The sequence below is a fragment of the Scyliorhinus torazame genome, chromosome 4 (assembly GCF_047496885.1).
Source record: "Scyliorhinus torazame isolate Kashiwa2021f chromosome 4, sScyTor2.1, whole genome shotgun sequence".
NCBI lineage: Eukaryota > Metazoa > Chordata > Chondrichthyes > Carcharhiniformes > Scyliorhinidae > Scyliorhinus > Scyliorhinus torazame.
Genome location: NC_092710.1, coordinates 121,147,217 through 121,435,574, shown reverse-complemented (window position 1 = coordinate 121,435,574; position 288,358 = coordinate 121,147,217). Strand labels below are relative to the sequence as shown.

The window sequence follows — 288,358 nt, the reverse complement described above, 5'->3', positions numbered from 1 at the left end:
TTATAGTGCACATTTTGAGTCGATACAAAGCCAAAGCCACTTTTCATTGATGCAAAATGGATGGTACAAACTGGATTATTAATGATTTATTTTCTACCCAAGCATATAGACATTATTAGTACAAAAGCTTTTTCTTTGGAAAAGTTTTTTTAGTCTGGGTGATAGTTATTGAAACCACAGAGCACTCAGACCTGCTGCAGACCCTCTGCCTTTCTTTCTTCTAAGCAGCAAGAAGGTAATGGATAAATAAAACTATTCATCACACATTCTTTTTCTTTTAAAAAACAAGCACAAGCTATCCTTAATTATCTGGTTTTGTACAATGCTGACCTTTGAATTGTGCGGGAGCAGCTTTCAACAGGAAGGCAGCCGGGCCAGAGAAGATGCATTTTGTTAACAGAGGGTTCCCATCTGTAGAAAGCACCCCCACTGTCTGTGACAAGAAGGTAGACAGTAATCAGAAATCTCAATGCGATCTGATAAAAAGGAGAAGCCTTTTTTTTTAATTTTGAAAGATCTGAGGGGATAAATGCCACGAAGCAAAGAAACGTAACTTGACCTGTTATCTGTAAATCGCAGGTGATGAGGGAAAAGAAAGTGGAGGGTTGCTGAACAAAAACAGCTTTAAACTGACCGCATTCACCCAAGTAAATTTAGCTTGCTGAGAACCTTCCCACACTGCAATATGCATTCAGCTTTTTTTTTAACAAAGACCTAAACTCTTTTTCGGACTTCTGCCTTGTGGTTGTTTAAAACTTTTTAAAGTGTGAACCATGCATGAATCTAACTTGAAGAAGTGAAAATTTTGAATCAATGTACGGCTCAAAATAAGCAGCGCATTCAAAATGTTTTCCCCTCGAATCTGACAATAGGTTGCTTGTGTTTAAACGTCAATGTCATTTTTGCTTGGTGAGTGAATATACTGGCTTTAGGTAAACTGCATCAGGGTCACAGGATGTAAGCTTAATTTGTGGCTTTTGTAGATTTAGTGGATGTACAAGTTTTCTATTGTGTGAAAGTAATGATAAGACATTCTTGCAAACAGGGTGTGTTTGTCCACAAGATATTATAGGCATTTCTTGGCAGAAAAAAGGGAAAAGTAGACAAAAGGATAATTGTTGCCCGATTGCTCAAACAAGAGCTAACTGATATTATTGCAACTGTTGTGAGAGACATATTAACCCTGTAGCCATCTGAGATGGCCACCTGCAAAGGACCATGGGAATTGTGGCCAACCCAGGACTCAGACAGATACAGAGCTTATGTGTATTTGAAACACAGGTAGCTCGACCTGAATGAAACCCCCGATCGTTTGCATTTTAATGGCCCTGTGGTAAACCACTGTGTTGTATTGTATTGTTACATGCCTAGGCTTGACCCTGCTGGCTCCGCCTGTGGCTCCTCCCCTCAGGCTCATGTATAAAGGTGGCTGGTCTCCGCCTCTGATCCAGTTCGGGATCAGAGGCCAGGAGGCTTTCTGTTTAGTGTATTAAAGCCTCAGTTACATTCACCACTCATCGTGTGTTCACTGATGGCATATCAGGCCCGTTCCCCTGAACAATAAAACTCCAATCAAGAAACCGGTACAGCCACAGACTGATCAGCGCCACCCCCTTTACTCAGAAATTCCAACTGCCAAGATCAATGACCTCTCAGCACCCGCCCAGCTACCAAGGCATCCGCCCTTTTATTGGCCAAAATCAAAGGGAGTGATCAGAGCCCTGTCGAACTATTGGGTCCAAGATTAAGGACCGCCTCAAAGAGCGCAAAACCCTAGAGGGATAAAAAGAGACACAGCCATGTGTTCTGTCTCTTTTGGATCCGGCCTGTGCCAGCCTCCTTTGAATCCAGCCTGTGCCAGCCAACTGTAGCAGGAACAGCCAGCCAAGTTCAAAACCAACGATCGCTACCTGACGGATGAGCCCAGCAGAGACAGAGCCACTTTTTCAAACCAGCCACGTGACATCAAGATAAAGGCCTTATCCACTTGCACAGTGCCGGTCATCCTGAAGTTAAGTATAGGTTATTGTAGCTGATAGGTGTAGTTTAACTTGTAGTGTATTGTGCTTGCATGTCGAAGTAACCAATGTGGGTAAATAAACCATCTTTGAACTTGAGCTGAATAACTGGTTGTGTGGTCATTTGAACGATATACAAGAAAGCCTTGTGGTTCAGTAAGAGAAATAGAAACACTCACAGTATTGGTGACGCTGTTGGGATACAACATCATATTGGCGACTTTAAAGAGCAACAACCCAATAGAGTAATATAAAGAGTTAACCATAACACTGCACAACTCTTCAGAACACCAGAACTTCATTCAGAATTGCGCAATTTAAGTTTTTTTACCCGATATTAATACATGTAAGAGCTCATCTCCTGAAGAAACATCCTGGAAGAATCACCTCAATTTAAGATAAATCTGGACGCTTACAAAGTAAGACATTAAATGGTTCTTCGCTAATAGTCTACTCTTTTTCTTTTTCTGCGAAGGTAATGGTTTGCTGAGAACCTGTTTCATGCTATGGGTGAAAACCAATTTCACCCCCATTGCCTCCTATTCACAACATACTTTCAGTATGTTCTTACCTATTTCTCTTTAAGGGGCATAACTGAGTCACTGTAGCCTGGATATCCAGATCAGTTCCATTCAATTTATACCGTCAATCGACTAAATGTGACTGGAAAGGTGGGTGGAGAATCACTGCATCAGATCAACCCCGCACTGCTTTTATGCATGTAAATATTTTCACTGGGTTACTTATCGCAAGATCCTGCCAATAGTAGGGAGCTGGTGACATAGTGGACTAGTAAACCAGAGACCCAGAGTAATGCTCTGGGGGCCCAGGTTCAAATTGCAGACGGTGAAATTTGAATTCAATAAAAATCTGGAATTAAAAGCCTAATGATGACCATGAAACCATTGTTGGTTGTTGTAAAAACCCATCAGGTTCACTAATATCCTTCAGGGAAGAAAATCTGCTGACTTACCCGGTCTGGTCTACATTTGACTCCAGACCCACAGCAATGTGGTTGACACTTAACTGCCCCCTCGAGGGCAATTGGGGATGGGCACTAAATATTGGCCTAGCCTGCGATGTCCAACCCATGAACGAAATAAAAAATGACTGAATATTTTTTCAAATGGTGGATGCAGAAATATTGACCAAGGCAGCAAGAGAACGTCAAGCTCTTCTTTGAATAGAGCCAGGGGTGTTTTATGTCCATCATTAGCAGACTGTGCATGTGGCTGCATCTGCAAAATTCAAAATCTCACTTAGCATTGCACTGAAGTGTGGGCCTGGGTTTTGTGATGATCCAGTTGGGTTTAATCGAACAACATTCTGACTCAGGAGTGGGTGCTACCAATTGACCCACTTTTGCAGCTCTCAAAAATGATCTCATACATATTGCCTGATTCAGAGATCAATTGTTGCTATTGAGATTTGTTCCTCCCAGCCATTTCATCATCTTTACTGTTGCATAAATTTGCATGCATGTTCTGACAGAAGTACACCTTGTTTGACAAAATCTTGTTTTAGTCACTGGAAACAACTGTATTCAACTTTAATGAGCTACAATGTCAACCCATTCATACTGGGGACAGGTGAATTATGAGCTCAAGTCATTGAATTGCAGTCAGACAACACAACGTTTTGGATTTAATTCCATGGTTGTCAATTGTTGGATCAGGGGCAATATAAGAACGAGCCCTTTTTAAAAATAAATTTAGAGTACCCAATTATTTTTTTTTCCAACTAGGGGGCAATTTAGCGTGGCCAATCCACCTACCCTGTACATTTTTGGGTTGTGGGAGTGAAACCCACGCAGACACGGGGAGATTGTGCAAACTCCGCATGGGCAGTGACCCAGGGTCGGGATTCGAACCCGGATCCTCAGCACCAAGACAGCAGTGCTAACCACTGTGCTACCGTGCCGTCCAAGAATGAGCCCTTTTCAATGGTCGGGTCGCACTTAAAAGTAGCCAACATGTTGCCCATCCAAATTGGCCCAAACAAGCAGCTTTCTTGGTTTAGCTGGTTCAACATCAAGTAGCCTAGAGGCCACCCAGCTGGCAATCAGATAAGTTGGCTGGTGGGTGGCAATTGTGGGGCTATTTGGAGTGAGGCAGTTTGCCTCTTGAAACTCTCCTGCACCTCCAGGCCCTCAAGCATATATTTTGACCTAGCCATTTGGTAGCTCCATTGGCCATTCTGATTGCTTCTACTAGTGCAGTTACTGGTCTGTTCATGAAGTCGTTCAATGTCTTGGAAGTCCTAACCGAATGATGGGATCCTGATTTCACGATTTCTATTTCAATAAAAAAGGAGCCTCAGTCTCAGCCATCCAGCTTCAAAACACCTCCGAAATGGTTAAAAAAAAGTTTGCTTTTAACTTCCATACCACATTGGTGGAAGGACTCAAAATCCTCAACTTGTGAGATTCAATGACCGGGATCTTTCCTTTTGGGGACTAATTCCCTACGCCCGCCGGAAAACGGGTGAGAATCACTCCGGACTTTTTCTGCTTCCTGCAAGCATCCACACGGTGGCCCACCTCGGCGTGGGCGCCGCCAACAAGGTGGGACCGCACAGCGGGCCCTCGCGGAGTAAGGTTGGACCCTCTCAGATCGCGATGGCCCATCGATTGATGGCCCCCGATCACGGGCCTGGCCACTGCTGAGGCATCCCCCCAGGAGTCAGATTCGCCCCACCCCCACCAGGACTGCTACCGTGGCCGCGGGTCCCAGTTTCTGCCGGGTGGTACCCCATGTAAACCATGCCGGCGGGTGTTCGGCCGGTCGACCACAGAGAATCGCTGCGGGGGCCTGTTCCAACGGTCCCCGACCGGTGCAGCGTCGACTGCGCGCGCGGGACTGGCAGGTCCGTGGAGAATCGCGGAAGCGCCGGATTTCTGGCGTGAATGGCTATTCTCTGCCCCATACCGGGCACGATTCCGGTGCAGCGGGTCAGAGAACCCCACCCAATATCTTTGAAAGTTAAGCAACAATTTTGTTATTCATTCATTCGTGGGATGAGGATGTCACAAGCAGAGCCAGCTGATCCCCATTGTCAATTGCCAGGATGTTTGCTTAATATGTGCAGCCTTGCCCATCTGCAAAACAAGTGCATTGTTCTGCACAAACCCCAGACTTTGTTTTTCTTACTGTTTGCGGTTCGTATTGGACAAACTAACTGACCTCAGTGACTATATCCAGTGCTGATCCATTTGTTGGGTTTTCCCATTTGAATTTACCACTGAACAATGGTTTTGGTGGGTTGAGTGTTTTTGCTGGGTTATTTGTGCCGGATTACTCTGCCGTAGATTACCCTGCAGATTTCTGAAGTCACTTGTGAGGTTTATGTTTGTTTCCTGTACTTTGAACGCTAAATGAAACTCAGCTGTTGAGATGATAAATGAGAACAATGTCATTTGTCTCACTGGGCACCAGGAGTTCATTAAACCTACTGTGGACCGACAAGATGATCTGCATTAAATAATCGCATACCACCACCACCCCACACCCCACAACCCACCACTACTTCGTCACCCCCATCCCCACACAAATCTATTTGAAGATAATGTCCAGATCCAACTGTTTTGGAGGATCATTGCTATTATTGACATAAAAGGTACTGCAATCTGAGCTGACCTGATCCACCTTACAGCAAAGAGATACAAATTGGTGGTGTCCCAGTTTGTGCTTCAGATAACATGAGATGTGGTTGCCTTAGGAGTTTTGTAGAGGGAGAAGAGATAACTGGAGTCTCCTCCAAATCAATAGGGAGAGCCCAATGATATGCCAGGAAACTGGGTCACGTATCATGATAGCAAAGAGAATTGCAGAGGACACCTCCTGCAGTTCCTAGTAGATTCTTCTCAAAGGGATACAGGGACCAGTGCTAGAGAATTTGTTGGTTTGTCTATGCCCACCCTTTAGGGACTTTGAAATTGGCAGGACATTTTAGTAATCGGATTGGAACATTTTCTATTTCCCTATGGTTTTCTGTTTAATTACCAGCCTGAGATAAGGTTGGCTGTTAGTGCTTTACATACAGCAAAGGTTGCAGCACAAAGCTAAAATCATAGGATTTTTATACACTACATTGGTGACAATTATATTGCTGTATAAATTGTTCCTTTATTCCTATCGTTGTTATACACACCCATTATATTTCACAAATAAACCTGCTAGGTTTTTCAAGTTAATAACCTCCCAGAAATAATGTTAATCCAATCCAGGGGCTGTTCTGCAGGGGTGGAAACTGACTGTTGTGATTCTGACTTTCAGGAGGGAAGCCGCAGCAGGGCTCTGTATTTGGAAGAGTTTGTTAGGACAGACAGGCTGAAGCTGTGGTTGCCCCTGTAATGGGTCTCCACAATATCTAAGATAACTTGAAGGCCTCACAGACACAAAGCCCCTCAACCCCCCTGGTCCAGTGTCGACCCCCAACCTGGAATGCTCCAGCCCCCGAACAACCCCAACCCCCCCCCCCTCCCCCTCCCCTGAAGGATCCCCTCCCCCGAGCACTTGGGAAGCAGCTCCAGTGCCCTTCAGCTGCATGCCGGAAAATGGAAAAGGTACTCTCCTCCTTAGTTCTCCCCAGAAGCCATTACGTCAGCCTCACGTTTTTGAAGAGGAGTACTAAACCACACCTCCATGACTTCTCGCTCAGGAGTCGGGTAATTCCCAGGAGGCCGCTGCATTCGACTTCAATCTCATCAATGAGATGAAATTAATGCAAATGAAGGTGAATGATATTCTCGCCATTTTGTGGTGAGATCCGGAACTCGCTGCTTGGAGTGGGCTGGTGAATCGTTTTGCGCCAAGCACCAATCTCGATTTTGCTCTCTGCCGCAATTCACTCGGCGTGCCCGAATCCATGGGCGGGGGGGGGGGGGGGGGGGGGGGGGGGGTGCAGTCGCTGAATAGCGCCCCATGTAAATTGAACAGAAATTAACAAACAAATTACAGTCAGTAGGAATGATAAATTACCCATGGAATGGTAGATGCAACAAAGACTGTTCATTTTCATCCCTCCCTGCCAAATGTGGTACCATGTGCAACCTGATAATCTTTTCACCACAGTCTCCGGAACAAAAGATTTTTTAACTTTTCTCACTCAGTGCATTTGGTCCTCGAGTCACCTTCAACAGAAGCTCACTCCATCTGAGTACCCCTGAGACAGTCACCATCCAAAGGGCATGCTGCTGAACAGCACAAAGCTCATGACAGCCTCGGTGGCACAGATTTCCCAAAGACTCCTTTACCTGACTTTAATAAAGCTCATTAAACAGTCTAGTAAAGCTGAAGGATAGCTGTAGAATTATCCCGTTTACAATCTCTGCTTTAACCCTGCCTAAAGTATTCCAGTGTTTTTAATTGTATTACACACTCCGCTCCTTGTAAATGCTTTATATGTTCTTTTATCTCTGCCCGCATGTGTCCCACCCACCCCCCTTCTCCTTATCCATCCTGTTTGTTATATTTTCAAAGTACTCTAATAAATTCATAAAACATGTTCTTTCATCAAACCATATTGACTCTGCTTGATTTTATTATTATTTTTGAAATGTGCTGCTGGTGGCCTGTTTAACTCAGTGGCTAACTTGTGAGTCAGGGTCGGGCCAACAGCACAGGGTTCAATCTCCATTCCAGCTGAGGTAGGTACAGAGCTTGCCTCCTCACCCTACTCATAGTAAAGAAAATTTCACAGTACTTGGAAGGCAGGTCTCGATGATTATTCCCAGAACCAACCCAGAGTGCTGAAGAAGAAATGTCCTATTACTACACCCTCAGTGATGTATTTCAGCATTTTCCCAATCAGAGATATTAGATAACTGGCCTGTTTTATATGCCTTCCTTTTTTAAATTCACAATTTCACAATCTGCTGATTCCCTTTCCAGAATCCAGGGAATTTTGCAGGATTACAACTAATGCATCCACTATCTCTGCAGCTGCTTATATTAAGACGCTAGGATGCAAGCCCTCAGGTCCAAGGGAGTTTTCCTCGTCCTTTTTCTTTTGTGATTGTTTTAGGTTCCTCCGTCCTATTTTCCCCTTCATTCTCTTGTCTTATCGTATGCTTTTAGTTTCTTCTGCCATGAATGCAGGGACAGAATGCTTGTATTTACCATTTCCTCATTTCCCATTATTAATTTCCCAGTCTTATCTTAGAGATTGGTGCTGTTATCCGGGCAGGTGGAATGCGCGGGCTTTTTCCCGCGCTGAAGACTGGAGGTGGCGGGCTGGGCAGGTGGAAAGCGCGGGCTTTTTCCCGCGCTGAAGAGTGGAGGGAGCGGGGCCGGGGCAGGGAAGCGAGGGTTGTTTCCCGTGCTTGGGTTGGAAGGGGGAGGTGGAGAGCCTGTGGATGGGTAATGGAGGAGGAGGATATGTCCCACAATGGGAGGAGTCGAAGGAGAGGCGGGAGTAGCCGGGGTCAGCAGGAGTCAGCTGACTTGCAGGAGTGCAATGGGGGTAGTAAAGCGGCTAGGAGGGATCCTAGCTGGGGGGGTGGGGGGACCGGGTAGCTGCTGCTATGTTCAAGGGGGAGCTGGAGCGAGTAGAGGGGGTTGGGACGGGGGTCTGCCGCCATGGGGAACGGGTCGGGCGTGGGGTGTGGGTGTGTGGCTGGCCAAGGAGGGGTATGGCTAGTCGGCGGGGGAGGGGGCGGGTGGCCCCCCCCTGATCGGGCTGATAACCTGGAATGTAAGGGGACTGAATGGGCCGGTCAAGTGGGCCCGGGTGTTCGCGCAACTGAAGGGGCTGAAGGCGGATGTGGTCATGCTCCAGGAGACACACCTGAAGGTGACAGACTAGGTAAGATTGAGGAAGGGGTGGGTAGGCCAGGTGTTTCACTCAGGGTTGGATGCCAAAAATCGGGGGGTGGCGATCTTGGTGGGAAAGAGGGTGTCGTTCGAGGCGTCGAGCATTGTGACAGACAATGGCGGCAGGTATGTAATGGTAAGTGGTAAGCTGCAAGGGGAGAGTGTGGTACTGGTCAATGTGTATGCCCCGAACTGGGACGATGCGGGTTTTATGTGGCGCATATTGGGTTGGATCCCGGACTTGGAAGTGGGGGGCCTGATAATGGGGGGGGGGACTTTAACACGGTGTTGGATCCGGCATTGGATCGCTCCAGGTCTAGGATGGGAAGGAAGCCGGTGGCGGCTAAGGTGCTGAGGGAGTTGATGGACCAGATGGGAGGGGTGGACCCTTGGAGATTTGCAAGGCCGGGGGCGAGGGAATTTTCATTCTTCTCGCATGTCCATAAGGCTTACTCTCGGATTGACTTCTTTATTATGAGTAGGACGCTGATAGCGAGAGTAGAGGATACCGAGTACTCGGCGATAGCCACTTCGGATCACGCCCCACATTGGGTAGACCTAGAGCCAGGGGAGGGGAGGGACCAGCGCCCGTTGTGGCACTTGGAGGTGGGGCTGTTGGCAGACGAGGAGGTGAGTGAGCGGGTCTGAGGAAGCATAGAGAGATACCTGGAGGCCAATGATAACGGGGAGGTCAGAGTGGGGTGGTCTGGGAGGCGCTGAAGGCGGTGGTTAGGGGAGAGCTGATTTCCATTAGGGCCCACAAGGAGAGGAGAGAGCAGAGGGAGAGGGAGAGGCTGGTGGGGGAGATGGTGAGGGTAGACCGGAGGTATGCGGAGGTGCCGGAGGAGGGACTGCTGAGGAAGAGGTGTAGCCTCCAGGCCGAATTCGACCTGTTGACCACCAGGAAGGCGGAGGTGCAGTGGAGGAAGGCTCAGGGGACGATTTATGAGTATGGGGAAAAGGCAAGCCGGATGCTGGCGCATCAGCTTCGGAAGTGGGACGCAGCTAGGGAGATTGGGGGAGTTAAGGACAGGGGAGGGAGTGTGGTACGGAGTGGGGTTGACATCAATGGGGTCTTCAGGGACTTTTATGAGGAATTATATTGGTCCGAGCCCCCACGGGAGGAGGGAGGGATGGGCCGTTTCCTGGACCAAGTGAGGTTTCCAAAGGTGGAGGAGGGACTGGTAGCGGGATTGGGGTCCCCGATTGGGCTGGAGGATGGAGGCTGGCCAAAGGGATAGGGAGCATGCAGGCGGGGAAGGCACCGGGGCCGGATGGTTTCCCGGTCGAATTCTACAAGAAATATGTGGACCTGTTGGGCCCGTTGCTAGTTAGGACCTTCAATGAGGCAAGGGAGGGGGGGGCTTTGCCCACAATGATGTCCCGGGCACTGATCTCCTTGATCCTGAAGCGGCACAAGGATCCCCTGCACTGTGGGTCTTACAGGCCAATTTCGCTGTTAAATGTAGATGCCAAGGTGCTGGCGAAAGTCTTAGCCACGAAAATCGAGGATTGTGTGCCGCAGGTGATTCATGAGGACCAGACGGGATTCGTGAAGGGGAGGCAGTTGAACGCAAATGTGCGGAGGCTCCTGAATGTGTTTATGATGCCGGCGAGGGAGGGGGAGGCGGAGATAGTGGTGGCGATGGACGCTGAGAAGGCCCTCGATAGGGTAGAGTGGGGGTACTTGTGGGAGGTGCTGAAGAGGTTTGGGTTTGGGGAGGGGTTTGTTAGGTGGGTTAGGTTGTTGTATGAGGTCCCGATGGCGAGTGTGGCCACGAACAAGAGGAGGTCTGAGTACTTTTGGTTGTATCGAGGGACGAGGCACGGGTGTCCCCTGTCCCCCCTGCTCTTCGCACTGGCGATTGAACCCCTGGCTATGGCACTGAGGGAGTCGAGGAACTGGAGGGGGTTGGTGCGGGGTGAGGAGGAGCATAGGGTGTCGCTCAATGCGGACAACTTGCTGCTGTATGTGGCGGACCCGGTGGAGGGAATGCCGGAGGTAATGAGGATCCTCAGGGAGTTCGGGGATTTTTCAGGCTTCAAGCTCAACATAGGGAAGAGCGAGTTGTTCGTGGTTCACCCAGGGGACCAGGAGAGGGGGTTTGGCGAGCTCCCACTAAAAAGGGCGGAGAGGAACTTCAGGTATTTGGGGGTCCAGGTGGCCAGGAGCTGGGGGGCCCGGCATCGACTTAATTTCACAAGGCTAGTGGAGTGAATGGAGGAGGAGTTCAAGAGGTGGGACGCGTTGCCGCTGTTCCTGGCGGGTAGGGTGCAGTCAGTTAAAATGACGGTGCTCCCAAGGCTTTTGTTCCTGTTCCAGTGCCTCCCCATTCTTATCCCGAAGGCCTTCTTTAGGCGGGTCAACAGGAACATAACGGGATTTGTGTGGGTGCGAGGGACTCCGAGGGTGAGAAGGGTGTTCCTGGAGCAGAGTAGGGATGGGGGCGGGGGGGGGGGGGGGGGCTGGCACTGCCCAACCTCTGTGAGTACTACTGGGTTGCCAATGCAGCGATGGTGCATAAGTGGGTGATGGAGGGGGAGGGGGCTGCATGGAAGAGGCTGGAGACGGCGTCCTGTGTGGGTATGAGTCTGGGGGCGCTGGCAACGGCGCCGCTGCCGCTCACTTCAAGGAGGTATACCACGAGCCCGGTGGTGGCGGCTACCCTCAAAATCTGGGGGCAGTGGAGGCGGCATAGGGGGGAAGTTGGGGCTTCGGTGTGGACCCCAATACGGGGGAACCACCGGTTTGTCCCAGGGAGAATAGATGGAGGGTTTTCGGGGTGGTGCAGGGCAGGGATAAGAAGGTTGGGGGACCTGTTTGTGGACGGGAAGTTCGCGAGCCTGGGTGAACTGGAGGAGAAATTTGGGCTCCCCCCGGGGAACGCCTTCAGATATTTACAGGTAAGGGTGTTTGCCACGCGGCAAGTGGTGGAATTCCCACGGCTGCTGCCACACACAGTACAGGACAGGGTGCTCTCGGGGGGGTGGGTTGGAGTGGGGAAGATCTCGGAAACTTACCAGGTGATGCAGGAGGAGGAGGAGGCCTCGGTGGTGGAGTTGAAAGGTAAGTGGGAGGACGAGTTGGGAGAGGAGATAAAAGAGGGGACGTGGGTAAATGCCCTAGGGAGGGTGAACTCTTCCTCTTCGTGTGCGAGGCTCAGCCTCATACAGTTTAAGGTACTGCAAAGGGCACACATGACCGGGACAAGGATGAGCTGGTTTTTTGGGGGTGAGGACAGGTGTGTTAGGTGCTTAGGGAGCCCAGCAAATCACCCCTATGTGTTCTGGGCATGCCCAGCACTGGAGGAATTTTGGAAGGGCGTAGCAAGGACGGTGTTGAGGATGGTAGGATTCAAGGTCAAACCGGGCTGGGGGCTCGCAATATTTGGGGTGGCAGAGGAGCTGGGAGTGCAGGAGGAGAAAGAGGCTGGTATTCTGGCCTTTGTGTCCCTGGTAGCCTGGCGAAGGATTCTTCTTCAGTGGAGGGGTGCGAGGCCCCCAAGCATGTAATCCTGGATCAACGATATGGCGGGGTTTATTAAATTGGAGAGGGTGAAATTCGCCTTAAGGGGATCAGTACAAGGGTTCTTTAGGCGGTGGCAACCGTTCTTGGACTTCCTGGCAGAACGGTAGACAATGGTCAGCAGCAGCAGCAACCCGGGGTGGGGGGGGGGGGGGGGGGGGGTTCTATTTTATTTTTGTTTATTTACCCTGAGGGATCTGAGGGGTGTATATATTTGCTATGTTTGCTTTGTGTTAAACTCGGGGTGTTAATTTATTATTTACGTATAGGGGGGAGGGGGCACGGAGGTTGTTTTGATTTGTTCTGTATTTAATTTTATAGGGTTTCTTTTTCATTCTGTTGTTGATATTTTGAGAAAACCCTAATAAAAATTTTTTTTTAAAAAAAGAGATTGATGCTGTTATATTTCCTTTGGTAAGGCTAATATTTTGCCTCATGTTCTACTTTTAAACTAAGGGATAGCTCTGCATTCTTTGTTCATGCTTTGAAGTACATTAGGTTTTTCTGAATTCTCATGCCAAAGTAAATGTAATCCTATAATAAACAGCGGCCTATACATGCTGCAAAGTGTGCAAACAGATTTCAAAATCAGAATATGACTAAGCTCTATAAAAATGACAGACTAAAATTTGAGAAGGCATTTATTTGTGCTTGTTAATTAATCAGTGTGCAATGTTGTAAAGGTCTATATCATGTTCTGCAGTTTGAAGTCAGGCTACATTGACTGGCCGGTTGCTAGGACACCAGTTTTGGGGATTTTGGTGTAATCCCTATTTTGCCTAGTTCTGAGAAGCTGTTTCCATTTGTGCTAGTGAGAGTAATCTTGATATGCCGAGTTTCTGTCGATGTCAATACCTTTCTTGTTCCATGAAGCCTTTTTTTCTTAATCATTGTTTTGAATTGAACAATTAATAACAATAATCTTTATTCGTGTCACAAGTTGGCTTACATTAACACTGCAATGAAAATCCCCTTGTCCCCACATTCCGGCGCCTGTTCGGGTAGACAGAAGGAGAATTCAGAATGTCCAATTCACCTAACAGCACATCTTTCGGGACTTGTGGAAGGAAACCAGAGCACCCGGAGGAAATCCACGCAGACACAGCGAGAAGGTGCAGACTTCGCACAGACAATGACCCAAACCAGGAATTGAACCCAGATTCCTGGCGCTGTGAAGCTACCGTGCTGCCCAATTGTCTTGAGTTCTAACCTTTGGTCATTGTTGAGGAACTACCATCAATGCTGTCAACATTAGACAAATCCTAACTATGGTACTTGCAACTTTAACTCAGCACTTTGCTCTCCTGCCCACAAGTCTATTCTTGGTCTGCCGAAATGGTCCAGTGAAGCCTGGCACAAGATGGAGCAGCAGCATCTCATTTTCCAGTTGGGCACTTTGCAACCCTCGTAACTCAATGTTGAGTTCAGCAGTTGTATTTTTTGACCTTTTTCCTCCATCTTAAACTCCTCCTTTGTAAAAACAATATCCCATTCATGTATTGCCTCAATGGGGCCCCCCTCTCTGATCATATCAGGCCACCCGGCTTTTGTTCTTAAAGTTGCTACCTTTTGTTGCAGTTTCTTCAACTCTAACATGTTCTTCCTCCCTTCAATTCTGTGGAAGAATCAAAGGACTCGAAACGCTAACTCTGTTTCTCTCCTAATAGACCTGTTGAGTTTTTCCGTCATCCTCTGTTCTTGTTTCAAATTCCAGCATCCACAGTATTTCACTTATTTTTCTGATATTTCCATGTTGAGTCCTATGTGAGTCTTTCACTCACTTCCAAATTATAAATGGGTGGTTAAAAACAGACAATTATGTCACACAAGCTGTAATAGTGGGATTAATTGCACCTCTCCCGCATCTTTTCTTATTTTTTTCACTCCCTCTGTTTGCTATACTTGTGTACATTTGGATATATTTCTAGCACTTTCAAACTGAAGAACATGTTGGGTATAACCTAGCAAGTGCAGAAGATTGTGCTCCTCAGGCACAGCATGGAAACCAGGGTTTCATCAGGCTCCTGCCATGTGTGGAGATTTATAGATATGGCAACAGCATTCAACAGTCTTAAACCTGTTAAAAATCGGAGTGGAAGATGTGAAAGGACTGGGACCCAAAAGGAATGCAGATTCTGGACAGTGAGACTCTAATAGTTGGCAGTTCTTTGTTCATTAGGGTGAACAAAGATGCCAGGGCTAAGATATGGAGCACTATTCATATCTGTTGGTGACAAATACTCCCAGGTCAAATGTAACATGAGATTACCTGTACATTATTCTGACAGCAAACTGCGGTTTAATCCCTGATCTTGGAGTCACAGAATTGTAGAATCATAGAATTCTTACGGTGCAGATGGAGACCATTAGGCCCATCGAGTCTGCTCTGACCCTTTGAAAGAGCACACCACCCAAACCCACTTCCCTGCCCTATCTCAATAACCCCTTAACCTAACTGTTATGGGCCAGGGTTTAGAGAACCCCAAAGTGTATCATGGAATTCACCTGACTCACAACGTATAATAGATTGTGGTATGGGGAGCACATGGCCCACTCTGCAGGTGTGGTACAGCAGAAATGGAAAAGTATTTTTTAAAGCAAAACAATGTTTATTCTATGAACTCAAGTTAACCTTTTTAAAACATACAGTGAAAATCTTAGCAACCATTAATTCAAATACAACCCCCAAAGAATACAACACTAAGTAATCCTTTAAGCTTTCTTTTAACATCCATATGACTTAAAAACAAAACCTTTAACAGAAGCACTTCAGGTTAAAGTCACTGCTGAAAATATTTATAATTCTGAATTCACCAAATGATCAAGAGATAGTCTTTTGATGGCAGAGAGATCAACAGTACACCTGCTCTGTCTGGCTTCAGTAAATGCTAATTTTGTCCCTGTATAGAGCCTGACAAATGAGAATATGTTCAGAACACTTTTGATTAATTGGGTGGGATTTTCTGCTCCTCCCCCATCGCCCGCAGCATGTTTTGCAGCAATGAAGGCAGCTGGCCATTGGCTGCCAGCGGTTTCTTCCAGTCCCACCGGTGACTACGTTTTATGCGTGGCTCAATATATTATACAAATGTCAAGTCAGAACATTTTGGGCGGGATTCTTTAATGCTGAGGCGTTTCTCAACGACGTCAACATGGCCTCAGGAGCAGCCATTCTGACCCCTACAGGGGCCAGCACAGCACTGGAGCGACCCACTCCACTCCAGCTGCCGATCCCACCATCAGATGGGTACTGCGGGTCTGCACATGCACAGTGGGACCGGCACCAACGCCGCATGCGCAGTGGGCTGGCGCAATTGGCGCGCATGCGCGGTGGCTCCCTTCTCCCCATGGCGTAGGGCTACAGGGGCCGGCGCGGAGCAAAAGAGGCCCCCAGCCCGAGAGGCCGGCCCGCCGATCGGTAGGTCCCGATCGCGGGCCAGGCCACAGCAGAGGCCCCCTCCCGGGATCAGACCCCCCTCCACCCCACCATGCTGCCCCCGGATCCATTAACGCCGAGGTCCCGCCGGGTAAGACCAGGTTAGAACGGCGCCGGCGGGACTCGTTTTTTTTTATACCGCCACTCGGCCCATCCCGGGCTGAGAATCGCCAGGGGTGCCCTGTAGAGCGGCCCCCGACCGGCGCTGCGCCAACCGCGCTGGTGCCAATGGCACCGATTCTCCCCTCTCCGGAGAATCGGTGGACCGGCGTCCGAGCGTTGTCGCGCAATTCGTGCCCGTCCCGGCGATTCTCCGGCCCGGCCTGGGCTGAGAATATCCCGTCCTCTATTTGTCTATATGTATATATCCAGCTCAAATAGGGATATCAATGAATCATAGAATCATAGTGCCCTACAGTGCAGAAGCAGGCCATTTGGCTCATCGAGTCTGCCCCAATCCTCTTGACCCACTGCCGCACCATATCCCACAGCTCCATCTAACCTGCACATTTCAGGGCACTATGGGGCAATTTTTTTATCAAAGCCTATCTATCCAACCTACACGTCTTTGAGCTGTGGGAGGAAACTGGAGCACCCAGAAGAAACCCACGCTGACACGGGGAGAAAGCGCATACTCCACACAGGCAGTCACGCAAGGCTGAATTGGAACTGGGTCCTAGGCGCTATGAGACAGCAGTGCTAACCATTGAACCACTGTGCTGCCCTCTTTATTCTTTAATGGCTGTTATTGATATAAAGGAAAGTTATGTCCAGCCATCTTGATTCATTATCCTGCAATTTCCATTCAGAGGAAAAATTGCCAGAAGTTCTTCACTGACACGTTCTCCACAAGCATTCAAACCCTCTAACTCCGACGAACTGTGGCAGCCGTGTGTACCATCTTTTCTATAATAATCTTTATTGTCACAAGTAGGCTTACTTTAACACTGCAATGAAGTTACTGTGAAAAGCCCCAAGTCGCCACATTCCGGCACCTGTTCGGGTACACAGAGGGAGAATTCAGAATGTCCATATTACCTAACAGCACGTCTTTCGGGACTTGTGGGAGGAAACCAGAGCACCCGGAGGAAACCCACACAGGCACGGGGAGAACGTGCAGACTCCACACACAGAGTGACCCAAGCCGGGAATCGAACCTGCGACCCTGGCACTGTGAAGCAATAGTGCTAACCACTGTGCTACCATGCAAGATGCACTACAGTAACTCAGCAAGGTTCCTTAGACAACACCTTTCAATCTTCCAAACCTACGGATACTACTATCTAGAAGGGCAAGAACAGCAGGTACCTGGGAACCCCACCACCTGCAGGTTCCCCACCAAGTCACTCACCACCCTGACTTGGAAATATACCACCACTCCTTCACCGTTGCTGGGGCAACATCTTGGAACTCCCTTTCAAACAGCACAGCGGGTGTACCTGCACCTTGTGGACTGCAGCCGTTCAAGAAGGCAACTCACAATACATCTTCTGAAGGGCAACTAGGAATGGGCAATAAATGTTGGCCTAGCCAGCGATGCCTACATCCTGTAAATTTAAAAAAACAGATATCAGTCCCGCCACCAGGAAACCCGCCATGGGGGTTGCCTTTGATGGGACCAGAAAATACCACCCATTGTGTTACAGCCAGGTTTTGTGTGGCCGCTTTCAGTCCACAATCAGGATGTTGGTGTGTCAGGTGTATTTCCTTATCATCCAAACAATTTTTCCTGGTTTAAAAAGAAATTCCAGCAGCAGGCTTTTTGGTAATTTTTTATTTCTTATCACACACTTGCCCTGAATGTTTGAACACAGCCAGGTTTTATTTCCAGATCTCCTGACATTTTGTCTCAAAGAAAATCAGCGGGAGTGTTTTACTCTGGCGAGGTGAGGTCAGGAATACCGGCTACACAGAGATCGGGGCGTGCTTTAAAGATTGTGCCTGATCAGCAAGAAAACTAAACTCCCTCCCAGCCCCTTCATGGCCACAGAGCTCCCCCCGCCCCCCCCCCAACCCACAAGTTCCGGGGCGATCACCCACACCACGCAAGTATCGGGGGACACTCTCCCTCCCTTTCACACAAGGATTTGCCAATGCGCAGTTCTCTTCCCCCCCCCCCTCTATCGCCACATATAAGGAGAAGGCCCCCTTCCCCAACGGAGAAGGGCTTGCTCCCTCTCTGTGCCCCCACTGCACCAGGAAGAACTGCCACGGTGCCATGGGGCACTGCCGAGCGTTGGCCCTCAACCCTGGGGTCTCCAGGTACCTCTGTACCCCTGCGTGGTCATCATGTTGAGTTTTAGTTTTCCAAAACCAGTACTGAATTGCGCTAGCGCGACATCACACTCCCAGGGGGGCACCAGCACACAGGGCTGGAAGGCACTGCGCAAAGCTGTTTACTTATACTTAAATGTATTTCAGGTTCACACAGATCTCACCGGAGGAGTACAGTGCTTTGACAGTTATGATGGTTTAGTTATTTCAGATTCTTTCCAGAATTTCAGATGTTTCTCACACACACACTTAGTTCTTCAATGTTTGTAGTCTCTGAAAGTTAATTGCAGATACATGACTGCATAGTTACCAGTTCTGCAGCCCAGGCCACCAGGATACAACAGTAATTGACAATGGTCATTCATTATTACCTCTGTCCCAGCTTGAGCTGAAATGGTTTCCTTTGTTCAATATGATTGATTCATTCCAACACAGTGAGTTGTCCAAACTTCACAGGTAGCTGCCAAGTACTTCTAGTCAAACATGGGTAGATATTAATAAACATTGGCCACAGAATTGAATGCTGCCCACAGTATTAATATCCATAGTCACGTGTTAGGTTGTCGCCAACCTAATAGAAATTGTGGCCACTTTTATTAAGTATCATCTTACAGTCCCTAATCTCCATTATCCACACTCTTGAATTGAACATGAATATTGGGAGGCAGGTTGGACCAGTAAAAGTAATGTCCCAACAATAAATAGCTATGGTATACATCAGAATTGCAAACCAAATCTGGTGCTGAACACTGGGGCCGGGATTTTGTCAACAGTGTGACATTGTGACAGGAACTGTACTCAATATCTGCTTTCTCCATCCATTTATAATTAAAATTCAAAGTGCCGGTGGCGTGCAGGCTAAACACATTCAATTCCATGGCGGCAGAAACTTTTCATTGGTGAATCACACTGTTGGCTGACAGGTGGCCCATTGAAGAGTCTCCTTTTCCAACAGGGAAAGCATAAATCTCCTGCACAATATTGCCATGAACGTGAGATTTGACAACACAAAGGTGCGGTGGGTGCTTTTTAAAGTTAAATTTTACTTGTAATATTTCACATTAAGCTGGTTTCACTTTATTCATGTGTGCATCATTGTTATTTGTTGACATTAGCTTAGTCAGAGAGCTCAATGTCCTGGCCCACTTCATGGTTGGCACTGTGTTACAGGACGGTTAGGGACATTTTCTTTCTTGTGGAATAAACAATGTTGTTTTTCTTTGTTCCCTCTTTATTGAATGTTGATGTTGGTGTCCAGTGTTGTACTCGTCTCTCTGTGGGAAATGCCTTAACTTGCAGTCTCAGCCTCCGTATCTTCGATTCATTGTAAAGGGCTCTCATTCCAATTGAAATGCTGGAGGTGAACTGAAAATTCTGTAAGGACTCAGCAAGGTAATGTAGCCACCTAAAATGGCTGATTCCCGATTAATTTGGCCAAACCCTGATGTAAAATGGCGAACTGAAAAGGCTGATGGGAAAACCAGCCAACAGGACCCAAACGGACAGCTGCAGACAGAACAGTGTATTCGGCTCTGGGTAAGTCGGCCCAGACCGATACCTGCAACCATTAGCAGCACATCAACCCAGCCATCTGCAGTTTAATCGGCGATCCCCGGGAACAATTGCGACAAATTAGCAATTGAAAGGCGATCCAGACCCCTCGGCGCCAGCAGTGGCCGAGACAAAGAAAGGTGAACGACCACCCCCCGATCAAGGAGGAATCGCCCCATTATTGGAGCATATCGAACCCAGTGATTGGGACCAAGTCCAATCACTTGGGACCAGGGTCAAGGTCCGCCCCGAGAGGCGGGAAGTCCCTGGGACCTATAAAGATAGGGGCCAAGTTCAGATCGATCCTTCGTCTCCTACTCGTAACCTTCGAGACCCTTCGACGAAAGAACAAGTAAGTATTACTCCAGCGATCGCTACCAGATAGGTGTTCCAGACTATCGACCCGTACCAGCCTTTTTGAATCCCGCAGGCCAGACCCAATTCGATAAGCCATTTGTTTCCCTGACCTGGTGGGCCACTAAGTATTGGCCTTTAGTGGTAGGTAATCGTCTAGAAGTAGGATTATTGTATAAGTATTTATTGCTGTATATAACAAATGATTGTTTATTAATACCTGACGACTCGTGAGCAAAGGTGACAGAATTAGAGCTAATAAAACTAAGGCTAATAAGAGCAACAGTAACACCCTGGGAGGGATCGATATTTGGGCAGTACTGACATTTTCTTAACTTGACGGACTGTCTTCATTTCCTTTCCCCTACCGCTCACTCCTCCAACAAGACCGAGGATGACAGGTTCTTCCCACTTCATTCCTCCATGCCCAACCCCACTCCACAAATCCCCTCACCACTAATTCAGCCTTTCCAGGCCCACGCCTCCATGTAAGCTGCCATTCTCCTGCTCCTTTCCATTCTGTCGCGGAGTTAAACAGGGAAAACCTCTGACGACAGACACAAATGAACAAAGACGCCTGGTGCATGCCACCTTTTCTAACATTTTGAAAAAATATATATTTTATTAAAGTTTTCAAACAAACTTTTTCCGTTTTTACAAATCAACACAAAAATAATACAATAACTGATAAATAACATTATTTAAATAATATAGTGAACTAACAAAGTGACAAAAAATAGTGCTCCCCCCCCTCCCCCCCCCCCCCCCCCCCCGGGCTGCTGCTGACAATCTATTTTCCCTTAACGTTCCGCGAGATAGTCAAGGAACGGTTGCCACCGCCTGGAGAACCCCTGAGCCGATCCTCTCAGCGCAAATTTCATTCGTTCCAGCTTTATGAACCCTGCCATATTGTTTATCCAGGCCTCCACGCCGGGGGGTTTTGCTTCCTTCCACATAAGTAGGATCCTTCGCCGGGCTATCAGGGACGCAAAGGCCAAAATATCAGCATCTTTCGCCTCCTGCACTCCCGGCTCTTCCGCTACCCCAAATATCGCTAACCCCCAGCCTGGCTTGACCCGGACCTTCACCACCTTTGAGATCACCTTTGCCACACCCCTCCAGTACTCATCCAGTGCCGGACACGACCAGAACATGTGTGTGTGGTTCGCCGGGCTTCCCAAGCACCTCCCGCACTTGTCCTCCATTCCAAAGAACCTGCTCAGTCTTGCTCCCGTCATATGTGCTCTGTGTAGAACCATAAATTGAATCAGGCTAAGCCTGGCACACGAAGACGAGGAATTTACCCTACTTAGGGCATCAGCCCACAGCCCCTCCTCAATCTCCTCCCCCAGCTCTTCTTCCCATTTTCCCTTCAGCTCCTCTACCAGCACCTCCCCCTCGTCTCTCATCTCCTGATATATTTCGGACACTTTGCCCTCCCCGACCCATACCCCCGAAATCACTCTATCCTGGATCCCCTGTGTCGGGAGCTGCGGAAATTCCCTCACCTGTTGCCTCGTAATCGCCCTCACTTGCATATATCGAAAGATATTCCCCGGGGGCAACTCATACTTTTCCTCCAGCGCTCCCAGGCTCACAAACGTCCCGTCTATAAACAGTTCCCTCAGTTTCCTAATTCCTGCTCGTTGCCAGCTCTGGAACCCCCCGTCCATCCTTCCTGGGACAAACCTGTGGTTATTCCTGATCGGAGACCACACCGAGGCACCCGTCACCCCCCTGTGTCGCCTCCACTGCCCCCAGATCCTCAAGGTTTCCACCACCACTGGGCTTGTGGTATACCTTTTCGGGGAGAGCGGCAGAGGCGCCGTCACCAGCGCCTTTAGGCTCGTTCCTTTACAGGGCGCCATCTCCAGCCTCTTCCACGCCGCCCCCTCTCCCTCCCCCATCCACTTACAAACCATCGCCACATTGGCGGCCCAGTAGTAGTCGTTCAGGCTCGGCAACGCCAGTCCCCCTTTGTCCCTACTATGCTGCAGGAACCCCCTCTTTACCCTCGGGGACTTCCCTGCCCACACAAAGCTCATAATGCTCCTGTCCATTTTTTTGAAGAAGGCCTTTGTGATCAGAATGGGGAGACATTGAAACACGAAAAGAAACCTCGGGAGAACCATCATTTTTACCGCCTGCACTCTGCCCGCCAGTGAGAGCGGCAGCATATCCCACCTCTTGAAATCCTCCTCCATCTGCTCCACCAGCCGCGTCAGATTAAGTCTGTGTAGAGTTCCCCAGTTCCTAGCTACCTGGATCCCCAAGTATCGGAAGCTCCTTTCCACTCTCCTTAACGGCAGGGCGTCTATTCCTCTTCCCTGGTCCCCGGGGTGTATTACAAAGAGCTCGCTCTTCCCCATATTTAGCCTGTATCCCGAGAAATCCCCAAACTCCCACAATATCTGCATAACCTCTGGCATCCCCTCTACAGGGTCTGCAACATGTAGCAGTAAGTCATCGGCGTAGAGTGACACTCGATGCTCCTCTTCCCCTCTAACCACCCCCCTCCATTTCTTAGAGTCCCTCAACACTATGGCCAGTGGTTCAATTGCCAACGCGAACAGTAATGGGGACAGGGGGCACCCCTGTCTTATTCCCCTGTGTAGCCGAAAATACTTCGATCTTTGCCGGTTTGTGACTACACTTGCCACTGGGGCCCCATATAGCAGTCTGACCCATCTGACAAACCCCTCCCCGAACCCAAACCTCCTCAGCACCTACCACAAGTACTCCCACTCCACCCTATCGAATGCCTTCTCCGCATCCATCGCCGCCACTATCTCTGCCTCCCCCTCCGCTGGGGGCGTCATCATCACCCCCAGCAGCCGTCGAACGTTGACATTCAGTTGTCTCTCCTTTACAAACCCTGTCTGGTCTTCATGCACCACCCCCGGGACGCAGTCCTCTATCCTTGTCGCCAGCACTTTTGCCAGCAGTTTGGCGTCTACATTTAGGAGTGAGATAGGCCTGTATGACTCGAATTGCAGCGGATCTTTATCCCGCTTCAGGATTAATGATATCGTCGCCTCCGACATTGTCGGGGGTAGTATCACCCCTTCTCTGGCTTCGTTAAAGGTTCTCGCCAACAGCGGGGCCAACAGGTCCACATATTTCCTGTAGAATTCCACCGGAAACCCGTCTGGTCCCGGGGCCTTCCCTGCCTGCATGTTCCCCAGTCCCTTAGTCACCTCGTCCACCTCGATTGGCGCCCCCAGACCTGCCACCTCCTGCTCCTCCACCCTCGGGAACCTTAGTTGGTCCAGAAAATGTAGCATTCCCTCTTTTCCCTCCGGGGGTTGGGACTTATATAGCCTCTCATAAAAGGTCTTAAACACCTCATTTACCTTCCCTGCTCTCTGCTCCATAGTTCCCGTTTTATCCCTAACTCCCCCAATCTCTCTCGCCGCTATCCTCTTACGAAGTTGGTGGGCCAACAGCCGGCTCGCCTTTTCCCCATATTCATATCTCATCCCCTGTACCTTCCTCCACTGTGCTTCTGCCTTTCCTGTGGTCAGCAGGTCAAACTCCGTCTGAAGTCTTCGCCTTGCTCTATATAGTCCTTCTTCTGGGGCCTCCGCATATCTTTTATCCACCCTCAAAATCTCCCCCACTAATCTCTCCCTTTCTTTGCCCTCTTGTTTCTCCTTGTGGGCTCTAATGGAGATCAGCTCTCCCCTAACCACTGCCTTCAGCGCTTCCCATACTACCCCCACCTGGACCTCACCATCGTCATTGACCTCCAGGTATCTCTCAATACACCCCCGCACCCTTCCACAGACCCCCCATCCGCCAATAGTCCCACATCCAGTCGCCAGAGTGGGCGCTGCTCCCTCTCCTCTCCTAGTTCCAGATCCACCCAGTGCGGGGCATGGTCTGAAACGGCTATGGCCGAGTACTCCGTTCCTGCCACCTTCGAGATCAGTGCCCTACTCAGAACAAAGAAGTCTATTCGGGAATATACCTTGTGGACATGGGAGGAAAAGGAGAACTCTTTGGCCAGCGGCCTAGCAAATCTCCACGGATCCACTCCCCCCATTTGTTCCATAAACCCCCGAAGCACCTTGGCCACTGCCTGCCTTCTTCCGGTCCTGGATCTAGACTGGTCTAGCCCTGGAACCAGCACAGTATTAAAGTCCCCGCCCCCCCCCCCCCCCCCCCCCCATTACCAGGCTTCCGACCTCCAGGTCCGGGATACGTTCCAGCATCCGCTTCATAAATCCCGCGTCATCCCAGTTCGGGGCACGTACATTTACCAGCACGACCGCCTCTCCCTGCAATCTACCACTCACCATCACATATCTGCCCCCGTTATCCACCACTATATTCTTAGCCTTGAACGACACCCGTTTCCCCACCAGTATCGCCGCCCCCCCTGTTTTTCGCGTCCACCCCTGAGTGAAACACTTGTCCCACCCATCCTTTCCTTAACCTAACCTGATCCGCCACCTTCAGATGCGTCTCCTGGAGCATGGCACCTTTTCTAACACGAGGTTCTGGTGGGCCTTTGAAGGCAGGACTTTATTGAAAACTGTGTCGTGTTAATGAGTGTTCATGACATGCAAACCTAGAAGTAGGAACCATCCACAGGCTGGTGTAATGTTTGACACATTGCAAACACATCGCTGGGAATCCAAATCCAGAAGCAATTCAGTGTCCCTCACCATGCAAATTTATACATGGTGAAGAATTCCAATCCTGCTGTCCGGACAGTTTGAGATGGCAGTCCGAAAGGAAGGTCCCGCAGCTGGCCACATCCTCCCGCCCCTTCGCAAAGCAGTCCCCCTCTGCAACGCAACTCAGGCCCCAACCTTGGATTTTCTGGTACGGGAATGTCCTAACCTACCCGCCCCTCCATAGACCCCCTGAATAGGAGGACACTGCCCTGAGACCCACTGGATAGGGGCCCCTTCTTTAAATGGACCCCCTAAAGAGAGCCCATAACTAAAGGGACCCCCGAGAGATCACCTAGCTAAAGGGGACCCACAGAGAGTCCCTAACTAAAGTGACCCCCAGATATCCCCTAGATGCAGGGACCCCCCACAGAGACCCCCTAATGAAAGGAACCCCTGCTCCTCCCACAGAGCCCCAGAAAAAAAGACCACTGTCTGGAAGCTAAAGAACAGTCCAGACGGGAGGAGGGGGGGGGTTTACAAAAAATCACTGTTGCAACACTCAGCTTGGTAAACACCTGCTGACTCAGAAAGAGGAAGTATAACGTGTCCATTCCTGGAAAGAGACACGCATTCACCTGTGTTTAAACCCCTCAGATCCTTTATCTGCAAGCCATTCATTAATTTCTCTTAATGGGCTGTGCTTGACAGCTTCCACAAACATAGGTTTCAGCCTTGCTTCATTCATCTTCCATCATGGATGAAGCTTAAAGTGTTCAAACCACAATGTTTACAATCATCAACCACTTCAAAGTGAGTTATGTGCTGTCAATTTCCAGCTCAGCACTACAAAATCTTTCAAGCATGAGTGGGGTGATTGGAATGCACGTTCCCCTCTTTGATGAACTCACAATGCTTTTCTCTTTCGACAAATGGACATGTGGGGCGTCATTCTCCGACCCCCGCCGGGTCGGAGAATGGCCGTTGGCCGCCGTGAATCCCGCCCCCGCCCCCGCCGAAGTCTCCGAAGGGAGAAAAGTCGGCTGGGCGTTAATGGCGCCGCTGCCGCGGAGAATGTCACGTGTCTGCGCAAGGCAGCCGATTTTCGGCCTGCCGATATTCTCCCTTCCGGATGGGCCGAAGTCCCGTCGACGTGATGACCGTTCACGTCGACATGAATCAAACCTCCTTTTCATCGGCGTGACCCGGTGCTCCAGGCTCACGCCGACCAGCGAGGAGGTGAGTGACGGCCTGGGGGGTTGGCTCTGGGCAGGAAATGGCTTGGCCGCAGACTGATTGCCTGAGGAGAGGTGTGTCTCGGCTTGTGTGTGTGTGTGGCGGGGGGGGGGGGGGGTGGTTAGAGTAGGCTGGGCTCCGGGGGAGTGCCGGGAGGGGGTCCGTGCCGGGGTGGAGGTTGGGGGTTGTGGAGGGGGTCCGTGCCGGGGTGGAGGTTGGGGGGGGGTCCGTGCTGGGGTGGAGGTTGGGGGTTGGGGAGGGGGTCCGTGCCGGGGTGGAGGTTGGGGAGGGGGTCCGTGCCGGGGTGGAGGTTGGGGAGGGGGTCCGTGCCGGGGTGGAGGTTGGGGAGGGGGTCCGTGCCGGGGTGGAGGTTGGGGGGGGGTCCGTGCTGGGGTGGAGGTTGGGGGGGGGTCCGTGCTGGGGTGGAGGTTGGGGGTTGGGGAGGGGGTCCGTGCCGGGGTGGAGGTTGGGGGGGGGTCCGTGCTGGGGTGGAGGTTGGGGGGGGTCCGTGCTTTGGTGGAGGTTGGGGGTTGGGGAGGGGGTCCGTGCCGGGGTGGAGGTTGGGGAGGGGGTCCGTGCCGGGGTGGAGGTTGGGGAGGGGGTCCGTGCCGGGGTGGAGGTTGGGGGTTGTGGAGGGGGTCCGTGCCGGGATGGAGGTTGGGGGGGGGTCCGTGCTGGGGTGGAGGTTGGGGGTTGTGGAGGGGGTCCGTGCCGAGGTGGAGGTTGGGGGTTGGGGAGGGGGTCCGTGCCGGGGTGGAGGTTGGGGGGGGGTCCGTGCTGGGGTGGAGGTTGGGGGGGGTCCGTGCTGGGGTGGAGGTTGGGGGTTGGGGAGGAGATCCGTGCCGGGGTGGAGGTTGGGAAGGGGGTCCGTGCGGCCACCTGCAGATAACAGGGCCGTGTTCACTAATAGGAAGGGGACCTATTCGATGAACGTACAGGTGGTCTGCGACCACCGCATGATGATCCTGCACGTCTGCGCCCGTCACCCAGGCAGTGTACACGACTCATTCGTGTTGTCGCGGTCATCCATCCCCGGCATGTACGAGGGACGCCATCCCCGGCTGAGGGGCTGGTTGCTGGGCGACAGGGGCTACCCATTGCGATCGTGGCTGATGACGCCTATACGGAGGCCACGCAATGAGGCGGAGAACCGCTACAATGATGCCCATGTAGCGACAAGGGGAGTGATCGAGAGGTGCTTTGGCGTGCTGAAGATGCGTTTCAGGTGCCTGGACCTCTCTGGGGGCGCCCTCCAGTATCGGTCAGATAGGGTCGGCCGCATCATTGTGGTGTGCTGCGTCCTGCACAACATAGCCCAGCAGAGGGGCGATGTGCCGCAGGCAGAGGAGGGCGGAGTGGAGGAGCAGCAGGAAGAGGCCCAGTCCTCCCCAGATGAGGGGGATGGGGGCAATGGTCAGGGCAGACGGGGTAGACACAGACGGGTGGCTGTCCACCGTTACCGGCTGGCCCAGCGGGCACGGGACAGACTGATAGACGCCCGCTTCACTGACTAGATGGGCGTGGGAATCGGGTAGTATGGCCACAGACCGCACACCATGACAACAGCCGACCACCCACACCCCCCACCCATCCACCCACCCAGCACCCTCACCCCCCTCCCCAACCCCACACACCCCACCCGCATGCACACCACCCCCCCACTCCCAATTGCCGATCCACCGGCGGCACAACGGGCCGGGCTCACCCAGTTGCGGGTGGACGCGTGTCTATCGCAGACCATGGAGAATGATGACAACCCGCCTCCGATGAGCTCCTGGCTCTACATCGTTGGACTATGTCTGACCCATGGCCACAGTACCACCATCCACCCGGACCATCCCTGCATGTGGCTGTGACACTGCAGCGCACGGCCCCGTCCTCTGCCCGGGGGATGTTGATGGCGGCCCAGGGGGAAGGGGGCAGACTCACCTGGGGCTGAGGTAAGACCACCCCTCACACACACACTTGCGCTCAACGTACATGACACCCCCGCACACTTTGGACAGAGCACAAAGGCAGCTTCGGTAGGTGTAACATTGACTTTAATAACCAAAGGAGTTCATGCACGTGCCCTAGCGCCTAAAACTCATCTGTGCCCTGCACCCGTGCCAACTTACTCAGTGTCTAATTGTTTGGCCTTACGGGCCCTTTGACTACGTCTACGTGGTTCCCCAGATGGTACAGCAGAACTGGAGGTGGACTCCTGTGATTCCTGCCCTCTGACACTGGATCCCTTTGGCGGCCGTTTCCTGGGGCGTCCTGGCCTAGGTGGGCCAGGCTGCGGCCCGGGCGACTGGGATGGCGAGCTGCCAGCCTGTCCTGCCCGTTGCCCACCCGATGCACCTGGGACGGAAGGGGGGGAGTCCGAGGTGTCGCGGTGTACCGGGACCTCCCCTACAGAGGGAGCCGGGACGGACCACACCACCTCCTCCTCCCTCGGGGTGCCCGATGGCCCCCAGGCCTCTACATGGGTGGGGGATGCGAACGGACTGGCCATCCGACGCGCCCCCGACATCTGGCGCTGCCAGTCCTGGAGGCCCGTGCTGGTATCGACAGGGGTCTGCAGGTTTGCAGCCATGGAGCCCAGGGGGTTGTCGAACCCTGTCTGCGACAGTGCGACGCCAGCTCGCACATGGCCACTGGCGCCGATGCCCTCAGCGATGGCCTGCTGAGACTGGGCCATGGCCTGCAGAGACTGGGCCATGGCCTGCAGAGACTGGGCTATGGCCTGCTGAGACTGGGCCATGGCCTGCTGAGACTGGGCTATGGCGTTGAGCGCCTCTGCCATCTGGCGCTGGCACTGGCTCATGGCCGCCTGTGAGAGGGCAGCCATTTCCTGGGCCACAGACGCCGCCTGCACGGAAGGCCCCAGGCCTCGCAAACCGTTCCCCATGTCTGACACCGTCGCACCCATTGCCTCCACCGCGGACGCCACCCGTGCGGTGTCAGCCTGGGTGGCACGCATGACCGGGACCACTCCCAGCTCCTGGACGCGGGTGGACTCCTCCACCTGCGACCGCAGCCGCCGCAAGCCACCCGTCACCCTATTCGCTCGTCTCCGTGTCGGTGGTTGCATCGGATCTATGTGTGGGTGTGGTAACTGCAGGAACCCGGGATCCATCTGGGCGGCAGATGTTCGCTTGGCCTGGGCTGCCCTACGACCGCCCGGTCCCTCTGCTGCTCCTACCTCCACCTGCTGTACCGGGACGGCTGTGTTGTGCGCACCAGTGAGTGCACCAGACGCCTCATCACTAAAGTGCCCAACCGTGGTGAGTGTTTCTGCGATGGTGGAGGGTGTTGGTGACAGCAGTGGCGTTGTGTCGTGCTCTTCGTCCCACTCTGAGTCCATGGCACTTTGGGGTGGGGGTTCGTCTCCACCCATCCACTCTGAGTCACTGTCCGGTATTTCGTCTTCCCGGGTAGGGGTGTCCTGGGTAGTGCTGTCCCGGGTAGTGCTGTCCCGGGTAGTGCTGTCCCGGGTAGTGGTGTCCCGGGTAGGGGTGTCCTGGGTAGTGGTGTCCCGGGTAGGGGTGTCCTGGATAGTGGTGTCCTGGGTAGTGGTGTCCTGGCTCGGATGTGACGGGGGCCTGTGGCTGCCCCCCTCATCGCTGGGTGGTCGCTCCCGCACGTGACGGGGGTGTCGTCTCCCTGTTGCTCCAGGTCTCTCCGTCTCCCGTGGTCTCCGAGGGGCATCCTGCGGGCGTCGCATGCTGGAGGGTTCGGGTCTCTCCGTCTCCCGTGGTCTCCGAGGGGCATCCTGCGGGCGTCGCATGCTGGAGGGTTCGGGTCTCTCCGTCTCCCGTGGTCTCCGAGGGGCATCCTGCGGGCGTCGCATGCTGGAGGGTTTGGGTCTCTCCGTCTCCCGTGGTCTCCGAGGGGCATCCTGCGGGCGTCGCATGCTGGAGGGTGCGGGTCTCTCCGTCTCCCGTGGTCTCCGAGGGGCATCCTGCGGGCGGTCTGCATCTGCGGGGATGGGTGCCTGGACGTTTGGTCCTGCTATACACAATGAAGCATGCATGGTTAGACATCAGGCAGTGATCAGGTGATACGGGAGAGGGGGATATAGGGGAGGGGGGATATGGGGACGGGCTGTTGGTGGCTCACTTGCTCGTGGGGCCCCGACCTCTGCATCAGCAACCTCCCGGTCCTCAGGTCCGCCAGCCAGTTCCAGGGCCCTTTCCTCGTGTACGGTCAGTGGCCTCTCATCAGCGGGCCCTCCTCCAGTCCTCACATGCTCCCTATTGTTGTGTGCGCGCTTCTCCTGGGGGGGGGGGGTGGTGGCAGGGGTAAAAGGCAACAGTGTTAGGCAGGTATATGAATGCACGCCATCGGTTGCGCGTGCATTGCAGAGGTTAAGGTTAGGGTTGGATTCACTTGGGGATATGGGGGATATGGGGGAGGGGGGGATATGGGGGAGGGGGGATATGGGGGAGGGGGGATATGGGGGATATGGGGGAGGGGGGAATATGGGGGATATGGTGGAGGGGGGATATGGGGGATATGGGGGAGGGGGGATATGGGGGATATGGGGGAGGGGGGATATGGGGGAGGGGGGATATGGGGGATATGGGGGATATGGGGGAGGGGGGGATATGGGGGATATGGGGGAGGGGGGATATGGGGGAGGGGGGATATGGGGGAGGGGGGATATGGGGGATATGGGGGAGGGGGGGATATGGGGGAGGGGGGATATGGGGGATATGGGGGATGGGGATATGGGGGAGGGGGGATATGGGGGAGGGGGGAATATGGGGGATATGGGGGAGGGGGGATATGGGGGAGGGGGGGATATGGGGGAGGGGGGATATGGGGGAGGGGGGATATGGGGGAGGGGGGGATATGGGGGAGGGGGGATATGGGGGAGGGGGGATATGGGGGATATGGGGGAGGGGGGATATGGGGGAGGGGGGGATATGGGGGAGGGGGGGATTTGGGGGAGAGGGGATATGGGAGATATGGGGGACGCTCGCCCTGCCTGCTCTGACGAGGTCGTTCACCTTCTTGTGGCACTGGGTGCCTGTCCGTGGTGTTAGGGCCACAGCGGTGACGGCCTCTGCCACCTCCCTCCACAGACGCCGGCTGTGGCGTGGGGCAACTCTGCGGCCGTGCCCGGGATACAGGGCGTCCCTCCTCTGCTCCACCGCATCCAGGAGCGCCTCCACATCGCGTGACTCGAACCTCGGGGCTGAGCGACGGCCAGCCATCAAGTCGGGTGTTGCGGTCGGCTGTTCCGGTCGGGTGGGGGGGAGCTGCGCGGCCTTATGAGCCGTCACGCCGTGCAGCGCGTATGACGCTGCACGGCGTGAACCACTGCGCAAGCGCGGATCCCGTTACGTCGCTGCTAGCCCATTTCGGGCCGCAGACTATCGGCCCATTTTTATGACGTGACGCAAGTGGGATTTGCGCCGTTTTTTGCGCCGATCGGCGGAGTTTCCGCCGATAACGGAGAATTTCGCCCGTGGTGCTTCCACTGACTGAGCCAGCAGGGGTATGCCCGGATGAGTGTTACAACACTGATTGTTTTCAATGCCCCTTTCTGGGTTTCTCTCTAGCTTCCAGACAGGGGTCCCTTTTCTGGAGGTCACTTTAGTTAGGGGATCTCTGTGGGAGGGGGGGGGGGGGGTTCCTTTAGTTAGGAGGTCTCCGGGTGTACCCCTATTCGAGGGTCTCTGGATGTCCTATTTGGGGGATCCCTTTATCCGGTGTTCTCTGGGGTGGGGTTCCCCTATTCAGGGGGTTTTGGAAGTCTATTTTTGGGAGTCTCAGGGGAAGCGGTGGGAGTGGGGTCGGGTAGGGGAGGGATGGATAGGTTTTGGGGGGGATGGTGGCCCACGGGTGGACTTTGGTGAAACTCCCTTAAGGGGTTACCACCTTGGTCCATGATGAGGTCCACCACATCAGGTACATGTTTGGTAATATTTGTTGTGAATCCTGCCCATATGATTTGTGGCCCAAACTCCACTAAGTGGAGGCAGATGGGTCATTGGCACCCATTTGCATCCATTAGCATCCTCCCATTGGTGCACGTGCGCAGACCCAGATCCCGCCACCAGCTTGGGGGTTGGGGGTTGGGGGTGTGTGGTGGCAGAGCATAGCGGCAGGTTCAGTGCCCGACCCGAAACCTGATTCAGCCAGACGCCCGACTCTCCGCCTGATCGTGGCTCGTGTTTCCGGTGCCGAAGGGTGAAGATTGCTTCAGATCCAATAACATCTCTGGCTAAAGGCCACTAATCTTCAAATAGCCAGAATGGCACGGTAGCACAGTCATTAGCACTGCTGCCTCACAGCTCCAGAGGCCCGGGTTAAATTCTGGCCTCGGGTGAATGTCTGCGTGGAGTTTGCACTTTCTCCCCGTGTCTGCGTGGGTTTCCTCCGGGTGCTTCTGTTTCCTCCCACAGTCCAAAGATGTGCGGGTTAGGTTGGCCATGCTAAATTGCACTTAATGTCCAGGGATGTGCAGATTAGGTGGTGGAATTACGGGGATAGGACGGGGTGGACAGTTGTAAATGGGCAGAGTGCTCATTCGAAGGGTCAGTGCAGACTCGAATGGTGAAATGGCCTCCTTCTGCACTATAAATTCTATGATTCTATGAAAAGGTTTCCACACCGTAGGTTACTTATCCAGATCATCAGACTTTGTTAGAGAGGTGTTGCTTTCTCTCAGTCTAAGGTGAAAGAGAGGGAAAATCTCCCAAGAGCATCATGTCACCACGTAATCATGACTCGCTACACAGAGATGTATTGGTTTACAATATATAACATCCCTCCTCTTTTACTTCATTAGTACGACAACTAACATCAACTTTACCTCTTACTCATTATGAACAATAATTATTTTACAAAGTATCATTATACACAATTATATATACACAATCAATATGAAGGTCTTTTAGGTGGACGGCGGTTTCACTTAGGAAGAATCCTAAGATTGGTGGAATTGCGGATAATGACGAAGACTGTCAGACGGTACAGCAGGATTTAATCGTTTGGAGACTTGGGCGGAGAGATGGCAGATGGAGTTTAATCTGGACAAATGTGAGGTAATGCATTTTGGAAGGTCTAGTACAGGTAGGGAATATATAGTGAATGGTAGAACCCTCAAGAGTATTGACAGTCAGAGGGATCTTGGTGTACAGGTCCACCGGTCACTGAAAGGGGCAACACAGGTGGAGAAGGTAGTCAGGAAGGCATACGGCATGCTTGCCTTCATGGACCGGAGCATTGAGTATAAAAATTGGCAAGTCATGTTGCAGCTGTATGGAACCTTAGTTAGGCCACACTTGGAGTATAGTGTTCAATTCTGGTCGCCACACTAGGATGTGTAGGCTTTAGAGAGGGTGCAGAAGAGATTTACCAGGATATTGCCTGGTATGGAGGGCATTAGCTATGAGGAGAGGTTTTATAAACTTGGTTTGTTCTCACTGGAACAAAGGAGGTTGAGGGGCGACTTGATAGAGGTCTACAAAATTATGAGGGGCATAGACAGAGTGGCTAGTCAGAGACTTTTTCCCAGGGTAGAGGGGTCAATTACTAGAGGGCATAGGTTGAAGGTGCGAACGGCAAGGTTTAGAGGAGATGTACGAGGTAAGTTTTTTACGCAGAGGGTAGTGTGTGCCTGGAACTCGCTACCGGAGGAGGTGGTGGAAGCATCTTGACAAATACATGAATAGGATGGGAATAGAGGGATACGGACCCCGGAAGTGTAGAAGATTTTAGTTTAGACGGGCAGCATGGTTGGCGCAGGCTTGGAGGGCTGAAGGCCTGATCCTGTGCTGTACTTTCCTTTGTTCTTTGTAATCCATCGTTAAAGAGTCTTTTCTTTCATGCTCTCAGTAGTCTGCTCCCATCTTAGCTCAGGGCCATCATCTGATGAAGTCGGTTCTTCTTCAGCTTCTCCAAATGCTGTTGGTTCAACTGTTGTAGAATCTTGACTTTACTCAATCATGGTCATAGGTTCATGGATTTCCAAACCTTGAGTGTCAGGTGTTGACATTTCAGGTACCAACTCTGCAAATTCTCTTTCTGAAGCGAAGATTTGATCTGTGTGTCCCCTCCAAACTCTCTTGTCATCAGTTTGCAGCACATAAGAAAAAGGCCCCATCTTTGCGAGTAATGTGGTAGGTACCCACTTTTCACCTGAAGAGTAGTTTCTTGTTAAATCTTTTTTTCCTTGCTCAAAGCTTCTTAGTTTTGATGCATGTTTGCAGCGAGAACCTTGGATTTGTTTTTGTCGTTCTACAATTGTAGCAATGTAGGCCAGTAAGAGCAAATCAAATTTGGTTCTCAACTTCCACTTTAGAAACAATATTGCTGGCGGGATTTGGGTTGTTGCATGGACAGTGTTTCTGCAGGAGATGAGAAACTTATCTACTCTTTTAGATGATTCCTCGTCCTTTGATGCTTTGTCATTTTTCAATGACTGCACAAATCTCTCCACCGATCCATTGGTAGAAGACGATAAGTGTTGTATGTCATTGTGTTTAAGGTAGTCCATTATTGCTAACTAACTGTTCCAGTTTGTAAAACCAAACAAATTCTTCATCCAGTCATTCGATTGCCTTTTCAGTTGACTCATCAACGTTACTTCAGGCCACTTGGAATGTGCATCCACAGGGACGAGAAACATATATCCTTCAATTGGTCCCTCAAAATCAGTATATGCTCTCTGCCACAACCGCTTTCCCAAGGGTGAAGTGGTTGAAGAGGTCGAGTATTTTGTACCCTAGCACAAGACTAACACTGACCGACTTTTTCTTTAATCTGTGAGTCTAGTCCCGGCCACCAAAAATAACTGCTTGTAGGGAGCCAGTGGTGTACTGGTATTATCGCTGGACTAGTAATCCAGCGATCCAGGGTAATGCTCTGGGGACCTGGGTTCGAATCACACCATGTCAGGTGATGAAATTTGAATTCAATAAAAATCTGGAATTAAAAGTCTACAGGTGTAGATCATTGTCGATTGTCATAAAAACCCATCTGGTTCACTAATATCCTTTAGGGCAGGCAATCTGTCAAATCTGCCGTCCTTACCTAATCTGGCCTACATGTGATTCCAGCCCCTCAGCAATGTGGTTGACTCTTAATTGCCCTCAGAGATGAGCAAGAAATGCTAGCCCAACCAGCAACGCCCACATCCCATGGACAAATAAAAAAATAGTTATTTCATTCTTATGATTCTTGGATATCCTTGGTGGAGTTTATCCACCACAAGCATGGAGGAATGGTAACCCTTATAGAAGATATAACATACAGTGCAGAAGGAGGCCATTCGGCCCATCGAGTCTGCACCGACCCACTTAAGCCCCCACATAAGTACTCAGTTTTGTACTGTTAATTCAAGTTCTCTTGTTCGGTATAACATGAATTCCAGATTCCTCCTCTGTTTATCCAGTGGTGTACCATTCAACATCATGTCCATGATTTTCCCAGATCTGACCTCGTGTGTTTTCACAGTGAGAGGCTGTAATAGGTACATTATCAACTGGGGAAAGTACACATAGTTCACGTAGTTCTCCTGTGATTCAGCTTTGTCCTTAATTGGTAGATGTGAAAGCGCATTGGCGCTCTCATGTTCTCATGGTGTCTGATATTCTCTATTTAAACTCACAATTATGCACTGAAAAGGTGAGGGGCCATCTTGCAGCTAGAAATGTTATTCCTTTTTAATGGACCAAAATCATTGTCAAAGGCCAGTGAGATGGACGTCTCTTTTTTCTCTCATGTCCATCAGGTCTACTCTCGGATCGTTATTTATGAGGTGGGTAGGTCTCTCCTTCCTGGGGTGAAGAGGGCGAGATACTCAGCAATAGTTATTTTGGATCATGCTGCACATTGTGTGGATTTGGTGTTGGGACCAGGCCCCCTCAGTGCCTCCCATGGAGGCTGGATACAATGTTGCTGGTAGACAAAGGATTCTGTGAGAGGATATCCCACACTATTGCGGAGTACATTGAGTTTAACAGGAATGAGATTATCTTGCCTACCATGTTGAGGGAAGCCCTGAAGGCAGTCATTGTAGGGGGGAGGGGGGGAATAATCTCCTTCAAGAACACATAAGGATAAGAGTGAAAGGTGGAGAGGCAGCAGTTGATGGGCTCCATGCTTGAGATGGACCACCAACACTCGCTCGCCACGACGCCAGAGTTGTTGGCGAGTAGGGAGATGATACAGATGGAATTTGGAATTTGCGCTACTCTCAATAAGCAAGGCAGTGCACCAGCGATGAAGCTTGAGGGCAACGTTTGATGAAAATGGGGAGAAGGCCAGTCGCCTGTTAGTGCACCAACTGAGGCGGCAGGTTACCACCCAGCAGATAGTACACGTGAGGGACTCGTGTGGTGGGTTGGTCTCAGCCCCAGCTTAGATCAAGGCAAGTTTTGAGGCCTTTTAGCAAAGTCCTCATAAATCAGAGCCCCACAGAGGATAGGTTCCCTTAATGGAGTTTTTGGATGGCCTGTCCCTCCCATAGACTGAACGGGAGAGAAGGGAGGAGTTGGAGTCTCTGTTGAACCCAGAGATCATGAAATGTATGGGCTTGATGCAGTCAGGGAACGTTCTGGGCATGAACGGATTCCCAATTGAATTCTATAAGACAGGTCAGCTGATCCCATTTTGTTAGACATGTTTAACAATTCTATGTCCCGCGAGGTGTTGCCGATCGCATTGGTGCAGCCATTGATAATCTTGATTTCAAAGAAGAATAAGCAGCCAACAGAGTGTGGGTTGTACCATCTCATCTTGTTACTGAACGCCGACACTAAGCTGTTGGTGAAGGTGCTGGCAATGCTTTTGGAGAGCTGCTTTCCAGAGGTGAATTCGGAGGAACAGGCTGGCTTTGATAAGGGCCAACATCTATTGGCCAATATACGTCGACTACTTAATATCCTCCTGTCTCCCACTCAAGTCCCTGAGCCAGAGATGATTGTTTCAATGGATGCTGAAAAAACCTTTGATAGAGTAGAGTGGGGTACCTGCTCGAAATCCTTGGAAGGTTCTGTTATGGCCTCGGTTTATATCTTGGATCCATTTTCTATTTAGGCCCCAGCGCTAGTGTTCATGCAAATGCCCTGAGTGTGGGATACTTCCAGTTGAATAGAGGTACGAGGCAGGTTGCCCATTGTCCCCGCTTTTGTTTGCATTGGCAATTGAGCCTCTGGCCGCAGCATTGCGGCTATCTACGAGGTGGAGGAAGATAGAGAGGGGAGGGAGCCTAGGGTGTCCGTGTCTGTAGATGATTTGCTTCTGCATGTAACGGATCCACTCTCCAATATGGAGGAGGTAATGAAACTACTCAGGGGTTTGGCTCATTTTCGGGGTGTAAGTTGAATCTGGTCAAAAGCAAATACTTTCCGGTGAATTCCCTAGGAGGGGAGCCGATTTGGGGACATTGCCATTTTGCTTGACCAGGTCAAGCTTTCATTATCTGGGAATCCGGGTGGGCCATGACAGGGCCATGCTCCATAGATTGAATTTCGTGAGCCTGGTGAATGGGGTTAAATGAGACTTGAAGAGATGGGATAGCCTCCCTCTGTCGTTGTCGGGCAGGTTCAGACGGTAACAGTGAATATCCTCCCGAGGTTTTTCTTGTTTTTATTGAGAGATCGTTACGGGAAGCAGACCTGAAATTAGAAAATGTTACGAAGTTCTGCCGTGCGAATGAGTTGGCTGCACAGCAGATCAGTACACTCAGTTTGAAACATTTTGGCACCAATCTGTTAGAAGATGTCAATGCCATCATCAATGTGATGCAGTTCAATACAAAATGTGATCTCAGTGTGGGTGGCTATTTTAAGTGGCCGAGCGGGTCCGTCATTTTCTGCTAGAAATATGACAATCGTCATGGGCCACGGCAATGTCCAGCACATGGAAAAGTATGTTCCAAGTACAAGGGCAGCACGGTAGCATTGTGGATAGCACAATTGTTTCACAGCTCCAGGGTCCCAGGTTCGATTCCGGCTTGGGTCACTGTCTGTGCGGAGTCTACACATCCTCCCCGTGTGTGCGTGGGTTTCCTCCGGGTGCTCCAGTTTCCTCCCACAGTCCAAAGATGTGCAGGTTAGGTGGATTGGCCATGATAAATTGCCCTTAGTGTCCAAAATTGCCCTTAGTGTTGGGTGGGGTTACTGGGTTACGGGGATAGGGTGGAGGTGTTGACTTTGGGTAGGGTGCTCATTCCAAGAGCTGGTGCAGACTCGATGGGCTGAATGGCCTCCTTCTGCACTGTAAATTCTATGATATCATTTTGCGCAACAATGTATTTCACGTTCTACAATGGACCAAACAAGATCAGTCAACGCAGTTGATGAGATGTCCCCTGAAGGACAGTTCTTCATTGATGGGCGGCGAGGTAGCACAGTGGTTAGCACTGTTGCTTCACAGCACCAGGGTCCCAGGTTCGATTCCTGGCTTGGGTCACTGTCTGTACGGAGTCTGCACGTACTCCCTGGGTGTTTTCCTCCCCAAGTTCCGAAAGACATGGGTCGGGATTCTCTGCCAGCGGGATTCTCCGTTTTCCCAGTGCCCGGGGATTTCCCGGAGGGGTGGGGCTACCCCACAATGGGAAAACCCATTGACCGGCCGGCATAACGGAGAATCCCGCCGGCAGGTCGGGGCAGAAATGTGGCGCGGCGGGGTGGAGAATCCAGCCCATGCTGCTAGGTCATTTGGACATTCAGAATTCTCCCTCCGCGGACCCGAACAGGGACCCAAATGTGGCGACTAGGGACTTTTCACAGTAACTTCATTGCAGTGTTAATGTAAGCCTACTTGTGAAAATAAAGATTATTATTAAAAAATTATTATCATCTCAACCAAGGACATGAGGATGAAAAACGACCATGAAAAATTAAGAGGTATTACTGACCAACTGTGACACTAATGATGAACCTAGTACCATCAAAAATAGTGATACTGAACGACACATTGATAAAATGCGGCCTTGACACAGGAATGAGGGCCAATCTCCTTAGTCTGTCCGGTTTGCATCGGCTGCAGGTCAACCCGAAAGTTGGCAATCAACCGAGACTGCTGATAGACTATGGTGGGAAGGAGTTTGAGATGCTGCGTGTATATGAGCTCGAATTATGGGTGCACAATAAAACTCACATATTACCATTTTCCATTGTGGTCACGAACAGCGAGTCCATAATAGGAGTGGCTGCACGTGAGGCCCTGAACCTAGTTGAGCGACTGTACGTTCCAGACAGCTAGGTGACAGAAGATATGCAGATGCAGTTGTACGATGAGAAGCAAGTGAAAGTTGAGGTGGAGGAAGACAAATCAGATGAAGATATGAAAGAGCCAAAGGGCCAAGCTTCTGATTAACAGTCTTCAAGAATGTGAATTTGCTCAATGGTATGATACAGGAGCATGCTGAGCCTATATTAAAGCATCTACAAGATGTGAACATTAAATGTTCATAGCTTCAACAGCCAATGAACTTCACTTTGGACTTTTAGTTTGAGCCAAATGAGTATTTCACAACTGCGGTCGTCACGAACGTATATCAGCTGGAGTCGCGGCCTGACAAATTTGATTTTTCATTCAATGATGGATCAGAAATCACGGGATACACAGAATGCCAGATTGACTGGAAGAAATGAAAAAATGTCACTCTGAAAATGATTAAAATGAAGCAGAAGCAAAAATGTTGGAGTGCTCGTAAAACAGTTACAAAAACTGTACCTATTGAATAATTCTTCAACTTCTTCAGTCCTCCTGAAAATCCAAAGCATGGAGTGTTAAGTAAAAGTTCTGCAGAGAGACTCGCTGATGACTTCAAAATGGGTCGCCTTTTGAATGAACACTCGGCACGGTAGCACAGTGGGTAGCACTGTAGCTTCACAGTGCCAAGGACCCGGGTTCGATTCCTGACTTGGGTCATGGTCTGTGAGGATTTTGCATGTTCTCCCCATATCTGCGTGGGTTTCCTCCCACAAGTCCCGAAAGACGTGTTGTTAGGTGATTTGGACATTCTGAATTCTCCCTCTGCGTACCCAAACAGGTGCCGGAATGTGGTTACGAGGGGATTTTCACAGTAACTTCATTGCAGTGTTAATGTAAGCCTATGTGTAACACTAATAAAGATTATTATTATTATTCCATGTGCAATGTCATAGTCTACAGGAGAAGACATTGCAGATAACGATGACTCTGATGACAATTACTACGATGATATTTCAAAGATCATGAGTACGATGAGAAAAGCGGAGACTCAGATGGTGAGCTCGATGAGGATGACTATGAATTGCTATACCGGCGGTGTGGAGGGAATGTCGAGGTGATCACAAGGGACAGCCAGTCTGCGCAGGACACCGAGAAGTCTTAAGTCACTAAGATGGCGTATGCAGATACTGAAAGTGAAATTGCAGAAGCAGACACTTCAGATGAGAGCAGCTCAGCTGTAAACAGACTGATAATGGAAGAAATCATCCCCATCCTGGAGAAACTGGCTCCAGAGGCATACGGTGAATTATCTCAGGCCCACAAATTGGTTCCGGTAGTGGACTGCCTGATACTCAAGGGCACTCCACCAAAAGACATGCTAGAGGAACAGATGGCTGTATCTATTTGCAGCTCCACAACAACAGATGATACATATATCATACTATCAGATGAGGGTGAGCCACAATGCGGCTCTTTAGGAAAATATATTTTTTTTAAATTTAGAGCACCCAATCAACTTTTTCCAATTAAGGGGCAATTTAGCGTGGCCAATCCACCTAAATGCACATTTTTGGGTTGCGGGGGCGAAACCCACACAAATACGGGGAGAATGTGCAAACTCCACACGGACAGTGACTCAGAGCCGGGATCGAATATGGGACCTCGGCGCCGCGAGGCAGCAATGCTAACCACTGCACCACCATGCTGCCCTGCTCTTCAGGAAAAGATGACCCATACATTATCATTTTGAGTGACAATGAGCCATCACTTGGCGCTCAATCGCAGGATGAAGGAACAGCACCCAACATTGGGGATGTGGATCCGTCCCAGACACCAGAGCGCGGGGCTCTGCAGCCTGTTCCTGAAGGTGCAGACTTGACCGCGATAGCACAGTCCCTCATACGTATGCTGGCACTGGACATCTCCACAGACGATCCACAAGCAACCACTCCCATGGCACACTCCAGCGGCAGGACGGGCGCAAGCAAAACCAAAAAAAAGAAGAGGAAGAGAAGGAGAGTGGGGGATAGCATGAATCCTACCTGTAGTACTAAACAAGAAGACATCGGCAATGTGGCCGACAGGTCAGAAAGTGAAACGACACAATGATGCAAAAAAAAAAAAATCATTGTGTTAAAAAATTAAAGAAACTGATGATGGAGGTAAGGCAAGCAAGGAGACTAATCTTCAGGACCCATAGAGTCAGGAGGCTAAACATGGTGTTAAGAAAAAAAAGGCCTGTAAGGAAACCGGTATTCCAGAAGCAAAAGCGATGTCGGGAAGCTGATAAGGGCCCAGAGGATCAACGGGGCGATGCTGTCGAAGATGTACAATAAGCTGTGCACCAGAGACATGTTCATCAGGCATATCATGTTGTTTGAAGCACAGTTGTACATGTATATACTGTATATAATGCTGGTGACGTCAGACATCCTTCATGTGACTTGAGATACCTGCCAGTTGGTAGTAGGACGTATGAGAGGATAGTTGCCACTTAGCGTAGTTCCAGTAGAATTCACTGAATTCATTTGGTAGTAGTTATCTCTATAGTTATCTGTTAGCTATCTTCCCACGTGCTTGTTAATAAATCATCTTTCTAGTTAAACAATTAGATATTCTGTGTATCCCATTACTTTGGCCATAACATAGAACACAACAGGGAGGACCTTGGATATTTATGGTCGGATCTTGTTGATGGAGCAGGCTCCATTGGATGAATTAAAAAGGAAGTAGGAGGGGGACTGAGCCGAGTTTTGGATGGGGCGTGTGGAGTGAGGTTCTCCATAGAGTCAACTCCACATCCTCATGTGCTAAGCTCAGCTTAGTTCAGTTCAAGATGGTGCATAAGGAGCATCTGACAAGGGCACGGATGCGTGGGCTTCTCCTGGAGTGGAGGACTGCTGGCAGCTATGTTCTCAGGAGCCAGCGAACGTGTTCTGGTCATGTCCTAAATGTGTAAACTTCTGGATCTCCTTCTTCAACACCATATGTCAGGGATTCTAAGAATTGAACTGGAGCCCTGTCCGCTCAGGAGATTTTCAGGGTGTCGGGCTTGTCGGAGGTGAAGGCTGATGCCCTCGCCTTCGCCTCGCTGATAATCCAGCAGCGAGTTCTGCTTGGATGGACGACTCCAGTTCTGCTCAGTGCCTCTTCCTGGTTGAGTGACATTGAGTTTTTATACTTAGCGAAGGTCAAGCACATCATGAGGGGGTCTCAGAAGGGTTCTACTGGAGGTGGCAGCCATTCATTTCCTATTTCAAGGGGCTAGTTACCTTCACGTGTTAAGCGGGGGTTTGGTTAAGTGCTGTTTACGTTTTGGGGGGTTGGGTTGTAGTAGGTGGGCAAGTTTGGAGTTGTATTAATTATGTGTTGTGGGTTTACTGTGTCAGAATGAAAAATGTTCTGAATAAAAATATATATTTTTTAAGTGAAGTGAAAGAGAGTGAAAATCTCCCAAGTGCCTCTGATGATGACACCACATAATCATGTGACATACTGCGCAGAGATGCATTGGATTACAATTATTAACAAAATCTCCCTCCTAACAGAACAGGAAAGTTCATTGCACTGGTCCAACTTCCTGCTGATGACCTTTGACCAGCACTTGGAAAGCCAAAGTAATTAGAAAAAAATTCCAAACGCGATTAGTTATTTCAGTCCCACAACAGCTGGGTACACATGTTCATGCCTTCCGATCGAGATGTGTCTCTACACAATTGATATTGCTGCTGCCATCAGTTCATCGATCTCCAAACATTGGGCTGGATTTCACATTCCCTCGGATGGGTTGGCTGGTGCCTGTAAAGAATTAGGGGCCATGCTTTAGGTGCTGTAATTGTACCAGCAACGGTGGGTTCATAGAATCATAGAATTGACAGTGCAGAAGGAGGCCATTCGGCCCATCGAGTCTGCACCGGCTCCTGGAAAGAGCACCCTACCCAAGGTCAACACCTCCACCCTATCCCCATAACCCAGTAACCCCACCCAACACTAAGGGCAATTTTGGACACTAAGGGCAATTTAGCATGGCCAATCCACCTAACCTGCACATCTTTGGACTGTGGGAGGAAACCGGAGCACCCGGAGGAAACACACGCACACACGGGGAGGATGTGCAGACTCCGCACAGACAGTGACCCAAGCCGGAATCGAACCTGGGACCCTGGAGCTGTGAAGCAATTGTGCTAACCACTGTGCTACCGCGCTGCCCATTGAAGGAGGGGCGTTGAGAGGGATGCCTGCTCATATGCCAATTGAGGCCCTTAAGTAGTGAAATTCATGCCCACATAAGGGCCTGCTCCCTCTGCTACTGTGATTCTACCCATGGTGGATGAGCCCCACACCAAGTGTGCAGCACGGCAGCTTTCACTGGTCGCTTTAGTAGCCGGATGAGGTGTGCACACCTCAGGGGCTCTTCTAGGTTTCCCACTCTTGTGTTTCCTTTCCTCCTCTCTCTCCACCCCAGCAGCATCTCCCCCACACCCTCACTGGGCCTGCCAGACTGGCCCTGGCAAGATCCCAGAGTTACCTTAAAGGCAGGACTCCATCACAGCATGCCTGGATGGTGGTGCTGCTGGGAGCTGCTGGGCCTGAGTGGGGCAGAAAGGATGCTTCAAGTCAATTCACCCTACCAATACTCCCCTTCCATGCACCCCCATCTCTCCACTCCGCCAGGTCACTGTAAAATCCAGTCCCGTTTATGCATTTAAATGTATGTCATGCATTCTTACATTTTCAAATGGAACACATCAAACGTTGATGAACCCTGTAACTGGGCCTACTGAAGTAATTATAATGGAAGATGATTAGAGATTAATAAATTTTTTTAAAATACACAGCAAAGCATTTTATACAAGACTTAGGTTGAAATTAAGACTTTTTGTGTACCTTTATTTTTGTCTTCTTCTTCATCCAACCTGACCTTAATGTTTTGCTTGCAGACAAATTTCTGCACCAAAACAAAATACAATGGGATCCCGTGATAACATGGTTCATGGCTCCATGGGGTGGGTTTTATGAAGGGATGGATTACTAATTCGCCCAGACGAAAGGTCTGCCAGCACTCCACCAACCAGAAAATTAACCTTGGCATGGGAGAATGAGGGTACATAGTGGGTGGGTGGCGGGGCATACCTTGGCATAGGAGTTTTTGAACTTACATTTTGAACTTATCTTTTCAAAGGTCGCCGCATGCAGTCTAGGGTTTAAGACTACTCTGAGCTGCCATGAATCATGACTCACTGGAAAGCTGGCCCGACTCCATGAAAGTTTGGGGAAGGATCGACCAAGCCTGACCCCGCAGCGGAGCGCTACAGGTCAGGAAAGTAGGATCCGGACTCACAGCCCGACCCATCCTGCACCCTTCAAGGTGAAAAGGACGCTTGAAAATCAGACACTGGAGATCCAGAATTGGGACCCGTCCGCCACTTTTAACGGGCTCCTGAATCATCTCGATTTGGTGCTAAACCAGGCCACCAAGTCACAAAACAACCTGCGCCACTACAAATTCAGGCAGACCAACATCTCAATGACCTGACCCATCTTTAGAATGGTAACTATATTTCAGATAGGATCTCCTCAGCTTCACTGTAAGGTTATGTTGAGCAGGATTGATTTCACTGCATTCAACTTCAGCTCTCCACCTGATCAACATGGCCTGTAACAGCCAACACCCCTCCCGAATTCTATTTGCTCCACGTTTCTCACAATTCTGTGAATAAATTTAAATGAGAATTTTGGATTCCAAGGCAGACACACATAATACCAAGTTTACAACCTCAGTGAACCGTATTATAGCAATGTCTGTGTATAATGTTAAAAACATATTCCAAAAATGTTATATATTAAGGATTGTTATGGGGTTAAAGAATGTTGTGCTGTTTTATAACTCCAGTTTTTAGCATCTTCTTTAATGCAAAGAAACTATAGCTTACAGTGCTCAAATTTAAGGCATTATTAACTCAAACCGCCAAATGATTCTTCTTATTAATGCAAAACTATTTATATTAGTATAACATCTTTAGTTTTCAGAACATCCCAAGGTGCTTGACAGGAGCATTATAAACAAAGTCTGATACTGAATCACATCAGAAGATGGGGCAGCACAGAAGCATTGTGGATAGCACAATTGCTTCACAGCTCCAGGGTCCCAGGTTCGATTCCGGCTTGGGTCACTGTCTGTGCGGAGTCTGCACATCCTCCCCGTGTGCGCGTGGGTTTCCTCCGGGTGCTCCGGTTTCCTCCCACAGTCCAAAGATGTGCAGGGTAGGGGGATTGGCCATGATAAATTGCCCTTCGTGTCCAAAATTGCCCTTAGTGTAGGGTGGGGTTACTGGGTTATGGGGATAGGGTGGAGGTGTTGACCTAGGGTAGGGTGCTCTTTCTAAGAGCCGGTGCAGACTCAATGGGCCGAATGGCCTCCTTCTGCACTGTAAATTCTATGAAAGATTAGCCGGAATTCTCCGTTGGGATTCTTTGTTCCCGCTGGCAGCACGGCCCGCTTGTGGGTTTCTCGGCGGCGTAGGGTGACCTCAATGGGAAATCCCATTGACAAGCGGCGGGGGTTGAGAATCTCGCTGCCAGTGAACAGCCTGCCACCGACAAACACGTAGCTGGGAAACCGGAGAATCTCGCCCATTGGATCAGATGACCAAACGTTTGGTCAGAGAGGTAGGTTTTAAGACTGCCAAAAGAGAAAAGCGAGGTAGAGAGATTGAGAGGTAAGTGAGGGTATTCCAGATCATTAACTGGGCATGGGACACCTAAAAGCACAGCCATGAATGGAGAAGGAATTAAAATCGGGGTTGCACAAGAGGTCAGAATGAAAGGTGCGCCTATTGTTGCTCTTATTAGCCTTAGTTTTATTCGCTCTAATTCTGTCACCTTTGCTTACGAGTCGCCAGGTATCTTTCTGATACCACCACGTGGTTCAAGCTCTAGTTATGATTAATAAGACAGCACACCGCTTAGTAAGGTTAAAATCAACGGTCATTTATTATGTACAGCAATAAATACTTACACAATAATCCTACTTTCTATATCACTACCTACTACTACTGGCCAATACTTAACTTTTGGGAATGGCCCACCAGGTCAGGGAAACGACTGGCTTATCGAATTGGGTCTGGCCTGCGGGATTCAAAGGCTGACACAGGTTGATGGCTAGGAGTCTCTATCGGGTAGCGATCGCTGGACTCAAACTTACGGTTGCTGGTCGATGGTTCTTGCGAAGGTTGCAAGCAGGAGAAGAAGGGAGAGAAGGGTCGATCTGAACTTGGCCCCTATCTTTTATAGGTCCCAGGAGCTTTCCGCCTCTCGGGGCGGACCTTGACCCTGGTCCCAAGTGATTGGACTTGTTCCCAATCACTGGGTTCGATATGCTCCAATAATGGGGCAATTCCTTGATCGGGGGGTGGTCGTTCACCTGTCTTTGTCTCGGCCACTGCTGGCGCCGAGAGGTCTGGATCGGCATTCAATTGCTAATATGTTGCAATTGTTCCCGGGGATAGCCGATTAAACTGCAGATGTCTGGGTTGATGTGCTGCTAATGGTCGCAGGTATCGATCTGTGCCGACTTCCCCAGAGCCGACAGAGCCGAATACGCTGTTCTGTCTGCAGCTGTCCGTTTGTGCCCTGTTGGCTGCTTTTCCCATTAGCCTTTTCGGTTAGCCATTTTACATCGGGTTTTGGCCAAATTAATCGGGAATCAGCCATTTTAGGTGGCTACACTATCATAATTTTGTGCACCTCAATTAGGTGACCTCTTAGCCTCTTCTGTGTGAAGGACAACAAGCCTAGCCTATCCAACCTCTCCTGACAGCTGCAATTTTCAAGCTGCTGCAACATTCTTATAAATCTCCTCTGCACTCTCTCCAGAGCAACTATGTCCTTACCCTCTTTGGGCGTGGGAGGTGGGGGGTGGGGGGGGGGGGTGCAGGAGATTGCAGAGATAGAATGGGGCGTGACCATTGAAAACAAGGATGAGAATTTTAAAATCACTTTGCTTGAGTGGAAGTCAATGTAAGTCAGCAAGCAGTGGGCAAAAGTGGAATGGTACTTTCTGCGAGTAAAGGCATGGACAGCAAAGTTTTGGATGCCCTCGATTTTGTAGAGGGTAGCATGTGGGGGACCAAACAGGGTGCATGAGAATTGTCAGGTCTAGAGGTAACAAAGGCATGAATGAGGGTTTCAGCTACACACGACATGAGACAGGAGCAAATTCAGGCGATGTTATTGAGGTGGGAATAGGCGTCCCAATGATGCTGTGAAGGGTTGGAAGCTCATCACAGGGTCATAAGTGACACTGAGATTGTGAACAAATGGGCTTAATCTCAGATAGTTGCCAAGGTGATGGATGGAATCAGTAGCGAGGGAACGATGTTTGGAGTGGGCACTGAAACAATGGCATCAGTCTTCCCAATATTTAACTGGATGAAATTGGATAATCAATGCATAAACAATACATTCCTCTGTCTGCTATTTTAACTGAGACATTAAACCAAGTTTACACCTCCCTTAAAATAGAAGACCGAGCACTGCCTCGCAAGCCTTTGTCTGTTGATAATAATAATCTTTATTATTGTCACAGGTAGGCTTACATTAACACTGCAATGAAGGCGCAATGATAGCACTGCAGTCTCACGGCGCCGAGGTCCCAGGTTCGATCCCGGCTCTGGGTCTCTGTCCGTGTGGAGTTTGCACATTCTCCTCAGATGACCCAATGGGCGAGATTCTCCAGTTGGGTTTCGCCCCCACAACCCAAAGATGTGCAAGGTAGGTGGATTGAACATGCTAATTTGCCCCTTCATTGGAAAAAATGAATTGGGTACTCTAAATTTATTTTTAAAACACTGCGATTAAGTTACTGTGAAAAATCCCTAGCTGCCACATTCTGGCGCCTGTTCGGGTATAGTGAGGGAGAATTGAGTATGTCCAATTCACCTGACGGCACGTTTTTAATATTGTTAATAGTTACGTCTATCCACATTCAACTAATGGGTGCTGTAAATTCTTTAACTGACTTTAATATTTTAATTCTCACTATTATCAGTCATTATAACAGTTAGGTGACATAGTCATTTGTCCTCTGATCAATAGCTCCCTGTCATACGAATAGGTTATGTGGCTATTGCAGGTTACCCCACAAAGATGAATTAACAGTCAAAGCAGGATGAAATGGGAAAACTTAGCTATTTTTCCCTCAAGCAAAAATGTGCGTGTGGTACTTCCTCTTAGCAGTGTGGCTAAACTTTAACTTAATCCCTACATCAGGCACAAGAACAACCCTGAGGCTTGACGATGCAGCCTTCCGATTAGGAGGCAAATGCTCAATACTTGAACTATCTGGCGACATGCCATTTTATTATTTGTCCGTTCTTAAAATGAATGGAAAGTATTGAATAAGGTTTATGTACTATGACTCATCATATTAATTTATAACAGAAATTATACGTGGGCAGACAGCTCTGAACAGTGTGTGTAGCTTTGGTGACCACATCACAAAAGACATGAAGAAACATCAACAAGTGTAAAGATGATGAGCTATGAAGAAAGATTAAACTTCAGTCTAGAAGGAAGGAGATAATTTGGAACTCACTGAAAGACATAAAATCTGACATATATCTTACCAAGCATTTCTTAGGTTAACTTAGATTAATACTTTAATGTTTGCAAAGAAAATTGGACAAGAGGGCAAGACCAAGAATACTGAGAGCTAGGAAAAATCAGTCTAATCTCAATGAACGAGGCTAACAAGGATATGGATGACATGGTGTTGCAGTGGTTAGCACTGTTGCCTCACAGCACCAGGGAATGGGTTCAATTCTTGGGTGACTGTCCATGTGGAGTTTGTCGGTTCGCCCCGTGTCTGCATGGGTTTCCTTTGGTTTCCTCCCACAGTCCAAAGCTGGGCAGGTTAGGTGGGTTTGTCATTTTAAATTGCCCTTTAGCATCCAAAGTTTAGGTGGGGTGACTGGGTTTCCAGGATCAGGGTGGGGGTGTGGGCATGGGTAGGGTGCTTTTTCAGAGGGTCGGTGCAGACCTGATGGGCTGAATATCCTCCTTCTTCAGTGTAGGGATTCTATGATTCTAATCAGGGACCTTAGCCTATGAGTTGACCAGGGAGAACTGGTTGAAGTGATTTATTTAGACTTTCAGAAGGCTTTCACCAAGGTCTCACACAGCATATTAATTTATAAAGTACATAGGATTGTGGGTAGTCTCTTGTGATGGATTAGCAGACAGGAAGCAAAAAATTGAAATAAATGGGTCTTTTTCCGATTGACAGGCAGTGACTAATGGGGTACCGCAGGCATCTGTGCTGGGACCCAAACTGTTCCCATTATATTAATGATTTGGATGAGGGAATTAAATGTATTATCTCCACGTGTGCCGATGGTATAAAGTTGGTTGGGAGGGTGAGCTGTGAGGAGGTTGCAGAGATGCTTCAGTGGATTTGGACAGGCTGAGTGAATGGGCATATGCCTGGCAGATGCAGTATAATGTGAATAAATGTGAGGTTATCCGCTTTGGTGGCAAAAATAGGAAGGCAGATTATTTGAATGGGTGTAAATTGAGAGAGGTGGATACTCAGCGAGACCTTAGTGTCCACATGCATCAGTTGCTAAAAGTAAGCGTGCAGGTACAGCAGGCAGTAAAGAAGGCAAATGGTATGTTGGTCTTCATAGCGAGAGGATTTGAGTATAGGAATAGGGATGCTTTACTGCAATTGTATAGGGCATTGGTGAGGCCACACCTGGGTTGTGTGAAGTTTTGGTGTCCTTATCTGAGGAAGGATGTTCTTGCTATGGAGAGGGTGCAGCAGGCTTATTCCTGGGATAGTGGGATTGTCATATGAGGAGAGACTAAATTGGTTAGAATTATATTCATTGGAGTTTAGAAGAGTGAGAGGGGATCTCATGGAAACTTTTAAAATTCTAACAGGATTAGACAGGGCAGTTTCAGAAAGAATGTTTCCGATGGTGGTGGAATCTAGAACTAGAGATAGTTTGAGGATAAGGGGTAAACGTTTTAGGACTGAGGTGAGGAGAGATTTCTTCACCCGGAGGGTGGTGAATCTGTGGAATTTACTACCACAGAAAGTAGTTGAGGCAAAAACATTGTGTAATTTCAAGAAGGAATTAGTTATAGCTCTTGGGGCGAAAGGGATCAAGGGATATGGGGGGAAGGCGGGTCAGGGTAGTGAATTTGATGATCAGCCATGATCATAATGAATGGTGAAGCAGGCTCGAAGGGTCAAATGGCTTCCTCCTGCTTCTATTTTCTATGTATGTTTCTAAGTATGAGTTGAGACACCAAGGCTATACTCTAATTCCATTCACTTTTGTTTATGTGGCCAATTTCAATCATTCAGTGAAAGATACCATTGGCAGGAATATTCTTTTTCCAGTGACCACGCTCTGTCTCACAGTGATGAAATGAAATGAAAATCGCTTATTGTCACAAGTAGGCTTCAAATGAAGTTACTGCGAAAAGCCCCCAGTCGCCACATTCCGGCGCCTGTTCGAGGAGGCTGGTACGGGAATTGAACCGCGCTGCTGGCCTGCCTTGGTCTGCTTTCAAAGCCAGCGATTTAGCCTTATGCTCCCAGAACTGAAGTGAGAAATTAAGCTAAGTGAAAGCGATATTAGAACGTAACATTAAAAGCATAGTTACTTACCTATTTTAATAAAGTTCTTCTGGTGATTATTGCTCGAAAGATGCAATAAATTATTTCAAAATTTGCAGATCATATGAAGATTGGAAGTGTTGTCAACTGTGATGAGGATAGTCTTGAACTTCAAAAGCATACAGACATTTTGGTGGATTTGGCAGGCTAGTGACAGACGGAGCTCAATGCAGAGAAGTGTGACGAGATAAATTTTAGCAGGAAGAATGTGGAGAGAAAGTGTAAAATAAAGGGAGAAGCTCTAAAGGAAGTGCAGAAACAAAGGGATCTTGGTGTATCAGTCATGAAGGTAGCAAGGCATGTTGAGAAAGTAGTTAATAAAGCATATTCTATCCTAGGTTTTATTAAAAGGAGCATTGAGTACAAGAATAAGGAGGTCAAGTTGACTTTGTATAAAACATGAGTTAGGCCTCATCTGGAGTACTGCATTCAGTTCTGGGCACCATACTGTGGAAGGATGCGAAGGCATTGGAGAGTACTGAGGAGATTCACAAGAATGAATCCAGGGATAAACAATTGCAGCTCTGAGGATAGATTGGGACTGCTTTCCTTGGAGAAAAGGTGTGAGGAGGCTTGATGGAGGTATTCAAGATCCTTAGGGGCATGGACAAGGTAAATAGTGCGAAACTGTTGCTTTTCAAAAAACATCAAGAACTAGGGGCATAGGTTCAACATATTGGGAAAAATTGAGTAAAAGTGATGTGTGGAAAAATGCTTTCATCCAGAGGGTGATTGGAGTCTGGAATGAACTTCCTGAGAGTGGTGAAACCAGGTTTGTCGAGGTATTCAGAAGGGAATTGGATTGCTATCTGAAAAGAGAGAATGTGCAAGTTTACGGGGATAAGGCAGGGGAGTGGAATTAAATTTAAAAATTCTTTCTGCGAGCCGGTGCAGACTTAATGGGTCGAATGGTCTTCTTCTGCACTGTAAAGATTCTGTGATGTTTAAAATCTCACGTCATCAGCTACATATCACTGGAAATGTTTAGAGCCCAAGCAATAACGTTGGGCGGAATTCTCCGACCCCCTCCGCAATGCGGAGAATCGGCGCCATTGGTGCCGGCGTGGTCGGCGCAGCGCCGGTGGAGGTATGCGCCGGCTCCGGCCCGGGCCGGCACGCCGATTCTCCAGGCCGGATGGGCCGAGCGGCCGTCAGCAAAAAGCCATGCCCCGCCGGCGCCGTTCTGTCATCCTCTGAGCTGGCGGGACCTCAGCGTTGAAGGGTCCGGGTGTGGCGTGTTGGGGGGGTGGAGGGGGTCCGATCCCGTAGTGGTCTGGCCCGCCATCAGGGCCCACCGATCGGCGGGCCGGCCTCTCTGCCCTCCGGCCTCCATTCCTCCTCGCTGGCTCCTGTAGCCCTGTGCCATTTGGCGTCGGGGCCACCGCGGGGAAGAAGGCCACTGCGCATGTGCTAGTTGGCGCCGGCCCAACTGTGCATGCGCGGACCCCGTGGCGCCGAGTTCAGGCCGGAATCGGCAGCTGGGGTGGCGGAGGCTGCTCCAGCACCATCCTAGCCCCCTGTGGGCCGCAGAATGGGGTCCCGGAAAGGGCGCCGACGCAGGAGTAAAACACTCCCGTTTTTACTCCGGCGTCGGCACTTAGCCGCCCGTTGGGAGAATCCCGCCCCTTAATTCTTGATCAATACATTTGGGTGAAATGAAGAAAGCAAGTTCCTTTGCTTTGCTATATAACCAGCACAGGCCTTAATAAAGCAGAACAATCAAGCAGGACTTTTGAAACTTCCCAATAAGATTGTGGTGGCACATTTTATAGAAAGCAGATGTGCATACATGTGTTAGTAAGCTGATATAAGGTCACAAGTAGCACAAGCTTCAGGCTTGCAGTTTAGAATATCATCAGGAAGCCACAATTATCCTACAGCCGTGTAACTCATGGATGAGTTATTGATTAGGAACTCACTACAGAATAGCAATAGTAACCCAGAAAGAAACGTTACTGTTCAGCTATTGACTCTTAGACATCTTTTATTCTAGAAAATATATTCCTGTATAACATACATACAATATTGGTATACAACTTTCTTACAAAACAGTGTTCCAAAATATTTTACTATTTAATTGCCATTTTTTGCACAAGGATGCAGTTAAAGTAGACAGAAAGTCAATATTAAAGATTTAAAAGTTCCCTGATATTAAAAAAGCACAACCAGTGAAAAACGTGATCCTCCACAGCTCTTGAGTACTCTTTCAAACAGGGCCACGTAATCTTCAAAACTTGATAGAGAGCAATGACTATATGTGTTGTAGCTAAAGCTTTGCCTTTGAGTCAGGAGATTGTGGATTCAAGTCCCACACCAGAGACTTGTGCACAGAATCTCGGCCAACACTCCAGTGCAGCACTGCCGGAGGTGCCATCTTTCGGATGAAACATAAGACATAAGAAGATCAATTTGGCACTTTTTCAAAGAAGGGCAGGGGAATTCTGCTCAGTGTCCTGGCCAATGTCTCTTCCTCAACCAACTCCTAAAAACCGATTACTTGATCATTGTCACATTGCTGTCTCTGGGAATTTGCTGCCCTCAAATTCGCTGCTGTGTTTCCAACAATACCCACATTTCAAAAGTACTCCATTGGCTGCAGAGCACCTTGAGATGTCACAAGAGGTGCCATGTAAAAGCAAATCTTTCTTTTATTCTTCTTTTAGCTGGAAAGGTTTTAAAATTAGGCATGTCTGTCTAAACAAGTTATATGAAGGAAGGGTAGATCATATGATAAATTCTGGAATAATTGTCTTATCAGAAGAACATAATGTGAATCAATCTGACCCTATACTAAGTGACACAATTTTAGCATTTTTCTGGAACTTGTACCCAAGCCAATTATTCCGCACTCAGGTGTCAAACAACATGATAAAGAAATAACTCTGAAAGTGTAACATCCGTCTTAAGTATTAGAAACCTTCTATGAAAAACAATGTTCCGATTCTTCTTTATATAAAATGCAAAAAGCAGGTTAAAATAACTCTTTTGCAATCATGAAAATTTTATCGAGCGTCAAATAAACTGAGGATTCATGTTAAAGCTGGATTGAAAAAAATAAATATGCAGCAATACAAATTTGATCATGCGAAAACCTGTTTAAGATCTATTGAAAAAATGATAATTCTGGGTGCCTTGCATGGATGGATGGAAGGATGTCAAGGCGTTGGATAGGGAGCAGAGCAAGTTTATTATCACGATGGACTTCAGCTATCATAGAATTTACAGTGCAGAAGGAGGCCATTCGACCCATCAAGTCTGCACCGGCTCTTAGAAAGAGCACCCTACACCTCCACCCTATCCCCATAACCCAGTAACCCCACTCAATATTAAGGGCAATTTTGGACACTAAAGGCAATTTAGCATGGCTAATCCACCTTACCTGCACATCTCTGGACTGTGGGAGGAAACCGGAGCACCCGTAGAAAACCCACGCGTACGCGGGGAGAACGTGCAGATTCCGCACAGTGACCCAAGCTGGGAATTGAATCTGGGACCCTGGAGATGTGACGCAATTGTGCTACCACTATGCTACCGTGCTGCCTGTGCTGCCGTGGGGAGACTCTGAAAGCTGCACTCCTCAGAACTGAGAAAGTTCAGGGGAGATTTAATGGAGATGACCAATATTTAGCGGGTTTTGTTCAGAGGAAATAAAGCTAAAGCTGTTTCCACTGTCAGCAGATTCAATTACCAAAGGGCACATTGAGATAACTGGGAAAAGTATCGGACGGAAAGGAGGATAATCCTTATTTTTTTATCGCAGCCCGGGTTAGTGTAATCTGGATTTCACCCACTTGAAAAGGTGGAAGCAGATTCAATATTCACTTTCCAGGGATATTTTGATATATATGTCTGAAAATGTCTGAATTTTAGTGATGGGAATATAATAGTGATGCTATATTGGAGACCCCTTTCAAAGATCGAGCACAAATATAATGGGCCAAATGGCCTCTTTCTGCACTGCACAGTTTTGAAATGCTGAATTTATGATGCTCCCTTTTTGAAAGGAGGCATCTGAAGTCTCTTTGATAAAGGGTCATCTGGACTCAAAACGTTAGCTCTTTTCTCTCCTTACAGATGCTGCCAGACCTGCTGAGATTTTCCAGCATTTTCTCTTTTGGTTTCAGATTCCAGAATCCACAGTAATTTGCTTTTATTACACCTGTAGCCTCTGCTGTGCATCTCACCACAGCATCCGAGTTGAAATTAAGAATTGCCTAAACTATGGAGGGCGGGGCAGAGGGCAGTTTAATTTATATGCCTCCATCCTCTTGCATTAAAGGTCTGTGTTTCAGCCCATATTCACCCTATTACCTCCTTTAAGTGGAACCTTTTAGATTTTCAGTAAGATGAATAGTGTTGATGAATAGTATGTATTGATCGAATAGTGTGAATAAATATTCCTTATCGAATGAACCTTTACACCATTAATTGTAAACAGGTTAATTCCTGCACTACCTAAAGAGAAAGCAAGGTCAGAATCATGGGCGAAATTCTCCGGCATCGGCGCGATGTCCGCCGACTGGCGCACAAAACGGCGCAAATCAGTCAGGCATCGTGCCGCCAACCGGCGGGGGGCCCGTCAACCGGCACGGCGCGATTCCCGCCCCTGCCGAATCTCCGGTGCCGGAGAATTCGGCAACCGGCGGGGGCGGGATTCACGCCAGCCCCCGGCGATTCTCCGACCCGGCGGGGGGTCGGAGAATCTCGCCCCATAATTTCATATCTGACTAACCCACAATGGGTCAGAACTACAGGGGCGGCACGATGGCACAGTGGCTAGCACTACTGTTTCACAGCACCAGGGACCGGGGTTCAATTCTAACCTTGGGTGACTGCCTGTGTGAAGTTTGCACTTTCTCCCCGTGTCTGCGTGGGTTTCCTCTGGGTGCTCCAGTTTCATCTCACAGTCCAAAGATGTGCATTGGCCATGCTAAATTGCTCCTTATTGTCCGAAAGATTAGGTGGGTTTTCTGGGTAAAGGGGCTAGGGTGGGGTTGTGGGGCGAGGTTGGTGCAGACTTGATGAATGGCTTCCGTCTGCCTTGTAGGGACTCAATGATTCTACAGCACATTTCTTATAAGAAGCTTTAGCCTAATGCATCAGAGTATTTTATGTTGAAACGTATTTTCAACATAAAATTCAAATTTAAGCTCAAAAATGAATTTGACAATGTACCAGCCATTATACTTTCTTGAAAGGAAACTGAAAGGGTTTGGTTCATAACAAAAAATACTGCTTTTAACTTTCTGGTCAGCTTCAGGCAGATATCAAATGCTTTGGGAAATACCAGATAACATTGATATTATGATTAATCAGCCATGGGAAAACATGCTAGGACAGGCAAACCCCAGCCAAACTGGGACACATGGTCAGAGGAGCATAAGAACAGGCGTAGGCCATTCAGCCCCCAATCCCTATTCTGCTGTTTACTTAGATCATAGCTGACCAGCACCTCAATCACAGTTGCCTGCTTTTTGTCCCTTGATTCGATTGCCCAACAAAATCAATTGACCTAAGCCTTGAATGATACTTTTTACATTCTGGTAACATTCTGGTGAACCTGCTCAGCATCGCCTCCAAGGCTAATGTATCCTTCCTGAGGAGTGGCGCCCAAAAATGAACACAGTTCTCCAGGTTATGTACATCTGAAGGATCAATTGCTCTCCCTTGTATTCTAATGTATGGGTAATATCTAATTTCACAGTGAGGAAGCTTTGTGGTAAAGTTTAAAACTTCTCAAGATAAATGCTCATTCCACTCACTGTGATCAGACACCAATGCCCATTCACCTGTCCATCACAGGAATTTTACTTTCTTTGGAGTGAAGGAAGATGTTGTCACAAATATCATACTTTGAATTGCTGGACTGAATTGAGTAACTAATTGGAATAGTATTAAAATTAAGAATTAGTCATCAGGAGGATTATACAATATTTCATATCATGGCCAACAGGTTTGTAGATACACGGTACATCATGGATAGGACAACAATTAGACAACTTTTTAATCTCCAATATTTATATAGTACAGTCTAAGAAAGAGATGAAGTGTGTAAAAATATTTTTAAATCCCTCTGTTTAACAAAAATATATATAGCAGGAAATCAGATAAGTTAATAAACCATTTACCACCTTTGCAATGTTTGTATCATAAAGAAAAGCTTTGTCTAAAAATGTACCAGTTTTCAGCTCTATTGAATAAATATTTAGTCAACCACAGTTGTTTTTCTGCACTGCCAGAAAGGACTGAGAACATCTGTTTTAGTTTTCCTGTAGCAAAGTAGTTAAATTGAAAGAAATAAATTATAGGCACAATGAGTACTATATACATAATACTGTACATAAAGCACCTTCAAACCCAATTTGGAATCACTTAGTAAAAGTTTAAGGGTGGTTTAAAGATTGTGTTTTTAATTGGGTCCCCTTTCTCTTTGAATTTCCAGGCTAGTGGCAACCACAGGATCTTACAACCATGTTTCTATATTTCTTTAATATCACATTTGAACTATCATCAAAGTAAAGCACAGAGATTGCGTTTAGCTTAGTTGGTGCACAGCAAGGTTTGGGGACGTTGTCAGGGAACATCAAGTGAACCTGCGAATGGAAACAAAAGTCCAAAATAAGCAGCCATGTTTCAAACGAGCATCGGCAGAGAAAAATAACAGTTACTGAACTATTAAATGGTAGATTGATTCACAAACAATCAAGGCCTCGGGGAAAAGCTATGCAGCGGAATTCTTTGTTGGAAGGACCCTCCTGTCCGCCCGTGGGGGTGGCCACAATGGGAACCCCTGTTGACCGGCTGCCAGGAATGGAGAATGCCGCTGTCAGCGGGGACGCGCCGTCCTGGAAAACACGGCTGGCGGACCGGGGAATCCCGCCCAGGATATCTTAAGCTAATTAAAAAGCACAGCTAATTTATCTAAGGCTAAATAAAAGACATAGTTGATTCATTGGAAGCAGTTCAGAGGTTTACCGGACTAATACCTGGAATGAGTGGGTTGTCTTAAGCGGAAAGGTTAGACAGGCTAGGTTTGTATCCACTGGAGTTTAGAAGAGTGAAAGGTAACTTGATTGAGGTACAATATCCTGAGGGGAATTGATAACCTTGAGCCAATTTAACGAAATATGATGGTTTTCTCACCATTGGCTGCAAAGGCTCATAAATTCCTCCAACTGCATTCAAATTGTGCAAAAGGGCTTCTGCAGATCTGAACAGGTTGGTGAATCTCCATCTGAACACAACTACGAATTTATGGATGAATTCTACAGATTAAGGCACGTACCAGTGTTTGCACAATTGCATGGTTTGTAGCGTTCATGTGGGCGTTGAGAGGAAAAGAACACTCTCCATCACAGTAGAATGCAGCATAGCCCTCTGGTGCTATGATCCAATCCTAAATGCACACAATTTAGGCAAGTTAAATTGGGCCTATTTCAGAACAGTAAAAATGACTACCTTTTCCTGCTGAAAAATCCATTAAAGCAATTTTAGATACCACAACACTGCTTTTCCAGGTTAAATCAATGTAAATTAAGCAGCTTGCATCTTATTTTTAAAGTATGCCGTCATTTTTTACATGTGCTGAACACCTTTGGGGAAATTTTCAATGAGCAACAAATGTTCTGAGCACCAATGTACAATTTTAAGTACTTTACAGTACCCACTTTAACCTCTCCATCCTGAATATCTATTGTTCAAAAAAACAGTGGTCCCAAAATCTTTTGAGCAGACCTAAGCATTTTGTTAGCACACATTAAGAAGCCTTACAACACCAGGTTAAAGTCCAACAGGTTTGTTTCGAATCACTGGCTTTCGGAGCACAGCTCCTTCCTCAGGTGAATGAAGAGGTGGGTTCCACAAACACATATGTACACAAAGTCAACGGTGCAAGATGATACTTTGAATGCGAGGTATTTGCAGGTAATTAAGTCTTTACAGGTCCAATGGAGAGAGGGATAATGACAGGTTAAATAGGTGTGAATTGTCTCAAGCCAGGACAGTTGGTAGGATTTCACAAGCCTAGGACAGATGGTGGGGGGCTGAATGTAATGAGACATGAATCCAAGGTCCCAATTGAGGCCGTACTCATGAATGCGGAACTTAGCTATCAGTTTCTGCCCGGCGATTCTGCGTTGTTGCGCGTCCTGAAGGCCACCTTGGAGAACGCTTACACGAAGATCAGAGGCTGAATGCCCTTGACTGCTGAAGTGTTCCTCGACTGAAAGGGAACATTGCTGCCTAGCGATTGTCACTTGATGTCCGTTCATCCATTGTCGCAGCATCTGCTTGGTCTCGCCAATGTGCCACATGTATTTTAGAGCAGTTTTGAGGGTGTGGAAACAGGAAAGGTACAGGTCAGGGTTTCCTGGCCACCATTGTGGCAGAACACGTCGCGGGAGGTTCAGCAGCCCAACCAAAAGTCCATCGAACCTTCGGCAGGACTGGACTATCTCGGTGGTGGGCCAGCCTGGAAAACCCGCACGTGTTTTGCGGTGGCTGAGGTGGCCCACCATTGGCTGGAGGTGGTCCCGCTGCTGTCAACAGGGTTTCTCATTGTTTGCACCCTTTGCCGATGGGGGAATCACCAATGTCAGGACCGGAAAATCCTGCTGGCGGGAATGGCTGGATAATCCCGCCTATTGTATTTGGATAATTAAAACAATTTGTTTTCTGCTTTACATGTTTTATCACTATTTCATGTTTTAGCTATATATGTATGGGCGGAATTTTCGGCAAGAAAATTGGTGCAATTCCCCTCAACCCCAGTGGCGCGATCGGACCGCAATTTTCAGACATTTCGAATTTTTTATTCCCCCCACCCCATGTGAGAAACCTCATGCCTGAGGCACAAAATGTCTGATTCACTCACCCTGCACGTCAACTGAGCACTTTAATAAAGATGGTGCTGCAGTTAATCGTCTCCACAGCACTTGCTCTCATTGAAACCAGGAGGATGGCAGCAAGGAAACCAGCTCCTAGATTAATGGAGGGGGCCCTCAGACATTTTTTGGATGTTGTGGAGGGAAGGCGGGCTACAATATACCTACAGGCCCCGGGACCAGACTTACAACCAGCATCCTCAACCCCGCCCCACCACTCCTCAGCACAGCCCCTCCCTGCTTAGGCGCAGTGCTCACACATGCCTGGCATCATCGACTTCTGACCTGCCAAGCGCCCAGCTCACATTATCCCCATTTGTGTTCCTGCAGAAGAAGATCACTCACAACTGCCGAGTGAGAAAACAGGCAGTGGGATACCCGAGCTGAGGTTCCTGACTCCATACAAGGAGAGAGCAATGGAGCTCATAGGGGAGGAGTAGGTGCGAGCCTGCTCTGAGAGCAAGGTGGGCCTGCAAGAGAAAAGTGAGGAGCCACTGAACCTTCATCCAGAAGACTCGTCTCAAGTGAGTTCGGCACATGTAGTTGAGAGTCTTTATAACTTGCAACACCTGCACATGTGACTGAATTAAATATTATTGTCCTTCACCACATAAACACTTCACATTGTTTAACCCTCCTCCCAGTGACACAGCGCTTCTTCCCATCGAGACATAGTTGTTCTCAGAGGCCCTCAATGTCAAGTAGACGGCGTGGCCCACTCATTGTGAAAGTTTCATTAGCAGTGATAGGAGTCAGGCATGATTCAGTGAACCCTAGACCCTTGGCCCTAATCTCCCTCTAGAGCTAAGGGACAAAGGAATGTAGGGCCAAATCTAACTCAGACATGAGCCAGAGAGTCAGCGTGCTGGCAGCAGACAGACTGGAGTCAGACATCAGCAATAGCTGAGAAGCATCACAGACCATTCCTCACTGCGCGTTGTCATTACCCTTCTGCATTGACTGGGCAGCAGACACTCAAGGACTCCCCAGCCCCAGCACCCGATGAGTAAGATCTCTGCAACCTTCAACCCCTGGTCGCAGAGGGGTACAACGTCCTTGAGTTGTGGGGGGGGGGATGTTGCGCTGTCAGACAACATGCTGGTCCTACTCCATGAAGTGGGAGGTGAAGAGGGCCTCTCTAGCCTCCTGCTCATGCACACCCCAGCTGGTCTTCATCCGTTGGATCCTAAGCGGCCTCAACTCCTTTCGAGGACACATGCCGCTCCTCCAGCTCTGCCTCATGAAGATCACCGGCCCCACTGCAGTACCAGGTTATGTAGGGCACAGCAAACCACCACAATGTGGGATTCACTGGGGTTGTACTGGAGGGCCCCACCAGACCTGTCGAGGCAGCAGAAGAGCACCTTCAGGAGCCCAATTCACCGGCTCTATCACAGACCCGATGAGCTTCGCTGTACCGGCCCTCTGCTGTGGTCTCTGGCCTCCACACTGGCATCATCAGTCAAGACCTCAGGGTATATCCTTTGACCCCTACAAGCCATCCCTGCAGCCTGGGGTGACTCTCAAAAATGCCAGGGATCTACGATTGCCCAAGGGTAAATGCCCATGCCCGCTCCCGGGTAAAGTTGCACACGTGTGCAGGAATCACATCTGGTAGGCACACCAGCTGCACATTGAGTAAGTGGAACCCCTTCCTGTTTTTGAAGGGGACTTCCTGATGCCATGGGGCATATAGAGTGACATGGGTGCAGTCGATCACTCCCACACCAGCTATGTGCCGGATCCTGTAATCCCCTCGTCCCCAGATCCAGGTCAAAATTAATAAAGTCCAAAGCCCTTGCATAGAAGGCATTTGTTACCTCAAGGATGCACTTGTGCGTGGATACCTGAGAGATGCCACACAGGTCATCGAAGGAGCCCTGGAACAATCCCGTTGCATAAAGGTTCAGGACTGCCGTGACCTTCATGGCCACAGTGAGTGGGTGTCCTCCACTGCAACGTGGCGTCAAGTTGGTAAGGATGCGGTACAGGTACTACACAGCCTCCCTCATGAGGCGGAGGGTCCTACAGCACATGTTACCCAACAGCTCCATGAAGGACACTCGGGCCCTGTACACCCTCGGTCTCCTTCTGTGCCTTCGTGCCCCCTGCACGGTGGTGTGCTCTTGGCCTCAGAACCTCCCTGCACTCTCCTGGTCTCCTGCTGCTGGGTCTGTCCTGGGTGCCGCTGCATATTGTCTGTGTTCCTCCAGCACTGTAATAATAGCCAGTTCCACTGGTTCCATACTGACATCGTTTGGTTACTTGTGAGGGATAAGAGAGAGCGAGGCAGTCAGGTTGGTGTCGAAGCTGGATAACATCATTACCTCCCCTGGCCCATTAGCCTCCCAGCACGGTAGCATTGTGGATAGCACAATTGCTTCACAGCTCCAGGGTCCCAGGTTCGATTCCGGCTTGGGTCACTGTCTGTGCGGAGTCTGCGCATCCTCCCCGTGTGTGCGTGGGTTTCCTCCGGGTGCTCCGGCTTCCTCCCACAGTCCAAAGATGTGCAGGTTAGGTGGATTGGCCATGCTAAATTGCCCTTAGTGTCCAAAATTGCCCTTAGTGTTGGGTGGGGTTACTGGGTTATGGGGATAGGGTGGAGGTGTTGACCTTGGGTGGGGTGCTCTTTCCAGGAGCCGGTGCAGACTCAATGGGCCGAATGGCCTCCCTCTGCACTGTAAATTCTATAAAAGATCTGGGAGCAATCAGTCCCACACTTTATCTGGTGGCTACTGTTCACTCCCAGCTCAGGTACCCTCCCATCTCCATCGGCGACTGGCTCCGGCCTGTGTCTTCTCCCAGTCAGATTCACCTTCAGCCTCCCATCTGGTTCTCCCCCTCCCTTATACTCGACCTCATAGGTGATTCTGACAGGAGGTTTATGTGCTCACACAACTGGACAATGATGTCTGTCTTGGGGGCTAATGGATCCTCACTGGCAGGCATTGGGGTCCGGCACCTAGGCAAACCCAGTGCCTTGTGATCCCGTGCACCCAAGCGTTTAGCCCTGAACCCTGAGTATTCATTCTATTCTTTGACTTTGAGATTGTGGGCAGCTGACATTGTTCAGGGTTAACTGTTGATGGCCAATTAGTTAGACAAGCATGAGTATCCAAACCCCCCCCAACCAAGCTGGGCACCATGTTGCTTTCTTTTTCAGGATCTCATCTACTCAGCCGATTGGGCCTGCCTCTTTGACTCTCATCACACTCCACCCCATGGGGTCCACAGCCATAGCCACTCCATACCCCCATGCCTTAGACATCAGACTTACACAGCCCTCTAAGAACTTTTAAACAACATAGGCAACAGACTTTAGGACAACGCACACCAATCGTGACCCCCAATCCCAGAATTCCCCCACTCCCCTCGATGCCCGGACATTCCCGAGCCACCCCTCTCCCTTCGGAGCTGGTCAATGGGCTCTGTCCCCTTGGACTCCATCGTGCTAAGTGAAGACAATAGTGCTCACTTCCTTCCTCCCTCCCGGAGGTCATGGCACCTGGTTCCCATTTTTAAAAGGCAGTAGTAATTTGTGCCAGTGTGATGTCATGCCTGGTGGGTGGGAAGATTCAATGAGGGCTGAAGATGCGATGTTAACCACGCTACATATATTATAATGAAGTCAAGCTCATTCAAATTTTGGCCTCTCGCGAGATTTGGGGCAATTGCAGGATTTGTGCCCATGGCTAACGCAGCTCAACCCTGCCCTCTGTCTTTGATGTTTTACGCTCATGTACATGTGGTTTGTCATTCTGATACCATTCTATAATCCAGAAAATACCAACATCCAGAAATGATTCGGTCCCAATCATTCCGAACGGGAGAGGTTATAATGTATTGTAACGTTTGTCGCTGATTTAGGTACTTTTTGCGAGTTACATACATAGGCATAATTATATGTGTTTTTGGTTCTGAAATTGAAGGTGAAGTTAATCTAACGTTGGGATTACTGACACTGAATGTTAAATCACAGTTCAGCACCCTGGCTCAGATTAACCTCTCCAGATTTCTGAGATTCTTGTGGACATTGTTTCGGAGGACAGGGGTGGGATTCTCCTTCCCCGCCATGCCAGTCCCATCAGCTGGCCATTGTGGGAAGCTCCACGTCGGGAAATCACCGGGAGGGGGTGCACTGCCGGTGTAACGGAGAATCCCGACAGCGGAGAATCCAGACCAGGGTATCTATTGTGAATGAACCACGTACGCCTGAAAACACTAATCCACTGTTAACATAATAGCAGACATATAACAGGAACAGAGGAAGCTGGAAGAACTCAGCATGACTGCCAGTATCTATCACGATAGAAAGGGAGTTAATATTTCGAGTCCTTTGACACTTCGGCTAGGATTGGAATCCCTGAGAGGAGGCGCGAATCCCACCCCGCCGCCCCGACGATATCTGACCCCAGGGACGGCCCCCTTGGTGGCCTGGCCCGCGATCGGGGCCTACCGATCTGCAGGCGGGCTTGTTACAGGGGGGAACTTCATTCCTCCACGCCGGGCCCGTGTAGGGCTCCGCCATATTGCCTGGGAGCCGGCATGGAGAAGAGAACCTTCCGCACATGTGCGGAAATACGCCGGCCGGTCCACACATGCGCGAGATGACGCCGGCTGTTCCGCGCATGTGCAAACTCGCGCCAGTCCTTCGGCGCCAACCACTCCGCCGTCCACCTAGCCCCCGAAAGTTCAGAGAATTCCTCACTTTCGGAGGCTGTTGACGCGGGAGTAGTTGGAGCCGGTTTTCCCACCGGTGTGGGGACTCAGTCCCAGAAGAGAGAATCCCGCCCTTCATCAGAACTGAAGGGATGGAGAATGTAGAAACTTGCAACAGAAAGTGGCGACTTTAAGAGCAAAAGACTGATAGCCTGGTGTGAGAGGGGAGGGGATATTTTGCATTGAGGCAATACATGTATGGAATATTTTAAAAAAGAAAGGGAGGGTTTAAGATGGAGGGGAATGGTAATTTATACACAGAAATGCAAAAACAATCTTTTAGAAAAAGAGTTCACATTCTTGCCCTGCATTGACCTTCCACCAAGATGCATGACAAAATTATTATTGCAAACTTTGAAAACTCACAATTATTCTACTGGTCTCTGAACAAACCTTCAGGAGGAAATTTGTGGAAATTTGGAAAGTAGACCAGATACTAGTAATGCTGAATTCTGGGACTGAAATTTCAGGCCTGCCAACATCGGAAATGAAGATGGATGGTACCTGAAAATTATGACAGGCCAGATGGCATGCTGGGAAAGAGATTGGGCATTTTAGCCAAGAAAAGTCATTGTCTGCATGAGGTGAGCAGATAGTTAGCCTCATTAAGTGACTTATTAAAGGTATGTTCTGGAGGCTAGTCGGTCTTCAATTTCCTGCTCAATGGGAGGACGAACAGATCAATTTCCTTGGGGTGGGCATCCAGTGGCAGACTGGAGTGTCTGGATTCCTGGTAGGCCTTTTTAAAAAATCTGTCATGGGATGCGGGCATCGCCAGGCCACCATTTGTTGCCCATCCCTATTTGCCCATGTGAAGGTGCTGGTGAGACACCTTCTTGAACTGCTGTGGTCCCTGATGTGTCGGTACACTCACAGTGCTGTTAGGGAGGGAGTTCTAGGATTTTAAACCAGTGAAGGAACACCGATACATTTCCAAGTCAGGATGGTGAATGGTTTGGAGGGGAACTTCCAGGTGATGCTGTTTCCATTTGTCTGCTGCTATTGACCTTCTACACGGTAGTGATCATGGGTTTGGGAGATGCTGTTAAAGGTGAGTTCCTACAATGCATCATGTAGCTGGTACATACTTCTGCCATTGTGAGCTGGTGGTGGAGGCAGTGAATGTTTAAGGCAGTGGTTGGGGTGCTGATCAAGTTGGCTGCTTTGTCCTGGATGGTGTTGAGTTTCTTGAGTGTTGTTGGAGTACATTCATCCAGGCAAGTAGGGAATATTCCATCACACTCCTGGGTCACCGTCTGTGCGGAGTCTGCACATTCTCCCGTGTCTGCGTGGGTTTCCTCCGGGTGCACCGGTTTCCTCTCACAGTCCAAATATGTGCAGGTTAGGTGGATTGACCATGCTAAATTGCCCTTAGTGTCCAAAAGGTTAGATGGAGTTATTGGGCTACGGGAATGGGGTGTAAGTGAGGACTTAAGTGGGTCGGCGCAAACTCGATGGGCCGAATGGCCTCCTTCTGCACAGTATGTTCTATGTTCTACGTTCCTGACTTGTGCCTTGTAGGTGGTGGAATGCTTTGGGGAGTCAAGAGATGGGTTACTCTCTGCAGAATTCCAGTAATCCCTGCCTTGGTAGTGGTGCAGCCAAAAGCTATCCTCTAGAATGGCTCCTCCACCAACCACAACCCATCTGCCTTCACCCTCCAGACAGTGATAACTTACCTGTTTTTGTATTTTTTAATTAAGGTTTTTAAGAAGCAGCCAAGGGAGAACCTTCTTGTTGAAGCACCCTCTCTGTTATTTAGCCTATACTGCAGCCAGGTGTTGTTCGGTTGCTGGAAGACCTCTGATTGGTCCTCCAGCTTTAAGAGCCTGACCCTGCCCTTAATCAGACCATGCCAAATAAGGTCTCACCTAAATAAGAATCTTAATTTTGATCAGTGTCTCACTAGAGGCAGGTTCAAGATCCGAAAACTTTTCCCCCCACAGTTCTCTTTGTGGGCGGAAATCTCAGCCCCGGCCTCCAGCGCTTTTAGAACAAAAAAAAACGCGGACGCACACAATTCCTTGAATGCTCCAATCCATTTTCTGGCGGGTTTCTCACAGCAGTGTCCAGGAGGTTGGTCTTTAATTCCTGAAAGGTCCAGGGTAATGTTGAAGGATGTGCACACGGAAGAGGTGAAGGCCTGGACTAGAATGCAAATTGCATGCCCTGTCTACAAACAGAAGCAAAAGCTTTTCTCTATTGCTAAGCACTTAATCAGATCAAGGTTCCAGTCAAAACAAAAGGGAAAATGCAGAGCTCTGGAAATATTACATATTTGGATGAGGATGTAGAGCACATTTAGGCTGAGGAGAAAGAACATGTGAAGCAACAGAGGGCCTCGACATATGCTCGTAAAAGTGTAAATTCCCTGCGTCCTACATTTGCTGCATTTGGCAATAGCATCATTCTCCCCAAAGATAGAGGGAATATTCTACGTTAAAAATGCTCTTCTGTTTCGAAGTACTAACAGTAAATACTGAAAAGCTTTTGAGCCTCTGGTATTTGAACTATTTTTAAAAGACATCTGCCCTTAATGATGCCAGATCTACTGCGTTCTGAAATATGGAAAAATGTTGAAATCTGAGAACTAGATTTTTGAAGCAAGTACTCTGAACAATCCATAATGATGAAGACACTTCAGTGGCCATTTTCTATCTGGTGGAATCGATGCCATCAGCAGGATTTGGGCAGCGGTGACCAGGAAATTGGGTTGTGAGCCCTTCCACCTGATTCTACATGGTTCCACGTGCCTCAAGGTGACCTTCATGCATTTATACACCATGTTCATTTGTGCAACTCATTCTGAATTTAAGTGTGATATTGACATTTAGCAGGCTTTCTGATAATTGGGCAAGTGTGCTACCCAACACTACATTTGTCATTATAAGCGGGTGTTAACGGGCAACCTGTTTTAAGGGATCAGAGGACGTAATTTGAAATGCTTTTAAAATTTGTTTCATTAACATGGGAAATTAATGGTTTTTGTTTAATGTTGCAACAAATATTTCACATATTTTCCCTAGATATTTTAGATCAAACAACTTATTTGTAAAATAAGCTAAATATTCGGGCTGGGATTGGTGCGGGGGATGGGGGGAGGAGGAGCTCCCCAGTAGCATGAACACAAAAGTGGAAAGGAAAGCAATTTAAAACTCAGAAATTGGAAATCCAACCAACGCCACATTTTCAGTTTTAACAGAGAATGGTTGGAGGTTGGGCGACTGTTTACTTCAGTAAGCAGGCTGACTCAAACTCTAGCTGTGTTTAATTTTAATATCTGTCACTGAATTTCCCAGAGTTTGAGAAACAACAGCTGAAACGAGGTGATGCAGATTGAATCCAGCCGATAAGCACTTTTCCAGCACCTGTGGGCCAAATGGAGCAGGAGCGGTTCCCCAAGATACAGCAAGTTAGCATACAAACCAACCATACAATCTATCTGAACCCGCATGTGATTTCCCACCTCATCGCTTCATCCTTCCTGGCAAATGCCACCCCCACATGATATTTCCATTGCTATTCCTGATGTTTCTCTCTCCACACCTGTCATGGGAATGTCACTTTAAGAAATGTTTGTCTGCTCAAGTGGCTGCAGTGATGTCAGAGTGTAGGTGGAGTTGAGCTCTGGCTCTGCTTTTTAGTTTCGCTTTGAGAAAACCTTGCATGTGTCTGTGTTTTTTGGTTTTGTTTTAGTGATGGAGCTGAAGCCAGCCACAGAAGGTGTAATTTCGATCTCTCTGCCATCTAAAGACTATCTCTTGATCATTTGGTGAATTCAGAGTGATAATTGCTTTCAGTAGAGAATTTAAACCTGATGTGCTTCTGTAAAAAGGATTTTTGTCTTATGGATGTTGAAAGGAATGTTTAAGGATTACTTAGTGTTGTATTCTTTGGGGGGTGTATTTGAATTGATTGTCGCAAAGATGTTCACTGTATGTTTTAAAAAGGTTAACTGAGTTCATAGAAGAAACATTGGTTTGCTTTAAAAATTACTTTCAAAGTTCTGCTGCACCACACCTGTAGAGTGGCCCGTGTGCTCCCCATACCACAATCTAGTAAAAGTCGTGGGTCAGGTGAACTCCATGATACACTTTGGGGTTCTCTATACCCTGGCCTATAACACACCCTATGCCCTCCTCCTTGGTCCCTATGCCCTCCCCACACCTCTGACCAATCTCTAGCATTGCCCACCCAGAGGATATCTCTGCTTCCCTCCACCTCAATCTCTCCACCAGCTATTTATCTCTGTAACCCACAGAATCTCTCAAGCTCCTCCCTGCAATCACTCACCCCAATCTCCCCACCCTTTCTAAGTGATCTTTCAAGAACTCCCCTCCTCCAATATTTGAGGCTGTCCGGCTCCAAATCTCTCTGTTTCCTTGGCCCTCCCCCCCAATCTCTCCAAACCTCAACCAATCTCTCGAGCTTTGCCCCTCTCGAGTTCCCCATGGTGTTCGGCTGATCTCTCCAGCCCTTGAGTGGATCTGTCTATGTCTCCAATGATGGATCTTCATCAGTACGGTGTTTATAAAGGCAGCAGAATTATCACTTCCCGATGAACATTGTTCTTCTCTTGCCTCTCCCTTCTCCATCTCCAATATCAAGTCAAATATCGGAATTTATTCAATGAATCAGTCAAGTACAGGTTAAATCTGTCAAGTCAGCATTGGACCAAAGTGATGGGCGAGATACCATCCGCACTCGGTCCCGATACCTTAAATAAGTGACCAAAACATTGCTGCTGAAAACCTTTCTGAACCATCAGAAAAAGAATTGACAAAATATACCATTAATTACCTGCCATCCCAAGTCTCGAAAACTCACGTACAGTTCATGCTTCTTGCAAGCTTGCTTCTGCTCACTGCTGTTGTAATCTGTGAAGTGAAAGGCCAACATGAGCTTGCTGTCCAAATAAAACACATGCACAGTATTGGCAGCATTCACAATTCACCTAACAGGGATTAGCAGATCTTTAATGCTCACATCTTGAGGGAAGTAATTTAAACAGGCAGGCTCTGAAATTCCACACGGTGCGGTAGTCAATTTGCATGACAGCTCTCAGAGTCGGGACTTCCTCCCAAATGGGGGGTGGAGGTCCGTCCCTGAGACAATAGGACAATGGCAACCTAGCCAAGCAGAAAATAGTGCACCCTCCACCCCCTAATCAAATTTGGCTGGGGTCACCACCTCGCATAAAATTCAACCCATTGGCGTAGCAATTGAACTAAGTAGTGTCCATTTTTCAGACACTAAGTGGCCTTAGTTCCAAGAATGCTGTGCAAGAAGCCTGCCCTTGGTTGGAAATGCGCACCTGCTTTAAGCATTCCCAGAAGGAGATTATGCCGACAGAATTCTCAGTTGAACTTCCATGTCTGCAGAAGATTGTGCCACACTTCCTGAAGTCCCCATGTTCCATCTTATTTCAGCCAAGTGCCTCACTAGCTGCATGCTGACTTGCTCAGCACAACTAAGTGACGTCAAGTCGTCTCATCAGCCCTATTTAAAAGAATCACTCAGTGATTAATAGCTGGTTTGCTATTTTTGTCATTTGACCTGTGAATGCTTTTCTGCTGTACGCTGACCCTCTGGAAAGGTCATTTTAATGCACAGCGGGAGGCGTTGTTGCTTTTCCACTGCTATGGTTCTTTGCCTTCCCAGGGGAATCCGGCTCCAAGCATGAATGGGTTGGCTGGGGCTACCTGATGAAAATAAAGAATGCTTGGGAGAAATGAGGAATACATCGTGAGCAGGTGAAACTGCCAGAAGAGGGATCAAGATGAGGCATCAGAGTTGTCACAAGATGGTCCATCATGGTAGGTTCTGCTGTGATGTTGCTGATCACTCGGTCCATAAGAATACAAGAATTAGGAATAAGACTAGGCCGTTCAGCCCCTCAGGTCCATTGCACTATTCAACATGGCTCAACTTCTGTTTCAACTCCACCTTCCTCCATCATCCCCATATCTTTTCATTCTCTTTTAACCCAAAAATCTTTAGATCGCTGCCTTGAATATACTTAACAACTGAGCATTCGCAGCTCGCTGGGGTGGAGAATTCCAAAGATTCGCAACCCTTTCAGTGAAGAAGTTTCTCGTCATTTCAGTCCTAAATGACTGACCACTTATTCTGACTCTGTGACCCTGTTCTAGATTCCCCAGCAAGGGAAAATATTTTCTCAGCATCTACCCTGTTAAGCCTCTTAAGATTACTAAATGATTCTATTAGATAACCTCTTATGCTTCTAAACTCCAGGGAATATAGGCCTAATCTACTTAATCTCTCCTGGCAGGACAATCCCCTCACGCCAGAAACCTACCCAGTGAATCTTTGTTGCAGTCATTCTAGGGCATGTATGTGCTTCCTTAAGAAAGGAGACCAAGTCAACATACAGTACTCCAGGTGTGGCCTCACCAACACCCTTGCTGCTGCGGTACTTCCCCATTCTCCCAAAATATGTCTTTGATGCCATTATTTTTCAAGTACATACAACGTGCACTGGGAGCAATCTTTCAAATTTAAGGGTCCATTCTCTATTGATTATAGTGCCTGGTTTATTTAAATTTATACTTAAAATTTAACAATTCATTTAAAGAGATTTGTGACATCAAGGTCAATGTTTCCCTCAACCTTCCACCTGGGTACCTCACATGCCAGCCACCTAAAATGACCTAAACCCAGTTGCACTCCGAGGGCAGCACAGTAGCACAGTGGTTAGCACTGTTGCTTCACAGCATCAGGATCCCAGGTTCGATTCCCAGCTGGATCACTGTCTGTGCGGATTCTGCACGTTTTCCCCATGTCTGCGTGGGTTTCCTCGGGTGCTCCGGTTTCCTCCCACTGGTCCCGAAAGACGTGCTGTTAGGTAATTTGGACATTCCAAATTCTCCCTCTGTGTACCCGAACAGGCGGCGGACAATAAAGTGACAATAAAGATTATTATATTATTATTATGTCATCATTGCACACTGTCTGTTTGGGCAATCAGACAAGAATAATCTATTACAGCCAAAAAGATTCGGAAGTAAAAACGTTTTGGTGTAAATGGTGAAAAATATAAAATAATCATTTTTTTCAGCTTTTCATGTGTTTTAAAGGAAGAAATGAATAATAATCTTCAGTGTCACAAGTTGGCTTACATTAACACTGCAATGAAGTTACTGTGAAAAGTCCCTAGTTGCCACATTCCAGCGCCTGTTCGGGTACACAGAGGGAAAATTCAAAATGTCCAATTCACCTAACAGCACATCTTTCTGGACTTGTGGGAGGAAACCGGAGCACCCGGAGGAAACCCACGCAGACACAGGGAGAACGGGCAGACTCCGCACATACAGTGACCCAAGCCGGGGAAAAAAAACGGGGTCCCTAGCACTGTGAAGCAACAGTACTAACCACTGTGCTAAATATATGAGTAAGGAATGCTGATTGGGAAGAAGTTTATCCATGAAGCTGATTTTTGTACTGGGTCCAAAGATAGAATAGCTATGAGGTTTTGTGACCTGAAGTATTGCAGGTAATGCTTCTTGCCAATTAAATAAGCCCAAACCAAAGCAAATGATCTTCTGTCCATGTGATGATTCTCCGCGATATAATAATGGGAAATACTTTACTTGGCACTGCTATAAAAACAAAAGTTTCAACAAGACCTACCAAGTTGGTGCGAAAGGAAGTGGAGGAATAAAAAATATTAATAATGTGAACAGCAGAGATCAAGAGGTTTCAGTGGGAAGAGCAAAGATGCATACATCTTAAGTAAGTTTTATAAAGGGGCCACTAAATAATATTGCAACTGTTGGACCTAGCACGCATCTCCTTCAACATTGAATACACCAAGTGCATGATTGACCAGCTACATCCCGCCGGAACCGGGTGCAATGTGGCCAGTAGATCCAGGGAGAGGCCTCCCTCAGGATTTCTGATGGCTGTTACACTTGCCAGATTGAACCAAATCTCTCGAGACGTTGCGATTTGGTCCTGCCCACAATGGGTATGGCTAACTGAGTTTAAGGACCCACTTAACTGTGCTAGCGCCGGATCTAACGTTCACCTGCCATCAATCGGCTTCATTGAGGAGACTCCATCCGGGCGCTGTTCAGCATTGGACCCCACTTACAGGGACCAGGTAGAACGGTACCTGGGGGGATCTCCCAGGCGATAGGAGACCCCCGGGGGGTTCGGCTTCTGAACAGGGCAGCACCCTGGCATACTCGGGTCCACATGGGCACCTTGGCACTGCACCTTGGTGGGGTGGGGTGGGGCTCAATGACCCTCCCAGCAGGTTAGTTGGAGCATTGTGGGGGTCTGCTGGTTGCATTGAGGGGTCGAGAGATTGGGACGCCATTTCTCTTCCTGTACCGATCAGTGCAGGAAATGACGCTGAGTGCAGCTTCAGGGGGTGGGCATTCCCTGCCGGGAGACTAAAAAGAAACAGAGTGCCGTTAGATAGCGGGGTTGTTGGAGATCCCACAAGTGCAGTAAACGACCCCACTAATCCTGCTCAGAACGGACTTTTTTTTTCAGTTAGATCGCACCCAATATTTTACAGAACTAGGGAAGGCCATCTGGAACTTCAGCCTGTCCACATCCTTAAGGGTGCTCACCAATAGGAAGGCCACAAATTCCCGTGGTGGGGAGCTTGATTTTGGCCAACTCCCTTTTTACAAAGGGTTGGAATATAAATGAAAACATTTTAATCTTCAGACCCCACAAATGTAGCTTATCCGCAAGAAGCTCAGTGTAACAGCTCCCTGCTTTTGCACCAAGAAAAGGTCAAGAGAATTCTTGTTTTGAGAGTCCTTCTCTCTGAGTCTATCCCATCAGGCACCAGTGTTCTAGTTGGCTGGATGGAAGTATTACCCAGGGGAAGCTAATGGTCAGGAAGCCCAAGATGCGGTGTTTCTGCCCTAATTTCTAGCCTTTCCATCACACTCCCACATAATCAAGGAGCACATCAGCAGAGCAAGAAACATCTGTCCCTTTGTACCTGTGAGAGTTGTATGCATCAGTATCAGGAAAAGAAGTACAGAACCTAAAATCCACACCTCCCCAGAGGGAAAAACAAAATCAGGGTTCAAATAAATTAAATCTTTTCTAGGCTTTTCCACAAAATATTTCTTCCCCACACATTTTCCTGTGCTGATTATGGTGGTAGCCACTTGTTGCAGTGTGGATTTACCTGCACCATTTGAACTGTACAGACTTATGCAATTGGTCATGTGTTGGTAAACTATTCAATAGTAGAAGGCCTCACAGCTGAACCTGATCCGGTCTGTAAACCAACACCGACGTATGCGGACTTGGAACAGCAGCAGCTAAATAGCGATCAGCAGTGTGAACCCTGGGCCATTGCTCCCTAACCCGTGGCTTCCTCATCCAAACTGAGTGGCCTCACATTTTGGCTGAGGTACACGACCACACCAGGGATTGAATCCGAAGCCTTAAGCAGAAGTCACATAAGCCTTCCTCAATAAGGTACTGCCATCCAATTGTCCCAGTGGTACATTTGGAAGAAACACCTTGAGATGGCTGCACGATGATCGGCAGTTTTGTGCCGCTGACTTGTTTTCACTGCAAGGTTTGACAGGAAAACTGAAAACTACAGCACACCACTGAAGTCTTAACCTTGCCTTGAAACGCAGAGTATGCGTTAGACTGGTTCTTTTAAAATGTGGTTTTAATTATCACAATTAAAAATGACATTTTTGGCATACTGTTTCAAATTGAGCTTTAAGAACAGTATTTAAGGCATTCAAAATCAGTTTTACACTATGTCAAACATAATCACACTCATTATCTGGAACCAGATGTCATTAGCATTTAGGCGAGCAGAAAAGAAAACAAAATGGAACACTGAGTATCGCATGTGTTGCGCGGAAAATTATGCTCGGCAGTAAAGCTCCTTGGCAACGTTCACGGCTTCAATGCTGCAGCGGCCTACACAGGATTTTGAACCCTGAATTAAATAAACAGAAAAATGTTGGGGGATTTTTCCTTTCATTTCCCCCCCACCCACCTGTGTTTTTTTAGAACTACAACCACCGCACGCATCATATTTGTAAAGCACTGTAAGAATTAGCCACACAGCTTCAATATTGCATTAATTATATTTGTCACCGTTATTTTTCATCCTTAAATGCTAATCCTTGGATGCTAAATATATCTAAATTATTTTGTAAAACAATATTTGAGGGCAGACAAGGGTTCGGTTCTCAAAGCCGGCAGGATTCAATTCATCATTCTAAACAGAGTGATCTGATAACCAACTGTGCCCTCAGGGGTTGACAGCATAAAATACCAGCAAACCAGACCACAAATATATACTCACACAGGCAGGAAGTAAGAAGTCATTCTTGTTGTCATCTAGCTCTTTAATTATGTTTTTTAAACCCTCTGGTAAAAGACTACTGATTAAAACCCTCTTTTTTTTAAAACCTAAATGAGTGACAGTGTGGCCACATCATGGTTTTAATATAATTGCCTGGAATTGGAGTATCCATGGTGTGCACTGAGAAATTGAGGAAGACAGAACCATCAGAGAAAAAAGGTTCTGGAAGATCAAAGCTTTCCACATGACTTCTGCATCGCAGTAGACATAACATCCTGTAATAAGTAATAGAGAGTGGGGGGGGGGGGGGGCTACTTTAATTGAAGAGCAACTGGGTCACAAGTTATAGAAAGGAGACTGAGGCAACGTTCAGGAAGATAGATGAGCATTTCCTCATCAAAGTCTTCTTGACAATTCTTTTAAATTTCAATAAAAACCCAATGATGATTATGACCAACATAGAAACATAAGAACAAAACACAGTTTACTTCAATCAGGACATTTTAAGAAAGACATTTCACAATTCAAGGTGCAAAATGATATTTTCATACCTCCAGGACCGGATAACCTTGAGGAATCTTGAGAGCTGCTGGATTTGTTTCGGTTTTGATTTTTCCGTTTACTATTGGCAGCCCTCACAGAACGTAACAACACTTCACTGGCTTTGAAGAAGGCCACCATAAAGGGCTGCTTGGATTGTGGTCCGTGTCTTCCTATGAGACCGGCTGATCGAATATTAATGGTGCGACCTGAAATGAATTCAAAGTGAATGAGCAATTCACAAATTTTAAGCGTAAACTTTACGACAATCATTTCTTTCCACATGGGAATAGATGTAAAGGATCATGCGCTCAGATTCAAATGAATAAACCACGGCAGCTCTATTTTTCCATCTATCCTGGGATTAGATTACCATTTTTGTGTCAATGTGAAGCAGTTTTGGATGTGTGTCGGTGTAAAGATCAGCAGCATAACAGGAGACTCGGTGATCTGACACCCAACCACACAAGAGCAGTGAGGTGCGAGCGAGGCCACCTCCAGGAAATATTCTCGCACTGCTTGGGCGTCTTACCAGATGCAGTTGTTTTCCCTCCAGTATTAAAAGCATAACTTGCTTCTTGATGTTGGATTTTTTTTCCATTTCAGCAGGGAGCAATCATCCAGGTCGCTTTGTCCAAAGTTTCAAATATTTTTAAAAATAAATTTAGTGTACCCAATTCAATTTTTCCAATTAAGGGACAATTTAGTGTGGCCAATCCACCTAACTTGCACATCTTTGGGTTGTGGGAAGGAACCGGAGCACCCGAAGGAAACCCACGGGACACAGAGAAAAAGCGCAAACTCCATATAGTCACCCAAGGCCGGAATTGAACCCGGGTCTCTGGCGCTGTAAGGCAGCAGTGCTAACCCTGTGCCACCATGCCGCCCCAAGTATCATATTAACTCGAAACATTAACTCTGCTGCCAGAGCTGCTGAGTTTATCCAGTGTTTTCTGATTCTGTTTCAGTTTCCCAGCATCCGCTGTACTTTTACTTTTATTTAACTTTGTTTCCATGAATGCACAGTGCGCCGTTGTCAGTGAACAGAGAGGGCTACTTGCTTCTGGGATCTGGCAGCTGCACATTACATTTGTGCATGTCCAGGTCTCTTGAGCTCTGCCATAGTCAGTTACAAATCACTCAGCTCACAGCAAGTTTGAATAGTCTCAAGATGAAACTGCTCAAAAGTTGTATAAGATTCACCTGGGATTCACTGGGTTGGATTTCTGCACCATTAAGTTCGCTCAGCAACAAGGGCACTGCGGGTTAGTCCATTTTAAGCCCCCCCACTCCCGTGCCCCCGGAAGCTGTGATTTAGTAATATTATTTTAATGACAAGTGTACCAGTTCTATCTGTAGACATTTATTCTGGCAGAGTAAACAATTTATGTTGTAAAATGTAAGGCCCTCTCGGTGACAAATGAAGACCTGTCAAAAGAAGCTGAATAGCTGCTCACACCAATTGCTTTCCAAGCTTGAATCGAGGGCTAAACTCTTTGAACTTTTGCCTCCTGAAATCAGCTTCCGAATGTGCCCCACCTAGTTTCTTTCTCCCCATTGTGTTGTCGGCATTGCATGATCAAACGGTTTTACTTCCTGAGACAACTAATTGCCTGCGACGCAAGGTCCACAAAACAGCTTTGCAACATGGAAGGAGTCTGAATAAGCGATTTTCATTTCATTTCATTTCATTTCAATCCAATTCATCTTTTTTTCGACCTAATGAAGGAACTTGGATCCATCCGTTTGAGTAAACCTTAAACAAATAATCTGTTAAGGTACTTTTAAAGGGAAAGCCTAAGGTGGCGAAGAGCCAAGGACTGTATTTTGTGTCCTGGCACAACTGGATGGAGCAGTTTAATTTGTGGCCTCAGCCATTTCCATTCTATCTCCACTGTAACGAACATATTAATTCAGATGGAACTTCCTCTCCCTGGCAGCCTGTTTGCTGTAGAAGAAAAATCACAAATCCCATCCAAATATCATACCTTGAAATGGCCCACTTCAATACATAAACACTTTTACAACATGTTGATTCAGGTGTTTGACTTTAAATTAGCTTAAGATGTTTCCAAAGAAAAGGAGCACAGCTCAACCCCAAAAAAAATTGAACACTTTGATGAATATATACAGCTGTAGCATTCGCATCCACACCAAACTACTGTTAAAAAAAATCAAATTACATAACAAAATGTCTTTGCAAGTTACACTCGACACTTTCTAATTAGATGTTTTAGCAAGTTTGAAGTATGGACTTTGAAAAATGAATTAGATTACTTTCATTTAATTCTACTTGAGCCAAGATCAACAAATGACCAAATACATCTAAAACAAATATTACAGGCTTTTTTTTTCTCTGTTTAAAAGGTCTATCTGTTGGACCTAGTCAGAGTGTAATCGTTCATGGAACATCAATTCATAATTACTCTTGAAAATGGTTTTAAGATTATCGACATTTTAGATCTTTGCCCACAGATAAGAACAATTGCATGAACTACCCAGGGTGGTATTTCCCCCCCCGCCCCCTCCTCGCGAAGCACCGTGTTTTCTACTGGCAGAGGTGGCTCACCATTGGACGTCGATTGGATCTTCCAGACCCACCGAGGTCTATATTGGCCGCGATTTAATGGAAATGTTTCTAAGTGTGGTAGCGAGTGAGAACTGCCACAAGGTTCCCGACCCTCAGCCCGACGAGGCCGTCACCGTATCAAACGTTAATTGGTCTACTTAATGAGGCCCCACAGGCTTCACGCCACAAATAATGGTCCTGCCGGCTGATTCTTCGGGACCGTGGCCACCAGCTCCCCGCCGACAAGGGGGGGTGGGGGGGGGCAGTGCTTAAACCCCACACAGCTCGCAGTCATGCCAAGGTTCGCTGTGCCAACTGGACAGATTATTGGACAGGATGCCCTGTTCCCTCCGAGAGGCTCAGAGGGTCAGCCACAGGGCAGCCAGTGCCCCCTGGGAGGAAGTGACAGTGACCGTCATCTCAGGGAGCGTCACCCTGAGGACCGGCACCCAGTGCCGTAAGAAGATCAACGGCCTCCACCGGACCACACGGGTGGTTTGTCATCGGCCCCCTGGCACCACCCCCACCCACTACCCGGAGCAGATGCAGGCGATAGGATGCGGCCATGAAATTTAGAGGGGGATGTTAGCGACACTTCAGCAGGCCCACAGCCGATTAGAAGAGATCCAGAGGCTCCGGGCATAGGAGATAGAGCCAGCAATGCCTGGCACCAAGGTTAACCCTGCTAGGTTGCGGCCACGGTGGAGCGCCTGCTGCACGACATCAGCACCATGAGTGGAGGTGTCCATGGTGTTGCTCAGTCAGTGACGTCCATGGCACACCATCTCCACAGAACGACCCAGTCACTGCGGGACGTGTCCCAGTCCCAGGTGGACTTTTCTGATGCGCCGCGGAGTATATCCCAGTCTCAGGTGGGCTTTGCCTAAACACTCCGCAGCATGTCCCAGTCACTGAGGAGCATCGCCGAGAGCGTCAAAACCATGCTGCAGACATTGGGGGAGCATGGTAGCATAGTGGTTAGCACAGTTGCTTCACAGCTCGAGGTGCTCAGGTTCAATTCTCGGCTGGGTCACTGCCTGTGCGGAGTCTGCACGTTCTCCCCGTGTCTCCCTGGGTTTCCTCCGGGTGCTCCGGTTTCCTCCCACAGTCCAAAGATATGCGGGTTAGGTGGATTGGCCATGCTAAATTGCCCTGAGTGTCCAAAAAGGTTAAATGGGGGTTACTGGGTTACGGGGATAGGGTAGATACGTGGGCTTGAGTGGGATGCTCTTTGTAAGGGCCGATGTAGACTCGATGGGCCGAATGGCCTCCTTCTGCACTGTAAATTCTATGATTCTATGATTGGGGAGCCACCAGGGCTCAATCCAGCTGCCCCTCTATCCCGAGGTGACCCCCGGGTCCCTATGGGCACAAACCTGGAGGGCGGGGCGCTGGGTGCCAATCCGAATGCACCCTATGGAGCGGTTACGGTGTCCATCAGCTCCCCAAGTTCCAATCCCCCCTAACAATGGTGCGTCTCGAGGACAGCACCCAGAACAAAGTGGCACTGTGGGGTATGTGCCACCGGCAAGTGGGCTGGGGCCCTCCTGTCAGGGCCCCCAGACAACGCCTGCCAGGGGCATTAAAGGCAGGCACCCTCCACCTCTGATGTGCATCCTGGTGACACACCTAGATGCAGCGGTAAAGCACAGAAGGTTAAGCAGGTCAAGGATCACTGAGAGTGACTGGGGGGTACCGGGGTTGGGGGGGGGGGGGGCGCTGAGGACAAGGTGGGTTGGGGTTTGCAAGGGGTGGAGAAGGTGGGGAGACACTACTGGGGGCTGGGGACAGTTGGGGACACGTATGTACGGCATTAAAAAACATTGGACCGAGAAATATGACGCCACTGGCACTTTCTTCTGCAGTCCCCTGCCCCAGCTCCCCAGGCTTGGACGTCCTGGATCTTGCCCCACCCAGGCACACAATGTACAGGAGTTGGGTGTGAGCGAGCACTCAGCAGACTAGCAGGTGTCAGACTATGGCTGAGGAGCACCAGCGCTCAGCTCACGGCGGCTTATCAACCCCACCCTCCCTTCGACAGTGACCGCTGACAGTACCGACACAGTCCCATCACCATGGAGTAATGTGATGTTACACAGACCCTGGGAGGGTGGAACAGTGTGGCTGACGAACGGGTGGGGTGGAATGGGTGAGTGGGGGGGAAGGTGAATAGGAAGGGAGATGGGGAGAGGGAAGGGAGAGAGAGGGGAGGAATGGAGGAGGGGGTGGTGATGACGGACTAGGCTATGTCCTATGTGAAGCATGCAAGAATGAGGGCCTCACTGACTCTCCGGGTTGGCCGGACGCTCACCACTGCGGCCTTTCCACCGCCCTCCAGCTGGTCCTGCGGGTGCTCCCCGGGCTTGTCCTCCAGCAGTTCCTGGTCCAGTGCTTCCTCATCCTCCTCGGAGGTAGCACAAGGTATCATAGATAACATGTTTCTCTCCCTCCACCTCTAGCACGTTGCCCTGCTGCTCTGCCAGGTTGTGGAGGGCACAGCAGACCAGCCCAAAGTGGGCAACCCTCTGAGAGCTGTACTGCAGTGCATCACCAGAGTGGTCGAGGCATCCGAACCATAGCTTGAGGGATCCGGGTGGCCGCTAGGACCTCATTGTATCGGGTCTCTGTATCGGACTCTGGCCTCCATACTGGTGTCATTAGCCTGGTTCTCAGTGGGTCCCCCTTATCCCCCAAGAGCCAACTGGCCTTCCAGGGGTGATCCTCGAAGAGGCCGGGGATGTCTGATTGCCCCATTCTGTAGCTGTCATGCACACTCCCTGGGAAGTATGCACACACCTGCATGATCTTCATGTACCAGCCTCTCTGAACAGGTGCCGGAATGTGGCAACTAGGGGCTTTTCCCAGTAACTTGATTTGAAGCCGACTTGTGACAATAAACGATTTTCACTTCATTTCATTTCATTTCATGTGATTGTTGCACATGAGGTGGACTTTCCGGGAGTGGAACACTTTCTTGTTGATGTAGGGCACTCCTTGATGGCTCGGTGCGCACAAGGCAACCTGTATGCCATCTGTTACCTCCTGGACCTGGGGCATCCTGGCGATGGCGGACAATCCTGCTGCCCGGGCACCTTGTTGGGCCTGGCCAATATCAAAGTTTATATAGTTCGCTGCCGAGCTAACAGGGCATCAGTGACTTCACGGATGCACTTGTGCTCTGTAGCTTGTGAGATATCACACAAGTCCGCTTGAGCTCTGGAATGATCCTGAGGAGTAGACAGCCACTGGGAGGGGGTATCCTCCTCCTCCACATGGTGCCAATTCCGTGAGGATATGGCACAGCTGCCACACCATCTCCATGTTGAGGTGGAGCCTCCTGCGACACACGCTGTCTGTCATTTTTTCAAAAGACAAGTGAAGTGACGCCTGTACACCTCCCTCTCTGCACCCGCCCCCCCCCCCCCCCCCCCGCCCGTCCTGATGGGCGGCCGGGTCCTAAGGGTGTGGGGTGGGGCTCTGCACATGGGCCGCCGCCTCGATTCTCTGTTGGCACTGATACCACCACTTCCTCCAGTGTCTGGCCGCCTGGCCTGCCAGTAGCACCACGAGGACAGCCTGCGCAGGGTCCAAGATACCATCCATCCCGTGTAATATCTGTAAGGATTTGTGAGAGTTTGAGACTGACAACCAATGGTGTCTTCCACCTCGGGGCCCTCCAGTCCCCCATTGCTCTTTCCTCCCCCCAAACATCCCCTGCCATCTGACACGCACACCCCACGCATTCCCGGCAACAGTGTGCCCCCCTGGTCACCGGACCCCACACTATGTACCCCAGACACCCACACATAACGTTACCTGGACCGGGTGCTGGTCCCCTCACCGGTATACTCACTCACCCTCTGGTCATGGAGATGTCCCCGTTGCTGGGGCCCAGCCCCTGGGTGTTCGGATATTGGCTGCTGTGTCCATGCTGTTGCTTCCTGCAGTGTTCAAGCATCAGTCTGATTGGGATGGTAGGGAATAGCCCCCACATGCTACATGGCACGTCTACAAACGGGAATCCACTTGGGAGCTGTGACGTGCTCATTTAACGACAATTGCCAATTCCCTATTAGCAATAGACTCCAGCTGCACGGCTAGAGGTCTCCACTGTCAGTGGGAGATATGGGTGGCAGGTGGGACAGACAGGCAGGGCTGGGGTTACCCCCATAATGGGTCCATACAACCCGGGGGTGGCATGGCAGACCCATGGGCGCTGAGACACCCACCCCTCCCCTCAGTCCAAGGGCGCAACCCCCCTCAAACCAACGGTGGCCCACGTCCCCCATTGTCCAACCAAGGCCGAGCCTACATGGAGCTTTCCCCCCCCCCGCCCCCGCCCCCGCCGAGCACTGGGGCAGCAACCTCAGTGCCTTGGCATCATTGCCTGGGAGTGAATATGGCTACTCATCTCCTCAGGTCCCTGCAGTCCCCAATAATTATATGGAGCCTTAAATGGTGATTAGTGGTTTCTCGCCACACTGTGGCAGTACCTGATTTTGCCAACGGGAGTAGGCCGGTTAGATCGCAAACCAATCGTCACCCAGCACAATTCCCGATTTTGCCCTCTCCGGTGACGGCCGCGTCGCACTCTCGCTCAAGCGCAGTCATTAAATCGCGCCCAATGCTTTGTGCAGCTCGCCTGCCCCGCAACCGGGGAACCTGCCGGGTGGGATCACCGTTGTCAGAGCCAGGTGACCCTGCCACTGACAAGGGCCAGAAAACCCCTTCCTCAGTTCCTTCAGGATTTTTTCTTGCCTATTATATCCTCCCCCATCCTGAGAACATCCTTGTTCCATGGACACTGACCACCCTTCTACCTCTTGGCCTAGTTGTCAGCACACAGAGTAAGGTTTTACCCCGCTTAACCCCATTCAGTTACACTGTGGGCGTGATCTTGAGCACGTATTCGCCGTCAGCGGGATCAGCGGTGGAAAATTCCGATGAGAATTGGGATGCGGTATTCTCACCGGAGCGATCGTGTTTCCTGAGTTTCTCTGCCCCTCACTGATGACATCACAAGATTCATGCCCACAAAGGGCAGGGAACTCATTTAAACACATTTGTATTGATTTCAATGTTATTAGCAGCCAAACGTTTCCCCTTACAACTCATATCTCGCCAACGGGATTTGACCAGACATGGGACATTGGAGAGGATCCCTCCAGGGGTACAGAGGTAAGAATAGCACTGGGGAGGAAGAGGGCTGGGGGGGGAAATGGGGTGGACTTGCCCAAAGCACTGCCCCCTGGCACAGGTTGACTATGTCAACCTGGCAGTGTAAACCTGGCAGTGGCAACTTGTACCGGGGCAGTGAGAGTCCAGACCCTAGTGGGAGCCACATCGTGTGGGATTGATGTGTGGTGTGGGGGGTGTGCCGCCTATACTTCTGTGGTGTTGGTGGGAGAGATAAATGCTGGCAGTGGATGTTGTGGTTGGAGTAATGGAGGGGGCTCAATGTTGGTGAGGATTGTTGTTGGGTGGGAGCCCCTGATACCTCCGTGCTGGGGGATGGAGGCCTCGATCTCGTTGGAGTCAGTTTCCAGCTCTCTGAGGCCTCGCCCTGCCAGAATGATGGCATAAACCACGCCCATACCTATTTTCTCTATGAGGCTCAAAATTTTGTAAGACAACTGGTCTGTGCAATTGGAGAGTTACACGCCAGTTTTCTACCTGAGCCTGACACCTTGCGAAATGCTGTTAAGGTTCCATCCTGAGTTAAAATAAAGGATGGCTCTTGGCAGTGAGCATCGACATATGATTTGAAACATAGGACACCACTTACTGACTGTGATCATGACTTCCACCAACGTCCACACATATTCTAAGCGGGAAATCACTGAAATGCAATCAAGAGGTTTTATATTGGCTGATTTATATTCCCCAAGCCACAGGACTGCGGTTAGCGATCATGCTCCGACTGCTACCTTGGCTGAAATGAAGTGATTAACCTTTGACCTGATGTTGTGACTGAAACCTTCCAGGTCTGCTACTGATCCATCACTGGCGCTATCACTGGTACAAGGTTGATTAGACTGAGATCAGAAGACAGCTGTCACTTTTCCCTATCAGAGAGTGAGTCTTTTTTTCAAGCCACCAAGTGATGTTAGCAACTTCTTCATGGAGCTGTGGTTATTGAGGTCAAGTGTCGACCTCTCCTGTGATTTGAACCCTAAAGTAAAAGGATAAAAGGTCACCCAGCCACATGTTTTGGGACTGTGTTGCCAATCTTTAAATAATTATCTCTTGCAATAATCAGACATTTTAATTCTCACGCGATACATCAGTCCAAGGTCATGGGCCTGAATTTTTCGGAGTCAGGGGATTGGATTCTCCGTTAGCCCACGCCGAAATCGGGAAAGGTGATTGGGCGGAGAATCGGTTCCACGCCAAAATTGCCACAGGCGCCGATTTGACACCAAATCGCAATGCACCAGTGTCAACGCGTTTCACTCTGCAGTACAGTACGTACAGTAGGCACCGTTTGCATATCATCAGTGGGCCCGACCCGGCACTCTCCAGGGCCTCCGCGATTCTCCGCCTCCGGTGGGTCGACTTGCCGATGGCGTGGTTCACTTGTGCTTTTAAAAATCATGAAACCGGAGTGGCGGCTGCTGAGGGAGAGAGAGGGGAGACGGAAAGTGTCCAACTGAGTCATCAGTGTAGGCAGCACTGCTATTCTCACACAGCACATGGATGAAGCATTGAGCTTGCGCCATGAAATGACAGTGTAGAGAATCTGCTGGTGAACAAAGTGATGATTGTTACAAGTGCCACATTACAATGGTGACTATCTCAAGTGCCTAGTTGAGATAGTTACCAGACTCCTTAAACGACTATCTTATGGACTGACCTGATAAATACTACACTCCTGTATGCTTCACCCGATGCCAGTGTCTATGTATTTACATTGTGTACCTTATGTTGCCCTATTATGCATTTTCTTTTCATGTACTAAATGATCTATTTGAGCTGCTCGCAGAAAAATGCTTTTCACTGTACCTCGGTGACAATAAATAAATCCAATCCAATCTGCCTATGTTCTCCCAGGCCCAGTAGGTGCCCACAGTTTCTTACTCTTCCTCACCCTCCTGCTATGTCTAGGTATACACCCAGGGGCCTCAGGTGAGGTTGAGGTGGCCTGCTGCCTGCCATGTCCTGTTACCTTGGTGGGCATCCCTTGAGGAGCCTGGCCCTTTCGGGCAACATGGGTGTTATAGTGCTATTCTCCTCCATGTGCTGGAACTGAAGTGTGTTGTTCACAAGAAGGGGGTGTCAGATGGGTTGGACACCCCCAGGGTCTCCTGAATAGACGGCCCCAGGCTAAGCTTAATCCAGTTGCCACTCCGTCCCAGGGTGACCCCCAGGGCCCTACGGGCACGGACCGAGAGGAAGAAGTCCTGGAGACCGACCTTAACGGGGTGACGGCAGCGTTTGCCAGCTCTCCCGAGTGCATCCCACTTCTGACAACGGCGAGTCTCGGGATCCACATGTGGAACATGGTGGCATGGCAAGAAATATGCCTCCGGCAAGTGGGCCGGGGCCCTCCAGCCCCAGAGCCTCCAGAGGACTCCCGCCAGGGGCATCAAAGGCCTCAGGACGCGGAAAGCAGCAGGCTTTCATGGGCTCCATGGTCCTAGGCCACCTCGCTCGGATTTGTTCCCGGCGCGACGCGGTCGTTATATTACGCCCTGTGTGTCCTGAGGGCTCTCACTTTTGTTTGAAAACCCCCACTTCGCCCTCTGTATGCCACGGTCTTGCTCCTCCCCAGCCAGCACAAATGGTGTGAGGTATCGGAACTCAGACATCACTCCATGTGGCTGTGCCCGCTTACGCCTGTTGTGCTCGCGATTGTCCTGTCATGACACAGATGGGTAGCTTGTAGGTGGGACTCCTGCCAGTTCAGATGGTTGAGGAGTAGCATGTGTGCAGCATGAGTGGGAGTGGAAATGTGAGGAGTTGAGTAGATATTGGGGGCACCATGGGGATTGGGGTGGGGAGAAATAGGGCCCCGAGACAGGTATTGGCAACCCACCAATTAGCTGGGTAAGCGATCACCTTGGAGGTGCAAGGAGTGCATGAGGAGATTTAGTGAGAGACTGGATGTGACAGGCTTGCCTTGGCCGCGAAGGTCATTCATTTTTTTGTGGCATGCTGCCCTGTCCTCTTCTGCAGGGAGCTGGCAGTAACACAGCCACTGCCTCCCAGGTGTGTGGTCACCTTGCTGGGTGGGCGTAGTTATTGGGGTCCCATCTTTGCTGCACTCCATCCAGGAGTCTGGTGAGGACTCTCTCCGAGAATCTTGGAGCAGTCTTCCTGGCTGCCATCCTCCTGATTGGATCTGGAATAAGTGCTGGGCAGGCATTTAAATGGAGCAGCCCACTGAATGACGAGATAGCTATCCCGGGGCGAGAGAACAAGCTGGACATCATGTGAAGAAAATAACATTTGTTTAAGGGGCTTAATATTCCGTAAGATTTCCCGCCGCTGGCAGGAATGGTACCATTTTTCTCACCGAAACTGGCACTTTGTGATTTTTTTGGTGAGTTTCCACCCGAAGGCCGGGAACCGGAGGTCCAGATAAGTTCAAGGCATCCCAGGGGTGGGGAGGGTAGGGAAGGCCTTGGGGCTGTCACTGGGAAACCAAGGACTAGGGGGGAGAGGACATGGCAGAGGGAGGTCTGGAGATCAGGCCTTAATGGTGGGCAGGGGGTGCACCAAACATCAGAAGGGGGCACTGATGGTGGTGTCCCCCAACTCTAGATGTTATGTTGTGTTTCAGGTTTCCCCAATGAAGGTTCAATCTACCTGCTGCCCACAAATTGAGCATGGGTGGGAAACAACCCTTAAGTGGCCATTAATTGGCCATATAAGGACCTCAATTCAGGCAAAGATGGGCTTCCTGCCTAAGGCCTTGCCTGATTAGCTGTTTGGTGGATGCGGGCAGAATCCCAGAGGGAATCCCATGAGCAGCACCAGGCATACCTAAAAATCAGTTGTCAACCTGGTGAAGCTACAACATGGGACTGCAGCCTGCCAAACAGCATAAGCAGCAAGTGCTAGACAGAGCAAAAAAATCCCACAACCAACGGATCAGATCTAAGATTGGTAGTCCTGCCACATCCAGTCACGAACAGTGGTGGACAATTGAACAATTCACAAGAGGTGGAGGCTCCATAAATATCCTAATTTTCAATGTTGGGGGAGCTTAATACATCAATGCGAAAAGCAAGGCTAAAGCATTTGTAATACCAGAAGTGTCTTGGTCTCCTCCAGAGGTCCCCAGCATCACAGATGCCAGTCTTCAGCCAATACGATTCACTCCACATGATATCAAGAAACGGCTGAAGGCACTGGATGCTGCAATGGCTATGGGCCCTGACAATATTCCAGCAATGGTCCTGAAGACTTGTGCTCTAGAACATGCTGCACCCCTAGCCAAGCTGTTCCAGCATATCGACAATACTTGCATCTACCCGGCAACGTTGAAAATTGCCGAGGTACCTACTCTACCCAGGACAAATCCAACCAGCCAATCATTGCCCCATCAGTCTACTTTCAATTCATCAATAAGGTGTCATCAATAGTGCAACCAAGTGGCACTTGCTCAGCAATAACCTGCTCACGGACGCTCAGTTTGGGTTCTGCCAGGGTCACTCAGCTCCTGACCTCATTACAGCCTTGGTTCAAACATGGACAAAAGAGCTGAGTTCCAAAGGTGAAGTGATAGTGACTGCCCTTGACATCAAGGCAGCATTTGACCTAGTATGGCATCAAGAAGCCCTGGTAAACCTGGAATCAATGGAAATCAGGGGGAAGACACTCCACTGGCACAAAAGGAGATGGTTCCGGTGGTTGGAGATTAATCATCTCAGTCCGGGATGATTAACACACTGCAGGTGTTCCTCAGGAAAGTGTCTTTGGCCCAACCATCTTCAGATGCTTCATCAATGACCTGACTGCAACTCTGAACAGAGTGTGGAAGTTTGGTGAAAAGTGGGAAATTTTAAATAGCTTTTTAAAGATCTAATGATGTTTGTGAATCTAATATTGTTTGTATTTATGTTTAACGTCTGATGCTAAATATTGTTTATCTTCGAAGTATCATTCATGAGCCCAAGTGAGGGGATAGAAGCTATGCACGGGCATCAGCTGAAAGAGGAAACTAGCATGAACAGGTCTTGCTATACCTGGATACCTCGGGACTCCTCCATCCCCTCAGCTCTGTCTTGACCCCTTCTCCCCTCTTCACTGCCTGGACCTTCTCCCCCCCTTTTCCCTGCCCCAACACATTCTCACCCTCAGTCTTTCCTGGATCCCTCCCCTCCATCATTCCTTTCCTACCCTCTCCCCCCCCCCCCCCAACCCCCCTGCCCAAACCTCTTATTCCCTCCCTTCCTTGCCCTTATTCCTCTTCCCTTTCTTCCCTGATGGTCTCCTCCTGCCACTCTTCCCTGCCTGGAACTGACCAGACACCCGCTGGTTTGAGATAGCTGCCACTGCTGAACCCAGTTCCAGGCACCCCCCTTCCACCCTGGGTCAGGCCTCGAGTACCATCCAATGTTAAACCAGAGGTAGGCAAGTTCATGTTTGGAGGTCGGATTTTCCATTTTATACAACTTAACCCTCTCGAGCCTGCCTCCTACCTGCCCTAGGTAATAGAATCCCTCCCATTGTATATTCAAAATGGGTCTTTTGGTGTCTTCAGCCATCCACCAAGGCAGCGACCAATGAGAAACATTAACCGCACCTGGTTCTGGCGCATACTTTGCCAATGTCCTGAGCCAGTGCAGGACAGCTCATAGAAGAACGAGAATCATTACAACACAGAATGAGGGTATTTAATCCATCGGATCCAAGTTGACCATGTGTTACACAAGGAAACATCACTGGAGTGCTGGAGCGAGTCCAAAATTAGCTCTGGTATGTTCAGCAATCTGGTTGTTGATTTAACTAAACTGGATTCCAATCAAAGTAAGGTAGAAACCAAACAGTCTAAGAAACTGAATCCCTAATTTAACAGTTTTGGTATAAAATTGTATTTGTGAAGTTACGTTTTATTTATATTGCAAAAACGAAATGTGCAACTCTTCACGAACTGAATTCCCAGAGAGTATAGTTTGACCTTTTGGTGTGTGCTACTGCAATGTTGCAGTGACCATTAATGTAAGCAATGTTGTGACCTTTACTTTTCATTCTGCTTATTATTTACATCCACTTGAGACAAATAGTTCCAACTCCTAATCGGCCTCAAAGACTGATTTACAACAGACCTGTGTCATGCGGCATGTACGCATTCAATTCAGGAAGAGAATGTAGAGGGAAACTGTTCGTAGCAGAATTGTAAATGCATTTGGGACGAGTTCCTCCGGTTGATGATGGAGTGAAATTGTGAATGCATCTTTGCAGAGAAAGTTTACCATGTTTTGAGGAAAACAGCACAGAAACAACAGGGCAGTGGGAGTAGTTTTGTACTTGGGTGCTGTGAAAATTAATGGCAGGGTCTGATGAACACTTGTTGCTTCCATTTCCTGGCTGGGTGGGATCAGAAACCTGGAGGTGGAAGAATAGATAGGTGGGTCAGAGAAGGATTGGGAGTGCCTGGAGTAGATTGGAAGATTCATGGTGGTAGATCAGAGGTATCAGCCAGTGAGCAGAGTAGAGGGAGAGATCAGAAAGGCTGGGATCAGAAAACCTGGGTTGGGGGTTTTATAAAGCACGGGGATTCCACAACGACTAAAATAAAGAAAAGTTGTTTTAGTTACACACAATATTTACACTGCCTGGTTCATTCCTACAGGGTTCCTGTTCTGGTCAGTGCCGTATTGGCCAACCTTTTATACAGAGGTTAATAATAATAATCTTTATTATTGTCACAAGTAGGCTTACATTGACACTGCAATGAAGTTGCTGTGAAAATCCCCAAGTCGCCACATTCTGGCACCTGTTCAGGTTCACAGAGGGAGAATTCAAAATGTCCAAATTTCCTAACAAGCATGTCTTTCGGGGCTTGTGGGAAGAAACCGGAGCACCCGAGCACAGGGAGAACGTGCAGACTCCACACAGACAGTGACCCATGCGGGAATCAAACCCGGGACCCTGGAGCTGTGAAGCGACAGTGCTAATCACTGCGCTAATGGAGATTCTTAGCCCCTAGCAGGGGAACCTGCACTTGACAAGGACCACGGGGGAAGTTAATAATTCTCACACCATAGGTCCCGTGCGGGCTATTACAGGGGGACATTGTGATTTTGAGGGGAGATCAGGTTACAGTCCGATCAGTGGGTTAGTGGCTGGCTGCAGAGTGAGAAGCAGAGAAGAAACCCTCTGCTTCTTGCTGCCCACAAGTAGCATTGGAGAAACAGTTAATAACAATCCTTGCCTTTCTTCAACTGTCAGGTTTCATGAGACCCTGGAAATCAGTTGGTCAGTAAAATATTTCAGTGAAGGATATGGACAGGTACGAGGTAGTTTAGGTTCAAGTTTAAGATTTTTCTTTAACATTTTAAAACCCTACCTAACGCCAAACCACCTGATTCTGGAATTGAAACTCTTCCATTTCCCAATATCACACAATTCTACTACAAACACGTTACCAAGGAAGTGCTGCCTTCAATGTGGTGACAAGGCTTCACACTGCTGATGAAAATAAATGTAGATGCTTTTGTTAATATTTCAAAATTAAAATATCATGTATAAATTGCTGTGCTTAAACTTTGACCATATATTGACTATAGTTTTTGACTTTATGGTTAAAGTATCAGGGTAAAAAGAGTTCAAGAACAGATCAAGTAGTTTCTTGAAGTCAGATTTTACACCATGGCCAGAATTTTACGTCCTCTCGCTGGCAGGATTTTAGGTGGGTGGGGAGAGTGAATTTATTTTTTAATTCGTTCATGAGATGTGGGTGTCACTGACTAGGTCAATATTTATTACCCACCCCTAATTGCCCTTAAGAAGGTTGTGGTGAGTTGCCTTCTTGAGCCGCTGCAATCCATGAGGTGAGGTAGAGGTACATCCACAGTGCTGTTAGGAAGAGAGTTCCACCATTATGACCCAGTGACAGTGAAGGAAGGTGGGGTTTCCTGCCACAGTCCAAGGCGGCATAGTGGTTAGCACTGCTGCCTCACAGCTCCAGGGACCCGGGTTCAATTCTGGCCTCGGGTGACTGTGCGGTGTTTGCACTTTCCCCCTGTGTCTGCGTGGGGTTCCTCCAGGTGCTCCAGTTTCCTCCCACAGTCCAAAGATGTGCAGGTTAGGTGCATCGTGGATGCTAAATTGCCCCTTAGTGTTCAAAATGATTGGGTGGGGTTCCTGGTTACGGGGATAGGGTGGTGGTGTGGGCTTAAGTAGGGTGCAGAGGATTCTGTAAATTCTATAAGGCATCTTTTGCCTTTCCCAATTGATTGAATTGAATGAGATAGGGAATATTATTTGGGGTGGCACGGTAGCACAGTGGTTAGCACAGTTGTTTCTCCGCTCCAGGGTCCCAGGTTCGATTCCAGGCTTGGGTCACGTCTGTGTGGAGTCTGCATGTTCTCCCCCGTGTCCACGTGTGTTTCCTCTGGGTGCTCCGGTTTCCTGCCACAGTCCAAAGATGTGCAGGTTAGGTGAATTGGCCATGATAAATTGCCCTTAGTGTCCAAAAGAAAATAGTTAGGTGGGGTTACTGGGTTCCGGGGGTAGTGTGGAGGGTGTTCTTTATAAGGACCAGTGAAGGCTCGATGGGCCGAATGGCCACCTTCTACACTATAAATTCTATCCTATGATTCTATATTTCCAAGTCAGGATGATGAGTGAGTGAGTTGGAGGGGAAATTCCCAACGGTAACCCCCCCAAAAAATGTTGATAGTCGGGGATTCCGCAATGGTAGTGCCATTGAATGTCAAGGGCGATGGTTAAATCCTCTCTTATTGGAGATGGCCATTGCCCGGCTTATGTGGCATGAATGTAACTTGCCACTTGTCAGCCCAAGCCTGGATATTGTCCAGGTCTTGCTGCATTTGAACATGGAAGGTTTTTTAAAATCAGTGCATTGATATGATCCAGAATGCACTGCCAGAAAGTGAGGACGAAGCAAATAAATTTCAAAAAGTGGCGAAATAATTAAAAAGGTAAAATTTCCTGGGCTGTGTGGAAAGAGCACGGTGATGGTACTAATTATATAACTGTTTTAGCACAGGCCTCCTACTGCGCTATGTGATTCTATGAATCTACTTCCTATTTGAAGGGATGAATCCACTGCATTGCTAGAGAACTCTGTTCCATAATGACACAGCGTTGGATTGCATTATTTTCCTCATCCCACTCACATGTTAAATTTGCCCTCTCAGTCTATGTTCATAGTCCAATTGAATTGACACTGAAATCTGCACTTATCTTTGCCTCTCATCATGTTAAAGATGAGACTCACCTCTTCATCTTCTGCTCATTTTTGCCTTAAAATCAATTAATCCATCAATGTCCTTTTGCAGGCAAGATGCCCAAAGCTGCACCTATTTTAATGACCTGTATAAGAGTTGAATAGCTTGTTTTGACTTGTTATGAAATGCCCTTGAAATTTATACAAGTTTTGCTCAAGAAGACGCTGATGAAAACAGCTTCTCATTGATCAGCAACCTTCAATAGATTGTCAGCTTGACTCTTATGCCAGCTCTCTGACCTCTGAGTTAAAGACTGTGACCAGGGTTTCCGGCCTCAACAGCAATGGAATAGTTTCGGGTGGGACAGAAAAACTTGTGGAGCGGCCAAGAACCAGTTGACTTTTGGCCGCTCTCCAGATGTTCCGGTTTCGCCCGCCACAGTGCCCACCACCACTGGCGGACTGGAAAATTCCACCGTGTGCCTTTGAAGCCTATCCCAGGACTTCAGCACATGATCTACAGAGGGAACGCTGCGTTGTTCGTGTTGCTCTCCTTTGGAAGAAACATTAAACCCAGCTATACTGTCAGCCTGTTTACATGGAGGTTGCTATGATCTGAAGAAGTGGATGGAGTTTACCTGGGCCAACTGCAAACAAGTTCATTTGTCATTCACGTCAATAATATTTCAGCGATAAAATATGCAAAATCGCTACCACGTTGGCCTGTGTCAAGACAGTGCAATATATATATGAAGCTTTCCAACACGGATACGAGGGGTGAATCAGAACTCTGTAAATATGCCTCGCCTTATGCGAGATTGAACCCGTTGGACATAGAAACAAAACGCTATTTCTTATACTTTACCCTCACTTTTCTGAAAACTGAAATTAGTCTTTCATTGAGGGATGGAGTTTAAGCCTAGGGAAATTATGCTGCAACTGTATAGGGTGTTAGTGAGGCCACACCTGGAGTATTCTGTTCAGTTTTGGTCTCCTTACCTGAGAAAGGACGTACTGGTGCTGGAGGGTGTGCAGAGGAGATTCACGAGGTTAATCCCAGAGTTGAGGGGGTTGGATTACGAGGAGAGGGTGAGTAGACTGGGACTGTACTCGTTGGAATTTAGAAAGATGCGGGGGATCTTATAGAAACATATAAAATTATGAAGGGAATAGATAGGATAAATGCCGGCAGGTTATTTCCACTGGTGGGTGAAAGCAGAACTAGGGGCATAGCCTCAAAATAAGGGGAAGCAGATTTAGGACTGAGTTTAGGAGGAACTTCTTCACCTAAAGGGTTATGAATCTATGGAATTCTTTGCCCAGTTAAGCAGTTGAGGCTCCTTCATTAAAAGTTTTCAAGATAAAGATAGATAGTTTTTTGAAGAATAAAGGAATAAAGGGTTATGGTGTTTGGGCAGGAAAGTGGAGCTGAGTCCACAAAAGATCAGCCATGATCTCATTGAATGGCGGAGCAGGCTCGAAGGGCCAGATGGCCGACTCCTGCTTCTCGTTCTTATGTTCTTATTAGTGCATCGTGTCCTTGATTAGTTCAGTCACTTTACATTTATCATGAAGCCACATCGCTCGTGGTCACGAATGTTTGTAATAAGACAATAAATGCCATCGTTCCTGTCAGTTGTGAAAGAAACACAATGATGGATATGACCGAGATCAACGCCAAAAACTACGCCGTAATTATTTCTGCTGCATCTGTTTCAGCTCTTGTACCACACTGTGTTCCTTAGGCCGGAACTCAGTGTAAACAAGTTTAACTGGGAGATATGCCGTAACAATCATTTACAAATGAGAGTGAAGGAAGAAGTTGACAGTTTGTATATATAGCCGATAATATTGAACAAAGTACCAGAGACAGCTAACTAAATGCTTCAGTGACTGTTACTGTAACCACAGGGTTTGGGACTTGCCTAAAGTGCCACTGATTTTTTCAAGTGATTAAAACAAACGTTCAGTGACCAAAAAAAACTTAGCAGAGTCACAAATGAACAAAAGTAGTTCAGGAAATCTGCAGTCCAATAGCAGGATATAGAGCTGGATGGACAGCAGGACATAACCCATGTTTGGGGGTGAGAAGAGGAGCATTTGTCCGACACTCTGTCCCCTCTGATGATAGTTAGCTGTAGATTTAGGAATGGTCCCTTTAAATGATGGCCATTGAAGTCTTAGAAATTATTCCAGATAAATTAAAATGCAATCCACAAAAAACATATAATTATGAAACGTACGGCGAGAAGAATTGTTTGCTTCAATGTGTTACGTTAGTGTTTTAAAACATGCGCCAAGATTTGCCAAGTATTGGACTATATTAATCATCACTCCAACCCACCACCTCCCTGGAAACCACTCCTGTTAAAATCTTTCCCAGTGACTGTATTGCATTCCCTGTCTACCACCCCCAGCCCAACTCACCCAAACCCCGACAATTCCCACCCCCTCCCGGCCTATTTTAAAATACTTGACTCATCCATGGAAACCGTCAGCCCTCCCATTAATACTTTACCCAGGTGATATTCTGAAGCTCTCCTCATGCCTATGGTCCACGTATGTGCACTTTGCCATCAGGCATCCCTTGATAATAAATGTGAGTGGGAACTTCAATTGTCTTTTCCTTTCCATCACTACTTAGGCACTGAGATCTAAAAATCAACTACTTCACAATCAGAACAATTAGGCCAACACAGACGAGCAACTGATTCTGGGTCCTTCCTAGTCTAGACGTATCGTGCAGTGGGAGCAAGTTATAGAAATTGTTACTGTGCAAATAAAGAATATGTCAGGCAGCACCAGCACGTTGTGCCCAGTGCATATCCCACTATGCTGGGAGAAGAGTGGGTGAGCTCGAAATGGGGTTCACGTCGGATGGTGAATGGAACGTGATACTCTCGGCCCATTACAGCTGACACAATCTGGTTCACATGCTCGATGGGCATGAACCAGATTAGCATATTTAAATAAGCATTTAAATATACTTTGGCAGTTGAGAGCTGAATTCTCCTGGATCCTGGTATTCTCCCTCCCACTGGTGCAGGTGAGGCCAGTGGGACTCGGAGGCCATTGGAGTGCCCAGTGATCGGAGACATGGCAGGTGCCTTGGCACTCTGGCAGTGTTAAGTTGGCACTGCCAGGGTGCTGGAAGCATTGCCAAGGGATGGGGCCTGAAAGAGGATGTGGCCATAAAGGTGGTGGGGGGACATGTAGGGCGGGGTGGCATGAAGAGGTGGTGCATGAAGTGTGGGGGGGGGGGGGAGGCATTTGATGACCCCATAGCGGGATGTCGCTCACTTGAGGCCGGGGGCATGCTGGTACTGGCGATTGAAGAAAGGGGCCAGATGCAGGCTGGAAGGGTGGGAGGGGGATTTGCTGGCAAAAAGGGGGCAGGGCCTTAAGGGAGTCTCTTTGAAAGGGCCCGAGACCAGTGATCCTTGGAAGGAGGCGTTGATGCCAGTGAGGATGATGGTGAGGGTGTCAGCACTGAAGTCCAGGGCCGGGATTCTCCCGTAATTGGAGGGGTGGTCCGTACCGGCGCCAAAGAGTGGCATGAATCCTCCGCACTTCCGGGGCGCTGGAGGGGTTGGCGCCATGCCAACCGGCACCGAAGGGCCTCCGCCGGCTGGCGCGAGTTGGCGCATGCGCAGGAGCGGCAGCGTGTTCTGGCGCATGCACAGAACCGCTGGCGTGTTTCCTGCGCATGAGCAGGAGGTTTCTTCTCCGCGCCGGCAATCGCGGAGCCGGCGCGGAGGGAAAGAGTCGGTGGGCTGTGATCGTGGGCCAATCCACCGTGGGGACCCCCCCTGGGGCCGGATTCCCCTGCACCCACCCCCCAAGAGGACTCCGCAAGCCGCCCTCTAAGCCAGGTCCCGCCGGGACTTGCCGATAACGGGCGGCCGCTCGGCCCATCGGGGCCCAGAGAATCACCAGGGGGGCCGCTGCCAAAAGCCCCCGACCGGCGCGGCGTGATCCCGGCCCCCACCCAAAAATCGGTGGCGGAGAATTCGGCAGCCAGCGTCGGAGCGACGGGGCAGGATTCACGCCACCCCCCCCCCCGGCGATTCTCTGACCCGGCGGGGGGTCGGAGAATCCCGCCCCAGATGCCTGCAATGTTGGGGAGGGGGAATTGTGATGGTAATTGCATCGGAACAGGCAACGTGATTTGCACCGGTTTTCGCGCCCAAAATTACACATTGTCGTTTCTTGGGAAAGTGCCGCTGAACCTTATTTGGACACTTACCTTTTTATTCATTGTCTTTGGGTCAATATTCTAGGATTCTTTGCTGACACCATATTGGGAGCAGTATAAGGACAGTGTTTGATCAAAGAGAGATCCCCAGGACTGACCTGCTCTGCCAAGTCATGGGTGGGACTCTGTTGGACGCAGCCGGATTTGGGAAATGCAATTGAGCGGAGAATCAGTTTTGTTGCCGAAATCATGGCGGGTGGCAGTTTCACGCCAAATCGCAAATTCTCTGGTGCCTCAATGGCCAGTCAATGTGGTCCACTTTGCACGTACGGTAAATGCCGTTGGCATATCATTAGCACACCTGACCCGGTACAGCCCGCCCGCCGGTTAATGGAGAATCCCGGCCTAGAAGTGGATGAGCAACTCCGAGAATGTGACCATGGCAGGTTGAGAATCTGAATTCAAATAAAAAATACAGTGAAACCTGGAAGTAAAAGACGATTATCAGTAAAATTAGATTGTGACATTCAAAAATGTGATTGGTTGATTAATGTCCTGTGGGAATGAAAGCTGCCATTCGTACCCAACATGTCCTATGAGCCAGTGACTTGCAAGAAACTGAGGAGAAGGCTATTTACCGGGGAGAGCAAGGAAATGGTGGCACAATAGTAATGTTAATGTGCCAGCAATATAGAGGCTCAGGCCAATTTCCTTAGGGCACAGGATCAAATCCCAACACAGCAACCGATTGAATTTAAATTCAGTTAATGATTTAAAAATAAATCTGGAATGGAAAACTAGGCCGGAATTTTCCAGCAACTCCACCCCGTGGTCTATTATCACTTTCCATAAAACCCGATCTGGTTCACTGGAGTCCTCTAGGGAAGGTTTGGCCTACATTCCACCCCAGACGTTCAGCAGTGGTTGACTTATGGGCCATTGGTGATGTGCCAGTGATGCCCACAGAATAACATAAAAACCCCAGCCACATGGAGTGTTTGTGATGAATAGCATCGGTGTGTTTAAACAGAAGTTAAATAAGTATATGAAGGAGAAAAGAACAGAAGGATAAATCCCAAGGATTTGATGAAATGGGGTGGAGGATGTCACATGGGACATCAGTACTGAATGGCCTGTTTCTGTGCTGAAAAACTTTATCAAATTCTATGTCTGTGTGACTCCAGTCCTACAGCAATGTGATTGACTCTTAATTAGCTGTCCTCTGTAGTTCTCCGGCCCACACGGGACCGTAAGAAAAACCCGAGTCCCACCGGCGCCGTTCTAACATGCTCTGAGCCGGCAGGAACCTCGACGTTGAAGGGTCCAGGAGTGGCCTGTGAGGGGGGGAGGGGGGGTCCGACCCTGGGGGGGGGGGCGGGGGGCCTCCGATGTGGCCTGGCCCGCGATCAGGACCCACCGAGACCGGCCTCTCTGTCTCCTGGCCTCCTTTCTTCCGCGCTGGCGCCTGTACTCCTGTGCCATGTTGGGTCGGGGAAGCCGCGGAGAAGGGAGACACTGCGTATGCGCGGATATCGCGCTGGTGGGACTGCGCATGCACTGGTTCGCGCCGGACCCACTGCGCACACGCGCATCCCCCCGCGCCCATTCCACGGCCGGATCAGCAGCTGGAGCGGCATAAATCGCTCCAGTCCCCTGTTGGCCCCCAGTAGGGGCCAGAATTGCTTATCATGGGGCCGTGTTGACGCGACGGCGTTTCCGACGGCGTTAACACAGCCTCAGGATCAGAGAATCCCACTATTCCTCTATGTTGAACAGCACTTGAGGAAGCACTGAGGTCACCGGGAGCACAGAATGTACTTTGAGTGGGGGGTTCAATGTCCATCACCAATAGTGTCTTGGTTATACTGTTACTGACTGAGCTGGCTGCGTGCGAAGGGCATAGTCCAGATTGGACTTGCAGCAGGAGACAAGAGAACAAACACAAAGGAAAAACCTACTCGATGTTTTCCTCACTGATCTAACTTTCACACCTGTCCACGACAATTTGGTATGATTGATTACCGCACAATCATCATGGAGACCAAATCCCATCAGCGTGCCGAGGCTATCCTCATTGTGTCACGTGGCACTACCATTGTGATAAATGAACTAATTTAAAAATAGCCGGAGTTGCTCAAAACCGGACACCGATGAGGCATTGTGAGCCATCAGCTTCAGTAAAACTGTATTCCAGCGCAATCTATAATCTAATGGCCTGGCTCACATCTCCATTACCATCAAGCCAGGGGACTAAGCCAGGTCCCATGAACATGTCCAGGCATACCTGAAAATGAGATACCAACCTGGTGAAGGCACAACCTAGGTCGACATGCAAGCTAAATGCAGAAGCAGTAAGCTACAAATAAAAATCAAAACAGAAGAGACTGGAAATCTGCAGTAACTGTCAGCATCTGTGGAGAGGGAAACAGTTAACATTTCTGGCTAATGATCTTTCATTAGAAAGATGATTTTTAAAATTCATTCATGGGATGTTGGCATCGTTGGCTTGGCCAGCATTTATTGCCTTGACCAGAGCTAAGACAGAGCTAATTGATTCAACAATGGATCTGATCAGAGCTCTCTGTTCTGTCACACCCAGTGATGAATGGTGTTGGAGGGTTAAAAACATACAGGGTGAGGAGACTCCACAAACATCCCCACCCTCACCAATGATGACGCCCGACAAGCAAGTGACAAAAATTAATTACCCCCAACCTGAAGTGCCGAGTGAATGGTCTGCCTCGGCCTCCTCCTGAGGTCCCATCATCACAGATGCCAGTCTTTAGCCAATTTGATTCACTCCATGTGAAATCAAGGAACGACTGAGTGCGCTGGATGCAGCCAAGGACATGGGTCCTGGCAACATTCCAGCAGTCTTCTGCTTCAGATCTAGCTATTCCCCGAGCCAAGCTGTTCTACTACAGCTGCAGCTACGCAGAAATGTGAAAATTACCAAAGTATGGCCTTTGCACAGAAAAGCAGGACAAACCCAATCTGGACATTTTCCTGCACAGATTACTCTCAAACATCAAAAAGATGGAAAGTGTCATCAAAACAGCTATCAGGGGGCTTTTACTCAGTAATAACCTGCTCACCGATGTCCAGTTTGGATTCTACCAGAACCATTTGACCTCATTCCAGCCTTGGTTCAGACATGGATGAAAGAGCTGAATTCAGAAGTGAAGTTGACGTCATGACAACATTTGACCGAGTGCGGCATCAGGGAGCACTGGTGCAAAAGAAGTCAATGCGAATCAAGGGAAAAACTCTCCACTGGTTGGAGTCATACCTAACATAATGGAAGATGGAAGATATTGGAGCCCAATGACCTTGAGGCATAGGACATTGCTGCAGGAGTCCCTCAGGATCGTGCCCAAAACCCAACCACCTTCAGCTACTTCATCAATAACCTCCCCTCCATCACAAGGTCAGAAATCAGAATGTTCACTAATGATTACACAAGGTTCAGTTCCATTCACAACTCCTCTGATGAAGAGGTAGTCCATGCCCGCATGAAGCAAGACTTCAACATTTTCTTTGTGAATAACGTTTGTGCCACACAAATGCCAGGCAATGACCACATCCAGCACGAGAGACTCTAATAACGTCCCCTCAACTTACAACTTCACATTACCATCACTGGATACCTCAGTATCAACGTACTGAGTGGAGAAGTTGCCATTGACCAGACAGTTACCTGGAGCAGCCACATAAGTTCTGTGGCTACAAGTGCAGTCAGAGGCTGAGTATTCTGCAGCAAGTGACTTACCTCATGTCTCCTCAAAGCCTGTCCACCATTTACAAGGCACAGGCCAGAAGTGTGATGGAATACTCTCCGTACTTGCCTGGGTGAACACAGCTCCAACAACACTCAAGAAGCTCGGCCACGACAAAGCAGCCCCACTAGATCGGCTCCTCCATCCACCGCTTTCAACATCCTCTCCCTCCAACACTGATACACAAGTGTTTCCAATGGGATGACTGCAGCAACTTAGAACCACACAATTGTCGCAGCGCAAAGGGAGGCCATTCAGCCCATTCTGTCTCTCCCATGCCCTTCTCAGCAACGTTCCTTTGGCAGAACGTCTCAAACCTGTGACATCCACCACTTAGAAGGCCAATGGCAGCAAGTGCATGGGAACTGCATCACCTTCGGGTTCCTCTCCAAGTCAAACACCAGTCTGTCAAAATCCCACCCAACTGTTGGAGTACCTACACCACACAGACTTCAGTGGTTTATGAAGAAGCCCCAGCACCTTCTCAACAGCAACCAGGGGGTGGGCAATAAACACCAGCGATGTCCACATCCTGAGAATTAATCATTTCTTTATAAGCAACGTTTTTTAGGATAATATTTGCACACGTCTTTGACTCAGTTGTTTGCTGGTCCTCTATTGTGGCTGAAATGATTATTCCCCCTCCCTCTCTCCCCCGCCTTTTCAAACAATTTATTTTCCTCTGGAAAAAAGAAAGATCTGCATTCACATCGCGCCTATCACAAACACAAATCATCCCAAAGCTATTTACACCCAAATAAAGATTTTGGATTGATAGTCGCTGACGGAAATCAATTTGCACATGGCAAGATCCCACCCACAAGAGTGTAATGATCACCAGGTTTTCTGTGATTATTCATTGGTATCAGTGAACATATTGCCCAGGGCACAAGGAGTACAAATCATGCAAGGCATTTAAAAATAGTCCCATTATAAAATGGGAACAAACAGTTCCCAAGTTGATCTTTCTAGCTGTTCTCAGAACGACCACCATTGGGTTACAGCAATGGGATAACCTACCATCCATTATTTCCACACAAAGCTGCAAGCCCAGATTATGTTGTGGGTTCACTACCCAGTGATTGCTGGTAGCAGTAATGTCGAAGACAAGCCATCCTCCATCCGATGCTCGGATCTTCTTGCCATCCAGCAGAAAGAGATCAGCATCCCTGGTTAATAAAAATATAGCCGGCAATGAGTTCTAATGCAACCAATTAGACAGCAAGAAGAAATTACATTTATATACCACATTTCACTTCTTCAGTACACCTCTTAGTGTTGCACAGTCAATCCCGACTGTTTTGTTCGCGAACTTAGCAATGAGCAAAGACAATCCGATATTGGTTAAGGGATAATTGTTTCCCGGGACACCAGAGTAATTTCAAATAGTGCCATGGAATCTTTTTCCTCTACCTCAATGGACAGATTGTGTCTCAGTTTTAACCGCCTGGATTTTCGGCCCACGATGCCGGCAACGTGGATCGCAATCAGGCAGAGAATAGGTCATCCGACCGGAATCGAGGTTTGCGCCGGGCGCTGAACCAACCGCTATGCTCTGGCTCCCACTGAAGGCACCAACGAGATTTGCCCCACACTGGTATCGGCATGCAAAACCGGCATTCGGATGCATTTTCATTTCCTTATCGGGTCCGACCCAGTATGCTCCGCGCCTCCGCGTTTCTCCACCCCTCCCAGGTGGAAGTTAAGTGGGCGCGGTTCACTACAGGTATTTACAAGTGGGGACTGGCTGCTGAGGCAGAGAGAGAAGGTAAGAAAAGTTAATTTTAAATGTTTAAAATTATAGCATATGCTGGGTTGGCTGTCATGTGAGGGGGGGTAGTGCAGGGCAACTTGGTGACAGCTCTGTAGATTCAGGGTGTCCCTCTCGGGATTGGAATGAATGGGCACAGACCGCCATTGCTGCAGTAATTGTTTTAAAAGCACCCATTTGGTACAATTTACAGGCCCCCGGCAGCTCACTCTGCTGACTGCTCACTGTGTCCTGGAAATGTTCACAGAGCCTATGGTCATTTGGGAGCTCACCCAGGCTTCCTTCTGGAAACGCTCAGATCCCAGCTGACTCCTCAGCGGGATGGGTGTGGCCAAGCTCAATCAGTGACACACCAGGTGCTGCCGCTCCTCAGTGCACTCATCAGAAGCGCAGCCCCACCAGGGGGACAGCAGAGCTCACCCCAAACAAAGGACACATGTACCATGGCCGCTGCCACCCTCCTTGGCACACAGACCCTCTCAGGGCAGAGGCCTCACCAGTGACACTATCAGTTAGCCCATTCCACAGGACCACCATCTGTCTCCAAGCCCTGCCTGTGCACATGCCTGCATGGAGGCGATTGGTGGTACACCTTGACCCTCTTCACTGCACAATCAGAGTAATACATGGCCCACGCAGTGAGGACACCCACAGTAGACCCCACTGGGGGATCAGGACAGGGGCCGCAGAGCCTATCGCCTACATGGGTAGTGGCAGCCACCGGTACCTCTGTTGACAGGGACAAGTGGTGAGGATAGAGGCTCACCAGTGCCACACACTGATGGAGTTGGGATGCAGTGTGGAAGGCAACATATCGGGGGGAATGGCTGAGGGGTGGGGTGGGATTGGGGGGAACATCCCTCCCTCCCCCCTGGCTGCAGAGAATGAATTTCAGAGGACAGCCAGGAATGCTTACACGCTAGCTGGCCGCAGCTGCCCTTGCAGACACACGGAGGCTGCCGGCACTGGCACTGCTCAGGGAGGACCTTGCACAACAAGAGCCTGACCCGGAAGAGGATGGGCCAGCTAGTGGGGCTGGGAGCCGGCTATCCAACAGGCTGAGGAGGAGGTATGCAGGAGGCGCAGCATCAGGCCACATATCGGCGTCTGTCCTTCGAGGGCTTGCTGGAACAAACATGTTGCTGAAGACTCTCGTTAACCAGGGAGACAGTGCAACATCTGTGTCAGGTGATGGGGCATTTGGAACCGCGGGGATATTGAGGAGGACGCCCGCTCCCGGTGGCCATCAAGGTGACGGTCGCCCTGAAACTTTCTGCCATGGGGTCTTTCCAGATGCCGAGTATGGACATGTCTCGGATCTCTCAGACATCCCACACAGGTACTTCCGCACTGTTACAGATGCCCTATATGCCCAGGTAGCGGACTATATAACTTTCCATGTGGACCAAGCCCACCAAGATATCCAGGGCAGCATGATTCGCCACTATTGCTGGAATGTGCAGGGGTGATAGATAGGACACACCGGCTTTTCAGGGGATGCCCTTCATCAACAGGGCTTCCACTCCCTGACTGTGCAGTTGGTGAGCAACCACCACCGCATCATGCACATCAGCATCTGATACCCAGGTAGTGCTCACGATGCTTAAAGACTGGCGCACTCATCAGTACCTGATACCTTCAAAGTGCTCCTTTGGGTGAGGGGTTGGTTCCTGGGTGACAAGGTTCTCCGCTGAGGTCTTGGCTAATGGCGCCTGTCCTGAGGCCCCAGGCCGATGTGGATACCTGCTAGAACAACACCCATGCAGCAACCAGGAGGGTCATTGAGCAGTGCATCGGCGTCCTGAAGATGCTGTTCTGATGCCTGGACTGCTCTCGTGGGGCCTCCAATATAGCCCTAGAAGGGCATTGCACATCGTGGTGGCCTGCTGCATCCTGCACAACATCACTCAGCAGAGGTGGAACATGCTGGAGGAGGAAGAATGCCAGGCTTCATCCAATGTAGAGGATGGGGAGGATGGCCAGGAGGACCAGGATATGGAACCCTAGCAGGCACATCAGGCCATCCAAAGTGTGTGCCAGGGCCACTCTTCATGGGACAACCTCATCGTCTCCAGGTGGCCTGGCCACCAAGAGCTACACCACCCTGTCCTACCCCTCCATACTCACCCATAGCGGCTCACATCCTCCTGTCCATCCTCCCGTCTCGCTAACCCCAGCCCCAGCTCTCCCATCCCCCTCCGAGGGTCCTGCCAGCATCACTGCATGGTGTTGGCCATGGGTTGGCAGTCTATTTCGGTCTTGTCCATCGGGTGATGATGACTCACTGTGAGATGAGCTCTGATGCTCCTCATCATTTGACAAAGACTGAGTCCTGGCCAGGATCACATTCCACAGTCTGCCCGGGTGATCCCTGCATTTGTGCTGGCCATTCCATCTCACGGGGCCGTATATATATCCTCTGGGGAGTCGGGGGTCAGGGGAGGGGGTGTGCAGTAATAGAACATAGAACATTACAGTGCAGTACAGGCCCTTCGGCCCTCGATGTTGCGCCGACCTGTGAAACCACTCTAAAGCCCATCTACACTATTCCCTTATCGTCCATATGTCTATCCAATGACCATTTGAATGCCCTTAGAGTTGGCGAGACCACCACTGTTGCAGGCAGGGCATTCCACGCCCTTACTACTCTCTGAGTAAAGAAACTACCTCTGACATCTGTCCTATATTTATCTCCCCTCAATTTAAAGCTATGTCCCCTCGTGCTAGATATCACTATCCGAGGATAAAGGCTCTCACTGTCCACCCTATCCAATCCTCTGATCATCTTGTGTGCCTCAATTAAGTCACCTCTTAACCTTCTTCTCTCTAACGAAAACAGCCTCAGGTCCCTCAGCCTTTCCTCATAAGATCTTCCCTCCATACCAGGCAACATTATAGTAAATCTCCTCTGCACCCTTTCCAATGCTTCCACATCCTTCCTATAATGCGACGACCAGAATTGCATGCAATACTCCAAATGCGGCCGCACCAGAGTTTTGTACAGCTGCAACATGACCTCATGGCTCCGAAACTCAATCCCTCTACCAATAAAAGCTAACACACCATACGCCTTCTTAACAACCCTCTCAACCTGGGTGGCAACTTTCAGGGATCTATGTACATGGACACCAAGATCTCTCTGCTCATCCACACTGCCAAGAATCTTACCATTCGCCCAGTACTCTGTCTTCCTGTTATTCCTTACAAAATGAATCACCTCACACTTTTCTGCATTAAACTCCATTTGCCACCTCTCAGCCCAACGCTGCAGCTTATCTATGTCCCTCTGTAACTTGTAACATCCTTCCGCACTGTCCACAACTCCACCGACTTTAGTGTCATCCGCACGCAAATTTACTCACCCATCCTTCTACGCCCTCCTCCAGGTCATTTATAAAAATGACAAACAGCAGTGGCCCCAAAACAGATCCTTGTGGTACACCACTAATAACTGGACTCCAGTCTGAACATTTCCCATCAACCACCACCCTTTGTCTTCTTCCAGCTAGACAATTTCTGATCCAAACTGCTAAATCACCCTGAATCCCATGCCTCTGTATTTTCTGCAGTAGCCTACCATGGGGAATCTTATCAAACGCTTTACTGAAATCCATATACACCACATCAACTGCTTTACCCTCATCCACCTGCTTGGTCATCTTCTCAAAGAACTCAATAAGGTTTGTGAGGCACGACCTACCCTTCACAAAACAATGGGGATAGTAAGTGCTGATGGGTCGCTCACTGGGTAAGTTGTCCTACAAGGTGCCCTCACATTTCTGCCCCTGTGTGGGTGACCCCAGGTAGAACGTCCAATTATCCTGGGGGCCCTGGCTGTGCCAACTTCCATCACCCACATCCCATACCACCAATCTCACACAACCCCTCAGCCCCCATACCCGGCACACCCTCTACACCAGCCGAGCTCATGCCTCACACCGTTTAGACAGAGGATTGAGGTAGATCACAATTTTGGCGCAAAGGTGTTTAATTGTGACGATTTAACCTGACCCCTAACCTCTAAGCTATGTGCTGTATCCGTGCCAACTTTACTGGTGTCTAACTTTCTTAACTTATGTGGCCTATCGCTGTTCTATGGGTTATCCCAGACAACACATCAGATGTGAAGGCGGCCTGCTGCGTATCTCGCCCTGTGACATGAGATTCCTTTGGTGACTATCCACTGGAGGGCCTGGATAGACCCAGCCGATTTTCGGGTGTCACAGGTGACAAGGTGCCACCCTGTTCTGTCCGCTGCCCATTAGATGAGCCAGTGTCAGGTGGGGGGTGATTCGGAAGCGTGAGGTGTTCCAGCACCTCCCCTGTGCAGGAAGCTGGCACAGGCCCCATCACCTCCTCATCCCTTCGGGTGCTCGATGGCTCCAGGCTACTCCCTGGGACAGAAGTGAGGCTGGAATGAGCTCTGGAGGCTCCACCATCACCTGCTGCTGACAATCCGGGAGGCCCACTATCATCTCAACCAGGATCTTGATGCCCTCAGCCATGGAGCACAAAGAGACTGGGATGCAACCCTCAGTGAGTGCGACGTGTCTCTCTGCACCTGTCATGCCCCTCAAGGTGTCAGTTATGTCCCTCTGTGACAGGGTCATGTTCCTCTGTGACTGGGTCATGTCCCTCTGTGACTGGCCCAGGTCAGTCAGCACCCGGCCGATGCTCTCGACACCCTCAGCCAAGACCTTTTGTGACTAGGCCAAGCTCTGGAGTGCAGCAGCAATGTACACTGGGCTCCCTTGAGTCTCAACCATCGACTGTATAGTGTGCCCCAAGCCTTGGACGTCTTGATCCATGGTTGTGACTTTCTCACCCACCACCCATCCAGTGTTGGCCTGGGCACCACACCTTGTCAGCACGATCTCCTGCACCTGAAGGGCTCCTCCTTGCAGGCGCTGGAAGGTTGCTGTAGACTCTGGCTCTGTGTCTGCATCTCCACCAGTGAAGGGATCATTCTTTCCAGATGAATGTCTGGGCTACAGCTAATTCCTGGGATCGGACAGTCCTCTGACTGCCTGCTCTCTCGGATGCTCCTATCTCCACCTGATGTGCCGCAGCATGTGTGACGTGCACACCAGAGAGTGTCCCAGGAGCCTCTTCACTAATATGCCCCGATGAGGTAATCGTCTCTGGGATGACGGAGGGTGCAGCTAAGTGCAGTGCTGAAAAATCAGTGATGTGAGACCCCGAAGGTCTGGCCATCCCCTCCAGTCTTCTGCCACTCCTGGCAGTTATGGGCCGTGTTTTCCCAAGGGACAGATAATGGACATTGTGAGATGCTTGGATGTGACCGGGCCTCTGTAGTTAGTAACTCACCCGAGCTGGCCTAAGGTGGTTGTTCAGCTTCTTTTGGCACTGTGTGCCCGTCCGCCTAGATAGGCTCATGGTGTTCGCCGTCTCTGCCGAGGCCCAGTTAACATTGGTGGGTGATAGCCTCCTTCTCACTCTGGTGAATAGGATAGCCTCCTACCCACCTCTCCTCCACCGGTCAGGCTTTGCATCGGTGAACGGGAGGGCTGCTCTCCTTGGTGCCATCTTCTTGTCTGGAATGAGAGTGTGTGGGGAGTGGAGTGCTTATAAGCAGCTCCAGCTTTTTAGGTCTCCAGGGCCTAATCTGGCCCCAGCGATTCCGACGCTGGTGCTAATGAGAATTGCACTAGATTCGCGTGGGCAGAGTATTGGTCCATTAGCATTTCCTGAATTGCTCTGGAACTGGTGCCCGCACGGGAACACGAAACCCAAGCAATTCAATCCCGACGTCAATACTTACTCAAACAGAAAATTCCACCCAAAATCTCAGTTAAAAGCCAACTGCTCCATTTACATCGGCGTAGATTGTAGGAGTGCTGTTTAAGTCCATTACTTCCTGTCTTAGGGGTAAGAGCATTTATACTTAGCCCAGCTAATACAGCAAAGAAGCATCCATGCAGAATACATTGTGGAATGCATGGCGCATGCAGAGATATTTATTTAGCAACAGACTACAAAATGTATCAATGAGGTTGAAACTCTTGCTCCATTCCATCACCAAATAATTTCTTCCAAAGCTGGTGGAATTCCCCCCACAGCAGCCTACATTGTTCGGAACGGCAAGCAGACCGATTCCCCAGTCAGAATTTGCAATTTGTTATAAGTGGGGCACAAAGCAGACAGCCAGGATCTGCTCTCCAGTTCTTCCCCCAGGGGAAATCTGCATAATGTCTTCACTCTACCTTCCAAAAAATGCAGGCCCCACATTTCCCATGAAAGTGCATAAAATAGAAATGCAACAACTATAGAGGGACATATGTAATGTGAGAAATTTGCAATACTACCTATGCCCCAACCCCCCCCCCCCCCCCCCACCACATTCCCTGAGGATTGGAGCATGTCACAGTCTTGCAAAGGCAGCCGGTTGATAATTACATAAGACCTGGTATTGCTCTGTCCGGCAGCTAATGCAGATTGCTGTGCAGCTTCAATCGTTGTCACCCTGTAATCCGGTAATGCTACAAATACTAGAATGACCACACAAGGAGAACATTTCTCACGTCCCATGGGTACATCTGAAATGGCAACAATTGTATAATTGCAGTGGCCTTGACCTACCTCTCCAGAGCTGGTCAAATGAAAGGGTACCAGTACCTAATAAATTGTATTTAGTAACTCTTCTGGAGTTTGAAATGTGAAATCTCTCACTAATGCCTGGTGTGTTCTTTGAACTGCTCAAAAGGTTATAATTAATTAGACTTGTCTCTTCTGATGGTTCTTTAAGTGTAACCACCTAAAACAAACATTTCCAATCTTGGGAGTGATTAATAGACTGTTCAGTGTATGCTTTTTGATTTTGCTGTTACCTGTCAATAAATAGAATTATATCCTATAGAACAGATGTCAAAAATCGAGGACTTTCGTAACTTAAAGTATGGCAGATGGATTTGCTGTTACACTGTCACATTCTTTGGTTCTGTTATACTTTGTCGTTCTTTTTCCTGAATATACCACCATTAGCAAGAGGTAAGAAATTAAAATAGAAATATGTTTGGTGAAAAATTGGAGATAGTTATGTTTGTTGAGGCTATTTTATTGAAACAGAAACAAGAGTGTGTGATCAAAATGTTCCGACTACTGCAGAAACACCAATGCCATAATAATAATAATCTTTATTATTGTCACAAGTGGGCTTACATTAACACTGCAATGAGGTTACTGTGAAAAGCCCCTAGTCACCACATTCCGGCGCCTGTTCGGGTACACAGAGGGAGAATTCAGAATGTTCAATTCACCTAACAGGCATGTCTTTCGGGACTTGTGGGAGGAAACTGGAGCACCCGGAGGAAACCCACGCAGACACAGGGAGAACGCGCAGACTCCGCACAGACAGTCACCCAAGCCGGGAATCGAACCTGGGACCCTGGCGCTTTAAAGCAACAGTGCTAACCAAAGTGCCACCGTGAAGATTTGGTAAAGCAATCTGTTTGAACGCCTGTGGCAGAAACTTATTCAGATTATTCATTCACAACATGAGAAGCTCCAGCTCTGGATGTTCCAGCGCACTCCAGTTATTTCCCTTCCAAGAATATTTGGAATCATCCTTTTTGTTCAATAATGAGTACTGAGTTCAGACTATAACCTGAAAAATGTTTTGACACTAAGAAGTGACAAGGATGTAGGAAATGGAAATGCTCTCACTGGCCAACTCAGGCTAATCTGTGTGGTGAGCCACATATGGCTATGTAAGGCTATTGTATATATGTTCACTATTGTTCTACTGTTCAATTAGTATCGTTATCTCCACTGTATATACTTATTGTTATTGCTGTTCTGTTATTGGTTGTTGCTGTTGTACTGTTGGGATGTTATTATTGGTGCTGCTGTTGGCTCCGCCTGTGGCTCCGCCCAGCTGTGGATGTATAAAGCCTGTTGATCTGGGGCAGCCCTGCAGTGCGGGAGGAGCTACAGGTCAGCACATATTTAGCTTATTAAAGCATCGGTTCACTGCCTCTCAGCGTCTCGTCTGAATTGATGTCTATGAATCTGTTGGCAAGACACATGGTTGGAGTGAAATAAAGGGAGCTTTGCCCTTTATCTAATTTTGGCCCTTGAAGCCAATGTGTCTGATGCAAAAGCTGAGTGGGAAAAAAGTGCTTGAGGCCAATTTTGCTGCCATTGTCATTTTGATGCAAAGCAGTCTTTGCTACACACCCGACATGAAAGTGATTTAGCTTGAGGGTCAGCTACCAGTCTGAGTCCTGAGTGCGCCAAACCCAAACAGCATGGAACAACAGAAGGGGAGGTTAGTCAATCCCGGCTGCGCTTGAGAGGAAGTTGTTCACCTTAAAATGGGGCATGGGAGGGCGAGAAATCAAAAAGAGAGAAGAAAACAATCTTTGTACAAAACCATACCACATTGAAGCAAAAAGAAGACATAAATGAACACTCAGCCATAAGTCACCTCAGTATCACCTGGCAATTACAAAGCCATTGAATGAATGGGGGGATTTTTATAGAGCGCACGAGGGCAAGAAAAATGGAGTGTGGGGTGACTTCATTAGGCGGGGTGCGAAGTTTCGATTTCCCAGCGATAGGTTGAGCTGCAGTGCTTGCAATGTGTGGAAAATTAGGCCACCCCATTACACATCTGTATACCATAAATACTCATTAATATGAAACATTGTCAATAAAATCTGACCTGCAAGGTGAAAGCATTGGTGCATCAGAACCCCGTGGCACTCAGTTCATGAACGTTTAAAGGTGACATGTACGAGGTGGCTTGGGGCACTAATGCCAGCGGCTTTCTTTTTTAACTTTGTGGTGCAACGGAGAGGAGCAGAAGAATGGTAGCTTATATGGAGGCTTGAGACCGGCAAGTGGGGTGTTTGTCCAGTAGGGTGAAGGTCATCGAAAAGTGGAAGGGTGATCCAGGATAGGACAGAAGGTGGGACTGGAGGCATGGAGGAGTGAAGTGGAAAGAGTTGTGTGTTTTAGGTGGAATGGTAAGGGGGGAGGGGGAGTGGGGGGGGGGGGGGGGTGATGGGTGGGAGTCGTGGCCATGGAGGCCGTCAGTTAAGGTAAGAAAACGAGAGGCCTGAAGTTCAGTGCCACCTAAAGGGTCATGTCAGCAATGTCTGCATGTGTGTCCACCACAGGGTGTTGGCTGGCAGAACTTTGAGCTCACCATCAACATGTTAATTATCTCCACTGAGAGTGATCTCAGACAAGGTCCTTTACAAAGAATCGAAGGGAGGGCCATCTAAGCCTGCAAGTTCAGCCATGTCCAACAGTGGGGAGTACAACACTGGACACTAACATGAACATTCAATAAAGAGTGAACAAAAGACACAACATTGTTTCTTCCAGAAGAAAGGAAATGTTCCTAAGGCTCCTGTAACCGTCAATCTGTGAAAGCCATGAGGCGTGCCAGCACATTGAGCTCTCTGTCATCGCTAGTCTCATCAAATAATGATAATGCACACATGACTAAAGTGAAATTGTAACGTGAAATATTTACAAGTGAAATTTAATTTTGAAAAAACACCGGTGCCACCTTTGTGCCCTCAGATGATGGCAGTGAAGTTGGGCAGGAAGGTTGTGACTGTGATGCAGAACCTCCTTGTTTGACCAGAAGACCTTAGAGTCCCGAGGGCCTCATCTACAATCAAGTTACATTGACAGAATAATCAACAGAGTAAGGCAGTGACCTTTCAAAAATAATGGCACAATAGGAGCAGCACGGTAGCATAGTGGTTAGCGCAATTGCTTCACAGCTCCAGGGTCCCAGGTTCGATTCCCGGCTGGGTCACTGTCTGTGCGGAGTCTGCACGTTCTCCCCGTGCGTGCGTGGGTTTCCTCCGGCTGCTCCGGTTTCCTCCCACAGTCCAAAGATGTGCAAGTTAGGTGGATTGGCCATGCTAAATTGCACTTAGTGTCCAAAATTGCCCTTAGTGTTGGTTGAGTGGGGCTACTGGGTTATGGGGATAGGGTGGTGTGGGCTTGGGTAGGGTGCTCTTTCCAAGAGCCGGTGCAGACTCGATGGGCTGAATGGCCTCCTTCTGCACTGTAAATTCTATGAAATCTAAATGTATTAAATAGCAAAGGAAATTTGTAAACCAGAATTTTTTTCATGAGCACTGAAAATGGTTAAAACCGTGAAGAATGAAGAATATTGGAGTAATTCTGTAACATTCTCTGACGGACGAGAGCTTCAATGGAAGGAAATGCAGGTCGGAGATATGGTAATAACACTACAGCCGATCCTACAGCTGCATTTAGTCCACTGCCTCACAAATTAACCCTTAAATACAAAGATGACTGATGAGTATCAGATATGAAAGAGCTCAATAACTCATTATTATGGAATTTGTTTAAAATGTTCTAATGGCTACTCAGATTTCTCAGCATTTAATTTTGCAATTGTTTTTTTTATCATATTAGTGTACCCAATTAATTTTTTTCCAATTAAGGGGCAATTTAGCGTGTTCAATCCACCTATCCTGCACATCTTTTGGGATGTGGGGGTGAGACCCACGCAAACACGGGGAGAATGTGCAAACTCCACACGAACAGTGACCCAGGGCCAGGATCAAACCTAAGACCTCGGCGCCGTGAGGCAGCAGTTCTAACCCGCTGCGCCGCCGTTTTGCAATTGGTTAACAGTAATAAGTGGGACACATTTTATCATTCTGTTTGGGTATTTCAAACTTAAGATACAAATTCAACAAAGAATTCTTTTAACGTTCAATGTTACACATTCATGCAAAGCTATTCCTAGTAAGCACTCATTTTCGGTACGTCCTATGTTCCAGTTGCTATACTGTAATAAAAGTCATTTCCACCTTTACAAGCACAAATTTTTTACAGCTCAACTCAGTTGCCAACATATTATGCTTAACTGTTTTGTAAACATGCAACCGTCTTGTCTTCTTTCATCGCACACTGAGAGGAAGTGTTTTAACAAGAATGGAAATCATTTTTTGTTAATCTTTCAAGATTAAATGCCAACCATTCAGATCAACAAATGTCGAATTATCGGTTGAAACCTTTTTTAATAGATGTTATTGTGTTCTTTCCAATTATTAACATGACATTATGCAAACAAAATAAACTTTAAAAATTGCATTGCAGTTGGTTAAATGTCGACAATTTCCAAATAAAGACTGTTTTTGATTAACGTCATCGAGTATGTACTACATAAAGCACAGAAGGAGGACATTTGACCCATCCTGCCTCTGGAGCTCTTTGATAGAACTATCCAATTAGTCTCACTTCTTAGCATTTTCCCCATAGGCATACAATCTTTGCTTATTGTAAAGCAGAACAGCATAAGGCATCTTAATAATATTGTTTACTTAATTGCATACTTACCGATTAGAATATTCTTTAAGAACCTGGTATATAGTTATCCTAAAGGTGTCATTTTCATATCTACTGTTGCTTCGGTCTTTGTAAATTCGGAATTCTGCTGCTGTTACTGCCTCTCCTTCAGGAATCTGTGTGAGATCAAATCGGAATTCCTTGTAGTGTCTTCGTTGGTGAGAAAAATACTTGTCTCTTTCAACTAGGATCAGGAATAAGAAGAAAAAGAAAAAAAATTGGTATCACTTATGGCCTTAGTGCCAACCTTTCCTTTCCACTGTTATATTCATAGAATCCCTACAGTGCAGAAGGAGGTCATTCGCCCATCAAGTCTGCACCGACCCTTCGAAAGACCACCCTACCTAGGCCCAATCCTCCACCCTATCCCTGTAACCCCACCCAACCGTTGGATGCCGGGGCAATTTAGCATAGCCAATCCACCTAACCTGCACATCTTTGGACTGTGGGAGGAAACTAGAGCACCCAGAGGAAACCCACGCAGACACATGGACAAGGTGCAAACGGTCACCCCAGGTCAGAATCAAACCCAGGTCCCTGGCGCTGTGAGAGAGCAGTGCTGACCACTGTGCCACCGTGCTACTTTACTTCTAACTCTACCCAAGTTATTTTGTCATTTGAGAGAATTCTGCCAAGCACAGGTAAACACAAAGGACAAAAGATCAAATGGAGAAGATGAATATACTGTGCTCTCAGTACATTTCCTTTTAAATAACAGAGAAACAGATTTCAGTCAGGTTAAAGCTTTTGTCACTTTATAAAATACTTACAATCAACATTCTTACATGACCAAAGACCATCATCAAACTGCATCATTTGCCTCTGCTTTCCAGTACCCACAGAAGATTTTTCAATTGAAATAACTTAATTATAATGATCTGGGGATAAGACTAGCAGACTGTGAGTGTGCTGTGCAAAACACAAAATTGCCTAGTGCCATTCAATTTATTTACTTTAAACAAAATGTGCAATCAGAAGAATAGCCGGTAATTTGAAATAAAGGTGTTCACGTCGTCCATGTAACACTGGAGGGATGATTGCCAGTTCTCAATCATCATTGCTATAATGTACGTTAACAACCCCAAATGTACAACATCATTTTGACCTTATTTCCTGTTGTCATTATTTCAGTGGCTATTCCATTCCTCTAGTTTGCTGAAGAGCCAGTGGTGCATTCATTTTCTCATCTGATTTCCAGCTTTTATCTGGAGATTGATTAATCAAAGAAGCATCTGGGGTTCAACTGTGAGACAATTCTGGAGTAAAATCAAACCATTTGACTGAGAATGTAGATGTTGCACCTTTGGATTGGATTAGATTGGATTGGATTTGTTTATTGTCACGTGTACCGAGGTACAGTGAAAAGTATTTTTCTGCAAGCAGCTCAACAGATCATTAAGTACATGAGAAGAAAAGGGAATAAAAGAAGACACATAATAGGGCAACACAACATATACAATATAACTACATAAGCACTGGCATCGGATGAAGCATACAGGGTGTAGTGTTAATTAAATCAGTCAATAAGAGGGTCATTTAGGAGTCTGGTGACAGTGGGGAAGAAGCTGTTTTTGAGTCTGTTCGTGCGTGTTCTCAGACTTCTGTATCTCCTGCCCAATGGAAGAAGTTGGACGAGTGAGTAAGCCGGGTGGGAGGGATCTTTGATTATACTGCCCGCTTTCCCCAGGCAGCGGGAGGTGTAGATGGAGTCAATGGATGGGAGGCAGGTTCGTGTGATGGACTGGGCGATGTTCACGACTCTCTGAAGTTTCTTGCGGTCCTGGGCCGGGCAGTTGCCATACCAGGCTGTGATGCAGCCTGAAAGGATGCTTTCTATGGTGCATCAGTAAAAGTTGGTAAGAGTCAATGTGGACATGCCGAATTTCCTTAGTTTCCTGAGGAAGTATAGGCGCTGTTGTGCTTTCTTGGTGGTAGCGTCGACGTGGGTGGACCAGGACAGATTTTTGGAGATGTGCACCCCTAGGAATTTGAAACTGCTAACCATCTCCACCTCGGCCCCGTTGATGCTGACAGGGGTGTGTACAGTACTTTGCTTCCTGAAGTCAATTACCAGCTCTTTAGTTTTGCTGGCATTGAGGGAGAGATTGTTGTCGCTACACCACTCCACTAGGTTCTCTATCTCCCTCCTGTATTCGGATTCATCGTTATTTGAGATCCGGCCCACTATGGTCGTATCGTCAGCAAACTTGTAGATGGAGTTGGCACCATGTTTTGCCACGCAGCCGTGTGTGTACAGGGAGTAGAGTAGGGGGCTAAGTACGCAGCCTTGCGGGGCGCCGGTGTTGAGGACTATTGTGGAGGAGGTGTTGTTACTGATTGTGGTCTGTTGGTCAGAACATCGAGGATCCAGTTGCAGAGTGGGGAGCCAAGTCCTAGGTTTTGGAGCTTTGATATGAGCTTGGCTGGGATTATGGTGTTGAAGGCGGAGCTGTAGTCAATAAATAGGAGTCTAATGTAGGAGTCCTTGTTTTCGAGATGCTCTAGGGATGAGTGTAGGGCCAGGGAAATGGTGTCTGATGTGGACCAGTTGCAGCGGTATGCAAATTGCAGTGGATCAAGGCATTCTGGGAGTATGGAGGTGATGCGCTTATGATCAACCTCTCGAAGCACTTCATTACGACTGAAGTCAGGGCCACTGGTCGGCAGTCATTGAGGCACGTTGCCTGGTTCTTCTTTGGTACCGGGTTCATGGTGGTCTTCTTGAAGCAGGTGGGGACCTCGGAGTGGAGTAGGGACAGGTTAAAGATGTCCGTGAATACCTCTGCCAGCTGGTCCGCACAGGCTCTGAGTGCACGACCAGGGATTCCGTCTGGGCCCGTCGCCTTCCGAGGGTTCACTTTCAGGAAGGCCAATCTGACTTCGGAAGCTGTGATGGTGGGTATGGGTGAATTATGGGCTGCTGGGGCACTCACCAGCGGATTGTTGGTTACCTGCTCGAACCGAGCATAGAATGCATTGAGTTCATCGGGGAGGGGTGCGCTGCTGCCAGAGATACTGTTCGGCTTCGCTTTGTAGCCCATTATGTTGTTTAGTCTTTGCCACAACCACCAAGAGTCTGTCTGTGACTCGAGCTTGGTTTGATATTCTCTCTTGGCATTCCGGATGGCTTTGCAAATGTCAGGCCAACTTTCCTTAAAGTCTGATAACAATTCATAAATCACAAATTGGAATCCAAGTTCAAGATGTACCTGGGGTTCAAGGGTTGAAGCTCTCTTGAATCAATGGGAAAAGACATGGGTAAGAGTTATAAACAGCCTTGTGCTGACTTTTAAGCCTGTGAGTAGAGCATGCAAATCCATGGTTGCCCAACCAAATAAGGTTAATGCAAATTTCCAATGCAATGGGACTTGTTCTGATATTGAAACAGAAAATGCTGGAAAGACACAACAGGTTAGGCTGCATGTCCGGCGAGTGAAGCAAAGTTAACGTTTCAAGGTAATGACCTTTTGTCAGAGCTGAAAGAAGTTCGAGATCTAACTGCAAAGGCAAGGATAAAGTGGGGGTGGGAGTCGGAAGGCAAGGAAAGAATAAAAGGGAAGGCCTATGATAGGGTGGAAAGAAGGAATGATAAGTGACAAAAGGAATGATAGCACAAGGCAAAATGAGGTGGTAATGGGACAATTAAAGGAACAAGCAATAGTTCCAGGGAAGCTTAAATGACAACAGAAAAATGATAGGATTCAGAGGATGGAGGAGAGAGGTCAGAGTGCAAGTGGTATGGAGAATTGAAATGACTTGAGATCGAATGGGTCATCCTTGTGACTGAATGTAAATATTCAGCAAAGTGGTTAATCAATCTGTATTTGGCCTCCCTGTGTAGAGGAGAGCACTTGTGAAATTTTATGACTCCCCACTAAGAGAGCAGCAAATAGGAGAAGGGGATGTAAAACTGATTGCCACCAGGGCAGTGTCTTGGGCAGCACAGTGGTTAGTACAGTTGCTTCACAGCTCCAGGAACCCAAGTTCGATTCCCGTCTTGGGTCACTGTCTGTGCGGAGTCTGCATGTTCTCCCCGTGTCTGCGACGATTTCTTCCGGGTGCTCCGGTTTCCTCCCACAGTCCAAAGATGTGCAGGTTAGGTGGATTGGCCATGCTAAATTGCCGTGAGTGACAAAAAAGATTAGGTGGGGTTACCGGGATAGGGTGGAGGTGTGGGGATAGGTTGGAGGTGTGGGCTTAGATAGGGAGTTCTTCCCAAGGGCCGGTGCAGACTCAATGGGCCGAATGGCCTCCTTCTGCACTGTAGATTCTATGAAGCCAGTTGCCTACCCACCACTGGTATTTTGCCAGTGACAGGGTAATGGTGGGTGACCTGCTCTCCCTTGGACCAGTCAAGGGCCTTAAATTGGCCATTGTCTCTCAGAAGCTGGATTTCCTCCCAGATGGGGGTGGATGTCTTGGCATGAGCCAATTAATGGTCTGATGGCAGTAAATCGCTGTGCGGCAACCCAGCCAAGTACAGGCAGTGGTACCGGGGCTGTGTCTGTGTGTAAAATCTCAGCCCTCGTTTTGAAGAGTGAATACAGTATAGCAATGGTGGGCAGCCTGCGTCCTGTGGGCAGCCCATCAGGGTTCTGAGACATTTTGTTGACTGTGGCCCACGAGCAGGGTTCACCCCCATCACTTTTTTTTCCCTCCTGTTATTACTAAAGTTACACACACAGAGCAAGTGCACATGAAGTCAGGTGCATGCTAATTGCACACAATGGCTGGAATTTCCGAAAAAATAGCAAAGTGTCACATTCTGACTGACAACCGATGTGTTTCTCCCCAGAGACACTTCGTTTAAAACAATTGTTGTAATCTGATCAAGTTTGTAATCACTGCAGGGTGGGTCGCGAACTGATTTCAGCACCTGACTGTGAACTGACCAATGATGACTGATAAATATTCCTACGACTGTTAGAAATCCCCCTTGAAAAGCCACAATCTGTGTGAAAGCTTGTTTGCCATTTTGTTGGCGAAGACATGGCAAAATATTGAAAATCACCTCAAGTACACTGTTGTAGCACCCGTGGATGACATTACGAATATACAATTTGCAGGTTACTTGTCAGGATTTTTCCTTTCTAAACCAATGGTAGAATTCACAGTTCCTGCCCACCAGCAGATTTGCAAGTGGGGAGGGCCCATAAAGTCCCTCAGGTTGTCTTCCCCTCCAGCCTCTTGCTTCCCCATGACATGTGCCTGGGTGGAATATAATAATAATAATCTTTATTGTCACAAGTAGGCTTACATTAACAATGCAATGAGGTTACTGTGAAAGGCCCCTAGTCGCCACACTCCGGCACCTGTTAGGGTACACAGAGGGAGAATTCAGAATGTCCAAATTACCTAACAGCACGTCTTTCGGGACCTGTGGGAGGAAAACGGAGCACCCGGAGGAAACCCATGCAAACATAGGGAGAACATGCAGACTCCGCACAGACAGTGACCCAAGCCAGGAATCGAACCTGGGATTCTGAAGCTGTGAACCAACAGTGCTAACCACTGTGCTACTTTGCTGCCCATTGTAGCCACCTTAAATCGCTGATTCCCTATTAATTTGGCCAAAACCCGATTTAAACTGGCTCACCGAAAAGGCTGATGGGAAAAGCAGCCAACAGGACACAAACGGACAGCTGCAGACAGAATAGCATATTCGGCTGTGGGGAAGTCGGCCCAGATCGATACCATTAACAGCACATCAACCCAGACATCTGCAGTTTAATCGGCTATCCCCAGGAACAATTGCAACATATTAGCAATTGAATGCCGGGCCAGACCTGTCGGCGCCTGCAGTGGCCGAAACAAAGACAGGTGAACAACCACCCCCCGATCGAGGAATCGCCCCGTTATTGGAGATATCGAACCCAGTGATTGGGAACAAGTCCAATCACTTGGGACTCAGGGTCATGGGCCGCCCCGAGAGGCGGGAAGCCCCTGGGCCCTATAAAGTGAAGGGCCAAGTTCAGATCGCTCTCTCTCTCCCTTCTTCGCCTGCTCGCGACCTTCGCAAGAACATCGACCAGAAAGCGTAAGTTTGACTCCAGCGATCGCTACCCGATAGAGACTCCTAGCCATCGACCCGTATCAGCCTTTTGAATCCCGCAGGCCAGATCCGATTCGATAAGCCATTCGTTTCCCTGACCTGGTGGGCCCTTCCTAAAGTTAAGTATTGGCCAGTAGTGATAGGTTTCTATATAGAGAGTAGCATTATTGTGTAAGCATTACTTGTTGTATATAATAAATGACCGTTGATTTCAATCTTACTAAGCGGTGTGCTGACTTATTAATCATAACTTGAGCTTGAACCACGTGGCGGTATCAGAAAGATGCCTGGCGACTCATGAGCAAAAGTGACGTAATCAGAGGTAATAAACTAAGGCCAATAAGAGCAACACCATATGGGGGTTTTGGGCTAAACCCCACTCCAGGTCTTGCTGATTGGGTCTGAAAGAGTGCAGATCACTACGTTTAGCACCAGTTTGGCTACAGGAGCTGCTGGAACATGCCGAAAATAGTGCATGGCCATCTTACGGGGCTCCATTACAGATTTTCTGTTACGGTTTACTCCATTAGGTTTAGTCTCTCTCAAGACATGCACAAGACTGTGGAGCCCATGTCCCTGAGCAGGGGTCCTGACTGAGTGCTGTCAGCTGTGGCCAGCTGTGCCTGTGCCTGGCGAAGGTAAGGTCAGCCATTCCTGAAGAAGCTTCACTTCACTTGTGTAAGGATTAATAAGGCAGCAAAAGGCAATCAGTTCTATAATAGTGCGCATCATTGTGCTCACTTGTAGATCGAGCCCAATCCTTTTAGCTTTTACATTGAGGGTGAGTGGGACAGTTCAAATCTTTGTATTTAGTCACATCTTTCATCTACCATCTGTGAGAGGACAAATCTGTTCTTCCTTTTGATGTACTTTCTGTCCACCACAGATGAAAGGAATTAGCTCCTGGTGTTAACATTCGAATGAGAGACACACTGAGTTTCAAATCTCCAGAACTTGCTGCCCTATTCATTATGATGTGCCACTTTCTCCAAGCGAAAGACCTCTTGCCTGAGCCTCCCTGTTACTTTTAGGGACCTTCTGGATTTGTACCTAAATTATCTATTCAACTAACTGTAATGATATGTATATAGGTACGCCAGTGAAGGGTTAATTATTACATCTCCGTGTAATTCAAACACTAGAGGGCACCAACAGTTCCGAGTATAAATATCAGAGCCGGGATTCTTCGAGCCCGCGCTGGGTCGGAGAATTGCCATTGACGCCAGAAATCCCCGCAACGCCGCTGGAACGCAAATCTCCAGTGACCGGAGAATCTGCGGCAGTCGCGCGCGGTTGATATGGCGCTGGTCGGGGACCATTGAAAGAGGCCCCCGCAGCGATTCTCCGCGGTCGACCGGTTGAGTTCCGCCGGCATGGTTCACATATGGTACCACCCGTTGGAGCTTGGATCCGCAGCCACGGTGGCCGTCCTGGTTGGAGGGCGGGGGGATCAGAGTCTGGGGGGTCTGCCAGGCCCGCGATCAGGGGCTACTGATCGGCGGGTGCGCGTGATCTGGGACGGGCCTACCTTCTTCCGTGCAGGCCCGTTGTGCCGCTACGCCATGTTGCGTGGCCCCGGCGAGGAAACGGCCATCACGCGCATGCAGCGGCACAGAAACGCGCATGCGCTGGGGCTGCGTGGAGCACTCCACTGCCATACTGGCCCCCTGTGGGCCACTGAATCACTGGGCTACGAGGCCCGTTGACATCGGCGTGAAACACTCCGGTGTTTACGCCGGTGTCAACACTCAGCCGGGATTTTGGAGAACCCCGGCCAAGATCGATGGGAATCTTAGGTAGACGGTTAATGAGTGTTGTTAGAGAGAAGTATTGATCACAGCTCAGGGAGTAGTTTAGATTAGAGAGAAGTATCACGAGTACATCATTAATTAATATTATATTATAGATTACTTTATTAATAGTTATAGCTTTGTAGAGTGTGCGAACGCTTTTTAATTTAATCGTTATTCAATAAATTAGTTTTGCTTCAATCTAAATATTGGTGCTTTCTTTATCATCAACTCATCAGCCCATTCTGGATCACAAGACAAAGAATAACGACATATTACCACAAAGTGTAATATAACACTAACCATACAATGTTAGGGCAGATGTTGAAGACATGATAATTGTTAATACGATGTCAACTTTGTGACTCAGAAATAGAACAATTTAAACTCTTTTATCTCATTCTTGAATGAAGTTAAAATGACAATAAAAAAAAAAAATTCTGTTCCATTACCTCTCATGACCTCCACCAGCTAGAAATACAAAGGTAGAAGGTGTATGGGAACACCACCACCTGCAAGCTCCATTCCAAGCCACTCACCATCCTGACTTGGCAATATACTGACGTTCCTTCACTGTCGCTGTGTCAAAATTCTGGAACTCCCTTTCTAACAGCGCTGTAGGTGTATCTACACCACATGGGCTGCAGCGGTTCAAGGAGGCGGCTCACCACTTCGTTCTCAAGGGCAATTAGGGATGGGCAATAAAAACTTGCCCGGCTAGCGACGCCCATGTCCCAAGAAGGAATAAAACAAAAGTCCCAAATGCCCCTTTATCATTTCACACTCCTGGAAAGTTGCTGTGCAACTGCTTTTCAGGCTGAAGGATGCAGCAGAAAGTCCAACTAATAGCATTTTCTGTGAAATGCCCTCCTCCAGCACGATTTAGCCCAACAACTCCACCTGTAGGAAGCAAGATACACGTGATTATAGCTGTGCAGGTAGATCCAATTACACACAGCTACTTTCCTATTAGTTTATACTAACATTTTGGGGTTCGATCCAAGTTGGCAAGAAGAGTAGTTTCCTTTGAACGGACGTGAAACTGACCAAACAACTTACTTTTCCCCTCCCCAACCATCCTGAACAGCAGGAGGACAGCGAGAGGAGCAGGCAAGAAAGGGAGGCCATACCCTTGTTGAATCCCAAATTTCTTTCTCCGTCAGTCTGGCCTCAATAAAAGTCGAGATGGATTTGCACGTAAAAAGAAGTTATTTTATTCAGCTTGCAAGCTACCTAGTCCACAGTGATACAGACAACATGTTGCTGTCTGCAGTCCCGGGAACTAAGTGAAGGTCCCAGACAAAGAGATCTGTACTCATACATTCAAATGGCATCAAGTTTCACATACTCGACACCCATAGGTCATCCTATGTCCCTCCTGACTTGTTTGATCTATTCTGATTGGCTCACTTCCAATCCCTTTCTCCGGCCCCTATCAATGCAGCATCACTCTCATAGACACACCTCTTCCTGCTTTTTCCATGCGGTCTCAAATCCCTTTGTCTCTACCTGCCAGAATCAAAGTGGCTTATTTCTACATTACATTAACTAATATCTCTAAAGTAACTATTTTATATCACATTCGTCATCCTCAACACAGGATCGACTGCCAAAGACAGATCTACCTGGAGATAACTGAGACTGAGTGCCGCAGGAGACTGCAGCGCTCCAGGCACTAGGTCACTGATGTTTGTGTCCTCATTGCCAAAGAACTCTCTTCACTGCTCGCCATGCACTGCCAGTGACCGCCAACATCACTGCGGCCTGGAATAACTTTGCTTCTGGTTCCTTCTAAGAACCAGCTGTGGACCTTAGTGGCATCTTAAAAATGCCTGTGCACCACTACATCTCACTGGTCACTGAGACCCCCTTTTCCAGAGCTGGGCAGCACAACATTTAACAGATCCAGCATCAGAGACAGAGGGCACTGGATTTTTCTATCACTGGATTCCCCTGGTGCAGAGCAACGTTGATTGCTCCCATGATCATAGAACATACAGTGCAGAAGGGGGCCATTCGGCCCATCGAGTCTGCACCGACCCACTTAAGCACCTCATCCCCATAACCCAAACCCCCTCCTAACCTTTTTGGTCACAAAGGGCAATTTATCATGGCCAATCCACCTAACCTGCACGTCTTTGGGTGTGGGAGGAAACCGGAGCACCTGGAGGAAACCCACGCAGACACGGGGAGAACATGCAGACTCCGCACAGACAGTGACCCAGTGGGGAATCGAACCTGGGACCCTGGCACTGTGAAGCCACAGTGCTATCCACTTGTGCTACCGTGCTGCCCATGTTATCATCAAGGCACCCAGTGACTGGCCAGTGAGATCCATTAATAGGAAAAGCTTCTAATCCATCAATGTCAAAACAGTCCACAACCACAACAAGAGTTTCCTCCATGTGTGCTCTCGCTTTCCTGACAGCTGCCATGACCCCTTCCCCCACCAGTACAGGCTCCCTCAGATCTTCACTCCATTCCTTAAAGTGTGTGTATGCATCTTACAGGACAAGGGAGATCCCTTCAATGATGGCTATTGACCAATCGACTGGAGTCCCAGACAGAGGCACAGAAATGATGAAATACCACCCGTTCAGCAGGACAAACATTGAGCCGTCCATTGGGCTTCTGAAAATGTAATTCTGATGCCTTCATCGGTCAGTCACTACCCTCCAGTAGCCTCCTGCCATGGTCTCAGTCATCATGGTGGTCTACTGCACTACCCATAACTTAATTCTCTGAAGACAATGTGACCCTAGAAGGAGATAGCTCATCAAGGGAGGAGAAGGGACAGGAGTTAGGAGAGGAGGAGGAACTATAGACTGAGGAAGATGATGCTGAACAAAGAGGTGTGCCTGCTGCACGACGAGGTAGCCTCCTTCAGCCACCCTCCCGGAAGAGAACTTATTTTCCCACCCTCACCACGAAAGGGATTAGATCCAGGTCAGCATGTGATTAAGCGAGGGATTATCCACCCCTAGGTGGCAGACATCCAGCTCCCTTGTAACATCTGGCTTCCATTGGGTGAAGTGAAAGGCTTGGTTGCAATCAATGGATTTCTCCCTCAGAACAACCAGCAGTCTCAATGATGGCCGCCATGGAGAGTTCCACATTTCATCTGACTCGCCTCCATTTCCACCACCATTAGCTCTAATTGGATAGGAATCCTGTCCCTATGTCAAGTAAGGGCTTACCCCTTGAAAATCTGAACTTTAATCGGTTTCCCTCTGAAGGAGATTTCTGGCCCAGGAACAGACCTGGCTCCTGATCCCCCCTTCTTGTGGCATCTATTCAATACTTTCTTCCTGTAAACTCTGTCAATGTTTCCCCATCTGTTTCCCTGAGCATTTCCATATCACTTAGCCACTAATAGTTCATTTCTGACCAAAGATTCTGAGCGTAATTTAAGGGACACAAGACCCGTCTGGGCACGATCCCCGGGGTGTTTCGCCATACCTGCACCGCTATTTAACGGCATTCTGCCATTTACTTTGGCCTCGGTGGGGAAAGCCTCATTGAGGCTGCATTTACATCATTTCCTGCACTGATGAGGCCAGCTGATCAGTGCAGGAAGACTACTCGTGCATCGGGGCACCATTTCTAAGTGCCGGCCCGATCTGTCGACCCCCCTAAGCGGCCTCTGGAGACCCCCCCCCCCCCCCACTTCACCCACTCTATCTCTTCCAGGGTCCTCGAGACACCCACATTCCACCTCTTAAAGACAAGGCATCCCTGGCCCGATCCCTGGCATGGGCAACATGGCACCAGGGCACCTTTGCACTGCCAGCTTGGCACCATGGCAGTGCCCATGCCGGCCTTACAGTGTGCCCAGGTGGCAGTGCCAAAGTACCTAGGTGTCAGCGGATATGCCAGGGTGCCACTCTGCCCAATGCCCGATCACCCAATGGCCTGGGAGATCCCCAGGTGTTGTTATGTCTCATCCACGTTAGTGGAAATCAGTGCTAAAAAGGGAGGTGTGGCTGTTACATCCTGGGCACCGGGAGAATCCGTCACAGAAATAATTAAACAGGCACTTATATATCATGCCCTCTATCACAAAACCAATTCCACTCTTCTGTTGGTAACTTCACAAAAAGTGCAGTAGATGCATAAACAGAATTTCTACCATACTTGCAATGAAATATTGGTGCTGGAGTGAGACCAGCTTCCAGGAAATTCTTAGCTTCCATCTCATGCGCATAATAAATTAACCACTAACTTATCTAACCGTCAACAATGCTCGGTTGACTTCAAAGCTCACCTGTTCCTTTTTGATTGAAAACTGAAGCAGTATCAAGGACAAGCAATCCTGTTGGGATTGGCTCAAGCAGAGCACAGATATTGTGTAATGCGGCCATTTTAAATCAAGCCCACAACGGCTCTCAGGATGGCTGGATAACAAAGGCCTCTGATGCCATATAAAGGCAGCTGAAATCTTTTAAAGATACGTTCAAGCTACAGGTACCAGCGAAAGATTTGCAAACAGTGAAATGGCTCCACCCGTTCCCTCCCCCTTTTTTATTTTCCCTATTCCTCCTACTTTGTTGCCAGAAATGCTAAAGTTTCCAATCCGCCCAGGTTTCTGTGTCAGGTTTCTGCAATCATCATTAGATCAAGACCCCATGCGGTAACCTGCACCTTCTGCAGGTTATTTGCTCCACAGGTTTACGCTAACTCATTCAATTTAAGGATAGAGAAAGAAACAAAATTGACGAGAGAGAAGGAATTTAAATCAAATTCGTAACAGAAGGAAAAATAAGGCAAGGGAAAAGTTGAATTGAGAGAGCTTTCAAAAACAGATAGAAAGGGAAATTAACTTTAATTTTCAATTTAAAAAAGCAACAAACTGGCATGAAATGCAAAAATAGATTGTAGGAGCCTTAGCTAGTTATCCAGAAAAAAGAGAGATTAATTAAAAAAACATTGGAACGAAGCAGAGGCAAGCAAAACAATCATGGGGAACACAGAAATGACAAAGACATTAAAGAAATATTTTCTATCACCTTCACAGTAGAAAACACAAAGAACATTTCAGAAATGGTAGAAAACCAGAGTTCTAATGAGAATGAGGAAATTAAAGAAATTAATATAGAAAATAATGAGTGCAATAGACCAAAAAGGCCAACCAATCCCCTGGATCTGATGCTCTGGCATTTTGAAACATGTGGCCACAAAGAGAGTGGATGCATTGCTTCTGATCTCCCAGGATGTCCTCAATTCCAGAATTATCCCTGGGGATTCAGGTAGCACTATTCAAGAAAGGAGGAAAATTGTAAACAGGAAACTATGCCAGTTAGCCTGACATCAGTAGGGTGGAAATGCTAACAAAAAAAGCATGCGATCACAGGACACTTGGGCAATCAAAATATAATATAGAATCAACAGTTTTATGAAAGGGAAATTATGTTTGATAAATCTAAAGTTTACTGAGAAATTAGTATGGTAGATAAGGGAGAATCAATGGATGTAGTATATTTAGATTTTCAGAGCGCATTTGATAAGGTGTCATACACAAATTTGTGACATAAGATTAAGATTCATGGGATTGGGGACTGTATGCTAGCATGGGTTGAGGATTGGTTAGTGGAAAGTAAACCAATAGTAGGAATAAACAGAAAATGTTTGGGATTTAGCAGGTTGCAACTAGTGAGGTACCACAAGGATCAGTGCTTGGGTATTATCCATTTAAAATCTACCAATAACTTAGATGAAGGAAGAAGTATAATATGACAATGTAAAGCTGGATGAAAAACTGTGAGGAGCATGCAAAAATATAGAGATATGTGATATAGGGGATAGACTTTAAGTGACTGCAAAATACATTGGCAGATAGAATATAATGAAGGGAAATTAAAATGTATTCACTACAGTATGAAGAATGGAAGAGCAGAATATATTTTAAAAATTGACTCCAGTAAATGGTGGAAGTCAGAGGGACCTGGGTGTGCTTCTGCACGAATCATGTGAAAGTTAATATGGTGCAGCTTTTGGAGGAGGCTGAAGCCTTCAAATAAAAAACAAAAATACAACCTTAAATAACACAAAAGATAATGCAGTGGACAAAAATCATTGCTGGTCCATTCAGAAAAGGCAAAAATGTATTCGTTTGTCACTTAAAGCATGTGTCTTTTTTTTTTGCTTAAGCGTAGTTTTAACACAAGCATGTTTCCAGTAAATATTTAAGGTAAATTATTTAATTCCAGGTGGAAATGTGGCATTTTGAAACCATTTTAAGGAATATTTGAGAACCAAGTAGCCAGATTCCATTAACAAAGGATAGCTGATTCTCTTTGGAAAAAGGGTGTAGAATGGCAGTTATGTGAAGAGACTAGACACGCTGAGATGATTCTCTTCCGAGAAGGATAAGAGAAGAGTTAATAAATGTGTTAACATTGTGAAATGTTTTGATAAAAAGGAGAAACTATTTCCAGTGGTGGGAGGATCAATAGCCTGAGGACACAATTTAAGGTAACTGGCCAAAGAATGAGGGCAGGTGAGGAGGATATCTTCACTCAGTTAGTTATCAGCTGGAATGCACTGCCTGAGATGGTGGAGGAAGGAAATTCAAATACTGGGCTGGAGTCTCCGGTCCCCCAGCCATGTGTTTCTCGACGGAGCGCCATTCGCTGCTGGCGGGATATTCTATTCCTCCCAGTTGTCAATGGGATTTCCCATTGAAGCCATCCCACGCTGGCAGGAACAGAGAATCCCAACAGCTGGGGAATTCCAGCCACTAACTTTCAATTGGGCAGCACGGCAGGACAGTGGTTAGCACTGTTGCTTCGCAGCTCCAGGGTCCCAGGTTCGATTCCTGGCTTGGGTCACTGTCTGCGCGGAGTCTACATGTTCTCCCCGTGTCTGCGTGGGTTTCCTCCGGGTGCTTCAGTTTCCTCCCACAAGTCCTGAAAGACGTGCTATTAGGTAATTTGGACATTCTGAATTCTCCCTCTGTGTACCCGAACAGCCGCTGGAATGTGGCGACTAGGGGCTTTTCACAGTAACTTCATTGCAGTGTTAATGTAAGCCTGCTTGTGACAATAAGCATTATTATTATTAAATAATTGGAAAATAAAATCCAGAGACTGAGCCTTGAAGGTGCCCGTCTGCACTCATATATTTAGAATGATAAATCATGCATCGTACCCTAGAATATTCTTCAATGTAATTGCTTGGAAGGCAACCGATATATGGGACTGCACTACTAGAGGTAGATGGTAAACAAACACGTGTCCCACAAATTTAATTTCTTCAGTGGAAAGGATTCAGCTTTGTAAACTACAGGCTGGATTATCACAGAGTTGATTCCATGGATCTTTAAAAATAGCTGGTGGGACCAGGATGTAGAATTTATGACAGACCCAATTTTTGCCAGCAAGGGAATGGGGGTGGGGTATGAACCATAAATGTTGGAATTTCCAACTCAGCAGGGCCATTTTAATTCAGTGCTGAGTTCAAACACACCCCATTTTGGCAGTTACCAACGTGTGGGAGCACAAATTTATGGCATAGATGTAAACACTTTTGAAGGGTATATAAGGTTGATTTCTCGAGGAATTAAGGGCTATGGAGAGAGAGCGGGTAAATGGAGTTGAAATCAGCCATGATTGAATGGCGGAGTGGACTCGATGGGCCGAATGGCCTTACCTCCGCCCCTATGTCTTATGGTCTTATGGTCTTAAGGTCTATTTCACTGTCAGGAGTTTTTGTTTGTTTTTAAATCTCTTGCTCTTTATAATCTGAGATGGGAAACTAAAAGGAAATCTGGCTAGAGCTATTGGTGATTGTTTTTAAAAAAACACTGCTTTGATTGGCAGGTCAACTGGTGCATCATGATCACAGTTTCAATCAGTTCTTTGTTGATATTTTACTAAGCATTATTCTTGATGAATTCTTAGCTGAGTTTCAAAAGCAACAATTACCCCATCAAGAAGTTCTCAATTCACAGTTTGATTTCCAGCTTAATGAAGCTATTAAAGGATTAGGGATATGAAAGAAGTATATATTTTAAAGAGGATAACACCTTGAGGAGATCTTAAAATTTTGATGTTTTCATGGAGTTTTTTTTCTATAAAGTCTGTACAGTGAGAGCTTTTCGGAACTCTATTTTTTTTCCATTCCCATTCAGTTCCCAAGGTCTGCCCATGGTGAATACTGAATTGTGATTGACTTGGTGTGTGGGTAAGAGGGGCCATTGGGTGGGTGGTGGAATGAGTTGGCCTTGAATTGGAATAGGGGTATAAGGGACCATTAGCGGAGTGGGAGGGAGGAATGGGTGAGGGAAGGAAGGATAATAAAGTGGGTCACTTAACCAGCCTGTCTACTGGGGTCGATGAGTCAAACTCCACCCTGCAATTACCCCTGCTCCCATCCCCTGCCACCCTTCCTGACTCAAGCTACCTGCCTCAGTAGCCAGAATCTGGGCCGAGATCTCCTGGCAATTCCAGGAATGACCTCTTACCATGACTCTTCACCACAGCACATCAGTGTCACAGAGAGTCATTTACGCCATAGAAGGTGGCCATTTGGCCCATCGAGTCCATGCAGGCTTCCCACAGAGCAATCCAGTCAGCCCCACTCATCCTCTCCGTTCCTGTAGCCCTGCAAGTTTATTACCAACTTCCTTAAGAAATTGTTGATGGCTTCAGTAAAATAGTTCCAGCCGACCTGCTCATTCATTCCAATTTCAGCAGTGATAATTACATTTTTGATTTGAAAAATTACAATAAATTGTTATGTTCATCAAAATATTCGCACATATTACAAGGGTGCTTCACAAATGCTATAATGTTAAAATTCCAGCTCCCTCTAGTGGGCCACATTCAGCTCAAGTACCTGGACCAACTGAATTTGAGGCTGTAACCAAATAAATTTGTTACGCTAACAACTGGTTAACTGCTTTCCTCACTAAAGCAACAAAATCACATTGCAAACATTTAGTATCAACATTGATCATTCTCACTAATGTACACTTTTCATCTCACATAAAACATGGGGATCTTTATAGTACTGCCCTGTTTAATGGACTGCTCTACGAACAAAGTATATATCAATGTGATGCAATTTTGACTGAAGAGTATTATTCAGATGCAAAGGTAATCAAGGCACACTTTAGCAAGAGGTGAAGTGCACTTCAGCAGGATATTAAGTGCATAAGGGGATTTGAATGTTTGAATGGAGTTACATGAATAGGGTATTTTTGTTTACTAAAGGAAAGGTTGCAATAGATATTTAGAGCTTGATTTTATTTCATCTCAACATGGCTCATGGGGTCTGACCATGATGGATACTGGGTGAGATGGCAGGGTGGGTGTAAGGACAAAGGGTGGTGGGGTGTATGAATTGCACTGAGTTGGTATTAAGTTCTTATGGGGCTATAAAGAGCCATTGGGGTGGCTGGAGATATAGGGTGGTATTCGGTAGGCATGTTAACATGGAGAGTGGGTGGGAGGAGATGGGGTGTGAGGGGTGAGAGCTTGAGTGGAAGGCTAAAATTTAGCAAAACAACTGGGACAAAATCCCAGAGAACTGAATTGCCATGTTTGGCCAGGGAACTGCCGCAAAATACATTAGAAGAGAAAAGAGGCCAGCCTGTCATTCCTTTCCTGATATATAGATAGTGCATTTCTGCCCCCCTGTTACCCTCTGCTCCACTCACACCACCCCACCCCACCCCACCCAGGGGCGACCCCTGACCTGGAATGCTTCAATCTCCCGACCAAGCCCAAACTCCCTGAGGCACCAGCACACCCCCCCTCCCCGAGCATTGGGGCAGCAGCTTCAGTGCCTTTGAGTTGCCTGCAATGGCTACGCACAGCTGCAGTTCCCCCCATTAGCCATTGAGCCAGCCTCACGTTTAGCTGGTTTAGTTCACTGGGCTCAATCGCTGGCTTTTAAAGCAGACCAAGGCAGGCCAGCAGCACGGTTCAATTCCCGTACCAGCCTCCCCAAACAGGCGCCGAAATGTGGCGACTAGGGGCTTTACACAGTAACTTCATTGAAGCCTACTCGTGACAATAAGCGATTTTCATTTTTTCATTTCATATATAAAAAGGAGTAATAAACAATGCCCGCATGAATTCTCGCTGGGGAGTCGGTTAATTCCTGGGGGGCTGTTGTATTTGACTTCAATCTCACTACTGAGATGGAATTTAATGAAATGAGGGTTAATGATATGCTCACCATATTTCGGCTGGATCTGGAGCTCACCATCAGGAGCGGGCCGGATGGTGTAAACCTAGATTTTGGCCTTTCCTGCTATTTAACCGGCGCAGGCACAACGCAATGTTATTCAGGCCATCTTGCACAACCACTGTGAAAAGGAGGGAAGTTGGATACATTGTGGAGTTTGAATAGGTTACTGCCGGTACCTATCCAGGATATGTAGAAGAATTGGCAACAGGGGGCCTTGGAAGTGTTTTCAATCAAATCATTCTGTCCACAAAAAATAAGCAGTTGTTCTCAAGCAGCAATTATAAAGTTTTTATTTAAAAAATATCTTTGTACAATTCAAAATGGAGCAGCACTTTGGCCATGACATTACCACAAGCCAACAATTACTTTTTGTGGAATTCTGGTTCTTCTGCTACACAAATCCGAAATAACTTCCTTGGCTTGAATTATGGAGAGAGGGTTATGTAATTTATCGTTGAAGGTCGGTTAATTTTTTTCATTTTTCCCTCTCTTTCCTGTCTCAGTCTGATCCCTCCGCTGCAATGTTGCAGTTTCGTGTCAGTAAGCGGTATCATGTCCAATGTCATTCCACTTCGATTTCAATACTTTGCGATTTGTACCAGCTCGTTTTGTGTGCAAAGAATAAGCCCAGTGTCTTTACGAATTCTACATGTGAGCGCAGGGAAATTATATGATATAAAAAGTTGAGGTTGATTTCCACTGACTTCAACCACATTCTCTGGATCTCATTTTGAGTGTCGAACTGATCCCAATTTTCAAAAACAGAGGGTTTTGTCTGAGTGTTGGACGAGAGTGCAGATTGCTAAATGCAATCTTGCTGAAAACTGTTTCCTTGGTTCACTTAAACCCTAATCTGCACCCTCGAGGATAAAATTCCATTTAGTCAATTTCCTGTTTCTCACTCATGCCATCTTTTCCTTTGAACTGATTGGCAGGAGGAACGTCACCTTCAACAATTTTTAAAAAAAAATATTGCCGTGTTGTCTCTCATTTTTCTCCTTCGATTATTATCTTCATTGTCGAAAAGGGGCCATCTCATGCTTAGTTGGAATTGTTCCATAAATGTGCTTCCAACCTGCCAGCGTGCTTACTAATTATGTGTCCTTGACACAGCCCACTCATTTTTCATGGTTTCATAGGTCTGACCCTGCACCCATTATAGTGAACTGCAGAAAAATGCATACCAGATCCAAGCATGGAATTTCAATGTACAAAACCACTTCCCATTCAATCCCATTGTAAGGGAGGTCTGGTCCAAGCATAATATTTAAATATAACATCTTGATCCAAGAGAGAAAGAAAAGTTCCTCCATGAACTGGTTTACAATGGTCAGTACATTAAATGCAGCAAATTCATGCTGGAGTTTCATTGACAGCATGTTCTTGTCGATCTAATCACTTTTGTCCAAAATGAGTTTCTGTGAAGTGTTTTCCAGCGAGTTTATTTCGATTAAGTTGCTGACTGAATGATTAATGGGCTGTGGTGTAAAGATTTTTTCAGGATGCCCGTCATTATCTGCAGTTTAGGAAAGTCCAATTCAAGCAAAGTGTTTCTTAGCAGATGAGTTGCACATTCAGAATTCGACTGCGTTGGCGCAGGTTTTTCCCCCGACACAGAAAATTCAAATGTTTTGGTGCATGTGAACGTCTTGGCATAAAGGAGGGGCCGGGGGTGGGCGGGGGGGGGGGGGGGGGGGAGGTGTGCTCATCTACAATGACATGGAGATATGCTGTCTCAGTCCTGTGGCTGGAAATGAATCCACCTTTTCGTTTATGACGCTCTTACTTCTTTTTTGTCATTTGCTACCTTGCTTCTCACTATTAAACAATTCTAAACTCGACTTGATGGCTTGTGTTTCTGAGCTGAGAACAGCTCCAATGAACTGTAACTGTTCCGAACAGTCCCCCGACAAAATAGTCAAACCCGACATTGTGATCGAAAATCCACCTGCTTTCCATTCTGTAATTTCATTGAACTTCCTTGCGGAGCTGGAAAGTCACTGAAGTTTATTCAATCATCATGCAGCACATTCCAGTACTGTTCCAGTCAAAGCTACATGCTGAAGACTGGGGAAGAGCATTCATGCTGTTAATAGGTTTAAGAACTGGAGGGGTTGGGAGTGGAGGAGCTCTGGCTCTGCTCATCTTTTAATTCATCCTTTCATCTGAGTCCATATCTCGTACCTGCCTTTTCTTGCTGCACATAGTTTGTGCTGTGTCCTGAGAAATATTTGGTCAGTGTCTCCACCTGAAAGAGTCAAAATTAAATGCTTAAATCCCAGGTTGCCAGTGGCTAATGGAGTGGGCTGTGGTGGGGCCCTGCTTTTGGTGGTGCAGCTGCTATTGGCTCCCGCCTTGGCAGTGTTGTGTTCATCGATGGATGCTCGCTGCCAACGAAAATGTTGCTCTGGCTGGGAGCTGCAAGTACTTTTATGGAGGCGATGAAAGCGTGCGAGGAGGATCTTGCTACATAGAGCACTTTTCATGGTGAGAGATAGCCTCCACCGTGTCAACACCTTGCTGAATGGCTTATTATCCATCCTGATGGACTCGGGGGAGAGAGGGGAGGACCAGGAGGGGTGCACCGTTTGGCTCGGTCCTCGATTCGAGGCGGAAGTCTCCCCAAGTGAGTTTGAGAATTGGCCACCATGTGTTGGGGATCTTAGTTTAAAGATGGCCATATCCTACTATATTCGATAGAGCACAGTATATACTGTCTTCGAGGCCCAGGTTGGTTGGGACTGCCCTGTTTTGTCCTGTTCCACCTGGGTATTGGTAAGATATGGTGGATGTGTTGGTGTCTTGTGCTCTGATTGTTGGGATCCCTGAAAGATCCTGAGGGTTGCTCATTGATCCTGTTTTATCCTTGCCCTCTTCTTTCTTCATGAGTCTGTGACAAAGTCTTTATCCTGATGATCACCCTGCAACTCAAGTCATTATCCTGGACATTGCTCCATGTTGATCATGTTACTATTGGCTTGATGTTGTCTTTTTCTTTCCTTACAGGGAAATGTGGAATATGGGTGGGACGGGCGTTAGTGTTGGTTATTCAGATTTGGCAGGTTCACATCATGTTGAGACAAATGTTGAATGTGGGAACTCTGCGCAGTTTCAATCCTAAATATATTGGGTCATAAAATATCTAATAACCCTTGTTGTGAAGGGAGCAGCGTGTTCCTTGTTGTTCCCCCTGTCTCGTTTGGAGGGAAGATGGGCAGAGCGGAGCGGGGCCAGAGGTGGAAGGTTTGGGTTGGCAGGGTTAGTTCGTCCTCACTGTGATTGAGGATGCCGCCCCGCCCCCCAACCCAGTTAGAGCTAATCAGTTTTTTACTTATTTTATTTTATTATTCAGGAGATTCTGGAGAATCCAGCGCAGACATATTGAAATGAGCCTAATTGCTGAGTTAAATACGTATATCTGGATTTCGGCCAGAGAGGTACGGTAGAATCTCACGAGATGTCTCGAGCGTTGCGAATCTCACAAGAGGCTTCTCACGAGATTCAACGGCCTCACCACGTCACCAAGTCGGGCGTGATGAGACTGGTAAGTAGCTCCATGTGTTTTTACATTTCCAGCTAGCTTTTTCTCATGTCATGAACACTTTAATTACAGAATATGATTCATCTTCAATGACCAAGATCATTCTGGAAGAAGTTTGCTTTAAAATATACATTCCTCAAGGGTTAACACAGGGCTCTTGCTGTTCCTGGGAAAAACACTTTTTTACAGGAATGGATGATCAAGCAGTTTAAAAGAAGCTGGAAACCTCTTGACCCTGGTAGACTGTGTACAGAAGGGGTCAATTTATGGTTTATGGCTCGACAAAAAAAAGAACGTTGTGAAAACTGTGTTTAAAAAGTTGGTTTTGGTTTGAGAGAAAGGACCAACCGCTGGTGAGAAGAGGACAGCATCCTTGCTGAAACCCAGAGCCAGTCCACAGTTGAAAGTGAAGATAAGATGCTCCTAACTTGCTCCACATGCTGGGATTGAGTACCTGCAAGTATTCCTCAAGGCTGCCTGAAAAGCAATGCAAGAGTCATCGACGGGTCCAGAGATCAGTGCTGACAGGCCAACCGTATAACCCAGATGCCATTTCAAAGACTCCACCATCTTTCCTTTTTCCCTGGAACCAACTCTTAACCTTTGACAGAATTCCTCTATTTTTATTTTATTATTATTTAGTATGTGTGTGTTTCTTTCAAACGTGTAATTAGTATACTTTCATTTTTCACACTGTATGTTAATAAGTTTTGCCTTTCCATTCGACAAGACTGGTTTTATTATAAACTAATAAGTTCGGTGTTTATTGAAAGAAGCCTGCTTAAAGTCTCCTTTATTCCGGTAACAGTAGTAAAGGTCAACAATAAGCCATCTTGGTGAGTGAAGTAAACTTTTAAACACAGGGGGTGGGATTCTCCATTGGCTGACGCTGAAATCACGAAACGCGATTGGACAGAGAATCAGTTCCAACTGCCAAATCGCAATTCTCCATCATCTCCACAGTGGCGTCAATGCGGTCCGGAATACCCGTACAGTAAACACCATTTGCATGCCTTTAGTGGGCCTTATCTGGTATTCTCTAGGGCCTCCGGGATGCTCTGCCTCCGATGGGCCGAGTTCCTGATGGCGTAGTTTACCTGTGCTTTTACAAATCGTGAAACCGGCGTTGTGGTTGTTGAGGGAGAGAGAAAGTGTACGGAAAGCGTCCAACATTGCCATAATTTGCGGACAGTTGTGCCACTGGCCGGGGGGCTTCTGCCAAGATCGGGGGGAGTAGGGGTGGGGAGGGGGGGGTGGCCAGGAGGTGGGCTGTGGGGTCGGGGTGGATGGGCACAGAACAACATTGCTGCGGCATGCCGCTGACTGCCCACTGTGAACTTAGCGCCAAGGGTCATATCGGTCCTCCCCCAAGTCACCCCTCCTAGGTGCCCCCTCCAGCGATCAATCAGCTGGATGGGTGCATTCCAGCACAACCAGTGCTATCTTGTTGGCTGCGATGGTGTGTGTGGGGAGTGAAGTGTGTATATGTGGCCGCAGCTTGACAGCCTCCCGAGTGTCAATCATGGACTCGAAGAATACCGCACCGTTTTCCATTGGAATTGATTGTGTTCCACATGGCGACTGTGCATAGTCTCTGTGCATGCCTCTGCATAGTCACTGAATTGATTCAGGTTCCGTGCCAGTTTTGCTGCCGTGGAAGTCCACAAATCCTGCAGAAAAGGAGAATCCCGCTCAGGGTGTAACCTTTGGAGTCGTGGGGTCAGATCAACTGCGCACTCCTCCCATCCTGGGCGGAACACTCATTTCTTCCTCCTAACAATTTTTTTTGTCATTCTTTGCTGATTTATAAAATGTGTTCAATCCTATGACCTACCAATAATCCTTGCAATTTGGTACACATTTTTCTTCAATTTAATACTATTCTAAACTTACTTAGTTAACCGCACATGATGCATACTTCTGATAGATTCTTTCTTTCTCAATGGGATATATCTTTGCTGAGAGTTATGGAATACTTCCTTAAATGTCTTCCACTCTTTTAACTTATTGTCCTACCTTCCAACCTATTTTCCAATTTCACTTTGTCAACTCCGTACTTATAACCTTGTAACTGCCTTTCATTCAGTTTGAGAGACAAGTCTTAGACCCATGCTCCTCACCCTCAAACTAAATGTGAAATGTTATCATGCCAAGATTGCTGTTGCCTCGTGGCTCCTTTACTCTGAGGTCATTAATTAATCTTTTCTCATTGAACATTAGCAGGTCTAAAATAGCCTGGTTGGCACTAGAACATACATCTCTTCGAAATCCATTCTATGAACTAATCTTACATTGTATTACATTGTAGCCACTTTTTGGGAGACCTGCAAACTAAGCCCATGCGTGACTCTTATATTTACCAAAAGAATTCTACATCTTTTTAAAAATAAATTTAGAGTACTCAATTAATTTTTTCCAATTAAGGCGCAATTTAGAGTGGCCAATTCACCTATCCTGCGCATCTTTGGGTTGTGGGGGCGAAGCTCACACAAACACGGGGAGAATGTGCAAACTTCACATGGACAGTGACCCAGAGCCGGGATCGAACCTGGGACTTCAACGTCGTGAGGCAGCAGTGCTAACCACTGTGCCACCGTGCTGCCCAGAATTTTATATCTTGATCTTCTACAGTGAGCGATCTCCCAACAGCGCTACCCAACCACATTCTCCTAGGTTTCTGTCCTTCTGAAATGACAAATAGCCGTGAATATTTAGGTCCTGGCCTAACCATGGATACAATCCGCTGGCCGTGTCCCACCGGAATCAGACGCAGCCAGTAGATCCCGGGAGAGGCCTCCCCCTGATCCCCGATGGCCGATACGTCTCATGAGGTGTCGCGATCTGGGTCACGCCGAAAATGGGCGGGAACCAGTCTTGCATGGTGAAATAAGTTTAAGAACCCACTAAGCCGTGTTGATGCTGGATCAATCTGCCACCCGGCATCTATTGGCCTCACTGAGGAGGTTCCAGCTGGGCACCGGGTGCCGTTCAGTACTGGTGCCCACATACAGTAACCAGGCAAAATGGTGCCGGGGGAGTTCTCTCAGGCGATCAGAGGCCCCCGGATGGTCTGCCTCCAGACAGCGTGTCAACCTGGAAGTGATGGTGCCATCTTGGCACCTTGGCACTGCCAGCCTGGCACTGCCAGGATGCTGAGGTGGCATTGCCAGGCTGTCAGGGGCACTTTCAGGATGCCAGGCTAGCAGTGCCAAGGTTCAAAGCTGGCATTGTTCCTGTGCTGGGGATTGGGCTGGGGTGTGCCCTGCCCGTATGAGGTAGGATGTGGATGGGGGGGAGGCCCTGAGAACCCCCAACAGGTGAATTGGGGTGTGTGTGGGGGTCTGGGTGTTGTGTCGGGGGATCGAGAGATCAGAGCTCCTCAGAGCAAGAAATGATGCTAAGTGCAGCCTTGGTGGGCGTTCCCCTCCAGGACACAAGAACAAGACAGAGTGCCATTAGATAGCAGTGCTGGGAACGACCCCACTAATCCCACCCAGAATGTATTCTGTTCTATTTTGGTTAAAATGCACCCCACATCTCTGAAATGGCAATCAAATATTTATTTCCATTTGTTCAAATAATTCATCAGTTTTGATAGAAATGCCATCCACATTCAGATACTGAGCCTTTAATTTGGACCTTTTCCTATTTTTCCTATTGTTGCAAATGTTGGTATTAGTTGCTGGTGCAATCTGCTTGTCCCTTGGTGCCACCCTCTGATTATAATTGCCCAGTTGTTACCCTGCTCCAGAGCCTTGCCCTTCCTCTTACGTTTACCGCATCTCCCCTAACATTAGCCCTTACCCTCACTATTTAGTTTAAAGCCCACTTTACTGCCCTTGCTATATGGCTCACCAGAAAACTTGTCCCAGCACTGGTCAGGTGAAGACTATCTCAATGGTACAGCTCCCACTTTCCTCAGTACTGGTATCGGTGCAGATGAATCGGTTTACTGGCACGACGCGCCCTCGCTGGCAGCGGGATCCTCCTTCCCGGCAGCCTGCCAATGGGGTTTCCCATTGTGGCCACTCCCATGCTGTCAGGAAATCTGCAGGCCTGTGTGCGCTGCCGGGGAAGTGGAGGATTCCCCCAATGGAGAATCCTGCCCATTAGTCCGACATCAATCTTTGAGCCACACATTCAACTCTCTAATCTTATTTCCTCTGCGCCAATTTACTGTTGGTTAAGGTAGTAATCAAAAATGATTAACTTTGCGGTTCTGCCTTTAAATTTAGCCTTTGGCGCTCACACTTTCTAAATAGAACTTCTTTCCTCGGCCTATCTATGTCATTCATATGTAGATCACAACAACTGGATCCTCCCCCTCCCACTGCAAGTTCATCTCCAGCCCAGAGGAGGTGCCTGAACCTAATGCACTGCATGTGCAACACATACTCTCAGCTGCAAAGAACTGTCTCTCTCTCCATGACTATGCTATCCCTTTCTACCACTATATTCCTATTTATTCCCTCCACTTGAATAGGTCCCTGCACCACACTGCCATAGTCAGTTCAGTCATCCACCTTTAACCATCGACCCCCATCCCACCCCAATCAATACAAGCTGAGAGAACCTCGAACGTGTTGGATAATTCCAAGGCCGAGGCTCCTCCACTTTTACATTCTCAATTCCCACAGCTACCTTCCACACAGTCATACCCTCCTATCACTGACCATAGATCAAATCAGAAGAGCCTGACCTTCAACAGGGGTATGGTTGACACATACCACAGCCACAGTTCTGTGTGTGCTGAGTTTCTCATTCCAATTATCTGATATAATTGGCCCGACTGAAATTCCCTAATTTAGACAAGAGAAAAATATTTCCGATGTATAGAGTAAAAACAAAGGCCTATCACATCTGGTCAGAGAAACGTTCCTTCATCCCTGCTCTCTGTCTCCTCTGTTACAACTCATCTCAAATGAAGGACTTGGACTTGGGGGGTACAGGGCACAATTTTGCTATTTGCAGATGGTACACAGTGAGAAAGTTAGTAACAGAGGACAAGAAAATAGCGATAGGCTGGTGGAATGGACAGACACATGGCAGATCAGAGGGGATACATTTTGATAGGGAGAATGAGGAGAGGCAATGCAAAATAAACGGCCCAATTTGAAAAAGGGGCCGAAAGGAGAAACCAGGGGTTGGTGCACAAAAGCTTTCAGGTGGCAGACAGGTTAAAAAAAAGTTAATTAGGGCAGCACAGTGGCACAGTGGTTAGCATTGCTGTCTACGGCGCTGAGGACCCGGGTTCGAATCCTGGCCCTGGGTCACTTTCCGTGTGGAGTTTGCACGTTTTCCCCGTGTCTGTGTGGGTTTCACCCCCACAACCCAAAGATGTGCAACTTGGGTGGATTGGCCATGCTAAATTGCCTCTTAATTGGAAAAAATAATTGGGTACTCTAAATTTATTTCAAAAAACAGTGAATTTAGCATATGGGATCCTCGGATTATACTTTAAAAAAATAAAGTGAGCGACTTTCACCAAATACTTTCGGTGTCTAAGACGTGCTCTTAAGCTGAAATATCAGTTCAATGCAGTGCCCGATATTGGGGGAGGGATTGAAGTCAGCACTAGGAATGGCTGTCTGGAGACTACTTAAAACAACTAACTGCCACTTAAAATGCCAGCTAGCAATCATTAAAGAGGCCGCACAGCATTTTTGTGGCTCGCACTTCAATTAACATCCCTTCCTAATAGTGATCAAATATTTGTGAGTAAACATAGGAACAGAGGAATTAGAAGCAGGAGTGGGCCATTCAGCCCTTTGAGCCTGCCCTACCATTCAACAAGATAATAATCTTTATTGTCACAAGTAGGTTTACATTAACACTGCAATGAAGTTACTGTGAAAAGCCCCTAATCGCCACATTCCAGCACCTGTTTGGGCACACTGAGGGAGAATTCAGAATGTCCAATTCACCTAACAGCACATCTCTCGGGACTTGTGGTGGGAGGAAAACGGAACACCCAGAGGAAACTCACGCAGACACGGGGAGAACGTGCAGACTCTGCACAGACAGTGACCCAAGCCGGGAATCGAACCCGAGTCCCTGGCGCTAGGAAGCCACTGTGCTAACCACCCTGCAACCAGAAGGTCATGGCTGATGTGGTTGTGGTCTCGACTCCACTTTCCTTTCTGTTGTAGAATGTTAAAATGGCTAACTCCCGATTTAGAATGGCTAACCCCGATTTAAAATGGCGAACGGCAAAGGCTGATGGGAAAATCAGCCAACAGGACTAAAACAAGCAGCTACAGGTAGACTGTGTATTCACCTCTGGGAAGGCCAGACAAGATCGATACCAGGAACCATCAGCACAACAAAACACCAGCCATCTGCATACAAATGAGCAATCCCCGGGAAAAATGTGCAACAATTTAGACACACAAAACCAACCCAGACTTTTCGGCGCCAACAGGAGCCTACACAAAGGGAGGTGAACGATCACTTCAAGACCGCCCATCGATCAGGGAATTGCTCCAGCATTGGAGAATATCGAACCAAGTGATTGGGACAAAGTCCAATCACTTGGAACCAGGTACAGGGTCCGCCCCGAAAGGCAGGAAGCCCCTGGGGACTATAAGAATAGAGTGCAAGTTCAAATCGACACTTCTGCTACCCCTTCTGCATCCTCCTGCACCCTTCTGCTTCTTCTTCTGACCGGGTCACTCAGCAACGCAGATCAACCCTTGACAGTGACCGGTCCAGCCATCGCGAAACATCCAGTAAGTCTTACTTCAACGCTCGCAACGAGATAGGCGCTCCTAGCTATCAATCTGTACCAGCTTCGAATCCCGCAGGCTCAGAACCCGAATGAAAGGCCATTCTTTTCCCTAACCTGGTGGGCTATTTCCAAGTTAAGTACTGGCCTGTTAGTTGTAGGAAGTAGCTTAGACGTAGAATTCATGCATGAGTATTGATTACTGTGTATAATAAATGTGCTTTGATTTAATTCTTACTAAGCGGTGCATTGGATTATTGATCATTACTCGGACTTGAACCACGTGGCGGTATCAGAAAGATACCTGTCGACTCAAGAGCAAAGGTGATAGAACAGAGCACTTAAACTATGGCAAAAGTTAGCAACACTGTCCCCCATGACCCTTGACTCTCTTGTCAATCAAAATATCTGTCTAACACAGCCTTTAGCAAATTCAATAACCCAGCCTCCATTGTTTTCTGGGGAAAAGAATTCCACAGACTAACCACCCTCCAAAAACAATCTCCTCATGTCCATCTTAAACAGTGACTTCTTGGGCAGGATTCTCCGCCCCGCCGTGCCACGTGTCAGCCTCGACCCACCGGCGGGATTCTCCGTTACGCCGGCCAATCAATAGGGTTTCCCACTGTGGGGCAGCTCCACGCCGGCGGGAAACCCCCGGGTGCCGGCAGAATGGAGAACCCTGCCGGCGGAGAATCCCGCCCCTTATTCCTGAACTGTGTCCCCTAGTTCTCGTCTTCCCCCGGAAGTGGAAACATTCTCCTGGTATCTAGCCCATCAAATTCCCTCAGACTCACAGATGTTTCATAAGAAATTGATGTCACTATTAAGTGCTGCTAAAAGGATTACATTTATAGGAGACACCAGGGTGGAGGGAGTACTTGGTCATGAGTATTCTGCTCGGGGTTTCCTTTGGGGTCTGGACCAGCAAGAGGAGGAGGGCTAGAGGTCAGGCACAGTAGCACTAGCTGCAGTGGGAGAGGCAGGAGGGTGAGGAAGGGGAGGTCGCCCCCTTTCCCACTACAGGTGTAGGGCATTCTTCCTCTCCCTCCTTTGGACCTCCTCCACCAGAATCTTCATTATCATATTTATGCACCTTTGTGCAGCTCACTCAGTGCCTGAGTTCTCCTGATAGCTGACATTCTGGGCCAGCCAGAGCACTCACAACCTCAGTCAAAGTGGGTGTGAGGAGCTCACGCATGCCCGCTCCCGAAAATTGGGTGTAGTCAACGCAAGAGTACTAGACCTGCAGGCCTCTGCTCAAAAGTCCAAACACATTTAAATAATGGTAATCAGCAATTAAACCCAAAGTCCTTTGCTGAATCCAGACTTTCAAATAAGTTCCTCCATGTTCATTTAGTGTCTGTTTTTCACTCTTTTGTCAAAGTAACCCCAGTAAATTCTAAATGCCAGTGAGTTATGCTCGAATTATATAAAATACTTGTGTTCAATATTAGGCAGAAGAGGATGTGAAGGCTGAGAGGGTATAAGAGGTTTAACAGAATTGTTGCAGGATGCAGACAGACTGGAGAAGCTAAGATTAAGAGAATTGATAGTGGAGTTTAAAATCATGGGGCAGGATTCACTGTTCCCCGACCCCGATTTTGTAATCGGCGATTGGATGGAGAATCTAACCTGATGCCGGGGAGGGGGGGGGTGCCGCCTGTTTGACGCAGGTTTTTCCTCCTCCGCCCCCTCCAAAATAGCGTTATTGTGACGTGTGGTGCACGCCGTTGGGACGGCATTAGCACGTCACCTGAAGGCCCTCCTCCGATGCTTCGCCCTGATGGGCCAAGTTCCCAACTGCGCGGTTGACGTGTTGGGAATGCGGTGTGGCGACTGCAGGACTGTGTCCAGCGCCGCCACAGTCAGGTGGTAGCCATGCTGCTGGCTGGGAGGGGGGCTCCCGCGAGAGCTGAGGGGACTGGTGAGGGGTGGCCAGGGGTGCACTAGCTGGCAGGTCGGGTCCGTGCACGGGCGGCGCCATGTTTTACGGCACGACCACTGCAGGCCGTCGCCATGCACATGCGCGGCCCAATCGGACGTGTAGGCCAGACCAGAACGGCAGATTTCCTTCCCGAATGGGCATTAGTGAACGAGATGGGTTTTTACAACAATCAACAATGGTTTCATGGTCATCATTAGACTTTTAATTCCTGATGTTTTTAATTTAACACCATCTGCACTGGCGGGATTTGAACCTGGGTCCCCAGAGCGTTACTCTGGGGCTCTGGTTTACTAGTCCAGTGACTACATCACCACATCCCCTGTATTGGATATGGATTCAATAGTAGCCTACAAATTGGTTTGGATGAATTCCTGAAGGAGGAATACAATGCAGGGATATGGGAAAAAGGTAGGGAATAACTGAACTGTTTTTGTTTTTTGGGAGAACTTGTGCAGACATATTGGGCTGATTGACCACCCACTGTGATGGGCTATATTGCTGTTGGTATTAAGCTTATTCCACCTTCAGATCATGCTACATGTCAAACTCACATGTCAAACTCTGCCGGTGGTGAGATTTTGTATTTAAATTTGTTTATTGTCACATGTATCGAGATACAATGAAAAGTATTGTTCTGCATACAGTCCAGACAGATCATTCCATACATGAAAAAAAACATAGGGCATTCATAAATACACAATGTAAATACTTAGACACAGGCATCAGATGAAGCATGCAGGAGTGCAGTACTAATCAGTAGAAAAGATGTGTGAAGAGATCAGATAAAAGAGCCATTCAGGAGCTGTTTAGAATCTGTTAGTGCGTGTTCTCAGACTTTTGTATCTTCTGCCCAATGGAAGAAGCTGGAAGAGAGAATAACCTGGGCGGTAGGGGTCTTTGATTACGCTGCCCGATTTCTCAATGCAGTAGTGGGTGTAGACAGAGTCAATGGATGGGAGGAGGGTTTGCATGATGGACTGGGCTGTGTTCACGACTCTCTGTAGTGTCTTACGGTCTTGGGCCAAGCAGCTGTCATACCAGGTTGTGTTGCATCCGGACAGGATGCTTTCTATGGGACATCTGTAAAGATTGATAAGAGTCAATGTGGACATGCCAAATTTCCTTAGCTTCCTGAGAAAGTAAAGGCGCTGTTGTGCTTTCTTGGTCATAACGTTGATGTGGGTGGACCAGGGCAGATTGTTGGTGATGTGCACACCTAGGAATTTGAAGCTGTCAACCATTTCCACCTCGGCACCATAGACGCAGACAGGGGTGTGTATAATACGTTGCTTCCTGAAGTCAATGACCAGCTCTTTAGTTTTGCTCAACTCCACTAGGTTCTCTAACTCCCTCCTGTACTCTGACTCATCGTTGTTCGAGATCCAACCCACTACGGTCGTGTCAACAGCAAACTTGTAGATGGAGTTGGAGCCAAATTTTGCCACACAGTCGTGTGTGTATAGGGATTATAGTAGGAGGCTAAGTACACAGCCTTGCGGGGCCCCAGTATTGAGGACGATCGTGGAGGCGATGTTGTTGCTTATCCTTACTTATTGTGGTTTTTGGGTCAGGAAGTCGAGGATTCAGTTGCAGAAGGAGTAGCCAAGTCCTAGGTTTTGGAGCATTGTTATGAGTTTGGCTGGGATTATGGTGTAGAAAGCGAAGGTGTAGTCAATGAATTGGAATCAGACTTGGAGTCCTTGTTGTCCAGATGGTCCAGGGATGAGTGTAGAGTCAGGGAGATAGCTCCTGCTGTGGACCGGTTGTGGCGTTATGCGAATTGCAGTGGATCAAGGCATTGTGGGAGTATGGAGTTGATGTGTCTCATGACGAACCTCTCAAAGCACGTCATAATGATCAATGTCAAGGCCACTGTACAGTAGTCGTTGAGGCATGTTCTTCTTCGTCACCAGTATATGGGGGTCTTCTTGAAGTAGGTGGCAACCTCGGAACGGAGTAGGGAGAGGTTGAATATGTCTTCAAACACATCTGCCAGTTGGTCAGCGCAGGATCTGAGTGCATGACCAGGGACCCCGTCAGGACTCGTCACTTTCCGAGAGTTCACATTCAAGAAGGTTGATCTGACTACAGAAGCTGTGACGTAGGTATGGGTGCATCCGAGGCTGTTGTGGCAGTTGACAGCGGTTTAATGGTTTCCTGCTCGAACTGAGCATAGAATGCATTGAATTCATAGGGGAGGGGGCTGCTGCTGCCGGAGATTCTACTCGGCTGTGCTTTGTAGCCCGATATGGTGTTGGAGCTTTGCCACAACTGACTCTAGCCTCCTTCATAACAAGTTGATTTTCATCTTGATTGGGAACAGCAGAGTATCTCCAGTCTGTTTCTAATTCAGATTTCCACATCCACAGATTTTGCCTTTGGTTTGTTGAATGGTTACTTTGCATCAGTGGAGGAAATGGATAATACACCTGACATTTCCAGGAAATTAGTAATGGATCAAGGATTTTAGCTCACTACAGTTAAGGCAAGCAAGAAAACAGTATAAGAAAAACACGGCACTGAAGAGTGTGCTGATTCCAAGGACTTGACTTTTCCCACCTGAGGAAGTAGGTGAGGAAATTGCAGATGTTTTAGCCATAATCTTCCAAAGCTTTCTCAATTCAGGGATTGTCCCTTTAGCTTGGAAAATTGTAAATGTAACTGTTATTTAAGTAAGGTGAGAGAGAGAAACCCAGAGATTACAGACCTGTTAGTTTACCATCTGTTGTGGGGAACTTACTGGAATCTATAATTAAGGACAGGGTCCTTGAACACATGGATTACAGACAGCCAACACAGATCTGTAACAGGCAGGATATGGCTAATATATCTAACTCAATTTTTGAGGGGTGTGAAGCTAATTACTAGCTATTTCAAAGAACCACCACTATTACGATGGGGTCAATGGATGTTTCATTCTACTTGTGCTCTCCTTTTATGCTGTTATTCTATTATTCTATGACCTCACTTCCTCCTTATACCAACTGCCTTAACAAGCTCATTCCTGCCACAGATCATACATCATCTGCTTGATCAAGCTTAATCACTCCATAGATCATGGAATAACCATCTTATCAATCTATACACTGACTACAGTATCGATCTCACTCTGTCTATGCACCAACTGCCTCATTAAGCTAACTATCTCTTACTACTTGCATTATCCAGCACAAACTAACATAGCAAGCTCACTGTCTCCCTCTACCAACAAGTTTATCAAGCTCACTCACTCAAATCGTCAACTTTCTTATTGAACTATCTATGCCCACACAGATATTATGCAGCTGACACACCAGAGGCCTTACCAATCTCACTCTCACCATGCACCAACTGCACAATGAACCTCGTTCACTTCACCAACTATGTACCAACTACCAGATCAAGCTCACACTCTGCAAACACCACCGGTCCTAACATTCTCATTCCCTTCATGCATCAGCTGGCTTAACCGCTGACAATAAAGCAACGACATCTCCACAGGCCATGTCTTAACTACCACATTAAAATCTCTCCCTCAATACACCAAATTGAATGATGTATAAAGAGTGTCAATTTGATGAGGGAACATTCAAACCTCTAAATAAAAAAGCTGTAGACTGCAGCAAGGTATCAATTAATGGGTAGAAAAGCAACATACGGAACTCAACCTGGAGAAGTATGAGGTTGTGCATTTGGGAAGCAGAAATAAGGCAAGAGAACAAATGGTCGGATAGCAAACCTTTCTGACACCTCCATTAAATGTCCCCTTAACCTTCCCTGCTGTAAGGGGAGAAAATCCAACTCAACTGCAGCTGAAACCCTCATTCATGCCTTTGTTATGCTTGGACTAGTCCAATGCACGCCTGGCTGGTCCCCCACATTCTAGCCTTCATCAATTTGAGGTCATCCGAATCTCGGCTACCCGTGTCTTAACTCAGCAAGTCCCATTCTATTATTACCCCTGTGCTCGCTGACCTACACTGTCCGAGACAAGCAACGTTATCCTTGTTTTCAAATCTCCTCCATGGCCTCATCTCGCCCCATCTCTGTAATCTCCTCCAGCCTCACAATCCACTGAGATATCGGCGCTCCTCAAATTTCAGCATCTTGTGCATCCCTGATTGTAACTCCTCCACAGATGCATCTGTCTATGACAGTATAGGTAGAAGTAACCACTGCACAGTCCTTGTGGAGACAAACTCCCATCTTCACATAGAGGATGCATGCCATCATGTTGTGTGGCACTACCACCAAGTTAAATGACTTTGAACAGATCTAGCAACTGAAGACTGGACATCCATGAGGCACTGTGGGCCATCAGCAGCAGTGGAATTGTATTCAACCACAATCTGCAACCTCATGGCCCTGCATTTCTCCCACTCTACCATCACCACCAAGCCAGGGGGTCAACCCTGGTTCAATGAAGAGTGCAGGACAGCATGCCAGGAGGAACATCAGGCATACCGAAAAATCATGTGCCAACCCGGTGAAGCTACAATACGGGACTACTTGTGTGCCAAGCAACATAAACAGCAAGTAATAGACAGAGCTAAATGATCCCACAATGGACATATCAGATCTAAGCCTCACAGTCCTGCCACATCCAGCCGTAAATGGTGGTGGACAATTAAACAACTCACTGGAGGAGGAGGCTCCACAAATATCCCAATCCTCAATGATGGAGGAGCCCAGCACATCTGTGCAAAAGACAAGGCGAAGCATTTGTTACAATCTTCAGCCAGAAGTGCAGAGTGGATGATCCATCTCAGTCTCCCCCGGAGGTCCCCAGCATCACAGATGTCAGTCTTCAACCAATACTATTCACTCCACGTAATATGAAGAAACACTGAAGGCACTGGATACTGCAAAGGCTATGGGCCCTGATAATATCCCGGCAATAGTACTGAAGACTTGTGCTCCAGAACTTGCCACACCCCAAGCCAAGATGTTCCAGTACAGTTACAACACTGGCAACTACCCGACAATGTGGAAAATTGCCCAGCTGTGTCCTGTATACAAGAAACAGGACAAATCCACCCGAGCCAATTACCGCCCTATCAGTCTACTCTCCATCAACAAAGTGAAGGAAGGAAACATCAACAGTACTATCAAGCGGCACTTACTCAGCAATAACCTGCTCATAGATGCTCAGTTTGGGTTCCGCCAGGGTGACTCAGCTCCTGACCTCATTAGAGCTATGGTTCAAACATGGACAAAAGAGCTGAATGCCAGGGGTGAAGTGAGAGTGACTGCCCTTGACATCAACCCAACGTTTGACCGAGTGTGGCATCAAGGAACCCAGCTAAACTGGGGTCAATGGGAATCAGGGGGAAAACTCTCCGCTGGTGGCAGTCATACCTGACACAAAGGAAGATGGTTGCAGTTGTTGGAGGTCAACCATCTCAGATCACTGCAGGAGTTCCTCAAGGTAGTGTCCTAGGCCCAGACATCTTCAGCTGCTTCATCAATGACTTCCCTTCCATCACAAAGTCAGAAGTGGGGATGTTTGTGGATGACTGCACAATGTTCAGCACCATTTGCGACTCCTCAGATAATGAAGCAGTCCATGTCCAAATGCAGCAAGACTTGGACAATATCGAGGCTTGTCCTGACAAGTGGCACACAAGTGCCAGGCAATGACCACCTCCTACAAAAGAGGATCTAATCATCGTCTCTTGACATTCGTTGACATTCCATCGCTGAATCCCCCACAATCAACATCCTGGGGGTTACCATTGATCAGAAACTGAACTGGACTAGCTATATTAATACTGTGGCTACCAAGTCAGGTCAAAGGCTGAGAATCCTACATTGAGTAACTCACCCCCTGACCTCCCACCTCCAAAAGCTTGTCCACCATCGACAAGGCACAAGTCGGGAGTGTAATGGAATACTCACCACATAAACACAACCCCAACAACACTCAAGAAGAACGACACCATTCAGGACAAAGCAGTCCACTTGATCGCTTCCCCCTCCACAAATATTCAAACCCTCCACCACCGATGAACAGTGGCAGCCATGTGCACCATCTACAAGATGCACTGCAGTAACTCACCAAGGTTCCTCACACAGTACCTTCCAAACTCACGACCACTACCATCTAGAAGGATGACCGTGGTCGTGAGTCATTCCTGACTTGGGAATATATCGCTGTTCCTTTACTGTCACTGGGGTAACATCTGGAACTCCCTCCCTAACAGCAGATTGGTTGTACCTACCCCCAAAGGATTGCAGTGGTTCAAGAAGGCAACTCACCACCACCTTCTGAAGGGCAACTAGGGATGGGCAATAAATGCTGGCCTAACCAGCCATGCCCATGTCCCATAAATGAATTTAAAAAATCATTGATGGCCTCAGTTGCTCAGTTGCCTAGGCCCAAGCTCTGGGAGTTCCTCCCTGTACTTCGCCACCTTGTTTTTGTCCTTTAAGATAGTGATGAATCCACACCTCTCTGACCACGTTTTTGGTTATCTGACCCAATATCTCTTTATGAGGCTCAGTGTTGTGAACATGTATAGGCTTGGGGCGGGATGGCGGGGGGGGAGGGGGGGGGGGTGGTGGTACAGGAGGTGGGGTGCTGTCACCATCGTTGGGACCAGAAGTTCCTGCAGGCAGGAAAGACCTCTTTGTTCGACCCCTCTGTCATGATATTCATATAAACATATAATGGTGCAAACACACACACACACTGATGGACAGATCAATGGACCAATCAACACACACGCAACATCACAGCCAATCACCAGTGAGAGCACACGCACTATAAAACGGGGAACACCACAGTTCCCGCTGATTCCAGCAGGTGATAGCTCAGGGCACAGAGCTCACAGCGTGCCACTCAGACATACACCATGTGCTGAGTGCCTCTCTAAGATAGTGTTAGGGCTGTGTCCACAGGTTAACTGGTAAAGTACGAACCACAGCCAGAAGTATACAGTAGATGTTATCAAGAATAATAAAACAGAGTTGTACCATCTACAACCGTGTTGGTTCGTTTGTATAGCGGAACACCCAACACGACACCCTCAAGGATCTCTCTTTCTGCAGTGACATATTTTTAGCAAGGAACACTCCTAACTCTTCTTTATATTCTTTCCTGAATGCCTTGTAGCCAGGAATATGTAAGAATGTAAATGTTGCTGCATTTAGAGGACCATAGGCTACTCTCCCCTTTGTGTGTGATTTAACCTGAGGGTCATCACACCTCAGGTGAGGGGCAAGGCAGAGAAGGCAGGACCTTCATGGATAACCTCAGCTAGTACAGGAGTTGAACCCACGCTGTTGGCATTGCTCCACATCACAAACCAGCCATCCAACCAACTGAACTAACCAACCCTCCAGGAAGCATACAATCCCCTCCTTTTTATGAGCAAAGTGTCAATTATACCAACAATATCAGATTCCCACCAAGCTATTTGCACCTGCAGCTCACAAACATTATTAACCACATTCCGTCTATTTACACACCTGCACTGCAAACTTAGTTTTGAATTTTTGTATTTTCTGTGATCTTGTTTTCTGTGATCTTTGTATTATTTCTAACTCTACCTTTGTCAGGCCTCTGTGTATCTTGTTTCTAAAGGTGTCCAATGCTCTGCTGAATTAGTTTAAACCCTAATCCCCAGCTCTAGCCCTCTGCCTACAAATATTAGGCCCAGCTCTGTTTTGGTGCAATCCATCTATCATGGACAGGTCCCTCGACACATGGTAACAGACATGGAACATAGGGCAGAATCCTGTTGAGGGCACAGGGATCCCGCCTGCCAGCTGGAGAGTCATCGACAGACCCATGCTTCCTCTTTCCGGAAGGCCTGTCAAACCACAAGCCATCAGGCACTGGCAAGGCCAGCAGTGGGCCTGCCCCTGGAATCAAGTCCCCAGGGTTGAATTCTCACCCACTGAGAGCTGCTGGCCAATCTTAGGCCAGCAAGTGTGCTCAGCCGTGCCACAGGGGAAGCGGTGGCTGCTGCAGGAAAATCATTTGTGGCATCTTAAAAAGATAGGCTTGCAGACCATGAAGGTACAAACAACAAGAGCTTTATTGGAAAGGTGTTTACTCGACAGGCTCATAGGATAGACTTCACGTTTACCCGCGCAAACGGCCGATGACATACATCATATAATCAATACATCATATAATCGACATTTAAAGTGACCTTGTTCCGACTAGGAACAAACATGAATTTAGAATACTTTCCTCCCCCTTTACTTTAAAGGTTCCTGCAATGAAACACAATATAATGTTAACAATCAAAATTTACAATATGAACAACTAATAAACACACCAATCAATAAAATTAGATGTTTCGGACGACGTCGATTTCTGTGTGGTTGTTGCTGAAACTGAGGGGCGGGATTCTCCCTTCTGGGGGCTAAGTCCCCATGCCGGCGGGATAACCGGCGCCAACCACTCTGGCGTCAACAGCCCCCGAAAGTGAGGAATTCTATAAACTTTCGGGGGCTAGGTTGCCGCCAGAGTCGTTGACACCGCTCCAGCCGACGGCGAAGGGCCGGCGCTAGTTCGCGCATGTGTGGAACGGCCGGCGTGATCTCGTGCGTGCATGGACCGGCCGGCGTGATCTCGCGCGTGCGCGGGGGTTCTCTTCTCCGCGCCGGCCCCGGGCAATATGGCGGAGCCTGGCGCGGAGGAAAGAAGGCCCCCACGGAAACAGCACGGCCGCAGGATCGGTAGTCCCCGATCGTGGGCCAGACCACTGTGGGGGGCCCCCCCGGGGTCGGATCCCCCCACAGGACCGCCCCTGCACATATACCTGCCAGGTCCCGCCGTGCGTGAGGTGAGTAATTCACGCCAGTGGGACTGGCCAAAACTGCAAGGCCATTCGGACCATCGGGGCCTGGAGAATCGTTGTCAACGGCCCCCAACCGACGTGGCGGGAATCCGCTGGCCCCCGAAAAACAGAGCCGGGGAATAGGGCAGCCGGCCTAAGGGCGGGATTCGCATCTCCCCCCCGGGGATTCTCTGACCCCAGCCCAGGTGTCTGCATTTTTGTATTGACTGCCATCTCCGGTGTTTTTGCTGTAGTGTGGACGCCATCTGTAGTTGTCTCAATCTGAATCGACATTGAGTTCGGAGATTAACTCGGTGTTGATGTGATCTCAACTGGGGCACTGTCTTCCATAGTTGTTTCTGGTATTGTCAGGTTCTCAGCAATGTCTAGGTCTTCACTTGGTACAGTTTGTTGTGGACTCTCAGTTGACTCTAAAAATTGATCAGCGTGTTGTCTCCACACTACATCACCCAAGTGTAAGATGTCTGCCGACTGGCACCCATAATGGCGCAAATCTGACGGGCATCGCGCCGCCCCAAAGGTGCGGAATGCATCTTTGGGAGCCGAGCCCCAACCTTAAGGGGCTAGGTCGGCGCCGGACGAATTTCCGCCCCGCCAGCTGGCGGAAAAGGCCTTTAGTGCCCCGCCAGCTGGCGCGGAAATGACATCTCCGGGCGGCGCATGCACGGGAGCGTCAGCGGCCGCTGACAGCATTCCCACGCATGCGCAATGGAGGGAGTCTCTTCTGCCTATGCCACGGTGGAGACCGTGGCGGAGGCGGAAGGGAAAGAGTGCCCCCACGGCACAGGCCCGCCCGCGGATCGGTGGGCCCCGATTGCGGGCCAGGCCACCGTGGGGGCACCCCCCGGGGCCAGATCGCACTGCGCCCCCCCCCAGGACCCCGGAGCTCGCCCGCGCCGCCTTGTCCCGCCGGTAACGTAGGTGGTTTAATTTACGCCGGCGGGACAGGCATTTTAGTGGCGGGACTTCAGCCCATCCGGGCCGGAGAATCGCGCAGGGGGGCCCGCCATCCGGAGCGCCGCGATTCCCGCCCCCGCCAAATCTCCGGTGCCGCAGACTTAGGCAACTGGCGGGGGCGGGATTCACGCCAGCCCCCGGCGATTCTCCGACCCGGCGGGGGGTCGGAGAATTTCGCCCCGTGTCTGTGCTAAGACAATGGCAGGTATCCACTTCTCACTGGTGGTCTAGTTTATTGCCATAACTCACTGAACTTTCTGAAAATTATGGTGTTTAGCTCTGTCTCACGTCGCAAAACCTGACTTTGCCTTTTCCTCTCAACAATTTCTCTCGTCTTAGGTGGCTTCAGAAAATCAAATGCTGTGTGGAACTGACGTTTTATCATGAGTAACGCCAGAGAACTTTGGCTTGTCGAATGTGTTGTATTCTTGTATATAATCAGGAATTGGTTTAGTTGTTTAGACAATGATCCTTGCTCACGAGTTACCTTCAATGAATGCTTCATTGTCTGAGCAAACCTTGCAGCCAGTCCATTTGTGGCAGAATGATAAGGAGTGGATTGGTGTGTTGCATTTTGTTCTCCTTTATTTAATTTGTGAATTATTGCAAAATGAACTGTGGCCCATTGTCGCTAACAAGTTGTTCAGGGTAACTGAATCTTGCAAAAATCTCACCCAGTCTTTCTGTTGTTCTCCCTAAGGACATAGTCTTCATAATGGTGACGTCAGGCCATTTCGAGTGTGTGTCTACCACAATGAAAAACGTTTGTCCTTCATATGGTCCAGATTAACTTGTATGAACTCTTTGCCTTGGTCCTTTTGACCATTTCCTTGGATGTAATGGAGCTATTGGTGGCAGGTTTTGAACCTGTGCGTAAGTTTAACACATACCCGCCTTCTCCTCGATTTTACTCTCAAGTCCGAGCTTCCAGCTATCACCTTCGTCCTTACTATCCCACACTGACTCTCGTTAAGTTGGTTTAGAACACATTCCCTTAACAATGGCAGAATGAGTCCCATCATTCCCCAGAGGAGAGAACCATCCTGTAAGGATAGTTCAAGTCTCAGGTAACATATGGCTTCAAGTCAGGGTTTGGTACCGCGGTCTTAACATGAATGACCATGTCCATAACTTCTGACAGAAGTGGATTATTTCTGGTATATTTCTTAACTTTTCCTGCGGTTACAGGAGTGCTATCCACTTCTTCGAAATAGAAAATATTACCACTTGAACTATTCATTGATGACTCGTTAGGTAAAGGTAATTTAGAGAGTCTACCAGCATTCCCATGGAGATTTGATTGATGGTCTTTTACTGTGTACGAATGTGTTGACAACAGAAAAGCCCATCTCTATGTCCAGCTGGTTGCTAGAAGTGAAATATCACAGTGTGATCCAAGTATTAGAAGATAGAATTTACAGCACATTCGGCCCATCAAGTCTGCGCCGGCCCTTGGAAAGAGCACCCCACTTAAGCCCCACACCTCCACCCTATTCTCGTAACCTAGTAACCCCACCTAACCTTTTTGGACACTAAAGGCAATTTATCATGGCCAATCCACCTAATCTGCACATCTTTAGACTGTGGGAGGAAACCGGAGTATATGGAGGAAACCCATGCAGACACAGGGAGAACATGCAGACTCCGCACAGCCAGTGACCCAAGCCGGGAATCGAACCTGAGACCCTGGTACTGTGAAGCAACCATGCTAACCACTATGCTACCGTGACGCCCTAAGTATTGTTGCCAGTGGTCGATGACCTGTCAGTGAAGTAAATTTCCATCCATATAGGTATTGGTAAAAATGTTTGATTCCAGAAATGATGCCGAGACCTCCTCCTCTATCTGTGCAAAATTCATAATTGCTTTGTTCAAGTATTTTGATGCAAACGCTATTGGCTTCTCCTCACCATTGGGCATTGTGTGAGACATCACTGCTGGTGATATGTCACAATCCAGTTGTAAGAATAACTTTAGATCAAAATGTGTTAGGACTTCTGACTTTAGTAGTGCCTCTTTAGTTTGCACAAAAACCTTTTGCACTGATCCACCCATTTCCATTTCTGTTTTTAACATAGAACATACAGTACAGAAGGAGGCCAGTCGGCCCATCGAGTCTGCACCGACCCACTTAAGCCCTCACTTCCACCCTATCCCCATAACCCAATAACCCCGCCTAACCTTTTTTTTTGGTCATTAAGGCCAATTTATCATGGCCAATCCACCTAACCTGCACGTCTTTGGACTGTGGGAGGAAACCGGAGCACCCGGAGGAAACCCATGCACACACGGGGAGAACGTGCAGACTCCGCACAGGCAGTGACCCAGCGGGGAATCGAACCTGGGACCATGGTGCTGTGAAGCCACAGTGCTATCCACTTGTGCTACCATGCTGCCGATGACACTGCCCTGGCGGCAACCACAATAACTTCCACAATAGTTTAATGGTTCCCAAAACAATCAAAGTTGATTTATGTTTTGAGGTCGCACAGTAGTTAGCACTGTTGCTTCACACCTCCAGAGTCCCAGGTTCGATTCTCGGGTTGGGTCACTATCTGTGTGGAGTCTGCACGTTCTCCCCGTGTCTGCGTGGGTTTCCTCCGGTTGCTCTGGTTTCCTCCCACAAGTCCTGAAAGACATGCTGTTAGGTGAATTGGACATTCTGAATTCTCCCTCCGTGTACCCGCTGGAAGGTGGTGACTGGGGGATTTTCACAGTAACTTCACTGCAGTATTAATGTAAGCCTACTTGTGAAAATAAAGATTATTATTATTATTAGGTGAAGTGCCTCAGCTATAGCTTTTATTTTTGAAGGTGATTTGTACAGTCCCTTTGCATCTATGCTGTGCCCCAGATATTCAATAGAAGATTTGATTAATTCACATTTATCCTTCTGTGCTGGCAGTCCGTAATCCTCTAGTCTCTGGAATGCAGCATCTAAATTTTGAAGATGCGCTTCTTCATTCTTCCCAGTAACTAAGATAATCTTTAAATCACACTGGACTCCTTCTAATCCGCTGAGAGTTTCATCCATGGCACATTGTGCAACGCAGGTGCGAATGCGATGCTAAATGAATACCTGAATAACCGTTTGGGCGTGATTCTCCGACCCCCCGCTGAGTCGGAGAATCCCCAGTGGGAGGCGCGAATCCCGCCCCACCGCCCCGACACCGCCTGCCGTATTCTCTGGCGCCGTGTTTCGGGCTGGGGCGGGATCACCGCCACGCCGGTCATGGGCCGTTGACAGCGCCCCCCCCCCGACGATTCTCCAGGCCCGATGGGCCAAACGGCGTGAATCACTCAACTTATGCACCGGCGGGACCTGGCAGGTGAGTGTGCGAGGGCGGTCCTCGGGGGGCGCTGCGGGTTCCGACCCTGGGGGGGCCATGACCTGGCCTGCGATTGGGGCCTACCGATCTGCGGGCGGGCTTGTTCCGTGGGGGCACTATTTCCTTCTGCGCCGGGCCCCTGTAGGGCTCTGCCATATTGCCCGGGGGACGGCGCGGAGAAGATAACCCCACGTGCATGGGCGAGAATACGCCAGCCAGTCCGCGCATGCGGTGCCGGCTGAAGCGGCGCCAACCCCTCTGGCGTCAACCTAGCCCCCTCGACAGGTGAGAATTCCTCACCTTTGGGGATGTTGACGCCGGAGTGGTTGGTGCCGGTATTGCCGCCGGCGTGGGGACTGAGTCCCCAGAAGGGAGGATCCCGGCCTTTGTGTGTCACAATCGTCGAATATTGTTGTGAATCTGGATCTACATTTATTTGGAGATAAGCTTGACCAAGATCAACTTTACTGAAATGCTTGCCTCCATCCAACCCAGCAAATAAGTAATCAATTAAAGGCAGAGAGAGTACTGCTCTGCATACAATGCCGGATTGATAATGACATTAAAATCGACACAGATGCGTACCAAACCATCTTTCTTCATCATAGGTACAATCAGCGTGGGCCAATTACTTAAACTGAGGGGTTTGAGGATCCTGTCTTGACCAGTCTCTCTAATTCTGCCCCAACATTAGGCATGTGGCATGGGCCTAGCCTTTAAGCATCTTGCTTGGCTTTCGTCCTCAATCTTTAGCTTGACTGAGATCTCTTTCATGCTTCCCAGCTCTTTATCAAGGTCTGTGGCATATTTTGAAAAGTTCTTTGGTAGATTCACTTCGGCCCAGTTTAGCTTGATTCTCTCCAGCCAAATCTCCCCATGGATAGTTATCTTTAATGACATGCAGGGAAATGTCCGTGGTCTGTCCTTCAGCTGCACATTTACTTTGAGGTGGCCCCTCAATGGAAGTACTTCCCCAGTGTCGCATTTTTGTATTATCTTTGGGGGTTTTAAGGCGATACATCATAGCTTCTCTTGGTAAACGGTTTCTGGTGTCAATGAAACAGCTGCTCCAGTGTCCACCTCCATTCTCAACAAATGTCCATCCAGTAAAGGAGTGAAACCAAAAAGAAAATGCTGGAAAATCTCATCAGGTTTGGCAGCATCTGTAGGGATTGAAAACAGCTAACGTTTCGAGTCCAGATGATCCTTTGTCAAAGCTTTCTGGTTTCAGATTCCAGCATCCGCAGTCATTCGCTTTTATCCAGTGAAGGAGTGACCCAGTAATGGTTCACAATGGCCAGTACGTTAAATACCAGTTCATTATCTGACAGTGATTCGGGTCCTTTTTTACACCTTTTTTGTGTCACGTGGATCTTTTTCCCTTTATGCAGTTTTCCATTTGACACACTTGATTCTTGCTTTTTATAACTCTTGATTGGAACTTGTTGTTTATTTCCCCAACACGCACATTCAATGTACCCCTTTTATCACAATTCCTGCATTTTGCATCGTTGCACAAGCAGTCCTCTGCTGCATGCCCAGTTTTTGAAAATCGGTGGAAATCTCAAACCTCTGTCTGTGTTTGGGTCTCAGTCGAAATTTCATGGATTCTAGTGCTCGAACCTTATTGTTGAGCTTCCTTAGCTGCTATTGCCACAGTGATCATGACTTCCAAAGCCCTTTCTAGATTTAAGTTGCTTTCTTTTATTTTAATAAATTTAAAGTAACCAATTTTTTCCTGTTTTTTTTCCAATTAAGGGGCATTTAGTGTGGCCAATCCACCTACTGTGCACATCTTTGGGTTTTGGGGTGAGACCCACGCAGACATGGGGAGAATGTGCAAACTCTACACGGACAGCGACCTGGGACCGGGATCGAATCCGGGCCCTCGGCACTGTGAGGCAGCAGTGCTAACCACTGTGCCGCCGTGCCGCCCCTTAAATTACTTTCTAGTAACAGCCCCTTTTGGATAGCTTCACTTTTTTAACCCACACACTAGTCTGTCTCTAATAGTGTCATTCAAGACATCTCCAATTTACAGTATTCAGCTAATTTGTTCAAAGTAGGTATGAATTGTGCGATTAATTCACCATCTTGTTGGTTACATTTATAGAACCTGAACCTCTCAGTGATGATCGGGTTTAGGTGAGAAGCGGCCCTGAAATGTCTCCAGAATCTCGCAGGTTATCAAGCCTGGTTTTTCTGGCTGCACCAGACTTCGCAGGAGGTTGAAGATTTTCACACCCCATTTTACTCAGAAAACTACAATGTCTGCTGCAACTTTACTCGCTTAGACAAGATACTCGAATCTTTCAGTATATGAGTTCCACCACTCGGTGTTCTCATCATGCAGTGCCTTGGCGCCAAAGATTCCTGCCATTTGTACTACAGAAAAGGCTTGTGTAAACATGATGTGCCACAAAACTATTAGCACTACCTCACTTCTTTTATTAAACAAGGTGCCCCTGAACTCAGACTGTTTCATTCCAGGTTTCGGAACACCCCCAGCTTTAAACTATTGTTGCAGGGTTCTTGCTCTCTGCACAGTGCTCCCTGTACTATCCCAGATCTTTCCAGGCAGAGCATGCGGCAAGCTTCTTTTGGATGTTGTTTCCTCCAGAATCGAAATTTCAATTCCTTCGATTACTGCTATTTATTTAGCACCCCTCCGTCTCCAGCTTTGGTATAGTGAAGTGTTTAACTTCTTAAACGTTTTTGGATGTCTGTGCACTAATCAATGATTTTTCTATATTATTTTTCTTCTCCTGAAGTCGGCCAGTGTGGTTCCAACCTCCTTGTCGCAATTTTTCTTTCTGGTATTTTTGAAGGATAAGGTTGCAAACCACAAAGATATAAACAAATAAAATGTTTATTGGAAAGATGTTTACTTTGCAGGCTGCCCATTTGCCCATGCAAATGACCAATAACATCATCAATACATCACATGATTGGACACTTAAAATGACTTGTTCCAACTACGAACAAACATAAATACACAATAACATCTGCCAGAGTCACAGGATGTGGGATAACCCAGGTCACATGTGATAAATGTACGAAATAGGTACATATATTGTATTATATATATTTGCTGCAGTAATGGTTAAAAGCCTGGGTAGGATGTATAAGTGACTGCTGCAGTAATATATTTTTTGAACTCCTGGTTTAAAAGACAAGTGGACATAGTGGTTGCAGAAAGTGCAATTAAGATGTCATTAAAGTAAGATCATCATTCATTCCATCCATGTATATTAAATAGGGCCAATGGAATTTTGTTTATGGAAAGAAAATTCCCTGGGGAAGAAGATAATTCGAGATATTGGGCGGAATTCTCTGTTCCAGCCATTAAGTGCCAGCGCCAACCGAGAATCCGCAGGCTGTTCACGGCAGGAAATTCAGCACAAACCCTTCACCGATTCCGGTACCGGTGAGAGGCTAGCACCCGCGCTGCCCCATCATGACCCCACAACCCACCTCCTGGTCATCCCCACCAGTCCTCCCAGCCCTAGCAGTAGCCACCCGACCAGTGGCACGGATCCCGGACAAGTGTGGCTGGACACAGTCTGCAGCCAGCACGCCAGGTTCCCGACCGCTGGGACCACACGTGGCCTGCGCCGTCGAGAGCTTGGCCCAACGGGGGCGGAGCATTGTGGGTAGACCGGCCGATGACACGCAAACCGCCTTGCGTCTGTGCGCGGTGCGCATCCCTATGACGCCGGCTTGGAGGGGGCGGACCATCGCAAAACAGCGTCAAACCGGCGCCTGCTCCGATTCTGCCGTCGGAATCCATTCTCCACCCAATCGCCGATCCCAATTTCCCCGTCGTGCAACGGTGAATCCAGACCATTATATTTAGCCTTAGTAAGACAGTCATAACCCAGTTAGTGGGATGAAGATGATGTAATTAATGGGAGGAGGCAGGGCTGAAGCAGTCAGTTTGGGGTCAGTTTAGATTTGAACAGGACAGCAGCTAACTCTACCACAGGGACTGCAGTGGCTCAAGAAGGCAGCTTACTACCACCTGCTAAAGGGCAATTTGGGATGTTTAAGCTTAAGTAAATGTAAATAAATGTCGGCCAGCCAGCACTGCCCACATCCCATGAAAGAACGAAATAAATCGTCAACCTCTCCATATACCGATTACTGTGTCAAGATCATTTCCTCTATCCACCTTCTATTTACTGATTCCCAGATCAAGCTTATTCTCTCCACAGATTACACAACATGCAGCGTATATCAAATTCACCCTCCCCATCCGCCAACTATCTGAACGATCTCACTCTGTCCACTGATCATTTACAGATCAAACTTATTCTTTCCACATATCAAGTTCAGTCTATTGAAGAATCAACTACCTTTGTCACTTATTTCATCCAGAGGCCATGCTCAAGCCACCTTATCAAGCTCACTACATTATCAAACTCACACGCTCCACAGGCGTGATTAATTCCATTATCAAACTTGCTCTATTATCTAAACTACATTGCCAAGCTCACTGTCTGAATGCACCATATCAAACTTTTGTTTTCCATGCACCAACTATCTTGGAATTCCCATTCTTGCTACTACCCTTTCAAGCTTAGTCTCTTCACAGATCCTAGACCGACTTCATAATCAAGCTGAATCCATCCACCGTTATGTACCAACCACTGTCCATCATCCCTCTCTGAAGTAATCTGCAGAGGATGGGATTGCAGTTAGTGTCTTGAGATGGATAGAAAGCTGGTTAGCAGACAGGAAGCAGATAGTTGGAATAAATGTTTTTTTTCCGATTGGCAGGCAGTAACTAGTGGGGTATCGCAGAGATCTGCACTAGGACCCCAACTGTTAAAATTATATATTAATGATTTGGATGAGGGAACTAAATGTATTGTCTCCAAATTTGCAGGGAGGATGAGCTGTGAGGAGGATACAGAGATGCTTCAGCAGGATTTGGACAGGCTGAGTTCATGGGCATATGCATGGCAGATGGAGTATAATGTGGATAAATGTGAGCTTATCCACTTCGGTAGCAAAAATAGGAAAGCAGATTATTATTTGAATGGGTGTAAATTGAGAGGGGTGGATACTTAGCAAGACCTCATGCATCAGTCGCTGAAAGTAAATGCGCAAGTACAACAGACAGTAAAGAAGGCAAATGGTATGTTGGCCTTCACAGCTAGAGGATTTGAGAATAGAAATAGGGATATTTTACTGCCATTGTATAGGGCATGTGTGAGGCCACATCTGGAGTATTGTGTGCAATTTTGATGAATGGCAGAGCAGGCTTGAAGGACCGAATTGTCTACTCTTGCTTCTATATTCTGTGTAACTGTCATGGACGTTCTCCGGGGAATGGGCACATACCTGCATAATACATGTGGCGTGGGCACACGCAGTCTGGACATTGAGGGAGTGGTATCCCTTGTGATTCAAAATTGGTGCCCCATGCGGCCATGAGGAGTGCAGTGCCAGGACACCCTGCATCCTGCTATGAAGACGAATCCCATGTCCCTGACATTCTGCCTCGTCTGGTCCCGGTCCATGTTGATGCACGTGGGCTCTCACAAATAGCATATCTCTGACCTCCCTTGTGCACTTGTGTGCGGCAGACTTGGAGATGGTGCACAGATTACCCATGCAGCCCTGAAATGAGCCGTTGACATAAAGTTCAGAGTGGCAGTTACTTACAGGGCCACAGGCGATGGGTAACTACCCGTTCCATGTAGTGCCAACTCTTGCAGCACCTGGCATAGGTGGTCCGCTGCCTCCTGGAACAGACACAGTCTTCTCCAGAACTGGACCTCCTGACATCTGGAGGTAGGACGTTCTACAGAGGTAGACTCATGGCCAGTAATGTCTTGTCCAAGGCTCTGCCTTCTGTGGTCCTGTTCCCGGAAGATGAGTGGTCCCTGCTACCCCCTCCTCTGCAGGGAGCTGGTCCTGGCCACATGCAGCGGCATGTCAATGACACTGCTGCAACGCAACAGCTTTCAAAAGAATTGCCAACTCGACTGGCTCCATGATTCTCTTAAATCAAAAACGTAAAGGAAGAGAACATCAAAGTGAGCAATGAGGAGTCCTCCCAAGCCCTGACCCACAGCCCTCGCAGGAACGACATCCACCTATGCGCATCGTGTTATGTGAGTGCCTTTCCAATGACCCTCACTCCGTCCCACAATAGCTTCTTCCCCACAGTTGCCCTTTCAGTTGAATGAAGCACTTTGACTCTTGAGAGACTCAGTGGGCCGCGTAGCTCCCCCTAGAGTGAGAAGTTAGAGTGGCCCTGTGTTCTAATCTCATGGGAGAACAAGATGCTGCCACCCGTCATGTCCTGAATAGAGTGACTGCTGAGCACAATCATCAAAACGCCTTGCTGCCTGCGTGTCCCCTCTCTGTTATGGAGATGTTAGTATTAGCCTTAGATTTCAACGCTTGGGTGATAAGACTATTGAGCGTCAATCAGTGACACACTCATACATTGCGATCCTGACTAAATTGGAATAATTGACCTATCAAGGAAGGGTCACTGAGCCGATTCAGCAACTGGCTTCCCCTTGTGGCAGGCAAGACACACCTGATGCATGTGAAGACTGCAATTTACAGTCAGCTTCATCCTTAGGTGGCACCCTCATTCCCCCAGCTCTTATGGGCTGCGGAACAAATGAGCCTTTCAACTTGAACAGCCAGCCAACCATACACTAATCCATGACAGCATGGCTTCCATAATGTAGCTTTGCACTTCCAGACAGCTCATGCCCGCAAAGTCCAGCCTGAGGGTGGGGATTCATTCTGACTGCACTCATCCTCCCCCTGTGTTCGGGTCTTCTGCCCTCAAGAGGCTGGGAACCACCCCTTGTCACAGTCCCCCCACTCTGTCCATGCAGCCTGGCATCTCACTGGACCCCTACTTTGGGACCTGAACAGTGAAGGTATATTCCTTCAAAAGGGAAAGGTAGGGCAAACAAATCTAAAGTTACTTGGATGACAAAGGAGATCAAAATTAAATAAAGAAATAATGATGTGCTTATGACAAGTGTCAGGTCAAAAATTCAATGAAAACCAAACTGACTATAGGGGTTCAGAGAAGAGATGAAGAAGAAATTAAAATAAGCAAAGAGGGAGTATGAAAAGAGATAGGCAGCTAACATAAAAGGGAATTTTAAAGTATTTTATAGTCGTATAAATCGTAAAAGGTGGAGGAGGACCAATTAGGGAGTAAAAAAGGGATTGACACATGGAGGTAGAAGGCATAGCTGTTGTATTAAATGAATACTTTGCATCTATCTTTCCCCAGGAAAAAGTGCAATAGGTATGAAACCTCCATGTCATCAGGAATAATGAGTTACTTTACCAGCCCATCCAGAAAGGTTTGAAAAGTAAAAGCAGCTGTAGGGTCAGAGAAAGGTGATGAGGGATTTCCATTCTTTAGGTGTATACACGATTGTAACCCAGGGAGCGAGAGAGAAAACTCACATGTCAGGACCCAGAGAGTTTCAATGTCAGGCCTCATATACTTAAGTAGGATTTAACTTCAGCATGAAGCTGGGAGAAATCACTGACGGGCCAGTGACTGGAAAGGATATTTGTGCAGCAAGAGGCCATGACAGGGGTGCTGTCAGGGACCAGGTAAGTCCTCCGCTTCCTCCTGGCCCACAAAGAAACTGAATTATATTTAAAAACTTTTATTTCTCTGGGCCTCTCTGAACTCTCATGTCATCTGGGTTGGTTTGATTTATTTTAAATTGTTGCTCATTTTCTCCCCTCTCCTTTTCTGATAAAAACATTAATGCCATGATGTAGAGCTTCACATATGTGCTAGGGAAGGAGTGGTACGTTCCCCACTGCACATCACGGGATGATAGGGATACTCATCGCATCTGGCATTGGGGTCTGTGCGGTTATGTCAGGATTTGCAGCTGCCAATTGGGCAGCTTCTCAAAGTTCAAAGTTTGAGTTCAGTGTGTTCAAGTCCTCTCGATCAGACGTAGGAGCAGTTCCCCCAGCACCTCAAGCATTGCTGGCGCAAAGAAGTAAATGGAGCAGGAGAGAAAATTCAACCACGTTCAGGCACCAAATAGGAGGAGAAAATGGCTTAAAAAGTTCCTGGCGTGTGACATATATAGTGGGAGACAGACTTTAAAAAGAGGCTAGTAACCATCCTATAATCCTGGAATCTCTTTATTGAGTTTAGTGATCGCTGCTACAGGCAGAGATGTTATTACACCATGTGAACAAAGGAGATTATGTAACCTCTTGGTGCGTACACTTAAAGTCACTCTTCCCAGTTCAGGATGAGAGAAGGCTGGTGGCTGGCTCGGAATGGCATTGAGATTGAGGATCAGTCATGATCACATGGAATGGCGGAGCAGGCTCGAAGGGCCAAATGGCCTACTCCTGCTCCTAATTTCCATGTTTCTATGACTAGGGACTCACAATTTAACCCAGACCACTTGCCATAAAGAAAACTACTTGGGAAAGGAGGAACTTCAGACCAGGATCTTTAGCTTTTGTCTACCCGCTAGCACACTTTGCCATAACTTCAAAGCCATCACTTTTTTACTTGTTTGCCAAACAAGGACTGCCATTTTAATTTCTGTAAATGATTTGCCAATAGATTTGACAGGTAGTGGTGTTGAAACAATACACTTAATACACAGCAGCTCTATAGATGAAGGGATGGCATGATGGATATTGCCACACTGTGGGTAGGGTGAAAATAACCTTGTTAGCCACAGAGCAAGATTCTCTATTTGGGAGACTATGGTCTGGATTCTCCGTTGCGATCGCCCCCGCTGGCGAGGATGGAGAATTTAGCCACACCGTTCGCTGACGGCAGGATTCTTGAAGTCACCGCACATCGCGAGGAAACTCATGGGCGGGTTGATCAAAGAATCCCACTGTCAGCGAATGGATGGAGAATTCCGGCTTATGTTCCCCCGCCAGAGTAGAATTGCTCCTGGTCTGCACTGGCGCTAGGAGGAGTGCCCAGGAGTGATTCACTCTCCCTGACCATGCTCAGCCACTGAGTAAACATTTATTGTACTGGATGTATTTCTTTCCGGCAACTTAAACAGGTTTGGCATATCTGCTTAAAAACAGACATTCAGAGGTGTTAACATTGGCAGATTTAGGACTTAATGCAAAGATATAACCTGCACATCAATATAAATTAGGATTCTTGTACAAGCTCGTTACTCTAATATACAGTTTAAAAACTGGTCTTATACTATCTTCTTAGAAACAATTAAAAATGGACGCTTATTTTCTTGATTTATCTCAAAGAACAAAGAACAAAGAAAAGTACAGCGCAGGAACAGGCCCTCCGGCCCTCCAAGCCTGCGCCGACCATGCTTCCCGTCTAAACTAAAATCTTCTCCACTTCCGGGGTCGGTATCCCTCTGTTCCCATCCTATTCATGTATTTGTCAAGATGCCCCTTAAACATCACTATCGTCCCTGCTTCCACCACCTCCTCTGGCAGCAAGTTCCAGGCACCCACTATCCTCTGTGTAAAAAAACTTACCTCGTACATCTCCTCTAAACCTTGCTTCTCGCATCTTAAACCTATGCACCCTATTAATTGACCCCTCTACCCTGGGAAAAAGTCTCTGACTATCCACTCTGTCTATGCCCCTCATAATTTTGTAGACCTCTATCAGGTCGCATCTCAACCACCTTCGTTCCAGTGAGAACAAACCAAGTTTATTCAACCGCGACTCATAGCTAATGCCCTCCTTACCAAGCAACATCCTGGTAAATCTCTTCTGCACCCTCTCTACAGCCTCCACATCCTTCTGGTAGTGTGGCGACCAGAATTGAACGCTGTACTCCAAGGTTGGCCCAATTAAGATTCTATACAGCTGCAACATGACTTGCCAATTTTTATACTCAATGCCCCGGCCAATGAAGGCAAGCATGCCGAATGCCTTCTTGACTACCTTCTCCACCTGTGTTGCCCCTTTCAGTGACCTGTGGACCTGTACACCAAGATCTCTCTGAATGTCAATACTCTTAAGGGTTCTACCATTCACTGTATAATCTCGCTTTATATCCCGCAGAAGACTGAGATTTATTGTTGTGGAAATAAACTACCCCAGTCAAAATTTCCAAAAACAACCTCCGGATTTATTTTAACCACAAACACTATGTTGGGTGCTGAAATCTCCGAAAGAGATCACTTCCCTTCCACGAAGAACCAGTCACATTGCTAGACGTGACTACATCGCTAACTGTCTCAACATTACACTCTGGCTTTAAAAGGCTTCTATAATGATGACTAGTTAGAATTGTGAAATGTTTCATGCCTGTTTAAATTAATGATCTAATTTCACTATTTCTGCCCTTTTAAATGTTATATTGGAACTATGTAATTGTGCCACAGGTAAAATGTTGAAGTCATGTTTTAGTGTTAAGATACAACAGTCCCAAAACAAAATGCCCAGTCAATCACATGCAAACTTCAGTTATTTAGGAGAATTCACTGTATTGATTGGGACAAGATGGAAAATTATTGCTTGTTTTTAACTTATTTATTTTGCCTCAATTCTTTTGTTTACTACAGATTGATGGGGTAGTCTGCTTGATGGTACATACAGTGACAAATGATACAGTTTGACCTGAGAATTCAATATCGGTGAATTATCAGCCTTTCTCTACCTCCCAACGACCCCCCCATCAAAATATAAACAAAAACATTGGTTTTGTTCTCAAAATGGGGATCAAAGGTCATATGCGTTTTCTACTGAAGTTACTACAGTTCCAGTAATGATCGTTAATTCGAACCAGAAACCTAAAATATGAAATGTGCTGTGTGACAGATAAGCTACAGACAATTGTAGATGCCGCACTGCAGGGCACTGACAGGTCAGAGGTCAAAAGGATCACTTATTACGTTACTGTGAAAAAGCACAGGTCGCCACTGACTGCGAGGAATAAAATCTAATCATCAAACTAAAAATCTTTGTTTTCAAATATATCAGAACTTCAACTTACTTCAGAAAAAAATAGCATGAAAATACGTGAGTCGGAGTTGTCAACTATCTTTAATATTAATTGCTGGAAAGATATGTCAGCCTCAGAAAGTAGCTTTAAAAGTTACAATACGTAACAGTGGATAATTTTTCAAATGCAAAGGATAGAAATTCATTGTTTGGAATTAATTCTGAATCAAAAGGAGTGCACATACCTTTTTCTTTTAAATTTGCCTGCACTCTGTAAGTTATTATCCCAGTTCAGCAGTTATTAAGACATCCTGTCAAACTGTTGGCAAGAAACTTGTGGCCTTACTTTTGTTGCCAATGCCCTTCTTAGGTCACCATTTCAACGTGGCAAAGACAAACACACTTTTTCAGTTTCACTCACAATGGACAAAGTGAAACGTTTTAATGATATTGAATCCCTCCCCGAGTTGAACTCTTTCACATGAACTATTGTGCATCGCTGTAATCACAACTATATATATCGTCAAAAACATGAAGGGGAAAGAGCAGTTTTAACAAACAAGGACTGCGCAAACTAAACCAAGACTGGTTAAAATATTGAAGTTAAGATTAATGGAGGGGGTGAGCCTGAAGAGAAACAGTGCAACAGATAAAAGTGAGTGAACTGGTGACAGAGTGTTAGTGAGAGTGATTAGTCAGAGTCAAAGCTAAATACGGAAATCTGCGAATGAAACTCAAATTGACACCAGTGCCGCAGAGCGAGTGGGTTGGTGGGGAACAGGTAAGTGTTAGTTTGGTTCATTAAATTGGGGCATGTTTCACTGTTGAAATTCACTTGATGCTAGTTTCCATAGGGCGGGATCTTCTGGTCCTGTCCGCTGGGGGACTGGGAATTCCCGCCTAAGGTCACGGTTTTTAGAGTTCAATGCACCAAGTGACCAGGGCCACAATGATCTGGCGGTCAGTGGAGTGACTACTATGACAAGCCAGTTGGGACCTGTTACATACACATCCTATTCAACGTCGGAGCTCCAGGACATTTCATGTGCCTTGGATAAAAACACTGACAGGAAGTTGCTCAAACTCAATCTCTGAATTTCAACGCTTGAGGAGCAGCTGGAGTCACTGCAGTAAAGCCGGAAGAGTTTCACAGAATCTACACTCTAGGAGCTAGTCACCCCAAGGTGCAGGAGGTGAGCAGGAAGATACTTTTCGGAAAACCAAAGTAGTTTTAAAGGATTTATAGTGTATTGGTAAACATTACATGAAAGGTATAGTTTTGAGTGTGTTTAATTTAATATTTCTGTGCCTGGAAGGATAAAACCTATTGTTAGATTCATGCTGGACAAAAGTGTTTTATGTGTGGAGGTTGGTTAAGTTCTAACTGTGTTTCTTTTGTGCTTATAGACGGCTACGCTGTGAATAATAAGTAAGCCAGCAGTGGTTGCTCAGCAACTAGCATCCTGTAAGGCAGATAAGCTTTTAAGTTTTAGTTTTTGCTGAATTTGTGGGTGGAGCACTGCTTAGTAAAGACAGACAGAGCTGAGAAAAGAGCTGATATTCCAAATAGATAGCTGAAGTGATTTTCTGGTCTCTGAAATTTTACTAAAGCCTGTGGCCCAGGAGTTGAAATAACAATTGAAATCAGTGGCTGGATCTCGGTTTTATATAAAAGCAGTTAAAACAAAGGAAATCTGAAATGGGCTGGTGTAAAATTGTGGACTGGATTCGCTATCAAAGTGGAGTGGGAGCATTGTTTAAAAGTATCATTTGGAAAACCTGGTCTGGATTTCAGAATGCAAACCACCAAGGGAAAGCATACTTAAGAGAGAAGATGTTAAAGTCTGTTTTTGTGAGTGGAGTTTGGAAGCGCTCACATGACAATCATCTGGGGGGATTCTGAGGAAACATGTACAAACATTCACCTAGGGTTCAGAGTGGAGAGTGTATTTGCCCACAGCTAATCTGTGTGCTTAAAAGGAAATTGATGTTAAAATTATGAGAGGTATATGGATAGATATGGAGGCAGGCACAATAGCAACGTTTAAGATGAATCTTGATGAACGGGCGGGGAATGGATGGATACAGATTGTTTGGGCAATAAGTAGTCGGTCTAAATAAGGAATCTGGATCAGCGCAGGCTTGGTGGGCCAAAGGGCCTGTTCCTGTGCTGTTATTTGTTTTTTTTGACTTATACATCAAATATAAAATGTGGGGCGAAATTCTCCGTTATCGGCGGAAACTCCGCCGATCGGCGCACAAAACGGCGCAAATCCCACTTGCGTCACGTCATAAAAATGGGCCGATAGTCTGCGGCCCGAAATGGGCTAGCAGCGACGTAACGGGATCCGCGCTTGCGCAGTGGTTCACGCCGTGCAGCGTCATACGCGCTGCACGGCGTGACGGCTCATAAGGCCGCGCAGCTCCCCCCCACCCGACCGGAACAGCCGACCGCAACACCCGACTTGATGGCTGGCCGTCGCTCAGCCCCGAGGTTCGAGTCACGCGATGTGGAGGCGCTCCTGGATGCGGTGGAGCAGAGGAGGGACGCCCTGTATCCCGGGCACGGCCGCAGAGTTGCCCCACGCCACAGCCGGCGTCTGTGGAGGGAGGTGGCAGAGGCCGTCACCGCTGTGGCCCTAACACCACGGACAGGCACCCAGTGCCACAAGAAGGTGAACGACCTCGTCAGAGCAGGCAGGGTGAGCGTCCCCCATATCCCCCATCCCCCAAATCCCCCCCTCCCCCATATCCCCCCTCCCCCATATCCCACCCTCCCCCATATCCCCCCTCCCCCATATCCCCCATATCCCCCCTCCCCCATATCCCCCATATCCCCTCTCCCCCATATCCCCCCCTCCCCCATATCCCCCCCTCCCCCATATCCCCCATATCCCCCCTCCCCCATATCCCCCCTCCCCATATCCCCCCCTCCCCCATATCCCCCATATCCCCCCTCCCCCATATCCCCCTCCCCCATATCCCCCCTCCCCCATATCCCCCATATCCCCCCTCCCCCATATCCCCCCTCCCCCATATCCCCCCTCCCCCATATCCCCCCCTCCCCATATCCCCCCTCCCCCATATCCCCCATATCCCCCCTCCCCCATATCCCCCCCTCCCCATATCCCCCCTCCCCATATCCCCCATATCCCCCCTCCCCCATATTCCCCATATCCCCCCCTCCCCCATATCCCCCATATCCCCTCTCCCCCATATCCCCCTCCCCCATATCCCCCCCTCCCCCATATCCCCCCTCCCACATATCCCCCCTCCCCCATATCCCCCCCTCCCCCATATCCCCCCTCCCCCATATCCCCCCTCCCCCATATCCCCCATATCCCCCCTCCCCCATATCCCCCCCTCCCCCATATCCCCCATATCCCCCCTCCCCCACATCCCCCATATCCCCCCCTCCCCCATATTCCCCATATCCCCCCCTCCCCCATATCCCCCCTCCCACATATCCCCCCTCCCCCATATCCCCCATATCCCCCCTCCCCCATATCCCCCATATCCCCCCTCCCCCATATTCCCCCCTCCCCCATATCCCCCCTCCCCATATCCCCCCTCCCCCATATCCCCATATTCCCCCCTTCCCCCATATTCCCCATATCCCCCCTCCCCATATCCCCCCTCCCCCATATCCCCCCTCCCCCATATCCCCAAGTGAATCCAGCCCTAACCTTAACCTCTGCAATGCACGCGCAACCGATGGCGTGCATTCATATACCTGCCTAACACTGTTGCCTTTTACCCCTGCCACCACCCCCCCCCCCCAGGAGAAGCGCGCACACAACAATAGGGAGCATGTGAGGACTGGAGGAGGGCCCGCTGATGAGAGGCCACTGACCGTACACGAGGAAAGGGCCCTGGAACTGGCTGGCGGACCTGAGGACCGGGAGGTTGCTGATGCAGAGGTCGGGGCCCCACGAGCAAGTGAGCCACCAACAGCCCGTCCCCATATCCCCCCTCCCCTATGTCCCCCTCCCCCGTATCACCTGATCACTGCCTGATGTCTAACCATGCATGCTTCATTGTGTATCGCAGGACCAAACGTCCAGGCACCCATCCCCGCAGATGCAGACCGCCCGCAGGATGCCCCTCGGAGACCACGGGAGACGGAGAGACCCGCACCCTCCAGCATGCGACGCCCGCAGGATGCCCCTTGGAGACCACGGGAGACGGAGAGACCCGAACCCTCCAGCATGCGACGCCCGCAGGATGCCCCTCGGAGACCACGGGAGACGGAGAGACCCGAACCCTCCAGCATGCGACGCCCGCAGGATGCCCCTCGGAGACCACGGGAGACGGAGAGACCCGAACCCTCCAGCATGCGACGCCCGCAGGATGCCCCTTGGAGACCACGGGAGACGGAGAGACCCGAACCCTCCAGCATGCGACGCCCGCAGGATGCCCCTCGGAGACCACGGGAGACGGAGAGACCCGAACCCTCCAGCATGCGACGCCCGCAGGATGCCCCTCGGAGACCACGGGAGACGGAGAGACCTGGAGCAACAGGGAGACGACACCCCCGTCACGTGCGGGAGCGACCACCCAGCGATGAGGGGGGCAGCCACAGGCCCCCGTCACATCCGAGCCAGGACACCACTACCCAGGACACCACTATCCAGGACACCACTATCCAATACACCACTACCCAGGACACCACTATCCAGGACACCCCTACCCGGGACACCACTACCCGGGACACCACTACCCGGGACAGCACTACCCGGGACAGCACTACCCGGGACACCACTACCCAGGACACCCCTACCCGGGAAGACGAAATACCGGACAGTGACTCAGAGTGGATGGGTGGAGACGAACCCCCACCCCAAAGTGCCATGGACTCAGAGTGGGACGAAGAGCACGACACAACGCCACTGCTGTCACCAACACCCTCCACCATCGCAGAAACACTCACCACGGTTGGGCACTTTAGTGATGAGGCGTCTGGTACACTCACTGGTGCGCACAACACAGCCGTCCCGGTACAGCAGGTGGAGGTAGGAGCAGCAGAGGGACCGGGCGGTCGGAGGGCAGCCCAGGCCAAGCGAACATCTGCCGCCCAGATGGATCCCGGGTTCCTGCAGTTACCACACCCACACATAGATCCGATGCAACCACCGACACGGAGACGAGCGAATAGGGTGACGGGTGGCTTGCGGCGGCTGCGGTCGCAGGTGGAGGAGTCCACCCGCGTCCAGGAGCTGGGAGTGGTCCCGGTCATGCGTGCCACCCAGGCTGACACCGCACGGGTGGCGTCCGCGGTGGAGGCAATGGGTGCGACGGTGTCAGACATGGGGAACGGTTTGCGAGGCCTGGGGCCTTCCGTGCAGGCGGCGTCTGTGGCCCAGGAAATGGCTGCCCTCTCACAGGAGGCCATGAGCCAGTGCCAGCGCCAGATGGCAGAGGCGCTCAACGCCATAGCCCAGTCTCAGCAGGCCATGGCCCAGTCTCAGCAGGCCATAGCCCAGTCTCTGCAGGCCATGGCCCAGTCTCTGCAGGCCATGGCCCAGTCTCAGCAGGCCATCGCTGAGGGCATCGGCGCCAGTGGCCATGTGCGAGCTGGCGTCGCACTGTCGCAGACAGGGTTCGACAACCCCCTGGGCTCCATGGCTGCAAACCTGCAGACCCCTGTCGATACCAGCACGGGCCTCCAGGACTGGCAGCGCCAGATGTCGGGGGCGCGTCGGATGGCCAGTCCGTTCGCATCCCCCACCCATGTAGAGGCCTGGGGGCCATCGGGCACCCCGAGGGAGGAGGAGGTGGTGTGGTCCGTCCCGGCTCCCTCTGTAGGGGAGGTCCCGGTACACCGCGACACCTCGGACTCCCCCCCTTCCGTCCCAGGTGCATCGGGTGGGCAACGGGCAGGACAGGCTGGCAGCTCGCCATCCCAGTCGCCCGGGCCGCAGCCTGGCCCATCTAGGCCAGGACGCCCCAGGAAACGGCCGCCAAAGGGATCCAGTGTCAGAGGGCAGGAATCACAGGAGTCCACCTCCAGTTCTGCTGTACCGTCTGGGGAACCACGTAGACGTAGTCAAAGGGCCCGTAAGGCTAAACAATTAGACACTGAGTAAGTTGGCACGGGTGCAGGGCACAGATGAGTTTTAGGCGCTAGGGCACATGCATGAACTCCTTTGGTTATTAAAGTCAATGTTACACCTACCGAAGCTGCCTTTGTGCTCTGTCCAAAGTGTGCGGGGGTGTCATGTACGTTGAGCGCAAGTGTGTGTGTGAGGGGTGGTCTTACCTCAGCCCCAGGTGAGTCTGCCCCCTTCCCCCTGGGCCGCCATCAACATCCCCCGGGCAGAGGACGGGACCGTGCGCTGCAGTGTCACAGCCGCATGCAAGGATGGTCCGGGTGGATGGTGGTACTGTGGCCATGGGTCAGACATAGTCCAACGATGTAGAGCCAGGAGCTCATCGGAGGCGGGTTGTCATCATTCTCCATGGCCTGCGATAGACACGCGTCCACCCGCAACTGGGTGAGCCCAGCCCGTTGTGCCGCCGGTGGATCGGCAATTGGGAGTGGGGGGGTGGTGTGCATGCGGGTGGGGTGTGTGGGGTTGGGGAGGGGGGTGAGGGTGCTGGGTGGGTGGATGGGTGGGGGGTGTGGGTGGTCGGCTGTTGTCATGGTGTGCGGTCTGTGGCCATACTACCCGATTCCCACGCCCATCTAGTCAGTGAAGCGGGCGGCTATCAGCCTGTCCCGTGCCCGCTGGGCCAGCCGGTAACGATGGACAGCCACCCGTCTGTGTCTAGCCCGTCTGCCCTGACCATTGCCCCCATCCCCCTCATCTGGGGAGGACTGGGCCTCTTCCTGCTGCTCCTCCACTCCGCCCTCCTCTGCCTGCGGCACATCGCCCCTCTGCTGGGCTATGTTGTGCAGGACGCAGCACACCACAATGATGCGGCCGACCCTATCTGACCGATACTGGAGGGCGCCCCCAGAGAGGTCCAGGCACCTGAAACGCATCTTCAGCACGCCAAAGCACCTCTCGATCACTCCCCTTGTCGCTACATGGGCATCATTGTAGCGGTTCTCCGCCTCATTGTGTGGCCTCCGTATAGGCGTCATCAGCCACGATCGCAATGGGTAGCCCCTGTCGCCCAGCAACCAGCCCCTCAGCCGGGGATGGCGTCCCTCGTACATGCCGGGGATGGATGACCGCGACAACACGAATGAGTCGTGTACACTGCCTGGGTGACGGGCGCAGACGTGCAGGATCATCATGCGGTGGTCGCAGACCACCTGTACGTTCATCGAATAGGTCCCCTTCCTATTAGTGAACACGGCCCTGTTATCTGCAGGTGGCCGCACGGCGACGTGCATCCCATCGATCGCGCCCTGGACCATGGGGAACCCGGCAATGGCAGAGAAGCCCACGGCCCGGGCATCTTGGCTGGCCCGGTCCACGGGGAAGCGGATGTAGCGGTGCGCCATGGCATAAAGGGCATCTGTCACTGCCCGGATGCACCGGTGCACCGATGTCTGCGATATGCCGGACAGGTCCCCACTCGGTGCCTGGAATGACCCCGTTGCATAAAAGTTCAGGGCCACCGTAACCTTGACGGACACGGGGAGAGGGTGTCCCCCGCCAGTGCCACGCGGTGACAGGTGTGCCAGCAGGTGGCAGATGTGTGCCACGGTTTCCCGGCTCATCCGGAGTCTCCTCCTGCATTCCCGGTCCGTGAGGTCCTGGTATGACTGCCGGGGCCGGTACACACGGGGCGCCCTCGGGTGCCTCCGTTGCCGTGGGGCCGCGACGTCCTCCTCCCCCTCCTCGTCCTGTCGGTCAGGTGTCCCTCCAGCCTGGGCGGCTGCCGCCTGCCCCTCTGCGGCAGCCTGCGCCGCCTCTCTGGCACGCTGCTCCTCCTCCTCCTCCTCCTCCTCCTCCTCCTCATCCAGGGCAACATAGACATGAGCGGCTGCCACCACGGCGGCCAACATCGCTGGATGATCTGAAAACATGACGACCTGGTGGGGGGGAGGGGAACGACGACATGTCATCATTGCCCATATCCCCTCCTCCCCCCAGCCAGGTGGCATGGACCGCATGGGTCCAACTGTTGGAGGCTGGCACCTGGCCAGATGGACCAACTCATTTGCCCTCCCATCACTCACCCCAGCACGGACCCCCCCCCCAACCTCCACCCCGGCATGGACCCCCTCCCCAACCTCCACCCCGGCACGGACCCCCTCCCCAACCTCCACCCCGGCACGGACCCCCTCCCCAACCCCCAACCTCCACCCCAGCACGGACCCCCCCCCAACCTCCACCCCAGCACGGACCCCCTCCCCAACCTCCACCCCGGCACGGACCCCCTCCCCAACCCCCAACCTCCACCCCGGCACGGACCCCCTCCCCAACCCCCAACCTCCACCCCGGCACGGACCCCCTCCCCAACCCCCAACCTCCACCCCGGCACGGACCCCCTCCCCAACCCCCAACCTCCACCCCGGCACGGACCCCCTCCCCAACCCCCAACCTCCACCCCAGCACGGACCCCCTCCCCAACCTCCACCCCGGCACGGACCCCCTCCCCAACCCCCAACCTCCACCCCGGCACGGACCCCCTCCCCAACCTCCACCCCGGCACGGACCCCCTCCCCAACCCCCAACCTCCACCCCGGCACGGACCCCCTCCCCAACCTCCACCCCGGCATGGACCCCCTCCCCAACCCCCAACCTCCACCCCGGCACGGACCCCCTCCCCAACCCCCAACCTCCACCCCGGCACGGACCCCCTCCCCAACCCCCAACCTCCACCCCAGCACGGACCCCCTCCCCAACCTCCACCCCGGCACGGACCCCCTCCCCAACCCCCAACCTCCACCCCGGCACGGACCCCCTCCCCAACCTCCACCCCGGCACGGACCCCCTCCCCAACCCCCAACCTCCACCCCGGCACGGACCCCCTCCCCAACCTCCACCCCGGCATGGACCCCCTCCCCAACCCCCAACCTCCACCCCGGCACGGACCGCCTCCCCAACCCCCAACCTCCACCCCGGCACGGACCCCCTCCCCAACCTCCACCCCGGCACGGACCCCCTCCCCAACCTCCACCCCGGCACGGACCCCCTCCCCAACCCCCAACCTCCACCCCGGCACGGACCCCCTCCCCAACCCCCAACCTCCACCCCAGCACGGACCCCCTCCCCAACCTCCACCCCGGCACGGACCCCCTCCCCAACCCCCAACCTCCACCCCGGCACGGACCCCCTCCCCAACCCCCAACCTCCACCCCAGCACGGACCCCCTCCCCAACCTCCACCCCGGCACGGACCCCCTCCCCAACCCCCAACCTCCACCCCGGCACGGACCCCCTCCCCAACCTCCACCCCGGCACGGACCCCCTCCCCAACCCCCAACCTCCACCCCGGCACGGACCCCCTCCCCAACCTCCACCCCGGCATGGACCCCCTCCCCAACCCCCAACCTCCACCCCGGCACGGACCGCCTCCCCAACCCCCAACCTCCACCCCGGCACGGACCCCCTCCCCAACCTCCACCCCGGCACGGACCCCCTCCCCAACCTCCACCCCGGCACGGACCCCCTCCCCAACCTCCACCCCGGCACGGACCCCCTCCCCAACCCCCAACCTCCACCCCAGCACGGACCCCCCCCCAACCTCCACCCCAGCACGGACCCCCTCCCCAACCTCCACCCCGGCACGGACCCCCTCCCCAACCCCCAACCTCCACCCCGGCACGGACCCCCTCCCCAACCCCCAACCTCCACCCCGGCACGGACCCCCTCCCCAACCCCCAACCTCCACCCCGGCACGGACCCCCTCCCCAACCCCCAACCTCCACCCCGGCACGGACCCCCTCCCCAACCCCCAACCTCCACCCCAGCACGGACCCCCTCCCCAACCTCCACCCCGGCACGGACCCCCTCCCCAACCCCCAACCTCCACCCCGGCACGGACCCCCTCCCCAACCTCCACCCCGGCACGGACCCCCTCCCCAACCCCCAACCTCCACCCCGGCACGGACCCCCTCCCCAACCTCCACCCCGGCATGGACCCCCTCCCCAACCCCCAACCTCCACCCCGGCACGGACCCCCTCCCCAACCCCCAACCTCCACCCCGGCACGGACCCCCTCCCCAACCCCCAACCTCCACCCCAGCACGGACCCCCTCCCCAACCTCCACCCCGGCACGGACCCCCTCCCCAACCCCCAACCTCCACCCCGGCACGGACCCCCTCCCCAACCTCCACCCCGGCACGGACCCCCTCCCCAACCCCCAACCTCCACCCCGGCACGGACCCCCTCCCCAACCTCCACCCCGGCATGGACCCCCTCCCCAACCCCCAACCTCCACCCCGGCACGGACCGCCTCCCCAACCCCCAACCTCCACCCCGGCACGGACCCCCTCCCCAACCTCCACCCCGGCACGGACCCCCTCCCCAACCTCCACCCCGGCACGGACCCCCTCCCCAACCCCCAACCTCCACCCCGGCACGGACCCCCTCCCCAACCCCCAACCTCCACCCCAGCACGGACCCCCTCCCCAACCTCCACCCCGGCACGGACCCCCTCCCCAACCCCCAACCTCCACCCCGGCACGGACCCCCTCCCCAACCCCCAACCTCCACCCCGGCACGGACCCCCTCCCCAACCCCCAACCACCACCCCGGCACAGACCCCCTCCCCAACCCCCAACCTCCACCCCGGCACAGACCCCCTCCCCAACCCCCAACCTCCACCCCGGCACGGACCCCCTCCCCAACCCCCAACCTCCACCCCAGCACGGACCCCCTCCCCAACCTCCACCCCGTCACGGACCCCCTCCCCAACCTCCACCCCGGCACGGACCCCCTCCCCAACCTCCACCCCGGCACGGACCCCCTCCCCAACCCCCAACCTCCACCCCGGCACGGACCCCCTCCCCAACCCCCAACCTCCACCCCAGCACGGACCCCCTCCCCAACCTCCACCCCGGCACGGACCCCCTCCCCAACCCCCAACCTCCACCCCGGCACGGACCCCCTCCCCAACCCCCAACCTCCACCCCGGCACGGACCCCCTCCCCAACCCCCAAACTCCACCCCGGCACGGACCCCCTCCCCAACCCCCAACCTACACCCCGGCACGGACCCCCTCCCCAACCCCCAATCTCCACCCCAGCACGGACCCCCTCCCCAACTTCCACCCCGGCACGGACCCCCTCCCCAACCCCCAACCTCCACCCCGGCACGGACCCCCTCCCCAACCTCCACCCCGGCACGGACCCCTTCCCCAACCCCCAACCTCCACCCCGGCACGGACCCCCTACCCAACCTCCACCCCGGCATGGACCCCCTCCCCAACCCCCAACCTCCACCCCGGCACGGACCCCCTCCCCAACCCCCAACCTCCACCCCGGCACGGACCCCCTCCCCAACCCCCAACCTCCACCCCAGCACGGACCCCCTCCCCAACCTCCACCCCGGCACGGACCCCCTCCCCAACCCCCAACCTCCACCCCGGCACGGACCCCCTCCCCAACCTCCACCCCGGCACGGACCCCCTCCCCAACCCCCAACCTCCACCCCGGCACGGACCCCCTCCCCAACCCCCAACCTCCACCCCAGCACGGACGCCCTCCACAACCCCCAACCTCCACCCCGGCACGGACCCCCTCCCGGCACTCCCCCGGAGCCCAGCCTACTCTAACCACCCCCCCCCCCCCCCCCACCCCCCCCGCCGCACACACACACAAGCCGAGACACACCTCTCCTCAGGCAATCAGTCTGCGGCCACGCCATTTCCTGCCCAGAGCCAACCCCCCAGGCCGTCACTCACCTCCTCGCTGGTCGGCGTGAGCCTGGAGCACCGGGTCACGCCGATGAAAAGGAGGTTTGATTGACGTCGACGTGAACGGTCATCACGTCGACGGGACTTCGGCCCATCCGGAAGGGAGAATATCGGCAGGCCGAAAATTGGCTGCCTTGCGCAGACCCGTGACATTCTCCGCGGCAGCGGCGCCATTAACGCCCCGCCGACTTTTCTCCCTTCGGAGACGTCGGCGTGGGCGGCGGCGGGATTCACGGCGGCCAACGGCCATTCTCCGACCCGGCGGGTGGTCGGAGAATGACGCCCGTGGTATTGGAGTTGGTTGTCACCATTTTGAAATGTCAAAAAAAAATAATACCAGTAAATCAAATGAAATAATTCTACTGGGATAGTTTGAGCCATAACCATGACATCTTAAAAACTGTCAGATTCATTGTCTCTGGCACCCAATGCAAAGAACTCATCAAAGTAATTTTGACAATAGTATCATTATATCCCACTCTGGATCTGATTTGACACTTTCAGAATCATTCCTCCACAACAAATCATCTTTCTCTCCATCCATTAAATTGGATATTCCACATTTTTGAATGATCTGATGAACTTTGTGCACTATCGGTATCCCATGATTTGATGACAAAAATTCACAGAACACCAAATGGGCAAGCTTGAATATTCCCACCCTTTACAAAAGGTTTTTGTCCGCCAATCATCTACTTCTTACATTTGGCACGGACAGAATCCTTGTATGGCTTGTTGAGGCATACAGCCCCTGGTACAACTACAATGTGGGTGCTATTTCTCCAAAGGCACCTCTTAATCTCACTGGTTATACGGGATCTGAACATATCCCACACTAATAAGCGCCATTTCTGATGTAAGCCACCGGGATGCATGTTCCACACATTATTAGTCTAGAACTTCACTCTATCCTCATCCAACTAACATTATCATGGGTATGCACAAAAACTCCTGGAGGGAACTTGATGTTCGACGTGATTTTATGTTTGAAATTTACCATCGACTTTAATTTTGTTCTGTTAGTCATGCAGGCTAGTACCTCCAGGAATCTTGTCTTCTCATGTCCTGTGGTTTTTCACTAGACTTCTTTCCAAACCTCTCCACTCTACAGTTTGGTCACTGGTCACCCCGAAGGCTGCTTCATCCATGTTGCTTATGTGACTAAATAGGTTTTTGCCTCTGACTGATGACAAAATGCTGGAAACTGGTCATTAGGCTTTGGGTGTTTTGGTAGTCTCAGAGCAAGTGTGGTGTTCTGCTGCAACACTAGACATCTTTGTTTCATAAAACTCTTACATGAGTTAGTTATTGTTCTGAAGCCTGTGCGGGACTCAGGGTTTGAATGAGCTACTTAAATGTGTATTTGTGTATTGCATTTCTGGTGGCAATGTAGACATTCTGTGGATTTGTGAGGACCCATTCTGATACATGCTTCTCACGATTAGGCCAATGTTTGCTCCTTGTTCTTATGGCACATTTGGTCCTGGCCATCTTCCTCAGGGCGGATTGCTTCTTCCATTCTCGCACCAGTTTCTCCACTAACACCAAACTCCCTCGCCGCAGCACAAGGGAGTTAACAAGTTCGCAAATGTTATGACTTTTAGCTTGAAACCATTAATTCATCTTACAGCAGGACACATTTCTGCTTGTCAATCAGCGTGTGCATTCAGTTTTGTGTGGGTGTGTCTCCCGTGGGACTTCTTGGCACTGTATTGATGCTTGATCCTATGTGCTGACTTATAAGGCAAATATAAACCAACACATGCATTTCTGAGCTGAAAAGCTGAGGCCAACTCCTGTGCGAGTATAACCCTCACCATGCATTTATTAGCTGAAAAGGAAGGGAGTTGTCTTGTACACCGAGTATAGGCCTAAACATATTTTGGCCGATGTAGTGCATTTTGGCACCAAACAAATGGAGTTTTCTTATACACTTGGTTGACTTATAGGCTTTATACGATTTATGGTATCCCAAAAGCAGCAGGAACCAGATTGTAGAAAATCGCAAAAGTAAAGAAAGAAATATTAAATTCTGTGCACATCAATGTCCATATTGTGGCTAATAATGTCAATGAGTTGAAGGCACAAATTGCTACATGTGATTATTGGATGCATTAACAGAGACCAGGCCCAAACAAGATCAGGAACTGGGTATTAATATTGCTGGTTATCAAGTATTCAGGAATGATAAAGATGGAAAAAGAGGGGAGGACAAAGCAGTATTGATTAACAATAATGTTGCAGTTTTAAAAAGGAAGGATTTACTATGTGGTTCTAGACTGAATCTATTTAGCTGGAGTTGAGGAACAAAAGAGGAACTGTTAGATTGTTGGGGGATTTTTCTAGCGATCCAAACAGTGAGGAGATTGATGAGCAAATGTGTCTCCAAATTTCAAAGGCCCATAACAAAGATAGAATAGGAGATTGTAATGACCCTAATATAGACTAAGATAAACCTAATGCAAGGGCCTTGGAGAAGAGAAATTGCTGCTGCATGTACATGGAGAACCATTCAATCAATATGTCTCAGATCCAACAAGGTGGTTTCTGGAAAATGAATTGGGTAAATGGAATGTGTCACAGTAGAAAGTGACATTGCGAACGATTTATGGAAAGAGACAAGAAAATACCAAAGGTAAAAATGCATAACTAGGGAAAAGCCAATTACAAGATTTAAGAAGGTAAAGCAGTAACAGAGCATTGGGGGTTGTTCAATTCAGATGGTTCAGGTAGAAACCAGGTGTAGTCCTTTGAAGGCAAAAGGTATGTAAAGAAAAAGAGACTGATGAAAAATGTCAGGACAGGATTCAGACAGTAATCACAAGGATTATGGAAAGTACAGAAAGGAAAGTTAAGGCTAAGGCCCAAGAATGATGAAGTGGGATTAGTAGTTTGTTACCAGCCGGCGCAGCTCCCTTCTATGCTGTGAATTTCCATGATTCTATGGCCGGAATTCTCCGGTCGCGCATGCCGTCCCGCCGGTTTCCCGGTGGCATGGGGTGGTTACAATGGGAAATCTCATTGACAAGCGACGGGAAGATAGAATCCCGCCACCAGCGAACAGTGCACGGCCAAGAAATATGTGGCTGGGGAACCAGAGAATCCAGCCCTGTATAAAGTGTAAACAGTTTGCTCGGGGTAAATTAGGCCTAGTAAAGGCTCAAAAGGAAATCTTGACGTAGAGGCAGAGGACATGGAAAACATTTTAAATGACTACTTTGCATCTATCTACACAAAGGAAGTGGATGGTGTAAAGTTACACTGAAAGAGGAAAAGGTGGAGAGGGAAGCTTTGGATAGGAGAGTAATAGGAAAAACATATTAAAAAGATTATCAATACTGCAAGTTGAAAAGTCTCCTGGTCCAGATGGAATATATCCTAGGTCGCTAAAAGAATCAAAATATAAATAGCCGAGGCATTGCCCACAATATTTCAATTGGATACAGTCGACATGCCGGAGAACTGGAAGGTTGCTAATGTAATATCACTTAAGACTAAAAGACATAGGAGCAGAATTAAGCTATTTGGCCCATCGAGTCTGCTCCGCCATTCAATCATGGCTGATATGTTTCTCATTCCCATTCTCCTGCCTGCTCCCCATAACCTCTGATCCCCTTATTAATCAAGAACCCAGCTCTATCTTAAAGTCACTCAGTGATTTGGCCTCCACAGCCTTCTGCGACAAAGTGTTCCACAGATTCACCACCCTTGGGCAGTAGAAATTTCTCCTCATCTCAGTTTTAAAGTATCATCCCTTCAGTCTGAGGCTGTGGCCTCGGATTCTAGTTTTTTCTACTAGTGGAAACATCCTCTCCACGTCCATTCTATCCAGGTCACGCAGTATCCTGTACATTTCAGTAAGATCCCCCCACATCCTTCTAAATTACAAAGAGTGCAGACCCAGAGTCATCAACCGCTCCTCATATGGCAAGCTCTTACTTCCAGGGATCATTCTTGTGAACTTCTTCTGAACCCTTTCCAAGAGCAACACATTCTTCCTTAGATACGGGGCCCAAAACTGTTCGCAATACTCCAAATGGGGTCTGACAAGATCCTGAGACAGCCTCAGAAATACATCACTGCTCTTGTATTCTAGCCATCTCCACATGAATGGTAACTTTGCATCTACCTTCCTAACTGCCAACTGAACCTACAGGTTAACATTAAGAGAATCTTGAACTAGGACTCCTCAGTCCAAGGGATAAACCAGAAACTACAACATAGGCCTGTCAACCTAATATTGATGGAGGAGAAGTTGTTATAAACCATTATTAATTTGGAAAGGTATGTGTTAATCAAGGAGATCCAGCATGGATTTGCCAAGGACAAATTGTATCTGACTAACTTGATTGAATTCTTTGGTGACATTGATCAATGTAGTCCAGTATGTGTTATATGCACAGTCTTTCAAAGGCATTCAACAAAGGAGGCTAATTAAGAGGATGGAAGCCCATGGAACTAAGGGGAGAAGGCATGGATACAAAATTGGCTCAGTAACAGAAATAAAAGTATGGCAGTGGATTGCCTGAGATGGTTTGCAGTGGTGTTTCCCAGGGATCAACTTGTATCCATTACATTTTTCAATTCTATGAATGACCTATGCCTGGGGGTAACGAGCAGCGTTTTGCAATTTGCAGATAATACAACATTTGGTAAAGTAGTAGATAAAGGAGAGGCAGTGGTATTATGTTATCATCACTAGACTAGTAATCCAGGGACCCAGAGGAATGCTCTGGGTTCCCAGGTTTAAATCCCGTCACTGCAGATGGTGAAATTTGAATTCAATAAAATTCTGGAACTAAAAGTCTAATGATGACCATGAAACCAGTGTTGCTTATCGTAAAAACCCATCTGATTCTCCAATGTCCTTTAGGGAAGGAAATCTGCCATCCTTACCTGGTCTTACCTACATGTGACTCCAGGCCCACAGCAATGCGGTTGACTCTTAACTGCCCCTCAAAGGCAATTAGTGATGAGCAATCAATGCTGGCACAGCCTGCGCGCCCACGTACCATGAACGGATGAAAGACAAGGTGGTAAAATAAGCAGAAACGTGGCAGATCAAGTTCACTAAGGGAATTGTGAAGAAATGGAAATTCCCAGCCATAGAGTGCAAGGCAAGCAAATTATACTAAACATTTACAAATTACTGACCGGAGCATTGTACCCAAATCTGAGCATCCCAGTTTAGGAAGAACAGCAAGGCCTTGGAGAGGATGCAGAGAGGTTTACTGGTCAGAAATCAGAGGTGATGGGAAGACAAGAGAAGCTGGGATGATTGATCCCACAGCAGAGAAGCTCAAAGAATTATTTAATGGAAAAGTTCCAATTATAAAAGGTTTTGATAGAATGGATGGGGTGTGACTGTGATGGATGTAGAGTTGTAACCAGAGGACACAGATTTTTTGTTGTTATGATAGGACTGCACTGCCCGAAGGACTGGTGGAAACAGATTCCAGAGGAAATCGGATTGGTACTCAAGAAGGAAGAAATTGCAGGGATACAGGGAAAGAGGAGGGGCGTGGAATTAATTGGAGAATTTGTTCAAAGAACTAAGACAGGAATGATGGGCCGAATGATCTCCCATCTGTGTTGTATGCTTCTATTACCCAGAAAGGATAATGGGGAATATTGAAATTAAAAGGAATGCACACAGTGACCTGAATAATATGCTTTGAAAATGGGGGCAAAACGCACATGCCCCAATATATTGGGAGAGAAGACACTGGGTCGCATTCCCAGTGTCCTCGCGCCAGACTGGGATAACACTGTTAGCGAATGGATATGGAAATTGCGAGCCCACCTGCTCAATGCAGGTTGAAGGTAACAGGCAAGTTGTGGCCACCAAAAAGGCAATCGACTGCCAGAATACATGCAGAATGGAATCAAACTCCTTCAGCCGTATTTCCCGCTTTTTCAGCAGGCAAGCTGTAACGGTGGGTTGTCTGAGGACAGAGCTTTCCTGCTGGTGTTCTCTGGCAGCTGGAAGTGCCAGAGACATGGATGGAAACTGACTGAAATTTATTATTTGAGAATCTAAGACCAGGTGAAGAAAGGTGCTTGGCATTGTGCTGACAAAGAGTCCAGAGTGGTCCTTTAAATTACAGGCAATGTCCTGGATCCGGGTCACAGTCAGATACCCAACTCTACTGCTCTGATTTGTGGGATGCTCTTAGTCTGCGGCCAGAAACCTGTCCACTCGCTAATTGATGCTTTAGTCGGAATCTTTGGGCGGCAAGCTTGAAAGTCTGAATGCCAGAGGCTTCTGGGTGCATGCCATGCTGGCATGTATTATTCATAGAATCCCTACAAGGCAGAAGGAGGCCATTCGGCCCATTGAGTTTGTATCGGCCCTTGGAAAGAGCACCCTACTTAGGCCATGTTTCCACCCTATCCCCATAACTCCAGCTAACCTTTTGGATACGAAGGGGCAATTTTAACATGGCTAATCCTCCTAACCTGCACATCTTTGGACTATGAGAGGAAACCGGAACACCCGGCCGAAACCCACGCAGATATGGGGAGGAAGTGCATACTCCACACGGACAGTGACCCGAGGCCGGAATTGAATCCGGGTTCCTGGAGCTGTGAGGCAGCAGTGCTCGTCACCGTTGTCGCCCAATGATTCTCATAAAACCTTCCACAGAGCATTTAAAACCTCTTTGGTGAAGATTCCCAAGATAAAAATGAAATCATCCTGAAAAGGCAGCTGTAGACTCTCTGCATTGTTTGTCCGTTTATGCTGCTGACAATGAACTGGTTGTAAACTGGTTAAGAGGATTTGTGGAAAAATTATGTCACATTCTCTTTTGGCTAACAAACATGGTGCAGTATTTTAGTCAACATCAGCTGAAACAAGACAACAAGCTAAAATCACTTGTCCAACCCAGCAGCATTGAAAACCATGTCCAGAATCATACACACCGAATAAATGTTAAGGTGGAGAGCGAATATGCAAGGCATTATGGCATGTATGAATTGGATAATATCATTAGTCATAAGAATTTTTCCATACTTCTATATCTCTCTGCCTACGTGCTTCACACAACGTGAATCGAATTTCCATTTTCGAACTTGCACAGGGCCGCCAAGAAATTGCCTTCAAACATTTTCTGACTTTTTGACCTTTTCCACAATGTGGGAGCAATCAGTCCAGGACCTGGGTTAGAATTAGGGTTTCTGATAGGGCTGAGGAAGACATCCATTGGCTGACGGTAGGATCATCCCAAACTTCCCCCTTTGGCACTGCAGGTTTGGAAATATTTCACTGCTCCATTGGTCTCCACATTGTACCTCCCTCTGGCAGATTCTAATCGAAACCGAATTTAGTGCTGCCTTTACAAACACTGGAGAATGGAAGTAGCTGAGTGGCATGCAAGGGGAAGGTTTAAAAATGATTTTCAAAAAGAGAAATAAGGAGAGAAACATCGAAATAAAAGGAGAAAAAGTGATAGACAGCTGAACAAACACATGTTGCAGTTTTGTATTTTCAACGAGATGTAACGCTGTTGCGTAATTATCACCAAACAATGACAACTTGTACTTATGTATCACCTTTAATGTAGTCAAAGATCTCAAGGCGCTTCACACCATATTGCTAATAGTATATGATCAACTGAAAGTGGAATGACCCACAGGGTGAAGCGAAAACAGGCAACAAACAGAGAATTTCCCATTTTATTTCAAATTAAATTCAGGATGTGATAATCTGAATGTTTTAAGACTACAAAACTGATAAGGCAGTTAAAACATAATGATGTAAAGAAAGAATTGAATTTTCCAATTGCATTTTGCACACAGGTTCACTGGAAGGCTAGTAAAAACTAACTACAAAAGGTGGAATTCTCCCATGGTCCCACCAGTTGGTTCAATGGTGAAGGGGGCAGAGAATTTGATGGGAATGCAAAAATCAGTTCATGCCAGCGAGAATTTCCTGCAGTATCACCAACTTGTGCCCGCATTGGCGGATCGGGAAGCCTGCTGGGGATGGTGTGAAACTGATTTGCATCCCAGTGCAGATGAAGGCCCAACATGAATCTTCCACCCACGCCCAAATCTCTGCAACGCCAGCAGCAAAATATTTTGATACAATACACAGCTGGAACAATGCGCCGTGCAGATGTCGGGACTGGACAATGCCTGGGGCTGCCTCCGGGGTTCAGAATGGAGGCCGCCAGCAACCTGGATCCCGGAACACCACAACTGTGGGTCGATCTTCCATATCCAGTGTCATTGAGGTGATCCATTTTCCAGCCGCAGAGATGCATTTTCATCTTCATAAGGTCTACCTTTTCAATATGGCGCTTATATAAAACGGCGTACTGCGTGCCTTCAGACCAGCCCTGCCACGGGATACGGCGAAAAACACCCAGTTGCATAATTAATGAAGTTGAGGCCGGAAGATATGGCGTAGTTTCCTGCCAGTCTCCGCAGCAAAAACACTTCACGTTCCTGACCCCACCACGGGACGTATTCACCAGATGTCTAATAACAGGAAAGAGGTGTTGAACATAAGCCGAATGGCATGTTAGAAGTTGAACTGAAATTGCAGCAGGAGATGAGCAATTTATAACTGAAGATGTAGCTGTATTCAACATTGAATGTTAGAACAGTGCAGCATAAAAGGTGGCAATTCGGCCTATCGAGCCCGCACCAGTTATTTCAAAGACTAATCTATTAGTCCCAAATTCCCAATGCCCTGAAATATTTTCTCCTTCAATTATTTATCCAATTCCATTTTGAAAGCTTCTCTTGAATTTGTATCCATCACATTATGAGGCAGCATACTCCGAATCTTCACAAATTGTTGCATTAACGTGTCCCCCCTCTAGTTCTTTGGCCAATCATCTTCTGCCCTCAGGTTACCAACCCTTCAGTCTTTGGGAACAGTTCCTCTTTTTGTTTAGCTCGATCTAATCTCTTGATGAATGTAAACACCTATCTCAAAAACCTCCTCTTGACTTTAAAGAGTTGATCACCATCAGTTGATCAGGGGAGGGGGAGTTTGCGTGTGGGTCAGGGATGGGGGGGTTATTTTTTGAGTCATATATGTATTGGTTGGTAGAATTGGGGGGGGGGGGGGGTTCTTCTGTTAATCTTTTTGCTTTGTGTTGTTTTGTTTTATGTATAAAATGTAAAATGTTAAAAACCAAATAAAAATATTTCCAAAAGAAAATCTCATAATGTTGCCCATTCCAAGGAAAACACCTCCACCTTCTCCCATCTATCTATGTAACAGAAATCCTTCATCCCTGGAGCCATTCTAGAAAATCTCAATTTTCCTAATGTTTAGTGTGCAGAATTGGGCTCAACAGACCAGCTAGGCCTAAACTAGTGATTTTATGGGTTTAACATAAACTTGCTGGATCTTAATTTCTATGCTGCTTTTTATAAAGGCAAGGGCCCATATGCTTTATTACCATTTAATCACTTTTACTGCAGCTTGAAATTCCTCAAGTACATAAAAGTATAATTTGCAGCAGTGCTTAATCTAAAAAGTACTGAACGGAGAAGTGAGTGATGAAGGTGAGAGATTTATGTTCTGGAGGAATCTGGCCATGTCGCTCATTTGAAAAATTATGGGCTGGACTCTCCAGTCCCACAGCTATGTGTTTCTCAGCAGCATGCCATTCGCTGGTGGCACAATTCTCTATTCCCGCCGCTTATCGATGGGATTTCCCATTGAAGTCACCCTACGTCGCCGGGAAACCCACAGGCGGGAGGGGTGCACTGCCAGCGGGAACCGCCAGAGAATTCCAGCCTAAGTTTGCTGTTTGGAAGCTATCATTTTCTTCTGTTGGAATAAATATTTATTATTCACTGCAATTATTGACAAAGAAAAGTGCACAAAAATATGGGGAGGGATTCTCCGACGCCCCGATGCCGGCTGCCGAATTTTCCGGCGCCGGTTTTCTGGAGGGGGCTGGAATCGCGCAGCGAGCGATTCTCCGCTCTGCGATGGGCCGAGCGGCCGCCCATTTTCGGCCAGTCCATCTGGCGTAAATTACACAGGGTTCTTACCGGCAGGACCTGGCTCTGCGGGCGGCCTGCGGAGTCCTCAGGGGGGATCTGGCCACGGTGGCCAGGTCTGCGATCGGGGCCCACTGATCTGCGGCGGGCCTGTGCCATGGGGGCACTCTTTCTCTCTGCGCCTGCCACTGTAAAGCTCCGCCATGGCCGACGCGGAGAAGAAACCCCCTGCACATGTGCAGGAATCACGGCAGCGGTTCTGGGAACACGGCGCTCCTGCGCATGCGCCAACTCGTGCCGGCCGGGCCCTTCAGCGCCAGTTGGTGTGGCACCAACCACTCCAGCACCGGCCTAGCCCCCGAAGGTGCGGAGGATTCCGCACCTTCCGCGCGGCCCAACGCCGGAGCGGTTCACGCCACTCTTTGGCGCCAGTACCGCCCGCCCGCCGGATAACGGAGAATCTCGCCCATGGTTTCCAGGAACGATTATGGAGTTACAGAACAGGCCGGACAATGCGAATCATATATAAACATGCTAACTGCCTGTATTATAGCAGTGCATGATAGTAAATTTCAGAATGTGGGAAGCTCAGTGTAAGTTGTTTAAAATAATAGGTCGCTGTCATTCAAATCATAAGGCAGTATTTTAACACTGATTATGCTGACAGTGCGCAAGGTCAGCGTCAGTCAGAAAGCCAAAGGTTCCTGAAGTGCATTTTTAGCTCTTTAAGTCAGCCACCAAATCAGCATCCCACTCCAGGGATGGAATTTTCCGTCCCAGAGACTAAAGTCCGATGATGAAAGTGAAAATCCACAAAATCGTGCTGCCCTGCCCTCCACAATTACCGCTGCTGGCCAAAGCAGAAAATTCCGCATGGTGGCACAGTGGTTAGTACTGCTGCCTCACAGTGTCAGGGACCCGGTTTCAATTCCAGCCTCTGGGTGACTGCCTGTGTGGAGTTTCCTCGTGTCTACATGGGTTTCCTCCGGGTGCTCCAGTTTCCTCCCACAGTCCAAAGATATACAGGTTAGGTGCGGTTGCAGGGGTAGGGCGGGAGAGTGAGCCTAGGTAGGGTGCTCTTTCAGAGGAATTGTGCAGACTCGATGGGCCAAATAGCCTCCTTCTGAATTCTATGGTTCTATGGTTTTACAGTCCAATTGGGGCAGGAGACCAGCAGTTTTCTTGAACAGTTAAAACACGAAAGCCATGACACAGTTTCTAATCTGTGTCAAATTCAGTGGCCGGGATTCTCCGAGCCTCTGTGCCGAAATCGCGCTCGGGGCGGGGGTGGAGAATGGGACGTCAGACCCGTGATCAGGTCCGACGGCGAGACGCGAACCTCCGCTGACCGGAGAATCGCCGCCAGTTGCGCGCGTGCGGTCAACCGGCAGAGTTCCCGCGGGCGTGGTTCATGTATGGTTCCACCTGGCGGGAGCTCGGTGTCGCGGCTGCGGTGGCCCTCCTGGTGTGGGGCGGGGGGAGGGGGAGATCAGTCTCCGGTGGGTGGGGTCCCCACGACGGCCAGGCCACGGATCGGGGGCCACAGATCGGCAGGCCCGCGTGATCTGGGGTGAGGGCTACCTTTCTCCACGCCAGCCCGCTGTGTGGGTCCGCAATGTTGCGCGGGGCCGGCATGGAAGCGGCCGCGCACACATGCGCGGATCCACGGCGAGCAATGCCGGGCCGCATATCGGCAGCCGGAGCTTCCTGGAGCACTCTGGCGCCGTGCTGGCCCCCTGTGAGCTACGGAATCGTTGGGCCAAGAGGCCCGTTGACGCCAGCGTGAAACACTCAGGTTATTACGTCGCCGTCAACACTTAACCACCGTTTTGAAGAACACGGCCAGTTTTATTTCCCTCTCTCACAAAATCTTTTTCCTCTTTACCTTTTCCCGTTCAACCCCAACCAGTCACTACAATGTATGACTGATTCCTGCTCCCTCGATATAATCTAAACAATGCAGCATCTTCCTTCTTCCAGTTAAAAAAGTCAGCTAATAATACTTCATTATATGAATAGCGATTTAAAAATTTCAACCAAGTCAACTTTGCAATAAATTTACCCTGGAAACATCAGCAAAACTTTTCAATTCTGTGCCACCACAATTCTGTGCATAAGGCTCAAGCTCAAGACAGGATGTTCTGGCCCTTCCTGCCGGTGGGTGTAAAGCTAAGGCAATCATCTGTTTTTTAACAGCATCGTCAACTTGTCTTGTTGCTTTTAAGGATTTTTCGGCATATATTCCCAGGTCTCTCTGTTTTCACACTCTTGCTAAGACTGTACTACTTCACTTCAACCTCAACTGCATTTTATATTTTCAAAACTGTGTCAAAAACCAGTTGGCGATCCTCATGAGGAGAATACATTGCCAGGATTTTCCGTCCCCACGCCGGGTCAGAGAATCCCCAGGAAAATGCGAGAATCGCACCCCGACGCTGGCTTACCAATTCTCCGGCGCCGATTCACGGACTCTCACGGGATCACCGCCGCGCTGGTCGGGGGCCATTGAAAGCGGCTCCTCCGGCGATTCTCCAGGCCGCGATGGGCCGTGTGGTCGCCGATTTCGGCCAAGTCCCGCAGGTGTGCGTTACTCAGGTCCCACACAGTGGGACCTGGAAGGTGAGTCTGCGGGGGCTGCTCTGCAGGAGGGGTGGGGGGATCTGACCCCAGGGGGGGGCCTCCATGATGGCCTGGCCCATGATCGTGGCCTACCGATCGGCGGGCGGGCTGGTTCCATGAGGGCCGACTTTACTCCACACCGGGCCCCTGTAGGGCTCCGCCATATTGCCCGGGGGCTGGCGCGGAGACTGGAACCCACTCGAGTGCGTGGAATCATGCCGGCCGTTCCGCGCATGCGTGGAATCACCCCGGCCATTGCCGCATGTGCGGAATCACACCGGCCGTTGCGCGCATGCGCGAACTTGCGCGGCCATTCCGGAGCGGCTGGAGCTGCGGGGACTACACCAGCGCCGACCTAGCCCCCTAGGGAGGGGGGCATTCCTCATTATCGGGGACCGTTGATGCCGGAGTTGTTGGCGCCGCTTTTCACGCCGCCATCAGAACGTGGCCGCGGGATTGGAGAATCCCGGCCCATGTCTCACCTAGTTTTTGAGTAAAGTATGCCACAGAAAATTCCACTGAGGGAAATTAAAGTTCTTAAACGCTTTATTTCAGCAATTTATTTGTTAGAAGGTACACCTTTGGGGCGAAACACCAAATGAAACGCCTGGCCCTAAGAAGCCATCAACACATCCCTGAATTATTTCAAGATGTTTCCACAAGTATCACTTTATGAAGACATTAGTTAGGGGGAGATGGTGGCGTAATGGTAATATCAGTGGACTAGTTATCCAGGAAAATGTTCGGTGGTCACAGGTTCAAATACCACCACGGCAGCTGTTGGAATTTGAATTCTACTGACACATCTAGAATATAAAGCTAGTCTCAATAATAGCGAACAGGGGTGGAACTTTATTATTTTTGGACTAAGTGTCAATTCAGGCGGGAAAAACAGGGTGTAGCTCACTGGCTCCACTGCCGGCTTTTCCAACCATGTTTTGGATAATACAGCAGGGAAACCCGCTCATGATATTTAAATGTATGGTAATGGCGTTTCCGCCATTTCAAAGCAGGATCCCCTTAACGTCATTGGTGGGGTTCGTGTACAATCTGAGCCGGAAATCCCACCTGCGTAAAAGCCATTTGGGGACTCCCATTGGGTTCTCTGCCCCACTGGCTGCCCGCCATCCAAAAATCTGACAGAGAATCCAGGCCCACAAAACCATTGTCGATCGTTGTAGAAACCCACCTGGTTCACTACTGCCCTTTCGGAGAAGCACATCTGCCATCCTTCCCTGGTCTGGCCTACACGTGACTCCAGACCCACAGAAATGTGGTTGACTCTTAACTACCCTCAAGTTCACGAGTAATTAGGGATGGACAATAAATGTTGGCCTGGCCAGTGATGCCCAATTCACATGAAAGAATTTTTTTTTAAGTTGTAACACCCTTGAGTTTCGGCTTCCAACTGATGTGATTGGTTGCTATCGACCATTCCAATGAATGTTTCTTTTGAAACACTGATGAGTTGACATAATGGAAAGAAGTTATAATATATATTGCACCTTTCACATCCTCTCACATCCTAAAGCACTTCAAAGTCAACTAGTTACTTTTGAACTAGTCTTTTATGTCTAATAGGCAATCAAGGCACAAAAATCGCAGACAGCACAGTCCATAAACTACAATGAGCAATGTGACTCGACATTTTTCTGGCATTGGCTGAGGGATGTGTAATTAGCCCAGATGTTGTTGTCATTGGTGAAGGAATGACACTCACTCATCATCATGCTGTCTGCAGCCCACAGACATTTTGTGGGATATTGAACAGCAATTTATGTTATATGGGGATCATGTCCAGCGTGGCACTCTCTACAGTGAGCTGCGCTGTATGAGCAGGGCAAGCAACAGAGTGGGCCTTCAACCAATCAAACTGAGGAATCTTTACTGAGCCAAGTATATTCTGAAAAGTCACAGGTAAACTGTAAAACTATCACTTTTTCTCGGCGGAATTTGCGACCCTGTCACAGTGGGGCGGAGGCCTGAAATGCGGCGAGATGTTCAAACCCATTTGGCGGGATTAGAAAATCGTGGTGTCACAGCGGGTTGGGAAATTCTACCCTTGGTCTTTGTGAACACTCTAGCTTTTGGTACAGTTGGTCTCATCAGTCTCCTCCCATGCCTCCCCACTGGCGTCCAATTGGATGGAACTTTGCTCGCTTGGACCCATTCTTATCTGTCCAGCCCGTGGCCAAACAATCACCTGCGAGGGGCTTCTTTTTCCACTCCTTCTGGAATCCTCCAAGAATTTATCTTTGCTTCCCTCCTGCGTGCTGACCCTCAGCGACATCATGGGAAAATACATCAGGTTCTGCACGTACACTGAACATGCCCAGCTCTTCCTTGCCATCACTTCCCTCCACCTTCTTGGGATTTGTCTTGCTGCTTGTCCAACTTTTGGGAGGTTGCACAGGAATTACATCTGATTACATATTGTGAGGATCAAAAGCCATTGTCTTCCCATCGCAAATTTGTTTCCCACATCATTCGTCTCCATCCTCTTCCTTCGTCAAACGGTCTGGTCGACTCTGGAACAATTGGTAGTTCCATCCAACTGAAATGGCCTTAAAATTCTTTCATTCATAATCTTTGCTCTAACCTTGCCTTCAGCTTTCTGTCCTTTAACTGTCTTGCATACACAGCTCCCTGTAACTGTGCCTACTCCGTTTTACCCCTGCTGTGACTCTCCTTCATTTGCAGCTCTACTCTATCTCTGCCCACATGACTTCTGTACCTCAACTTAATTCCTGTTGGTGCTGCTTCGAGGTTAGGGGTCACCAGGCCACATGGACCAGTATTTCTTAAAATTCAAGAAAATGCCAGTGTAACCTTTTCCAGTGAAAAATTGATTAACGCAATATTCAAACATTCTTATGAACAATTACAGATTCCCTAGATATTTTAAAGAAATTACAAATGTCCCTTGTCTTATTGCTTCTGGGTGAAAAGTTGTCGCACAATCTTGAAATCCTATTTTATCCTGAGTTCAGCTTCTGATCCCATATTGTCTCTAGCACCAAGGCCACCTCCTGAGCTATGTTTGCTGACCTTTGTTAACTCCCAGGTGGGTAACATCACTTTTAAAACTTCTGGGGCGAGATTCTCCAACCCCCCGCCGGGTCGGAGAATCGCCAGGGGCTGGCGTGAATCCCGCCCCCGCCGGTTGCCGGATTCTCCGGCACCGGATATTCAGCGGGGGCGGGAATCGCGCTGCGCCGGTTGGCGGGACCTCCCCGGCGATTCTCCGGCCCGGATGGGCCGAAGTCCCGCTGCTAGAATGCCTGTCCCGCCGGCGTGGATTAAACCACCTTTCTTACCGGCGGGACAAGGCGGCGCGGACGGGCTCCGGGGTCCTGGGGGGGCGCAGGGCGATCTGGCCCTGGGGGGGGTGCCCCCACAGTGGCCTGGCCCGCGATCGGGGCCCACCGATCCGCGGGCGGGCCTGTGCTGTGGGGGCACTCTTTTCCTTCCGCATTCGCCACGGTCTCCACCATGGCGTAGGCGGAAGAGACTCCCTCCACTGCGCATGCGCGGGAATGCCGTCAGCGGCCGCTAACGCTCCCGCTCATGCGCCGCCCGGCAATGTCATTTCCGCGCCAGCTGGCGGGGCACCAAAGGCCTTTCCCGCCAGCTGGCGGGGCGGAAATCAGTCCGGCTCGGACCTAACCCCTCAAGATTATGGCTCGGCCGCTCAATGTGCGGAGGATTCCGCACCTTTGGGGTGGCGCGATGCCGGACTGATTTGCGCCGTTTTTGGCGCCGGTCGGCAGACATCGCGCCGATTACGGAGAATTTTGCCCCTTATCCATGCTTTCAAATTCCTCCAAGGTAGAACTGCGTTCTTTAGCCTTCTCCGGCCCTACAATCCGGCAGGATTCCTGCATTCCTTCAATTGTGACCATTGTGGGGCGAGATTCTCCGACCACCCACCGGGTCGGAGAATCGCCGGGGGCTGGCGTGAATCCCGCACCCGTCGGTTGCCGAATTCTCCGGCACCGGAGATTCGGCGGGGGCGGGAATCGCGCCGCGCCGGTTGGCAGGCCCCCCCCCCCCTCGACGATTCTCCGGCCCGGATGGGCCGAAGTCCCGCTGCTGGAATGCCTGACCCCCCGGCATGGATTAAACCACCTCTCTTACCAGCGGGACAAGGGGGCGCGGGCGGGGCTCCGGGGTCCTGGGGGGGCGCAGGGCGATCTGGTGCCGGGGGGTGCCCCCACGGTGGCCTGGGCTGCGATCAGGGCCCACCGATCCGTGGGCGGGCCTGTGCCGTGGGGGCACTCTTTTCCTTCCGCCTTCGCCTCGGTCTCCACCATGGCGGAGGCGGAAGAGACTCCCTCCACTGCGCATGCGCGTGGATGCCTTGAGCGGCCGCTAACGCTCCCGCGCATGCGCCGCCCGGCATGTCATTTCCGCGCCTTGCTGGCGGGGCACCAAAGGCCTTTCCTGCCAGCTGGTGGGGTGGAAATCAGTCCGGCGTGGGCCTAGCCCCTCAAGGTTAGGGCTCGGCCCCCCAAGATGCGGAGGATTCCGCACCTTTGGGGCGGTGCGATGCCGGACTGATTTGCGCCGTTTTGGGCGCCGGTCGGCGGACATCGCGCCGATTACGGAGAATTTCGCCCATGTTCTTTTTTAAAATTTAGAGTACCCAATCCATTTTTTCCAATTACAGCACAATTTAGCGTGGTCAATCCACATAGACTGGGGGCCGGGATTCTCCGGTATCCGGCGGAACGGGCTGTACCGCGTCGGGCTGCCAGGAAGGTGCGGAATCCTCCGCACCTTCGGGAGCTAGGCTGGCGCTGGAGTGGTTGGAGCCGAAGGGCCTCTGCCAGCCGGCATGGGTTGGCGCATGCGCAGGAGCGCCAGCGTTTTCTGGCGCATGTGCAGAACCACTGGCGTGTTTCCTGCGCATGTGCAAGGGATTTCTTCTCCGCGTCGGCCATGGCGGAGCTTTACACAGGCCGGCGCGGAGGGAAAGAGTGCCCACACGGCACAGGCCTGCCCACAGATCTGTGGGCCCCGATCGCGGGCCAGGCCACCATGGGGGCCCCCCCATGGCCGGATCCCCCCGCTCCTCCCCGAGGACTACGCAGGCCGCCCTCAGAGCCAGGTCCCGCCAGTACGGACCTGGTCTAATACACGCCGGCGGGACTGCCGAAAACGGGCGGCCGCTCGGCCCACCGGGGACCGGAGAATCGCCGGGGGGACCATTGCCAAAGGCCCCGACTGGCGCGCCTTGATCAACTTCGAGTTCAACAACTCTAGATCATAACCTCTACCTCCATCTTGCCCTGTGTGTGTTTTTTCCACCTTTTTATTGTTTTGTGAGGTCAGTCTTCATCTTGTCTTTTCGTTATCCCCTCATGGTCCCAGGTTCGATTCCCGGCCTGGTTCACTGTCTGTGCGAAGTCTGCACGTTCTACCCGTGTCTGCGTGGGTTATCTCCGGGTGCTCCGGTTTCCTCCCACAAGTCCCAAAAGACATGCTGTTAGGTGAATTGGGCATTCTGCATTCTCCCTCTATAATAATAATAATAACAATAATAATAATCAAAATAATCGCTTATTGTCACAAGTAGTCTTCAATGAAGTTACTGTGAAAAGCCCCTATCCGAACAGGCGGCGGAGTGTGGTGACTAGGGGATTTTAACAGTAACTTCATTGCAGTGTAAATGTAAGCCTACTTGTGACAACAATAGAGATTATTAGATTATTATTACTCCATTCAGATGGTTTCTATGCAGCAATGTATGCCTCATTTGGACACACAGGGCGGGATTCTCTCAGCCCACGCCAGGCCGGGCTGGAATCGTGCGACACCGCCCCGATGCCGGTCCGCCAATTCTCCGGAGGGCATAGAATCAGCGCCATTGGCGCCGTGCCGATTGGGGGCCTCTCTACGCAGCCCCCCCACGCCAATTCTCCACCCGGGATGGGCCGTGGCCTCAAAAAATATCCGAGTCCCGCCGCCGCCGCTCACCTGTGGTCTTATCCGGCGGAACCTCGGCGTGCATCCTTCTGGGGCAGCCTGGTTGGAGGGAGGGGGGGTCCTACCCCTGGGGGCCTCAGCTGTGACCTGGCCCGCGATCGGGGCCTACCGATTGGTGGACCGGCCTCTCGGGCTGGGGGCCTCTTTTGCCCTGTAGCCCTACGCCATGTTGCTTCGGGGCCGGCGCGGAGAAGGAGGCCACCGCGCATGCGCGCAATCGCACCGGTTGCATTGCGCATGCGTGCATTCGTGCCGGTCGCAGTGCGCATGCGCAGACGCGCGGCGCCTATTTGACGCCGGTATTGGCAGCTGGAGCGGCGTTTACGACGGCGTCAGCACTTAGCCTCAAGATCAGAGACTCCCACCCACAACCTTTGTTTCATTGCCATATCCAGTTCCACTCTCTTTGGTTGTTGCATCATGAAATCTTTTGTTATTTAATCTCTTCTGGCCTCTACCCTATCAGAGACCATCTCCCTTGTTCTTCCTGCCCTCTGCCACCTTCCACTGGCTTAAACACTCTTACATTTCTATCTTTCTTCAGTTCTGGTTAAATGTTGGCGGTCTGCAACATTAACTCTGTTTCCCTCCACGGATGAGCATTTTTCCAGCATTTTCGGTTTCTTTCTCAGATTTTCACCATCTGCAATATTTTGTTTTTGTAGAACTGGGCATGTGTGGAACCTGACATCATGTGTTCAGATGCTATCACCAAGGGTCAGTACTAGATGAGAAATAACTTTTTCACCAAACTAGAGCACTGACACTTTGAAAAATAGAAGCAAAGATGCAAAAATATATGATGAAAGAAGCATTCAGAACGGGCCAAGACATTTATCTTTACACCAAGATCTTTCCAGCTATTCTATCAGCTATAACTTGAAGACAAACATGAAATGTGATTTGCAAACAGAATTAGCAATGTGGCTTCATAAACCAGAACACTGTAAAGTACTTCAAGGTCAAGTATACCTAATCACAACCACCAGTTAAGGCACAACAGGATTGTTTTTCCCGGTGTGATGTTTGGGCCATTGCACACCAATTCTGGTTTGAAAACTGCTTTTGCCCTCATTCTTGCAAAGTAACATGCAAATTTCAAAATTCTTGGATGCGTTTCCTAAAATGTTCTTAGGCATTTGAGTTTTGCTTCTCTTGAAAATTACCAAGAGGAATTTGAAGTAAAAGAATTCTTCAAATTCTCAAAATATTTTAACGTGTTACGTATACCTCGAACCATGAATTCTAACAAAACTAACATCAATGTTCAGTCTTTTGAACAAAACAAAATTGAAATAGCAAAAAGACAAAATAGAATTACAGATAAAGATTGGTAGGTGGCAGTTAATGGAAAATACCTATGGTCTTTCTCAATTGTGGTGGATTTTACATTGGGCTGAATGTAACCAGCCCAGAGGAGCTGGAAGCACAGTAAAGAACAAAGAAAAGTACAGCATATTAACAGGCCCTTCGGCCCTCCAAGCCTGTGCCGATGCTGCCCATCTAAACTAAAATCTTCAACACTTCCTGGGTCCGTGTTCCTCTATTCCCATCCTATTCATGGGCGAAATTCTCCGGAAATGGCGCGATGTCCGCCGACTGGCGCCCAAAACGGCGCAAATCAGACGGGCATCGCGCCGCCCCAAAGGCGCGGAATGCTCCACATCTTTGGGGGCCGAGCCCCAACATTGAGGGGCTAGGTCGGCGCCGGAGGAATTTCCGCCCCGCCAGCTGGCGGAAAAGGCCTTTGGTGCCCCGCCAGCTGGCGTGGAAATGACATCTCCGGGCGGCGCATGCGCGGGAGCGTCAGCAGCCACTGACAGCATTCCCGCGCATGCGCAGTGGAGGGAGTCTCTTCCGCCTCCGCCATGGTGGAGACCGTGGCGGAGGCGGAAGGGAAAGAGTGCCCCCACGGCACAGGCCCGCCCGCGGATCGGTGGGCCCCAATCACGGGCCAGGCCACCGTGGGGGCCCCCCCCAGGACACCGGAGCCCGCCCGCGCCGCCTTGTCCCGCCGGTAAGGTAGGTGATTTAATTTACGCCGGCGGGACAGGCATTTTAGCGGCGGGACTTCGGCCCTTCCGGGCCGGAGAATCGAGCGGGGGGGCCCGCCAACCGGCGCAGCGCAATTCCCGCCCCCGCCGAATCTCCGGTGCCGGAGACTTCGGCAACCGGCGGGGGCGGGATTCACGCCAGCCCCCGGCGATTCTCCGACCCGGCGGGGGGTCGGAGAATTTTGCCCCATGTATTTGTCAAGATGCCTCTTAAATGTCACTATCGTCCCTGCTTCCACCACCTCCTCCGGCAGCGAGTTCCAGACACCCACTACCCTCTGTGTAAAAACACTTGCCTCGTATATCTCCTCCATACCTTGCCCCTCGCACCTTAAACTTATGCCCCCTAGTAATTGACCCCTCTACCCGGGGAAAAGCCTCTGACTATCCACTCTGTCTATGCCCCTCATAATTTTGTAGACCTCTATCAGGTCACCCCTCAATCTCTGTCGTTCCAGTGAGAACAAACCGAGTTTATTCAACTGCTCTTCATAGCTAATGCCCTCCATACCAGGCAACATCCTGGTAAATCTCTTCTGCACAATCTCTCTAAAGCCTCCAAATCCTTCTGGTATTGTGGCGACCAGAATTCAACACTCTACTCCAAGTGTGGCCTAACTAAGGTTCTATTCAGCTGCAACATGACTTGCCAATTCTTATACTCAATGCCCCGGCCAATGAAGGCAAGCATGCCATATGCCTTCTTGACTACCTTCTCCACCTGTGCTGCCCCTTTCAGTGGGCTGTGGACCTGTATACCTAGATCTCTCTGACTCAATACTCTTGAGGGTTCGACCATTCACTGTATATTCCCTACCTGCATTAAACCTTCCAAAATGCATTACCTCACATTTGTCCAGATTAAACTCCATCTGCCATCTCTCCGCCCAAGTCTCCAAATGATCTAAATCCTGCTGTATCCTCTGACAGTCCTCATCGCTATCCGCAATTCCACCAACCTTTGTGTCGTCTGCAAACTTACTAATCAGACAGTTACATTTCCTCCAACTCATTTATATATACTACGAACAGCAAAGGTCCCAGCACTGATCCCTGTGAAACACCACTAGTGACAGCCCTCCAATCAGAAAAGCACCCTTCCATTGCTACTCTCTGCCCTCTGCCTTCTATGACCTAGGCACTTCTGTATCCATCTTGCCAGCTCACCCCTGATCCCGTGTGACTTCACCTTTTGTACCAGTCTGCCATGAGGGACCTTGTCAAAGACCTTACTGAAGTCCATATAGACAGCATCCACTGCCCTACCCTCATCAATCATCTTTGTGACCTCCTCGAAAAACTCTATCAAGTTAGTGAGATACGACCTCCCCTTCACAAAACCGTGCTGCCTCTCGCTAATACGCCCATTTTCTTCCAAATGGGAGTAGATCCTGTCTCGAAGAATTCTGTCCAGTAATTTCCCTACCACTGACGTATTACCGGGACATCATCTGAAGGCAGTGAGAATCCAAAGATTTCTGCCAAGGCTCAGCAATTTCAATTCAAATCAAGGGGAGCCTGACCATATTCCATGGAGGGAGCGGGGAATTTTACACTTAACAATTACCTGATGCACATTTTACGACTATCTCCCTTATTGTAATAATGTAAATTGCTATGTTTCTTTATAAGAAACTGAAAGATATGGAGAAGATAGACGGCGCGGTAGCACAGTGGTTAGCAACATTGCTTCACAATGGGTCCCAGGTTCGATTCCCAGCTTGGGTCACTGACTGTGCGGAGTCTGCACGTCCTCCCCGTGTCTGTGTGGGTTTCCTCCGGGTGCTCCGGTTTCCTCCAACAGTCCAAAGATGTGCAGGTTAGGTGGATTGGCCATGATAAATTGCCCTTAGTGACCAAAAAGATTAGATGGGATTACTTGGTTACGGGGATGGGGTGGGGATGTGGGCTTAAGTAGGGTGCTCTTTCCAAGGGCCGGTGCAGACTCGATGAGCTGAATGGCCTCCTTCTGCACTGTAAATTCTATGATTCTATGGTGTTATATTAACTCAGTCCTTCTGCAGATTGTTTTGTCATATACTTAGCACTGAAGCTTTGTGATTGCCAAAGGTAGTGAAGCTAGCCTACACTCCCACTATTGCAACTTCAATAGCTGGCCTCCAATATCCAAGTCCCTCCCCAACCCCTCAACCTGATTGTGTTCCAGTGAGCACAGCGAGAGTGAAGATAATCTTTGGCACTAGAATGTGGTAATGAATCAGCAGCTAGTTTTGCACCGAAATCAAGATCGCTGGGAATGAATATTGGGAAAACAACTCCCTACCACCCATTCTGCACCATTGCCGTTTATCTAAAAGCAATTGCACCCCTGCAATTGCTATCAATGTGATAATTGGGCACCTAAATTGGAATATCAGACATAAAGTACTCTCAATCCTTTTGTCTCTGGTTTTAATTCTCTGATCGTCTCTCCTGTTGAATGACACTGTGCTACGAGTAAAGTCTTCCAATTCAAAAGCCTGGCACTCATGAATAACAGCAAACAGAGAATACTCTTCCCATGATAGGCTACGAGTCTCAGTTACAATTCCAAGAGGAAAGGCAGAGCTTCTGCCTTGAAGCAACATTGGCAGCAGCCTGGGAGTAGATCATCCATCTGTCCTTTCAATTGGCAACAAGTATGTGACACGCAAAGGAGAAAAAGGAGGGGAAGAAACGAAGAAAGAAAATACCCCTAAAGATACAGAGGGATTGTTCGGCACTTTGCAGAAAGTTGTTATCTAAGCTTGGGATTCAGATCACGCGAAGCTCACTCTGTCATTTGAACGGCCAATCTTTGTTGCACTGAATGAATATACTAGGTTACTTGGCCATGCTGCAAGAGTTTTTAGTTTAAAAAATTGGAGTTGCAATTGAAAAAAGAATTGAGCTGAAAGAAGGTAGATTCGTCATTGGGTTCCTCTTCTATTTTTGAAGCTTGGACTCCAAATAGCAGGGCTGAAACCAGATTCAAACGGGACAAGGATGGGGTTTTTATTTTGCAAAGGCCAGCTCACTGCATAACTAGCTGGGCCTGAGCCAGGAGGTTTGTCAAGTTGAATAGGAATTTAGCTTGGAGTGTCTCATCCACAGTTTTAAAGCTACATGTCAGTAGCTTTAAAGTTGGAAACCAGCACTTCAACAGTGGGCATGCAATGAAAGAGTAACTTTACTGCGTTAGATGATAAATCTAACTCCATGTGTATAAGTAAGGATATGAACCGCACTGGAGGAAGGTGATTTCTGACTTCTGCACATCAAAATAGAACCAGCTAACATGTGGCCAACATGATCAGGACTAATGTATTTCAGAGCGACCCAGCTATGCAACTGTTTCCTGAGGCTTCATTGAAAAGTCAAATTGCTCATCCAATATCACAGCTCATAAAATAATCTGGTTCTCCCTAAGTCGCCTGAGGGGCAGAAGGAATGGGCTGCTTGGTTCTTCATACAAGCAGGTTCCAGGACTCAAACTCGCCCCGCCAAGTCGAAGCTAGAAAGCCTTTACTTCCATCTTATTTTTTCCTGGATGTAACGGCAACATTAAAACCTTGGAGAAAATTGCCTTGGCTGTCTTTCAAAGAGGATTGGGGAAATGTCTGCATTAGCGATGAAGCACCAACCTCATTGCCAGCTATTATACTGTCACTTGAGCAACATCAAGCCAATACTAGCTGAACAATTCAGAGGAACTCAGAAAGAAAGCTATAATTAATCCTTAACAGGGATTTGTGAAGATTAAAGAAAAAGATTTATCATCTAACGCAGTAAAGTTACTGTTTCATTGCATGCCCACTGTTGAAGTGTTGGTTTCCAAACACTGACAACAAGGTCTCTTAACAACAGTACTTTACTCACTAGCTGAGCAGCTCCTCCATGCTTGTACTCTGCCTGTGCTCCCGGGAGAACTTCTGCACTCCTGACACGGGTCCCTTTTTTGTACCCATGTCATCACGTGACCACTTAGTCTACACCCACCAATACCAGTTTCTTCAATCCATCATTCGAGGTCAGAGTCATCCAAGATGCTGCTCTGCTTATCCACCTGACCATTAACAATACAGTTAAAATACTAACCTGTAATTGTTGGACACAGACGTCAAATCAAAGCAAGTAACAAGGTGGAGAGAAAAGTGTCAGTCAGTGCTCGGCTGTGAACATTTATTGAAGTACTGGGCACAGAAGTTAAATGGGTAGAGGTCACAGCATAACAGCTTTGGTCATCAGACAAAGAGTGCTTAACTTTAAATGGGGGATCCCTGTGAATTATGATGGAAAGCCATTGAAACCATTGTTTTTTGAAGGGTGGGGTGGAGTGGGGGTACAGATAAAGATGCACATCTATCGTTGACAAAAGGTTTCATGCTCTGCTCGAGATGTGAGTACGTCCCAAGGCAAGGAAATGTCTGCATGTCCCAGCGGAGGAAAACAATATAATGTGCATTTATGTAGCGACCTTTTATATCCTGAAGATTTCACAAAGTGCTCGGCATCAAATGAACTATTGAGAAATGTAGGCACTATTGTTCTGTAAGGAAAGTGGAAGCCAATTTGCGCAAAGACTCACAAACAGCAATGACATAAATTACCATTTAATCTCTTTTGTTAGGCAGTCGAGGTGTTAAAAGCCAGTCAGGGCACTGAAAAAATATCCCTTGCTCTTCTTTAAATAGTGCCATGGGATCTTTTGCCTTCACCTCAACAAAGTAAACAGGACCGAGGGATAACAGTTCATCCAAAGGACAGCATCTCCAACAAAGCTGCACCACCCGAGTACAGTATAGTCTCAGCCTAGATTGTGTGCATAAATCCCTGCAACAGACAATTCAGAGACTCAGAACCGCTGAGCAAAACCAATACTTAACAGAAGTACCTTCCTCTGTTTGATTAGCAGATTGAATTCTTGAACATTCAGTGATATAATATTAAGAGAGCTCTTGGGGACTTCCGGTGGCAGCTCTGCGGGAGTAGGTCGCACATTTGGTGTCTCCCGTTTCGGTCAGACTTTTGGACCTTTTCCCCTGACTTTTTTGCGCTTTTGAGCGTGGAACTGGAAAGCAATAGTACTCAGGCACAGGGCCCACACAGAATTGTATGGACCTAAGAAGTCAGAGAGACCGTAAACTGCAGAAGAAGTGGTCGAGTAAGGGCACAGAGGAGGCTGTGAGAGGGACCAGCATGGCTGATGTTCAGCCCACAATGGAGCAGCTGCTGCAGACTATGCAGGAGGGCTTTTTGGCTCTGAAGCGTGACAACTTGGAGCCGCTACAGAAGTCGATTGACCTGATGGGAAAAAGGCTGGATGATCAGGCTGAGAAGCTCCAGCAGTTGGAGAAGTCAGTGGAGGAGCAGGCTGACTTTCAAACGGTGGCGGATGTGGAGATTCGGAGGCTGAGGGACCAGCAAAAAGTGCTTCTGGAAAGGCTGGAGGACCTGGACAACAGATCCCGCCGGCAGAACGTGAGAATCGTGGGCCTCCTGGAGGGGGCAGGGGGGCTGGATGCTGCCGCGTATATGGAGGGTATGTTTCAGAAGTTGCTGGGGAACGGGGTGTCCCCCTGTGCCGCTGGTGGTGGACAGGGCACACAGAGTGCAGGTGAGGCAGCCGCGATGAGGGGGTTCCCCACGAGCGATGGTGGTACGCTTTCACAGGTACCTGGACAAGGAACGGGTGCTGCAATGGGCAAAAAGCACACGAAGCTGTACTTGGGACAATACCACCCTGCGTGTTTACCAAGATTTGAGCACTGAGGTGGCCAGGCGGAGGGGAGGCTACAGGCAGGTGAAAGAGATACTGTATAAAAACAAAGTGAAATTCGGGCTGCTTTTTCTGGCGCGACTGTGGGTTACGTATGAGGGTCAGCACCACTATTTCGAGGAACCGGAGGAGGCGATGGACTTTGTTAAGAAGCAAGGGCTGGCCCTGAGCTGAGGACGTTGGGACTCATGTTAGAACTTTTAAGTATATGTGGTGTCTCTCCCGTTTTGAAAAGTGCCTGCATGTTTGGGTCCGTTTTTGTTGTTTCTTTTTTCGACCTTTTTAGGGGGTTGGAAGGTGGTAGGGATGTGGGCGGGGGGGGGGGGGGGGTGGTTTGCGTGCTTTTTGCGTGGTTTACCTGAATATTTCCTGTTTGGGCTCTTTGATTAGTTGGAGTTTGACTGGGGAAGAAATAATAAAGAGAACAGTTAAAAGAGTTGGGTTAAGATGGATGCTTCAGGGGAACTTTGTGCAATCTTTTTCTGTGTCTGTATGGGAAGGGCTGAGAGTGCCTGTTATTTCTTATCTCTTTTTTTTTCTTGTTTTGTGCTATTGTGGGGGTTGTTTATGACTTGTATAGAGTGTTTGCTTAAGTAGGGCTGATCTGGGGAAGTGGTATGGATGGGTCGGGGGAGGGGTGACTGGGAACAATGGGTGGGAGACGCGCTGGCGCCGAGGCTGGGAGCCCCAGGCTAGCTGAGTGGGGCTAGTCAACGGAAGCCGAGGTGGGGGGGTGTGCATATAGTTAGATTAGAGCAGGGGTTAGGTGATAGGATGGTGTTGCTGGGGGGGGAGGGGGGGAATCGTTCTGCTGACGGGGTGGAAACTGGGCATGGTAACAGTGAGGAGGTCAGGGGTGGAGCCGGTCAGGAGGCAGGCCAGATGAAGCGCGACACATGGCTGGGGGTCTGGCCAAGGAAAGGGGATGGCTGATCGGCAAAGGGGAGGGGGCGAAGTGCCCCCCAACCAGGCTGATCACCTTGAATGTTAGAGGGTTAAATGGACCAGTGAAGAGGGGCGTGTGTTTGCGCATCTGCGGGTTCTGAAGGCGGACATAGTCTTGCTGCAGGAGACGCACCTGAAAGTGGCAGACCAGGTTAGGTGGGTCAGTCAGGTCTTTCATTCGGGGCTTGATGCTAAGATGAGGGGGGGTTGCGATCCTGATTGATAAAAGGGTACAATTTGAGGCGGTGGGCACAGTCGTGGATGGGGGTGGCAAGTTCGTTATGGTGAGGGGTAAGCTTGAAGGGGTGAGAGTAGTCCTGGTCAGTGTGTATGCCCCTAATTGGGACGATGTGGATTTTATTAGGAGGATGCTAGGGAAGATCCCCGACTTGGACTCGCGTAAGCTGATCATGGGCGGGGACTTTAATACAGTCCTGGGCCCGAGCCTGGACCGGTCATGTTCAAGAACGGGCAGGTTGCCAGCGATGGCAAAGGAACGGAGAGGGTTCATGGAGCAAACGGGCGGAGCAGATTCATGGAGATTTAGCCGGCCGACGGCGAGGGAGTTCTCGTACTACTCCCACGTCCACAAGGTATATTCCCGAATTGACAACTTTGTTGTGAGTAGGGACCTGCTGGTCGGAATGGTGGGGGCTGAATAATCGGCAATTGCCATATCGGACCATGCTCTGCACTGGATAGACCTGCAGTTTTGTAAGGACAGCTTTCAGCGCCCACCATGGAGGCCAGAAGTTGGATTACTCGCGGACGAGGCGGTGTGTGAGAGGCTGAGGAAATGCATGCAGAATTACCTGCAGGTGAACAATACTGGAGAAGTCTCGGCAGTGGTGCTCTGGGAGGCACTGAAGGCAGTGGTGAGAGAGGAGCTGATTTCAATCTGGGCGTACAGGGACAGGACAGAAAGGGCAGAGACGGACCAACTGATTAAGGAAATTCTATGGACGGACAGGAGTTATGCGGAATCCCCGAGGCCAGAGTTTCTCAGGAAACGACAGAGGCTGCAGGTCAAATTTGGGTGCTGACTACAGGCAAGGCTGTAGAGCAGCTTAGAAAGGTAAAAGACATGATTTATGAGCATGGGGAGAAGGCCGATAGAATGCTTGCGCAGCAACAAAGGAAGAGGGAAGCGGCTAGGGAAATAGGGAGGGTAGTGGATGGGGAAGGTAATCTGGTGGGTGACCCGGTAGGGCTGAACAAGGTCTTTAGGGACTTTTATAGGAAGCTGTACACTTCGGAACCACCCGGGGGACCAGGGGGATGAGGCGATTCCTGGACGGACTGACCATCCCAAGAGTGGGGAGGGGATTGATGGACGGACTGGAGGCCCTGATCAGGATCGAAGAGGTATTGGGGGGCTTGAAGGTCATGCAGTCGGGTAAAGCCCCGGGGCCGGAAGGGTTTCCGGTGGAGTTTTACAAAAAATTTGCCGGGATAGTGGGGCCGGTGCTGGTCAGGGTCTTGAACGCGGCAAGAGACAGAGGGAGTTTGCCCCCGACGATGTCGCAGGCCACCATCTCGCTTATTCTGAAACAGGATAAGGACCCGGAGGCTTGCGGGTCATACAGGCCGATCGCTTTTATCAACGTAGACGGCAGGTTACTGGCCAAGATTTTGGCAACTAGAATTGAGGACTGTGTACCGGATGTAATTGTGGAGGACCAAACCGGGTTTGTAAAGGGGAGGCAGCTGGTGGCCAACATAAGAAGGCTGCTCAACGTGATTATGATGCCCCCGGAGAGTAGGGAGGTAGAGATAGTCGTAGCCATGGATGCTGAAAAGGCTTTTGACCGGGTCGAGTGGGATTATCTGTGGGAGGTACTAGGACGGTTCGGGTTCGGGGGTGGGGTTCATCGACTGGGTTAGGCTATAGTGTCAGGCCCCGGAGGCAAGTGTAAGGACGAACAGGACAACATCGGACTACTTTAGACTGCACCGTGGGGCAATACAGGGCTGCCCTCTCTCCCCGCTGCTGTTTGCGCTGGCCATAGAGCCGCTGGCAATTGCACTGAGAGCTTCTCGGGGCTGGAAAGGGTTGGTTCGGGAGAGTGTCGAACATAGAGTCTTGTTTATCGCAGATGATCTGCTGTTATATGTATCGGACCCAATGCTGGGGATGGACGGTATTATGGCAACCCTGAGGTAATTTGGCCGGTTCTCTGGATACAAATTGAACATGGCTTAGAGCGAGTTGTTTGTAATTCAGGCGAAGGGGCAGTAGAGTAGGCTGAAGGGGTTGCCGTTCAGGCTAGTGGGGAGAGTTTCCGATATTTGGGGATTCAGGTGGCACGGGACTGGGGCAAGTTGCATAAGCTCAAACTGTCCTGATTGGTGGAACGAGTGAGAGAGGAGGTCCAGAGGTGGGATGCGTTCCCGCTGTCATTGGCAGGGAGGGATGACGATTCTCCCGCGGTTCTTGCTTGTTTTTCAGTATCTCCCCATCTTTATCCCGCGGGACCTTCTTTAAGAGGCTGAATAAAATTATTCTGGGATTTGTATGGGCAGGGAAGTCCCCGCGGGTGAAGAGGGTGATGCTTGAAAGGAACAGAGGAGAAGGGGGGCTGGCGTCAACAGCCGGGTCAAGGCGCCTCTGCTGCTTCCGCCAGCACGGTACTCCACCAGCCCGATAGTGATGGCGGTTCTTCGGATCTGGGGCCAGTGGAGGAGGCATGTAGGGGAGGTAAGAGCATGGTGTGGACCCCAATCTGCGGCAACCACTGATTTGCCCCGGGGAACATGGACGGGGGGTATCGACTGTGGAGGAGGGCGGGGATTGTGAGGATGGGGGATCTGTTCCTGGAAGGGAGCTTTCCAAGCATGAAGCTGGAGGAGAAGTTTGGGCTGGCGAGAGGGAATTACTTTAAATACATACAAGTGCGGGATTTTGTACGAAGACTGGTGCCGTCCTTCCCACGTCTCCCGCCGAAGGGAAGGCAGGACAGGGTAGTTTCTCGGGGAGAGGTGGGAGAGGGTAGAGTCTCAGACATCTACAAGGAACTAATGGGAGCTGAGGATACGCAGACGGAGGACCTGAAGCTTAAGTGGGAAGAGGAGCTCGGGAGGGGGAGATGGACGGTGCCTGGGCAGACGCCCTGAGCAGAGTAAACATGACTGCAACATGCGCCAGGCTCAGCCTGGTCCAGTTTAAGGTACCGGGCCCACATGACGGTGGCCCGGATGAGTAAATTCTTCTGGCTGGAGGACAAGTGTGCTGGATGCGCTGGAAGGCTGGCTAACCATGTACACATGTTCTGGTCGTGCCCTAAATGCAGGGGGTATTGGCAGGGATTTGCAGATGTCATGTCCCGGGTATTGAAAACTGGGGTGGTAATGAGCCCTGAGGTGGCAATCTTTGGGGTTCCGGAGGACCCGGGAGTCCAGTGCGAGAGAGGCCAATGTTCTGGCCTTTGCTTCCCTGGTAGCCTGACGCAGAATACTGTTAGCATGGAGGGACTCAAAGCCCCTGAGGGCTGAGGTATGGTATCGGACATATCGAGCTTTCTTGGCCTTGAGAAAGTCAAGTTCGCCTTGAGAGGTTCGCTAATAGGGTTTGCCCGAAGGTGGTAGCCATGTATTGACTTCTTCGCAGAGGAGTAAGCGTCAGCAGGGTGGGGGGCTAGGGTCGAGTAGAATAGAGAAGGGGGATATTGAGGCAGGTCCTTGCGTGAACAGAGCCGTGGTTTGCACTATGTTTAATTTGTGTCTCGACTTCTTTTTCTGTACTGTACAATGTCACTTTTTCTATATGCCTAAAATACCTCAATAAAATTGTTTGTTAAAAAAATAAAGAGAGCTCTTGGGCGCAATAAACTAATAGTAATTCAACAGGAGCAGCTTAATATAATCATAAGAATATGACCACAGCCTTTAATTGAAGAAAAATTAACAGGAGTAACATCGGAAAAATGGATTAATGTGTGTCAAGACTCTTTAGCCCCTTTCTGTCCTTGTCTATAATCTCTCCCTTGGTGAAAAATGTGGCATCAGCTCTTTATTAAACTATTGACATGCAACTCTACCTGTGTCTTATGCTGTGTGTGACTAAAATCAAATCATTGGTTAGCCAGAATAGTCTTCATTTGAATGTCAAAACTGAAGCTTGGTCCTGCCAGACACTTTGCACCTGAAGTGTTTATTCTGGTCCCATCAGGTGTTAAAACCTGTATGAGGGTAGACAGTATAACCTGCGACTGGTCATCACCGAGTACTGGGAATGGCTCAGTGACCTGGGGCGAAATTCTCCCGAAACGGTGCGATGTCCGCCGACTGGCGCCCAAAACGGCGCCAATCAGACGGGCATCGCACCGCCCCAAAGGTGCGGAATGCTCCGCATCTTTGGGGGCCGAGCCCCAACATTGAGGGGCTAGGCCGGCGCCGGAGGAATTTCCGCCCCGCCAGCTGGCGGAAACGGCCTTTGTTGCCCCGCCAGCTGGCGCGGAAATGACATCCCCGGGCGGCGCATGCGCGGGAGCGTCAGCGGCCGCTGACAGTTTCCCACGCATGCGCAGTGGAGGGAGTCTCTTCCGCCTCAGCCATGGTGGAGACCGTGGCGGAGGTGGAAGGGAAAGAGTGCCCCCACGGCACAGGCCCGCCCGTGGATCGGTGGGCCCCGATCGTAGGCCACGCCACCGTGGGGGTACCCCCAGGGCCAGATCGCCCCGCGCCCCCCCAGGACCCCGGAGCCCGCCCACGCCGCCTTGTCCCGCCATTCAAAAGGTGGTTTAATCCACGCCGGCGGGACAGGCAATTTATCGGCGGGACTTCGGCTCATCCAGGCCGGAGAATTGAGCGGGGGGCCCGCCAACCGGCGCGGCGCGATTCCCGCCCCCGCCGAATCTCCGGTGCCGGAGACTTCGGCAACCGGCGGGGGCGGGATGCACGCCAGCCCCCGGCGATTCTCCGACCCGGCGGGGGATCGGAGAATGACGCCCCAGATCACCTCCAGAAAGTACGAATGACTTTCAACGGACGAGTGTCAGGGGACAGATAGCTGGTGTCTTGTTGTAGGTGATGCCATCAAAATGCAAAGTAGTTAACCTTTGAATTAGTCAATTACATCCAAACCATCGTGCAACTGCAGCCATTAAAAATACAACCATGAACAGTGTGAAAAGAAGAATTACCATTCTGAATAATGAACAAATAGATATGGAGGACAGTCAGAAGCACGTCCAACTGTAGTTGATTAACCATAATGGTGAAAGTCCTGGTTGTTTCATTTCAAAATCCCTGACTGTTCGCTCCAGTAGTGTATGCACTACTGAGTCTCCATCTGCTGAGTGCCAAGTCAGGGATTCTCGGAGATGGTGTCATTTACATGGCCAGGGCAGATGTGTCAGGAGACCGCATCAGCAAAACACACCTACAATCATCAGCTGTAATGCCAGCATTGTTTCATTGATGGAGAAGAGCATTGTAAAGCCACAGGAAGAAGCCTGGGAAGCCAACCCTGCCAGGTTTGCCTGTGAGCTCCCTGGGGTGCCTCTCATTCATATGAATTCAGTACCATTTTTTAAATAATCTTTATTAGTGTCACAAGTAGGCTTACATTAACACTACAAGGTGGTTGCTGTGAAAATCCCCTCGTCACCACACTCTGACACCTGTTCGGGTACACTGAGGGAGAATTCAGAATGTCCAATTCACCCAACAGCACGTCTCTCAGGACTTGATCAAGAAAAGGGATACTGCAGAGAGCCATCCCACTGTCTTTCGTCTGATCCCCTCCTCCCACCAGCTAGTGATCCCTTCGCTGTGACCCCAATCCCCCTCATTCACCTGTGGCTTGAATAGCTCAGTGATCCTCTCCCTCTAGTAGGTACATCATCAATAGTTTCCATCACTATGAGTGATGCTGACTGGCAATGGAGAACTGCCCACTCCTGATGATCAGCAGCTCTCAGGTGGGGATGTGTGAACGTGGTAGAATTTTCACCCCGAGGTCCTAAATACCATGGAAGGCCAGCCGTTGGCCCACACTTAATTCTAGTGGGCCTTCACCAATGTAGGCGATGTGAGGCTGGTTCTCCAACCGATGGATGAAACCCCCGTCACCACGTTAAATTCCCCCCGACCTCTCTATGTCTGCTCACATTTTCTGATGTGTGCAATATTTATATCTGGATTGACCCAGAATTGAACTTTCAACCCTCCGTCTGGTGCATTATCATGGTTTCTTCCTTTCACTTCTATGGCATCCATCACCTAGGTAGCATAGTGGTTAGCACTGTTTCTTCACAGCTGCAGGGTCCCAGGTTCGGTTCCCTGTGTGGAGTCTGCACGCTCTCCCCATGTCTGTGTGGGTTTCCTCCGGGTGCTCCGGTTTCCTCCCATAAGTCCTGAAAGACGTGCTGTTAGGTGAATTGGACATTCTGAATTCCCTCTGTGTACCCGAACAGGCACCGGAATGTGATGACTGGGAGCTTTTCACAGTAACCTCATTGCAGTGTTAATGTAAGCCTACTTGTGACAATAAAGATTATTATTATCTTAACCTCACTGTGGTTAAAGCCCTCATCTATAACTTCCTCACCTCAACTGCATCACAGCATTCCTTGTTCCGCTCTGCAAATCAACCTTAAACAAGCTCTAACTCTTATAAAAACCTTTTGGTCTGTGTTCCATCCTGCACTGAGCCACTAATTGTGCCCCTCATCACTCCCAGCCCCCCCCCCCCAACCCCCCCCCCCCCCTCCACTCCCCCTCCCAAAAATCCACTTTTTCCCACCCATCTCTCTCAGGATTATTGAAATAACAGTCTTCAGGGAACAGTTTTCCCACCCAGCTCCAACAAAGCACTGGCACAGACAGCATGGGCCCAATGGCCTCCTTCTGTGATTCAGATCTACGACAGAGTTCTAGTACAGGCCCATGATATTGAGTTCAAACAGAGGCCATAATACCCACTGCCAACACAGATCTATGATACTTTCAAAACAGAGCTTCGAGACAGAGCTGCAATACAATGGCAGTGACAATCAAGTGAAGGTGGTTGCCTGGCTTGGTGTTAATTACTGTAACAGGAAGCTGATTTCGCAGTTGCAATTTAGGTGTGAGTCATAACCCCTTGTAGTAAAGGAAGGATTTGCGACCACCGGTCAGTATACATAATGAATTACACCGGTTTACTTTCAAATGGTATTTACACTGAGGGTGCAAAACGGAACTCTGCCTTTTCTTATGGCCTTGGTCGAAACTCCCCGGCGAGACCATATTTACCTCACTTCCTGCACTGGCGAGCTCAGGAAGCCATCGGGGATGCGCCATTTTTAAATGCTGACCCAATATTTCGACCCTCCTCGGAATCCCCACCACGGCCTCTGGACCCCTCCCTCCGCTGCTCCAACTTACCTCATAGGAGGTCCTCGGGCTCCCCTCACCCCACCTCTTCAGGGCAGGACATCCCCAGGCCTGATCCCTGGAACGGGCAACCCGGCACCCGTGCAACTTGACACTGCCAGCCTGGCACCACTCCTGCCAGCCTGGCAGTGCCACCAGACACCCTGGCAATGCCAAGGTGGAATCGGCCAGGTAGCAGTTCCGAGGTGCCAGACTGGCAGTGCCAAGGTGCCCGGGAGCCAAGGCAAGGTCTCCCAAGCGGTGGTGTTTATTCTGGGCCTCAGGAGAATCGGACGCAAACATATTTAAATGAGCCTGGTGGCTCACTTAAATATGTTTATCTTGATCATGTGAAATTTTATGCCAAGGCGGGCACGAAGAGATCATTAAATCACGGCCAGAGTCTTTCATGATGTTCTCACTACTAGTACTCAGATCTACTCTGGCTGCACCAAGATCCCCATGCTTGATTCCCATTGGGTGATGGGGTCATTTAACCATTCCGATGTGTGCCCCTTAAAGGGGCCAGTTACACCATCCCTCCCGCTTTAAGTCCCTCATTATACCATATATGAAATAGTTAGAGCATTAACAAAACACTAGTGCTGAGAAACCCTTCTGGCTAATCAGCCACTTCATCTCTTGAGCAAACCACACTTCTTTCGGGCACACCTAAATTAGACAGCAGCACTGGCTCTGGGGATGGTTTCCGCCTTCTCAAACGGTCGACGTGCCTCTTCACTAACTTGCACCTTACACGATAGTGGTTCCATTCTCACCACCACAACTCCAGGAACCTCATTTGGACCACTTCCAAAATGTTTCAGGAAGACTGGGTCATCAATCTCAAATTCCCGCTCTGTTTTCGAAGGATCATGGTTCCCCTTTTGACGACTGTGCCTTGCCTCCACCCTCCCTGCCAAATTTGGAACTATGAGGTTTAGTCAGGTCCTTCAGCGATGGCCCAGTAACAACTTGGCTGGAGCTACTCCCGTCAAAGAACATGGTGTGATTCTGTAATCCAGGAGAAAGCTTGCCGCTTGAATCTCAAATGGAGCAGGTGATTGTTTTTTTTATCCCACCCTTGAATGTTTGGAGAACACGTTCAGCTAACCCATTCGATGAGGGGTGGTATAGTGCCATGTGAATGTGCTTAATGCCATTGAAGGCCAGGAACCTTTGGAACTCATCACAAACAAGCGCTGTGCCATTGTCTGACACTAGCACCTCTGGCACACCATGGGTCACAAAGCACTGACACGACATCTCAAGTGTAGCGTGAGATGTTGTAGACCTCATTTTGAAAACCTAAATCGACCCACCAGCAACAGGAGCATTGTGCTCATAAATGGGCCAATGTAATCAACATGGACTCTAACACATGGCCAACCTGGCCATTGCCAAGGGTGTAAGGAAGCAGTGGCAGGTAATTTCTCTTGTAGTTACACTGGCCACACTGTTTTGCCATCTGTTTTACGTCTGCATCATCACAGGCCAGCAGGGTGGGCACTATGTAACTCTTCTAATGACAACTGTCTTCCTGATTTGGGACGACCACTCGAGATCCCCAAAGATGACACCATCCTCACAACAAAGCTCATCCTTTCAGAGCTGATACAGCTCCATCTCTTCAGAAGCACTCACTTTTGCCAACCATGCAATATCATGTGCTTGATCTTTGACAATAAAGGCTCCTTGTTAGTCCAGTATTTGACTTGCTGAGCTGTGACGGGTAAGGAATCCATAAAGTTGAGGGCCATCACAATTTCATGGGGTACGGATGAGGGGTGTGTGCATTCAGGCAATGGAAGGCAAACATTGGCTGTGTGAACCCTTGGTCAATGCTCGAAAGTATACTCATAGGCCACCAGGAACAATGCCTATCACTGGTATCGGGCTGAAGCTGTTGTCTTCTTTGAAAAGTCCTAAAAGAGCTTTTGATCTGTAATAATATCGAAATGGCAGCTGTATACACATTGATGAATTACTTAATGCCATAAAGGATGGCCAAGCCTTCTTTTTCTATCTGTAAATATCCCCATCCTGCATCAGATAAAGTTCTTCATACATATCCAATGGGTCTCTCAGGCCCGTCTTTCATTACATGGGATAATACAGCCCCAACTCGATACAGTCCACACGCAAGCGCTATTTTTTTATTTGAATCAAAATGTACTAATAAAATTGAAGATCGAAGCGCTTGCATCACTGGATTGAAATCATAGAATCATACAGAATCACCACAGTGCAGCAGGACGCCACTTGACCCATCAAGTTTGCGCCGACCCTCCGAAAGGACACCCCACCCAGGCCCACCCCGCAAACCCACCCAACCTTTGGAAACTAAGGGGCAATCCAGCATGGACAATCTACCTCACCTACATATCTTTGTACTGTTGAAGCTGGAGTACCCAGAGGAAACCCACACAGACACAAGGAAAACATGCAATCGCCACACTGGCAGTCACCCAAGATTGGATCAAACACGAGTCCCTAGCACTATGAGGCAGCAGTGCCAACCACTGTACCACCATGCTTCCTTTTTGTTGGTTCTTCCAGTACCATTTTTGGCACTTCTTTGCCAATAAATGTAATGAATTGATAGGTAACGGAGGAACCGTCTCTAGTTGTGAACCATTCCCAGGAATGACCTGAGCTCTGAGATGTTCTTGGGGGCTGGTACTTCTTTCATGGCTTTCACTTCATCTTCCACTGGGTGTAGACATTGAGCATCCACCTGTATCCAAGATAAGCCACCTCATTCAACTGAAAGGTGCACTTTTCCCTCTTCAGATGCATTCCTGTTTCCTGGAACCTTTTAAGAATTTTATCCGGATTTGCCAGATGTTCCTCCTCAATGGACCCTGTAATCAGGATATCACTTAAGTAAATGATAACTTTGGGCAATCCTTGCAGTCAGCTCTCCATAGGCTGTTGGAAGATGGCACAAGCTGACGAAATCCCAAAGGGTAAATATGTATATTGATACAATCCTTTGTGGCTGTTTCTGGCGACATAAGTTCTCAATGCCTCGTCTAGTTCCAATTGTTGGTAGGTGTGGCGCATGTCCACCTTAGTATATGTCAGGCTCCCATCCAACTTTGCATACAGGTCCTCTCTTTAGGGTATGGGGTACCTGACCAATTTTGCAGCTTGATTCACCGTTAACTGATAATCTCCACATATTCTGATTGTCTTGTCGGGTTTAACTACTAAATTTTTCATCACCTCTCCCGGCCGCTTTCCAAATCCTTCTGCCCTTACCTGTTCGAGCAGGATTCTTTTTCTCTCTCTGAGCTCTGCCCAACCCTTCAAACAATTGTTCTGTCCTGGGGTATCCAGATTTGAACTCATCACCGCTATCTTGGCTTTTTATTGTCCACTCCCATTTACACAAAACCAGGGGAATGCAACTCACCTCCAATTTCCAGACAAAAGAGGCCATTATATGCTGTAGTGGGTGAATGGCTGGTCAGATCAGAATGTCCCAAAGGTCAACAGACCTTGAGGGAATCACCCCGGCTGAGCACGGGTATCCTGTTTATTCCCATCAACGAATTTAAGTCTGAATGGGACAATGTAACTCAGACTAGGTGTGGACGTATACCTCTGATTCAGTTATAGCAGTTTTACCCTCATGCTGTTAACCCTTAAATTATCCACTACATCTTATATCCAATTTCCGAATATCTCCCTATCGTAATAATCGCCTCTCTGATATACATGGCTAATTTTGCTGTAGTGCTCAGAAGCTTTGAGGGTTGAACTCCTTATTTCAGATACTGGGAGGTATATTAATTTATAACAGTAGCTGACACCCCTGTGTCCACCTCTATTTTTAGTGGCTGGCTGTTTACTTCCAGCGCGACTGTGACAATGGCAAGGACAGCACTACCTTGCCCTCTTCCACATTGTTTAAAGACATGACATTACATTCTCCCACTGGACAATCAATGTTATCACTACTAGCTCTCAGATCTACTCTGGCTGCAAAACCCAAGCTCTGCACCACGATCCCTGCGCTCAGCTTGTATTTTGTGATGGGGTCACATGCCCCTTAAAGGAACCAGCTACTACACCCCCATAAAAATTGGCAGTTTTGCAACTGTGCAGCGTAAGGGAATCACAGAGTGAAATGAGAGCTGAGAGTGTCAAGGAATGAATGCTATGTCAGGAGTTTGGTACTGGTAAATTATCATTTGGATTAATAGTCAGACTCTGATTTAAAATTTTTAAACTACAAGTAAGTTAACAAACCCAGTTTTACAGATACGTATTGAATGGATAAAGTTGGACTGGCATGTCATGCATGGTGGTTTGCCATGACTGTAACATGTGGGACTGTGGAGTGCAATGCAATCCTGGACAACCATAACTCCAAGAAGCGGAGTCTGCGGTTTGAGCAAATCCGGCTCAGAGCAGTTGAGATGAAGTCCGAATTGCAGACATTATAGGGCACCATGGAGAGGGACACATTGGCTGGGATTCTCTGAAAACGCGGCTAAGTGTTGACCCTGGCGTAAACACCGGAGTGTTTCACGCCGGCGTCATCGGGCCTCTTGGCCCAGCAATTCTGTTTCCCACAGGGGGCCAGCACGGCGCTGGAATGCTCTGCGCTGCTCCAGCTGCTGTACGCAGCCCTGCACTGCTCGCCGCGGGTCCGGCGCGGAAGAAGGTAGGCCCCCCCCCCCGGATCATGTACGCCCACCGATTGGTGGCCCCCAATCGTGGGCCTGGCCGTCGTTGAGGCCCCCTCACGGAGTCTGATCCCACTGCCCCCCACCAGGACGGCCACCGCAGCCGCGGGTCCGAACTCCCACCGGGTGGAACCATACGAGAACCATGCCGGTAGAACCTCGGCCGGTCAATCACAGAGAATTTGCCACGGGGGCCTCTTTCAACAGACCGACCGGCGCCGCATCGACCACACGCACGCGGCTGGCGGCGATCGCGTCGCGGGCCATCTCGGCGTCAATGCTGATTCTCCGAGCTGGCATGGGCTCGGAGAATCCCGGCCATTGTTCCTGGAGGCAGTCACACCCATTGAGCTTGGGAGAATTTTAGAGTTGGTCATCAGGATCAGAAGGTTGTGACTGCAAGCCAGGCAGGTAGGTTCCAGCAGGTGGTGTTGGAGGAACCATGGCCCTTGGCTTTGACCAACACATACAAGGTGCTTTCTCCTTGTGTGGTTGAGATGAAGACCTGCTGCATAGATGAGCAAATGGACCATGGCACCACATGGGGAGAGCAGTGGTAAGGGAAAGTATAGTCGGGGATTGATATTGTTCTCTTCAGCTGCAACCAGGAGTATGTTAACCCAGAGCCAGGGTTAAGGACATCCCCTTGAGCCTGGAGATGATCTTGGAAGAATCCAGTTGTTGTGGTCAATGTAGGAATCAATGACATGGGTAGATACGGGACTGATGTTCTGCTGAGAGAATTTGAAGAATTAGGATCCACAAGACATCATAGGCAATCATCTCTGGATTAATACATGAACTTCCTGCCAATCGGTATAGGGTCAACCAGATTAGAGAATTGTTTTATATGGCTCCAAGAGTGGTGTGGGAAGAAGGGTTTGTTTTAATTCCTGGGGCACTGGTACCAGGGGCTGGATTATCTGATTTTGAGACTAAGTGCTGACCAGTGGTGTTTTATGACAGCAAAAACGGCGCAACAGGTGCACCGATTCAGTAACACTAAATGGGCTAGCACCGTCGCCACATGGAACGCAAGCGGTTCCAAGCAAAACGGCGCCGGACTCTCCGGGTCCGTAATTGCCGCCCATGAGACTCACGCCGCAGCCGCACTTAAACGATCCCCACCCCCCACACCCCGTCCCAGTCAGCCAGATGGCTGCAAGGAGAGCAGCACCACAGTTCAGGGATGCTGAGTTGGACACCCTCCTGGGCGTCGTGGAAGAGAGAAGGTTGACCCTGTATCCTGGCCAGGGAGGAAGGCCACCAGGCGCCGCCGTTCGCCGTGCCTGGGAGCAGGTGGCAGACTGCATGAACTCCTCAGGGCAGCGCTGTGCCCCTGGCCCCAACTTCCCTACCCCACACACACATGAAACCTAGACCACTCCCCCCCTCCACTGCGGCACGGCCAAACCTCCACCCTGCCCCATATGTCTGCACCCATGATAATAATATAATAATAATTGTTAATTATCACAAGTAGGCTTCAATGAAGTTACTTTGAAAAGCCCCTAGTCACCACATTCCGGCGCCTGTTCGGGGAGGCTGGTACGGGAACTGAACCCGCGCTGCTGCCTTGTTCTGCATTACAAGCCAGCTGTTTAGCTCACTGTGCAAAACCAGCCCCGCCAGCCGCAATGGCCGGCTGCCCTGGCCACTGAGGCCAACATCCACCCAACCCCTGGGCTGCATGCGCCAGACTGTCTAACAGTGTCGTTGCTTGTGTTTGCGCCCTCCATCCACCCCCCCCCCTTGCCCCCGCGCGCACAACCGCCGGGTGAAGACCGGAGGGGTGTCCACCAGACCTGGAGCCCCTCACCATGCCCAAGCAGAGGGCGCTGGATGTTGTCGGAGGCCCGGAGGAAAGCCCGGCGGCGGGCGAGCAAGAGAGACCCCCGCTTAGTTGCGGATCCTCATGACACATGTGTGGACCCACCCTCACCCTCCCCCTCCCCCCCCCCACACCCCTCACCACCCCACAACCCCCACACCTCCTCTGAACCCCCTCACCCCTGCCCCCCCGACCACCCCCCCACCCACCACCACCCCGCTGTCTAGCTGTCTAACTATACATGTAATTGGGTGTCTTACAGGACGTGCCGGAGATGGGCCCGACCACCCGGCTCTAGCTGCTGAATCATAGAATCATAGAATTTATAGTCCAGAAGGAGGCCATTCGGCCCATCGAGTCTGCACCGGCTCTTTGAAAGAGCACCCGACCCAAGCCCACACCTCCACCCGATCCCCATAACCCAGTAACACTGATATGGCCCGGCGCATTGGCGGGCCTGTGGCCGTGCATGTGCACGCCGGCAGCTGCTCGCAGACCCGGCCCACAAAATTGTCCCCCTTTGGTCGGCTCGCGCGACCCAGTCCAGCCCCCTAATGTGCCCCCAGCCCCGAATAATGTCCCCCCCTGCCCACGGAACGGCCCTCCCCTGACTGTAGCGGCGCTCGATCGGGCCGCCATGCCAAGTTCCCAATGGGTGAGACCACAAGAGGGGAACCCGGCCGGTCGGTCGAAGCACCGGGGGGGGGGGGTGCTCAGGAAATGTCCTGAGGCCATTGATACGTGGTGTGGTGTACTCCTAGAGTTCGCTGCTTTGGAGTGGCGGAGCATCGCGAAAGCGATGCCACTCTTGATTCGGTCGGGAACTTAGATTCTCCAGCAGGTCGCCGAACTCGATTTCGCTGGTGGCGACCGGAGAATCTAGCCCCAGATGTTTGCAGCTTGCCACTGGCTTGCATGCCACGGGGAGCGGTGGCTACTGCTGGTAATGCTCTGAGGTCTTCATCTGGATTCATCACCGAATCCCTGGAGATAGGTGAATGGGGCAGGATGGGTGTTGCAGGGAGGAGACAAGCCTGGATTTTTACATCAACAAAAAAGGAGAGAAAATCCATGTATTTTTAGTTTTACACGGTGCCTTATATCTGCAAATGGCGCAACCAAGAAGATTCCCTTCATTAAATTCCTTTCACTCATGATTTGGATCAAATGATTTAAAAACTTTTAGCTTCTGTAACAGCAAAAAACATTTGTATTTATAACAGAGTCTCTTTAAATATATTTGGCAGACAGTCCTGGCTGTGATGTCGCAAACATCAGTTCACCCATGTGGTACAATAACTTTAATTATAGCTTTCCACACGAAGAGTGAGCTAATGTGCAAAAAAAGACAATTTACAAAGCTACAGCATGATGCACTATCAATTACGACAAGACGAGAGTAGAGAGTAATCGAGGCTTTATTAAGCAGAGATGTGTTGCCTCCTGCAACTGCTGCCGAAATGGCTGCAGCTCGGTGAGCACACACATTTATACTCCACCTACTGGGCGGAGCCAGCAGGCAAGGGATCTATCTCCGTACCTGTAGTACAGGAGCCTTACCGTATTACCTCTCATATACGTATTATACAAACAGTGGTGATTACCACACAGCATTCGGGATGTGGTAGGGTAGAGGGAGCACCCGTCCTAGTTTTAACCTAGCCCTTAGCCCTAGCTCATAGCCATGGATTGAGATGTTCCTCTTTTTCTAACTTTAAGGGCCCCACGTAGTATGATCTTAACCCAACTGATTGGCCACAGCATAAAATAGTTTATGCGGAAATGGCAAAAGCATTGAGCAGGTATTTTGTGTCTGTCTTCACTGCAGAGGACACAAAACCATCCGAAGAACACTTAAACAGCAAGGGGTAAAAGAGAGGGGGGGAACATAAAGCAATCACAATCACTATGGAAAAGGGACGGGGAAAACAAAGTTGATAGAGAAATTCGCCAAATTGTTCTGAAATACGTTTTTTTTTAAAGAAGGATACGGTGTCATAGAGCAACAATAATATCTAGGACTGGAGTTTCATTCCAGGGGTGGGGTTAGGGTTAGCTGACACCACCCCCTCACTCCCCACACTCCCCATGCCTCATCCGTCCCAACCCATGGCATCTCATGCCCCTCTGCCCATTTCCATAGCCTCTCATACCCTCAATGCTGCTAGGTGCCCCTCTACCCAGACACCATGGTTTCCCATACCCTATGCTCCTCTCCCCACCCACCCAGACAACCGCAGGCCCCTAATGAGACTGGTGGCAATATTTGTGTGACTGTTACACTGGTCTACTGAAAGTAGCCTTTCACTGTGGCTTATCACACTAGATGTGGGTATCATTTTCCTTTCATGCAAAGCTCAAAACTCTGAAACTTAGGCATTCAAAACATCCAATTTCACTGACGACAGAGTGATGTAGTAGAGCTGGCAATATGTCTTGGGACTGTTTGCTCTTTGAAAATAATGGCCTGAGACCAGTATTTATTACTCAACAACACCCAAAAGAGATTGAGAAAAGGTGCAAAGCATAAACACTTTGCGCCTGGAAGCAGCTTGGTCTTAAAGTTCAAGCAATGGAAGGACAGCAGTCATATAAAATGAGATGCGAATGTCAATAGCATATCCATTCAGTTAGCTGGTGATATGCATCTTTTTTATTTTTATTCAAGTTAATTTAAGCAGGTACATTGCAATGAAACTGCAGCTCAGCAACTGATTTTTCATTTTCTGATAAAACATGCACAGCGAGCAGTTGATTGTGGAGCAGTCTGGCTAAACCCAATCTTGTCCTGATCTGCAGAGTGACATGCACCACAGCAACAATGTGCTTGTATACAGCTTCTTTATAGTAAAACTTCACAAGGATTGGGCATGTTCCCAATCAAAGCATGTCACCAGTGGAATGTGGAGGAATAAGGATAGGTGACCAAATATGTGGTCAATGAGATAGGTTTCAAATAGCTTCTTGAAAAAGGAGAGAGAGGTAGAAAAGTGGAAGGATTTAGAGAGGGACATCTAGAGCTGAATAGGAGTGAGGCCCATGACCAATTTGGCTTCATAAACTTGGGGATACTTGAAGGGCTCTGAATTTTACCTCGGCTAGATTAGCGGGAAAAAAAACCTAAGAACATTCTTCCTTTTGCATACTTGTTTTCAAATGCCAGCATTGCCTTGCCCCTCCAAGCCCCGTAGTTTCCTTCAGATCTATGTCTCTCTGAGATAACTGCGCTCCTCCAATTCTGGTCTCTCAAGCATCCCTGATTTTAAACGCTCCACCACTGGTGATCTTGCCTTCCGCTGAAGTCCCTAAGCGCTCTCTTTTCCTAAACCTCTTCCCTTTTCTACCTTTCTTTCATCCTTTAAAGATGCTTCTTAAGATCTGCCTCTTTGGTCACCCTTATGGTCATTGGCCCTATTACCTCCTTGTGCGGTTTGTTGTCAAACCCTGTTTGATAACACTTCTGTGGTGCACCTTGGGACCTTGGACCATGTTAAAGGTTCAATATAAATGTAAGTTACTATTAATGTTGGTGTCAATCTGTATGTTTCAATATTACACTAATAAAACTGCTCTCACGACAGAAACAAGAGACTGCCTCACAGCCTAATAGTGAAACTTTAATCTTAGAAATTACTTATTACTGAATCTCATGTTTCAGTTGGGGCTGGTTATTTACAGAGAAAAATACTCTTTCGTCCATTTTTTTCTAAAAGAAGAATTTCACCTCCGGCCCCGTGTGAGTAATCAACATGAAATTTACAAAAGCATTCCTTTTAGGTTATTCTGCTGATTTTAGTGTTTCCAGCTGAAAAGCAGCCTGGGTGACAAGTTGCTAGTTCTTTGCCGGTATTACTTTGTGAATGGCCACCAGGAGATGCGCAGGAAAGTCCAGGGGTTCATTCTTCAACACCAGCTCCTTCTAATAACTTGAGAAGTCGCCATGTACAGAGGCTGCAGGTGTACACTAACGGCCCATCACTTCTCGATGCAGCACATTAATATAACAACTGGGTTATGGTGCATCTACTTTGTGATTATAATCATTTATCCTATTTCAACTCACAATTTTTTAATGTACATGCCTTTTTTTCCCCTGTTGTATTTTACTTGGAAAATACACTGAATGTCCGTGTCAAGTATTGCTAAGGCTGAACATGGCTCAACTTGGCTTTTCTTAAGATTGAAAATTAGATCAGCATATATATTTCCCATAATTTCCGAATTACCATCGCATCTGTTAGTATTTAGAACTTTCTTTCGCCGCAAATGCCACAACGAAAAAAATTGTGTTTTTCCTGTTAACCTTAACTAGCTTTCTGGGAGGACTGCAAACTATTTGCTGCTGTTTTGGAAAGGTGATACTAACACTGTCAAGACATACTACCTGTGGGACTTGATAATGTAAGCTCTTGAGAGAGGAAAAAATTCCCATGTTCCTAAATCACACAGCACACCTCCCATTTTCTAAAATTTACAACAGGAAGTAATTAAGTGCAATTACCAACAGGTCAAACGGCCATCAGATAAGAATAGCCAAGATCAAGTAATCAGGAAGGTCAGCATTGCTGAGTTCATGCGATGCTAACCAAAGTAAATGGTGGGAGCTTCTAGCTGTCAAAGTTTAGAAAACAGTGCTTACAGTTTTTAAAAATGGACCTTTCTGTTAAAAAGTAATTGAACTACAAAAGTATTGAAAAAAGATCTCTGGATGATATTTTGTTTCTGTTTTTAAAGGCGTTTAATAAAAAGCGAATAAAGAATACATGAGAGTGAGTTCCAAAGCTGTAATCTAACCAAAGGGTATAGATGGCATCATAAATTTCAATGACAAAGCTTGAATGGCTTATTCCCTACATCTGTACATCCTTAGGTTAGATTTCAGCCTCACACTCGCTCCCTCTTATGTGATCTTATTTTCTTTTCAATATACGTAGTTGTATCTGCTTGATTAATTAATGAGTTGTATGTTTTTGAGGGATAACATGATGTTCACGGAAAGATATTAACCATTTTTAAACTGCTGTTGATTACAAGAATTTCAAATAACCAGCACATATTATCACCAATATAAAAACAGTAAATTACAAACCAAAAAAGGAGAGTGGGGTCATTCCTTTTAAAACATTGTGGAACAGGCAATAAATATAGAAACACTAAACATTATGTGAATGTTGAAAGGCAGAAAAATTGGGCTCAATTCTCGGGAAAGATTTCTAAGTGAGGTCGCGAGTGGGAATTCCCGTGAGCTTTTCTGTGCTCAGCCCAGCGAGGCCAGCAATACAATTCAATGTTAATTGGTCCACTTCACGAGGCATCGCCAGCTTCTCGCCGCAAATGAACGCTCGTCAGCTGATTCGCCAGGACCACGCTCGCCAGCCCCCCGCTTGCAACAATGGTGCCAAGGAGACAAGCCCCAAGATGTGGGGATGCTGACCTGGAGGGCTTCTAGATGCAGTGGAGGACAGAAGGGATGTCCTGTTCCCCCGAGGGCCCTGGAAGGTGGGCCACAAGACAGCCAGTGGTGACTGGGATGAGGTGGCGGCAGCTGTCAGCTCAGGGGGTATGACCAGGAGGACTGGTCTTCGATGCCGGATAAAGGTCAACGACCAACACCGGCAGCACGAGTGAGGAGACACCAAAGCGCCCCCTCCCCCCACCGTACCGCCAAGGCAGCATCCATCCCCCACTCCTGATGTGATTCCCAGCCCTCCCTCCACGACCCCCAACCCCCCAACCTCTCCTTCACACCCCCTCTCCCACCGCTGTGAACCACACGAGTGGCTAACGATGCCCTCTCTGTGTCTCCTCAGGAAAAGCTCCCATAATCGTCGGGAGAGGGCTCAGTTTGGCGGAGGGGTGCCGGACATAAGAATCCTCACCTCTTTCGAGGAGCGGTCAATGGAGGTGACTGGGGTGGCCGAGGACAGGGCAGTCACCAATGTGGAGGCTGGCGGATTTCGCAGAGGTGAGGGACCACCAGGCTCCACCCGGAGAACCTGTCAAACATGAGTTGTTATTGCCTTACTGACTTACCCATCCCCCTCTCTGACTACAAGTCCATTCTCTCGCAGGTCCTCCAGTTGACGCCGCTGGCCCATCCCGGGCAGCACCCTCTCCTGACTCCGAGGCGAACACCTTGGAGGTGAGCTTCAAGGATGCAATCGTGGTCGTGGCACAGCTGTCATCCCCCCACCAGCACAGATACACACATCTTGGTGGGACATGCAAGTGGACAGGCTTCTGGGGCACAATCTGGGAAGCACCACACCACTGATGACGCACATTAGGTGAAGACAGGAGTCAGAGACCTTAGTTTAATGAAAACTTTATCTTCAGCTCTTCAGGCGCTGGGCGGCAGACTGAAGGGCATGGTGCTACATGGTTTTCAATGTCTCAATGAGGCAGGATCCAACAGTGCTCCACCTATCAGTTGCCTGAGACCACAGATCATTTCTACATTGGTCAGCCAGCTTGTGTGGTCTATGTGCTTCCAGCTCTATGAATGGCACCACCACCCTGGGCTTAACCTCACAACTGCGGGGCGGTCATATAGAGCAGCTCAGGATCTCAATCCTGAGATATAGCTGGCTGCATGACCTTGCTCCAGGAGCAGGAGCCATTAGAGTTGATCAGTCACAGCTCATCAGACATACATTCCTCACCCCCACATCACAGGTAGACATGCCTTGCACAAGCTATCGGTAGGGGGTTGGGTGGGGGGGGGGGGGGGGGTGGGGGGGCGCAGGGGGTCAAGCAAAATGCCTTGAGACACTTGGGTATTTTTAATTCTGTCTCTAAAACATTCACTTTATCCTCCTGCTGGGGTGGGGGGTGATGGGAATGTGGTAACAGCAAGGCTGGAAGAGATTTCATTAAAATGTAATATCGTCTTTGCACAATTTTTATCAAGTTTATATTATTTAACCTTACAAATTATTACATGTTGGATGTGCAGGCACAAATCATAAGCTAACTGCACATTGTGAGTAGCATTTCTTCCTGATCGTGTAAATCTGCAGGCTTTCATAGGGTGTCTGCAATGTCAGATGTGTCACTTCAAGCATCTTGTGGTTAGCCAGTAATCCAATAGAAGATCATTTACACCACTCACACCTCAAATTCATCACCCTTCTAGCCCAAGGTGGCAGTCGCCTAGTGAATGCATTTCTGCACTGGCCCTTGACTGATCCACTACAGTTTCGACAAGGATGTTTGGCATAACTGAGACCCATAAGCTTTTAGAGACATGATGACCTCCACCTCCACAGTAATGGCCCTGCAGTGTAAGAACTGAGGTTTAAAATAATTTCACAGCAATCCACGCAGTCAGCTGATGGCACCTCTAATGGATCTCCTCAGAAACCATTCAAGGCTGTACATTCTTTGGACAATGGGGGTGCTGTCTTTTCCTGTGGTGCTTAATCTTTTGGGCCTCAAGTCTCTTTAACTCCTTCTACTGTTCCTCTTGCCCCAAACCCCACCCCTCCCTCCACCCAGTATTATAAAGTTCAATGGAATAGCAGAAGATGAATAATGTTGAAGATTATGAGTTCTGTAGCTGCATGGCTGGCATGAGGCTTTAATGTGCTGCTGGATCAGCTGACTTGCATTGGATTCATATGAACTGAGGATCTGTGAGCTTTGTAATAAACATCCTGAACACATGCAGTTGGCAATATTTCTTTCAGTGCTGGGGAGACGGCCAGACTTGTGGGCAGTGACTCATTCAGGTAAAGGATTCAATCACTGCACTTCAAGGATTGCAGATACTTGTGCATGTTGCAGAAATGAGCTTAACTCATTAATGTCCAGAGGGGCAGCACGGTAGCGCAATTGTTAACACTGTTGCTTCACAGCGCCAGGGATCCGGGTTTGATTCCCAGCTTGGGTCACTGGCTGTGCGGAGTCTGCATGTTCTCCCCGTGTCTGCGTGGATTTCCTCCGGGTGCTCCGGTTTCCTCCTACAAGTCCCAAAAGACGAGCTTGTTAGGTGAATTGGACATTCCAAATTCTCCCTCAGTGTACCCAAACAGGCACCGGAGTGTGGCGACTAGGGGCTTTTTGCAGTAACTTCATTGCAGTGTTAATGTAAGCCTACTTGTGACAATAAAGATTATTATTATTTCCACAATCTTTATTGCTTATTCACAAGATGATTATGGACAAGGCCATTCAGCCCATTTCAGTTCATCCACATCCAGGATCCTAAACTGCTCCCACTGCGCCATCCAGTTGTTGCTGAAAATGTTTCTGTCCTCCGACACTCTGCCCAGAAACCTATTTGCAGAGTATCACAGAATTGTTATGCTGAGGAAGGCGTTCATTTGGCTCAAGACATGTGCACCAGCTCTCCGAATGAGCAAGTCACTGAGTGCCATTCACCCCCGTAACCCTGCCCATTCTTTCTTTTCAGATGACAGTCTAATTCTCTTTTAAACACCTTGATTGAGAATGCCTCTACCACACTCTCAGGCAGAGCATTACAGACCTTCACCACTCACTGCATGAAAACCTTTCCTCATTCAGCTTTTGCTTCAATTACTGATTAAATCTGTGCCCTCTCGTTTTCCATTCTATCACAAGTGGGAGCAGTTTCTCCTCTGATCTACTCTCTCCTGACCCCTCCTGATTTTGAACACTTCTATCAAATCTCCTCCCAAACTTCTCTTTCCCAAGGGAAACAGTCCCAATTTCTCCAATCTATCTTTGTAACCATTCTCATGATTACAGCTTGCGTGAAGAAACATTGCCTGAAATCAATCATAAACTCGTCTTTCATGTTTGAGGCTTTGTCCTTTTGTCACAATATATTCTTTAAATTGTGGGCCAGTTTAGTTCATTTGGCTAGACAGCTGGTTCGTGATGCAGAGCAAGGTCAGCAGCGCGGGTTCCACCCCCGTACCAGCTGAGGTTATTCATGAAGGCCCCGTCTTCTCAACATTGCCCCTTGCCTGAGGTGTGGTGATCCTCAGGTTAAATCACCACCAGTCAGCTCTTCCCCTCAAAGGGGAATGCAGCCTATGGTCATCTGGGACTATGGCGACTTTACTTTTACTTTATTCTTTAAAATACCACTTCGCATCTATAATTTACAATAAACATTTGGGTGAACATCACACATAAATAACATGATATTGCTACTATATAGTTTATTAATATCAATAAACAAGTTAAATAAAACTTTACAAATAATTGTGGTGTGAATCATCGTCTGCATTGAGAATTAAGAAGGGGCTGGTTTAGTACAGTGGGCTAAATAGTTGGCTTGCAATGCAGAACAATCCCAGCAGCACGGGTTCAATTCCCGTACCGGCCTCCCCAAACAGGCGCCGGAATGTGGCGACAAGAGACTTTCACAGTAACTTCATTGAAGCCTACTTGTGACAATAAGCGCTTATTATTATTAATTAATCGAATACATTTCCCAAATGTTAATGTGTTCCATGTCAATACATTGCCAATAAACTCAGAAACTTTGGCAAATTATTTACTGCTCATTAAGGAAACAAATATCCATCTCCCAGCACAAAGAGGTGAGTTCCTGCCAACCGCATTTGTTCAAGCTATTTATTACATTGTTCCCAGATAAAGCTCACTACTTGATCCAACAGTGGGATACTCTTCTGACAGTAAAAAGTGTTTATAATGAATTCCTATGCTGGGTGCTCTTACGAAGATCATTAACATCCTTTCAAATCTTGTTTGTAATCTTATTGCAAAGAGGAACTCTTAACAAACAGGGATGTGCATGGTCACTGAGCACAGTGACCAGTGGAAGACTTTCTTGCACTTTAAAACCATTCATTACTGCACCAACAATGCCATTTTCGGTTCCTACACAAGTCAGATGAGGGGATTGGAATATTTTCTAATTCTGACTTCCAGTCAAACTCTCTCAGATCAGCAGAGCTCACTCTGAGCCAATAGAATAAATCTTGAATGGTTCTCTTTTTATTGTGGAATTCTGTAACCGGGAACTGTGTAGCAATGGCCCAAACCCCTTACACTTTGGCCCCCTTATCTGCCAGCACAGAAGGAAGACATTCATTCTCTAAAGGTCCAATTTTAAGAGCGAGAAGATGAAAAGACGATTCCATGTCTTCTGGGCCAAGCAGGTCAGTGAAGATTCATCTTTCGTTTATGAAACTCGATTGGTGGAATTAAATTACATAGAATTTACAGTGCAGAAGGAGGCAACTCGGCCCATCAAGTCTGCACCAGCCTTTGGAAAGAGCACCCCACTTAAGCTCCATACCTCCACCCTATCCCAGTAACCCCACTTAACCTTATTGGACACTAAGGGCAATTTTAGCATGGCCAATCCACCAAACCTACACATCTTTGGACTTTGGGAGGAAACTGGAGCACCCGGAGGGAACCCACGCCGACACGGGGAGAACGTGCAGACTCCACACAGACTGTGGCCCAAGCCGGGAATCGAACCTGGGACCCTGGTGCTGTGAAGCAATCGTGCTAACCACTGTGCTGCCCTCATGATGTGTTCAGTAATTTATCAGCAGGATCACTCCACGAGTTGCTACCTCAATAAGTACAAAATAAAAAGCATTGCTGCCTCACGGCGCTGAAGTCCCAGGTTCGATCCCGGCTCTGGGTCACTGTCTGTGTGGAGTTTGCACATTCTCCCCGTGTTTGTGTGGGTTTCGCCCCCACAACCCAAAAGATGTGCAGGCTAGGTGGATTGGCCACGCTAAATTGCCCCTTAATTGGAAAAATAAAATTGGTACTCTAAACTTAAAAAGGAAATAAAATAATACGTACAAAATAATTCTCAAGTGCATAAAAATAATGAAGACTGCAGAAAGTAATTGTCCAGGTTGCATGGAAGGGATTATTCGTGTTATGAAGAATAATGATACAGTTTAAAGAACTTTGTCGAGATGCCTTAATTCACTCTTACTTCTTTTCTCAAATCAGTGAGGTTATTTGAATATTAATGACTCGGGTTTTTGGATATTTCTAGCATTTTTAGATTGCACAGCATTGTCGATCGTGTCACACCATAACTGAATTAAACATCCATGGATCCATTCTGTTTTTATCCTGTGTATAAAATCTCTCTTGCAATTAATGGTGTACTTTTATTTGGCTACTGGTGAATGCAGAAATAGTAGCTACCATTTTTAACGTTGTACTTAACTTTCAAAATCTAATACATGAATTGTAACATTTCAATGATCTTAATTCAGGACAATTGCTAGAAGATCCACGTTTTCATCCAACAAATATTAACATCAAATCTACATACTTCGAACGGTCCAGAAGGTTAAATGAAAACTTTGAAAACAACAGTAGCCTTCAGTGATTTTGCCTGTGCCAGATCATTTAAAGGAATCTCGACAGACTCACGAGGGAGAAGGATAGGCTGATAGGGATGGAATAGGGGTAGGGGGAGGTGCACAGATCTGGCAGGAGAAATTTCTGTGCTGTGCATCCCATGTAATGTGAAACAGTATGTTGTTTATCATTACTGTAAATACAACTTCTTAGTGAACACTTGGTACCAGGATATCAGTTAACAAACTCAGAACAAGTGAAGAACCAATTTTATATTAAACCCATAGGGTTAAAATTTCAATGATGGTATGAAAGAGGGTCGCAAACAGCTTGGTATCAAAGGTAAACAACACATAGGGCCGGATTCATCCGCCACGCCTGCCGCAAGATCACCACGGGCAGGGCGGATCATGTATAGGTCCATTGACCTCGGGCGTGAATTTCCGGTCGCTGGGTGGTCGCGGCCGGAGCATCCCACCCATAGATCTAATTTAAATCTGACCCAGCCGACACAGGTTGGACTTGTATCCATTGGAATTTAAAAGAATGAGAGGTGATCTTATTGAAATGTATCAGATCCTGAGGGGACTAGATAGGGTAAATGCTGAAGGAAAACCAAAACAGAAAATACTGGACAATCTCAGCAGGTCTACCATCATCTGTGGAGAGAAAAGGGAGCCAACGTTTCGAGTTGGGATGACTCTTTGTCAAAGCTGAATGCTGAAGGGCTGTTTCCCTTATGAAAGAGTCTAGAACTGGGGGACACAATTTAAAAATTAAAAGTGCCCCATTTAAGAACATAAGAACTAGGAGCAGGAGTCAGCAATTCAACCCCTCGAACCCGCTCTGCCATTCAAAACAATCATAGCAGATCTAATCTCAGCCTCAACTCCACTTTCCTGCCCGTTCTCCATAACCCTTCAACCCATTCATAATTAAAAATCTGCCCATCTCCTCCTTAAATTTACTCAATGTCCCGGACTCTGGAGTAGTGAATTCTATAGATTAATGACCCTTTGGGAGAAGTAATTTCTCCTCACCTGTTTTAAATCTGCGACTTATCTTTAAACTATGACTTCTCATTCTAGCTTGCCCCACAAGAGGAAACGTCCTCTCTACATATGAACTGTCAATCCCCTTTATCATCATATAAGCCTCAATTAGATCTCCTCTCATTTTTCTAACTCGAGAGAATATAGGCCTAAACTGCTCAATCTCTCTTCATAAGATAATCCCCTCATCTCTGGAATCAATCTAATGAACCTCCTCTGAACTGCCTCCAATGCAACTACATCCCTTCTCAAATAAGGGGACCAAAACTGTATACAATACTTCAGATGCGGTCGCACAAATGCCTTGTGCAGTTGCAGCAACACTTTCCCATTTTTAAACTCTATCCCTTTAGCAATAAAGGCCAAAATTCCATTTGCCTTCCTTATTGTCCGCTGTACCTCATACTAGTTTTCTGCGATTCATCCACGAGTACATCCAGATCCCTCTGCACTGAAGCACTCTGAAGTTTCCCTCCATTTAGATAATAAATTGTCTTTCTATTTTTCTGACCAAAATGGTTAAACTCACACTTATTGATGTTAAACTCCATCAGCCAAATTTTGGCCCACTCGCCTAACCTATCCGTAGCCATTTGTAAATTTCTTATTTATTTGTTGCAACTTACTATCCCACCTATTTTAGTATCAGCTGTAAATTTGGCTATAGTACCTTCTATCCCTGCATCCAAGTCATTAATATATATTGTAAATAGTTGGGACCGAGATCTGAACCCTGTGGCACCCCACTAGTTACATTTTGCCAACCAGAAAAAGACCCATTTATCATGACTCTCTGCTTTCTGTTGGTTAGCTAATCCTCTATCCAAGCTATAAAATTACTCCAAATTCCACATGACCTTACCTTGTGTATTAATATTTTGTGCGGCACCTTATCAAATGCCTTATGGAAGTCCAGGTATACTATATCTACAGTATCCCCGTTATCCACTTTGCTTGTTACATCTTCTAAGAACTCTAGCAAATTTGTCAAACATGATTTACCCTTCATAAAACAATGCTGACACTGATGGGTTGCATTTTGACTTTCCAAATGTTCTGTTATTACCTCTTTAATTATGGTTTCTAACAATTTCCCAATGGCAGATGTTAAACTAACTGGTCTATAGTTTCCGACTTTCTGCTATTATATTAGCTTTTTGAAATCAACTGGAACCTTTCCTGCACCAAGGGAATTTTGGAATAATATAACCAATGGATCCAGTACCTCCACTGCCACTTCTTTTAAAACCCTAGGATGTAGGCCATTAGGCCCTGGAGACTTGTCTTCCTGCAATCCCAACAGTTTGTTTCATATTTTTTCCCTATGGATGATTTTTTGAAGGGTTGAATCTTTCGGCCGCGCCCGCCGCAAGATCGCCATGGACAGGATGGGGACCATGTAAAGGTCCGTTGATCTCGGGTGGGAATTTCTGGTCACCGGGTGGGTGTGGCCGAAAAATCCCACCCTAAGTCCCTCCTTTTCTATTACCTCTGCATTACCTGTTATTATTGTCCTCCACTGTGGTGCAAAATACTAATTTAGCGCCTCTGCCATTTCTCTGTTCCCCGCTATTAACTCCCCAGTCTCATCCTCCAATGGAACAATGTTCACTTTAGTTATTCTCTTCCCTTTAATATACATAAAGAAGCTTCCCTGGACAGAGAGGTAAGATTTATTTTCTCTGAGAGGGTTTTGGAACTTTCTTCCCGAGAGAGCAGTGGAGGCAGGATTATTGAATATTTCTAAAACAAAGGTAGATAGATTCTTGACGAACAAGGAAGTCAAAGGTTATCTGGGCTGGACAGAATGTGGAGTTATCATTACAATCAGACACGCCATGATCTTATTGAATGGCAAAGCAGGCTCGAGGGTTGAATGGCCTACTCCTGTTCCTAATTCATACATTTGTTCCAAGTGACAATTAATTTTGTGCTAGATTATTGTCTGGTTTGCAGACATTGCAAGGAGAAAAGGATTGGAAGGAATCCATGTGGTTATCAATATCCCTACTTTTTTAAAACTTCTTGGAAGGTGACATTCAACATTAAAAATGACACTGTTTTAAAGGGCAAGCAAGCAAGAAAAAAATTATTCAATGAACCAAAGGACCAGTGGGTGCTCAGGTTGGAAAAAATGAACTGGCATGGAATGTTGAAAAATAAAATGATTGCCAAAATCAACAAGTGATCGGAAGCTGAATGGAAAAGAAAACATGGAAGAAACTTCAAAAGGGAGGAACAGAAACTAACACGGTTGGACCTAAAGCTTCCTCTCTGGACACACTCACCCAACTATCCTCCCAGTCTTACTTAAATACCCTGAAATGTAAGAATAGAGGTAATTCTGCATCATATTGCAGCATGGTTCAAAAGCAATTGAGGGAAAGTTGAAAATGAAAATCGCTTATTGTCACAAGTAGGCTTCAAATGAAGTTACTGTGAAAAGCCCCGAGGCGCCACATTCCGGCGCCTGTTCGGGGAGGCTGGTACGGGAATTGAACCGTGCTGCTGGCCTGCCTTGGTCTGCTTTCAAAGCCAGCGATTTAGCCCTGTGCTAAACAGCCTCTAGTTGATGGAGCCTCAAGATGCAAGAGTGAAGGATTATAAAATTGGAATTGATAATGCTCTCCATCAGTGAGAGTCTGGTGAGTACAAGACCAGCAGCACTCAACATTCCGTTCTACAGCTTTGTTCATTCGTTCACTCAAATTGTTCTCTTGAGAGTCTAAGCTTGAGAGGGAGTGCAGCAAAGGTTTACCAGACTGATTCCTGAGATGGCGGGACAGATGTATGAGGAGAGATTGAGTCGGTTTGGATTGTATTCACTGGAGTTCAGAAGAATGAGGGGGTATCTCTTGGAAACCTATAAAATTCTAACAGGACTAGACAGGGTAGATACAGAAAGGATGTTGCCGATGGTCGGTGTGTCCAGAATCAGGGGGCACAGTCTGAGAATACGGGGTAGACAACTTAGGACAGAGTTGAGGAGAAATTTCTTCACCCAGAGAGTGGTGAGCTTGTGTAATTCATTACCACAGGAAGCAGTTGAGGCCAAACATTGCATGTTTTCAAGATGCGGCTAGATTTAGCACTTAGTACGAAGGGGATCAAAGGACATGTGGGGAAAGCGGGATTAGACTATTGAGTTGGATGATCTGCAATGATCATAATAAATGGCAAGCTCAAAGGGTCGAATGGCCTCCTCCTGCTCCTATTTTCTATGTTCCGATGTAAATTGCCTTGAACTTCTCTTGTCTCACAGATGACTGATTGATAAGAGATAGCCAGAAAAAAAGCCATTTAAACTCTCAGATGAGAACTTGCAAACCCTCTTGAAGGTGGTAGAGAAAAGGCGGAACAGCTGAACTGCTCTCTGACATCCATGCCCTCATGATTGGGAAGGTGGTAGAGGCACTGAGGGACCAAGGTTCACCAGACCAGAGTTGGGAAACCTGTGATGCCACAACTTTCTCCCATATCCAATGTGATGGCCACAGTCAGGCAGAAGTAGCTAATTTGTGATCTGTTGACTGGACATCTGTCACTAAAGTGCACTCCCCACCACCCCTGAATCCATACCCCAGGAAGGAGACACGGAGGAGGTGGAATGAGCAGGCATCTCTCTGGAGAATCAGGTCAGAAAGCAGCCACAGGCTGGTGGGAAAGTGGAGTGTGACTCAGTGCTGAAGAGACACTTACTGGTGGAGTAGCAAAGAGGCAGGAGGACCCAGGACTCTAGCAACAAAGATCCTTGTGCTTTGGACTCTTGAGTCTTCAGTGTTGATCGGTAAAAGTATTCTACAGACAATGTTGAAGGTGAAGAGATCAACCTGGAATTGTTCTGTTTGTTATTTTAGCAAAAAGATTATTCCGTTTATTTTAAACAGGTTACTGTTGCTGATGAAATAACAGAGAAAAATGTAGTGCTTTAGCTTTGATCTGCTGGTTTCCAATGATATAATTACATCACTGCAACATCGAATAAATACAGAAAACATATCTGTTTTAAACTGATATGCTTCTTGCAATGAAACCATAGCCATACCACTGTGCTGCGTTGAAGTTAAAACAATGGCTGTAAAAATAAAAGATAAAAACTTACATTTATATAATGCCTTCCCTATCCTCAGGATGCCCAAGATGTTTTGCAGCCAATTGTTACCATCCTGGGTTTACGAGATTATTATGTTTTGGACTGTGTTGTTAAGTCTGGGTTACAATGCAATGTTTTTGTGACAAAGTTATCATACCTGGAAACAAAGGGCAAGAGCAGTTGTGCTTATAGTAAATAGGTTTGCTGGCTCCAAGCCTTTAGTCAAAAGAGGAAAGAGAAAGGGGGAAAGAACAGCAGTTGGTGTGGTCAGCAGAAAGCAATGTTGCAAGTTCATTTTGAGCTACCAAAACCAGATACAGGAGGGAGATGAATACAGGAAGGAGATGATCTCTAGTCAAATAGCGGCATTCCCAGCCATCTCAGGATTCCAGGATATTCGTCCTGGTGTGGCCGGGGGAAGAAGAATCATCAGAGCAGGCTTTATTGGTGGCCGCGGATTTGGGAAACTCCATGAACACAGAGGGAAGTGGCTGGAGATGGTCATTCTAAGTTCCTACTCGGTGAAACAGGAAATTATAAACCCACTGGAATGAAGAAAGGAAATGCTGAAGACAGGTAGGTAAACCCACTGGGGTCTAGAAGCAACTGTGGGCTATTAGCTATAAAGATCATAATTCAATGGAGAGTGCAATGTGTGATAAATATAAAAGAGGAAGGTTTCTTTCTGCAGTTTAAAGTGTCACCTGCTGACAAAAGTAATGTCTAGTTAATGGTGATTTTAGTCATTTATAACAGTAAAAATCTTAAAAACGTGAAATGTTGTTGTCTCATCCTTTTCAGCTATTGACTGAAGTATGAATTTCTTTTTAAACATTCTTGGTCGCCAGAGGATCATAACACAATTGAGTACTTTGAAAGTGTAGTCATTATTATATGAAGTGTAGCAGCCAATCGACACTTACCAAGTTCCCACAAACAGCAATGTAATAATTATCGGACAATCTGTTTCTATGATGTCAGTGCAAGGTCAAATATCGGTCAAGATACTGCTCTTCCCCATTCTACATTCAGATAACTATTGCTTTTAAAACTTACATTTCAGACCTTTAAGGACAATTTATTAGGTCACATGCAGACAAAATGATCCCAAAAGCAACAGGCCCAGCACTGGTACTGTTCAGGACTGTTCAATATTTGGAAGAGGTCCTGAATCAGGCTTTAAGCCCCCTTTTCAGATATGCAAGGAGCCCAATGCCTCTTTTTGCCACAAACCTTGAACAGCAGCATTTCCCAGTGCTGTGGGTATGGAACATCTACTTTGGAATGTGTACACATCTGCTGTCCTCCATTTGCAAAATGGGTGCAACCTCAATGAATTTCTGGACCAAATCCCAGAAGCTAAACTGATAATCAGGATTATAAACTAAATAAAGGTTTCCAATGTTACATAAAATATAAATAACTTCACTTATTTCATAACGAGGAACCAAACTTTTTCAGTAGTTAGTTGGGAATGCAATGTGTTCTGGTCAGCACAATATTTGCAAATAGCATTTATTATAGTTGCAAGAATTCTGAATGTAGCATTGTGATATTTGGTATGAATGCAGGCGTGACTGCCAATGTTAGGAGATAGGCATGAGAGGGAAAAGAAAATCTCTGAAATAAAAACAAATATTTTCTCTTGTGCACATGCCTCCAGAAGAGCATCTGGAACCTCAGTCTAATTTTTACTTCCATTGCCCACCCAGCAGTCAGGTGGGGAAAAACAGTGGTGGGGGGTCTAAACTCGACTTCCTTAGGGTTCATCCCAGCAATTTCTTGGGGAATGGGCTGCAGAATGGGAGTTTGGTGGAACTGCGGGAAGGCAGGGTCAGCTGGTCACATAGGCTGCAGATCAAGTGTTGGAACGGCAGGGCGTCAGCTGCAGTTAAATTTAAATTGGGCTCCCAATTGCTCTGTGAGAGCTGGAATTAAATATTACAGTGAAGCGTCCTCACCAAGACAGCACATTGGCACAGTGAACTATCTGCTGCCGTAATCCCTTTGAGTGGCGTTGCTTTTCACATTTTTAAAGGTTTAACCACCACATTTCCAGAGCTCAATCTCCTTCCATTCTTCAAGGGAGAGTTCATATCACAGCTATAGTTGGTTTTAATAATGGCTAAATCAATACAGGCCTTCAAACTTCTGTAATAGAAACACTATAAACTGTTGATGTGACCGAGTACTCATGACAAAATATGTGGGTTCACAGAAAATCAGCACTTTAGAAATTGACTTCCTTGTCTCTGTTTAATAATGATTTGGGTATTTTCAGTAACTGTCAATTACCTTATCATACATGCAAATAACTGCAAAAGTTACTGACATTCAGACAGATGTCATGATTACCTGTTCTCCAGTGTACAAAATCTGGCTTAAGGATGATTTATAATAATCACATGCAGCTACTTTATCAAATCGTCCTTTCCTGGAATTTATTGAGTTCTTAATCGCAAATAACAATTTTCAATGTAATGATTCAGATGTTTTGAAGTAACAGTCCCAGTTCACTTTATTATTTATATAGGTGTGTTTCATGACAAGTTGCGTGTTTTTCCCACTGTGTTCACAGTTCATTTCATCAATATTCATTCAAATGCAAACGTTTAAAGCATTGCACGTGGCTTTGTAAATGGATGTGTTACTAAATGTCTTGATACTGTTTATTATTATAATTTATATTTCCAACTGGTGCAAAAACATGCATAACAAGTGTTTCTTACTTAATGCCTCTAGTGACAGAACTGGATGGTATCAAGGAACCGTCCAACACACCATCCAAAAGTGCAATTAACAACATCTCAAATGAGAGGTCTAAATACGACTGTTAGTCAACTAAAAATAATTCTATTTGCCATATGACTGGGAAGTTTAGTTTTCAAGCAATTAATTTTCTTCAGATTGTAAACACCATTAACACTTGACAAAGATTGTGGGATGAATTCTCCATTTGGGAGACTCGTGCTGATACTGGGACTGAGTCGTGAGTGTTCTACATGGACGAACGAAAGCAGTGTCAGTCCTGGTGCGATTCAGATCCCATTAATGGGCTAGCTCCGGCGTCACATAGAACTCAATTCCAATGCATGCCGACCCTCATCCCAGCCATGATGATGGCATTGGTTGCACTGGAGCATGTCCATCCCATTGATGAGTCGGCTGGGGTCAGAGGGTACCTGGGGGGGGCGGGCACCCATTTGACCCGTGGCGCTAAATTCTCAGTGGGCAGTCAGCGGCGTGCGCAGCCACATGGCTGCTTTGCAGTCTGCCTCAATGGTGTTCCATGCCCGCCCATCCTGACCCCACGGCCCACCTCCTGGCAGCTCCCTGCTGTCCCCCCCCCCACTCCCCAGCCCTGGCAGGTGCCCCCCGTGCAGTGGCACAACTGGCAGCACACTATAGTGATGGTGGACACTGTTTGTACCCCCTCCTGCACCCCTTAGCAGCCACAGCTCTTGTGTCCCGGTTTGAAATACTACAAGTCAACCTTGCCACCGGTCATTCCTCCTGGCAGAGGCGGAGTGTCACAGAAGGCCCGGAAAATGCTGGGTCAGGCCCGTTAATGATGCCAGTGGCCTTTCCTGTACAATGCCCATGCCAGCATTTGGTGTAGAATGCATTCACGCCACTGTCGAGGAACTAATGCCAGCAGCGCAGGTTCAATTCCCGTACCGGCCTCCCCGAACAGGTGCCAGAATGTGGCGACTAGGGGCTTTTCACAGTAACTTCATTGAAGCCTACTCGTGACAATAAGTGATTATTATTATTATATATATTACAATCCATTTGGTGCCCTGCGCCAACCTTGATTTTTGGCCCAATCATGTTTCCTGATTCGGGCATCAGTGGAGGGAGAATCCCGCCTTGTGTCTTTCAATAATTTTAAAGACGCTTATAGGTGTTTGGTGAAAGGTTTTGACAGAACAGAATAAACAGTGTTTCTGCTTGTGCGAAAGAGCAGAGCTAAAGGCCACCAATGAAGCAGGAAATCAGACAAAAATGTCAGAAGAAAGCACTTTAACCACAGATTGTGAGAATGTGGAACTCGCTCGCACAGGGAGTGGTTGGAGCTAAATCAATGTGTGAGATGGGGGGGGGGGGCGGTTGGAGGGGCGAAATCGAAACTTTTCCTATTGGAGTTTCAGGAGGAATGTTAGGAGGAGGGCAGAAACTAGCTCAGGCCGATTGGCTTGTTTCTGTACTGTACATTCAATGCAAAAAATAATGCATTGCAACATAATCCTTCAATAAATACTAAACGCAGCCCCTTGCTTACTTTAGTGCTCTGTTTCAGAGCTCTCAAATAATGATAGGTTTGTCTTTAATTTCCGTGAGAATTAAGAATGGCCGCAGAAGCTTCAATATTCAGCGTGTAATCATTTCTTAAGTGTCATTGAACTATTAGTCTTTGCAAAATCCGATACTCTGAGTTCTAAGGAGTGACAATAACGAATGCCTGATGCTCCTTACACCTGCAGAGGTACAAAGGCTAATCTCGATCAGCTCCGGGGCAAGTGAAACAGCAACAAAATTAAACTTCACTTCACTTGGCCCCCGCCTTTGCTGGCAGCGCCGGAGAATTCATGGGAAATAATTAGAAAGGATTGAAATGGTCAAGAATGCCTTGAAACCTCCTGGGGAGCCTTTCTCCACGCTTCATAATTGACACCTAGCAAACTGTTTTAATTTAAACTCACCTCGCACCATTGAATACCAAATGGCGAGAGAAGACGTTTACAAAACAAACTATAGTGCATTGTAATCAGCACTGGCTGACTCATCGGTAAAGGGACACATTACACTGCCCACACAACTGCAACCTAAACAAGCTAACTTCAGCTGTGCCTCGGCATCGGAGAGAAAATAGTTTACTGAACAGTAGGTTTATAAAAATATTGCTGGTAGTGAACTTGCTAATTGAACTGCGTTGTTTGGACAAGATACTCCTCCAGATGTTGCCACAGAAACTAGCGGCTCGGTGCCAAGTTGTTTCTGTAACACAATACACACACGAACTGGAAATGCACAGCCGGCTTCAGTAATGTAAAGGCCGCCGTTTGAAAGAAGAGTTGAAGATTAGATCAAACTTTGATTCTGTGGCAACTGACAACTCCAATTCATTAGTGCAGAGACGCAGAGAAAGGACCGAGATTCCCCCAAAGGACATCTTCTTTCTGTTTCCAGGTTTGAATTATTCTCGCAACTTGTGTGTGGTTTGCTGCGGGGCTGACTGGTGCTATAAGTGCTGGCCGGGCGAAAGGAGGGGGTAGGAGTGTTAAACTCCTTCTGTCCGGGGAACAAAGGGGAAGTCTCGGGCACCCAGTTGACCATCTGCTCAGCCCGCAGCCACCCCTGCTTTCATCTTTCTTTGCAAATCGAGAGGAGAAAATGACAGCATTCACCGCCTACCCTGGTGCTAGGAATACATATCTCCAAACCGACAAGAGTCAAATGGCAGCACTCACGAGTTAACAAAGGGATTTTCTTTTTAAATAACATGTTTCTCATCTGTTCAGAAAGACAGATCACCGTTATTACCACAACTTGCTTCAACACGTGTTTCGACCAGATCAATGTATTCTTTTTTGTGTAAATACACACGCCACTGTATTTTAGTCAGGCCATTAAACCTACATTTGCAACGAGATTTGGCACAGGTTTTAACCCCCAATGTGACAATTTCTGCCGGGGTTTACCTCTCCAACCCCCTTTTAGCCACAGGATCGCCCCGTTGTTTTAGAAAGATTTCTTGCATTGAAATACAGCGCAGATTCCGCACTTTACTGGACTCTTTTGTTACAAGTCGCGCCATCGCTGCGACCTGTGCTGAGTAAAGGTTGAATTGGAGCACTGCGACTGAAAGATCTGAAAGTACGTTGCAAGCATTTACATGACCAATCAGTGAGAATGTTTATGGATTCCCACGATAATCTCTGTGGCAAGACTGTAGGGAAAGACATTTTGGGTGGGGGTTGGGGACAGCGGTGTTTCGATGCAGTTTCCATAGCTGTTTGCCACCTCTTAGAGGAAAATCCCGCCCAAACGTATGCCAGGGCATGTGAGTCCCCCTTCCACTGGGATGGGTATGCGTCCCAATCGGCATCTTCAGCCGACATCGGGTTAACATTCCGCTTTAAATACTTTCGATAGACAGATAGATGGAAGGATGGATGGACGGGCGGACTGGTAGATAAAGAGAAATGGAGAAATAGAGAGATAGTTAGATAGATAGATACAGATAAATAGATAAGAGAGATAAGTAGTTAGATAGGTAGATAGAAAAAGTTAGATAAATAGATAGATATATAGATAGAGATAGATAGAGAAACAGAGATAGATAGATAAATAGAAAGATGAATAGTTAGATAAAGGGAGATAAATAGATATAGAATAGGTAGATATGTAGATATTAATAGATAGATACAGACAAATAGATACAGAGAGATAAGTAGATAGATATAGAAATAGGAGATAGATAGATAGATAGCCTCTATTCATTACATGAGGCACAAAACGGTATCTAAGTTTACAAAACATATTGCATTAAAACAAAACAATAACGTTTATAATCCTCATTTAACGCTTTAAAACAGAATTGGAGTTCGGAACGTCAACGAATGTTGCGAGAACACAAACCGAGCCTTTGCAAAGCTGATCCTACCATGGGGACAGGGGGGTCTATTCCAATGGGAATGACTGCTTACCCAGGTTCACGAAGCTCATGACCATGTCGGCATCGTTGAGGAAGTTGGTGTCGTGCAGGCTGGCGAGAGGCGGGCTCTGTGTGGTGAGGATGGCTCGGTAAGTCAGCGAGCCCCGGGCCGCTCCTCGCTCCGTCTCCTGCTCGCTGGACATGGCGTTGTACAGGTCGAGCATGAAGAGTGGGGCGGACGAGCTGTGCTTCCCCACCGAGAAGGGCCTGGGCCGGTGGGGAAGTCCCAGGATGGACAGGATCTCCCTCTGTATCTCCCTCCTCTCGTGGTTCCGCAGTCGCCTATAGATGAAGCTGGAGTGGACGTGGTGATCGGCAAAATTCCCCTCGGCGCTTCCCAGGAACACACAACACATCCACATCAGTGCAGCGATGGCTTTAGAGAAAGCCTTTAGTTTGTTCATTGCCTCTTTTCGTTTAACAAATGCGTTTTTGTTGGTGTGTCTTTTTGTCCCTCCCTTTAGAACTGTGTCCTTGTTAACAGTTGCCTTGTTTCTTGCATGAAGTCCCGGACAGTTGCAGAAGTTAGCTGTCAGCAGCCCCAGGTAGGTAATGTGTTCATATCGCCTCTGCTGGCAATTCCTCTTGCATGGGATTTTGGTTGAGATAAAACTTCAGAAACAGCTGCGGCAGCTTTTACTTCGCTCTCTTGCTCCTTCAACAGAAAATAAGCCGCGATCGCTTTCTTTTGGGTGTGCTTGTCCTGCCAGCGTTTAAAAGTCGAGCGGCAATGGTGAATGTGCTGCTGCCCCTGTGTGTGAGATACTGACTGGGAACTGCTCTCTCTCTCCACTGCACTCCCTGCACCGCATTCAACCTGCCACTAGCTGGCGCTCTCCCCGCCCCCTGAAACATCAGTCCTGTGACCTGACTCTGATCTCGACCCACTGCAATTACTTCAAAAAGTCAACTTCTCCTCGTTCATTTCACACTCCGGTCACTGGAAATGTGCTCAAGCGATTTGTTGAATGGTTCGTTTATTTCAAAGTAATTAATGGCTCTGCGCTCTTCTGGCACCGAAGTTTAATGAGAGTAAGTGTGAGAGAAGCGCCCTGTGCTATCAACGAGTCATTATGTTGGCTTTTTGTACCAGTAAATGACAACTCGGTATTGCAGTTTGGGGAGACGCGGACGTGTTGAGTTGGCGCTGTGCTCACACGGGGCTGAACAGGAGGGATTCAGGGTTCCCCATTCAGTGATGCAGCCAGCGTTCGGCGACCATGCTGCAGATGGACCCCGGTGCTGTGCCCTTGCTGTGTGAGTGTGCTGCCCTTCATAGCAGACTGGCTGTTTCAGGAACCATGGGCGAGATTCTCTGTTTTGGGGCCATTGTGAAAACTGTAGTCTTTTACGCCAGGTAAACTGGTGCCAAAAGGCCACCGATTTCCCGTTTTGCTGGGGGCTAGCAGGCATCTGTCGTGGAGCTCGCAGCTCTAGCTGCCGCCCCGCATCGGCTGCTTGCCTGACTGCCCGGACACATAGCCCCCAGTCCCGAATGAAGCCCCCCCCCCCCCCCCCCCTGCCCTCCAATCGACCCTCCCCCGACTGTGGCCGCCCCAGACTGCGTCCGCAGCCCGCCACGCGAGGTTCCGGGACGGCAGGAACAGATTAGAAACACGCCGTAGGGAATTCGGCCAGTCGGGGATGGGCCGGCCTCAGGCAATGGCCTGAGGCAATGGATACTCGGTGCGGCGTACTCCCCGAGTACGCTGTGAGGTAACAGTGCTAGCCACCATGCCGCCCTGTCACCCCAATACTCCTGTGACACCGGGACCACAGCTGAAGTGGAGCCTGTTCAACAGCGTGGTGAAATGTTTGGATGAACAGGAGAAGGGCAGAGTCCAAAATTGGGTGAGAACTGTCAGTGCCCGCCCCTCCCCACCAAGAGCCCCGTTAAAGTAAACAATCCCATTATTTGGCATGTCCTGTCATTAATTACTGGAATCAGATAAAATTCCAGCTCAGTTGAATGGTGTTTTAAACCAAAGTTTATGATCATCAGCCAGATCCTCAGATGACATGGCAGCTCTTAACTGGGGTCCCAATAGTTTTTCAAACAGTGATCCAAATGTGCTGGCGACCTGTGGGATACCTGAAAAGGCGACAGGAGCAGACAAAAGGTGAAAAGTGGACAAAACATGTGCTGCAGTCGAGTTACGTGATGCAGCAAGGGGAATGTCACAATTCACTCATGATTGCTATGAAACCACTGGCATTAGAAACAACAAAATCGAAAAACAACCCCATTTCCAACTGCATTAATAAAACTGCACCAAGTTGCCACTCTTAAATAGATGGGATACTTTCCAACGGGAAGAGCAAATACTGATCCTGTTCCGAATGCTACACTGGTTCATTGAAGATTTTACATTTGCAAATGAATTTTCCTGAAGATTTGAATGACAACCGAACCAACAAAATTTAGAGTGCAATCTTCCATTTTCACCCAATGAAGAAATTCCAACCCCAGTGTACTAGTTGAACCTTATAGTGGGTGTGGAAGCACAGAGTGGTCTCCGCGAGGACAGGGTGTGTGCTACCTTGGGAATTTCATCCAGGTAGGGAAATTACTGGAGAGAATTCTTCGAGACAGGTCTACTCCCATTTGGAAGCAAATGGACGTATTAGTGAGAGGCAGCATGGTTTTGTGAAGGTGAGGTCGTGTCTCACTAACTTGATAGAGTTTTTTGAGGAGGTCACAAAGATGACTGATGCAGGTAGAGCAGTGGATATTGTCTATATGGACTTCAGTAAGGCCTTTGACAAGGTCCCTCATGATAGACTAGTACAAAAGGTGAAGTCACACGGGATCAGGGGTGAGCTGGCAAGGTGGATACAGAACTGGCTAGGTCATAGACGGCAGAGAGTAGCAATGGAAGGATGCTTTTCTAATTGGAGGTCTGTGACTAGTGGTGTTCCTCAGGGATCAGTGCTGGGACCTTTGCTGTTTGTAGTATGCATAAATGATTTGGAGGAAAATGTAACTGGTCTGATTAGTAAGTTTGCAGACGACACAAAGGTTGGAGGAATTGCGGATAGTGATGAGGACTGTCAGAGGATACAGCAGGATTTAGATTGTTATGGAGAATTGGGCGGAGAGATGGCAGATGGAGTTTAATCTGGACAAATGTGAGGTAATGCATTTTGGAAGGTCTAATGCAGGTAGGGAATATACAGTGAATGGTAGAACCCTCAAGAGTATTGAATGTCAGAGAGATTTAGGTGTACAGCTCCAAAGGTCACTGAAAGGGGCAACTCAGGTGGAGAAGGTAGTCAAGAAGGCATACGGCATGCTTGCCTTCATTGGCCGGGGCATTGAGTATAAGAATTGGCAAGTCATATTGCAGCTCTATAGAACCTTAGTGTGGTAGTATGTATTGAGGGTCATGTGGGACTGGAAGCCCTAATGTCATTGGCTGACAGATCCCGGGTCCTGGTTGGCCGTTGACCTCTAGCTCCGCCCTAAAGGCGGAGTATAAGAAGCCGGAGTCTTCCCCCGCAGGCCAGTTTACTATCGAGCTGCGGGGGAACAGACACGCTTAATAAAGCCTCATCGACTTCACTCTATTCGTCTCACGGAGTCTTTGTGCGCTACAATTTATTAAGCGTGCCTAAAAAGGACTATGGAGCTCAGGATCATTCCGGAATGCCTGAGGATCAGCCCCCACGCAGTGAACGCGGCAGCAGCCTTCAAGCACTGGCAGACTTGGTTCGAGGCCTACCTCAGAACGGCCACCGGCCGGGTCACAGAAGACCAAAAACTACAGGTCCTGCACTCGAGGGTGAGCACGGAGATTTTCTCCCTCATCGAAGACGCGGAGGATTTCCAGACGGCGTTCGCAGCACTGAAAAGTCTCTATGTCTGCCCAGTTAACCAAATCTACTCTCGCTACCAGCTCGCGACGAGATGGCAAGCTCCCGGAGAATCGATGGACGAATTCTACGCCGCGCTGCTGATTTTGGGACGAGCCTGCAGCTGCCCATCGGTGAACGCAAACGAACACACGGACATGTTAATGCGCGATGCTTTTGTGGCAGGTATGCAATCCTCCCAAATCCGCCAAAGACTTCTAGAAAAAGAGTCACTAGGACTCTCAGAGGCACGGGCCCTAGCAGCCTCCCTAGACGTGGCCGCGGGTAATACCCGCGCCTACGGCCCCGACCGCGCGGCAGCCCATTGGGCCCCGTACGTACCCGTCGCGGCAAACCCCCTACCCCCCCCGGACACCCCACGGGCTTGCGCGGTCCAAACACCGAGTCGCACCGGGGGCGCCCGCTGTTATTTCTGCGGCCAGGCGAAACACCCCCGACAGCGCTGCCCGGCCCGCGCAGCTATCTGCAAAAGCTGCGGGAAAAAGGGCCATTATGCGGTTGTGTGCCGGTCCCGCGAGGTCGCCGCTGTCCCGGGAGAACAGGGAGCCCTGCAAGCCGTTTACGCACCCCAACCCCCCCAGCACGTCATGTACGACCCGCAGGCGCAGCCGCTCTGGGTCCGGACCACCGCGGTCCCGGGAGAACAGGGAGCCCTGCACGCCGCTTACGCTCCCCAACCCCCCTCCCCGCAGCACATGTATGACCCGCCGCCGGCGCTACCGCTTTGGGTCCCGGCCAACATTCTCCACGGAGAGGAGGGAGTTTTGCGCGTCCCTAACGCCCCCCTAACCCCCACCCCACGCCCCACGCCTGACCCGCCGGCGCCACCTACTTGGGCCCCGACCACCGCTGTCCCCGGTGAGGGAGCTCCGCGCGGTCCTAGCGCTCGCGGTCCTAGCGCTCGCGGTCCTAGCGCTCCCCAGCCCCCCCAGCGCACCATGTGCGACCCACAGATGCCGCCATTTTGGGTCCCGGCCACCACGAGGGGAGGAGGGGTGCCGCCATTTTGGACTGCCCCAGACCTGTACAACGCGTGGGGGTGGCCATTTTGTCCACCCCCGCCACCGCCATCTTGTGACCCCCCAGTCACGTGCGATGTATGGGGGCGGCCATTTTGTCCATCCCCGACGCCATCTTGGACGGCAACAACGGACCCCACTCCACTACTACAACTATGTCTCGCTTCAATTACGCTCGATCAAGCTCGGCCCCGGACACTCCAGACGACGACGACAACGGTGCTAATAAACGGCCACGAGACGCCATGCCTAGTCGACTCCGGGAGCACGGAGAGCTTTATACACCCCGACACGGTAAGACGCTGTTCCTTGACCACCTATCCCAGCGCACAAAAGATTTCCCTAGCTGCAGGATCCCACTCTGTACAGATCCAGGGATTCTGCATAGTTACCCTAACGGTGCAGGGGAGGGAGTTCAAAAACTACAAACTAAACGTCCTTCCCCAACTCTGTGCCCCCACCTTGCTGGGATTAGATTTCCAATGCAATCTACAGAGCCTTACGTTCAAATTCGGCGGCCCAATACCCCCACTCACTATCTGCGGCCTCGCAACCCTCAAGGTGCAACCCCCGTCCTTGTTTGCGAACCTCACCCCGGATTGCAAACCCGTCGCCACTAGGAGCAGACGGTACAGCGCCCAGGACCGGACCTTCATTCGGTCCGAAGTCCAGCGGCTACTAAAGGAGGGCATAATCCAGGCCAGCAATAGTCCCTGGAGAGCGCAGGTGGTAGTAGTGAAGACAGGGGAGAAACAAAGGATGGTCATTGACTATAGCCAGACCATCAACAGGTGCACACAACTAGACGCGTACCCTCTCCCCCGCATATCCGACATGGTCAACCGGATTGCCCAATATAAAGTCTTCTCCACCGTGGACCTCAAGTCCGCCTACCATCAGCTCCCCATCCGCCCAAGTGACCACAAGTACACAGCCTTCGAGGTAGACGGGCGATTATACCATTTCCTACGGGTCCCTTTTGGCGTCACAAACGGGGTCTCGGTCTTCCAACGGGAGATGGACCAAATGGTTGATCAACATGGGTTGCGGGCCACGTTCCCGTATCTCGACAATGTAACCATCTGCGGCCACGATCAGCAGGACCACGACGCCAACCTCCAAAAATTCCTCCAGACCGCCAAAGCCTTGAACCTCACGTACAACGAGGACAAGTGCGTTTTTAGCACCGATCGGCTAGCCATTCTGGGCTACGTAGTGCGCAATGGGATAATAGGCCCCGACCCCGAACGTATGCGCGCACTCATGGAATTTCCCCTCCCGCACTGCCCAAAAGCCCTGAAACGCTGCCTGGGGTTCTTTTCATACTACGCCCAGTGGGTCCCCAGTACGCAGACAAGGCCCGCCCCCTAATACAGACCACGACCTTCCCTCTGTCGACAGAGGCTTGCCAGGCTTTCAGCCGCATCAAAGCGGATATCGCAAAGGCCACGATGCGCGCCATCGACGAGTCCCTCCCCTTCCAGGTCGAGAGCGACGCCTCCGACGTAGCTCTAGTGGCCACCCTTAACCAAGCGGGCAGACCCGTGGCCTTTTTCTCCCGGACCCTCCACGCCTCAGAAATCCGCCACTCTTCAGCAGAAAAGGAAGCCCAAGCCATAGTGGAAGCTGTGCGACATTGGAGGCATTACCTGGCCGGCAGGAGATTCACTCTCCTCACTGACCAACGCTCGGTAGCCTTCATGTTCGATAATGCACAGCGGGGCAAAATCAAAAACGACAAGATCTTAAGGTGGAGGATCGAGCTCTCCACCTTCAACTATGAGATTTTGTATCGTCCCGGAAAGCTGAACGAGCCGTCCGATGCCCTATCCCACGGCACATGTGCCAACGCGCAAATTAACCGCCTCCAAACCCTCCACGAGGACCTCTGCCACCCGGGGGTCACTCGGTTTTACCACTTCATCAAGTCCCGCAATCTCCCATACTCCTTAGAGGAGGTCCGTACAGTCACAAGGGACTGCCACATCTGCGCGGAATGCAAGCCGCATTTTTTCAGGCCGGCTGGAGTCACCTGATTAAGGCTTCCCGCCCCTTTGAACGCCTCAGTCTCGATTTCAAAGGGCCCCTCCCCTCCACCGACCGCAACGCATATTTTCTTAATGTGGTGGACGAATACTCCCGCTTCCCTTTTGCCATTCCCTGTTCTGACATGACCGCGGCCACAGTCATTAAAGCCCTGAACAGCATCTTCACACTGTTCGGTTACCCCGCATACGTCCACAGCGATAGGGGGTCCTCTTTCATGAGTGACGAGCTGCGCCAGTTCCTGCTCAGCAAGGGCATAGCCTCAAGCAGGACGACCAGCTACAACCCCCGGGGGAACGGGCAAGTAGAGAGGGAGAACGGCACGGTCTGGAAGGCCGTCCTACTGGCCCTACGGTCCAGGGACCTCCCAGTTTCACGGTGGCAGGAGGTCCTCCCGGACGCTCTCCACTCCATCCGGTCGTTATTATGTACGAGCACTAATCAAACGCCTCATGAGCGTCTCCTTGTTTTCCCTAGGAGGTCCTCCTCTGGAACGTCGCTGCCGACCTGGCTGGCGGCCCCAGGACCCATCCTGTTCCGAAAGCATGTGCAGGCACATAAGGCGGACCCGTTGGTTGAAAGGGTTCACCTCCTCCACGCGAACCCCCAGTACGCCTACGTGGAGTACCCCGACGGCCGACAGGACACGGTCTCCCTGCGGGATCTGGCGCCCGCCGGCAACACGCACACCCCCCCGGCACCATCAACCCAACCCCCCCCCCTTCCTGCCACCGCCGCACCCCGCGACCGTCCCCTTCCCAGGAGGATCGGTTCCCCTCCCCTCAGCACCGACCAAGAATAAAGCCCAAGCTGAAACCGTAAGGCTCCTGGAGGCGACAACACCGGTACAAGCACCACCACCACCGGGGCCGAGGCAATCGACACGGACGACCAGACCACCCGACCGACTCATGGCGTCGATCTAAAACTAAATATGGACTTTTCACAAGAACATTTTGCTTTTCTTCCTATACCCTCTGTAAATAGTTGCAACAGGACAAAATTGTACAATACTGTATTGCCATGTGAATGTTTTTTTTCCTCCCAGGACCAGCCCTGTAAACCCTTACCACCATACGAAGCATCACCCCGCCGGGTTCATTTTTGACAAGGGGTGAATGTGGTAGTATGTATTGGGGGTCATGTGTGACTGGAAGCCCTAATGTCATTGGCTGACAGATCCCGGGTCCTGGTTGGCCGTTGACCTCTAGCTCCGCCCTGAAGGCGGAGTATAAGAAGCCGGAGTCTTCCCCCGCAGGCCAGTTTACTATCGAGCTGCGGGGGAACGGACACGCTCAATAAAGCCTCATCGACTTCACTCTATTCGTCTCACGGAGTCTTTGTGCGCTACACTTAGTTAGGCCACACTTGGAGTATAGTGTTCAATTCTGGTCGCCACACTACCAGAAGGATGTGGAGGCTTTAGAGAGGGTGCAGAAGAGATTTACCAGAATGCTGCCTGGTATGGAGGGCATTAGCTATGAGGAGCGGTTGAATAATCTCGGTTTGTTCTCACTGGAACGACGGAGGTTGAGGGGTGACCTGATAGAGGTCTACAAAATTATGAGGGGCATAGACAGAGTGGATAGTCAGAGGCTTTTGCCCAGGGTAGAGGGGTCAATTACTAGGGGGCATAGGTTTAAGGTGCGAACGGCAAGGTTTAGAGTAGATGTACGAGGCAAGTTTTTTACGCAGAGGGTAGTGGGTGCCTGGAACTCGCTACCGGAGGAGGTGGTGGAAGCAGGGACGATAGTGACATTTAAGGGGCATCTTGACAAATACATGAATAGGATGGGAATAGAGGGATACAAACCCAGGAAGTGTAGAAGATTTTAGTTTCGTCGGGCAGCATGGTCGGCACGGGCTTGGAGGGCCGAAGGGCCTGTTCCTGTGCTGTACATTTCTTTGTTCTTTGTTCAGGTGGGATATCTGGTAAGTTTTACTCAAGCTGTAATTTAAATTCATGACTTAGAAATTTAAAACTGCAAACTAGTTAAAAAGCCCAGTTTAACAGAAACTGCCTGGTACTGGCAGTTATCATAGAACATATAATCTACAGTGCAGAAGGAGGCCATTCAGCCCATCGGGTCTGCACTGGCCCTTGGAAAGAGCACCCTACCTAAGCCCACACCTCTATCCAACCCCCATAACCCAGTAATCCCACCCAAACCTTTTGGACACTAAGGGCAATTTAGCATAGCCAATCCACCTAATCTGCAAATCTTTGGACTGTGGGAGGAAACCAGAGCACCCGAAGGAAACTCAATCAGACATGGTGAGAGTGTGCAGACTCCGCACAGACAGTGACTCAAGCCGGAATTCGAACATGGGACCCTGGAGCTGTGAAGCAACTGTGCTAACCACTCCACTACCGTGCTGCCAGTTATCTGTCAATCGATTAAAAGTGCTTGTCGAAATAGATGTTAATTACTGTAACAGGAAACGGACTTAATGGTTGCGACTTGGGTGAGTCACCATCCCCTCAAAAAGCAGATAGATTTTGCAACTGCGCAGAATGGAGATTGTAGTATTATGGGTTAACAGGTGAAATGTGTTAATATATAATATAGACGATGATGTAATAGTGACATCAATCAGTCATATGTGAAACTCTCCAAAGAGAGAGAGGTTGGAATCATTTCTAAGAACTATGTGCCTTTTCTGTAACATCTTCAGATGTAGTTTGAATAAACAAGTGTGAAACAGATATCAGAGTACATCTATAGTCTGTCTAAGAACCAAGTCCCATGTCTAGAGTTCATGATAGAAGGATCCAATTTCAGAACACTATGGCAGCAATGGAGACATCGATTTAGGAGACAGATTGGTGTTATCCATGGACCTACAGAGCGAAGAAACCTTTGATCGCAGTTCGAGAAAATTTGCTGGAAGTGGGAGCTAATGGTGATTGTTCCTGGTGAGCAGTCCCTGCCCTTGGCCCACCTATTTGACTGCCTCAAGACAAGGACCCGCGGAAGGCCAACAGGGGGAAATATGAAAACACCATTTTCTCCAGCATCGGGCAGCATCAAGTCGTCATTTAAAGCAACAAAAGCTTCAAATTAGTTCAGTAGATCTGTTAGCAGACAATGTTCTCCTAAGGTAGAGTGTGTGGGAGTCCACCACAGACTTTGGCTCCATTATTAAAGTCTTTCACACCTATTCTAGCCAGAAGCAAAATTTAGTAATTGAATGAACACATTTTAAGCAGCACAGTGACCTTGGGAATCATTTGAATTATTCCGAACTAACCTATGTCACCTAGCAAGTTCTTGTGGATATGGGACTGAATGATCTGCTAGTCATAGTTGTGGGTGTCCGGGACGAAAAAGACTCCAACTTTCTGCAGACCAAAAGTGATCTTCCTTTGGATGAAGCAATCCAGTATGCAAAGCAGCCAAGTTTGGGGTGTTTAATCACGCCATAATTTACGGCAACAGCCAGGCTTCACATGGATTTGTAGATTGAGTAGGCCCACAAGCAATGGCCCCACTTATGCAAAAGCCCACCAAAGCTAGCGAAAGGGTGGGAAACAGCTGGCAGGCAGCCATTTTAAGATACTTGCATTGTGACATGAAAAGCCAACATAGGTGCTGAGCCTGCCCAGCAGGGGGTGCAGAATTCTTCCAGTCAGGCAAAACTGGACATTTCAAACATTTCTGCAAATCCAACAATTCTAATTGAAATCACAGATCAGCAAATATTTATGAAACACATTCCTTTCCAAAAATGGGAAGTCCATAAAACGACAACCCTGCAGAGTTCAAAGGGGAACGGAATAGTCTGAATCCAGGCTAATGGTCAGTTATAGTCCCAAGTCTCCGATACTTCTTCTAAAATTGATATTGGAGCTGCTGTTAATATATTAGCAGATGTCCTCGACTGTCTTCAGCCAATGACACTTCATCAAGTTACCAGGTCCAGACGGCATAGACCTGCCACTCAAAAACAGAATTATTACTCCTCTTCGCTGATGATCATTAATTCTCTCTATGTTCTTCACAATCAGTGTATATCCTTGTTTAGTGATGATATTGGCATAATCTAGGAATCCTAGAGAAACCAGATAATGTTCATCATTTGAACGACTCATTGTCTGTCCTGCAACAATCTTCAGCCTTTTATTTAGAAGCAGTGCAAATTCAGCCTTCAGAAGCTGAGGAGGTTTTAACTCAGCAGTATCTTTCTTTCACAGAGACACTATCCATTAGATGGGGGGGGGGGGGGGGGATATGGGGCAGTAATTGAAATGAGGAAGCTCTCCGTTCTTCATGAAGTAAGGCCAGAGGTGGAGGATACAAAAGGCACTGCAGCAGATGGTGACCATTCCCATGATGACTTGCTGGATTAGCTCGAGGAAGTATCTCTGGCAGTGCTGAGTGATCTCTTGGAGTTTGAGGTCCTAAAGATTCATCTTTCCAGTTGATCGATATCTCTGTTGTTTCTTTAGAATAATCAGCTGTGCAGAGCAGCTTTCAGACCTTTGTTCCACTGAACCTACTGATGTACTGCCTATTTTAACTCCTCTTGTTGATGAAGAGTCTTCGGCAGAGAATGCTTTGCCTGAGTCCATGCCAGAGTCTGCCAAGGATCACACCGCTAAAGAGCTGGTACCTTCCAGGGTGAAGGTCAATCGCCACCCATTCTTCAGTCCCAGCTGAATGTTGTCTTCCTTCCAGAACTGGAGGTCGGCATAGAAGCTGCAGCAGAATTCTTAGTACGTCTGATGCTGCAGAATCCTTTACAGCAATCTAGTCCCCGAGTTCTGTGTCCACAGGAAATTCTTCTCATTACAGAAGATGAGGCTGTCTTGTCTCCATATTCCCAGAAATTCTTCCCATTGTCCATAGTGGAGAATCCTCGTACACGGAGAAGTTCGGCTCTCTTACCATTGCATACACAAATTAGATGGTCCTCCAGAAATATCATTGGGAAATCATCTTATTTTCCTGATATTCTTTCAGGAAGTCTGTCATTTTTTCCTTCATCCTCTAAATTCATTGAAGTCTCACATCTTCGAAATTTTCAATCTTTGAAACAGCGGTTGAGAGGAGAGTAGAGGAGGGCTGTGACAGTCTTTCCTGGAGTTGGAAATCATTCTTCTTCTGAAGCTGCTTCGTAGAGCCCTTTGAGGGAGCACCAAGTTCCTCAGAGTGTCTTGAGCTCTTCTTTTCTAGTTTCAGTGGTCCAAAGGCCAATCCTCTCCAGTTTTCAGTCTTTGCTTTTGGATCAGTCTTTCATCGCAAATAATTTGATGTTCAATCATTCTGAAACCTACGCTCTGTTTTCCAGCAAAATGCTGACAGCAATGATGCTAAACTGTTGCCCTATTCTGCAGATGCCTTACCAGATCCCCAAAATTGGTTGAATTTTAAGATTTTATCCCTCTTAAACAGTGACATTAGTTTAAACCTGTATTGGGGAGATATAAGTAGTACATTAAATTTATAGCCCAACTAGTTAAACTACTTAACTACAAATAGGAGTTGAATGTTATTTCTAAACTTGAAACCTAATCAGTTAAATAAACACAATAAGGATGGCTAGGTAGGTGATGGATTGCAGCTGTAGTATGTGGGTGCAGGTCTACACAAGTGTGATCCACAGCATCCACATCTGCAATAAGTGTCCTCAGCTTGAGTAGGATCAGCTCAGAATTCATGAACTGGGACCTGAAGACTACAATGCATCAGGAAGGGGGGAATGTTTACTGGACATTTTGTTCCAGGATACAGTCATACCTCTCTTCACTAATAATGGAAGGAAGGGACACAAGTTGACTTTGTGTGAAGGGATCAGGCTCCTGACAGTGTTGTCTGCATGGCTGTCAGTCAACGTATCTGATGTAAGTTGGAGTTAAGTAAGGATTGGAATAGTGGCATCTTGGGGCGTGAGGAGAAGAAGGTGTAATGAATTGTGGTGTAACAAATGGAGGAAATGAAGGAAGGTTGTGGGAGAAATATTAGGAGTAGTAAAGCTAGAGGGGGCGGGAGGTGTATGCAGAGTATTGAGGGAGTAACATTCTTCCTTCAATACCTGTCGTGTCATTGTAGCATATTATGGGCACTAAACTTCAGCATTGATATGCTATGCAACCTCCTTCCACTGTTGCCAGAGTTGATGTCGGGGGGGCTTCTTGACCTTTGATGGAAAGAAGACATCATTCCTCCTATCCCTCTATCTGGACCAGTGCCCCCAACATAGCAGTGAAGAACATGGCTGTTGTGTCTGGATGTTTCTCAGCTTTCTTCTCACTTTGTGTCGTCTCCCTGCTGATTGCAACTAGAATGAAGCTCTGCTATGAGAATTGCTGATTGTCTTTGAATGATATCTCAGATACCTAATATCCTTCCACTGGTGAGGTGTGCAGGCAATGAGTAACATGGACTACTCATTTGAATCAGGAGAGGCAGAGGCATAGTGGTATTGTCATGAACTAGTAATCCAGAGACTAGTAATCCAGAGACCCAGAGTCATGCGCTGGGGACCCGGGTTCGAATCCCACCATGGTAGATGGTGACATTTGAATTCAATTAAAATCTGCAATTAAAAGTCGAAAGGTGACCATGCAATCATTGTCGATTGTCATAAAAACCCATTTGGTTCACTAATGTCCTTCAGGTCTGTTGGCCTTACCTGGTCTGGTTTAGCACACTGGGCTAAATCGCTGGCTTTAAAGCAGACCAAGGCAGGCCAGCAGCACGGTTCAATTCCCGTACCAGCCTCCCTGAACAGGCGCCGGAATGTGGTGACTAGGGGCACTAACTTCATTTGAAGCCTACTTGTGACAATAAGCGATTTTCATTTCATTTCATTTATGACACCAGATCCACAGCAATGTGGTTGACTCTTAACCACCCTCATGGATGGGTAGTAAATGCTGGCCCAGCCAGTGATGGCCACATCCCATGAACAAATTTTTAAAAAACCAGCAGGCAGCATGAATGTCTTGGTGAATAATTCCATTGCGAATACACAATTCAGCTCACCAGCTGTGAAACTGTGCACTGCCATCATTATGTAATACTGAAATTCTATCTAGTCAAAATATAGCATCTTAAGAGGGTCAGTTTTCAGTGGAGGGACCCCAGTCGGAACAAGTACCTCTAGCCTTAAACACAATAATATTCACAAGAGGCAGAGCTATGATTTTGTGATTATAAAGGGGTGTTCTTGGGCTAGCATGAACAGGATGGGCCAAATGACCTCATTGTGTGATGTAGCATTTCTATGTTTCTATGGTGCTTTTTGTGTGAGGTATATATTAGCAGAAGCCATTGCAACTAAATCTTCAAGACAAAATATTCCTTTAAATGGTTGTCTCACCTCTGCTACAGTATTCACTGAGGCTCAGTTTGCCTCAGAATCAGATGATTGTGGACTCACGTCACACTCTAAAGAGCTATACACAAGATACAGGCCGAGTACTGGGAGAGAGCTGTGCTGTTGGAGCTCCTCCTTTTCGGTTGAGACATTAAACTGAGGCCTCCTCGGCCCTCAGGCAAACATGAAACATCGCATGGCAATATTTGAAGACAGGCAAGTGAGTTCTCCTTGGTGCCTTGGCTAATATTTATTCCTCAACTAAAATCATTAAAGATGGCCTGGTCATTACCACATTACTGTCTGTGGGAGTTTGCTGTGCACACATTGGCTGCCTCATTTCCTGCATTACAACAGTGACTACACTTCAAAAGTACTTCATCGGCTGCTCATGAAAGACGATACATAAATACAATACTTTCTTTCTCTACATAATGGTGGCCTGTGCTATAGGTTCTCTGGTGCCACGTAACCGATTATACCATGTTCCATTTGGGCTAAGATTTGTGGATCTGGAGAGTTGATTTGGTCAGTCGTTTAACTATACAAGGGCAGACGTAATTACGTGCTGATGTCAGTGTACATTTCAGCTTATTATCCATGTGATTATTTGTGGAGTTTATATGTTCTGCACATTCTTTTGACTTCCCTTAAAAACAGGTAATGCCATGTCAATGTGAGTTCAATGTGAGTTGAACAGACAATCTGCAATGGGAAAAAAAGAATACATCACTGAAAGATAAACTGCAAAATGATAACATTAACATTGAGATTGCAGAAAGAAAGAACTTCGGAGGGAAATTTCCACTCCTGTTTTTGTCAGGCAGGAGAGGCGTCGGAAGCTGAAAATCTCACGAGTTGTCCAAATTGCATTCCACGCTGATGTAAAAGTCGATTGTCCTCGCCCTCCGCCAAGGATGTAATGGGAATATCATTATAATATATTTACATGTCATCACCAGGCCTCTCTGGAGAGTGGGGGGGGGGGGTGCAGGGGGAGTGGGGCAGGGCGCATTCCATATAAAATATGATATTGCAGAACTTAAAATATTGTTGAAAAGAAAGACATGTAGCTGAATGCCAAATTTCAAATCATTACAACAATTTATGTTACAGGAGGAAAGGGTGTGTGGGAGGAGTGGGGTGAGGGGGGGTGGGGGGCGGGGGTGGGGGGTGGGCGGGGAGTTCCTCTAGGTCCGGGGCCTGCTAACGTTTTTGCAGGTTTCAACGAGATTTTTGATGGAGTGAGCCCGAACCTCTCATCCCATGCATGGTTCACTAATCTCCTTTAGGGAAGGAAATGTGTCATCCTTACCTGATCTGGCCTACATGTGACTCCAGACACTTTTGAGATGCAGCAGTCAAATTGTCTCTCTTTCCTCGACATACTAGTGAACAAAGCTGCTGAATATTTGCCCACAACTGTCTACCACAAGCCTCCTTTTACTGATCAATATATTTGTTGGGACTCAAACAGCTTCAGGCACTATTAACAATCCTGTAAGTAGGGCCCTAGCCATTTGCTCACCTTGCAAGCTTCACACAGAAATGGAGCACATCAATGTGATCCTGCAGGGCAATGGCTGTTCTGTTAGGGATCAGTGTTCGGTATATGTCATGCAAACTCATAAATAGGATGATGACCATCATATTTAGCCAATGCGCAGTCGACTTCAAAATTACTCTGGGAAGGCACCTTCAAAATTTGACGAGCAGGTTGAGCAAGCTGTTAATATTCAGTGGTGTGACATATATTGTTTGCCACTAATAGGATACTGCCATCAGTCCAAAAAGGTGTTCTGCCATACAATTGAGCAATATTGTGTATGAATTTCACTTCCGTTGTATGCCAGGTACATTGGCTATACATACCAGTGACTGGCTAATTGAATCAATCAACATGTTCCTCTGGCTGTTTATAAGAGGCAAAGGACTCACCACAGTCAACCAATACGCTTTTGCAAAATCCAAATCATAATGTCTACTCTGTTAGATGTGATTCTGTGATTGGGCAGCACTTGCTAAACAATCCTAAGTGTGCTAATAGATACACTAACAACCAATTTTAAATAATCAGTCAAGTTCATAACCTGGCTCATTTACACTTGCTCGGAGAGATATATATTCATATGCAGATTCATACGCGGGGACCCATTTTCTTAAACAAAGATAATGGGCTGGATTCTCCGATTGCTGACGTCGAAATCGCATTCAGTGATTTGATGGAGAATCCGTTTTGACCGAAATCGGGGGCGGAGCGTGTTTTTGGATGCTCCATGCCCTCCAAAATGGCATATTCGGTGAGTACACTGCATGCCGTTGGGACGGCCTCAGGACGTCACCTGAAGGCCCTCCCCTGATGCTCCGCCCACAATGGGCCGACTCCCCGACGGCATGGATCACTTGTGCACAGAGGTTTCGTCAACTTCACGTAGCAGCTACAGACTGTGTCCAGTGCCGCCACAGTCGGGGGGGGCGGGGAGCCAATCCACTGGCTCTGGGCCGACTGGTGGGGGGGTGGTCTGGGGGTGGCGAGGGGGATTACAGGGGGGTACTATCTGGCAGGTTTGGTCCGCGCGCGGTTGGAGCCATGTTGTACAACGCGAACGCTGCAGGTCGCCCCCATGCGCGGCCACGGACCCGACAATTCTCTGTCCGTGTCTGCAGGTAAAACCAGGGGTTTTACGTGGCACAGCTGCTAGCCCCCCACCGGGCACCGACTTTTTGGTCGTAATACTAGAAAAATGCTCCGGATATAGCCTCAAAATCGGATAATCCAGCCCAATATTTTCAAGCCTTGTGCCTTTGCTGAATTATCAAGAAACTTATAGTTCCCCATTACTTTTTCCATGATAATAACTCAACCAATCAGCACCTGATGAGTGCAAGATAAAAGCTTTCAGCAACATAGAAACATAGAAAATAGCAGCAGAAGGAGGCCATATTGCCCTTCGAGCCTGCTTCACCATTCATAATGATCATGGTTGTTCAACCAACTCAATAACCTAATCCTGCTTTCCCTCCATATCCTTTGATCTCCTTCACTCTAAGTGCTAGATTTCATTGCTTCCTGAAAGCATGCAATATTTTAGCCTCAACTACTTCCTGTGGTAATGTGTTCCACCTGCTGACCACACTCTGGGTGAAGACATTTCTCTGTCCTAAGTGGTCGACCCTGTATCCTCAGACTGCGATGCCTGATTCTGGACACCCCCACCATCAGGAATATCCTTCCTGCATCTACCCTGTCTAGTCCGGTTAGAATTTTATAGGTTTCCAAGAGATACCACCTCATTCTTCTGAACTCCAGTGAATACAATCCTAACTGATTAAATGATTCCTCATATGTCAGTCCCACCATCCTAGGAATCAGGCTGGTAGACCTTCGCTGCACTCCCTTAGAGCAAGAATATCCTTCCTCAGATAAGAAGGCCAACACAATATTCCAGGTGTGGTTTCACCAAGGCCGGAATAATTGCAGCAAGACATCCCTGCTCCTCTAGTTTCATTCTCTAGCAATGAAGGACAACATACCATTTGCCTTCTATACCACCCGTTGCACCTGCATGCTTACCTTCAGTGGCTGGTGGACAAGGACACCCAGATCTCATTGCATATGCCTGTCTCCTAGCCATTCAGATAATAGTCTACCTTCTTGTTTTTGCTACCAAAGTAGATAACCTCGCATTTCTCCAAATAATACTACATCTGTCATTCATTTGCCCACTTACTCAACTTGTCCAAATCACATTGAAGAATCTCTGCATACTCCTCACATCTCAACCTCCCACACAACCTGGTGTCATCTGCAACATGTCTCTCTGTTCAGTAATATCTATAAACTACAATTTTAACACCCACCACCGAACAATAACACAGCTTGGAGAGGGCTAAAGTAATTGCGCTGACTTACTCACTCAATCCTCATTCACCTTGTGATGTGTCTTATTTTAACAAGTATTTCCTGACAACAGCTAGCTTCGGGCACTCACACAAAGGGTCTGCTGACATTAATCAACCACAAATATACTTTAACTGAAAAAAGACACATGTGGTCGAAGCTTTCATTTTGCACTTTTAGGACAATTCGCAAGAGTACCAAATGTAAAGGGAACAGTAAACATACGAGAAAGGAGTGCTGGTTGGTTGGCAAGCGGCCTCTGATTGGTAGAGGCGTTACCATGCAGAATGCACCAGTTAACTTATATTTCATAGAAACAATATTTCATAGAATCTCTACAGTGAAGAAGGAGGCCATTCAGCCTATCAAGTCTGCACTGACCCTCTGAAAGAGCACCCTACCCGCGCCCTATCCCCATAACCCCACCTGACCTGCACATCCTGGACTGCAGGAGGATACCGGAGCACCCGAAGAAAACCCACGCAGACACAGAGAAAAAGCAGCACGGTAACACAGTGGGTAGCACTGTTGCTTCACAGCTCCAGGGCCCCAGGTTTGATTCCCGGCTTGGGTCACTGACTGTGTGGAGTCTGCACGTTCTCCCTGTATCTGCGTGGGTTTCCTACAGGTGCTCCCGTTTCCTCCCACAATTCCAAAATATGTGCTGTTAGTGAATTGAACATTATGAATTCTCTCTTAGTGTACCCGAAAAGGCACCGGAGTGTGGCGACCAGGGGCTTTTCACAGTAACCTCATTGCTGTGTTAATGTAAGCCTACTTGTGAACATAAAAATTATTATTATAAGTGCAAACTTCACATAGACAGTCACCCGAAGTCGGAATTGAACCCGGTTCCCTGGCACTGTGAGGCAGCAGTGTTAACCACTGTGCCACCGTGTTGCCCTGATAACTGCCAGTTAACCACCAAGGTTTGTTTAAATTCAAGGCCTGGTTACTGTAATCACCTATCCCAGTCATTTTCAAACCCAGGGTCGCGACCCGTGGGTGGGGCCATGCATCGTGGCAATCCCAATCGCGGGAAGTAGTACCCAAAGGCGTGACTGGCTTTTAAAAATGCCAGTGGCGACCGGCTTTCAGAATGCCTGCCATTCCGCACATGCATGCCCACTCAACAAAATGCAGGCCCGGAGCCCAGGGGGGCAGAACGCCTCCTCCTGACATTAGGAGCAGATTTTAATTTCTTAAATCACTGGAGTCATCCTGCCTAGAGCGGCAGTCGAGAGCAGGTCACGCTCATGCTGACGTCATGTCTTCTCAGCGCGAGAGAGATTCCTCCATTTTGTAGCTGCCAGCAGTGCTGGTGTGAGCTCCAGGGTCTCTGGTGAACAACCCATGAAGGAGAAGCTGAAAACAGGAACAAAGCAGCATAAAGATGAATCCCTGAGGTGTGGGTTATTAATTGTGACACTGCAAACCAGGATTCAAAGTTCATGTGTGTTATATGCAGGGAAGCACTAGTAACTGAAAGTTTAAAACCCTCAAAATTTCAAAGACATTTGAAGACTAAGCATGGTGAGTTTAAAGACAAACCTCTTGATTTTTTTCAACGGATGCAGTGAGAACATATATCATCATCTGAAGTCCTTAGTAGAAACGTAATATTGAATAACAAAGCAAGTGAGATCTTGAGGACGAAGCAGGCTCACCTGCTACATTAAAGGTAAGTGAAAATGGTGGGTCACGAAGTTCGGGCGGCATGGGTTGCGAAGATCGTCCAACGCGGGTCGCGAATTGGGCCGACGTGGGTCGCCTGTATGAGTCCCGAAGGATAGCCGGCTGGTAAAAGTGGGTCCTGGACAAAACAGTTTGAACAACATTGACCTAATCCCCTCTCGCCACTTACCTGACCACATGGGACCATGGTCTCCTACTACAATCACCTCAATCTTACCTGATGTATTTGATGCCCAGTTCAGGCAACAATCAGTCCTGGCCTATTTAAATGTATGTAAGGGAGGCCTGGGAGTTAAATTGGCCAATTTTTAATGTGAACAAGCTGGGGCATGACTGACGCATCCACTAGCTCAACACTATCTCCTCAGCCCCAATTAAAAGATTGGGCCTATAGCTCATGTGCAAGCTGATAAAGAAGTGTGTCTATTATCAACTCTAGCTAATTGTCTCAGCCATCCTAGCAATGAATGATAATTTATGATTAGTCTGGCCACCAACACAGTTGGTGTTCATTGTTCAATTTACTATAAAATATGTGATTCAATAAATGGCTTTGACATTTTCAAAGCTTTACAATTAAATTATGAAGTTGTATTTCTCGCAACCATAAACCCAGAGGCAAAATTAATAATTTTGAGGCTTGATACATGAAATATCCGAACACAAAACAGTTTTTGACCAGATCTTTATTGGTACTGTTCAGGTCAAAGTAAAGTGTCTCAGTGCTGGCCACAAAAACAATTATGATTTGCCTCAGTGGCTGACCAAAGGAGGCTTTCATAAACCACACAAAATGTTAGTTTGCTGACCAAAATAATTAGTTGAGTCACTGGCCACTGATTTAAAATGTTGAATGTTGTTTATGTTGTATTTAATTGTCAAAACATTTTCTTTTTTAATGTCTTCTAAATAAGATACCTTCCAGTACTTCTTACAGGGTGTAATTTTCCTATATCCTGTTTAATCTCAATTCTGTATTTCCCCTTTTAAGGTCAGTTCTCAAACAACCCGATACAAAATGCCTTGGGCAGGAATGTCTTTTTGTGTGGTTCCACTAGCAAAATCAAAATTCTGAAATGTTCCCTGTTCTAAATGCGGTCCCCTATATTGAGATATAGCTCCACAGGAATCCTTAGCCCTTCAATAACTTGCACCATGGTCATTCTTAGTTCTGAAACTAGACCACAAAATTTGATCAACTATTTAGTCAGAGACAACATTGCAACTGAGCCAGATGCTATGCATTCATTGTTCGATGTTTCTCTGAAATCACTTGCATCGTAAATCCTCTATGGATAGTACATGGGGAATTAAGAGCAAACATCACCTTCAGTTGAACCTGGTTTCTGGGTGGAGGATAACTGAAATGGAAACTCAAAAATGTAAGTTAGTCTTTATTTTCAAGTCACACTGTCCTTATTATTACAATCTCAGAACAGACCCCAACAGTGGCTGTGATACTGGACTGAAACTCCAATATTTTAGGTTATTTTGTGGGACATATGGGAAGATATTAATGATATATACTTGGTTGTACATGGCACAATTAAAACATTTTTTTCCTAAATGTTTCCAATTAAGGAGCAATTTAGCGTGGCCAATCCACCTATGCTGCACGTCTCTGGGTTGTGGGGGTGAGTTGAACATAGAACATAGAACATAGAAAAATACAGCACAGAACAGGCCCTTCGGCCCACGATGTTGTGCCGAACCTTTGTCCTAGATTAAGCATAGATTATCATAGAATTTACAGTGTAGAAGGAGGCCATTCGGCCCATCGAGTCTGCACCGGCTCTTTGAAAGAGCACCCTACCCAAGGCCACACCCTATCCCCATAACCCAGTAACCCCACCCAACACTAAGGGCAATTTTGGACACTAAGGGCAATTTAGCATGGTCAATCCACCTAACCTGCACATCTTTGGACTGTGGGAGGAAACCGGAGCACCCGGAGGAAACCCACGCACACACGGGGAGGATGTGCAGACTCCGCACAGACAGTGACCCAAGCCGGAATCGAACCTGCGACCCTGGAGCTGTGAAGCAATTGCGCTATCCACAAGGCTACCGTGCTGCCCGTTACAGGGAGAACCGTTACAGGGAGAACGTGCAAACTCCACATGGAGAGTGACCTGGGCCAGGGTCATCGGCGCCGTGAGGCAGCAGTGCTAACCACTGCTCCACAGTGCTGCCCCTGCACAATTAAAAAAATTGTGGGTGACACAAAACTTGGAAATACTGTGAACTGTGGCGCACAAATCAGGAAGCGAGTTCCAATCCTTAGCCATGCAAATTTGTGCATGGCGAGGAGTGGGAGGGATTCCCGCTATCGGGCCAACATTTTGAATGGGCGGCTCGATAATGAGGTCTGGCGTTGCCCCCACCCCACAATGCAATTCAGCCCCTCCTTGGATTTTCTGTGTCACCCTCCCCAACATTGCAAGGGTGACCTGACTGTCCCCACTGATCCCCCACCAGAGACCCCCTAATTATAGAGACCCCCAACAGTGACCCCTTAATTAGAAAGACTTCCACCAGAGACCCCTAATTAGAGAGACTTCTAGCAGTGACCCCTTAATTAGAGAGACCCCCTATCTAAAGAGACCCCCACCAGAGAACCCCTGATTAGACCAGAGGTGGCCAAATGAAACTAGCCACAATGTTTACAAACATATATCTATGATTGGCAGCTCCTGGACCACATCAAAGACAGTTCAGTATTTTCTGTTAGTTTCACAGCTGGGTACTTCAAAGCCACTCAACAATGAAGGGAGATGAATGAAACAATGTAGAGAGCTGGGTGTGTGTGTATGTGGAAGCTGTCAATCACAGTCCAGTGAAGACAATTTCACACCTAATTGAATGAATGACTTGTAGATCAAAGATCTGAGGGGGTTTAAACACAGCTGACTGTTTTTTCTTTCCAGGAATTGGCAGGTGCTGCTTCCTCTGCTTGAGCCAGAAGGTGTATTGCACAGGTAAGTTTTAAAGCAGTGATTATTTTTCACTGTCTCTGTCTGGACTGCTCTCTAATTTCCAGGCAGAGGTCTCTCTTTTATCGGGGGCTTCCAGGCACGGTCTCTCTTATTTGGATGGCCTCTCTAATTTGTGGGTCTCTGGAGGTGGTCACGCTAGTTGGGGGGGGGGGTCTCCGGTGGGGGTGAGATGAGCAGGTCTTCCACATTGCAGGGGGGAGCATGACCCTCTGATGGAATTTTGGGGCAACTCCGTTAAAGAGTTACCCGCTTGGCCCACCGCAAGCTCCACCGCATCAGGGCCACACTTGTCAAGACCAGCACCAATTCTCTCCCACGTGAGTCCCAGCCCAGAGGACCGGAGAATCATGTGGGCCTGGAGAATATGGTGCCCAGCCAGTTATTAGGATGCAAATGGGTCTTACTGATTTATTTGCATCATCTCACGAGCGCAGGGCATGAACCTCGATTGCAGTGACAGTGGGAGGCCGGAACATGGATGCTGATGCTGTTTTTTGCTCAGTCACATCGGGAACTCCGTTATCGGCGGTGGATAGTGAAGAATCCAGCCCTTGGTATGCTCGTTCGCCCCGTGACTGCGTGGGTTTCCTCCGGGTGCTCCGGTTTCCTCCCACAAGTCTTGAAAGATGTGCTTGTTAGGTGAATTGGACATTCTGAATTCTCCCTCTGTGTATCCGAACAGGCGCTGGAGTGTGGCGACTAGGGGCTTTTCACAGTAACTTCATTGCAGTTAATGTAAGCCTACTTGTGACAATAATAAAGATTATAATTATTACCAGTCAATAAGATCATCGCTGATCTGATTATGGCCTTAACTCTTTTTTTCTGTCTACCCTTCCCCCAATATCCCTCGTTTCCAATGTCAATCACAACTCTATCTCACTCAGCTTTGAATATTTTCAATGACCCAGCCTCTACTGTTCACCGGGTCAGAATTCCAAACACTAACGGCGCTCAGAGAAGAAATTCTTCCTCAGCTTCGTCCTTAAATGGGAGAACCTTGAAACTGTGTCCCGAGTTCTAGAGTTCTACGCTGGCAAGTGTCCTCAGAATCTTTTATGTTCCAATAAAATAATTTCTCTCTTTTAAACACCAATGACTATCGGCTCCACTTGCATCCTTTCCTCAATAGACAACCTCTTCATCCCAAGAACCAACCTAGTGAATCTTCTCTGAAATGTTTCCAAGTACACTCTTCCTCAAGTCAGGTGACCAAAACAGTACACAGCATTCTAGGTGTGGCTTCACCCATGCCCTGTGCCGTTACAAAATTTCCCTAATTTCATAGCCCTCCTTGGAATGAAAGGTAACTTTCTGTTTGCCTCCTTACTTTTAATTCCTGTCAGGTTGGCAAACTGTAACTCGTGGGGTGCTGCGGGAATCAGTACTGGGCCTCAACAATTTACATTGATGTATTGATACATTGATGACTATTTTGGTGCCACGTCATGCACTCGTCCGGACATAGAAAAATTCATCAACTTCGTTTCCAGTTTCCATCCCTTCATCACTTTCACCTGGTCCGTCTCAGACACTTCCCTTCCCTTCCTTGATCTTTCTGTCTCCATTTCCGGCAATGGACTATCCACTGATATCCACTACAAGCCCACTGACTCCCACAGCTATCTGGACTACAGCTCTACACCCTGTAAGGACTCCATCCCTTTCTCTCAACTCCTTTGCCTCCGTCGCATTTATTCCGATGGTGCCACTTTCCAAAATGGTGCTTCGCAAATGTGTTCCTTCTTCCTCAACCGTGATTTCCCACCTACAATTGTTGACAGGGCCCTCAACAGTGTGCGGTCCATCTCCCGCGCCACTACCCTCGCCCCCTCCCCTCCCTCCCAGAATAAAGGTAGAGTCCCCCTCGTTCTCACATTTCATCCCACCAGCCAATCCCCCACCATGTTCGCCAACTCCAGCGCGATGCCACCACCAAACACATCTTCCCTTCACTCCCTCCGTCAGCATTCCACAGAGACTGTTCCCTCCGAGACAATCTAGTCCACTCCACCATACCCAACACCTCTCCCAGCACCCATGGCACCTTCCCATGCAATTGCAGAAGGTGTAACACCTGCCACTTTACCTCTTCCATGCTTAACATCCCAGGCCCAAAACACTCATTCCAGGTTACGCAGCGTTTCACTTGCACCTCTTCCAATTTGGTCTACTGCATTCGCTGCTCGCAATGTGGTCTCCTCTATATCGGAGAGACCAAACGCAGACTGGGTGATTGCTTTGCTGAGCATCTTTGGTCTGTGCACATTCAGGACCCTGACCTTCCTGTTGCTTGCCATTTCAATACAAGACCCTGCTCCCATACCCACATGGCTGTCCCTGGCCTGCTGCAATGTTCCAATGAAACTCAACGCAAACTGGAGGAACAACATCTCATCTTCCAGTTAGGCACGCTACAGCCTTCCGGTCTCAACATCGAATTCAACAACTTCAGTTGATCAGCTCTACCCCACCTCGACCCATTTGTTTTCATCCCGTTTCATTTTAACTCTCTTTTACCATTTCTTTCTTTCTTAATATATATTTAGCCCCCCCCCCCCCAATCTTATCCATCTTTCCTTAACCTTTCTCTTCTTTGCTTCCCCCTTCCCCTCCCCCACATCTACAGTTCATCCTCTGATACATCTACAGTTCATCCTCTGATGTTAGTTTCTCTGCTGTTTGGCCTTTCACATCTTTTGTTTTCTCTGGGGACTGCCATTAGAATTCTTTCCCCCTGAATTCTGTGGCCATTAGTACCCGATTTCCCTGGGTTTCTGTGGCTATGACTCATCTTTCATTCTCACTCCACAGTATAAATATTTCCCACTTTCTCTGTCTGTTAGCTTTGACAAAGAGTCATCGGACTCAAAATGTTAGCTCTTTTCTCTCCCTACAGATGCTGCCAGACCTGCTGAGATTTTCCAGCATTTTCTCTTTCGTCTCAACTATTTACAATCAACAGTTGTGATTTGAACGAAGGGACTGACTGCATTGTAGACACATTTGCTGAAGATACAAAGATAGGTAGGAAATTAGTTGTGAGGAGGATGCAAAGTGTCTGCAAAGGGTTCTAGGTAGGTTAGGGGGACGGGAAAAACGTTGGCAGGCGGAGTATAATGTGGGAAAATATGGTTATCCAACTTGACAGGAAAAATAGAAAAGTGGAGTGTTATTTAAATGGAGAGAGACTGCAGAAAGCTGCAGTACTGAAGGACCTGGGTGTCCTTGTACGCAAATTACAAAAATAAATGTAGGGCCCGATTCAGCGGACAAATGTTGAAGTCTGCTTTTGGTCATGTTTAGCGCAGTGTTTCTCGACGGCTGCAGCGCCGAGGTTCATCCTGCTACTCAATAGCACGTTGCCTTCTTTGTCGCCTCAGTGAGTTTCTCCTTACTTTAGTTGATTTCCTCCTGGCGAGCTGATCACCGGGTGCCGGGTGAATCCAGTACAGTGTATTTAAATGAGCCTAATGTCCAGTGAGGGTGTAATCCACACCGGGCAGAGCGAATCGGGTGACTGACAAATGGCCCGGCGCATAGCCCGATTTGGGGCTCTTGCACAATTTGCCCGTTACACCGCGGATCCGCGCGGGGCGCAATGGGTCGCTGAATCATGCCCGGAATATTTCTTTCATTTTGCTGACGCCTGTATTTTGAAATGTTTGCTGACTGAGAAAAAAATGGCAATGACGAAATCTCAGAAATAGTTTTGACTAATTTGTTTTCATCTGCTGGCCACATTGAAATGAAATGAAAATGAAAATGGCTTATTGTCACAAGTAGGCTTCAAATGAAGTTACTGTGAAAAGCCCCTAGTCGCCACATTCCGGTGCCTGTTCAGGGAGGCTGGTACGGGAATTGAACCGTGCTGCTGGCCTGCCTTGGTCTGCTTTAAAAGCCAGCAATTTAGCCCAGTGTGCTGAACCAGCCCCTGATTACAACACTATTGATTACAACACTAATTTGCATTTATTCTGTATAATCCGAATGCAAGAGACACCAGGTACGCACAGTAAGGTCGAAATGAACAACAGGTTCATTACGGTATACAAAATAACAAAACTATAACTTCTCTCCCCGAAGGGCCACCCTCCCGGACCTGCACCAAGGTCGGGATTTATAAACTGAGGGGTTCTCCTTTGTTAAGGGGAGACCCCTCCCCTATTACCAGGGTAGTTCATAATCAGGAAGTGTATGGAGCACAGTCCTTGGCCCCCAAATGGGTCATAGCATATGCCACATCAGTGAAATGCACCAAGCTGCTCCACAAATCCATAATCAAAAAATGGATGTGAAATCAAAGAAGGAGGTATGTAGAGAAATGTTCTAAAACTTAATCCAAGGTGAATTTTGAAGTGGGTGTTTGACAGGTGTCATGAAGGATACTGCACAGCATGGAGACATGGAAGCCGGGGATATGGGTGCCCTTGGTTCGCGAGAAAGAGAAGGGATGTGCGATCAGGTAGAGTTTGAGAAGCAGAGAATTTGGAGGTGGAATTTGTGCACAGAGGATACTGCAGGCAAGACCATGGATGAATGAGAATTTGAAATGGGAGGCATTGGGGAAGCCAGTCCCTGTGTCGATTAGTGAGGGCAGGATTGGTGGGGGTGTGGTGTTTGGAATGTGATCCAGGCCACAGAGTTTTGGGTGAACTAATGCTTTCAGAGGTTTGAGGTTGGGATGCCAGCCAGAAAACCACTGGAATACTCGAGTCAAGAGGTGAAATAATTCAGCCCTTGTTGTAAAATCATACATTCTGTCCTCACTATTAAGTATATGTTTCCATTATCAATTCCCATGTCCACATTGCCAATGGGAGCTGCCTGTGTAAATTTACCACGTCTTTAACAAGAGCCTCCCTTAAGTCAGAGTTCTGAGACACCACAGCAAAGTAGAGGGAGGCAATTATCACATGCTTAGATGTGCAATTCCCATTATAAATGTGGATGTAGAAAGATGACAGAAAGTATGCACAAACACCACCGGAACTTCCGAGAAAATGGCAAAGTGTTATTTTCGGCGCAAATATCAGTGTGATTCCCGATGGCCCCGACGGCGCGATCCGGATCACAATCTTTAAGTAATTGGGGTAAAATAAATTCCCAGGTGATAAATGCCGCTCCTGAGGTGCAAAGCATCTGATTCACCCGCCCCTCTGAGCACTTCAAATGGCTCCCCAGACCTCATTCTGATTCAAGCCAGGATGATCCAGCAGAGGGCAGTAGAGCGGAGCTGCTGATTGGCTGTTGCCGGGGAAATTTGCATACGTCCGTGTGCTCACCCTAACATGAAGGTGTACCTCAGCAAGAGACCCTAGCTGTTCAAGTGAAGACAAGCATCCAGCAGAGGGCAGTAGAGTGGAGCTGCTGATTGGCTGTTGCCGGGGAAATTTGCATACGTCCGTGTGCTCACCGTAACTTGAAGGTGGTTTGTGGAGGAGCGGTTGTCAAGTGACACTTAAACCCGAAACACTTCTTCAGTGTTTCCCTCCCTACCCCCTCCTCTAATCAAAAAAAAAACACTGTAAGATCAAGAGGAAGGCTCGAGATCAGGTAGAAGTCGGAAGAACCGTGACGTCACAGCCTGCAGGTAAGGGACTGGCTGGTGACTGGTAAGTAGTTTTTATTTTATTTTCCCTCAGGTGTTATTGTGCGGGGCGCAGAGGTTGCTGAGTGAGTGCTTGCTGAGGGGGGGAGTGAATAACAGGTAAGCTCTTTCTTTCTTTTTCTTTTTTTATCGAGAGAGGATGGCAGGGAAGGTAGTGCAATGTTCCTCCTGCAGAATGTTTGAGGTGAGGGACGCCGTCAGTGTCCCTGCTGATTTCATCTGTGGGAAGTGCACCCATCTCCAGCTCCTCAGAAATCGCGTTAGGGAACTGGAGCTGGAGCTGGATGAGCTTCGGATCATTCGGGAGGCAGAGGTGGTCATAGATAGAAGCTTCAGGGATGTAGTTACTCCGAAGAATCAAGATAGATGGGTGACGGTGAGAGGGGCTGGGAGGAAGCAGTCAGTACAGGATCCCCTGTGGTCATTCCCCTTAGTAACAAGTGTACCGCTTTGGATACTGGTGGGGGGAGGGACTTACCAGGGGTAAGCCATGGGGTACAAATCTCTGGCACAGAGTCTGTCCCTGTTGCTCAGAAGGGAAGGGGGGAGAGGAGTAGAACATTACTCATTGGAGACTCCATAGTTAGGGGGATAGATAGGAGATTCTGTGGGAACGAGAGAGACTCGCGGTTGGTGTGTTGCCTCTCAGGTGCCAGGGTGTGTGATGTCTCGGATCGTGTTTTCGGGATCCTTAAGGGGTAGGGGGAGCAGCCCCAAGTCGTGGTCCACATAGGCACCAACGACATAGGTAGGAAAAGGGATAGGGATGTAAGGCAGGAACTCAAGGAGCTAGGGTGGAAACGTAGATCTAGGACAAACAGAGTTATTATCTCTGCGTTGTTACCCATGCCACGTGATAGTGAGACGAGGAATAGGGAGAGAGAGGAGTTGAACACGTGGCTACAGGGATGGTGCAGGAGGGAGGGTTTCAGATTTCTGGATAATTGGGGCTCATTCTGGGGTAGGTGGGACCTCTACAAACGGGATTTCAACACCTGGACCAGAGGGGTACCAATATCCTTGGGGGGGGAGAAATTTGCTAATGCTCTTCGGGAGAGTTTAAACTAGTTCAGCAGGGGCTTGGGAACCTGGATTGTAGCTCCAGTATACAGGAGGTTGAGAGTAGTGAGGTCATGAGTAAGGTTTCAAAGTTGCAGGAGTGTACCGGCAGGCAGGAAGGTGGTTTAAAGTGTGTCTTCTTCAATGCCAGGAGCATCCGGAATAAGGTGGGTGAACTTGCGGCATGGGTTGGTACCTGGGACTTCGATATTGTGGCCATTTCGGAGACATGGATAGAGCAGGGACAGGAATTGTTGTTGCAGGTGCCGGGGTTTCGATATTTCAGTAAGTTCAGGGAAGGTGGTAAAAGAGGGGGAGGGGTGGCATTGTTAGTCAAGGACAGTATTACGGTGGCAGAAAGGACGTTTGATGAGGACTCGTCTACTGAGGTAGTATGGGCTGAGGTTAGAAACAGGAAAGGAGAGGTCACCCTGTTAGGCGTTTTCTATCGGCCTCCGAAAAGTTCCAGAGATGTAGAGGAAAGGATTGCAAAGATGATTCTGGATAGGAGCGAAAGTAACAGGGTAGTTGTTATGGGGGACTTTAACTTTCCAAATATTGACTGGAAGCACTACAGTTCGAGTACTTTAGATGGGTCTGTTTTTGTCCAATGTGTGCAGGAGAGTTTCCTGACGCAGTATGTAGATAGGCCAACGAGAGGCGAGGCCATATTGGATTTGGTACTGGGTAATGAACCAGGACAGGTGGTAGATTTGGAGGTAGGTGAGCACTTTGGTGAAAGTGACACAATTCGATTAAGTTTACATAAGTGATGGAAAGGGATAGGTATATACCGCAGGGCAAGAGTTATATCTGGGGGAAAGGCAATTATGATGCGATGAGGCAAGACTTAGGATTCATCGGATGGAGAGGAAATCTGCAGGGGATGGGCATAATGGAAATGTGGAGCTTGTTCAAGGAACAGCTACTGCGTGTCCTTGATAAGTATGTACCTGTCAGGCAGGGAGGAAGTGGTCGAGCAAGGGAACCGTGGTTTACTAAAGCAGTCAAAACACTTGTCAAGAGGAAGAAGGAGGCTTATGTAAAGATGAGACATGAAGGTTCAGTTAGGACACTCGAGAGTTACAAGTTAGCTAGGAAGGACCTAAAGAGAGAGCTAAGAAGAGCCAGGAGGGAACATGAGAAGTCTTTGGCAGGTAGGATCAAGGATAACCCTAAAGCTTTCTATAGATATGCCAGGAATAAACGAATGACTAGGGTAAGAGTAGGGCCAGTCAAGGACAGTAGTGGGAAGTTGTGCTTGGAGTCCGAGGAGATAGGAGAGGTGCTAAATGAATATTTTTCATCAGTATTCACACAGAAAAAAGACAATGTTGTCGAGGAGAATACTGAGATTCAGGATACTAGACTAGAAGGGCTTGAGGTTCATAAGGAGGAGGTGTTAGCAATTCTGGAAAGTGCGAAAATAGATAAGGCCCCTGGGCCGGATGGGATTTATCCTAGGATTCTCTGGGAAGCTAGGGAGGAGATTTCTGAGACTTTGCCTTTGATCTTTAAGTCATCTTTGTCTACAGGAATAGTGCCAGAAGACTGGAGTATAGCAAATGTTGTCCCCTTGTTCAAGAAGGGGAGTAGAGACAGCCCCGGTAACTATAGACCAGTGAGCCTTACTTCTGTTGTGGGCAAAATCTTGGAAAGGTTTATAAGAGATAGGATGTATAATCATCTGGAAAGGAATAATTTGATTAGAGATAGTAAACACGGTTTTGTGAAGGGTAGGTCGTGCCTCACAAACCTCATTGAGTTCTTTGAGAAGGTGACCAAACAGGTGGACGAGGGTAAAGCAGTTGATGTGGTGTATATGGATTTCAGTAAAGCGTTTGATAAGGTTCTCCACGGTAGGCTACTGCAGAAAATATGGAGGCATGGGATTCAGGGTGATTTAGCAGTTTGGATCAGAAATTGGCTAGCTGGAAGAAGACAAAGGGTGGTGGTTGATGGGAAATATTCAGACTGGAGTCCAGTTACTAGTGGTGTACCACAAGGATCTGTTTTGGGGCCACTGCTGTTTGTCATTTTTATAAATGACCTGGAGGAGGGCGTAGAAGGATGAGTGAGTAAATTTGCAGACGACACTAAAGTCGATGGAGTTGTGGACAGTGCGGAAGGATGTTACAAGTTACAGAGGGACATAGATAAGCTGCAGCGCTGGGCTGAGAGGTGGCAAATGGAGTTTAATGCAGAAAAGTGTGAGGTGATTCATTTTGTAAGGAATAACAGGAAGACAGAGTACTGGGCTAATGGTAAGACACTTGGCAGTGTGGATGAGCAGAGAGATCTCGGTGTCCATGTACATAGATCCCTGAAAGTTGCCACCCAGGTTGAGAGGGTTGTTAAGAAGGCGTACGGTGTGTTAGCTTTTATTGGTAGAGGGATTGAGTTTCGGAGCCATGAGGTCATGTTGCAGCTATAGAAAACTCTGGTGCGACCGCATTTGGAGTATTGCGTACAATTCTGGTCACCGCATTATAGGAAGGACGTGGAGGCTTTGGAGCGGGTGCAGAGGAGATTTACCAGGTTGTTGCCTGGTATGGAGGGAAAATCTTATGAGGAAAGGTTGATGGACTTGAGGTTGTTTTCGTTGGAGAGAAGAAGGTTAAGAGGTGACATAATTGAGGCATACAAGATGATCAGAGGATTGGATAGGGTGGACAGTGAGAGCCTTTTTCCTCGGATCATGATGTCTAGCACGAGGGGACATAGCTTTAAATTGAGGGGAGATAGATATAGGACAGATGTCAGAGGTAGGTTCTTTACTCAGAGAGTAGTAAGGGCATGGAATGCCCTGCCTGCATCAATAGTGCACTCTCCAACACTAAGGGCATTCAAATGGTCATTGGATAGACATATGGACGATAAGGGAATAGTGTAGATGGGCTTTAGAGTGGTTTCACAGGTCGGCGCAACATCGAGGGCTGAACGGCCTGTACTGCGCTGTAATGTTCTATGTTCTATGATGGCAGCTAGAAGACCAGTCATCAGATTTTCAGAGGGGGCCCTCACTTGATTGCTGGGTTCCATGTAGGAGAGATGGGCCCCAATTTACCCACGGAAGGCCCGCCCCCCACCCCCACTCCCCCAGCAAGGTCACCAATCCCACCTGGGAGCTGGTGACTGCAGCCTGACCAAGAGGACAGGGGTTCAATGTAGGAGAAAAATGAATGACCTACTACAATCCGCAGGGCAAGTGCCCTGGGACTCCTCTTGGCAGTCCACCCTTCCATCAACGCCCGGAATGTCACTATAAAGCCACATGCTGCCACCTCGCAGATTCTCAACACCTGACCTCCCAGCATCATCCCCAAACACTGCCTCCCACCCCCCCCCACCCCCAAACACTCCTCACCAGAACCCCTCTCTGCTTAAATGCAGTGCCCGCAATGCCTGTTGCCCCCGACCTCTGACCTGCCATTTGTCCTGCCCACATTATCCCCTTTTGTGTTCCTGCCAGGAGACGATTGCCCACAACTGCAGAAAGAGAGTGAGCGAGAGAGAGAAGTTGAATGCCCAAACTAAGGATCTTGACTCCTTTCGGGCCGAGCGCTATAGAGCTAGCAAGGGAGGAACAGGAGTAGGCCTGCACAGAGAGCATGGTTAGCCTGTGACAGAAAAGCGAGGAGACACTACATATTCCTCTAGAACCAGCCTTGGGTGACTGTCTTGTGTGGAGTTTACAAGTTCACCCCATGTCTGCGTGGGTTTCCTCCGGGTGCTCCAATTTCCTCCCACAGGTCATAGATGTGCAGGTTATGTGAATTGGCCATGCTTATTTGCCGCTTAGTTTCCAAAGGTTAGGTGGCGTTGCGGGGTTAGGGCCTAGGTAGGATGCACTTGAGGGTACGTGAAGACGATGGGCTGAATGGCCTCCTTCTGCATTGGAGGGATTCTATAATTTTAGGACCAGTACTCAAGTGAGCGTTTTATTGTCCAAACCCTTGACCAGGCCTTGTACTAAAACCATGTGCTTTGCCTTGCAGGAACATCAACCGATGAGCCTTGGCTGCCAACCAGCAGTGTCCACCCAGCAACCATTGACAGCATCTCGTCGGAGACCTCCGAGGAGGACATGAATGACGCGTTAAAGCTATCACCCGCACCATCCACCATTGCAAAGACAAGCACCTCAGTGGTGAACTTAGCAGACAGGTGTCTGGGTCACTATATTGTGAGCAGAACACTGCTTTTGATACACATCAGGTGGAGACAGGAACATCCCATGGATTGGACAATGAGGATCCGAGGACTCAGCTCTGCCTCATCCAGGTGCCATGCCTCTGATATGTCCATCCCTCAGTGGCTAGAGAGGCAAAGGTAGAGCCAGGAATGTCAGGAGGGGTTGTCAGCGACATACCTGTGACTGCAAGGACAAGAGTCTCAAAGTCTTCAGTCGCAGGAGATGTTGCCTGCATTGTATGGCACCAAGTCCAAAATACAAGGGTGGCGTCTGCAGTGGAAGGCCTGGGGCAAGACGTCAGAACCATTAATGGAGAACTCCGAAGCATGGCTCAGTCCCGAAAGACTATGGCTGAGGGGTTCAACACCAAGGTGCAGACACTGGTGGGTCTCCAGGACTGGCAGTTCTGGATGACATTGAGGATTCTGGAGCTTAGTCCAGCTTTCCCTCCATCCCTTGGAGTAACACAGGGGCTCACAAGCACCCAGAGGGAGGAGAAATCCCAGGACCTTCCACCCAGGAGACTCCTGGGAGTGACCATCCCTTCTGAATCTCCCCTTCCCAATACCAACGCATCTCAGGATAGTGGGCAGAACAAGGTGACATGAAAACATCAGTAGCATGCAAAGGTAGGTCAGGGCCCTCCAGGTCCTGGCCTTCCAGAGAATCCACCAAGGGCATCATAGACAGCATGGTGTGGAACGCAGCAGGATGCCTCCAATTCTAATGTGCACCCGTGGAATACACCGAGACATAATGTGAGGGCTTGCAAGATTAAGGAGTTATCGTGGCATAGAGTGGGCATGGGTGAAGTTAAGCGCAGATAGGGGGGGTCATAAGGAAATGTCACAATTACAGTGGGCGCCTTATTAAAACCTCTTCTTATTGACAATCTTAAGGCTTCAGTCTCTTTGACCTTTTCCCCACTGGGATAGGTCTGCACCCCATTGGACACAGCTGTTTTCACAGGCCCTCAATGTAAAGGAAGTGGTTAGACCCACTCAAATCGAAAGTAGAATACATCCTGGAAGGACTCAGGCATTAATCAGTGAACCCTAGACCCTTGTACCGAATCCCTTTCTAGTGGGACAAAGGGATGTAGGCCAAACCTTTTTCACACACCAGCTGGGGAGTCAGCGTGCTGGCAACAGAGATACAAGCGTCAGACATAAGCAAAAGTGAGGATCCTCAGAGCTTTCCTAACTGCGAGTCATCATCCTCTTCCTGTATTGACAGGCAAAGCAGAGCTTCCCTCACTGCGTGTTGTCATCCCCCTCCTCCTTTGACAGGCTAAGCAGAGCTTCCCTCACTGCGAGTTGTCATCCAACTCCTCCTTTGACAGGTTAAGGAGGCACAATGACTCCCCAGGCCCAGCACCCTGAAGATTTAGTTTTCATACGGACCTCCTCCCTTGGTCGCAGAGGGGGCCACAAAACTCTTGGTGCGGGTGGGTGGGGGAATGGGGGGAGGTTGTAGAGTGTCGGACAACATAATGGTCCTATTGTCCGAAGTGGGAGGCGATGAGGGCCTTCTCGCGTCCACCTGGCCTCCATCCCCCTGCTCCTCTTCCACTTCTCCTTCCACTCCCTCCTGGACTCATCAGAGGAAATGTTCTACTCCTCTTCATCATCACCAGAGACGTTGCTCCACAGATGCTCCAAGCTATGCAGGGCACAGCAGACCACAATGGTGAGGGAGGCCTTGGTGGGGCCCTGTTGTACTGTCCCCAGGAGGTGCTATTATAGCTCCACTGGCTCCATCCCGAGATCACTTTGAAAGCTGCGAGGGATGAGAGGCAGAGAGAGAGAGGGACAGTCAGGCTGGTGCCTCAGCCAGTTACCCTCAGACCCTCCCCTCACATGTTGTCCTCCCGGTCCTGGAAGCAGAAATTCCTACACCTTATCCAGTGGCTCGCGCTCACTCACATGTCTGGGTGCCCTTCCAACTTCATCACTTGACCAGCACCGGTCAATGCCATAATCCCTGTGACCTCCAGTCTGGTTGTCCCGTCCCTTAATATGTAAGTCACTGAAGCTTCTGACAGGCTGTTTCAATGGTCGCTCATCACTAATGGCCAACCGGACGCTTATGCAGACTTTGAGGGCTAATGAATCATCCATGGCAGACACTGGGGGTGGTAATTATGTTTACACATTCCCTCTCAATCCCCTGCTCCCAACCTTATCATCCTTGAAACAGTGTTTTCACCTATTATATCGTTGATTTTGAGAATGTGGACTGCTGACATTGTTAGCAATTAGTTTGACAAGCATGAGCCTCAGGAATGTTAGAGCGCACAATTACTCTCTGCTCCAGGGATAGGAAAGATTAGTAGGCACCATTCTTACTCAGGCTGCATTACGCCGAGATCTCATTGCTGTCAGGTCACACAAGACACCTAGACAGCTACACTGTGAATTTTAAATGCTTATCCCCCACCCCCCCAGTCTCATCACACCTTTCCCCTCACTTCATGCGCACCGCACCCACAGATGCCCCATGCCACTAACAGCGGAGTAACTCAGAGCTCATCATTTCCTGACAACACAGCCTGCAGACTGACACAGCGCTCTGAAAACCTTTGAAAATACATAGCCTTCCTGGGGCTGTGTATGGTGGTGAAGGTGGATGCGCTCGACTTTGCCTTACTGATAGCCCGAAGGCGAGTTTTGCTGGAATGGAGAGCATCCGCTCCGCCTAATGCCTCGGCCTGGTTGGGTGACTTTATGGATTTTTTAATACCAGGAAAATGTCAAGTACACCATCAGGGGTTCGGCAGAAGGATTCTACCTGTGATGGCAGCCATTTATCTCACACTTCAAAGGGTTGATTACCATCAGTTGTTGGGGGGGAGGAGGCAGGGTTTATTGGTGGGTTAAAAGGTATACGGTGGGGGAGGGTAGTTTGGATGTAGCCTTTGTTTTGTGTTTTTCTATATATCTGATTTTTTTTTGTGTTAACATGAAAATTGTATCATTTGAACAACTTTCAAGGTTTTGTGTTATAATTCAGATTGTGTTTGTTAAATATGAAACCTTTAATCAAATATCATTTAAAGAAAATACACAGCCTTCAGGATAACACACAACAGCCATGACCTCCATCCCGGAGGAGGCCCCCTTACCCCCAATCCCCCCCTTTACCCCCAAACTGCACCCCCACCCACCCCCCACCAACACCCTTTTACCACCCCCCGCTGGAGCTGGCCATTGGGAACTGTCCGCTTGAACAGCCTGGTACAAGGTGGAGAGGGTTGCTCACCGCCTTCCTCCCTCGGAGGTCATGGCGCCCGGCTCCCATTTTTAAAAGCTAGTCATATTTCGAGCCTGTGCAACATCAAGATGGTGGGTGGAAAGATCCAATGAGGTGTGAAGAATCGACTTTAAGCTCGCTCATTAGATAATGATAACAATAATGATAATCTTTATTATTGTCACAAGTATGCTTACATTAACACTGCAATGAAGTAACGGTATAATCCCCTAGTCGCCACATTCCGGCGCCTGTTCGGGAGCATTCAGAATGCCCAATTCAGCTAACAAGTACGTCTTTCGGGACTTGTGGGAGGAAACCGGAGCACCCGGAGGAAACCCACGCAGATACTGGGAGAATGTGCAGACTCCACACAGACAGTGATCCAAGCTGGGAATGGAACCCGGGTCCTTGACGCTGTGAAGCAACAGTGCTAACCACTGCGCATTCACATCTAGTTCTCACCCTTCCTGGGCGTGAACCTGATCACATCATTGGGAAGGGCCCAGGAAGATCGCTTTCGGATCATTTTTTGCCTTCTCACGATATTCTGTGGCGATAATGGGATTTGCGCTGCGGCTAAATGGCCTGCAAAATCGTGGACAACAATCAAAATGATATATATATATACATTATTGCAGTGATGACTGTGTATGAGAGGAATTATTTGGCATGGGATACAGGATGCCATTAGTGATTTCAGCTTGCGACTGCAACATTACTGAGACCTGTTTATCTGGGAAATTCCCACTGAAACTAATTACACAGGCATTTTCAATGTAAAAGCACCACCAAAAATCATGACGTAGAAAGTTTCCGGATGGGAAATGTGAACTAAAATAAGATCAGGGCAGGAATTCTCCAACCGTTCACTGGCGGCGGGATTCTCTGGTCCTGGCAGTAGCGCACCGTAGCCGGCGGGTTTTCCAGCAATGTGGGGTGGCTACAATGGGAATTACTATTGTCTGCAACGGGAGCAGAGAATCTCGCTGCCCGTGAACGGCATGCTGCTTCCCGGTGCCGAGAAACACAGTAGCTGGAAGGCCGGAAAATCCGCCTCTAATATATTGCCAGTGAATCTCCTGTGATGTTGCACATGGTGCTGAGGCGCGGGATGGAGCGGTGGTGGTGGGAGCGGCGAGTGCGGAGGGGGGATTGAGATTGCAATCATCAGTGAACATAGTCATAGATGAATCAGCTGAAGGTGGTTGGGCCTTCACTACCCTGAGGAACTCTGCAATGATGTACTGGAACTGAGATAATTGGCTTCCAACAACCACAACCATCTTCCTTGTGCTAGTTCTGACTCCAGCCAGTAGAAATTCTTCCCTCTGATTCCTAATGAATCCAATTTTTCTGGTTTTCCATGATGTTCCATTTGGTCAAATAAGGCTTTGATACCAAAGGCAGTCACACTCAGCAGACCTCGACAATTCAGTTCTATTGTTTGTACCTATGCTGTAATGATGACAGGAGCTGAATGCCCTTGACAGAACCGGAACTGAGTGTCAAGTGAGCAGGTTATTGGAAGAGTTGTTGTTCACATAGTCAATGACGCCTTCCATCACTTTTCTGGTGATTACCGACTGGGTAATTGGTTGGTTTGGATTTGTCCTGCTTTTTGTGGACAGGGCATTCCTGGGAAACTTTCCACATTGTCAGGTCGATGCCAGTGTTGTAGCTATTTTGGAACAACTTATTTTGGGATATAAAATTACTGCGGATGCTGGAATCTGAAACAAAAACAAAAAATGCTGGAAAATTTCAGCTGTCGGACAGCATCTGTGGAGAGAGAAAGGAGCTAACTTTTCGAGTCTGGATGACTCTTTGACAATGGATAACGTTAGCTCCCTTCTCTCTCCACAGGAGCTGTCAGACCTGCTGAGATTGTGTAGAATTTTCTGGTTTTGTTTCGGGGTGTGGTGAGTTCTGGAGTACAAGTCTTCAGTATTGCAGTTGACACGTTTGCAGGGCTCATGCATGGCCTTTTCTGTATCCAGAGCTGTCAGATATTTCTAGATATCACAGAACGACATTGGCTATGGACTGGAATCTTGTGGTGCTGGGGAAATATGTAGGAAGCCAAGATGGATCATCCATTCTACACTCCTGGCTGAAGATTGCAACAAATGCTCAACCTTGTCTTTTGCACGTATGCTGGACTTCCCAGCATTGAGGATGGGAATATTTGTGGAGCCTCCTCCTCAGGTTAGTTGTTTAATTATCCACCAGAATTCAAGGATGTGGCAGAACAGCGGAGCCTGGATCTGATCAATTGCTTAGCTTGCCTATTGAATGCAGCTTCTGCTGTTTAACATGTCCTGCATTGTAGCTTCACCAGGCTGACATCTCATTTTTAGATGTGCCTAGTGTAGCTCCTGGCATCCCTTTCTGCATCTTCATTGAATCAAGATTAGCCCCTTGGTTTGATGGTAATGGTAGCGTTAGATTCGAGGTAAGCAGCCACGCATAAGCATTAGTTTATAGCAAAGAGGTGTATTACTAGTTACAGTTAAACACCACCATTCCCCTAAGGGTCTCCTCCTCCGAACTGCACGCAGATCGGGGATTTTATACTCGAGGGGCTACACCCATTAAGGGAAAGAACAGCCCTGTTACCGGGAAAGTTCATATTCCCCAGAGGGCACGGAAAACCTGATGGTTCCTATCCCGTGCCTACATTGGGTTATAACACCCCTCCCCCCGAATTCCGGAAACTTGCCCATGTCTGTCGAAACCTGTTCTGGATCTCTGGTCCGTTTAGATCGGGGTTGCTGCTCTGGCATGGTCTGTGTGCGGAGTCATGAGAATAAATTAAAGAAAATGCGCCAGGCGAGCGTCCAAGGATCCAGCGTCAGCTTCTTCATGCCCAGCCTAAATATTTGGACCACTCTTTAGGTCAGTTCATTTGAAGTTGGGTGGTAGGGAACAGTCCTTAGGTGTTGAATCCCCTTGGCGGAGGTGAACGCCACGCTTGTAAACATCGTATCATTACCCGACACCAGAATGTCAGGGATTCCGGGCATACTGAAAATCTGGCTTGGTTTTTCCATGGTGGCCCGGGTGGTTGTCACCTGTATCTGCACCACTTGCAGTCACTTAGAGTGAGCGTCTACCAGGAGGGAGAACATTGCTCCCTGGAAAGGGCTTCCAACGTCTACATGAACCCAGGCCCAAGGTCTTCCAGGCCATTCCCAAGGGTGAAGCAGGGCTGCCATGAGTAATCATTGGTGCGCCTGACATTGGGAGCATCGCTGGGCTACCCGTTCAATGAACTTGTCGATGCTGGGCCACCAGATGTAGCTCTGGGCAAGTATCTTTCCTTGAGACACTCCCGGGTGTCCATTATGAAGGTCCAGTAAGAGTGCCACAGGTCCACGTTCGGGGACCACCACACGGGTGCCTCATAAGAGCACACCGTCATTGATGCTTACATCTTGCACCTTCCCAGTATAAGCCTTCAGGCCTTCAGGTGAAGGCTGGTGTTGGGCCCTGTACTACACCATGTGCCTGACACAGGAGAGCTGCAGGTCGGTCTGGGTGCAGCCACGGGTGTGAGATGCTGTGACCGGTAGTCAGTCCATGAAATGGAGGTCAGCTATTACCTCATCAGCCTTGGCGGGAGTAGATAGCTTTGTTGGAAACATAGGTGGTACAAAGCATCTGCCTGGGGTATGTGGGCCCTGTAGTGGTGTTCCAATACATAGTCGTACGCTGCCAGTAATAGCGGCCAATGCTAGATATGGGCGGTGGCTGTGAGAGGAATCGCACAGTCCTCCTTGAAGAGCCCCAGAAGGGGCTTGTGGGCTGTCAGGACGGTGAAGTGGTGTTCGTAGATGTACTGGTGGAATTTTTTTACGTCAAATATCACGGTCAGTCCTTCTTTCTCCACTTGTGCGTACGGTTCCTCTGTGATGGCCAATGTCTAGAGACAAACACGATAGGTCGCTCGGAACCATCTTCCATTACATGAGCTAGCAAATCCCCAATGCCGCAAAGGGATGCATTGCAGGTCAGTAAGAGTGGTCTCAAGGGGTCAAAATGAGTAAGCGCTATTGAAGAGGAAAGCTGGTGCTTTACCCTGGCAAATGATGCTTGTTGCTCGGCGCCCCATGTCCAGAGTTGCACTTCCTTTCGTTGTTTATGGAGGGGAGCTAATGTCGTGGCCAACCCCGGGAGCGACTTTCCATAATAATTGACCAGCCCCAGGAAAGCCCGAAGTTTCGTTGGACCCCTGGCACTGGGGCTCGGTAGATGACCTGGACTTTCCTCCCCATGGGGTGTAGACCATGGCTGTCCATGCGATGCACGAGGTACATCACCTCAGCTCCATTGAAGGTGCACTTCTCTCGGCGGAGGTGAACACCAGCCCCCTCAAAGCGTTGTAGCACTTCTGCCAAGTTCCAAAGGTGCTCATGGTTGGACAAACAGGTTATCAACACATCATCTAAGTAGACCGCTACCCGCAATATGTTCACCATGATCCTCTGATATATTGCACATGCTGAGGAGACCCCGAATGGAAGCCTGGTGTACACATAGAACAACTGTTGGGTGTTGATGGTGATGAATCCTCTTGACACGGGTGCCAGGACCAGCTGGAGATGCACATGGCTCATATCTAGCTTGGTGAATGTAAATCCACCGCTGAGGTTGGCATACAGGTCCTCGATCCTGGGGACTGGGTAACAGTCTGAGCATGACGCCCTGTTTACTGTCATTTTATAATCCCTACAGAGATGCACCGACCCATTGGGCTTCAATACCGGTACGACCAGCGGCGCCCAGTTGGAAAATTGTCCTGACCTATTATCCCCAGGTTCTCCATGCGATCCAACTTCACATCTACCTTTGGATGCAAGCCATATAGAACAGGATTTTCTGACTGGCGGCCGTGTTCAACGAAGACGGTGGTTGTGCCCCCAATCGCGAGATGCCCACCGTGTGTAGGTTGCTAGCCTTGCATTGGTATCCTGGAGAGTCAGTGGATGAATCCCGGATCGTATGCGGTTGAAGGTGTTTCAACTAATGACAGACACGGTAGCCCATATGGAGTTCCATGTGGGTCGTGTGGCCGTTCACTTGGAGCGGGATTTAGATGGGAGCAATTCTTGGTGCCGCCGAACAGTGTCCCATTGATGGTGATCGGATTCTTCAGCCCTAGCAGTCTTGGTGCCCTAAACTGAGCACCTCCAGACCCTCAAGTTCTTGGACTCTCTGTTCAATGCTTTCCCTGGATGCCGCAATTTCCACAGCTCTTTGGAGGTCTAAATGAGCTTTGGCTGGTAGATTTCTTTGCGTGGCTGCATTGCGATCCCATACGAGCCGATCACACAATGCTTCACCCAGGGTTGGGCCAAACTCACAGGTCTCAGCTAGATTTCCTGAGGTGATCCATAAATTCACTGATACCGTCGCCTTCGCTGCCGTATGGAACTGGACAGCACACTATCAGTGGCATCTTTGGGTCAAAATGTTACCATCCCAAGGCTACCTGGGAGGCGAGTGAGTGGGTGTCTGGAGGGTCTGGGTGGGTTAGGCATTTTAAACTGATGTATGTGGGCCCCCCACAAGGTTACAGTTTGGCACTCGTCACCAATAATTGCGTTAGCAGGGGAAGCACGGTGGCGCAGTGGTTAGCACTCTCACGGCGCCAAGGTCCCAGGTTCGATCCCGGCTCTGGATCACTGTCCGTATGGAGTTTGCACATTCTCCCCATGTTTGCGAGGGTTTCGCCCCCACAACACAAAGATGTGCAAGGTCGGTGGATTGAACACGCCCCTTAATTGAAAAAATTATTGAGGTACACTAAATTTATTTCAAAAAAATAATCGTGTTAATGTGGAAGAAGAACCGCATCGTCTCTATGTCCTTCCCCAGTCATCCGTACCTGCATTGGATGGCTCTAACTTCCTGACATACAGCATGCTGATTGCTTCCAATGGGGCCTAACGAGACCTAGATGAGGTAGCCCAGGTGCATAGCAACCGGTGTCGATGACAGTTCCATTGAATCCTCATCGCCAGTGTTAGATGCGAGGTAAGCAGCCATGAATAAGCAGTACTTTAGAGCACAAAGAGGTTTATTCCTAGTTACAATCAAACACCACAACTCCCTGGAATGTCTCCTCCCCCTCCTGCACCCAGGTCAGGGTTTTTATACTAAAGGGGCTACTCCTGTTCAGGGGAAGCCTCGCCCTGTTACCGGGGAAGTTCATATTCCCCAGAGGGCAGGGGAAACCTGACGGTTCCTATCCCGTGACCTTTGTGAGAGTTATAACAAGTAGAATGGGGAAGTTGCCGGGCCATGAGTTTACAGATTGTTGGTTGAATACAATACTGCTGCTACTTCTGAAGGTCCATAGCGCCTTATGGATGCCCAGCTTTGAGCTGCCAAATCTGTTCCAAGTCTTTCTCACTTCGCATGGTGGTCATGCCTTTTCATACTGGGGTGTCCTCTGTGTGAAGATGGAACTTTTGTCGCCACAAGGACTGTACAGTGGTAACTTCCACCAATACTGTCTTGCCCAAATGTATCAATGAAAGGATGGTTGGTGAGGATGAGGACAATTTTTTCCCTCATATTTCTTTCCTCACCATCTGCTACAAACCAGTTTGGCTAATAAGTCCTTTCGGACCCAGCCAGTTTGGTCAGCGGTGGTGTTACATGAGCCAGTCCTGGTGATGGACATTGAAGTCCCCCACACAAAGTACATTCTGTGCCCGTTCCCTCTCGGTGCTATTTTCCAAGTATTGTTCAAGATCAGAGTGTATTGATTCATTAGTTGAAGGGGAGTAGGAGGTGGTAAACAGCAGGTTTATTCCTTGTCCATGTTTGATCTGATGCAATGAGGCTTCATGTGATCTAGAATCAATGTTGAGGACTCCCAAGACCATGCCTTCCTGACTGTATACTATTGTGGCACCATTTCTGATCAGTCTGCCTTGCAGCTGAGACAGGACATATCCAGGGCTGGTGATGAAGGAATTTTGCCTTTAAATATGACTATGTCAGGCTGTTGCTGTCGCCCATGGGACAGCTCTCACAATTTTGGGTTGAGTTCCCAAATATTAGTAAGGAGGATGTTGCAAGATCATTTGGGTTGGTGGGCCTTTCTCATTCTGGTGCTTAGATCGATGCTGGGTGATCCATCTAGTTTCATTCTTATCTGAATTTTCTGTAACGGTTTTGATACAACTGAATGACTTGATTGGCCCTTTCAGAGGGCATGCCTATGGGTTTGGGTTACTCGAAGCCCAGATTGAGTAAGGACGACAGATTTCCACCAGTGAAGGACATAAGAGAACCAGATGGCTTTATGACCACTATCTGTTGGTGCGTGATTATTATTGCCGAGACTGCCTTTTTGTATTCTTTATTGTCACAAGTAGGCTTACATTAACACTGCAATGAAGTTACTGTGAAAAGCTCCTAGTCGCCACATTCTGGCGCCTGTTCGGGTACACAGAGGGAGAATTCAGAATGTCCAATTCACCTAACAGCACGTCTTTCGGGACTTGTGGGAGGAAACCGGATCACCCGGAAGGAACACACACACACATACAGTGCAGACTCCGCACAAAGACACAAGCCGGGAATCGAACCTTGGACCCTGGTGCTGTGAAGCAACAGTGCTAGCCACTGTGCTACCGTGCTACCTACCATTTGAACATGTGTCTGGTACATTAGCCCTTATCTCAGGTTTATTAGTCCAGTTCCATTATCAGAATGCTATCGATCCCAATATCTGCTATTCACCACAATCTCTCC

General features: G+C 48.5%; 1 protein-coding gene and 1 long non-coding RNA gene across 2 annotated transcripts; one reads left to right on the top strand and one right to left on the bottom strand.

The window, feature by feature from the left end:
* Positions 1–52,642: 52,642 nt before the first annotated feature.
* bmp5 (bone morphogenetic protein 5) lies at positions 52,643–244,462 on the bottom strand. Its single transcript, XM_072498563.1, has 7 exons — positions 243,611–244,462; positions 113,170–113,362; positions 101,064–101,212; positions 75,153–75,350; positions 69,078–69,154; positions 57,962–58,072; positions 52,643–57,269 (listed from the first exon to the last, which is right to left on the bottom strand). The coding sequence occupies exons 1-7, from the start codon at positions 244,020–244,022 to the stop codon at positions 57,120–57,122; spliced, it is 1,290 nt and encodes a 429-aa protein (XP_072354664.1). The 5' UTR covers positions 244,023–244,462; the 3' UTR covers positions 52,643–57,119.
* LOC140410458 (uncharacterized) lies at positions 241,626–277,507 on the top strand. The gene is made up of 3 exons (XR_011940652.1): positions 241,626–242,090; positions 266,403–266,453; positions 277,140–277,507. It is a non-coding gene; the product is annotated as an uncharacterized lncRNA (long non-coding RNA).
* The last annotated feature ends 10,851 nt before the right edge of the window (positions 277,508–288,358 follow it).

Coding starts and splice junctions, on each gene's coding strand:
- bmp5 (XM_072498563.1), bottom strand. CDS start 244,022: ATGAACAAACTAAAGGCTTTCTCTAAAGCCATCGCTGCACTGATGTGG. Junction 101,213..113,169: donor CTTAAAGAATATTCTAATCG/GTAAGTATGCAA, acceptor TTTATTAACCAG/GGATGCTGATCTCTTTCTGC. Junction 75,351..101,063: donor TTGTGTGGAAATAATGGATG/GTAGGTTATCCC, acceptor AATTCATTTCAG/GTCGCACCATTAATATTCGA.